This window comes from Rhyacophila brunnea, unplaced genomic scaffold, assembly GCF_057557595.1.
Source record: "Rhyacophila brunnea isolate RB1 unplaced genomic scaffold, BYU_Rbru_1.0 scaffold_20, whole genome shotgun sequence".
NCBI lineage: Eukaryota > Metazoa > Arthropoda > Insecta > Trichoptera > Rhyacophilidae > Rhyacophila > Rhyacophila brunnea.
In genome coordinates this window covers 14350859-14594651 of record NW_028232860.1, presented here as the reverse complement: position 1 = coordinate 14594651, position 243793 = coordinate 14350859, and the positions used below count along the sequence as shown (strand labels likewise).

Here is a 243793-nt window from a genome sequence, read left to right as displayed (position 1 = left end):
TATTTTTGAATTGCTAATTTCTAAAAATTTTTACTGTGAATTAGCTTATCTTTTACCACAATACATATATGGATATATTTTTGTCAACGTAACTTGGCAACGTCTGCTTATTTGTATAAATAAAAACAATACAATATGGGTGAAAGTTTGACTAATAGAAAATGTAGCGTGAATTAATAGTAAGTATTTTTATTTCTTATGCTAAGTAATTTTTTAAACAATCAATCTTTGACTTCTTTTTTACTTTTGATCATATACGCTCTCCTGTAAAAGTCACTGAACAGAATTACCATAAATAAATTTTGCGGAATCAAAACAACAGATGGCAATAACGGATATTCGCAATCCTTCTTGAAGTAAACCGAAGAGAAATGGAAGAAGAGGATACCAAACTGGATCTGTAATAAAACAAAACAAATCCTCAGAAAATTGGATATTATTGGTAAATTCCAATAGGACATTATAACTGTAGAAATAGAGTTACACAATAAATTTACCAAAACCACAAAGTTGAAATAGTCATCGCAACTTACTAATGAGTGAATAAAAATTAATATGATTGCATGTTGGATCAAATCAGCATTTTAAGTAATCAGATCAATCAGATATACAAAAGAATGTTAGAATTTTACACAATATATAATTATTCATTTAGTAATGTATTTGCACATATGAGGGGAGTTCCATAAGTTCGCGGAATGGTGGTGAAAGCAATGTTCCCTGAAAGGTGTGCACGTGTGCGCGCGCACACCTACCAAAATGTGTCCGCACACATATTTTCATCCCCGCACAGTCCTCACACAAAAATATTATAAAAGAAAGTTTCCTTTGCCAGATTTTAGTAATAACTACAGGTGTGTTCAGTGTATGCAATGACATTATTAATGGACAACGCACTCAATACAGTAGCTAGCAAGTAAATTCGCGCATAGCAACTTTCGCACATGTATAGGTAGACGTCATGCAATTTCCATTATGCGATATCACGCATCGGGAATTTATAGCAATATCACCTTTATTGTAATGGCGTTAGAACAGTGTTTCTAGTGTCAATGTTCATTTGAGCGAACCCGTTCGAACCGAACCGTTCAGCAGACCCGACAAAAAGCATCGGGAATTTATAGCAATATCACCTTTATTCTAATGGCGTTAGAACAGATTATGCCATTCGGCAGACCCGACAAAAAAGTGAGTGTGATTTTTTTTTCCAGATGCTTTGTCCATATTAATGTCATTGAGTGTATGTAACAAACAATTCAAGTGAACAATACGATTGCTTGCTCAGTTACATATATAGTACAATTACTTAATATAGAAATATTTATTATAGAAAACTTATCCCCTAAAAATGTCAAAAAGAAGTGGATGTGATATTTCAAATGTGATCATTAAGAAGAAATTCTGCGATAAATTTAAATTTGAATGGCTCTGTGTAATCGTCAAGAAATTCCATCTTTAATGCATTCGCAAAAAGTAAGAATTAGTGATATATTTGTTCATTCGGAAACAGATGATTGGATCAAATGCATCATATGCTCGGCAGCAAATATACAAGGAGAATTCACGTGTGGAAAGAAGTGGATTGAATGGAGGTTGTATCTTTTAAAAATGCATTGTTATGTTCAAAATGACCATAACCAACATTCATACTCTGGCAACCCCGACGAATATTTATGGTCACGTCATGGAGCGTACGCCATTGGACAGATGTCGCTGTTAGAATTTCCGGCCGCAACGGACGTCGCGAGGTGCGAAAGAAGCAACAGGGCTTTTTGATTCTGTCTGTCATCCAGGATAGTCGTGCTCTGCTTTGGTTTTACCCAACATTCATAATGGACGTCACTTAAAGCAGCACGATTGCAGCCGCAGTGCTACAAGCCTCTGTGTCGTTCCAAGTTTGGTATTTTAAAACTATTACTATTTGATTCACTTATATTCCAATGTTTCTTTTAAAACTTAGCTGCTTGCCTTTATTATAGTATTTCCTTAATAACCTTTTAATGCAATATTCTTGTTTTTTGCTATAATATAGTTTCGGTACATAAATTGCTCTTTCATTTATTATTTCCCCTTTCTTCCACACTGTAATATAATTATAATCTTTCACGGTATCAAGACCGTGTGGCGTCCAGGACTTTAATGACTACATCTTTTAACCATAGATTGCACGTGCCTTCAGCCGTGCAATTCCTTTTTATATTCTAATTTATTTTTTTTACAGTTGTCAGTTGCGAGGTTACGGAAGTATTTATTGTTCAGCTTTCTCTCCTTTTATTTTGTAGTTGTGACGATAAGGATCACAACTACAAAATATTAATATATCAGCATTTAAGTCAAAAAGTATGCCGGGATGCTATTACGAAATTGAAAAATTTGAAAAGGGGTGGACTTTTGAAAATAATGACGTAAACACCCGAAGAACGAAAGAATAGGAGTGAGATCTAGTCAAAGTGTTAATTGATAATGTTGATTGATAATTGGCTATAAAAATATAAATGCTTCTATGCTTTCTGTACAAGATATTTATAATCATGTATCTAAATACACAGATATTCCCGAAAGCTGGCGAAGTAAAAATTATGCGTTCGAATTTGTCGAATGCATTAATGCAGTCATTAATAAAGACTTTTTTATAGAAAAGAATTTTTTTGACGAATTACGCAGGTCTCGGTTTCATACATTAATTGTCGACGAAAGTACGGATATATCTGCAAAAAATTCTAATATTGTACGTTAATTATGAAATTAATAAATACCTTAAAAATATAAGTTTTACAATAGAAAATTATAGGGAACGTTGGGTGAAAGTAGCAAGTATTTAGGTTAAAATTATTTTTTATTGCAAGGTAATTCTTTTTAGGTATACTTGTGCTTTTTCAAATTGATTGTTCCATTAAATCACTTCCAATATCCAAAAGAACAAATGAAAGTCTATGATAATTTAAAAAATGTCAAATATTGAGTTCTGTGCAGTAATTCAATTCCTCACAAAACAGAGAAAAAGTGTGGAAACCATCCAAAATTAAATGAAATTGGTTTATGGCACTCTTTGTTGTGGTAAAACCATGATTTACAAACGGTCAGGTTTGTTTAAACAGGGTAGAGAGTCATTACAAGATGATGACCGTTGTGGAAGGCCAAGTGATGTCTATACGAAATTGTATTAAAAATCGAAGATCCACTTATCGAAAATGGTCAGCGAAAACTAATCGAAATCGCAGAAATGTTCAATCCACTCAGAACAACAATTTCCAGAATTATACACGAAAGTCAAAGGATGTCAAAGGTAAGCACAATATATGTGCCACGAATGCTTATGCCACATCGAAAAATGTTACCGTGTGAAAAACGTTCTAAGCAGTTTTTAAAGCTTTCAATCTGGCGTCAATCAAGAGAAACTTATTAACAAAATCATTACGAGAGATGAAACATGGGTTCATCATTATGACCCTGAGTCACAACAGGAGTCCATGCAGTGGGATAAAATAGGTGGTTCAGCCCCTAAGAAGTTTAAGGTTGTTCCATCGGCTGGGAAGCTGATGGCAACAATGTTTTTGGGTTCACAAGGAATCTCAGTAGATTATAAAACGCACCAACATCACAGGACAGTACTAAGCTAATATTCTAAGTCGCTAAAATTTTAAAGTAAAAAGGAGGGGCAAATTAACAAAAGGCGTGGTACTTCATGAGAATGCACCTGTTCACAAGACTCAAATTGTAATGGCTGCTATGATAAAATCTGGCTTCTAGGAATTGCCTCACCCACCTTACAGTCCTGATCTGACACATAGTGATTATTACCTGTTTCCAAATTTGAAGAAAGACTTGCATGGAAAACATTTTAATGATGATGAGTCCCTACAGGCAACCGTAAATGAGCATTTTGAAGACAAACCGGAAAATATTTTTATGAAGATTTAGAAAAATTAATCGATAGATCTAAGAAGTGTATTCATGTCCGATGAGATTATATTGAAAAATAAAAATATAAAACTTTTACGTAGTTACTGCCAAAAGTTGGTAAATGCTAGAAAAAAAATTCATGGCCTTCCGATATATAGAACATGCACATAAAGCACAAAGAAATTAGCATTATGCCTGATTTTAGAGGGCATGTCAAACTTTCAAATTGCAATTACTATATAACATGATTTCAAGAATTACCAACTTTTGGCAGTAACCCACGATATATAATTTATTCTTTTCTTTCTGTCCCACTCCGTGAACTTATGAAACTTTTCTCGTAAACACAGATAAAAATATGCTTATTGAAATAATTTTTATCAATGAGATACATATTACTGAACTATGACAGTATAATAAGTTTGTCTATATGCCAATATGTGTTAAGTGTAAACGTGCTTTGGCACTAATTGCCTAACCAAAATTAAATCTGAGAATAAATCTGACTGTAAAAATGTGTACAAAAAGTGAAATCCTCAAATGCATGGATTTAGTTTAATTATTAAGAATGTTAAATAAGTCTACAAGAAGCATACTATAATATGCAAAATATAATTTTCATTGTTGGATGCATTGTGGTAAGTAATCCTTTTTCATATGTGGAAATTTTAATATTATAAAGGTACCCCACCCACACTGACAGTCCCACGATGGCCGCGCAGTTTAAATGTCGGCCTATAGCGTCATGGGTCCCAGGTTCAAATCCTAGGTCTGACAAGTACACATTGTTTTTCAATTTGTGTATGAGTCAGAGTATGGACCTAATAGGTTGAGCAAGAGGCTGACACCCATTTCTCGTAAAAACTAAATTCTGTTAATACAAACTTCCACTCTGAGGAGGCCCATATGATCTTATTAGGAACGGATATGATTATATAAATTTAAGTTTTATACAAGGATTATATAAATTCAAGTTATAATATTAAAAATACAGTTGTACTTACAATTTGAAGTTGTGTCACATGCTTCTTCCACCAGACGGACTTTTTATAAGACTCATCGAAAGCCGTCAACAGGTAGTAGAAGTACATTATAATGTGGACAAAGGAATTAAGCACTATCAACATCGTACCGTGGCCTCCTGCAAATGAAATATATTCGTAAACTTTTTTACCACAAGAACATTAACAAATTAAATTGAAAATCTTCAAAATAAAGAATAAATAGTACCTATTTATTTTAGAAATGATTCAAGTGATATGTTATTTTGGAAATATGAGGCTATCGGTTTCAAAATCGGATATGTCCGCTTTTATATGTATATATCAGACCGTTGGATCGGAGCTCGGAGCAGGAATACAGAGCACTCGGAGCACTGGAGCAATGGGGTTTTACCCGGAACAGGAGTAGAGTCAGAACACTGAAGATTTGTAGTGCTCCACTGCTCTGGATGTTTTTTTTATTATTAAATTTTCATTATAAAATCCAATGAAAATATTCTTTCTTTGACACTTTGCAACACTGGAATTGTTTGAAATACGGCAACATTGCCAAGTGATGAATGGTTCATAATGAAAACGATTACAAACACTACACAATACAAACTAATTTCCCCTGGCGCGGAGCTGGAGGAAGTATTAGATCCCGGAGCGGAGCAACTCAAAAAAGGGTCCGCTCCAACCGTACGATATATTTTGCATTCGTTGGAGGGGTTGAATATTGATATGTAATACATTCACTGTTGTTAAATATACAACACTTACAAGTGCGCGTGTTTACGATATCGAGACTGGCACTAGAGTGAGTGTTGCCATAATATCATAATTCTAGTACTTCACCATTTTCTTTTTTTAATAATTGTTTACAAAAAAAATTTCAGTTATTCTATTTGCAGTTCGAAATGTGCTTGGGCCTTTTTGTGATTATCCCAAAATAAATATTCATAGAGGTAACCGACTTTAAAACCAATAGCCAATTGGAATGAAAATTCTAACCACCAGGTTTGAAATCATATATTGTGATAGTAGATAGTCTAAATTGGTACTATAAACTGAGTGTGTTTGATGAAAATTGATTTTAGCACAGAACAGATTAATAAATAGAATTCAGATAGGCTATAACCCCACAATACATTACACTTTGAAGCTGGGTTTTGAATTTGTGAGTGTCCTACGAAAATGAAGCACACATTTTAGACATACAATAGTATGTATAGCAACCTTCAAATACACCAATATTGAATGCGCATCAATGCATAAACTGAGAGCAGTTGTTTGAACGAAGCACAAGCTTAGAATGACATATTCTTGACACGTATTTAAGTTTATCTCATATTCTTCCACACTCGAGATCGTTTGCATGTTACTCCACACCCGTTAGGTATTAAATTTCAGTTCCCATTAATTCTGTGTTCCCTGGATTTTAGATTAAAAATGTGAGAGTTGATTCATTCATACCTGGAAGCCATTTCACGATACCCCACGACAGCGCTACCATACCAGCGTGATGGTAAACATGAAGAAATGTAACCTGTTCTTGTTTTTTCCTCATAACAAAAAATACCTGTTGAGAATAGATTGTAAAAATTCATTAAGCATTCAAGAAGAACAAAAAATAACCATAGATAAAAATGTAAAGAAGCTGTTTTCTATGCATATATTGTAAAATATCTAAATAATTCAGGGTAGATGTTTGAAAATACTACAATTCTGAAGTATTATTGTTGCTGAAGAATATACCAGCAAAGCAGGTTATGTACGCAACCCCCGAGGGCAAGAGAAGTACTTGGACGGCCGACACTGAGATGGCTGGACTGTACTACAAGAGATTTAAGAATGCTCAGTCAAAGCAAGAGTGTCGGCGATGGATAGTCCAGGATGGAGTAAGTTTTTGAAGGAGGCCAAGGTTCGCCACGGGTTGTAGTGCCATAAATGATGACTTGATTGAAACAACTGCTTTGTATGACAAGTTATAAGTATTTTATTACAAAAATTAAATTATATTCCATGGACATGGTGTATAAAACAGGTGAGTGCTGTTCAACTGAGTACCTGAGACAGCGAATAAGAATAGGAATCCAAAGAGGTAATGCAGTTGCTGATTTAGGTACTTACTCTTGAGGTATACAGGGGACATGGGAGATATTTTTTATAATTGGAGAAACCCAGTATATCAATAGTTTTATGATAGTTTATTAGTTTAAATGTAAATCGTTTTACAGTGGCACCATGGGTACGGCAAATGCGGCTTGCAGTTGTAGTGGTATTGTTTGCTAGCATTGAAACAGGCATTGCCGCAAGCAATTCAATACACGCGCGAATCGCCTATGGTGCCACTGTAGAATGATTTACCTATACTTATATCGTTTAATTTTACACCTTTCTGTTTTATTATTATAAATTCTCTATATTATAATTCTCAATGTAATATAATTATTAACTGTTTGTTTCCAATAAAAATTGGTTGTAAATTGTACGTATTACATTTTACCGCTGCACAGTTCGAACATGAGCTTTCTTATCGAAAAGAGATAACCGTATATTATAAGGTCATCTCTATAGCACCGAGGTTTACAGGAAGCCAGGCGGGAACCGTGCCAATTTTCATAGCCGATTTTGGCAAAATTCATGAATTCCTAACCTAACCATAACCTAACTTAACCTAACCCAACCTAACAAATAATCCAGTTTCTCGGCTATTTTCAAAATTTGTTTGCCGCCGGCTTCCTGTAAACTGACAAGAACCGTGTTTTATTTAGACATGAATTTTATCTCAGTCTGGACATCTTAGACGGTCTTTATTATACGACCATATATTTCCGATACAACATTTCACGGTGACGTGTGATATGACGAACTGCGTACGTACATATTTCCAAACAGGTTTAAAAATAAAATAATAATTTTCTCTAAAATTGTTTAAATTAAACTAGGTCACCGGTGTACCTTGTTTTCATTCAATAATTAACATGTCAATTCTTTCAACTTAAACTTAAGTCGAAAGAATTGAGGTGCTGAGGATTGAACGAATACAAGTACACTGGATCAAACAATTCATAACGTTCATCTTATTACTCACCGTATCTAGAAGATCGATTAGTTTTACAATAAAATAGAAATAACAGACTTTCCATGCTACCGTCTTCGCCAATGGGTCATCAGATACTATTACAGGTTGGCAAATGAATTGATAATCATTAAACCATGCCAGTGTCAGCCCCTGAAACATAAATTTAATAAAATTGTAATACCGTTTTATGTCTAATATCTATACATAACAATCAATACATACATCTATACACTGTAGAGTGGGGCAGGCTATGGAGATCCAACACAAATACCTACTGCAAACTAAACTTTGTCAGTCATAAAGAGGCACACAAGAGGGGGTTTTTGGGACTGGGCCAAGAAACGGAAAAAATACAAATTATTTAGGTAGGTCTTCGTCAGGACCTCATGACTGAGAAGAACAGCTTTCTCAACAGTTTGGCCCCACTCCTCTCGGCATTCTACAACAGGAAAGGACAGTGGCACTCGTGAATTGATGAAACCGTCTGGGGAATCCGATACTAGCTTTAATATTCTGATGTGGCATGTCTAAAAGACAAAACAGCACGAACAATACAAACGAACACTAGTGATCCTAATAATTATGACCGTTAATCCACACTCATCTAATAACGTTTTGTGAATGTGGCAGCTCGCAATAACTCGTAGGTGGGTGTTTATCACTAGACTCAAAGTGTGGAGTGTCTGGGTATGGGGATATACATGTAAAAGTACGGGTGTCCGTGGTTGAATCAACGAGAACCTAAGTAGTAGACCGGGAAAATGTGGAAGTCATTGGAAACTGCTAATTTTGTTAAAACTCTCTCACACCGCCTTAAAAATTAATCATAAATCATTATGAATATTTTTTCGAAATGGACCCCGCCAAACTATTTTTGAATTGCAGATAGTGTTGGTTAGTTTTTAAAATTCAATCAAACCCTGCCTACCGAACCATAAGAAGGAAGAATATTTTTTATATATTATTATGGTTTGGTTTAGGCTGTGTTTAATTGATTTGTAAAAACTAACCAGCACCATCTGCAATTTTTATTCTTAGTTCAATGAAAACAAATAAGTATGACTGACAAAGTTTAGTGTGCGCTATTTTTGTCAGATCCCCACAGCCTACCACCACCCTTTGCCACGCTGTGCGGTGGACACAGTTCTAAATAATACTATGATTATGATTTAATTTTTATGACTAATGTCCCTTCAAGTAGGGCATAGTGTCATTTGTTTTTACCTGATAAACTATGTAGACACATGCTACTATTTGAACAGCATTATACACGATTAGGGTATTTTTTAGTGAATACGCCTGTCTGGTTGCCATCAGTCTTGGGCCAAGTTTGAATACACCATATAAATAGATGCCGAGCAGCGTCAGCCCAGGAAATGGATTGCCCATCAAGAACCAATCCTGCGTTCTTGGATCTGAAAGTTTTTTGAAATCTTGATCAAAAGTATGCATTCATGACATGTAATAATTTTATCCCAGTTTAGTGTATTTAATGGATTCGAAACTTCAATACAATACAATACAATACAATACAATACAATACAATACAATATAATAATATGACTCTTTTCAGCTACTACTAAATTTATTACATTAATTATATCCAAAGTTTTACAACTTAAAGCCACTGATCTACTGACAAATACAAACCTGCAGTATTGCTCATGAATAAATTGGTTGCATGACATACTTGCTTGCAAAGTTATAAGTAAGTACTTGATCTTTATATTATTTATTAATGTTTTTAGTATTTTAAGGCTATACCTCAGTTGAGGCACGGTCTAAAAAGATCGTGGCTAGGCGATGCGCGGATTGCGGGTCGCGGGTGCAAATGACGCATGTCAAACGAAATATAATTTGTCATATAAATCCAACATGTGTCCATTTAATGTTCTGTTTATTGTTCTATCAGTAACAATAATAATATATTCATTGACATGTTTTCTTTTTAAAGTAAATGGGTAACGTTTTTAGTCATCTTTACACGATTTAAGAATTAATACGCCCGTCGCCATCACGAAACAAATTGACGTGTTTTCAGCTTGACGTTCTCTCTCCGAATGGCAGCGAGCCCAAAATTTCGTCGCGCCTATAGTTGAAAATTATTTGCCGTTTTACTGATGTATCACCTTAAGGAGGAAAAATCAGGCTAAAATGATGACAACATTTTATAATCGATTGTTCAGACCAAAATAATAATTATTATAACTTTTCATACAATGCTGTTACATGTTTGGATCCTCCTCATTCACACATAAATAAGTATGTGATTGTCGGACAACTGCTCCTAACTCAATTTTCAAAATAAACTATGTCATTTGCACTTGTTTATCATTATTGTAATGTATCCAACCAACGTCTTTGAAATTTAAAAGAGTCCGATTTCAACACACAACCTATAGATGTGTGAAACACAATCGTTACTTTCTGTGTGTCAGTTTGCATGAGTATAAAAACTACTCTACTTTCAATTATACATGTTGAGTACAGTTGCATTTTACGGATGCATTTATAAAACGACTTAAATATTGCTTTAAACATTAAAGCAGCGGCGGAACACAATGCTTTAGGTCCCTTTTAGTTTATACAGTACTGCAAATACTATTTTTTTTTCTAAATACCTACGTAAATTCTAGGTCCAATAGCATATTAATACAGATTGTCTAAACACACTTGAATAAACCATTCCATTTTTTGGGGTAACATTATGTTTCTGACAAAATTGTTAAATGTCAAACACATGGTAAAATCTATTTAAAATTTCATTTTATTGAACTCAAGCCTTGTCAATTTTTATAAAAAGTTTTTGTTAAAAATTATTCGTTGCATGTCAAAAAGCCATCTACGGCGCAAGTTGAAATTCTCTGGTGGTCTGCGAATTTTTGGCATCCAAATGACTATTCTAAAAATTCCAATAAAATCTTCAAAACCCATTCACCTGCAAGTGTTTGCGCATTGTGTTTTTGTTCATAAAATAGATTAATGATTTAACGTGACGAAATCAACCGCTTGTTAGCGGTCCGCAAAACGTTTCTCATATTTTCTGTGGTCCGCAGATGTAAAAAGGTTGAGATTAGATACTATCTACAAGATTAGATCTACATAATTATCAATTTCGTATGATTGATTATAAGAATATAAGAATATGTATTGTAAAAAAATCATACCTAGTGAAAAAAAAAAATGTATTTGTTTTCGATTATCCAGATTTATCATTATCTAGATTCTCTTCATCCCTTAATCAGTCTGGATAATTGAGGTTCTAGTGTATATAGTGTAAACACTGTAAACTAATGACTACAGGTCAACGTAATAAAGCGGCAGATAATCTAGCAAGATTTCTTAGAGGGGGTTTGATGTTTTCAAAAGCTTGTGTTACAACATGGGCACATTTTTATTTGTTACCTACTATATAAAACAAGTAAGTTACATTTGGTGTACAATCTTAAACACGGTTACATTTCTTATTACATCGCCGCCAGGTAGTCATATTACTTGATTACCTACATCTGTTTAAAGATAAATAAAAGGCAGATTAAATAACAATGGCATGTTCATCCCCGGCTAATTCTCCACTATCCTCTTAATAAAAGGTCCTTCCTTCAGATATCACTCTTGCGCCCAGGCGACAAGCCTCTGTTGGTATATTTTGGAATTTTGAATAAATAAAATTACGCTTGGTCTGTTTAGGTTAGTCAAACAATTATTTATTACCATAATATTGCATTGGAATATAGTGCCTGTACTTGCACCAATAGTGTGTATTTGAAACTATCGCGATAATAATAATAAGTGCTGACTGTCTCTCCAATCTCATTCTTTAAGAGTAAGCAAGACACGATGTTGTCCTATTTGACAGGTTGTGAAAATCAGTAAATGACCTGCGCGGTGAAGTTCGTTTTTATCCGGTAGGTTCGCTACTACCGTTCTACTGCGCGTGAAAATTCAGAAGCTTCTGAACTTTTTTGACTCATGCAGCGATAATATGTACTGTCAGCAGTAAGTCCATGTACGTGTAAACGGGGTATAAGCTTAAATGCATGGAAATTGAAGCAATAAAGGACCTATGATCCGTTGATTAAGTTAACTCTCCTACTTCATATTGTAAATTCCTTTGCTGAGAACTTAAAGCTACTGCTATGACATATATTTTCCGATTTGCCGGGCATTTGAAAAGACAAACTGTCACGGTGAGTAGATTAGCACCCAATAATACTATGTATACATTGTCATTACTCATTAGTAGGTATTTAATTAAAAAACCCTGTATTATTTGTATAAAACAATTTATAACTAACGTAAAAAATAGCAGCCATTGTGTGAATAAAAAAATCAGAATTCAACTGAGCCTTGTTAATATTTGTCGAGTTTACCAACTTAATGGATTTCCTTCTATTTATAGTTAAAATTCTTTAGATTTTTTACATATTATAATAAAACTTTTCGAGAGAATGCCTAAAATTTTTATGATATAAAAAGGGGGGGGGGGGGCGATTTCGAAGTTCCACTACTGCATGAAAGAGCACATTTTAAAGTTGTATATTGCATATATTGTTTAGATTTACCTACTGTCTTGGAAAAATCTACATACACTTAACATAATGAAAATGGTAATATTGAAGAGGAAACAATGTACACGTAAGTTAATAACATTTGTTTTGCCACTTGTATCGAATTGACAATGTCTACGCTGTATAATATAGGTACATGTTGTAATAATGGCATAAGTTTAAATTTAAAAAGTTACAATTAACTCTAGAATGACATGGAAACATTCACGCTAATTTGTATTGCCATTTTAGATTATACATATATATCCGTGTATGGCGTGAATATGTTGATAAGTCTATAAACATAGATTCTCAAAGCAGCTATTTGGACGTTTGGCTTTCTGCGGGTCTATTCTATACACAAGCCTGCTTTCAGTCCGGTACGGCAGCTATATAGGCTAGGAAAGTATCATATTATTTACACTTATATATTTATCACAGCTAAAAGAGGTGCTGTTAAAACATAGTACTTATTGTAATTGGTACATAAAGTGTTAATAATTCGATACTTTCCTACATAATTTAGCTGCCATAGCGGACCGAAAGCAGCCTTGTGTATAGAAATAGACCCGCAGTGTAATAAATTATAAACATACTAAATTACTGTGAAATTTGATATTTTTGACATGTTCAAGGTTAAATAAATAGTTTCACTAGAGCGCCGTGTATGAATAAAATGAATTAATTTGTCTGTAATTCTAATAAATATTTATATAAAAATAACTAACGCCACACTTTGGAGAAATTAGAAAGCTTGCAAAAATAATACTGAATATAACGCACCCACAGTAAGATACTGTTGTAAGTCTGAAATGGGCGTTTTCGAGTTATGGATGTGGTTGGATTCGTATTTTTTTTTGCTATTTTAATAAAATACTATCGTATCTCAAACTCAAATAGTGTCGGAGAGAAAGCACTTAATACAGTAAATTACTTTCCGAAAACTGTTGAATAGATAATAAAATAGTGTTGTAACTAAGTTACGACAGTATTTTACAAGAAGTTTTCTAAAAAACTAAAACAATACTTTTCAAAAAAATACTGTTGTAACTCTGTTACTACAGGGAAATCTTGAGATACAGCGTAATTTTCTCACTAATTGCATGGATATTATTGTTCCAAAGTATTCAAACAAAAAAAACTGGAAGCAGCAGAGGCAAAAATTTTTGTTATCAACAATTAAATGGAAGTAAAATACAAGAAGTATGCAAAAAATACTTTATCAACACATTTGGGGTGAGTGAAAGGTACTGCTCCACTGCATGGAAAACAAGAGATCTTCTTTCCGGAACGCCAATTACAGAACAAAGAGATCACAAAAATCACAAAAAAATTAGTGATGTTTAAAAAAATGATATAAGAGCTCACATTAAGTCTTTCCCAGTGATCGAGTAACATTATTTGCGTGCACATACGTCTAAATTGTATTTAGATGGTAAATTAACAATTGCTGAAATGTATTGGTTATACAAAAAACAACAAGCTGACAGCAATATTTGGAAAAGAACACTATTATACGCATCTATATTTAATGACGAATTTAATATTGGCTTCTTTAAGCCTAAAAAAAGATTTGTGCGTTGAATGCGACCTATACAATAATTCTTCACCACTAGATGAAAAAAAACAACTTCAAGAAAAATATGAGACACATCAACCTGGAAAAAAGAGGCAAGGGATGAAAAGATCAAAGACGTAGCAGAGTCCCGAACTAATGGCCAAAATAGCGTCATTAATGTAGCTGTATATGATTTGCAGGCTGTTTTACCGCTTCCTTGCGGAAATGTGTCAACTTTCTATTATAAACGAAAGTTTGGCAATGTACAATCGTACAGTCTATAATATCACTGAAAATATTGCAAACTGATACATGTGGGACGAGAGTCAAGCTGCATGAGGATCCAATAAAATTGGTAGCTGTGTACTCGATTACAATGCATGTGAAAAATATCACCACAATGAGCATTTTATTTTTTACAGTGACAATTGTGCCGGGCAGAATAAAAATAAATACATTGCTGCAATGTATTTATATGCCACCGGGAATTCACAAAAAAATACAACGATCTCTCATAAGTTTTTGGTCACCGGGCATAAACAAAATGAAGGCGATATCGTCCATTCTACAATTGAGCAGCAGAAGACCAGGGCTCTAAAAAGTGGACCAATATTTGTGCCCAGCCAAATGATTACCATTGTACAAACAAGTAAGAAAACAGGACAACCATACATAGTTAAACCCATGACGACAAATAATTTTCTCAACATGAAAAAACTAGCAGATGAAATCGGTAAAAATTACAACACGGATGAAAATGGAGAAAAAGTTTTGTGGCAGAAGATTAAAGTTATAAAAGTAGACAGAGACTATCCATACATTATTTTTTTTTAAACCAGTTATCATGAAGAATGTAGGAAATTGAATGTTCGACAACAGCAAATAGGTAAACCATTACCAATGGATGGTCTCAATATATCCAAAGCATATCAAGAGTGGCCAAAAATAACGACAATTAAAAAGAAGGATTTGCTTTCCTCTGCACCGCTAAACATCGTGAATTTTATTATGATTTTTTTGCTTCTCTTCCAAGTGATGTTTAAAAATTAAAAATCATATGTAAAAAATTTATTTTCCCATTAAATTAAATAATTAAGTATTTTTTTGTTGTTTTGAACTAATAATTGTATTTTTGAACTAATAATTGTAATTATTAGAGTGATGGTAGGGAAATTTACATAGAAAGTATTGAGTTGATTCAAATTTTACCATGAAATTGTCAAATATCCTAATAAAATACAGTCGTAACTCAGAAATATTCAAATATCTCCGTTTGTATATGTTTTAGAGAAAAATGATGAATACAGTTGAAAATAGATCATGTTTTTCCATAAAAATGAGTAATAATTTTTACATTCAGACTTTTCCTGTATTTACAAAGAATATTTGAAACTTCAAATGGCTCTCCTGCAAAATGCCAATTTTTGACTTACTACAGTATTTTACTGGGGGTGCGAATTAATATTATTCTATTTATTCTAAAATTTTCCAGCTAAGCCAACTATACCGGAATAATTTGCACTATGTTACTTGGCGTTACTATCTTCTGTAGGTATGTTAAATATACTTTGATGTCTATGTGTGTATTGTCATTCTTTTCCGTTGTTATAATCCTTAACGTTCACAGGCTGTTAAATACTGACAAGTGCACGTTACTACGTTGAGTGAAAAAAATAGCATTATGATTTAACCATAGGGCAGGATTCATATACGAGACCCACCACCGAACAGGAACACAGTGTATTGTTAACCTATGCTCTATGATAATGGGAATATAAATAGAAATTGAGTGCAGAGTATTTAATCAATGCGTGCGTCCAATACTCATGTACACATGTGAAACTTATCTCTTAATCACAATGTGTGGCATGGAAAGTTGTTTCCTGAGTATTTCAGGAGGACAGAAAAAAGATGGAATCGATAAAGAAGCAAATGAGAGTCTGCAATGTAATTAAGTATGCAGAAACACTTAAATGGAAACGGCACGGACACATAACTCAACTTCATAAGAATATGATAATCCAGTATTAGCCGAGGGATACGAAACGACCGAAATGCCACCCCAAGGTGCGCAGAATTGTCAAAATATTAATGTATAGTTAATATCTTCTTCTTTCACCCTGTCACGACCCAGCATTGGGGCATAGGGCAAGCACATGTTCGCGCCACTTCCCTTAATCCATTACAAACTCTTGCGCCTCCCGCCATTCCAGACCTGCAGTGCGTAGATCGCTTTTGTAGCACCACTGCAGGGTGAGGGAGGGCCGGCAACGACGATGAAACCCTTAAGGCTGTGCTACAAGGGTACGAATTGTCGCACTCTTTGGCGGCATCCGGAACACATGTCTCAGCCACGTACAACGAATCTTCGTGATTACCTCAATCACCGAAGGCTGCTGTGTCCGCTCACGAACTCGGGTGTATGTAACGCGGTTGTACCAATGTACCCCTAAACCTAAGATTTGGCGGAGAGATCGAAGCTCTCAAAGCTCAAAAGCCGAGACCTTTGAAGTTTAGTAAGATGCCATGTCTCACAGCCATACAGGAGCACAGATTGTTCGCATGCATTGAATAAACGACATTTGGTCGTCACAGAATACAGCCTTGACCTCCATGCGACTCCAAGCTGACTGAATGCAGTCCTCGCCATACCCATGCGGATAGATAGGTAATATCACAGAACCAATAAGAGTAGAGAGAGCTCGAGGAGGTCTTCATCCATCAATGAATTGAAACAGGCTAATGATGATGATGATGATAAGTGAAAAAATTTCACCTCTTCTGGTAAAGATCACTTTTGCATTTAATGATGTAATAAATTGGTAATTGCAGTATATAGGTGTTTTAAAAATTCGCTTACCACTTATGTCATCGTTTAAAAAATGATATGCATTCACAAGTTCTCTCAAAATTACTGCCATTTTGGTGATTAATCAATTCGATGAAAGGGTGTACCGCATTCAGGCGTTATCACTTACACACTAAATAAATTTATTCAACACGATATGGAAATGCTCATTCTTTTGAATATGAATGAAATGACATGGCATTTCACCTATTATGTTAATTGTGGTAAGGCTTCCTTAACTTCCTCGAATACGTCAATAATTCAGATTTCTCTTTGGTATAAATTGTCAGGGGCATTAATTTATGAAAGCCAACGACACTCATTCACTAATAATAATAACGCTAGATTGACTTTTGCACACCTCATTGTGAGATTACCAGAGTCGTACTTACATTTTTATAATATTACTAGTAGTCCGGTAACGTAGTATTGTTTGGGATTTGCTATTTGTATTGTGATATAAATATAATTAGGAACCTCGGTTGCCGTCTACGTGAAGATTGAAACTCAGGATTGAGATGACAAGAAGCACTTTTAAAGAATTAATCAATGTAATCTGCATTGCACTCGATGGAGAGCGATTAGGTGCTACAGCATACCAGTGGCGAAGGGTGGAGGTAGGATGTTAAGATTCAACATAAATAGTGCACAGTAAACTTTCTCAGCCATATTTATTTGTATTCACTAACCTAATAATACAATTTGCAGATGGTGATGTTTAGCTTTTAAAATTCAATTAAACCCTGCCTAACCAAACCATAGCAGTTTAGATATGCTATGGGCGATCTGACAAAAATATTGCACTCTATTTCAGTCATTCTTATTTGTTTTTGTTGAATTAAATAAATATTACAGATGGTGTTGGTTAGTTTTTTTTAATTCATTAAGCCCTGCCAAACTAAACCATAATCGATAAAAAATATTCTTCAAAATATCTATAATAATTATGTATGGTTCAATGGCATAATGTTAGATATTTTATTGATAAACGAATATTTTTTTCTATTATCTACTATGGCTTGGATTAGGTAGGGTTCAATTGAACTTTAAAAACTAACAAACACTATCCACACATTGTTGTAGTCTTAGTTCAATGAAAACAAAATACGTTTGACTGACAAAGTTTAGTGTACATTATTTATATTGGATCTTAACAGCTTATCTCTACCATTCGCCACTACAACATACTCATACTGGTCTATGAAATTGAAGCCTGACCATTAAAGGATTGTACTGTAACTTATAAGTAGCGCAGAAACCCTGCATACTTCAGCCAATTTTTTTTCAATAAGAAGAATGATTTATTTTAACTGATAATGCAAGGAGAGATAGAAGGTGACAGAAGCGTAGGTAGAAGGAGATTCTCTTCGCTACGCCACCTCCACCAGCGGCTCAACATCCAAGGCGTTGAGGATCGGTTACGACTGGCCCAGGATAGGTAGGTTTACTGCAATTTGGTCGACAATCTTTGATAGAAGTCAGCACTTAAAGAAAAAGAATCTCAGTCTCTTTGTAAATTGAACATTGTTCATTGAACGATATTACGTGAGATTACTGCCAAAAATTGGAAAGTCTTGAAATCATGTTATGGAGTAATTTGCAATTTGAAGTTTGACATGTCCTCTGAAATCAGGCGTAATGCTAATTCTATTATAGAATATTACATTCTCAAATCTTGTGAATTATTCGTTAAGGGTCCACACTGCGCCACGTACGTCAAAATGGAGATTTTATGGTATTTTTAGCATAAGCCTGGACATTCCTTAAATGTTGTAGATAATCTATTTATATAATTTTGAAGCCTTATTATCCTTTATATTTATTTTTAACATTTGATGACTGCATAAAGTATTTTTATTACATAAAATAGTATTCTTTTAAACCTCTCGATCTAATGTTTTAGAATATAATCATATTTCAGTACATCCATGTGCAGTGATGTTAAGGGGGGACATGCTCGTCGAAGGTCAAAATTGAGTTTTTATTGTATTTTCAAACCATGATCCTGGACACTCCTTAAACGTTGTAGATAATCTATTTATATAATTTTGAAGCCTTATCATCCTTTATAGTTATTTTAAACATTTTATGACTGCATAAAGTATTTTTGTTACATAAAATAGTTTTCTTTTAAACCTCTCGCTCTAATGTTACATAAGAATGATCTACCATCTCTATAAATTCAATGATGGAGAGTGCTAACTCTAATATATTAGTATTTTGAATTATTATTTATTCTAATTTAAATTAATTTTAACAGTTTCTACATGTGCGTATGTTAAAATTACTTGCGATATTGCATCCATAGATAATATTTGAACGGAACCCAACCTGCAGACCATAGATAATAGATAATAATTTATTAGAAAATTCATAGAAAAAACCACTAAAAATAAAGAACACGCGATTTTGACATGTGTCTTATTCTTCGGCCATATCCGCCCCTTAGTTGGAGCATATGGACACCTCGCGGCGCCTCCAAGAATCCCTGTCGCTCGCCAGTCTTCTTGCTTAGATGTGTAGGCATGTAAATGTTCATTGTTGTTCTGGTGATTTCGGCAGATTTTGCTAACTTACAATGTCCGTTTAAAGGTTCAAAATGTGTCACGGGATGGGAGCATTAGTCTGATAACATTTTAAATACCAAGAAAAACGACATTACACATTTTTTTCTTTGAGCAACAAGCTCACTGTGACAGCACATAATGTGATAGTAATGTATTTGAACCATTACGTCTCGGAATAAAAGTTTATGGGGCACACTGACTTTGCAGCAAATACTGTCAAATTCATTTGAATTTTTTTCTTTTGGTACTACTTTATTTTAGTAGGTGAGCACTTCCTAATGAGAAACTCCCGAGTACGTGTCTGACTGTTAACGGTACAAATAAATGCTAAATACAGTAAAACCTCGTTAATACGAATTCCATGGGACCGAAAATCGAAAAAAAATTCGAATTACGAATTTTGAAATGTATGGGGGGAAAATATGAAAATTAATTTTTTTTTTTTTTCATCAATATTGTTTACGATCATAGATGTGCCTACCAAATTTTTGGTGCAGTGTGTGTTAATGGGTCATAAAATGTCAGGATTAATTTTATTACCTTCTTAAATTAAGTAATTTATGATGTTTTACGAAAAGTCTGTCACAATTTTCAATGACTGGCTCATGAAATAGTGTAGTTTATTATGATTTATTGAATATTAATTACGAAATTTGAATAAAAGGTATGTTTTTATATGAAAATAATGTTCAAGGGACTTTTTTTTCGTGAAAATTTCGAATTATCCCTATTCTTATTAACGAGGTTCTACTGTACATGTGTTTACAAAGTAAGATGTCACAATGTTAATCAACTGGAAAGAAGGGAAAAAATTAAATGATTGGATCAACAATGAAAGTCATGCTATATTATTAAAATCTTTTTTTATAATCAATGTGCAAGTGCATTCATTTTCATGTATAAATTATAGGTACGTACATTATCATTTTAAATATAAACATTAAAAATACCTACTAAAAAACCATTATTTATATAATATTATAAACTTCAATGAATTAAACCTAAATTATAATTATAATCTAAAATGTACATTAGATATAAAATACTTGTTCATATTGCTTTAAATCCCACAATCAAAATGGAGAATAAGATTAATAAGTACTAATTTTATCTTCTCTAGACGTGGCAATATCCTTTCTCCTTCTGTGATATCACGTAACGTTACTTTTATTCCCAAATATACTAAATGTCAATTAATTTGCTTTATATTTTAGCTATTTCTAGAATTATTAACAAAATAAATAGCAAACAATGATAATATAGACATATTTATAAATCTGTATATAATAATTATGTTGCCCAAACTGGTATTTCCATTTTAAAATACTGTATTATTACTGGTACATATTATGTGATATTATTTATTAGCCACAGTAAGAAAAATGTTAAGAATATTGTGTCCTATTGAAAGCAACATTAGAAATACTGAATAATAATATGTTACCCATTGTGAATTAAAAACCTAAGCTTTACACAACGGTAAAAAAAATAATTATTATACTTAATAATACAGAGTAAATTCAAAAAATATACAAGGCATATTGTTTAACTATAGTAATAGTAAGAAAATATCACTCTTATTTTGTGAAATATATTTGCAATGTTCCGGTATGTAATAATATGTATGTATTACACCTCGATGAGATAATTAAAGAATTGTGGTCACACTATACTGCCCTTCCAAGGAAGAAGACAGTAACTTGCAAAATTTGTGAAATTGAGTTATGAATGCCAGCCGTTAAGTAATTTTGAAAGCTATATAATATTCTGTTCACTTCAAAATCAGTATTATTACTAAAATACTGTTAAAATCCTTAGTGAAAAAATGAACATGAGCAAAAAGGCAGTCATTCCACCTATTAATTGCAGTTACTGCTTGTTTGTTTGTATTTTAACATCCTACTTATTAAAAATATCACCGTTTTTTATTAATTCATAGTATGTACTAAAATATGAATAAAACACATTATTTCATTTATCTCGAAAGTGTCTGAGAGTCAGTTACTGCCTTCTTCCTTGGAAGGGCAGTATACTGTAATGCAAAAATGCCTGTCATGGTAGTGTAGTGATTGATTGCAGTGTTATTCAAACAAATACTATAAAGTTAAATATGAGAATAGGCCGCTACATAAAAATACGTAATTTATAATAGAAAAAAAATATAGAAAATAAATATGTGATTCCACTGTTTTTGTTAAATTTACACATTGAATTGATATTCTACATTTATAATTCCATTGTACTGTTATTTCATATTTTTGGTATTCTCTGATATCTAATTATAGCTTGCAGGGAACATGGAAGTATGTGGCGGCCTGTTTTTTGCTGAGATTTTTGCTATAAACAATGAATCGACATTCTATTATGAAATCTCATAATGCCTTAAGGCTGCCTGTTGGTATTAAAACTTATAAGAACAACTCTATATATATGACATACCGATTATGACAGTTGCTCGTTTGTTTTTGTATTACTAAAATCACAAATGTTTATTCTTCACATCTCATCAAGGTGTAATATAATATCGTTGGCTAATATAATAATTTAGAAGGGGAATTCGGGATGCTTGTCTAATCCTTTGAAGAAAGCGAAATCACAGACTCGGCCATTCTCTCCCTGGTCCAATTTATCCATCTTTGACACGTCCTCGGGAGAAATGTCAAAATCGAACACTTCAATGTTCTGCAAACAAAAAAATCAACATAAAACAGTGTTCTTATTTTAACAAGCTTTACATATGCGTGGTTCTATTGTCATCCTGTTTGGAAGTAAGAGGGTGATGGTGTGTTGAGGAGATGAACTGAAATATGATTGTTGAAAGCAGTTGTGTATTTATTTGATGGATTGACACAAGTACAGTGATACAATGATAAAAAATAACAGCAAGGTAGATATTTTAGCCTGAGGCACGATGATATGGAGTGACAGTTCTCTACCAAGATTAAAATCGGAGTGAGATATTCATTAAATCTTGATAGTCTATTTATTGAACTCCTTACAATTGAATAATCCTAACACTGCGTATACCATGCCTTCGATGACAAATGCATTTTAACATAATAAATATTAATAAATATTACTGAGGTAAAAGTTCTTATTTGCAATTGGTAATTAGATTCATGTGAAATTTTTATACTAAAAATGTATGTACTAAATAATCTTATTTTCCGTCGTCAACGTTTCACTATAACACTACAACACACGAATAAGCACTAACCAATACGCTGACGGCCTGTGAAAAAATATATATAAAAATAATCAAATAATATTTCTGCGATCGATTCGTATGTCACAGAATTTGCTGACAATGCTTATTCTCACAGGACTTGTTGATTGTCACACATGCATGCATGCTAAAATTTTATGACAGATTAAAACTAATTAGTTTAAATTAATCCTACGCATAGATGAAAGTGTAATAACCATGGAACAGAAAAGAAGTGTAAAAGATATAATTCTCGAGTACAGATTGCCCAAATATGCTAAAAATGGCAAATTTTCATTTGGGCTAAATCTTATTAATCCATTCTGTGGGAATGATAGATAAGCTCAACGGTGACATGGCAATGTTGCTTACCGCGATTAGAAGTATTAACATTTTTTCAATTATGATTTTCTGTGAATATTAAAATATTTTTTAATAATGGGAAAAGTATGGATGGTAGATAATCAGTAGATACTCAATACAATCTTGCTTTGTTTAAAACTATTTTTACTATTTCTTTTTATTATTTGACAGCGACTGTCAGTTTTGTTTTAAAGTATCATCACCAGCGGAGCCACCTATTTATAGTTATGTGTTCTATTCATAAGCCGGCTTATTTAAATAAATAAGCACCACTATGCATACGACCCTAAAATGTATGTGCTGAAGACTTCATTACCTGCTTCAATCTTTCTGCGTTTGTGCTCTTTGGTATAGCGGCAATGCCTCGCTGAATAATATGACGCAGCAGAAGCTGAGCGGGAGTCTTTCCAAGTTTCTTAGACATCTCCAATATAACCGGGTTGTTCAAGAGGTCAGGCAGTTCCTTCCTATGGTAAATAGAAAATTGTTGAATATATTGACACATAGATACATGTTAATTGATAAGCAGTGTTCCAGTTAACCGGATGTATACCACAAGCGTGTTTGCCCCCTCTACAATATCGTCCGCGCAAGGCCGGCCATAGAAAAAGAGCGTGTGTACATACTGTACTCTTAGCTCCATTATACTAGCCCCGGTCGATTGCTTTAAATAATTTAATATTTATTGTACACACCAGTAGCAAAGGGTGGAGGTAGGCTGTTAATATCTGCCATAAATAGTGCACATTAAACTTTAACTTTTAGTCATATGTATTTGTTTTTATTGAACTAAGACTACAATTTACAGATGGTGTCGGTTAGATTTTAAAAACCAATTAAACCCTACCTCCAAATCATAATAATTTTGGTTTACTTTGGGCGATACGACAAAATTGTTCACACTTTCTCATTGATACTTATTTTTTTTCGTTGGATTAAGAATACATATTAAACATATTGTTGTATCCAACACCATCTGTAAATTGTAATCTTATTTCAATGTAAACAAATACGTATGACTGAAGTTTAGTGTGCACTATTTATGGCGGATCTTAACAGCTTACTTCCACCTTTCGCCACTGGTACACACTGCCATCTTGCGGAATCATGGCGAAATACAAGTCATTATGATTTTATACCAAAAATAGATATGTCGATAAGGTTTTATTTTTTTATAGAAATTCGCGTCCCGTCAAGTACCAGTATGTTAATACCTCCCCATTTAATGGGTTAATAACTTCCTTCAATTTCCAACGTATTTACCTCAATAAACTATTTCTTTTATTCAACGAATAAGACACAGGATTTGAAAATGTATCATTCTATATATTGAATATACATAATTTGAAAACATCTCATGCATATACACACTAAAATACAGGTTCAAGTCCCGTTGGGTGTCGTATTATTTTCTACAAAAGGTTTTCTTCTGGTGTGTATATCAGTGGTTCTCACGTGAAATTTAACTGTGGCCGCACAATTGACATTGACAGTTCTATGGAAACGTCTGGTGGCCGCACCAAATTTCACTTTTTGTGTGATTGAAAAAATTAAAACTAAATTTTATTTACTAAAAAAAATGGATCAATTTATTTGTAGACAAGTCTATTTATTACAAGTCTATTATTTACAACATTTTAGTACATATCTATTTATTGAAAAATAATGAAAATGGAATTCCTCAATACTCTTTTTTTCCAATGCGAGCCGCATGGCTTCGATATTTGTTTTTTATGAAGTGCATTACACTGAATGATCTTTCACAGTATACAGTAGTAGGAAAAACCGACTATATTAATAAACTAATTGTTGCCAATTCTTTGAATTGACTTGATTCTTGGTCAACATATAACTTCGACCAAAATTTTTCAACCGTGGTATTATTAAAATGGTTTTTAGTATCTACTCGGTGATGACTCATTTCCAATAACGCATTTTTAACGTTAGCCCAGTTAATTAAATTAAATACTGAAAATTATGTTGGTGGCTGCAGCAAAATCCTCTAGTGGCCACGGCCACCAGGGCCGCACATGAGAACCACTGGTGTATATGTATGAGTGTTTTCAAATTATGTATATTCAGTATTTACTTCATTTGATTACACATTATGAAATTACGTCAGTTTCTAGATTTATTGACAAAATTATCATGAAAATTACATTGACTGTGACCGAAATACAAAACATACAATTTAATATAATAAGATAAATTTACTAATTTAAAAAAAAACTAATAAAAAAATGATAAGTTCATTGAACGCTTTCTCTGGGTATTGTTATATATTTTTTATGATTATTTTTATCATTGAAATATGCTTTGATAAGTTCGGCGGGTGGTAACGTCTTGGCTTAATAATATAATAATATCATAAGGAACCAGGTTTAAACCCTGGGTCTGACAAATTCACATGTTGTTTGCATTGATGTTTCGGGTATGCACCTAATAAGTTGAGCAAGTGGCTAACATCTCATAAAAAAATTTGTTAATAAAACATCTGCTCTGTGGAGGTCCATTTCTCTTAGGAAAAACACGGTGATAAAATGTAATGTAATTGTATAATTAAATACTTTTTAATGTAAATTATTAGTAATCTGCATGTTTTGTATTTCCATCACTAGATGTCCCCAGTCCTTCGCTTCGCCCTCTGAGATATAATCTATTTCTACATTCTGTGCTGCCCAATTCCATCTAAGTGTTTCTAGGTGCAGTATACTTCTCGTAGATCTAAGAAATTTGATATAAAAATTTGCTTTAGTTAAAATAATTTTAATGATACTGAAATATAAATAAAGCTTCTGAGTACCGTCACCACTCATAAAGATGTAGCATATTGATTGAGAGTAAATAAATCTTGTAAAATTAACGATTTCTTTACTTGAAGCAATCTATGCGTTATTACTGATACAATAAAGTGACTTTTAGGAAAAATTCAGGTTTAAAATAATCACACAGTTGACTCACGATTTACTGGAATAATGCTAAACAGGGGGTGGATTAACACAATTATTGTGAATAAAGGGGGGGGGGTACTTTCATAATACGAGTGTAATCACTATTTTCGCACTTTGAATGATTAAATTGTGGATTCTTGATTTATCATTCATAAATCTGTCGTTTTTTAAGGTTACAAAATTTCTTATGTTAACGGGGCGGGGCGCATAAGAATGTTTGGGAATCCTTTGTTTAGACGGTTAACTTATTGCAACAATAAATTTAACCGCCTCAATACAGCAATATGATAAAGTGATTTTTTTTTATTATCTGTATACCGATATATATTATTGATCACTTTAGCCGTCGATAGCCGCCTTGTGTATAGAATAGACTCATATTTGTGGTAATTATGATCGATCTCGAGTGTGGAGAAATATGGGATGAACTTAAACACGTGTTAAAGAATATGTTATTATAATAATTATGTCTATGGCACAATCGGATTAAAGTTTATCACGAAAGCAAAACGTGGAATCGATATGTGACGACAATCTGTATGGTGCGTTTTGTTCTTTTAGTTGGGTTATAATATTAATGAAAATAGTCCGGCGTCAAAATCGTGGTACACGGAAACTGAGAGAGGAAATTGGAAAGTTCATCATCTTTTTGACAGACAGAATATATAAGACATATACATACATACACGTAATATTATTATGACTAACTAAATATAAGGTAAATCAAGAGTCAACAACTGTAATTATATTTTTTCTCTATGAATTTTCCGTATTAATCATTCCATCAATTTTTCCACTGTGAATATACTTTGAACCTGTATGAAACTGGATACATTTACCCAAATGTGAGGCGTAAAAGCCATATCCTTGCCACGGGATCTCCACAATTGGCAGAATACAGCCGAAAATTGGGCTACTGATCAAATATATTAGAATAAATAAAGTACAATTAAGATTAATTGATAATATAATAAAAGTGATATAATCTACTTTGGTGCAGATTTATCAGATGACTTACTCTAACCCTAATTTTTTCATGAAGGATCCCAGTCCTTTGGATCCAAGGGGGGAGTAGGCGGTGATGGTGATGTTATTCTGTTTGCAGAACTCCACCAACGGCCGCTGCTGGAAGTAGACGTGGAGCTCCACTTGGAGGTTCGCCGGTTTGATGCGGGAGTTCTCCACCACGCGCTTTATTTGCCGCTCGTTGAAATTTGAAAGCCCTATTGATTTCGCTAGGCCATCATCAACCAGTTTCTCCATTTCCTGGAATATGTATACGTCCAGTCATTAATACTCTAGATACAATATTAGTAAACTTATAACAAGGACAGAAATTATGCAAGATTAATTTATCGGATACGATTGTTAGTAGCAAAATGGTCACCTTGCCTGTCTACCGTGTCTGTTGGACGAAGGTAAGCTGTGATAGGTAACTGAAGAAAAGTCATATTTATGGGACTTGAATTTGAATTTTGTTTCATCGTCAGTATTTTAGTGATACAATTTACAGAATATTAAATGTTATGTTATACTTTTTTTATAATATTTAGGTATTTCACTAAACAAAGATAATATGCACTAAAATAGATATTTTTATAAAACATGTAAGTAAGTACAGTCGAACTCGGTTATTACGATCTCGGACATAGCCAGATCTCGGATGTAATGAGGAAACATTCGTACACATTTGGTTTATGATTTTCTGCATACATTTTTATTCACTGTTATAACGAGCAACTTATCGGATATATCGAGCTAAAATACTGTTAATGCATCGATCGTTTAAAAACATTTCGACCCTAAGCAATAAAATCCAACCGGACAGGATGCCCCCAAGGACGGATTACGTTGATGACACTAGTTAAGAGTCTAATTGTTGTTTTCGCCGACAATAATGAAAAAGTATCCATGCACATGGTTGAAAAATCCAAGGTTTGTGAAGTCCGTAGGTACATACCAGCATTCATTACAATAAACAACTTCTTTTGTAGTTTATGAAGGCCAAGCTTGTTTCGGGGATTTTTATGATGGTTTTCAGATTTTTTATTTTCGACATTTTTTGTTATGTGACAGCTCATTTAAAAATACCTATTCTCTGATATAACGAGTACCACTTATAACGAGCAAATTCAGTCGGTCCCATCTTCCTCGCAATAACCAAGTTCGACAGTATATATAATTTGTTTATAATCGATCTGTTTTTAAGTGAATCGTGAAACAAAATAGCTAGATAATTTATGTAAATAAATAGTTTAATATTATTATTATGATAAAGTAGGTAGGTCAATGACATGAATATGGACGAATCATCTGGAAAAGAAAATGACACTCACTTTATTGTCGGGTCTGCCGAATGGCATAATCTGTTCTAACGCCATTACAATAAAGGTGATATTGCTATAAATTCCTGATGCTTTTTGTTGGGTCTGCCGAATGGTTGGGTTCGAACGGGTTCGCTCAAATGAACATTGACATTAGAAACACTGCTCTAACGCCATTACAATAAAGGTCATATTGCTATACATTCCCGATGCGTGATATCGCATAATGGAAATTGCGTGACGTCTACCTATACATGCGAATTTACTTGCTAGCTACTGTATTGAGTGCGTCGTCCATTAGTAATGTCATTGAGGTAGGTAGATATAAAAAAACTGGCAATTCACGCCTATATTTTTCTTCACTATTTCGATGCAAGTTTTTGATATTTTGTTCGACATCGTTTATAAACTAGAAAAAAAATATACTTACTTAGTTACAGAAAAATATATATCATAGAATAAAGATTAAGTGTACAGATGTAGTGTCCATATACAAATATACTACGAAATGGTTTGCCAGAGAATTTCACCCAATTCCAAAAACCAACACAAATGGTTATACACATACTCTTGTATTTTTTCATTATGGACAATAAATAACGTCAGTGGCGTAGTGGTGTCGGAGCATGCCTGAGCAGCACTCCGGCACTTCTCCAAACAGTTTTCATCAATATTATGTTATACGCAGCGCTCGAAATGGAAAAGTTTACGAACCGGAGCGCTCGACATTTTTCTGAGGATATTTACATATTTATCAAATTTTAAATGTATTTCATAAAAATAAGTGTGTTTGATTTTCTATTTATATGGATTATCTAGTTCAGACGGTCAAATTATTTTGTCCACAAGATGGAGCAATAGTCTTACCGATTTCACGAAAAGGAATGGCGCTCAGGTGCGCTCCGGTCTATTTCGAGCCCTGGTTATACGCAATAGTTTTGAATCACGCGATTTCCTAAGAAATATGTATATTACTACTATTTTTTACTTGGAAACAATAGAGAGCCAGTAAAGGCAACGAAGACGGCGTTGGATCAACTTAGGTCTTATTTAATTCCACAGAACAGATAATAAATAGAATTCCGATAGGCTATATACCAATACAGTAAATTTTGACGCAGGGTTTTAAATGTGAGTGTCCTACGAAAATGAATCACGCCAATGCATAAACCGAGAGCAGTTGTCAGTATTCGACGTATGACGTATTCTTGACCCATGCTTAAATTTATCCCATATTCTTCTTTACTCGAGATCGGTTGCCTGCTTCTCCTTACCCGTTAGGTATTTCAGTTCCCATTATTTCTGACTTTCCTGCTTAATTCCAAAGGTATCCAATTGGAATGGTCTTGCTTCATTCCAATTGGATACATTTGGAATTTGGCCCTAAAGCAAAGGATTACGAATTACGATTTTTTGGTACATATCCGTCGAATTATCAAAAACACGTGTTTTATAAAAAGTGGGTTCATGGAGAGGAAAGCGGGGGTGGGCGAATAATTAGGATGTTTAAAAACTGCGACCTGGCATCATTTAGCACTACACCACTAAATGACGTCCTCGGCAGCGCTCGAAATGGAAAAGTTTACGAACCGGAACGCTCGATAATTTTCTAAATATATTAACATAGTTATCAAATTTTATGTATATTTTATAAAAATAAGTGTGTTAGATTTTTTGTTATATGGCTTATCTAGGTCAGGCGGTCAAATTATGTTTTCCACGAGACGGAACGATAATTTTACCGATTTTACGAACCGGAACGGCGCTCCGGTGCGCTCCGATCCATTTCAAGCTCTGGTCCTCAGTATGAATGTCATAAGTTAACTAATTTGTATAGGTACCTATAGTTTCCGAAAGAAACATAATATTTCGTTTGTTATGAAAAATAATGTGCCGAAACTGAAACCCTGCGAATATTTGTTTTTCACCTGAAGTTTCCTGTTAACAATAATGAGGTTCTTACCCTCCAGATTGCTATGTGGTCAGTATTGGGGTCAATGATAAACTCTCCATCGGCATTTGTGGGATGCAGGTCGCCTTCTGTATATTTGAAAGCAAAAGGTGCATGAACCAGATACAAATCCAAATAATCCAGTTGTAAAGCCTGTATGGATTGATCGAAGAACTTTCGGACTAATGACGGATGGTTTCCTGCAATGAAAAGATTGGAGATAAATATTATTATTAAGTGTAATAGTTGCCATAATAATATGTCAATATTATCAGATTCATAAGGCCGGTCGCACAAACAAACTAGTCTCGACTGCTACACGTCGAATTTTTGTCGATGTGATTTTGTCGTCATTCACACATGATTATGTTACCGCGCATAACGTCGGTGCGACATTTTTGGTAAGAAAAACATCTGTTTGCCGTGTGTAACAAATTTCTCTCGATATGGGTCACAGGTAGAATAACAAAATGTTGCAGCAATGCATGTGAAGATGCTGCTTTTTCATTCGTTTAGTGATGTCATTGTACCGGCATGGTCCGCGCTGAAGAGAGTTGCAGCATTGCCGGTCTTTTTGATTTGTGACCATGTCGCAGTTAAAACGATATTATATGTGCGACCGGGTTAGGAGGCAAGGACTAGTAATAAATGGCAATGGATTCTACGGCTAAAATAAAATCATTTTTTAAGAAATTCTTTGTGTTCCCTTTTGATCATGTAAGAGCCAAGAAACACGGCAACGCAGATCATTACTTGATTCCAAACGTATTCCATTGAAATCAATCTATCCAGTTGGAATGATCTTGTTCGATTCCAGTTGGATACATTTGGAATAAAGTAAGATTTGTGTATGCAGTGCCCCGTTTGTGTTGCCATATGGTTTGGCCGTCAGGTAAGTAGATAGGTATAGGCAATTATTTGGTTATGGGAAAACACCCATAACAGTCATATTACAAAGTGATAAAGTAATTTTAATTATTAGGTATTGGTAGAATCTAGCACAAAATTATAATAAATTGCTGGTTCAATGTATGAGAAACATCAATAACAGAATTATAAAAAAATGCTTTATTGGATTTTAAACACTTTCCTCCTGGTCCTTTCGGGTCAGAGTGGTGATTTTAGTTTTTACCTACAAAGTTTTCTGTATTAGGTATGTATATTTTTTTATAATTATTATCTTTGTTGACAATGGTTGTCAATGCCGTGTCCACATTGGCAACAAGTTGCTGGCAACATATAATATAATACGGCGTAAGGGCGTAACCACTATGATAGGTAACTCACCTCCTGGGGGTAGTTTGGTGACGATGAATAGATCAGCCCGTTTGACTTTGCCAGCGTCCAGCCACTTCTTGAGGACTTTGCCGATGACGGCTTCGTTCTCGTAGACGAGCGCCGTGTCGATGTGGCGATACCCGGCTTCCAATGCTTTTTCGAGTGCTGCCTCTAATTCCTCGTCCGTTGCCTGCAATAGAATTATTAACAATAATTAACAATCGAGTTCACATTCAATTAATATCTACTGTTAATTGTCTACTGTACACCCCAAATGTTTTTGACACATCGACTGAAAACAGCTGCCAACTTATTAACTTCAAAACAGCCTATTTATTGGTGTGAACAACGAACGAAAAATAATAAAATAAAACCGTTTCACACCTGTATGCTCCATTTGGTCTAGGGATTGCAGTACCGGTATATCAAAACCGGTATCCCAGTATTTTTCGATACCGAAATACCGGTTTTTAAAATCGGACAATACCGATATATTCGGTATTGAAAGTGAAAACAAAAATTAACACAAAGGGTTTAATGTGACTGTATTTTTGGTCGCGCTACGCGATGTCTGGTTTACTTCCATTGCTTTTCAACGCCCTTGGAGACCAGCAATGACATGTGTTATATAAGATTAATATTATATATTTATTAGTAGATACTATAGATACTATAGATACTATAAGAAGTTATACTTCTTTAGGCGCGTTTGTAAAATCAGATCAGAGTGTATTTTTGGCATGTGACATGTAACACATAATTTATTTTTTCACAGAAAATAAACGCACTCGATTGGATTCGAACCACCGATTGTTCGGTTATCAGCCGAACGCACTACCTTTACGCTACAGTATGATACTGCAATCGTGACGATTATACAGTATAACATTATAGTTTAGAATTGTTCCGTTGCCTAGGCAGCGAATTTATTATTGTCGTCCATTTGCAATTCCTTACGTAAACAAACTATTAAACTTCAGAGTGACATTTGGTACTTTAATATAAGTTAAAATGTATAGAAATAAACCAACGGCGCGCAATAAGCGGCCCATTTTCTTACGTGTGTAATTTAACAAGATAATTAGGAGCTAGTCGAAGAATCTAGGTTATCACAAGTTTTGTTTTTGTTTTGTTACGCCAAAGAAGTATAACTTCTAACGCGCGTATATAAGTACTCACACCGAATTTTTTACATATATTTCAAGAATATAGGTATTAGTATTTTAATCCGGTATTGCAACCCCTAATCTGGACTAAATTATCGAAAAAACGAAAATAATGACTAAATATTGGAAATACATACATATTGTAATGCATCGTAACAAACAGTCATCCGTAGGTATTTAAATATTTCAACTTGGTACCTGTTGATAAATAATTTATCGAATGATTCGTTACTAACAAAAACTAAATCTAGATACTGGTACCTATGGTAAAGATAATTATGGAAATATTGGTAAAAAAACGAATCGATAGTTTTTTGACGGCCCTAATAAGCAGTGGCGTTCCTAACGCCGCCCTCAAGCACACGTTAGAATGCGGTCCCATTTAATTTTAGTCTCAAATGGTATTCGAAAATTTTTGGTATACCTGCATAATTTAGCTAAATCTGCTAAATATATTATGTCAGTGGTTAAGGGTGGATGTAGACTGTTAAGACGATACATCAGTGAAACTGCAAATAATTTTCAACTATAGGCGCAACGAAATTTTGGACTCGCTGGCATTCGGAGAGAGAACGTCGAGCTGGGAACACGTCAATTTGTTTCGTGATGGCGACGGGGGTATTAATTCTTAAATCGTGTAAAGATGACTAAAAACGTTACCCATTTACTTGAAAAAGAAAACATGTCAATGAATATATTATTATTGTTACTAGTAGAACATACGTTTAAGTGCCCACCACCACCCGTCATATATGCACAACCGTGGATATGCACGGCCGCCTTCTATGACGCTTTAAACATGTCTGAAAGAAGTGATTTTAAGTGCCCATTCCGTCCCGAGACGGAGCCGCACGGGACTGATGCTGCAACCATGCACCGTAGTGCTTAAAGAAGAAAGTTAAGAAAGATTTTTTTTGTTTTTTGGACTGGCTCTGCTGTCCGCTGACGTTAAGCGCTTTGTGTACCCGCATACTGAGTGTCACGAATTGAAATGGATGAGTCTACAGAAGAGTCGGGACTATCCCGCTCCCCATACGACGCTGCAAATTTCTCAAATGCCGCAAAGTTGGCCTCGGTTGCTACCAGATCTCCATGGGCCATACCAATTGGGCCCATGTGAAAACGGACCCTGGCAAACAGCTCCGCTCGTTCGAATTCCATAAGCGGGCAATCCCAGAGGATGTGTTCAACATCTTGGTGGTCATGCCCGCAGGTACAACCCGGCCCATCTACTATCAAGCCAAACTCGTGGAGTCTGGCGGCGAAGTTGCCATGGCCGGTGAGGAACTGGCTAATCCAGTGCGAAGTTTGGAGTCTTCTAGTTTGGTGCCTGCAGAATACGTCTGGAAAAAAACGGTAAGTGTGCCGTCCCTTGGGGGAGGCGGTCCACCTCGCCTGCCATGCCGCAAATGCGGTCTTGTACACAATGTCACTTACAGTCTTCCTGTAAGGAATGTCCTCGGATCTCTGCGGTGGTGTCAGATGGACACCGGCGAGTGTTGTGCTGATCCCCCTCGGGAGGAGGGTGATCAATCCTCTGACTTGGACGTGCACATCGAGGGGTAGCCCCCGCGAGTACGGCAAGCGCGTCAGTAGAAGTTGTGCGGTAGGCTTTGGTAAGCGAGATCAGCGCAAGTCGCTGCCCGCTTAGTAGTGCGCGTCTCACGAGAGTTAAGGAATTTACTCGGGAATGCCAAATGCTGGAGGCGTAACCGGCAATTCCCATGAAAATTGCACCGTATGCAACCTTAAGGGCTCTAGGCTTAAGTCCCCAATTGCTGCCCGCCATTCGGGCCATTCTCTGATAGGCCGAATTGGCCTTAGTGACGGCCGTCTTGGCGTGGTGAACGAAAGACAGCTTGTCATCAAGAATTACTCCCAGATACGTAACCCTTTCGGAGAAACGCACTGAGGTCTGGCCAAAACGAACCGTGGGCGGCCGTCGAGCTATGTTGACCCGAGAACTACCCCTGAGGAGGACAGCTTCCGTCTTGCTCGGGGCAAAGGATAAACAGAACATTAAATGGACGCATGTTGGATTTATATGACAAATTATATTTCGTCTGGCATGCGTCATTTGCACCCGCGAACCGCAATCCGCGCATCGCCTAGCCACGATCTTTTTAGACCGTGCCTCAACTGAGGTATAGCCTTAAGATCCGGCATAAATAGTGAACATTAAATTTGGTCGGTCATACGTAGGTATTCTGTTTTCATTGAACTAAGAATACAAATTGCAGATAGTGTTGGTCAGTTTTAAAAATTCAGTTATATGTAAACCAAGCCATAATAAATAATAGTCGTCTATCTATATTCTATAAAATAGTAGGTATTTAATATTTTACCATTAAATCATACAATTTTAGATATTTCATAGATAGAAGAATATTTTTTATCCATTATGGTTTGGTTAGGCTAGTCTATGGGCAGAGCTTCATAAATTTAAAAAAAACTAACCAACAACCATAATATGTAATATTATTATGTATTCAATGAAAACTATATCATTACTCTAAGATGAAAACAAATAAGTATAACTGAAAAAACGTGCACTATTTTTGACGGATCGCCCATAGCATATACTTAAACTAGTATGGTTGGTTTAGGTAGGGTTTAATTGATTTAAAAAAAAAACTAAGGGCACAGACACACGGCATTGCAGTCGACGCACGTCTACTCACGTCCACTGCAATGCCGTGAGTCTGCAGCCTTACCAGTACCATCTACAATTTGTATATTAGTTCAATGAAAACAAATAAGTTTAACTGACGTGTGCACTATTTAATATGTTGGATCTTAACAGCCCACCTCAACTCCTCGCCACTGATATAGTATTATGTAATAATTAAAACATGTGACATTATTACTTTTGGACATAAAATTATTTTATTGTCTTAATAAAATTGTAGGCAAGTATAAAAAATAATGTAGAATGGCAAATATGCTTAAGTACGAGGGTGGGTCAATAAGTCCTTAGAAAAGCCGACAGGTGGCGCGACTAGTACTGTAAGCGGTTTGTTTTCATGCAGCGGCACTACCGATTCAGTATGCTGCAAAGTTTCAATCAGATTGGTCGGGTTGTTGTGTGTTTCTCGTACATTTAAAAAAAAATTTGCTTGTGGAAAATGGAAAAATGGAAAATTGAGTTCAGAGCTGTTATTAAACATTTTAATATAAAAGGGTTAACAGCAAACGAAATAAAAAATGAGTTGGATTTAGTTCATGGCATATCTGCTCCTTCACTTGCAACTATTTATAACTGGTTAAATGAATTTAAACGTGGTCGTACATCAACAAAGGATGAACCACGCTCAGGACGTCCTGTAGAGGTGACTACACCAGAAATGATCAATAAAATCCACGATATGGTGTTAAGTGACCAAAGATTAAAGTTGAGTGAGATAATTGAGGTTACAGGGATCTCAAAAGGTAGCGTCATTTCTATTTTACATGACAAATTGGGCATGAAAAATATTTCTGCAAGATGGGTGCCGCGTTTGCTTACAGTCGACAATAAACGCAATAGGGTGGTGGCCTCTAAAGCCCTGTTGTCGCTCATGCAACGCAATCCGGATGAATTTTTTCGTCGCTTTGTGACTGTAGATAAAACATGGATACACCACTATACTCCCGAGACGAAAGAACAGTCAAAGCAGTGGATTGCGAAGGCAAACCATGTCCAAAGAAGGCGAAAACCGTAAAATCAGCTGGTAAGGTTATGGCTACTGTATTTTGGGATGCACGTGAAATTATTTTCGTTGACTATTTGGAAAAAGAAAAAACAATAACAGGGGATTATTATGCATCTTTATTGGACCAGCTAAAAAACAAAATTGAAGAAAAACGGCCTCATTTAAACAGGAAAAAAATCCTCTTTCATCAGGACAATGCCCGTGTTCACACATGTTTACGATCAATGGCTAAAATTGGCGAATTGAAGTTCGAATTGGTCGACCACCCACCGTATTCGCCAGATTTAGCCCCCAGTGACTTTTTCCTTTTCCCAAACTTTAAAAAATGGCTAAGTGGACAACGTTTTTTTTCAAATGAAGAAGTCATCGATCGGACAAATGCTTATTTTGAGGACCTTCCGAAAACTTATTTTTCTGACGGTTTAAAAAAAATTGAGAAACGTCTAACCAAGTGTATTGAGCTCCAAGGAGATTATGTTGAGAAATAAAAAAAAATACAAAAATAAAAACTGTTTTAATGCTTTTTTCTAAGGAATTATTGACCCACCCTCGTATTATAGATACCTACGGCTACAGATATACCTAATCTAGCATAATATATTATTATACGTACTAAACGACATTTTTAAATGATTGATTGATTGAAACGAATGCGATTATAATAATAAATTAGTTGGGTTTTGTTTCATATTAGTTAATATCCTTTTAAATTTACATCATCCGTTGTTAATATGTTGTATCCGTATTTCGATTTTGCATTGTGAATAAAAAAACGTTCTATGTTTAAAATTACGACAGCCAGTGGTGTTACAGTAAATATTTGCCAGAAAAGATATTAAATTTGTGAAAATAAACTTAAATTTGTACGTTTTTCTGCGATAAATTATTATTTATTGCATTATACTTCTCGTAATTAATCACCTACCTCAGCGCTCGAAATGGAAAAGTTTACGAACCGGAGCGCTCGACAAATTTGCTGAAGATATTTTAGTCATCAAATAGTATGTGTATTTTATAAAAATAAGTGTGTTAGATTTTCTATTCTATGGCCTATCCAGCTCAGATGGTCAACATATTTTTTCCACGAGACGGAGCGATATTTTTACAAATTTCACGAGCCGGAACGGCGCTCCGGTGCGCTCCGTTCCATTTCGAGCCCTGACCTACCTTGCAAAGCAGTTTTAATAACTGTACGTAATCGATGACTAATTAAACCGACCTTCAGTTTCACGACTTACCTACCCTACCGCAACGAAAATTTAAAAAAAAGTTAATTCTCAACCTTCAAAAAATGATCTATGCAGCGTTTAGGTAACTGCTGTTACTGCGGTTTTAATCAAGAGATACGCTTGTACTACATAATAAAATAATATTACATATTTTTCATTGACAGATACAATTAGATCGGTAGTCATTTTGTTTTTATCAAGGTTACTTTCATTTTCTGCGAATTAAATTATGACCATACGTAGTGTTATGTTATAATGTTTCTTCTTTCGCGACGATTTGAGCTGGAATCGTCGAGATGGAAGACAAAACATAGCGAAGCAGACGTACTCTCGATATATATACCATCATAAATTGTCCGGTGTTCGAATTTAGAACTAAGGTCATCACAGCATAAAAAGTGTTGAATTATAATATGTCAAATCCTAGCATGTGGCGCCCTCACTCAGCGGGCAACTTATACTGGTGGATCTATACGTCAGGTTAGTTGATTCCAAACAATCGTTTAGGTAATTAAATAAGGTAATTTTAACTGATACATATAATTAATATGTGTATGTAAGTACATATATGGAAAATAAAAATTACGGAAGTATGCACTGCAAAAGACGGTAATAATAATAGTTATAATAGCTTTCCACCAACGAACGATTAGTTGAATTATGATCATTGATCATTGCGACCACACGCATAATATAATATATTCACAAACTTAGCAAAATAACTATTTATTACTTACGCATGCGCGATATTTAATAGAATTAATAATCGCTATGACACACTGTGTTTCACCATAAATAAAAATAATTATCATCAACCGGTTCGAAGTGGGACAGTCAACATTATAGATTTGTTCGCGGAAATCCAGTCTTACCAATAACAAGGGATTTTCAGAGAATGTGATCAATAAATGCATAATTATTATTATGATTCCCTTTTTTCAGTGATATTTTATTTTTCACAAAAGCGTCCATCATATTCCCGAGAATTCGAGATTTTTCAACTAACTGTCCATCTAGCAAAAATAGGACTCACGAAAAACACAATAACCGTATTAAAAAAGTAAATTAACATCATCATTCTTGCGCGAATTTTATTGACCTCTACAGATTGGAGGTCATATATTAATACCTTCTTGTCTTTGCGCTGGATCGAGCACACATAAAAAATGACAACATGACAAAAACCCCCGGACATCATAACCCCCCTGTACAATAACCCCCATTATAAAAACTCTCAGACGATTACCTCCACCCCACATTATAAATGTCGGTAGATTCAATTTAATTAAATATGATAAAATAATAATTAATGAGTAAACAAAATGAGACAAATATATTTCGGATTACAAGTTCATGAAATTCTGCGACACGCTTCTGTAGCTTTTTTCTTATTCTTTTCGTTAATATTACTTTAAATACAAATACTTATTAAATATTTTAATACTTAATTAATTTTCTCCTTATCTCTACCGCTAATACCTTTAAAATGTAAATATTAGATGTTATTGATATACCATCATAAATCGTCAAGTGTTCGAATTTAGAACTTAAAAAATAATGACATGTCAAATGTTAGCATATGACGCCCTCACTTAGCGAACAACTTATATTGTGGTGGATCTATAATAGTATAAGTATAAATTTGCATCCATATTGTCAAATTCATCAATATGATAAATTAATGTCAATTATCTTTTTGCTTTAAAGAGTTTTTATTTTTATATGGGGGTTTTTATCCGCGGGGATACCTATGTCCTATAAAAAATAACAGTGATTTTTTCAGTGGAAATTGCATGGCTTTGTCCCGGTTTTGAAGTACATATAGAAATTTCTCTACAGATTTTTTAAATGAAAGGAATCCTTGATGGTTTACGGAAGACATATTTCTGGAGAACCCTCGAGAAATTGTAATTCTCACATCTCGAATAATCATAACCCACAAAGGGGACACCACTGGTGGTGGGTAATAAATAATTGGTAAATAAATAAGTGAACAACGCTGCAATAATTATTCATAACAAGTATGCCAAACGGGAAAACACGTATTTTAAAATAACAATAATTATTATTGAAAAATGTTCACAGAGGCCATTGTCTGTTAAGAGGAAAATGTATGAAATCCTATTATTTATAATGTTCGAATAAAAACCATATGAGCTCATTCATGGTTGGTGCGGTTGCATGCTCAACAGCGAACTCTTTCGGAATGCAACAAGTGTGGAAAAATAATATTATTAGATAGGTAGCTACCTATATTAAAACCGCATTTTTATTTCCCCGTCTTTGATTTTTTATTAAGTTTTATCGAATTTGTTATATTTATCAAACCTAATTTTGAGGTAGCGGTGAATTATTGTATTGTCCATTTGACGAGCAGACTTCATCGAACATTTTTATGTACCAAGGTGCAAATGCAGGGGCGTAGGAAGGTGTTTTAGCGCCTGTGGCAGTAACAAAAGAGTCGCCTAGAGTTCACATTTTGCAATTTTGTAATTTTTTAGTTAAATATACCAAATGATTATAAAGGCAAATGGCCGCGCGGCTTAAGCGTTGCCCTATTGTGTCGTGGGTCCCAGGTTCGAATCCTGGGTCTGACGACAAGTACACATAATATTTTTTCAATTTATGTATGAGTCAGAGTATGGACCTAATAGGTTGAGCAAGTGGTTGACATCCATTTCTCGTAAAAACAAAATCTGTCAATACAAACCTCCACTCCGTGGAGGCTCATATAATCCACGATCGAAAAAAAATCTGTATAAAGAAGTATCAAAAGTGATGTTAAACCATGTGAAAATCGTTGACAAAGTTGACTGTTGTTGTCATAACTCACATTTTTCAATGAATAATGTGAGTTCTGTCACCAAGGCCTTTCTAACCAATCAGAGAGCTCTATTTCTCATAGTATGCTGTGTCTGCAGCCTTAGTATTATATATATATGTTTTTTAAAAAAATAATGTAAATCAACTCACTCAACCTACCTTTCGTCTAATTTTATTACAATAAACAGTGCTCTGGTGGTTTTTTGCGATTATCTCAAAACACGATTTTTGGAATATGTGAGTTATGACTCTAGGTAACTCAAAAGATGTGCACCATGCCGAGTACTTACTATATATATATATATAAATATTAATTTTACATATGTGTCAGTTTACCATTAACACATTTAAATAACCGCTATTAAAAATATAACAGGCCCTTAAATTGAATAAACCCAATAATCCACTATTTATTAGTATAAAATCATATACTTCATACGCAGGGAACACACATAATTAATGGGAACTGGCCTACTTTACCGGGTGTGGTATAAAAGGCTACAGCTGATACAAGGGTACTGGCTAAGGTACTCTCCTTATATTTATTTTTCAAGAATCCGTCTGAAGCTAATTCCAACAATTTTGCTCTTCTTCCGCATGCGATAAACCTTCTAGCATGGATATTGTATGATGTCATACTAATGCTTGTTGCACCAAGCGTAGGCAAAGCCCGGTGCAGCGCATACCACACCAAACTCATCCCGTACCCCAGGGGGTACGCGTACCACACTTTGGAAAACACTGCTCTATAGCGATAGCTTTTACATGTTTATATACTCATAAGGAGGTTCGTCGTCCCTGTAATTTGGTACTTCCATAAGTTTCCCTTTCACTGTCTGTACCTATCTACTAAATAGGTACTCTTCTGAAAAAGTTTCATTTCCAGTGATTATGAATACAATCATATTTAAGGCTATACCTCAGTTGAGGCATGGTCGAAAAAGATCGTGGCTAGGCGATGCGCGGATTGCGGGTCGCGGGTGCAAATGACGCATGCCGAACGAAATATAGTTTGTCATATAAATCCAACATGCGTCCATTTAATGTTCTGTTTATTGTTCTATTCCTTTCTTAACTTTCTTCTTTAAGCACTACGGTGCATGGTTGCAGCATCAGTCCCGTGCGGCTCCGTCTCGGGACGGAATGAGCACTTAAAATCACTTCTTTCGGACACGTTTAAAGCGTCATAGAAAGCGGCCGTGCATATCCACGGCTGTGCATATATGACGGGTGGTGGTGGGAACTTTATCGTATGTTCTATTAGTAACAATAATAATATATTCATTGGCATATTTTCTTTTTAAAGAAAATGGGTAACGTTTTTAGTCATCTTTACACGATTTAAGAATTAATACCCCCGTTGCCATCATGAAACAAATTGACGTATTCACACCTCGACGTTCACTCTCCGAGTGCCAGCGAGTCCAAAATTTCGTCGCGCATATAGTTGAAAATTATTTGCCGTTTCACTGAAGTATCGTCTTTCACTTCTGCGCCCCAATCCGTGCGACTACCTGCTCGCCCACGTCTTGTTTCGCCACTGTGCAATGCAAAGATATCATTACCGTAATGACTAATGACAATACATAATTAATGGACAGTTCCGAAATAACACGTGTTGTCTGCGAACATAATATTAATGTATTATTTTTTTTTACTGTGCGGCAAATTATTACAAATCATGTACTTACCTATTCTTTTTTCAATGAAAGTGAAATTTTGAGTGAGAATTTTTTTTATTTTTTTCGGACCTCTAATCGGTTTATTGTCAGAAAAAATGCGAGAGTTTTAACAACAACAAAAAACCGGACTCTATTCTATTGTAAAGAACGTCTGGTAAAATTACATACTTATAAATAATGTACTTTTAATATATATTCCCAACAAAATGATAAAAGTTATTCTCCTGATATATTTAGTAGATTTTATTGTAATAGTTGAACAATCCCGTCTATACTCACTCTATTAATATGATTGTTTTATGTTTCTAATCATTAGTACCTAACAGTGGCGAAGGGTGGAGGTAGGCTGTTAAGATTCGCCATAAATAGTGCACCTTAAACTTAGTCAGTCAAACGTGTATGTTTTTATTGAAATAAGACCACAATTTACAGATGGTATTGGTTAGTTTTTAAAAATAAATTAAACCCTGCCTAAACCAAACCATAATAGTATTTGTATATTTTAGGCGATACGACAAAATTGTGCACACTTTTTCATTCATACTTATTTGTTTTCGTTGGATTAAGAATACATATTACACATATTGTTGGATCATTTTTTTAAATTCATTAAGCCCTGCCTATGCCAAACTATAATAGATAAGAATTATAATTCTATCTATAAAATATCCAAAGTTATGTATGATTTAATTGCATAATTTTAGATATTTTATAGATAGATGAGTATTTTTTGACTATTATCTATTATGGCTTGGTTTTCGCAGGGTTTAATTGAATTTTGAAAACTAACCAATACCATCTGTAAATTGTAGTCATATTTCAATAAAAACATATACGTTTGACTGACAAAGTTTAGTATGCACTATTTATGGCAGATTTTAACAGCCTACCTCCACTCTTCGCCACTGGTACCTAATCAAATTTGTTTTGCCCATTTCGTGTAATCTACTTTACCTTTTTATTTTTTATTATTATATACTTATCTGTGTATTATACAATCTTTTTTATGGTGTAATAGTATTTTTTCTAAATAAATAAACAATGCCTTACACTGAGGGCTCTGGAAACAAAAACGGCCTTCTCCATTTTCGCAATATGTTGGCGAGTCATTAAAAATGTCTGAAATCTTTCTTATTAATTATTCCTACCTATAAGAAAGATGCAAGACATTTTTAATGACTCATCAACATATTGCGAAAATGGAGACTGCCGGTTTTGTTTCCAGAGTACTCCATAACTCAATTAATAAATTAACACGTTAGTATTCTTAGCAGTGATGTCACTTGTTGGTAGGCGGGTCATTCGCTGCTTAAGCTTGGAAATAAAATAATGAATAGCAATAATACAACTTTGGAGGTTATATATAATGGAAAAGAAACATTTTTCGTCTGCAACACTGACAGATTATACCTTCTTTAAATATAAGTATGAATTGGGTGGCGCTTTGCCTAAATACGTTACTTATTATGAATTCTGTGGCTTCGGGGTAAAAGTGCTTAAGTCAGTTTAGACGCAGCTGAGATAATCGGTCTTCAAATAAATCACAGTTTTCAAAATACTCTTGCTTAGAAGTTAATTGGTGTATCTTTTTATTTATTTATGTATAATTAAGTTTTTGATACTTATTGTGTTTGTATTATTCGATGTTTTGAATAAGTAATTTTACTTAAGAGTTAAAAATGATTTTCTCAATTTAAGCTATTTATACAAATTAAAATATCCACTTATTTTGCTTACATGTGCCAAAATCTATGATACCTACACAATTATTTACACATATTGGCATTAAAATCTTATTTTCGTAAAAACGCAACTTAGGGCGCAGACACGCGGCATTGCAGTAGAAGTGCGTAGATGCAGGGTTTTATTTAATTCCAATCGCATCCGATTAGAATCACCAATTGAATTCGTTTTATCCAGAGCTTTATCATTAAACATTAAGAACTTTTACCCTAAACCACAGAATTATACATTCATCGGTTTGTCACAGGCGCGACAAAGCTTTCGTTTGTAATAATGCTGAAAACCCTACGAAGTTTACACCGTTCATAAGTGGGTCGTAGGCAGTCGTAGGCATAACCGCATAATGTCATCCAGATGAAATTCTAAACAGTGTGCACCTGCCCTCTTTTTCGATTGTATCAATTCGCCACTGGACATGTTAGGCGAATTTAAATCGATGTAAAAAAAAGTGTTTGATTCGTACCGTCAAACACCTGACCTCGTCATAGCAACATCGACTGATTATATTTGCCAACAATGAATAAGAATCGAGAGAGAAAAAAGGAAACAAAAAAATAGAAACTCGAATGCATACCAGGGTCGTTTTTTAAGTACACCGGACAAAATCGAACGAAAACGCTATACTTTTGTGTTACACCGTACACGTAGAGAATTATTATATTATTTACGTAGGTACTTATTTATTTATTGTTCAGTCGGTGCAACTCTATTCCATTTTTTTCTCATGCAATCTTAGCACACAATCATAAATTTACAATGTTGTCGATTAAATATATAATTCATACCTATGTACATAATTTGATATCACTTCTGAGAAATACAAACAACAGAGAAAATCTTTTTTGAAAAAAATACGACACCCGACAGGAATCAAACCTGCGTCTCTCGGGATTCGTGCCCACGCGCATTGACCACAGGGCTATAGGCATCTTATTTAATTGCGAACATTTTTTTCAATAAAAAGAATGTTACATTCTTAAATCTTGTGAATTATTCGTTGAATAAAAAAATTAAATTATTTACAAGTTCAAGTAGCACATATAAGCAAACAACAAAATATCTTGAACTGAAATATCGTGACATCGGTTAGTAATGAAGGTAATTAATATCCACTTTGATTTTTAAAATACAAAGCCGATTGCCAATAGTAACTCAATTTAGAAAACGCTTCAGAGAGTGGGTAAGAAACATTAATTAAAATTCGTCGCAATTGGATAAGATGTCTACCAGGGAACTCATTTATTTTTCTTTTCTGTGATGTCTACCTATAGCATTGTCGTCAATGCGCGTGTCACGCGATGCACTGTCTGATCAAATTAAAATACCAATATTTGGTATTAGTACCTAATTTAATAATCGTATAACGGGTTTGAACTATTTCGAGGTCCCTTTCTTAAATCTTCTTCTTCTTCTTGAATATGGGCACATTGTTTGGAGTCATGAGGTTTCCAATAAGCTTATTTTAGAGCATATCCAGAAGAAATTTCTTCGACATCTTTATTTCAACGTAATACATATATACTTGACTATTTTCCTTTTGATAATTTCTCAGACGTGTATTTTTCAACTATCTTTCTTCAAGGCATGCTCGCCTTTCACTCTCTTGAAGATCGTAGGTCACTTCTGCTCTTAAAGCATTTTCCCACGTGGTATAGTTGCCAATCCTAATATTCTGGAAAATTTTAATTTGTATGCACCCGTCAACTACACGCGTTGTCGCAGCCGTGACCTCCTTTGGATGAAAACTGTTTCCTCGACGTGTCAGGCTTATCAGCACTTATCAGGCACCAATAATTAATAGCGAGGGCTGTGCGGCTGGTCAATGCGCTTCTTAGAGACGTAGACATGTTTAGTGATGTATTTTCTTTTTATAATTCTATGTTATAGCTATTTTTTGTTTGGAAAATTTTCTTTCATTTTTTTTCTATAATATTATTTTTTGTCGTTTGTTTTTATATTAATTTGATTTACCTGTTTTTTTCATTCTAAACGGCAGGTTGTGAAAGTCTTGAATTAAAAATTATTATGTACTCAATATATGTAGGCATAAGTATATATTTTTTAAATAAATACATATATATTCTGAACCAATAGAAACAGTAGCTAGTTTTAAATAAAAGTTACTCTTTGCTATAACATGATTTGTACTGTTGTAGAGTAACCACATAATATAGTCCTAGACATGGCCCCCACATCCTGAAGCGGGCCCCCAGGTTAGGATGTTTGGCGGCTCCCCTACCTATCGCTAAGGATAAAGGAAGTGTGACGCTCTATAGTAACGTTTTCCAAATGGTGTAGGTACGCGGTAAAATTAATCTCTATAGTGTTTTTTTGTATATTTTAATACATCCATTTGAAGTATGTAGTTGTCGAGTATCGATACACAATTAAAGATTGTAAATCGTCTAACTACATAATTTTAAACAGTACCATTACTGAAGAAAAATAGCGCCGCAGTCGACGTGATGTGTGTTTTTATCACTTATCTGGTCGACTCGCCACGCCAGGCCCTTCCTGAGCTCGGGCCACAGACTAGAGCCCTGTCAGCCCCCCCTTTATGGGGGCCATGGTCCTAGAGTCCAGGAATTTTCGTCAACAGGTGAGTGCTCGGCAATCTTCAGCTTCGGCAGGTGGGTGGAGCGTGAAAAAACCACTCAAATCATGATGTCTCATCATTATATTCTGGTGGGTGAGACAAGCTGAGTTGAGAATAATTATCACAACACAATACGGTCTGAATAAAATTGTCAGTTTGTGACTGAATGGCCATGTCTCCGAAATCACCCGGAAGCCACAATTAAACGTTCAAATGTGACTACGTAGGTAAGATAGATTACTAAGTACGCGCGTACACGATATGCACAGGTCACAACAACACAGGTGGCATCCACCAGTCGTTATATTTGCAGGTGTTTAACCTTTTGTTTCGCTTTGTCATATTGAGTGAAGATGAATATCTTGGGATGTTTATTTTTCCTCCCAATCGGATTTCCATCGAAAATAAATATGCTTCCAATAGGGATTGCAATACCGGTATTTAAAACCGATATTCAATTATTTATCGATACCTAAATACCGGTTTCAAAAATAAAAAACCGGTATTTTCGATTGTGAATTAATTGTTATTTTTTCATTACTTATTACTACCTATTATTGTATAAGTTTTATGCAGCCAAAACGCAAATATATTGACAGAAACCAACAAAATTAAATAATATTAAAATAAAATCCCTCAAATATACTTGTCGCGATGAATTGAGATATTTTGAAAAAGAAAATATTCGTTGCAAATATTTCCAATTATTCTACAACTATTGATCCAAATAGTACATCCAACAAACGTTGAATTTGAGAGAGATTTTCCTATACCCAGACTTATTGTATTTGTAAACATTATTAGTTTTAATAATTATATTATGATCTATACAAGGTCAATATAGTAAATGTAGGTAGGTACCACAGAACAGATAATAAATAGAATACCGATAGGCTATATTCAATACACCTTATATTGATGCAGGGTTTTGAATGTGTGAGTGTCCTACGAAAATGAAGCACGCATAATGCACGTGCAATAGTGTGTGGAATACACCCAACATTAAATGAGCGTAAATGCATAAACCGAGAGCAGTTTTCAGTATTCGACGTAAAACGTATTCTTGACACGTGTGTAAGTTTCGCCCAGATTCTTCCTTACTCGAGTCGGTTACTTGCTATCGCCTTACCCGTCATGTATGTCAGTTACCATTATTTCTGAGTTCCCTGGTAGGTACTTTTGGTTGCTATAAAATAGTGTTTTAAATAGATTATAGTAATGGGATTTGTAAACCATTTCAAGACGACTTACAAACTAGTATGTCAACAAAAGCAAGTGGAGAACTCATTGATTTATCAGAAGATACGTCACTGAAAAAATAGTTTCAATCGTAAACAGTTAACGAAATTCTGGCTCTCAGTTGCTGATAATTATCCTTGCCTGTTCGATGAAGCTATGAAAATCTTCCTCCTCTTTACTACCTCATATCTATGTGAGGTCGGATTTTCGGCTATGATTAACATTAAAACTAAATACCGAAATAAATTGGATATATCAAACTCACTGCGATTAAAAGTAACTAAAGTTGACGTTGATGCTAAAACTGTAATGAAGAAAAATAAGAAACAAATACATCCTTCCCATTGAAATAACTTTGTAAAAAAACCTTGCAGGTGTAGGTATTTAAGTAATATATTTTTTTTATTTAAGTTGTGTTTCTTATTTCAACAGTCTTTCATTCATATTGGTAACACTTATATTTTTTTATTTCAATTAGAACAAATAAGACAGCATTAAGTAGTTCCACGACTCGCCACTAGGGAATCGGAGCATTACCAATATGTATACCCTCTTTTCTCTAACAGAGACAATAGACAGCTAAGAGGTGGGTCCCAAGATTGGAAATTTTTGTTAGATGGGTCGGGGCCCAGTCAACTTTGGGAACCACTGGATTATACTAATCGTGTAATATGTTTTGACGAATACCGGTATTAATACCGGTATTCAATAATAAATGCCGAAATACCGGTATTGATATATTCATTCGTTATTGCAGTCCCTAGCTTCCAAAGTGCGTGTGTCGAATTTTCATTTTTCCAGGTTCTACTATCGTTGGTGGCCTTCAAAATGTCGGGGCGCTTTGCATGGCGTAAAAAGGTAATAATTATCACTCAATTCCGAATACAAAATTAACATGTTGTTATTATTATGCATTCATTTGAATATTGTATCTATTGTTTCATTAATACAACTCGATAAAGAACTACATCAATTTTATTACTGGAGTATTACAACATTATATACAATCTCACGGGGTTCATGAACTGGAGTTATTATCAACTATTATCTCAGTAAAAGATACGACTGTGCTAACAATACAGAAATGCTTACAATGAATCATTCATTTAATTAATTTGCATGCACCTTCAACGATTTCCGCCTCGCAGGTAACCTACATACAATATCCAATTAAGCGGACGAAACCAGTCTTGATCGTGATGAAATTTGTATGTATCAAACACCTGATTTATTTACACAGAACAGATAATAAATAGAATTCCGGTAGGCTATATACTATATAATGCCGCCTATTCGACGCTTGCATTCTGACGGTGCTGCTTTACGGTAGCGAATCATGGCACCTTACGAAGGCTCAGAGCAACCGTATACTGAGCTTCGAAAACAGATGTTTGCGACGAATACTGGGTGTGCGGTGGTATGACTTTAGGAGCAACGAGGACATAAGAAAACGCACCAAGCAGCCTCTCATCACGCTGAAAGTGAAGAGGCGGCGTTGGACCTGGCTCGGCCACGTGCTGCGGATGCCAGAAGATAACTTCAACCTGGCTTGCCTGTTCTTCAAGCCGACCGGATTCCGGCGTCCTGGAAGGCTGCTAAATACAATCTACAGAGTGTATACGGCGGAGCTACGGGATGCTGGTTTGACCTGGAACGAAGCAAAGAAGACTGGCAAGCGACAGGGATTCTGCCGCGTGGTGTCCATATGCTCCAGCTAAGGGGATGATATGGCAAAAGAAGAAGAAGAATATACTATATTATATACCAATACAGTAAATTTTGACGCAGGGTTTTGTATGTGTGAGTATCCTACGAAAATGAACCACGCATTATAGACATGCTATAGTGTGTGTAATATACCAATATTATGAGCATCAATGCATAAGCCGAGAGCAGTTGTCAGTATTCGACGTATGACGTATTCTTGACACGTGTTTAAATTTATCCCGTATTCTTCCTTACTCGAGATCGGTTGCCTGCTTCTCCTTACATGTTAGGTATTTCAGTTTCCATTATTTCTGAGTTCCCTGTTTATTTCACTAATATGTTAGCTTTCTATAAAATGAGAATGAATATGAAAACTGCAATTTAAAACTAATAATTTACTTGTTTCAATCAATACGTAGGTATCCAAAAAGATTTTTTTTTTGCAATTTGGAAAATAAACTTAAAACTTTAATATAACTACGCGTTCGTTGACAGAATATTATAGTTATTTTTCTATTAAAAAATTAGTTTAACAATTTGCCACAAAATATGTTGAACCTAGATATATTTTTACTAATAAAGCATCTATTTTTAAGTTGAAATCCTCTTCATTTACTTATGTCGATTCTCACTTTGGTATAGTGACCGGAATAACTCGATAAAAAAACTGATTATGAAGCTTGGATGACTTGATGAAAACTTTAGGTGGGCGTCATGAACCGTATTGACTCTTGGATTTGATGGAAGATGGAACCTACCGTATTCGTGACAGTCAAAGTTGTTTACAATACTTAATATAAATGCATTAATGCCTTCGTGTTAATAAATTCGTTCAAGTTTATTAAATTATTGTACTAACAACATATGTTATGTTTCACGATGCTGTGTATCGTGCAATTAGCTTATTTGATGGCACCATAAAGGTTGATTTGTTTTCTATTAACTAGGTATATAATGTTTGTGGACGTATTAAATAGGTTAAATTTATAATTGTATATAATATTATCGTGTTTCTTTAATATTTACACATGCTGTCTTTTCTACTTTCTTGTTATATTAGTTGTTATTTGTAATTAAGATATTTTTATATATTTGTATTTATTATGTATTATGGCGCATTGGCCAATCGCTGTAATGCCGTAATACTCTTTTTTCTAAATAAATAAACAATAAAGTGGTTAAGTTTTCCATATTAATAATTTTATTATAACTATCGTCAATATATCGTATTTTAACAATACTTGTTTCAACAATTAATATTGATCAATTTTTTTTTCTTTATTGATCAATTTAATGCGGAAATTTTCTATAGATACACAATGCGGACTGGGGATAGTGATATAGATCATATCTACATAATGTTATACAATGACGTATAATATACTTTATTCTAGAATGTTTTTTGCGCTATTTTGTTAAATGCAATTTTATTTATAAGTTAACCAATTAACTTTCATTTGATCAATTTTATGATTCATAATATCTTATTTAATACTAGTGATCGCATGCTACTTCGTCCGGATGAAATACGGAAATAAGTCATAATTGTATACAGGTAATAATTGTATTATAATATAATACAGAATGAGAGAAGTATGGATATCTTTGAGAAGAGAGTTTTGAGAAGAATCTTTGGGGCTGTTCAATAAGATGGCATTTGGAGGTCAAGGTATAGTGAGGAGCATGACCCCCACATCCTGAAGTGGGCCCCCAGGCTAGGATCTTAGGCGGGCCCCCATACCTATCGCTAAGGATAAAGGCACTGTGATGCTCTATAGTAGCGTTTTTCAAATGGTGTACGCGATCAAATTAATGTGTATATTTAGTGTTTTTTTGTATCCTTTAATACATTTATTTGAATTGTGGAGGTGTCGAGTATCGATACACAATTAGAAATTGTATCGTACAAGCACATAATTTTAATTAATAACATTACTGAAGGAAGATAGTGCCGTAGGCGACTTTTTTTTACTATGAGAGCAAATTTGTGATGTGTGTTTATCTCACTTAATACCTGGTCGAGTCGCCACGCCGGGCCCCTCCTGAGTCCGGGCCCCCAGGCTAGAGCCTTGTCAGCCCCCCCTTGTGGGGGCCATGATGAGGAGCTATACACACTTCATGGGGGCGAAAAGATCACGTGGTATATGAAAATGCAGAGACTGCGCTGGATATCGGCCACGTGCATAGAATGCCGGAGGATATACCGGCGAGGCGGACTATGTACGCAACCCCCGATGGCAAGGGAAGACCTGGACGGCCGAAATTAAGATGACTGAACTGTGCCCGGGAGATTTAAAAATGTTCGGCCAAAACAGTTGGAGAGTGTCGGCGCTGGATCGTCCCGGATAGAGGAAGTTTTTGAAGGAAGTCAAAAGGCGCCAAGGGTTGTAGTGCCATAAATGATGATGAATTCTAATGTATACAATTCTCTTCAATATATCCTAGAACTATCCAAAAAGATATGTATTTATTTTATTTTAAATTTATAGCAAAGACCAAATCTACCTATATACCTAGGTACAAAAAATATAGTGATTCGATTTGACAACGATTGGATCTTCGTGCACGGCTGCTATCTGACCGGCTTACCTATTAATAAAATTAGTAATGACTTGTAGCAAGTGTTTTCAACAAGTTCTATCTTAACTTCGGATTTTTTTGTATAAATCTACTAAAATGATATCAACAATGTAAACTAAAAGCTGTGCAAGTCTAATCAATATTGGTCAAGTGGTTTTTGAGTTAGTAGTGATTTCGCTTATGAGATACCTAATCGCATAGCAGGTGCGTACATACCGGTAGTCCCAGAAGTACCCGACCTGACGTATAGATAGCAGTTGTTGTTTGAAAATAATGACCATGATAGAAAGTACCAACCTTATAAAGCCTAAGTTTGAAGTTTGACGACGCTAAATTGTTCAGTAATTATTTGTCAGCCATCAACAGTGAACGCTCTCAGTGAATTTGGAAACATGGAAAAAATTGGTCATAGTTATGTGATACAATACTTTCATTTGAAAGGCTTCAGTCCAACCAATATCAAAGCGGCGCTAGATTCTACTCTGGGGGTGTCTGCTCCTTTGTTTACAACAGTAACATATTGGGTGGCTGAGTTTAAACGAAGCTGTACGAGCTACCAAGACGAACATCGCAGTGGTCGACCAAATGAGGTGACCACGCCAGAAATGGTGACGAAGATCCACAAAATGGTATTGGATGAATGTCGATTGAAATTGCGCGAGCTATTAGACATGGTAGGCATTTCAAAAAGTGCTGTACATCACATATTGACTGAAAATTTGGACATAAGAAAGCTGTGCGCAAGGTGGGTGCCGCAATTACTCACAATGGAACAAAAACACCATCGTGAGGAGTTTCAATCGAGTGTTTGGCAAAGTTTCACGGCAATAAAGCAGAGTTTTGCGTCTATTCATAACCATGGATGAAACATGAGACTATCACTTCATATCTGAGACGAAAGAACAGACTGAAAGGGGATAATCGGCTCCAAATAAGGCGAAGAGAGTTCCATCTGCAGGCAAGGTCATGGCGTCAGTTTTTTGGGATGCGCGTGAGGTAATTTTCATTGATTATCTTCAGAAAGGAAAATCAATCAACAGCGTGTATTATGCAAACTTATTGCAGCGTTTGAGAGATGAAATCAAGAAAAACGACCGCATTTGGCGAAAAAGAAAGTTTTGTTTCATCAGGACAATTCATCAGTTCACACATTCGTTATCGCGATGGCCAAAATCAATGAGTTAAAGTTCGAATTGCTTCCTCGCGCACCCTATTCGCCAGATTTAGCCCCCTCGGATTATCTTCTGTTTCCAAACTTGAAAAAATGGCTCGGTGGTAAAAGATTTACCAACAATAAAGAGGTAGAGTTTGCGGTTGATGGCTATTTTGAGGAGCTCGACGATTCTCACTATAAACAGTATCAAAGCTATTGAACGTCGAAACGAAAAACGAAAAGTGTATCGACCTAAAAGGAGACTACGTAGAGAAATAAAAATATTTTTTCCAAATTTTTTGTGTTTTCTTTGTTAGGTCGGGTACTTCTGGGACTACCCTCGTACATGCAGGAAGATGCATTTTTGCTCAAGTGCGACGAACGCATGCGAAGTAAAATCGCTGCCATTTGAATGTACCTACACATCCAATTCGGTCAATTGCGATCATCGCATAAGTAAAATCGCACCTTTATAACAGAACAGACGACACAATTTAATATATAATGGGTATATTATAACTAGAATTGAGTTCGCAAGGAGCACCTTTCTCACAATGAGAAAATTAGCAATCTTAGCAACCTTAGCAATCGAGATCTTAACCTAGGTCTGAGACTGTGTATGGTACGCTGTTATGTTCTCACAATTCTTTTCTATAGTATGGAAGTATGGACGCTAAACCAAGAGATGTCACGGAGACTTGAAGCTTTCGAGATGTGGCTGTATAGACGCATCCTCAAAATTCCCTGGACTGACCGGGTGAATAATCGTCGCTGATTGGTTTCCCGAATAGACCAAATGTTCAGAAGACGAAAAATAAATTTCATAATCCTATATTTAAATACATGGAGATATTTAAATCGTTATTTTTACAGCATATGAATGATGTATCGGTGTTTCTTATTGAATACCGGTATAATAACGGTACTCATCAAAACATATTATAGACAAAAGAAAAACCTATCAATAAATATAGCTATTGAAATCTATTTGAAACACTATTTTATATCAACCTAAACTACATAGGTACTTACATTTATTATGTTGACATTTATAAATAATATGTAGGTATAGATCATAATATTTTAGAACTGGTAAAGAGAAATCTCTCTCTCAAATTCAACGTTTGTTGGGTCTTATATGAACGATGGATCAATAGTTATAGAATAATTGGAAGTATTTGCCACGGATGTTTTCTTTTTCGAAATATATGTTAATTCCTCGCGACAATTCTATAAGTATCTTTGAAGGATTTTGTTTTATTTTTACAACGTTTTCATTAGCTCGTATTCTTATTTGTCCGGTACAAATCTTGCAATCGATTTTTAACTATCTTCCCGAATAGCTAGACATTTCAAACTTTTAGAATATATTGGAACACGATGCCAATGCATTTTTTCAATACTTTTAGCCATCTCTAAGTAGAATTGAATTCATTTTCACGTAATTCTGTTTTGTATGAAAAGTTATTTCGGAAGAAATCCGTAATCCAATCCACTATTATTGGTTGCTAGGGGTAGGGGGTCCTAGCAACTAAATTATTAATATATACGTGCGTTTTTATGGAAATCAAAATGACATTTCAGTATTATTTCTATCAAGTACAAATCGATCGTTTGATCGTTTAAGCTAGCAAGTCAAGTTTATATGATTCAACAGAAAATTTAAAAACGTTGTAAGTATTTAGAAAGTTCTTTTTATCTTGTAATTATTTATTTAACTTTATTGGTTTTAATCGATATATTTGCATTTATTCAGCATTTATCTTATACAATAAATTTATAATACATAGTGAACATAATAACATGTAATTCATTTTCGAAAAACATAAACATGTATGCTTTCTTAATACCGAAAAAACCGGTATTTTAGATTTTTGAAACCGTTATCTCGGTATCGATAAATAATTGAATACCGGTTTTGAAATACCGATATTGCAATCCCTAGTTAAACGTGCACGTATACTAGTATCGTAATATCTGTATGTGTTTTTTTGTATTTGATGAAACACTTTTTAATATATTATAAATTTTATAAGCTAACCGATTGACTTCCATTGTATTTGTTCGATCAATTTTTGATTCATAATATTTTATTTAACATTCTGTTTATTCGAAGGACACACTATTATATCGAGACAAATTTAATCAAAACCTACAACTGGAACATGGATTAAAATATTGTATATTATATTTAATTGAAAGGAATTATGTAATAGCTTATATATTACATCATATTAATATCTGTCAATCATTACTAGGTATTAAAATGTCAAGGTTAGTGGACAATAATTTGTCAATTGAAATGTCTGTAGGCAATATAAATAAAATTAGTTCCTCAGTTTTAAGTACTATTTACAATATAAAGACATACATATATTTTTTACCAGAATGATCAGTTCTATTTTCCGTATAGATAGATATATGCATGCAATGACCACATAAAAATAATAATTTATCATGCAAAATACCACAATTTGTTCCAAATCCGGGATATTTTTTAATGGACATTGTATGTATAATATTATATAAATTAATGTTTGATCTCATTTTGATATTCGTAAAGTCTACTGTGTATCAACGGTTCTCAACTGGTGGGTTGCGAAGAAGTTACCCCAACTTCTTTTCTCATGTTAGTAGTTCGCGCCAGTAATATGCAATGACTATTATTATTCCAATATAGGTAGCTTCTAAAAACTTCTTACCATTAACATACTATAATTTTTTAAGAAAGAATTAGACAGATTTGAAAATAAATTCGCTGTGATTATTAGCAATGATTCGCGCTAAATATATCATAATAATATTAGGTAATATACCTAGATAATTTCACTAAGCATGTAGATTGTTAAGATAAATATCAAACGCTATTTTTCCGTAGCCTTTTCAGCATGCTTAGCTGCATTTGGTTTAATTAAAGTTAGGTAGATATTTATGTAAGTACTATTTTTTAATTATTAACCATTATATTTAAATATTTTTTGTTGTTTCTTTCAACTATCATGTTTTTTTCCATCGATAAATAATAATAAATATAATTATTAATAGATAGTGCCCACTATCTACTTATTCGAAATATTTTTTAAATGTCTCCAGTGGTAAACTATAGATCTTATTGCCGGAAGGTTTGATGAATACAAAAACAAGAATATCCAGTGCAAAACCAATTGTTAAAGTTTTAACATATTGATAAGTAGGTATCTATCGCGCTGAAGGGGCTCGTGAGTCGAAACCGTTTGGGAGTCGCCGATTTAAAGTAGATCATAAAACTTGTCACGGCGATTGTTTAAAATTTTATTCCGAGTTGCACATAAATTGAAATGTTTTGACAGTTACTGATTTGCAAAATATACAATCACTTTTAATTAATTGGCAGGGGTATATTATATCATTTAGCAACGATATAACAAGCAAACTTACGCCGCAGCATTGTTATAAAAGCAATCAGTTTTCGATTCGCGAAACGCAATAATTACCATATGATTGCAATTATTGCACATAAATTTTAATTCAAACGCATACATATGGCTTGCATTTTTATTAAAATGATTTTCTAATAGTTTCAAGAAGATTAAAATAATTATACGCCCGCTTATTCGTTGAAACAATAATTAATTGTTATCAAAGTAACGACATCTTGACAATAGTGCATCCTTTCATTAATTTGCATATTATTTTATCTTAAGTCACTGCAAATTTTAATCATACGGAATATTTTAAAACACCTCATAAATTTAATATGCCTCTTAGAAAATATCTTATACAACGCCAGGCGCGACTCGAACCCGCATCCATTGGATTCCAGCCAACGTGCTTTACTAATTATTGATCTATTTGCGTTCTACATAATTACGACTAAATTAACTACCTACTAGCAAATGAATCTGAAGCGCTTTATCAAATTGTGTTAATATTTAGTGGCGCGCTTAGGGTCGTGGAGGCCCGATACTCTGACTGATTTTAAGCCCCCACAATAAAAATGCAATAAAAACCATAAACTACCAACGCAGTTGCATAGAAAAACTAACGGTATAATTTACCTGCATATCTTTTTCACATAATCACATCCTGTAGAAAATTTTATTACTAACAGTGGTGACACATAGGTACTTTTAGTGTTATTTTCTTGCGTAGATCGTGTACCTATCTGTTTGAGTCGTTTGGCCCCCTTAGATGTTGGTTGCAAGAATTTGTCATGCTTTGGGTAATATTTAACTCATTTTGTGAGAAATACCCATATTTTTTTTTAATTTCAGTATAATTTAATAATTGTATGATTGATTTGAACTGTTTTGAGGCCCCCCTTTAAATCTTCTGACGAATTGATTGCGTCAAGGGAAATCGCTGCAGTTAATATTGGCAATCGTCTTTACTTGGCTTGATAAAAATGGTTTATAGAATAGTTCCTATATTATTCTTATTCCCACCAACGCAGTGAATGAAAACAAGTGAGTGAGAGTGCATTCGATTGCAGATCGCAAGATTGTGGTTCGAGTCCGCCCGGGGATTTTTTCGTTTTTCGATTTTTGACTTGACTGTGAAAGTTTTTCGTTACACATCAGCTGGGTATAAATAATATACCTGTTGGTGATTCTGTTGTACGTCCGAAAAACGTTTTATTTCAATTAAAAAAAAAAACTAATTATGTTTGTATACCCACGATGGCCGCGTGGCTTAAGCATTGGCCTTTGGCGTCGTGGGTCCCATATTCGAATCCTGGGTCTGGCATGTACACATATTGTTTTTCAATTCGTGTATGAGCCAGAGTATGGACCTAATAGGTTGAGCAAGTGGCTGACATCCATTTCTCGTAAAAAACAAAAAATCTGTTACCTAATACAAACCTTCACTCTGTGGAGGCCCATATGATCGGACATGGTCGAAAAAAAAATGTTTTGTATCGTGAAGCTGATATTTTGACGTCGGATTTTTTAAAAATAAGATTATTGCCTATAACTAACTTTTCTTTCAAGAAAAAATGTTACCTATGCATTCTTAGAGGGAAATGTATTAAAACTGCCTAGTTAAGGAGTAGGTACATTATAAGTATCTAATCAGCGCTCGAAATGGAAAAGTTTACGAACCGGAGCGCTCGACAAACTTTCTGAAGATATTTACATAGTCATCAAATCAAATGTGTATTTTATAAAAATAAGTGTGTCAGATTTTCTATTCTATGGCCTATCTAGCTCAGACGGTCAACATATTTTTTCCACGAGACGGAGCGATAATTTTACAAATTTCACGAGCCGGAACGGCGCTCCGGTGCGTTCCGTTCCATTTCGAGCCCTGTATCTAATCAAATCGTCAGTGATACCAATAGATATATTAATAATTGTCATTTGTTTTATTTTGGGGATACTTTAGTACCTACCCATTCAATATTATTACGTTGGTAGTTTTTTCTACCTATCTGAAAGGAATGTCGGGGTCAGTTCTCTCGTGATTCTGTAAGATGTATTGATAAGGAATTAGAAAGCAACCCACATAAGAGACCTACTTACATTTACATTATGTAGGTCGCACAAGTACCTATACCACGGTTTTTTTTTCTGAATTAAAAATTAAATGTCAATTTAAAAGGGGGTAATATCTTTGGCACACACAAATTAGATATTAAAATCTCGAGTACCATGTTATACCATCTGAGCTATACCTATCATATTAAAAATACTGTCACTTTTACACACTTTACAATTTAAAATTGGAACGAGTTATAAAAAAATATCGAACACACATACACACCAAATGTTATCCGAAGCAATTTATATTCAAATTTAATTTTAAGGCACGTAAGTAAACATATTATGGATCACCCCTCCATGGGATCACAGGCTCCGCGGTAAATAAAATACAGGAAGGTACCTCAATATAACGTACAAAGATAGGGGATTAAACTCTTTTTTGATGAAACAGCTTCGTCAGAAAGTCTTTCATATATGTACGCGTATTTTCACAAATTGAGGAAAACATTACTTAATAGCTGTTTATCGCATTAGCAAAAACATCATAAAAGGACCTCCAAACCCATCAATGCGAGCGCCTCGGGCCTCCGCATCCCTAAAATCGACATTGTATGATATAAATATCCATACTAATTATAAGTACGTAAATAAATACCTATTCATATTCTGTAAGTAAGAACTTTTTTTAAAATTACGTTATTGACGACAAAAAATGACTAGCAGGCATTATCTTATATTAAAGATCTCAGTTAACATATTATTATGTTAATATTATAACCGAAGGCAAAAATAATCATGGTTTCAGTTAGTTACAGAATAAAGTACCTAATCAAATCAATAATACCTACTCAAGGATATGACATAAAAAGTTTATGCCAAAACGATCGATTTCGGTCCGCAAGCACTGTTTTTTTTGTTATCGATTAATAATAATATTCAAAATTGATTGCCATAAAGTAGCAATACTTTTACCGATTATAAAAAACTAAACATTATAAAATTGATAGGTATTTATTTAAATGTGGAACACAATATGAAATGTCGTAGGAATAAAAATATATAATGGTTTTATAAAAAGAGTTTCTTGGGTTTAATGATTGAACTACATTGATTCAATTCATCAGTAGTGAAAAAACACACACTTTTTAAATATAATATTAATTAGCCAGGTCTACACTGAGATAAAAACGCATTGCAATAAGGTGAACACCGCGTTTTTTATGCAATGATTCATCATTATTTTGAATATTAACAATTGAATACCGTTGAGTAGAAAGGTGCTATGTGCCAAAAATCAAAAGTGTGGGAAATTAAGAAAAAACATTTAATCATTTCTTTCAGTACACTTACAATGCAGCTCCGATATTACGCTTCATAGGTTACAATACTTAAAAAAGCAATACTTATAATAATAGATATGAAAAATGAAATTAAAAATGGTGTACAACACGGGACACTGCCATTTGTTGATCGATCATAAAATGTTTTCTATACATCTGGAGCCATAGCCCTTTTGCAATTTAGCGCATGATTAAGTACTACTTGGCACCCATTCCACGTAAAATATGTTTTTTTGTATTTTTGGTACTTTACACCTTTCTATTCAAGGGTATTCAATTACAAATACATATGGAAAGAAAAGTGTATAAGCGTATAGTTTAGCAAAACGTCAAAACTGGCAACCCTATTTCGGAGCAGTAAGGTGTAGATTTTTTAGAGGAATCAATTTATACCACACCAAAACATTATCTCTAGGGCTCGAAAGTATTTGTGATAATCCATAGTTTATTTAATATCTGAAAGTTAAAGGGATAATAAACCATGGCAATGTTATATTGGATATTGTCCTCTTCGATTCCATCTATATAGTTTATTTTTTAAAGGAAACTACTACCATTTATAATTCCGTTAAATACTTAGGTACTGGAAATATCACTTTCTACGGAAAAAAAGCGCTCAATAATATGAATGTCAGAAGGTAAACTAATTATTAGTTGATTCACGTATATACTCATAATATAGTTTGTAGTAGAGAATGGTAGGTCAACAATAATTTACCCACCGGAAAATATATTATTAATTCTCAAATAACATACAATCCCAATTAAATAATATTAAAATGCTTTGTGTGATCATTTTTATTATGTTTTAAATATAAGCTTATTTGATTCTAATAGGATTCAAACAGAGTAGGTAGGAACAAAACATTACCTGCTAAAAATCGACCCAATCAAAGAAACGAGTCCAGTTTTACCATGTAGGACACCGTAAACAAATACTTATTTTTATAACATGTATTTTAACTGATAATAATTTATTAATAGTATTTAGTCAATTTAATTGAATTGTTCGTAAAAAATTGTGTTAAGTACTTATTTTATGTTACGTGGGTACAACATAGTAATTACACTTGTTACGTAAATTCTACATCCGTGGTAAACTCTCACTGTTTAGTTTATAATGTTGTAAAGACCAATTACCTATGTAGTAGTTTAATACTTTAGATTAGGTACTTTAAGTTAACAACAAAAAGTAATCTAGATAATAATTTATTGTATACGTCGTTCTACGTGACAATCGAAAGTGTATCTAAAAATGTTGAACTGAATCAATAAAGAATGAGCTGTTTTATTTATTTAAAATAATAATATGATATACTTACATTTTTATTACAAAGGTACCGGTTTATTGGTAAAAATAATAAAATATTCTACAATACTGTAACAGTGTAACGAGTTCCTTTCGAAAATGAAACATTCCAGTCCCTTGCCTGAATCTTAAAACTAGTTTGACGTTGTTTTTATTTTTCTTGTGTACCGAGACGATGTTAATAAATTGCCTAAGTTATCGATTATTTATTTTATTTACCTGCCATGTTCCAAATCCCAATGCCGGCATCGGGATACCATTCGGGAGAGTGACATTCATTTTCGACACCATGTTAACCGTTTTGACAGTAAAAGTTAAAAGCGCGGTTTTGTTTCGACGCTCACAAACGAACGGGAGAACGGTTCGTTACAAACTGTAGAATGGTAGACGAAGATCTTTTATCACAGTTCGGCGGTGCGGTGGCCGAGTCAATTATTGCTGCTTTGAGGTTTATAATCTATACAAAGTCTCGTGGCGGCATTCTTTCAAACTAGTCAAGTATACCCATATTGCGTTATAATTGCTTGGACATTGAACAAAAAAAAAAAATGGGAGTAAAAATGATTAATCAACAGTCACGTAGTTAGTCCGTTTATACTTGATTTTACATTGTACTCTCTGATTAGCATTTAGTATTGCTACGAAGAATTCGATCGCGCTTAAATTGCAACCCAAAGAAAATATCAAAATCAAATTAATAAGAAAATGTTTATTTTCTTTAAAATACTCTTCTTAGTTTTCTTCGTTCGCAAAATCATGCCAGTGTCGGTTTTACCATAGGGTTGAATCTATAGGGACCTCGGAGCCCTAAAAATACATAGAAAAATCCATAAAGAAGCAGCATTTTCTTTTTTAAATACGTTTTAAACAGTTGGGTTTATTGGGACTCCCAATACGTTTAGGCTTTTTACTCCTTCAAGAATAAATACGACCCTGATATCGACATCAAAGCAACCTAATCGATTTGTTTTTGGGCTTAAGCGTCGGCCTATGACGTTGTGGGTCCCAGGACGTCTTGAAATCATGGGTTTAGCAAATACACATATTCTTTTTCAATTTGTGTTTGAGTCAGAGTATGGACCTATAGGTTGGGAAAATGGCTAAAATCCATTTAAAATCCATCGTAAAAAAAAAACAATTATGTTAATACAAACCTCCACTCTGTGGAGGCTCATATGATCCTATTAGGATCGGACATGGTCGAAAAAATCTATATCAAGAAAAATAGTTGGGTATCAACAGTAATTTTAAGCCACGTTTTTTTTAATCTGATATTTTCCATCGTAATGTTTTTTTAAGACATGAGTGTAGGATTTCAAATGAGAGTGGCCATATCCCTTGGGGCGGGCCTGATTGTACGTATTGTACGAACTGAGTACAAATCTTAAATATTTTTGGAATATGTGGTTTGACTACGTGAACATATTATACTCTGCCTCAACTATGTATAAATTCCGATTCCATCAACGCGTTTTTAACCTGTCGTTATTTTTTTTTAACTTGTAATTTGATGTAAAAAGTATCTATCGTTCGTGGATTTACGTATTCGTAAAAATGGTTTATTAAAAATGCTACCTACTATAATAGCGAATTCCATTTACATATTGATATCATTTATTTTTTATAATGTATGTTGGTATAGGTACCTACTTAATACAAATATTATTAATAAAACTATTCATTCATTGTAATATGTTTACAATTATGATCTTAGAGCTCTAATATAATGTGATCTTTCACTTCCACATTCAGATAAGTTTTTTTTTTAATTATTCGCAACATTTTTTTTTCATTCCGCGTAAATTTAATAAATAATTACATACTTACTAAGTTAAATTATTAGATACTTACTATAGTATTACAGTTTGTGGATAATTATATTATTTGTACGAGAATAAGATTGCAATTCTGTTATCTTGATGTAATTAGGTTAAGATAATTGTAACTATTATCGGTGTTTAGTCTTAGATTATAAATTGAATAAATATGTAGATACTTGCTATATTGATAACTTTGACACTTGTCTTGTTCTATGTTAACAAAAATTCATACATCTAAGCGTTCCTTCCTTCATTCTTAGAGCTGGCGCCTATTAGGAGGCCGAGCCGCTGCAACACGTCATAACGGCTGGTGAATGGTCGAACTAGTAACTACTTGACGTTTTCGGCGCACAATGATCCCCTTATGTAACCTCATGAAACCTTACCTCACCTTATTACTTACCTATATCATTATTATGGTATCTCCACTATATCTCGCTTCTGTCAGCATACGCTCTACAGCTACACGGATTGCGCGTGATTTTTCCAACCTGCCCGCGGTTCCGACGCGTTGCAGCGGCAAGCCATCGTAATGAGCGTGAGGTCTTAGATGACGAAAATTTAGAGCCCTAAGCACGACCTTCAAACTCAGCACATCTATAAATACTTACTTACTTACGTCACCCTGTTACGCCCCAGTGTTCGGACATAGGGCAAACACAAGGTAGAGCCACTTTCCTCGGTCCATCTCCATGTCTCGAGCTCCCGCCATGTGAGAGAGGATCGTCCACGGCGACGGAACCCTTGAGGTTGTTCCACAAGGGTACGGAATATCGCACTCTCTGGCGGCATAATAAGAACATATTATATTTAAATTGTTTGAAACATTCAAAACCATTTAAATTATTCTCGAGATGAGAAGAGATGACGTGTCGATGATGGTTCTGCAACGAGCCCGAAACACCAAGGAAGGAAGGTACAAGAAACAATCCAAATGCAAAATACAACAACTTACGGTAGGTAACCATATTATTTTCTTGGAAATATTGCGAATGGTATTTGGGTTTTCCTCCTGCGTTTAATTATGTAAATTTGAATTAATGCCTTGCCAGACCTTGCCAATAATTGCTCTTACAGATTCCAGACCTTAAGCTTTTCATTTTTAAATGACACCACTTTTATTATTATTGGAACTTTTCCATTCATAATAGGCACAATATTATAGAAGTAAATATGTTTTATTTTTATGTCTTCCGGACTGCTAATGATTTTTTTTTTGCCATGGCCATCCCAAATAATAAATTAAATGTTGTATTTTTACGAACTGTCTGCGCCTAAACGTAGCAATCGTAGCATATTGATCCCACAGCGTGGAAATTTCTTTTTATACATTCGCTGAATCTATTGTTTTTCTTGAGTTCTCGTACTGGATAAAACATACCCTCGACGTTCGGTTTCAGAAACGGCTGTTTTACCAACTCGGCATCCATGGATGCTCAACTTTAAATACAAATTAATATTATTTACACCATTCACGAAAGATAGATCACTATCGTTAAAATGTATTTTACACCTCTATAGGCACTTTACAAAATTCGACACCTACGCGAATTAGGTTCAATAATAATGGTATAATTATAATGTAAACTTTTCGTAACAAACAAAAATCAATATGACAGTCTAATATTAGTGCCGTGTTAATCTAAAATGTATTAAGTACCACAATATAAAACCCAAGAAAATACCTACTGTGTATTATTCAACTGTGCCTCATTTCTTTACTACCCGAAGCACCATGTCACACACAACGCAACCTTCCAGAATATAATATATAGATATATTATATCAACAATATCGGGGCTACCTTAGCATCTTTAAAGTACCCCCGTCGTTTAATGGTATGACTTCATAAAAAAGGAATAAGGCATATCGACTTAACAATATTTTACGAGAATGGAAACTGCTGTTTTTGTTTCCAGATCCCTCATTTTGTTCAATGCCGATCATCGTAAAGTAAAAACGACCTTATTTGAATGACGTAGGAACACGTTCAATTCGGCTGCGCTGCGATCATCGCATTAGTAAAATTACACTGAGTATTATAATAAGGAATAAGGGCTGTGTGTGTGTGTGTGTGACTGTGGATGTATGCATCTTGAAATAATATTTGAAAATTCATTTTAAAAGTTAATGATTCGCAAATTTTCCGCTATATCGTGTCATCCGAATGCGATTATTTGAAAACAAATATAGGTACTAAATTTACACAAATACAACACAGGTGTTTTTAAATTATTCACCACACTAGGATTCCATCTTTCGAGGCATTTAGTTTTGTAAGAGAGATGAAACAAATAATAGTGTAACAAGGGATGGAAAGGTACATACCTACTTATGGTGACTATATTATTTCTTTGCAGAATTAGGGGATATTATTGAGTTTTTGGAAAGTCCATCCACAATAAAAGTTGAGAGATTCTTTCAGCTTTTCTTTGACTCTGACTAAGTCGACAACGTGTTGTAGCTATCCTTCTCTCAAAGTTTTTCGTCCAGTTTCCATAAAGTTTCCAGAAAGCTTTTTTTCGATCTCCCTTGAACACACAGTTCTTTATGCATGCAGATCATGATTTATTGTAGGACCAATCTGCAGTTTATCCAGTGAGAGCAGTGATTCCCAAACGGATTCCGGCTTTGCTAGAATTTGGAAAAGCTCACCTAAAAAGTAGGTACATTTTGAAACTATTTTGGTAATAGGCTTAAGGTTAAATGACCTGCATTTAAACAATGGAATGCCATTTTTGGAAAATTGGTTAAGATATTGCATCACTTATTATTGAATTAAAGCAAATTCATAATAATAATAATATTATGAATGAACAAAAGTTGAGAAATCAAACTGTTATATATTTTTAATATGTAGATATCAAGTAATTATTGTTTACTAACCCTATTGGCAGTGACAATCGTTACGGTATTCAGGTTGTGCGTTGCTTAGAGCAAGACATTTCAAGACAGCGGTCAGATTAAGGAAGGAATACAAATAATACAACTTTAGATGATAGATTATATGAAAATTACAAAATTTTCCTGGAATAGTGGGTTTAATTGAAAATTTTCTTATGAATCTATCTGTTTAAGATACGAGGGTGGGTCAATAATTCCTTAGAAAAAAGCATTAAAACAGTTTTTATTTTTGTATTTTTTTTTTATTTCTCAACATAATCTCCTTGGAGCTCAATACACTTGGTTAGACGTTTCTCAATTTTTTTTAAACCGTCAGAAAAATAAGTTTTCGGAAGGTCCTCAAAATAAGCATTTGTACGATCGATGACTTCTTCATTTGAAAAAAAACGTTGTCCACTTAGCCATTTTTTTAAGTTTGGGAAAAGGAAAAAGTCACTGGGGGCTAAATCTGGCGAATACGGTGGGTGGTCAACCAATTCGAACTTCAATTCTTCAATTTTAGCCATTGATCGTAAACATGTGTGAACACGGGCATTGTCCTGATGAAAGAGGATTTTTTTCCTGTTTAAATGAGGCCGTTTTTCTTTAATTTCGTTTTTTAGCTGGTCCAATAAAGATGCATAATAATCCCCTGTTATTGTTTTTCCTTTTTCCAAATAGTCAACGAAAATAATTCCACGTGCATCCCAAAATACAGTAGCCATAACCTTACCAGCTGATTTTACGGTTTTCGCCTTCTTTGGACATGGTTTGCCTTCGCAATCCACTGCTTTGACTGTTCTTTCGTCTCGGGAGTATAGTGGTGTATCCATGTTTCATCTACAGTCACAAAGCGACGAAAAAATTCATCCGGATTGCGTTGCATGAGCGACAACAGGACTTTAGAGGCCACCACCCTATTGCGTTTATTGTCGACTGTGAGCAAACGCGGCACCCATCTTGCAGAAACTTTTTTCATGCCCAATTTGTCATGTAAAATAGAAATGACGCTACCTTTTGAGATCCCTGTAACCTCAATTATCTCACTCAACTTTAATTTTCGGTCACTTAACACCATATCGTGGATTTTATTGATCATTTCTGGTGTAGTCACCTCTACAGGACGTCCTGAGCGTGGTTCATCCTTTGTTGATGTACGACCACGTTTAAATTCATTTAACCAGTTATAAATAGTTGCAAGTGAAGGAGCAGATATGCCGTGAACTAAATCCAACTCATTTTTTATTTCCTTTGCTGTTAACCCTTTTATATTAAAATGTTTAATAACAGCTCTAAACTCAATTTTCTCCATTTTTGTAAACAAGCAAATTTTTTTTTTAAATGTACGAAAATAAAAAACAACAACCCGACCAATCTGATTGAAACTTCGCAGCATACTGAATCGGTAGTGCCGCTGCATGAAAACAAACCGTTTACAGTACTAGTCGCGCCACTTGTCGGCTTTTCTAAGGACTTATTGACCCACCCTCGTAGCAACACTGAAATTGCAGTTAAGTAGGTAACGAATTGGATAACATTTTAAAATAAAATAGTTAGGAACGGCATTCTGAATCTGCTTAGGTAGGTCACTACCAGTGGTGGCTCATCCATATACACTGCGGTACTGCAGCACCCCCAAGTAAATTGAGACAAATGTAATATTATAATATACATAAATTATTAAGCGTGTAATCAGCTCGCCCGTGAATCGATACATCCAATGTCCAATAATATTATCATACGCCGTGGTAGGTGCTTGATCTTGCACAGTACCGATTTCATTGGATATTCTCGAGTGGGCGAGGTCAGCGGTGCTTGCAAATGGAAGCCTAATCGGTGCTGCGGGTCAGACAGTCCTATTTCAGTATTTCTACATTTCTACGTTGTGCGATTGTTAAAATTTATTTCTGCAAGCAATTTATGCAAAGTTCTTTATTTGAATTATTAATATAATTAATTATTTAAAAATATAACCCAAATAAACATTTATTTTTATTTTTAATCAACCACAGCACCCCCAAATATCTTATCCATGAGCCGCCACTGGTCACTACCCACTGTTTAATACAATCGTTTTGTAATTTATCACCCTGGACCTTAATGCTTGTCAGCCTAGTAGGGGTTCTGCAAGATTAAAAAAAATGTCTCAAGGGTTCCGCCAAACAAAAAAAGTCAGGAATCACTCAGTCAGGGTCTTGTGCAACTATAAAGAAACAAGTCAGTTCAAGTTTTTAAATGTTTTTATTAAACTTTCACATCACAACCTCATACAAAAAATACCAAACTACATCTAATAAAATATAAAAATTTTCTGTTTTAAGTCTTTATACAGATGATCTCGTTGCCTGCCAGAAAATTGTCTATGAGAATAATATTATTCAAATGTAAATGCAAAATATTCCTGGTAAAAATGTGACTAATCCTGTGCAAGTATTCTATAATATAATTCGATGCACAAAAAACTGACTATTATGTAAATTGGATAATCTTATACAACATTAGGCCCACTAAAATTCGATAATTACTGTATAATATAAAGAAAATAGTGTTAACTAAAAAATGAAAAACAACTTCAACATATCTAGTGACTCCTTTATTATTGAAATGCTGTTGAAACAATTAATAATTTCAATAAAGCAAAATTAACAATAATGGTATTTGTCACAAAATATCACTGTATATTCAATCATTATGAAGTGTGATTTTATTTTTGTTTTGATTGAAATCCAATGATTAGTCTGAATACTCTTAAATAGCAGTTTTTATTAAATCCAAGCAGTTATAAAATTACCCTTAAAAAACTATTTCATTCCCATTATTATTTATAGGTAATTAAAAAGTGTAATAACAACAGTGATGCTTAATCATGGAAAATAGCTGCTTTTTAAACCACAATGATTTGAATTCAAATAAAGAATAAAAGTTATAGAAGTAATTACAGTCATGTCAGACCTACAAACTTATCTGAAGAATGGGATGGGGAGCCACTGTCGAAAACTACCCAATCAAGACTCGTAACTGGACAAAATCCTATGTCCTACGTCCTATGGCAGTTCGTAGTTCCATTTTTGGCCATTCTACAGATAAGTTTGTAGGTCTGTAGTAACTATTGTGAGTATCATGAAACGTAACACTGATTAATATAATTATATATCATTGTTTCTTTATTATATAATTACCTCTCACATAATATGTATATACTTTGGGCGAATGATAACTTGGCTCTATTGGCAATATGAATTTTACTTCCATAATAGAGATACAATGAAAAAATTTTGCCAAGTGTATGAAACTGTACAAAACCGTATTCTTTATATACACTACCATTCCGCCAGCTGCCGTAAAAAGTGGAAAACAAAACGGGCTAAATGTAAAGTAAAAAAAAAAAAAAAATACAAAGATTGTATATTTTAGTAAACATAATATCCACGGTTATAACAAAAATGATTCTAGAATTCTTAGAACTCTGCTTACGACGGAATCAAACTCAACTCAAATAATATGTTTGTAACAATCTTTTTAAAACTAGGAGTATTTTAGAGTATGGAACTAAAAATATTGCTTTGCGCTTCAAAAAAAAAAACTATATAGTAAATAAATTTTATTTTAAAAATGATCACAGATGAAAATGGAATTTTTGAAATAGACCAAAATAATATTATATAAAATATTTATCTATATAAAAAATTAAACATTTTAATCTGTTTATTTAGTGATTTAGAAATTATAAAGCACATGACGATGTGTGTGAAAACAACATTAAAATTATTACAAAATTTATAATATCACTATAAAAAGGGTAAAAAAATCCAGGACCAATATCATAATTTATTTAACTCATTCAATTTTTTTTAATAGCGATCAAATAAGAAACGAATACAGCTGACATTTCAGACATTTTTTTTTTATGTAACAGACCAATTTTTAAATAATAATCAATCATTAAAACTTAATCCATACGAAAGAAGTAAATCTTATGAATATGACATGACCATGACCAATAACAATGTGATTCAACATTCATTCGTCGCACATCACATTTTCCGTTCATCTCAAATAATAATTAGGAGTATTATTTTTAATTTTTTATTTAGCTGCGATTTACACGTAATACCCAGTCTTGCGTGTTGTGATGTTCATTAATTGCATAAAAGCGAATTGCTGTAAAACATAATCTTCACGTTCTCATCAATACAACAGGGAGACCGTTTGCACACAATATGCAGTGGATAATTTCAATACAAATTTACAAAATCGCTAATTTTAACCTTGTGAAACAATCAATGAAGAAATAATAACTAATATGAAAGATTAGGTTACATTAGGTTTTGTCTACTACAGACACCATGCGTACGTATACAGATAATCCTTATACACATATAATGCACAACTAGTTCCTCTGTTATATTACGCAATACATAGCAATTGAAATAAGGAAGATTCAATATAGTTGCATTTGCGTAACTAAGTATTGAAACATTCTAATGTGTAGTACATACAGCATAGAAAACAGAAATAATTTTGATCTAAACCTCACATTGAAGGTAATTCACATCACATTAAAACGTTAAAAATACAATTTAGAAAGTTAATAAAAAAAAAACACATAAATAACAAGAATTTAAGGCAATTTAACAATTCACTATGATTAGGTGTGAGTTTTCACTTGGGGTTTGTTACAGGTTTAAACGAGCTGCCGATTGAGACGGTAATAGAAAACAATCTGACGGTAATTATTGCCAAACGAATGGAGTAGAGAATAAATTACGAAAAAGCGGCGCAGAAACTGCTACCATTAACTGAGAACCATCCTTCTCCCGCCTTCACAAAATATGCAGTTCGCACCGATCGTCACGGACTACACTCAAAGTTCATTCTTCCCCGCTGCCTGTTTTGCGGCGGGTTTTTTACTATTCGGAAGTGGCATCTCCGTGGGTCCCTCCTTTCTGATCACTTTCAGGTTGTCTTTCTTAGGCGGCGACGAGTCCGCCGGGATATCTTCAACAACCGGTATCTGTGTCGGTTTGGCTTCGTCGGGTTGAGGCGTCACCGATTCCTTACGCTTGGGAGCTTCTTTAGGTTTCACTTTCTCAGCGGGTATGGGGGGCTGCGTTGTCTTTGGTTTAGGAGCCTCAGTGGGTTTAACCTTGGGGGGTGCTTCTGTAGGTTTGGGTTTTGGGGCCTCGGTCGGTTTGGGTTTAGGGGCCTCGGTAGGTTTGGGTTTAGGGGCCTCAGTAGGTTTGGGTTTAGGGGCCTCAGTAGGTTTAGGTGCCTCAGTGGGTTTAGGTTTGGGGGCTTCTGTGGGAATGGGTTTTGGGGCTTCAACCGGTTTCTGTTTAGGAGCTTCTTGAGTTTTAGGTGCTTCCATCCTGATGCTGTGAACGGGGCTACCGGGCACTGACGTTCTGGCGATGTAAGTATTGTACGGACTGCCGAGGTAGAGCTGATTTCTGAAGATGTGAGCTTCGCTGATTCCGGAGATGGCTCCATCGAGGTGATGCCAAGATTCGAGAATGTTACCGGACCAGTCCATCTTGAGAATTGTCACTCTCTTTGGTACTAAGGCTTGAACGGATTCAAAGTGGCCAATCTGAGAAAGAAAGAGAAGAAGTTAAGACCCTGCTATGTTATAATCATCAGTAGCATGAAATGCAATGTTCGTAAATAAAAAAGAAAATGGCAGCCTACTACTAATGTCTTATTTAGGTTACATACTTATCATGGGTACTTATACCCATAAATACATAAGTACAGTAGAACCTCGATTACCGAGACTAATTGGGGAGTGAGATAATCCGGATAATGATAAATTCCAATAATCAAAAAAATAATAAAACATCTTATATTTTACTTCCAGAATAAACATTTTAAATGGCAATTCACTTTTTTACCCACTACATTTATTATTAATTGTACATTTTTCGTGAGATCTAATTCACCTAGTTCACTACAGTAGACTTGCATGCACTCTGAAAACGGATAAATGCAGTTGGCCGTAAGCCCTATCAGAGTCAAGTGTTAATCACGCTATTCGATTGAATTAGGTACATAGTCTGACTACGCCGTAATTCCAGTATAAAATCACCCTGCAAACTTATTATACTCGCGTTATTTTAATGTAAAGAGGTAAAAGATAAAATATACCATACACACTTCGTCGAACCCACGATTTATAATTTATAAATAAGAGGGAAGGAAGGAAGAAGAGTTCCAGCTCTTATAAATATAAAATACATTAAAACTATGAATCATTAAAAAATCACTTCGATACCTTCGAGAGAACTTTACCAATAAAATTTATTAAACTGCATGTTACATAATATTATGCCACTAGATACCTCTGCGGGTCTATTCTATATACAAGGCCGCTAAAGTGATAAAGTGATAGTATTTATTACATACATTATGTATTGAGGTATTATAATTGTTACAATAAGTAAGCCGTCTCATCAGTCAAAACTGTCTCTCTCTCTTGCTCTCGCTCTAAATTTTATCAAAGCCAAGAGACGCACTGTTAAAATATAGCACTTATTGCAACAATACCAACCAACTTATTGTAATTGTTACAATAAGTGCTAATAACTCCACACAAACCTACCCTAGTTAGCCATAAATACTATCACTTTATCGGCCTTGCGTATTGAATAGACCCGCTGGTAGGCTAAACATTCACCTTAAATATCACGAGTCAAAATGCTCATAAGGAAGTATTTCAAAAGACAGATACTTGAATTTTATTTCACCTTTGTAATAAATTTATACAGGACCAAAAATGATTGCTTTCAGTGTTTTATGTCCTTCATCTCATCAGGTCGCACATCTTTGTCTGTCTCCAAAATGGCATTTCAAAAAACTATTGAATACTGACAAGACATCAAGATTAATCGCCCTTACCATATGGGAAGCTCTTTCAAAGGCATAGTGTGGCAGGACTTTCTGGGCGGCGGTGAAGGGCATCTCGATGAGAGCCAAGAGCCTGGCCAAGAACTTCCTTATCAGCGGGTGAGGAGCGAGAACCTGGAACACCACGGGGTGTGTGTCGTCACGGGGGACCACCAAAGGCACCAGGATGCTGTTGGGGAGAGCCTTCAAGTTGTCTGGGAGACCTTAAATCACAAGAGAGAACCAAAATCAATATTGCAGTCCAAAATAACCAAATGGGGACGGATCTATGATAATTACCACATGTATGTACAAATACTAAAAGTGATATCTGCACAAAATAAGCAACCACACTCTGTATACATTGTGATAATTCTATCATGTCAGATGTGAAAGCGTGGCAACTCCAATTGGGCAGGTTTTCAGGATCCTTACAGGATGGATAACATCCAATCACCTAAAAACACTCCTTTTCAATATAGCTGAAAGGAAAGTACCTAAACGTATGGCACAACCCACATTGGGTTGTAGTGCCGATGATAATATGTAATGTAGAAAGGTGGGAATATCTTTCGCATTTCACTCACAACACTGCTACGATGGCAACACACCTACCTAACTTGACACCCGACGACGACGACAACATCACCATCACCATCTTTACTTGTTGACTTTGTTTACTCACTGTCTTTGCCTGTCACGGTCACGATTGATAGGCACGTGTTTAGAGTCAAAATAAATAATTCAAATTCTTTCTTACTAAAAGGTGTAGGGTAGGACACAAATATACTAGAACAGTATTTCCTAATCTTTTGATACTGGCACACCGGCGAAAATAGGAGAAATATTTCATAGAACGCTAATGCATTTTTTTTCCATGTCCGATCCCAACAGGATCATATGGGCCTCTACAGGGTGGAGGTATGTAATTACAGATTTTTGTTTTTACGAGAAATGTATGGTGGCCACTTGCTCAATCTATTAGGTCCATACTCCAGACTCCAAACGCAAACTAAAATCCATTACATATTTATTAAAACTGATAAGTCATTATATATATATATATATACCATGAGAATTCTATCGTTAATAATAGAACTTCTGGATTTTTGAAATAAGCAATATTTAATAAATTTTAAAAAAATAGTGCGAAATCTATCTTTGCTAGAATAATTGATAACCGTGGCTGCGGTGTTGTTTTTATTACTGACATGGCTGAAAAAGACTTGTCACATAAATATGTACTAGGTGTTAATTCGGACAATAATTTAATGGCTTTGTAACTTAGAAATGGATATTCTTGTTTTTAAAATGGACGATATCTATATTTAAACTAGCAGAAAAATTCTGTGGACCGGCAGTCGGGAAACACTGGACTAGATACTAACCTAACATTACCACACACTAAAATAAGTGTGATCAGTGTCTTAATAGCCAATTTAAAAGATAACAAATAATACTTTAATGTGACACACAACTTTATTTAAGTTTCTTGACATCATTTTTGCAAGTGGAAACACCCAGTACATATGAAAGGATTATGTTAGCTTACTGTCCCAGCACGAAAATAACTCATAAGAAACTGCGATTAATTTGGATATATATAAGACAAAACTCAAAGCGATAATACTAAAAAAAAAGGGTATTGTCTGGCTGTTTGAAGTTGTTTTCTTTGCGTATGATGCACAATAGAACTTCAATTATTGAATTATTATTAACTTAAGAGCGTAATGCAGAGTTGTCAACGTTACGCAGCTGTTCTAATAAGAATGATATTATGGAACACGTCACATGTTCTTTCTCTCTTCCATTTAGGCATTCTAATAAGAATAATGTATGTATTTCTCACTGAACTTAGATGGCTGAAATTTGGCCTCTTACAAGTTTTTTTTTTTTTTTTAGAATTATTAATAACCATGTACTTGCTTTTTCGTACAAGGTGGTTGTTAGTAATTTTGAACAATCACAAACACCCAGGCTTTGAGAAAAACACATAAATGTTTTTGTCATGACCGGGAATCGAACTCAGAACTCTCGGGTGGAAGGCCAGCGCCTTACCCACTGCACCACGAGAGCCTCTTACAAGTTAGGTGTGTATCTTAGGTACTTAAATGCCTAATTATGATTCTGCATCGCACTTTTACCTTGTACCATCATCTCACTTCTTCGTATGGCTACCAAATTAATAACAATTAATCATCGTTTCTTGTAAATAAACTAAAAATATCGATCAAGTAACTTTATACATATTAATTTTGCATAAAAAAAACTATATATTTTACTAACACATACTCCCGGTTCAAGTAAGGTATAAGTCAAACAAATTTTTACTGGCTACACTTCTAGCTTCACTAAGTTGATTATTCATATCTTCTATCTTACTCTAATACATATTGCGGAGATTATACGCACGCCGAATAGTAATTCACTCGCATGTACGATTAGTTTTTGTTCAGGCCATGAGACAAACAGAATGATATTGTTAATTTGTCCGTTGGTACTGTTGCGTCACCGGGGGAATATGGATCATTTCGCGACTAGTAAAGATCTTTAAATGTTACTGTGTTACTAACCTGGTAAGCCATCAGCAAACATATCGTCGGTTCCCTTCTTAGGTCCCTTCAGGTAGTATCTTCTGAGCTGGCCTCGACCTGTCTCTGACACGACCACAAAGTCCTCATTGGGCGAAAGGATGACACCGTTGGCAAACCAAAGGCCGTCCAACAATACATTGTTGATATTTTTAGCAGCATCATAGTGGAAAAGTCTGAAATCAAAACATAAGAAGTAATGAATCAATCGAATTTTAGTTGAGTTAGGTAGGTACTATAATAACCTCAAGCTTTCATGGTTTCCTACCACTATGGAGACGATACATCAGTGAAAAGGCAAATAATTTTCAACTATAGGCGCGACGAAATTTTGGACTTGCTGGCATTCGGAGAGAGAACGTCGAGCTAGCAACACGTCAATTTGTTTCGTGATGGCGACGGGGCTATTAATTCTTAAATCGTGTAAAGATGACTAAAAACGTTACCCATTTACTTGAAAAAGAAAACATGTCAATGAATATATTATTATTGTTACTAATAGAACAATAAACAGAACATTAAATGGACGCATGTTGGATTTATATGACAAATTATATTTCGTTCGGCATGCGTCATTTGCACCCGTGACCTGCAATCCGCACATCGCCTAGCCACGATCTTTTTAGACCGTGCCTCAACTGAGGTATATATAGCCTTAAGCAGATAGTCACAAGGCGAGATTTCAATTTGAGGTTGGGTGCGTTGTTTATTTATACAAGGATTTCACAATGATTATAACAACGCATGTAAGATTTGACTCATTATGAAACATAATTAAAACCTGACACAGGGAGTTAACCGAAGATAACCGAAATATCTACATGATTAGATAGTACTTAACAAATAATATGTTGTTACAGTCTTTTGGGAATAGCGCCCCGCTTGGTTGGATATCGATGAAGATGCTCTAGCTACCGAAATGGGCCTACTTAGCACCCATGGGAATTTTATGAAATTTATTTTTATTGAAGTTTGAAAAATTCAAATGTTTAGTGAGATTAGTACCGATTCATAATAATACATTAAGTCACATAATATAATAATGGTCTCTAAATTCACTGTGCTTTCCGTTTCAAAATAGAGCATAATGCTAGCCGTTTACGGATCACTTTATTTTATAGGAATTGGTAGTCAACCAATCGAATAACGTCTCGGGCCATGTCCAGGATTAAAAAAAAAAATATGTGATTGACCCAGGAAGCGGAATTCAAGCCCGTGACACAGATCAAGAGCGCAGCTAACCTCTGCTCCATGGTGGGCAGTATACTATGTTACAAATTACCCAAGTAAACTATAATAAACTTGTTTTCAATACATCACGTACCCACCTATGTACGAGGGTGGGTCAATAAGTCCTTAGAAAAGCCGACAGGTGGCGCGACTAGTACTGTAAGCGGTTTGTTTTCATGCAGCGGCACTACCGATTCAGTATGCTGCGAAGTTTCAATCAGATTGGTCGGGTTGTTGTGTGTTTCTCGTACATTTAAAAAAAATTTGCTTGTGGAAAATGGAAAATGGAGAAAATTGAGTTTAGAGCTGTTATTAAACATTTTAATATAAAAGGGTTAACAGCAAAGGAAATAAAAAATGAGTTGGATTTAGTTCACGGCATATCTGCTCCTTCACTTGCAACTATTTATAACTGGTTAAATGAATTTAAACGTGGTCGTACATCAACAAAGGATGAACCACGCTCAGGACGTCCTGTAGAGGTGACTACACCAGAAATGATCAATAAAATCCACGATATGGTGTTAAGTGACCGAAGATTAAAGTTGAGTGAGATAATTGAGGTTACAGGGATCTCAAAAGGTAGCATCATTTCTATTTTACATGACAAATTGGGCATGAAAAATATTTCTGCAAGATGGGTGCCGCGTTTGCTCACAGTCGACAATAAACGCAATAGGGTGGTGGCCTCTAAAGCCCTGTTGTCGCTCATGCAACGCAATCCGGATGAATTTTTTCGTCGCTTTGTGACTGTAGATGAAACATGGATACACCACTATACTCCCGAGACGAAAGAACAGTCAAAGCAGTGGATTGCGAAGACAAACCATGTCCAAAGAAGGCGAAAACCGTAAAATCAGCTGGTAAGGTTATGGCTACTGTATTTTGGGATGCACGTGAAATTATTTTCGTTGAATATTTGGAAAAAGGAAAAACAATAACAGGGGATTATTATGCATCTTTATTGGACCAGCTAAAAAACGAAATTGAAGAAAAACGGTCTCATTTAAACAGGAAAAAAATCCTCTTTCATCAGGACAATGCCCGTGTTCACACATGTTTACGATCAATGGCTAAAATTGAAGAATTGAAGTTCGAATTGGTCGACCACCCACCGTATTCGCCAGATTTAGCCCCCAGTGACTTTTTCCTTTTCCCAAACTTAAAAAAATGGCTAAGTGGACAACGTTTTTTTTTCAAATGAAGAAGTCAGCGATCGGACAAATGCTTATTTTGAGGACCTTCCGAAAACTTATTTTTCTGACGGTTTAAAAAAAATTGAGAAACGTCTAACCAAGTGTATTGAGCTCCAAGGAGATTATGTTGAGAAATAAAAAAAAAATACAAAAATAAAAACTGTTTTAATGCTTTTTTCTAAGGAATTATTGACCCACCCTCGTACATAGTTATTTGGACTTGTAAAGGAAAATTATGATCTGTTTATAATACCGTGGGTTCATGTTATTATCGTGTAGGCGTTTTTTTTTTATTTTTGTCTTTTATCTCAATCATAATATTTGAATAAAAAATTATCAGCGTCAGACTGTCATGTTCAGATAAAATTATTATTTTAACTTCATTAATCTCTGCATATTATGATTATGTCAATAAGATAAAGAGAACTGGTTTCATAGTTGTCAATTTATGATAAATTTTTCATTACACATCAGGCAGATTCACTCTACTGGGGGCAGAATGCTGTACTCGGCATAAAAAAGATTCACTTTAAAAAGTAAATTAAAATTGAACTGTATTGTTACCTTCCGGTTCCGTCCATCAACATGCCAAAGACGCCGTCCTGAAGCTCTGCATCGGAGGTAGAGTCGGTCCAGTAGATATCTCCGTTGGCGGCGACAGCAAGCGAGTTGAAAACAAGGGGCTTCCTTCCTTCGATCTCCACATCGGGAGACACCAGCATCTGCTTCTTTCCCGTGTTGATGTTCACTTTCCAGATGCCGTAGTATGCGTCAGAAATGTAAAGCATTCCACTCTTGTCGAATTCGAATCCAAGTGGCCGCCCGCATTTCTTTTCTTGCCAGAAGCCATCTGCAAGCGATGCATAATTAAAATCGTACATTCAATATAATAATATGCTATATTACCGTTATCTTATTGTCATTCTGAAGATGGGTTTTAACAAGCCGCCTTTGGCTCAGGGCGAATACAGGGGATTCACAGGAGAGAGGGGTGGAATGTTTTTGTAGGGAGGGTTGTTTCAGGACTAAAACTGTTGAAGGTGAATTGAGTAGCTTGATATCAAAGTAGGCCAAATGCCATTTTTAACGAAATGTATGTTTTAATTGATTATTGTAGTACAAGTGATGCTCTTTTCAAAAAATCCACCAAAAGTATTAAAAACGGTAGTTTTATTATTTAAACCACAAAGTAATGTTAAAAGACATCTGCATCTGACCAAATGTGAAAAAAAGTTGATATGGCAAAATATATATGTACTTAAAATGCAAGATAACAATAAAACTTCAATCTTATTAAAATAAATCATTTGAAATTTATATTGGGATGCTAATTCCGCTAATTTTGAAATAAAATACTTCAAAATATCTTATAAACCAACTTGTCAGACTGATTTCAAAACTGTTTTTGCTTTCCTGTAAAATTGCGTAAACAGCAGTTACAACTGTTTACCATCACAGTACCGATTTGTTCTATTACACAGGGCGTGTGCGGGAAAAATTATTTGCCGAAGAACGTGTCTTCTTAGTTTGACAGGGAAGCTGGAACTGAATTCAAAATGAGGGTGAATGGACTCTGGGAATTGTTAACTAAAATCTGTGTCTAATTTTTTTTCAATCTCGCGCAGGCGGGAGACGGATCCAGAGTGGTGCCGTCATAAAAGAGGGTATTAGTTTATAACCCAAAAAAGCTGGCAACATAAGTACCTCAAATATCATAAAATCGGTACCAGAAAATATTCACACCTCGCAAATAAAGTCAGTATTACAAATACAAAGTAAAAGAATCATTTATCATACTAAAATGAATAATAAGTAATCTCAATGATCATAGAATTTGATAAAATATATTAGATTATGTTTTAAAAAAAACGTACAATAGTAGTCATAGCAGAGTTCAAAGTCAATTCCAATCACTAATGATTATCACCCGAGTGCAGTGTTTTATAGGCACAAAGGATGGATATTATTATCTACTTGTGAACTGCATTATTAACTGTTTTGTACACAAAATGAGTTATCTGATAATTACATACATACATATCAACATAGCTTTACATAATAAATGAGAATAAAATTATGATACACATCTACTCTTTATTTCTAAAAATGACTAATGTATAAATATCAGTAGCGAAGGGTGAAGGTAGGCTGTTAAGATCTGACAATAATAGTGCACACTAAACTTTGTCAGTCAAACGTATTTGTTTTCATTGAACTAAGACTACAATGTGTAAATAGTGTTTGTTTGTTTTTAAAATTCAATTAAGCCCTGCCTAATCCAAGTCATAGTAGATAATAGTCAAAAAATCTATAAAACATCTAAAATTATGGTTAAATCATACATTATAGATAGAAGAATATTTTTCATTGATTATGATTTGGTAAGGTGGGGGTTAATGAATTAAAAAAAAAAACTAACCAACACCATCTGGAATATTATGTATTCTTAATTCAACTAAAACAAATAAATATTACTGTAAAAGTGTGCACGATTTTTGTCGGATCGCCCATAGTAGGGAATCCAATCCCGAGCCAAAATTCTGATCCCGGGATTTCGGGATTACAATTTGACAATCCCGGGATCCCGGGACTGGTCCCGGGATTGGCATTTTTTTCCTTTGTTAATATAAAAATTTTATATTTACACATAACATTGATAAAATCGGTCAAAAATAAATCTAGTATAATTAATAATATTTAAGACATTTATTGTTAATATTGTATATCTAAGTTCAATCTTGGAAATACATAAGTTTAACGCATTCGCTGCTGAATAGATAATGAGATTTTAATTGCCCCCTTTAAAATGCACGTTAATTACATCGATCGGCCGCCTGGTCATTACGCGTCGTGTGCGTTTTCCGCGTCCAAAGTATTAATGGAGTAAATAATATTAAATATATATATAAATAATAATGTGAATTTAATACGAGATTGCTGTTTCTGATAGTAAAGACTTAACGAATGGATTAGCGAAATTTAAAATAGTAAATCAAATAATCATGGCGTAGGTACCTACTTATGGCCTTTCCGCTTCATAAATCTAATTAGTCAGCCAAATATGAAATTTCCGTAAAACGTATGAGATCATGGTGGAATTACTTTGTTAAAAGTGCGAACCATTGTTTTTTTCCAATCTTTCTCATTTTTAATAATTTAAAAAATAAAATGAATCGGCAACTTACACATGGGTATAAATCAAACTTCATACAAACTGAGTTTATTTCTAATGTAGTTATTTTTTATTAAAAGTATTTTTTCTGTTATATTTTCGCTTTTATTTTATGTTCCATAAAAAGTGATAAAAAATCAATCCCGAAATCCCGGGATTATGTTTATCAATCCCGGGATTCATAGGTATCAAAAATAGCTCGGGATCCCGGGATTGGAATCCCTAGCCCATAGCACACCAAAAACTATCATTCTTATAAAAATGACGGTTGACCCGTTTGAGGTAATAACTCAATAGTAATGACATTATATGCCTAAATGAATTGTCAAAACGCACCGCAGGGCTGTCCAATCTTGGCGACTGGTATAACCTGTCCGTCGGCTGTCAGTCTGCTGATCTCTCCTCCGTGGAGCGACGTGTACAACTCTCCGTTCCACTCTGCAAAGCACTCAGGCCCTTTCACCTTGCCCGAGTACAGATGCTCCGGGTTTCCTAGGACATTATTAAGAGACAGCACCCCCTCTAATGGTCTGGCTGGTACAACACTGCAACAAATACGACAACAATGGAAAAATCAATAATCGAGTGCATTCTATTTTAATATGCTATGAAATAGGACCACAGAATTTTTTCACCACACTGAAAAAGACCCTGGCTTATTAAAATATAGATCATTCTGGTCAGACAGGTCATAGTACAAATTTAATAACACCGCTTTATCAATTCATTATTGATATTTTTTTAATAATTTGAATAAGTATGATAAAAAAGATGATTCATTCAAAATTATGTGTTACTTAGTAACTCGATAGAAAATTACTAAAATGTAACATGTATCAGCTTATCTATCGCTTTCGACAAAGTCATGTAATAAATTATCAATTATCATTTTTTCTTTTAGTATTGAACCAAAATAAGTTCTGTACTTTGACCACTTAGTGATTACCTTTAATCTTTATGTTAACCTTATATTACCTCATATTATCTATGTGGAATTATTAACACTCCCGTTACTGTAATGCTACCTTTGATTATTAAGCCCATTAAACTACAAATATTTCAGTTAATATGCACTTCATATCTTCATATGTCAGCTATGCCAACAATCATCAATGTTACATCTGATTAAAATGTTATTATTTTCAAAATCAATAGCATTATCCAGTCCATCAGATTTAATTTACCTGTCATAAATTATAAATGCAAACTGAGCGTCGTATTCCTTTGCTAACAAAAGAGATAGATCTAAAGTATATGCGAGAAAGACAGATACACTTAATTGTGAGATAGAGATAATATGAAAGCAAGGGTTGAGATCAAAATAGTACTATGACTTGTAGGTTGTAAGAATGTATAAAAATACTTGTATGATTATAATTAGGTTTTGATGCCTTTTTGATCATTTTATAGATAAGAGAAATAGAAAATAATCGTTATTCGACTTATTTATGTTACTAAAATAGGTGTTTCCTTTTTACTTACAGTAATAGTGTTAACCTAGTACGGTAAACCAAGGTGACATCACAGGAACGGATGGATTATAAAGGGAAGGTTCAAAATCATTAAATAATACAGAATTGACTATAATCATCATTATCATTTTTTTTCTTAAGCGGATGGCTGCCAATGACGTCTTAAGATGCAAACTTTTCCGTGAACGGCACGCCGCTCATACAAAAATGATGTCTTTGGAAGCACCTCTTTAAACGTGATTTTATTACATAAATCAATTATTTTAAACATACAAATATGTTGGAGCACACGACATATATTGGGAATATCATCACATACTTGAATTGAAACAGAATTCTTTTTTACCACTTGAAACGTAAATTGATTTTTATTTTTTATTTTTGTTATGTATTGCAAGGTACCGCCATACATACAACTACATATAACCGGCAGTAAAATGGTTAAGTATCTACAAAAACCAAAGTCTTATACGTAATTTATGTTATGACATTTGAAATTATATTGCAAGCACATGAACCATGGTTAAGTTGGTAAACTCGATAAATATTAAGATCGCTCAATTTCGATTCTCTTACATACGCAATGTCGGCCATTTTTTATATTCAGTGTAGCAACTAAATAATAATGCCAAAGTGTAGTATTATTGGCTGCTTAACTACTCATTGTGACGAATTGTCTTTTTATACGTCCTGTAAATTGGCAAATAAATACCATAGCACTAGTGCCAAATTCTCTGCAAACGAACCTGCATTGTCAAGTCATCTGTAGCTAACTTAATCAGTGGATCAGTAGACATTTTTTTGCTTCAATTTTTTACATTTAGGATCCATCTCTATACAAGGTTTCTTCAAAATCCTTGACATAAACAAAAGAGTAAATTAATGTTGTATTTTTTTTTTAAATACGCTCATCTGACAGTATACTCATGATCTTAAAAACATAAAAAAACTTTAACTATTAATTTGTAATTGTAAGGCATCCATCAGCTCAATGCCATCTGTATATAATATATAATTCTTAATAAACGACGCTGGTTTTCCATGCAATTCTGGAAAGTTTGATTATTCACCATTGAATTTAGGATGTTGTCAAATTTGCAATTCAATTCAACGAAATGTTCAACTGGGGTCACGTCGCCGAATAAAGAACACCTCGAATGTCCCGCGAAAATATTCAATACATTTATTATTCATTCGGCTTATTTCTGGGGCAAAGTGGTGAATTTGATTATCATTCCATTGTTTCAAATATAGATTTCTAAAAATATTTTCAGTTCGTCTGACCAATGAGTAGAAAGAAACTGTCATCTCTCGCCTGTCATCGATGCAATCCGAAGCGACTTGACACAAACGCTGTAATGATATATGTGTCATCACTGCTGCGCATGCACTGAGATGTGCAATTTTCATGCCCTGAATCTGAAGGTTCAAATGCGCTTGTATATTCCAAAGTGACAGATAGTTTTGATATATTGCTATGTATGTGGGTGAGTCTGTAACGTTTATTTTTACAGTGGTTAAAAAGTATTGGGATAATATAATAATATTCTATGTTGGTAACATTGAATAAATTGTTTGTGAATAAAATGAAAATGGTGATCTGCTGTCCTACATTCGTTTATTTGCGTTATAAAAAACTCTTTTTGGCCAAATGCAAGGCGTATATAAGTACATGTAAACCAGCAGACACGTATGCAAAAAGAATAGACTTTGTAGTCAATCTGTAGTCGTAATAATCTAAGTTTTACAGAGATTTCGAATAGGTAACTATTTCCCCATCAGGCCTTGTTTGACTTGACGTAAAACACTGATTACAAGAATTCCATCGATTTCCACTGAGTACGTTTCAAACTAGCTGGAGGACATATGTACTGTATACTAATCGTCGGTGTCTCGTGCTGTCAGGTGATTGCTGAGTACAAACGCACCACATTAGTTTGTATGCCATTATATACTAGATATTGATTGATAATACCTATTTACTTACAAGTACTTTTTTTAAATCTTGAAAAATATGGTGCCAGATGGGACTCAAACCCATATCCATCCATCCATCATAATACATAATATCGTCTCTGTTCTGGCAGAACACACTAACTGGAGAATACTAGTTTTGAGTAATTTGACTTTGAAGTTGTTAAAATGTTTGAAATGGTCTATCATGTGAGTTTATTAAGTAATCGTAAAAAGGATGACTGTAAAATAAAGACTATTTAATTATTAAGAAGGTTTCCAGACGGTAAAGTTTGAAATAAGGAACATTTTGGTATAACTAACTCAATATGTAATTTTTTCAAATTAATGTCTTCTGCCAGAACAGTGACGATATGTTTCTGAGGTGTACCCAAACTACGTATGCTTAATAAACAATGTTTCTGAAATCTTGTGAATTATTTGTTAAATGAAAAAAATAGTTTAACAATACAGATGTAAGTAGTGCGCCATCTTGGTATTTTATGGGCCTAAAATTGCATAATGTTAAGTCTAACTTCAAATTAATATTCAGCACCATAAAATACATGTCTGATTTGAAAATCAATCAAACCACGATGGCAAGTATAATAGACATTTGAAATTTTTGAATCGAAGGATTACTGGGTAAATTTTGAATATCTTTAAAATGACTCCAAAAACCGCATACCAAAGTGCACAATTCATTTATTTTCCAAACTCTGTCACCGGACCACACACAAAATTATCAATTGCACAAGTCAATGAAATGAGAAAAAAAATTATATAAATTATATTTGAAATATTTCATCCGGTATACCGCAATACCGTTATCAAGAATACCTGCCACATTGTAACCATAAATAGATAAGAATAATTATTATATGACCACAAATTCTTTTTAATATTATTGTGATAATATTTCACGCACTCTTGCGAATTTCCACTAACGTGTTCAAACATGTACGTTTCTATCAATTTCCTTTTTCATTGAATTCTCTTCTATGGAAAATTCTCATTAGTCATTGACAAGTTAAAACATGAAAATATCGTGCCATCATTGAAACTGGTTATGTAAGTATTTTTTTAGAGTTTTTTTATGAGTAGCAAAAATTCCTTACAATTTACTATGTGACTCATTTTATAGAAAACCGTTATCAGCTAGGCAAAATGAGACAAATTTTTATTGATTTATGGAAAATCAATTCAATTAAAACGGCATTTATTTGGTGATAGTAATCTGTGTGCAAAAGGAAAAAGGGGTTTACCTCACAACTCTAATTCTTAAAATGAATTACGTGTGCCAAATTTATCATAATGCATATTATATGCATAAATGACAAAAGGGATGAGGCGAATCGGTGCCACTGAATTAGTAAATTTTACACATGAAAGTTCCTGTAATGTAATAGTTGTCCAAAACTCAATCTGCTTTTGGCTCTCCTGAAAAGTAGTAATTTTGGAGCAATCTTCCTTTTCTTTTTACATATCGAATTAATTTAACCAAATAATTAAGAAAAACCAGACACATCGCCTGTGCATGGATTTACTGGCACCAAAAATGTGTAAATTAAACTATCGCGATAATAACTGTTTATACGACTGTCTTGCCAATCTCATCCTTGAACCGTAAGAGAGACGCGTTGTTGTCATTGTATGGTGCTATTTGATGGATTGTGAAAATTGGTGAATGTCAAAATACTCTGAACTACATAGTTTGTATTTTTTCAGGTGCAGATATCGCACACTTTTTTGATCCATGCATACGTACAACCTTGAAACTTGCTCGATAATACTTAATTACACGTGAATTTTCTTGTTATGGCCACGATTATACGTACTGCCAGCAGTAAATTCATGCAAGTGTAAACAGGCTATTAGGTACTGATACCGGGAAGAAGGACTCACAGGTATGTTTGTAGATATCCTTGATCCAGCACCACTTCAGGTTGGGGAAAATGTATGAGAGGGGTGCGGGGCAGGTTACTTGTTGAAGCTTCGAACTGTAAATTTGGGTGTGTATAGGCCGGAGGACCCTTCTGCGAAATTATCGGTTTATAAGCACATAGAAATGGGCGCGCCTCTCGATAATACCATCTCGCAAGGCAGGAAAGCCAAACCTTTGGTCGGGGCACTAGGAGTGAGGTCTTTGATTAGATTACTGATTTGATATGGAGTCTTGATGCGTGATTTGGGGCATCCTTTGGGGGGGGAGGATATATTTGACGACAGTACATACATGTTTCATATTTTTCAGAGGAAAACATTAGCGAAGAAATATTTGAACTTATTACCTAATATAGTTTTCAATACACTTTAAGGTAAGAGGATGGAATGATCAAAACTTAATCAGTGGTCAGTGTTATAGCAGGGGGTGTTAAATCTGATAAATAATAACTTGCGGCCGAGAAGGACAATTTTTGCATGGTAGTACATCAATAATTAGGAATGTAAATTTAGAATTGCACCCAACACACCATGTCGGAATGGAAAAGGGGCGCATTCTGATCGACACATTAACTGTGGGCGCTGTGGCTCTCTAGTAAGCAGCAAGTGGCGATAATATCTTATAGTCACCCCTTCCCGCTTCCTCTTCTACCTAAAGCTTTCAGTCACTGTAGTGATAAGGTATGTTATCATTTTACGGCTAATCAAACATGTACAGAGAAATAAAACACCTACAACTAAATCTTAATATTGAATAGTTAAAAGACCACCAAAAGTTGGTTCCGACCTAATCCCGGAAGGAGAATCAATATAGCGGATGTTAATAGATACAAAATTTCTTAGTGACCAGCTAAAATTCACACATTTTTTTTCAATTAATAAGTCTGAATCAAAGAGGAAACCTTCTTCTTTAGAGTACAGGCCAAAATATCTGAAAGTGAAACTGAAAAATGGTTACTAAGGCTAATGATTAAATTAGCTTTAATGATTTTGCATTACACATTCATTTGTAGCTAACATTATGCTTTCATGCTTGGAGATTTGTTTAAAAACACTATGCACACGCGGAAAACAATAAACAATGAACTATTATTCTTTGTCATTTTAATGGTTTGGGAATGTCCTTTTAAAGCAGACGAAACTGGTCATGATAATAATTAAAGTATTCGGAATAAGTATTAGGTACATACTGTGTAACACCATAACAGATACACAATCACAAAAAGCAATAAATTAAAACAGGCTGAAATTTTCATTTCAATACTGCCAACGTAGAGAACATTAATTATTCTATAATCATCAATTCGATTACTACTAAAACCATTCTGGAATCGTGGAAACGATTTGGCTATAACATTCTATTGATTAAATATTTACCACTAAACAAATATTTACCGAGTTTTAAAAATTTACCTAGAAGTCAATATCAAAGGGAAAAGACATATAACCATTACCACAGCAAGGTCAACTATAAAAAAATTCTATAAAAGTTAAATATTAAGTGTTTCACATAACATAACTCACAATAACAAATTATTATTAACACTCGAAACATTGCTGCAAAAGAGACCTAATTTTTAAAGAAAATATAATATTCCGTGACTTGCAAAGGCGGCTTGGCTTGTATACAGTAAAAATAGACAGATTTCTCTTATCAAGGTCAATATTTACCAGTTAATGTAAATAAACATTTTAATATTCTTTGATATAGGCATATAAATTTAATGGACATATTAATAATCCAGCAATATTATGACTTATGTGTGAACTTACTGTAAAAATTACAAGATTAAAAAGAACTTTTTATATACAACATTTTTAAATTTTCTGTTGAATCATATAAACTTGACTTGCTAGTTTAAACGATCAAAAAAAATTGTAATTGATAGAATTAATACTGAAATGTCATTTTGACACTCATATTGATTTCCATAGTAACGCACGTATATATTAATAATTTAGTTGCTAGGACCCCAGACCCTTAGCAACCGATAATAGTGGATTGGATCACGGATTTCTTCTGAAATAACTTTTCATACAAAACAGAATAAACTGAACATGAATTAAATTCTACTTAAAGATGGCTAAAAGTATTTAAAAAATGCATTGGCATCGTGTTCTGATATATTCTAAAAGTTTCAAATGTCTAACTAGTCGGGAAGTTAGTTAAAAATCGATTGCAAGATTTGTACCGGACAAACAACCACCGGACAAATAAGAATATGAGCTAATAAAAACGTTGTAAAAATATATAGTCTTTTAAGACAGATAAAAATATTTTTTCAATAGTTTAATCATTTATAGGTAAATCATTCTATAGTGGCACCATTGGCGATTAACGCGTGTATTGAATTGCTTGCGACAATGCCTATTTCAATGCTAGCAAACAATACCACTACAACTGCAAGCCGTATTTGCCTTACCCATGGTGCCACTGTAAAATGATTTGCCTATACTAGATGGTAATTCACAATTTTATATATAATATCGTCACCGTTCAGGCAAAAGTCACCAACCCTGAAAATGGCAGTTTTGAGTTGAGTATGTCACCCGAAGCGTAAAATTATGTTCTTTAAGATGCAAAAGTCACCACGGTACATTAGTTAGTAAAATGTTGCTTAAATCCGAATTATTTGTTTTCCACTAAATGTCTTTCGATAAAATCTTAACAAGCAAAAGTCTTTATAGGTCAATAGACATTATTGACTCTAAAAAAATAAATCCTTCGTTATAAATATACAAGCAAAAGTCACTATACTATGGATGGTGAGTTTTACTGATTTGTCATTTGAAAACTTTTAACACTTGTCTGAAATACGCAAAAATAACCAAACAGGAATAGTTTACCTTAGCTTGTTATAATAAGATCGCTTTGGTCAGATTATTAACAAGCAAAAGTCACCAAACCATAATTGAGCTACCTTACCTCCTTCAAAACCTTCCAGATGTTTTAATTAGCACCTAAAAGTAAAAGTACCTTACAGAAATTATTAAGAAGAAATGAGAAAATAATGTAATGTAGATAAAACCTTAAAAACATTTGAATCTGATTTTTCCTGCATTTTCAAACTTTCAAATTGCGATATCTCAAAACTATGTTTTTAGGGTTGGTGACTTTTGCCTGAACGGTGACGAATATCTATCACTTGGTATATGGCACCACCTCATTCAATTACCCCCAAGTAAACTGTAAATCTCTAGAAAAGATATATATATTTTTTTTTTAAATAAATTTAAACGATTTGATTTGATAGATAAATTAGGAAATTGTATGTATTACATTTCGCGGTAGTACATGTCTTATCGGAAAGAGATGACCGTATAGTATTGAGATCAAAACATATTACATTGTTCGCGGAGTATTGCAGACATTAATGTTACAAGTTACGATTCAATAAGAAAATTAATTTGATATTGATTGGTATCATATTATATCTGATAATAAAACGCTGTCATTATTATCAGATATTTAATATAAATCTATTCCGCAGAACAGATTAATAAATAGAATTCCAATAGGTTATACCCCAATATACTACATTTTGACGCAGGGTTTTAAATGTGTGTCCTACAAAAATGAACCACACATTATAGACGGGCAATAGCATGTGTTGCAACTCTTAAATACACCAATATTGAATGAGCGCAGGGCATAAACCGAGAGCAGTTGTCAGAACGAAGGACAAGCGTATTCTTAACACTTGTTTAAGTTTATACCATATTCTTCCACAGTCAAGATCGGTTGCCTGTAACTCCACACCCGTTAGGTAATTCAATTCCCATTATTTCTGAGTTCCCTGATATACACGATACGATATGATTATATATCTAAATTCCCTTGTATTCCAATGGTTTGTATTACATATTTTTAAGTGTTTTATGAATTTGGTATCAATACTATACGGTGATCTATTTTTGATATGGCCAACTGCACATATACAAATTTCCGGCCACGAGATAAACTTTGTAAAAATATATTTCAGTGTAAACAAATCTGTATTGAAAATTTTAGGAAATTAACAAGTATACTGCTTTGTCACTGAAACAACATTAATCTAAAGTATGTATGTAAATTTAACTTTCGTAACACCGCATAAATGATACAGTTATTCAAACAATGCTGGCAAACGTTAAAGACATGTTTACCAAGGCTTGCAACCAATTCAATATTTACACAGACTTTATTGACTGTGTTCTTTTATCAAAAGTAAATGATCATTTTCGCTTCCAAATGAACAGAGCGTATATTATGTCAATAGACGATGAGTAGTTGTTAGCCATTCGCCCAACCTATTGGTTCATTGCTCTGGACCAATCTCACACTTTGAAAGAACTACACGGCTTTAGAGACGGGTACTTTAATAATACTTCAATTGATAAAAACTGTTTGTCATGAATTGTTCATAGTTTTTTATTTTATTGAACGCTGGTGGTCATCCACCGTTGGATAACGATCTCCTCAAATACTCATAAGAGACGTAGAAAAAAAAATTGGTAGGGTCCACAGAACATTTAAGAGAAAAGAGGTTTGTGATGTTTAAATTCTGTTCCCACAAGCCCAAACACTGACCAAATCATACCAAAAGGTTGGAAATGATCAGGAATAGCTCCATGCAAAGAGGCATCTTAAAACTAAAATGATTACCAACCGTGATTTGTAATTTTGATTACAAAGTTAATTCAAAATTTTATTATCAATTAACATGGTTAGCAATATTAACAGAATTTGGAATAACTTATCAATTGCATATTGTTAGGAGATTTCGGCGAGATTAACGGATGGCGGCCTCGTAGTTCAGTGTACAAGGCGCTCGCCTTTCATACAGGGGCCCCGAGTTTGATTCTCGGTTAGGTCACAATATATTTATGTGATTTTGTCAAAGCCTGGGTGTTTGTAATTGTTTCTCTTCTATCACTAAATACACTACTGTTTTACTACACCACTGTCATTGGGCAATTACAAAAAATTAATAATTGCATCGTAAAAAAAAATTGTAAAACACAACTTAAGTCCGGTACAAATATTACTCTATTTTTTTTTCTAACAAATATGTTTCTGATGTGTGTTGATACAGTGGTTGGGTTATGTGAATAGCTAATAAACATAAATCATAAAAAAGTATGTTAATATACTCCAATTGGGAACACGCATGGAATACAACTTTCTTAAATCTTATTGTTGAAAAAAAAAAAATAGTTTAAATAGTTAATAATACCTTGTATTAAAAATAATTGAAATGGGACTTACGTGAATGAGGTGAAAGATCCTTTGGGTGGTAGGCCGGGGATATACACAATGACGAGGAACGCCACGGCGAGTTCGATCGCTCTGATTGCCAGGCATTTACACATCTTCCCTAACCTTCCCATTTTGTAGAACCTTGAAAATAAATACAAAACGCGTGTTACACGTTAACTCTCAAAGCACAAGTGATACAAACAATTTAAAGTTGTTTAATTTATACGCATCGGAAGAATAGGCAGGAAGGAAGTAACGGGAGAACATTACGCAGGACAATGGTACGCTTATCAATTATTTAACTATGGACAGACGTGCGTGTACACTAGGGAAACCCCAGTTTTCAGAAAATTGTGGTTAACAAAAATCTTGCTTATCATGCAGGTATTCTGTTGGTTATATTATAGTCCCGTTTCATGATTTGGTTACGTTATGTGTGAAATCATTTTTGCAATCATTTCCTTAAGAATTTAATAGAATCAATTTTCATATTAATATAGTTTTAGACCTAAGGTGCCTATTTCTATAAATACTGATACGTTCACGATTCAATATTCATGGTAAGCAACGCCATTGTGTTTCAAATCTTTTTTCCTTTGTATTGATTTTTCAAATTAAAACAATATGTCCCATTTTTATTAGTCGATCACTTCTTCTTCAGCATCATCCGCACTACAACCGAATATGAGTCTTAGCCACCTCCAGGAAATGTCTCCACTCCCCTCAGTCTACCACAAGCTCATTACATCGTCTTCTCTTGAGGGATGCCGTGTCCTACAGGCCAGGTCTCCCGATCTTCCTTTTCCCTTTGGAACCTCTTTGGTGGTCCATTCTTCAGTAAGGGCCTGCCCAAGGGAGTCCACCTTATTTCCACGCGTGAGACTACACCAAGGTCAACTATATTCAGGCCGTAGCACTAAATTGCGAATTACGTAATACGTAGTGTAATTATTGATTATTTTCGAATGCAATGCGGTAATCGATTGGATATTTCATTCAAATTATTACCATTTATTTCAATATCTTACCATCATCATTTTTTCTACGAACAGTTTACCAAAATATTGTATTCAAAGTAAGAGCAATGACTAGCACTGACATTGAAGTTTACAGTTTTGTGTCACGGTCTTACCATAGTGGGCCATGGACTATACATAGTTTGTGGTTGTACCGTCCTCGTCACGCACCCTCTTCGACGCATACGGCCCTGAAGAACTTTTTAATATCACCCATTCCAGGAGTCTTGATCTTAAGGGTAACAAGACAATTATCCCCTCACATTAACCCCACCGTATAAATAACCCCCCCCAACGTAATAAAGAAAATCCCAGACACAATTAAGTCCCCATTTGAAATGTCAGTAAATTAAATAAAATATGATAAAGAAGAATTAATAAGTAAATGTTATTGTTAAGTAAAATGAAATTTATCTATATACGAGGGTGGGTCAATAATTCCTTAGAAAAAAGCATTAAAACAGTTTTTATTTTTGTATTTTTTTTTTATTTCTCAACATAATCTCCTTGGAGCTCAATACACTTGGTTAGACGTTTCTCAATTTTTTTTAAACCGTCAGAAAAATAAGTTTTCGGAAGGTCCTCAAAATAAGCATTTGTCCGATCGATGACTTCTTCATTTGAAAAAAAACGTTGTCCACTTAGCCATTTTTTTAAGTTTGGGAAAAGGAAAAAGTCACTGGGGGCTAAATCTGGCGAATACGGTGGGTGGTCGACCAATTCGAACTTCAATTCTTCAATTTTAGCTATTGATCGTAAACATGTGTGAACACGGGCATTGTCCTGATGAAAGAGGATTTTTTTCCTGTTTAAATGAGGCCGTTTTTCTTCAATTTTGTTTTTTAGCTGGTCCAATAAAGATGTATAATAATCCCCTGTTATTGTTTTTCCTTTTTTCAAATAGCCAACGAAAATAATTTCACGTGCATCCCAAAATACAGTAGCCATAACCTTACCAGCTGATTTTACGGTTTTCGCCTTCTTTGGACATGGTTTGTCTTCGCAATCCACTGCTTTGACTGTTCTTTCGTCTCGGGAGTATAGTGGTGTATCTATGTTTCATCTACAGTCACAAAGCGACGAAAAAATTCATCCGGATTGCGTTGCATGAGCGACAACAGGGCTTTAGAGGCCACCACCCTATTGCGTTTATTGTCGACTGTGAGCAAACGCGGCACCCATCTTGCAGAAATATTTTTCATGCCCAATTTGTCATGTAAAATAGAAATGACGCTACCTTTTGAGATCCCTGTAACCTCAATTATCTCACTCAACTTTAATCTTCGGTCACTTAACACCATATCGTTGATTTTATTGATCATTTCTGGTGTAGTCACCTCTACAGGACGTCCTGAGCGTTGTTCATCCTTTGTTGATGTACGACCACGTTTAAATTCATTTAACCAGTTATAAATAGTTGCAAGTGAAGGAGCAGATATGCCGTGAACTAAATCCAACTCATTTTTTATTTCGTTTGCTGTTAACCCTTTTATAATAAAATGTTTAATAACAGCTCTAAACTCAATTTTCTCCATTTTCCATTTTCCACAAGCAATTTTTTTTTTAAATGTACGAGAAACACACAACAACCCGACCAATCTGATTGAAACTTCGCAGCATACTGAATCGGTAGTGCCGCTGCATGAAAACAAACCGCTTACAGTACTAGTCGCGCCACCTGTCGGCTTTTCTAAGGACTTATTGACCCACCCTCGTAATATATTATCATGAAATTCTGACACACGTTTCTGTAGCGGTGGATAATGTAAATATTAGATGTCAGTATAATTTTTCTGTGTCATATATATTTTTTATTTTGTCAAATAAATTTTTCTATCCATTATTATTGTTGAATCAATGAAATTTTATTTAGAGTTTTTTATCTCTATACAGGGTAGTTAATGTCCGCGGAGTTTTTGATATAGGGGGTAATTGTCCAGGGGGATTTTTGTAAAAGCTGTAGTAGAATTTGTTTGCCAGAGAAATTCTTCAACCAACTATCTATATATCTCTACCAATATATCTACATGACTAGCAATATATCGTCGGTAATTTTCTACAAACACGTATCTCAATAAACACAACTTTTCAGGAGAGGCAAATAGCAAGATTATTCTCCCAGTTTTTAATTTAGAACTTCTATGAAATATCAATTTAGTATAGTTACACTATTTCATGAAAAACTGTTATGTTTCGTCAATTTATCGCACTATACTTTCGACCGATCAGTCATATTGTCGAAGATACGAGAATCCATTACAACTTTACTGTGAATATTACTGCAGCAGACACGTATCTTGACTTACGAGAAAGAGCTTCAGTATAATCATCTGTCGGAGTTCAGTATTCTGTATACTTACAAACACGTCACTCAAAATACAAGTTTATAATATTTAGAAAAGTCTTTTATTGTGATATGAGTTTTTGCAATTGCTTAAATCTATTATGTTATAAAGTATGTTTTGAGATACGTGTCGGTGGAATATGTGCATATTCAATTCTGAATTCATTACATCAAACAACTCAAAACTGACAAAAATTGAGATACATGTTTGTAGAAAATTACAACGATATGTGCAGTTCATATCGACTTACTATCGAAATTGTTCAATACCTTTACCATAAGTTAGTGATGTACTGATTGGTCAGTGTATTACAATAATTCTATTAATAAATTATCACGAATCAATATTAACAGGTAAATACACAAATAGATGTGATAAATTTAACAAATTTGCACTTTAACCCATTAAATAAACTGATAGTAATTTTCCTTAAAAAATATTTGACATTTCGTCGCTATAGGATTGGTTTACCGAATATCCGTTTTTGTCAAAATCGACCTTTTAATGCAGAATATTTTTTTGCATCTAAACGGACTAGAACCATCCTTTTCTTTAAATCACTTTGTATTGGTAATGAATACATCATTCATATACTGTAAAAATAACTATTTAAATATCTCCATGTATTTAAATATAGGATTATGAAATTTGTTTTTCGTCTCCTGAACATTTGGTCTATTCGGGAAACCAATCCTACAGCGACAATTTGGTAAAGTATCTGTTTTGAATGACAGGTAAAGTGACAGAAACAGTAGTTTCTATTCACGCTATGCATTAGTCGCGAAATGATTTGAAAACGCAAACATACAGCTGTAAAAATATACAATATTATGGAATATCATAAGTCGTGACTTCTGGTTAACTACATTGACATTATTGTGGTTTTCTATTAATATTTTTACGCTTTGTAAGAAACATTCATTAGAAAACCGATTTCTATATCAATGTTTCTTAACCTTTTTACATCCGCCGACCACAAAAAAAATCAAAAAATGTTTTGCGGACCATCAACATTGGAATAAAATAATAAATATTTATATTTACACCACTTTTGAAACAATTGTCGAAATATATTACAACCCCACTTCAAATGTTGGGTTTCTAGGTAACTATTTTTGAACTGCAGAAAATTTTTGCGGCCCACCCAAAAATCTTCGCCGACCACCGGTTAAGAAACTATGTTCTATATGGATTGAACATAAACATATGAAAGTGAAGCAAAAAAAGGATTCCCAGTCTACGAATTAGATTAGCTACAAGTGACTTTGTATTGGAGGTTCATTTGAAGAGAACTTCACATTTCCACTAAGAGATTTATTTGCAAATTTAAAAAGAAAAGAAAATCTGTTACGATGAATATAGGAAATCAATAATACAATACTTATGCATTATGATTTAGTTGAAAAATGTTAAAAATTAATATCTGTGTAGTTTACTAACTTCACCACGTTTCATTTATTCAGTACTTTTTCTAGTGCCGCCACTATTGGAGGTTGGCCACCATCAAGACGATCTTCTCTCGATCATCTGTTACCCGAAACAGTTCAGTGAAGCTCCACTCGTACTAAAACATGTCGTTCTCTGCTACATTTACTTGATCTTTCCTTCGATAACGAGTTCAATAATGCTGAACTTATGTCCTCTTCTAATTAGTACTGTATACTTCTGGTTTTGATACTACGCACAACTTCTTGAACATTGCAATTTATTTAAGAATGTCAACATTCATTCAGTAAATCCGTTTAAATATCAGAATAGATTTACATTGCAGCGAATAATAGCACCTGTATACGTGTATTGATTTACTAGCACCAATAGTGTGTATTGTAAACTATCGTGATAATAACTGTTTACATGTAAAAGTTCTGACTTTCTTGCAAATCTCATTTTTCAAGCGTAAGCGAGACGCGATGTCGTCATTGTTAATTACTATGGTGATATTTGATAGGTTGTGAAAATAGGTAAACATCAAAAATGTTTTGCGCGGTGTAGTTCGTATTTTTTCCGGTAGGTTCACCACTATCGTTCTACTGCGCAGACGCAGATATTTCACAAATTCCAACTGTCGCGTGAATGCATTCTTGCAACTTGCACGATAATATGTGTTTACACATGCATATTCTTGTTATGGTCTCGATAATACAATATACTGCCAGCAGTAAATCCATGCACGTGTAAACGGGGTATAATGACGCATTCTCACGTGGCGATTTTTCTCATTCAATTATTGTCTGTTGAACGTTTCAACAGAAAGTTGAAAAGAATGTTCCCACATATCCATATAATATAAATCGAAACAATCGACTTTCAACTGTCATTCAACATACTGGCATAGTTCAATGAATATGAACATAAAGGTTTTAAATAGGTAGGTAAATGAATAAGAAATTAAATAAAACATCAGCTGTCATAATATGAATAATGTTGCCAGATAGAAGTAAGGTAGGTACTTACTCGATCTAACTTCAAAATTTTCTATTGATAAATTCTAGATATACTCCTCTAATTTATGTAATTAAAAAACATTTCATTAGCAACTTCAAAGTCCAAAAGATTTTAAATCACGCTTTGGAATTGCACAAATTTATTTATTCTATGGTAAGTATATTAATTTAATGTGTCTATGGATAATATAATATTAATTGGATACATTAATAATTTATTAATTGGATACATTAATAATTAATTAATTATAGGTATTTGGATACAATAAAAACGTGCGTGTAACGTAGAAATTCTTCAAGTGAAACGATATAACTTTACAAGTAGGTAATCATAATTGAAAAGTCACGATTGTTCGGTAGGTATAACTTACCCATGTCTATGGATAGGTATCTAGTGAACAATATTTCCCTATAATAATTATTTTATACAGAATGAATAGCAATAACTTGTAACGCAATTAAATAAGATGTTTTGGCACCTGGAATAATTGACATTCAAACGCACTGACACATGTACGAACGGTGTCGGCAAAGATGTAGGTACCTACGTCGGACGTGTCGCAGAATTTTATAATTCAAAGTCCAATCAATTAAAGAACCAAGTTATAAATACACGCACCATCAATGATTCCAGCCGCTAGAATAGCACTCTACAGAAACAGGTTGAGTTTGATATAAAAAACACTCTGGTTAAAATCGAAAACATCGAAAGAAAACTTACAGGTCACCAGCATGAAATTGTGCAAGTAAAACGACAATTTGCGGTATAAAATGCCGCTGTTTTTACCATAAACATACGATAATTTTGGATCGATTTATCAGCAATCCCGTTCATCATAATAAATAATTCTGTGCGTAAATTTACAAGTTCGACTCACCTATTATTTCACTGCCTATTGCAAAAAGAAACGCGGTGACAACAGACAACGACCGGTGACGTGACGTGACAGCCGACAGATTTTAGAATAACTGGAAGAAATGTTGCCAGACCGCCAGCGCTAGATATAATTTTTAGAATCTTATCATGTAAACAGAATTTCCCATTTTGACAACAAATATTTTTCTGGATGTTCCAAAAATCAATTAATAAAAAATGGAAAACTATGTTTTTCAATATAAAATATAACATTATGATTTTTATAGAAGCAAAAAATATATAAAATTCTTTTGTATGGATGCTTACGGTCAAGGCGCTTATGTCATGCGATCGTTGTAGGCAGAGATACCTACCTACGTAAAGATTGTGACCAAAGAGAGGCACCGTGCAATGTCTTTGATTGTGACCGAGAAAATAATAATCTCGTCTCAAAAATTCTAGAGAAAAAAATGTGAATCTCGAGAAAAACAGAATCTGAAACGGAAACGGAAAAAGAAAGCCGCCGACTTTCGTCTTATATGAAAACTTTTATAATTATTGTCCTGAGGAAGAAAAAAGCTTTCGACTTGGAATCGGAATAAAATTTTGTAAATTCGCCGGTATTTTTTTTTGGCAAGTAAAGCTAAAAAAAGTTTTCGACATTGAACGACAGTTAGGTTTATTTTTGAATTTATATTTCTTTTGGGGCGTTTGGTAGAGAGTGAAATTGAAATTTGCGCGCGCACAGCGTTACGAAAATGCCCGACAGTATGAAGTTAGCTGCGAATCAGGCAGTTGTATACTAATGCAAGTTTGAAAGTAGAATTGTTCCGTTAATTTAGTAATATAATTAAGTTAAAGTGTACTTATAGAAATAAACCAACGGCGCTCCAATAAGCGGCCCTTTTTTTGAGTGTGTAATGTAACAAGATAATTACAATATGATTACAAGATAATTACAAGATAAATGTAAGAGCTAGTCGAAGAATCTAGGTTATCACATGTTTTGTTTTTGTTTTGTTACGCCAAAGAACTATAACTTCTACCACGCATACATAAGTACACGCACCGTTTTTTTAAGTCATATTATAATGTAGGTACTTACTAATTTTTATCACGTAAATAAAAGAAACAGGTATTCTAGTCAATATTGGTAAATATATAGGAGGCTCCGCGCACTTTGTGTCTCTTGAGTTTAGGTGAAAAAAATAATATCAAAACCAGCACTCGAAATGGAAAATATTACGAACAGGAGCGCTCAATGATTTACCGAAAATATTGACGTAGGTACCTAGTTATCTTATCGTATGTATATTTTATAAAAATAGTTGTGTTAGATTTCTTGTTATGTGGCTTGTCTAGCTCAGATGGTCAAATTATTTTTTCCACGAAACGGAGCGATAATTTTGTGGATTTTATGAACCGGAACGGCGCTCCGATGCGCTCCAGTCCATTTTGAGCCCTGCTCAAAACGATTTAAAATTTTCTACATCTCCATTTTTAGATCCGCTTTGAATAAAATGATTTTCTTCGATGTAACATCATTCACAGGAAAAATGTAACTATCCGAATATCGAAATTTCATTTAATCGTTTATTCACTTTGGATTTTTCTGTAAAAATGTCTAAATAAATTACATACAATATGCTGACATACCTACCTAATAATTGTTGTTTTTTTATTATTTAATATTAAACCCTACGTTTGGTGTGAAGCATATTTTTTTTTTTACTGGGAATATCTCAGGAGCAGTTATCCAAGACTGAGATCGCCATGCACTCAAATGTGCTTTTACTGAATTTCTTCTTTTCTTTCTTTCGACCATGTCCGATCTTAATAGGATCATATGGGCCTCCACAGAGTAGAGGTTTCTATTGACTGAGTTTGTTTTTTACGAGAAATGGATGTCAGTCACTTGCTCAACCTATTAGGTCCATACCCTGACTCACACACAAATTGAAAAACAATATGTGTACTTGCCAGACCCAGGATTCGAACCTGCGACTCACGGCGTTATAGTCCAACGCTTAAGCCGCGCGGCCACCGTGGGCGTAAATTTGTACACGACATTTAATAATATTAAGAGTAGGTACCCGTGGGAGAGATAAGCACGTAGAGGCAGTATTAAGAACTGTAAGATTTTATTACCCAATCTCACTACACCACTGTGTATTTTTTCGTAATTAAAAAAAAAGCCATATTAAAAAGAACAAACTATTTACTCATTTTCATGTATTTTTTAATCAATAAAATATGTCTAGATTGGTGCCAACTATCTGTAAATACAAAGGAATGGGACAATTGGGCACCACACTGTCGAATGAAATAAATAGACGTTTTGTACAGAAAGTAGACGAGGAAATGTATACAGTTTATATCTACTGTGCGAAACATCTTCTTGGCTACGCTTCTAGGCGCTGTTGGCTACTAAATGGGAGGAGCTTGTTAGTTTATAATGTAAGTGCGGTTAAAAATGGGCGGAGCATATTACTTCAATTTTAACACGAAGCCATGAAGATGTTGCTGATGAGTACTACATAGTAGTTTTTGTATTTTTGCTCTTAACATATTGTTTTTTATTGCGGATTGAGAATTATCACGCCTGAGGCTTTGCATAAAAATAAAAGAACTCTCTTCTCGTTGAAACTTAAACATATGCACAATTAAATCATTATTTACGTGTACATATTTAAATAATTATATAATTTAAATATAAACAATAATATTAAATATATATTTTTAAAGTAGGTTTAAACTTATAGTTCACGAATGTCTATTTATTTTCGAATATCATTTGATTGCTGGCGCCCAGTTGTCCCGGCGCCGAATCGTCCTAGACTCAAATACAAACACTGATAAAGTGTTTCTCTGTATGTCTCATATTGTAACACAAAATTTGTGGCTATAAGAAGGTACAATTCTCGAGTGTTGAGAGATATGTACGGGATTAATCATTAATCTCGGACAGTGCTAGTTATCGAGGATTTGGAAATGTCTTTCAATATTTAGTTGACCACAGATCATTAAAGTAAATTGAATTTATCATTCATTCTTCATTTTCAATTCATTCTCTCTCGTGGTTGCCATCTTCGAATAACTACCGCACCTATGCAGAGCATAGTCTGCATGCACCCATGGAACATCACTGGAATGAGGAATGAAGATATCAAAAAAGTATTGATAAATAATAATTCGAAAGTTATTTTATTATTACTTGTAAAACTTTGGAAAATTAAAAAAAAAAGAGGCGTCATCATAATGTCATACCTATGTAGTGTATTAGCTTAAGTAAATAATAATTATTTATGTATTATCGAGTCCTTAGAATAATGCACTTGACATTATTATCCACAACTGTTTTACGATAGGGCACTGTATTTTAATAATTATTTTGTTTATTTTATTTTAATGGATCACAGTGGAAAGTCGTTGCCAACCTTTCAATGGATTTATTGTTGGAAAACTGGTCATAAAGAGAAAATTGCTATCAAAATGTGATCATCCAGGTTCACAATACCAAGAATGGCAGAGTTCGAATTTACACTATGTATAAGTCTTCTGACTTTTAGATTACAGTACGTCAACATACCTAAAAGAATATCAGTTTGATAAAGCCACGGGTAGTATCCATGCAGGCCTAAATAATCTGAATCATATCGTCATTACAGCGCTCGAAATGGAAAAGTTTACGAACCGGAGCGCTCGACAAATTTTCTGAAGATATTTACATAGTCATAGAATCGTATGTGTATTTTATAAAAATAAGTGTGTCAGATTTTCTATTCTATGGCCTATCTAGATCAGATGGTCAACATATTTTTTCCACGAGACGGAGCGATAATTTTACAAATTTCACGAGCCGCAACGGCGCTCCGGTGCGTTCCGTTCCATTTCGAGCCCTGCGTCATTAAGATCGTACTTCAACTGATGCGGTCCGAACAATATACCCACTCTGAAGTCTGCTTCGAACTAAGGATCTGAATAAGAAATTTTTCGAAAATACCCGATAAGTACCTACACAAGACGAAGCCCAATATTTGTAGCGCCTTTTTACAAATGGTAACCATCTTATGTACACTGAATGTCAGTTTACTGTCAAACGTAATACCAAGATTCCTTCGCGAGTGAACTCAGATATATTGAACATTGAAAAAAAAAACAATTCCCGTGATGCAAGACCGTATCTAAGGGCTGGTGAATAGGAAGACCGCCCTGGGCACCAAGGCGCTGCAGACGCATAAGGGGCGCCAAAATGGCGCCAGGTATTTTAATAAAAATCGGCCACAAAATTTTTATAAATGATACATTAAAAATATTAACAAACTTCAGTTAAGAACTTAACTTATAAAAGCGAAACTAATCTTCGCTCCTCCATTGGGCAAGAATGTTTATATAGCTGAGCAATATCTCCATAGTGAACGATATAGGTAACCGAAACAATGAGCTATGAGCGTATCATTAATGAATTTTAATTTTTAACATTAACATAATAATAATTCCATATATCTAGTTGAAATTATTCAAATGAATAAATAAATAATTAATTCAAAAAGATCAGTCTTTCAATCTCTTTGAATTAAGTACATTTTTATGAATCGCTTTCTAATTTGTTAAAAAGTTTTCAATAAAAACCATAAGCCAAACCACTCATGGTGATCTTGACTGTATGTCAGAAGTAGCAAGGTCGTGGGTCTTTTGGTTGATAATTGTTATTTTCAGGAATTACGTTTTTAGTGTGGGGTTGTGGAGGCCCAAAATCTTCCCCTTACCCTGGCCGTCAAAAGACCTTGCTACGGCTAATAAACGACAAAGATTACATTTATCAATATTGAAGTCCAGTGGGTTACATCCTGTCCCAATCTAATATACCTATTATCTATCATCTATATCAAGTTGGAGCTGACAACAATCATCCAAGGTGACAATTTCTAAGAAGAGTTTAAAGTCATCAGCCAACAAAAAAACATAAGTACCATTTTTAATAAATAACCAATGCAATGTTATTCATAAAAATCGTTATAAGTACAGCAATGGCCAGAGGTTTGAGCCCTGAAGGCCATACTTCAGCTGAGGCATGGTCTAAAAAGATCGCGACTACGCGACGTGCAGATTGTGCAGACGACGAGTGACGAACAAAACATAATTTGTCATAAAAAATCAACATGCATCCATTTAATGTTATGTTTATTGTTATATTAGTAATAATAATAAGATATTCATTGAAATGTTTTCTTTTTCGAGTAAATGAGTAACATTTTTTAGTCATCTTTACACGATTTAAGAATATATTCCTCCGACGCCATCACAAAACAAATTGACGTGCTCCCAGCTCGACTATCGCTCTCCGATCGGCAACGAGTGCGAAATTACGTTCCACCTATTGTTGAAAATTATTTGCCGTTTCACTGATGTATGCTCTTTACAGACGTATTTACCATTTTTTTTTTGTATCAATTCTAAGGGTCGGTCCATAGACATTACAAACACACGATATCCTGAGATAACTTACCCAATGACGTCTAGTGAGGGCAGGCCGGTCATGTGTTATTTAGGGGAGGCACATTATAATGATCCAACTAAGGTGACGCCGTTGACAAGAGAAGCCCTGGACGGCCGAAATTGAGAAGGCTCGACCGTGCCACGGGTGATTTAAAAATGCTCGGTCCGAGACAAAATGCCGCCCCTAGGCAGCGCTAAACTGCGGCCACATTTTTTTACAGGGTATTTTTATCATCCTTGCATGACTCTAATATCTAAGAAATGTGTTGTATGGATACATTACTAACAAGGTATATACCTACCACTAAATTTAATGAAAATGCAATCTCTGCTTCAATAGGCAATATTGGGAGTCCACGATTTCAGATACATTTAAAAATACACCTGACAACTTCCAAAACTCGTGAGTGATTGACAAACATTTTATACAAAATTAAGTAAGTATGTAGGTACTACCTACCTACCTATACCCAATTAAAATATAACTCGCAAATCTGCACGTATCATTGCTGTTCACAAGAACAACGGAAGTAAACTAGACATCACGAACTCGACAAAAATTATAGTCAAATTAAAACTTTTATAGTAATTACTTAATACATTTTGTTACCAACCAGTGAGTAGAATTTTTTAATGGAAATTTTCCGTTATTAGGTACTAAGCTTAGGTACAGTTATTTCTATATATTATACCCAATGATTCTCCTCGATTTGCCGCCCTTCGTATAACTGCCGCACCCAAGCGACGCTCAATCTGCCTACCCCCACGGGACGTCACTGCCCGCCTCGTATGTTTCATGAAAAACCGCCACTGCCGACTACAATAGCATTATATTAATGTTTATGTATCAAAAAATGAATTTAATAATATTATTAACATAGGGACTATAAATCACATAAAATATAATTACAATACAAGTTCTAACGAATGATCTGTATATTTTTTTAAGTTCGCTGAACTATGTATGATAATAGATTTATTAATAATTATTAATAATGTTTTATGTCTGTTTTGCGAGATTTAAAAATCTTACGCATTTTCAAATGTATTGTTGAAGGGAAAGTTTGTTCACTATAAACTGTTAGAAAAGCTGTCAAAAGAATACTAATTTCATTGTCATAATTTTTTGACAATACCTGCTGCACATTAAGTGAGTACCTATTTAAAGCTATCCAGACCAATAGGTATATACACCTACCCGCAAATTAATTCTACAATAAAATTGTTTGTAAACTTTTGCCGCTATATAATAATTGCGAAAATATTTCCTGCAAGCATTTATATCAAAACTAGTCTAAACAGTGCACACCGAATGTACAAAATGGCGCGTTTAAATCAAAACAATATTCCGCGAGACCACGTTACGCCACTTTTGATGAAACATTGTTATGCAATTAAACTTGCTCGTTTTTTTTTTAACTTTTTTTATTTCTTAAGAATCGAGAATTCTGCAATTCAGAAATATTTGTCAAGAATTCGAGGTTGACTCGAGAATTCTCTTGAAGTCGATGACTTTTTTTGCCAAAATATTTTTTATCGAGAAATATGAGAGAAACGATTATCTTTTTGTATCATTTTTTTAAAATTCCGATTGCGGTCGGCAGCTTTCTTCTTTCGTTTAACTTATCCCTTCGTCATTATTGCTTAGTAACGATTTCTTTAATTCTCGAGAAATGAAAATTCTTGAAATTTCGAATACTTAAGGGGGGGCATGCTCGTCGAAGGTCAAAATTGAGTTTTTATTGTATTTTCAAACCATGATCCTCGACACTCCTTAAACGTTGTAGATAATCTATTTATATAATTTTGAAGCCTTATTATCCTTTATAGTTATTTTAAACATTTGATGACTGCATAACTTATTTTTGTTACATAAAATAGTATTCTTTTAAACCTCTCGCTCTAATGTTTTAGAATATAGTCATATTTCGGTACATAACTGTGCAGTGGTTTTAAGATTTTTTAAATTTATTATTTTTTAAACGCATTTATAAAACCATTAGCATAATTTATTAAGAGATAATTTTTGTAAAATATTCACGATAAAAAAATATTTTGATAATCTCTGTGAACCCAAATTTGACAAGAATTAGGCATTTTATTATTCAAAAAATCGGCAAGATTAACACATTTGAAGATGATTCTAAAGATATTTATTATAAGCTATGTCTTATAGTTTGTCAATTTATGGCTACGGCCGTATGTTGTAGCTTAATCACTAGGGAATGACAAAAGAAATGGCGTATTTCAATAAAACACTACCTTATTCTTAGGTCAATAATTATTATAAAGCAATCATTATTCATAAGATGTTTATCACACTAGAATGGTCAAAGACATAGCTTATAATAAGTATCTTTAGAATCATCTTCAAATGTGTTAATCTTGCCGATTTTTTGTATAATAAAATGCCTAATTCTTGTCAAATTTGGGATCACAGAGATTATCAAAATATTTTTTTATCGTGAATATTTTACAAAAATTATCTCGTAATAAATTATACTAATGGTTTTATAAATGCGTTTAAAAATTAATAAAAGTAAAAAATCTTAACACCACTGCACAGTTATGTACCGAAATATGACTATATTCTAAAACATTAGAGCGAGAGGTTTAAAAGAATACTATTTTATGTAACAAAAATTCCATATGCAGTCATCAAATGTTTAAAATAACTATAAAGGATAATAAGGCTTCAAAATTATATAAATAGATTATCTACAACGTTTAAGGAGTGTCCAGGATCATGGTTTGAAAATACAATAAAAACTCAATTTTGACCTTCGACGAGCATGTCCCCCCTTAACTATTTTCTCGAGACGAGATTTCTCATTCACAACCTCTATGGTATTTACTATTTCAGTGTTGAAATTTTATTAAAATGCTTGCGGTTTTTGACTGAATATGTGGTCGAAAATAATAAAGATTCGTACAAATGAATCCGCAATACAAAATACATAAATCTCCAATGAATAAAATTTATTTGATTGCAGATAATGGACTGGGTACAGCTAATAGTGGGTGCCTGTGTGTCGTTAGTTATACTGCTATGGCGATGGGGTAGTTATTACAATAATCATTTTGAGCGCAATGGAGTGGACGCTTTGCCGTCGTGGCCATTCCTGGGAAACATGCTCAACGTGTTGCTACAGAAAGAACACACCAGAGAACTCATCAAGAGGACCTACGATGCCTTCCCAGACAAACCGTGAGGATCGTCTTTGACCACACGTATATGTTATCCCATCACGTATTGCATCATAATAATTATGTATCTTCTCTAATATTCTCGCATATTACACATGCGTAAGTAGATACTTCAAATTCACTAGAACAGCGGCCCTTCCACATTTTCACACATTACACAATATACTACTTCATGTGCCATCACTCTTGCCAGGAACTTAAAAATATCACACGAACTCACACAGATACTAACAGGCCACGGAGCGGTGCGAGCTTACCTAAAAAGATTTAAATTGAGGGATGATGACTGTTGTCCATGTGACGGCAACACATCTCAAACTGTGTGGCATGTCATCAACGACTGCCCTATACTAGAAAGGGAGCGATGGACTCTCAGGACTCGATGTAGACAGCATAATTATGAAATTGACCTCCAAAAGCCTCACGAAGTACTAAGCAATAGAACAACTCAAGAACACTACACAAAATATTTAATCCTGGCCATAAAGAAAATTAAAGACATAAATGGAGGAACCTAATTAGCTACACGTCAACGCAACTAACACACCCAACCACCTTGTACGAAAAATCAAGGGCATGGTTATTAATATAAAAAAAAATAATATATACTACTTCATTCCTATTTCTACTGCACACCAAGACTAAAATTGTTACAAAGCCATTATAATATAAATGTACCTATGGATGGCCTACTGTTAATATCCTGTAAGTGACTTTTTACAAATTATAAGGAAGCAAAATAACTAAATATTTAAAATCCCGTATCTGACTGTTACTATAGTTCACACTGTTGTAACTACATAGCATGCCAATAACCCGTAACGTAAAAAATGGTACTTAAAACAAAGCACATATTAACGCCTAATATAATGATAACATGCGATAAAATGTGACATATATATTATTATATAAAGATAAACATCCAAATTTGTTATATTACTTACTGTTTTACCTTTTAAATAATTTGAAAGTGACCTTTGAAACCTGAATTCAACACACTTCATGCAACACGCTTGACAGCTTAGAGGCAAGATACGGGCTGTTACAGATGTATTCCTGCAATGTTCAGATACGGGAAATTACTAAAATGGCTGTTGAAGCAATGAATGAAGCATTCTTTTCTGTTTCGAAATTATTCTTTTCGTCTGCTTCCGCAAAGATTTAGTAATTTTTATGTTAATAACACTCCACGCGATATCGAACACACGGTAGCGGGCAAAGTAATTGCGGGGGGCACGGTTTTAGTTCCATAAATGATCTTGGTGACGTAAAAGACTTGATAATATATAAGTCGCACTATAATATATGAAATATCATTCGGTTTTTAATAATTGTCACTATTTTCAGGTATGTGGGCATGCACCAGTTCACCCGGAGAATCGTTATGGTGAGAGATTTGGAACTGGTGAAGGCAGTCACCTTGAAAGATTTTGAATATTTCACTGATCATTTTCCAGTCGTCACTGAGCATACAGAACCGGTGTTCGCGAAAAACTTGTTCTCACTCAATGGTAAATAATAAATTATAGATTGGGGTTAATATTGAGTGCATATATCAGTGAGAAAATGTGATATTATGTTCATTCCTCCTTCCTTAAAAGTTTGTGTGTACTAGCAACAAACCAAACTCGTGGACTATCTTATCAAGAAGGTATTGTTCTATCTTTGCGACGACGTGATTGATCCACATGGATTCTGGATGTTTGGACTATCGATTATTAATCTAATATTTAGTATGTGTTTTAAACGGTTTGATGCTCAATTTTGTGAGTTCTAAAAATCACATAGAGAGAGTGTAATCGAGAGAGTGATCAATAAATATTTTTTTTTGTTTAGAGTTATCCTGTTTGGAAAATTATTACTTTCTATATTATTTATATTTTAATTCGACTGTTAAAGGGAAAAAGTACGTAATCCACACAAATCAAATGTTGCAGGAGGCACAAAAACGTTTTAGTTATGGCTTTCGGCCAAAGTTAAGATACAAAATATACACACACTTGATAATTAATAATTTGGTTTTTATATTCCCAATCTGATATTAATTATTAAGTTAATTAAAGAAGAACCAACATAAATGATGATTGAGTCTTTTTTCCCCACATCACTTACTACTATTTTTCAGCGCTCGAAATGGAAAATTTTACGAACCGGACCGTTGATAATTTTCTGAAAATACTAATATAGTTATCTAAGTTTATCTGTATTTCATAAAAAAGAAGTGTGTTAGATTTTTGTTAAGTGGCCTATCTAGCTCAGACGGTGAAATTATTTTTTTCACGAGACTGAGCGATAATTATGGCGATTTCACGAACCGGAACGGCGCTCCGGTACGTTCCGGTCCATTTCGAGCCCTGTTTTTTTTTTTTTTAAATAACTAGCTAAATTTTGATAACAATTTGGCATTTGTAGCTTACATCCTTTGAAAACAACATGTATTTTTAATCATAATGCAATGTTATTATCCAATAAAACCTATTTTGAAAAAACGGACAGTTACGTCTTTTTTCCTTTCTATAGTCAATATGACTGTGAGACTGGCTAGGATTTAAGATTTAAATCATATGAATAAAATTGTGGTAATTATTGATGAATATAATATATTCTATCATTTTATCATCTTATATTATAAATTTATGCAGGTCAGAAATGGCGAGAGATGAGGTCGGCTTTGAGTCCAGCTTTTACGGGTGCTAAAATGAGGATCATGTACCAGTATATGGCAGAATGCGGAGAAGAGTTGACCAACTATTTCGAAAACCAGATGGAATTACCTGAAAACAAAGGTAACATTGTGGCAAGAACCGGATTTAGCCAGCCAGGATCCCTACTGGCAACACTAATTATTGGAGCCCTATATTTTCCCACAAATTTAGTCACTTGCTTCCTATTTACTATCTAGTTACTTACGAAGAAAATATCCAATATTCATAATATACAACCAGTGCTTGAGTGCTTCGCTAGCCGGAATGCAACTCCGGCTAGCGAATTTATCGAGGTAATCGCTACGTCTTCCGGAAAATTTAAATATTGCGTTCCGGTTCGTGAATGATTAAAAAGTTTTTTTTTCTTGGTGAAGAAAGAAAAGAAGACATGGTGATGTCCAATCCTAAGAAAATCCCATGGGTTTCCACGAATGGAGGTTGTGTTAACAGATTTTTACGAGAAATCGATGTTAGCTACTTGCTCAACCAGTTAGGTTCATAGTCTGGTTCAAATACACATTGAAAAAACAATATGTGTATTTTCCATACCTGGGATTCGAGCCCAGGATCCACTACATTATAAGCCGATGCCATAGCGGCTCGGTCGTCATGGGCGTAATAAATTCACTTACATATTATATATTATGTATATTTTAACACTTGAATAGAAAACTTGGTAATTCATGGTAATTCGTGGTAACTTTGTTAAATTTATTAAGTACATTAATTACGACGAAATTATCTAGGAGATTCTACATGAAATATTCGTCAAATTGCGTTAATTTTGGCTATTGATTTTTGTATTTTAAATAAAGGTATCAATTAAATGCCCTAATTATCAACCGACGTCTGGATTACCTACTCCAAATTTTATAATTGGTACAGATTCACGTTTTACGGGCGTCGTATTTACCCAGTACATACCTATATATGTATGTTATGTGTTTTCAAATTACGTATGTTCAATATAAAGAATGTTGCATCCTCAAATCTATTAAAATAAAATTATTATTAGATATTAAATACTAGAGCAAATATATGGTCAGTGGTGTGTGTTAATCGCATTTAACTAGTCGACCCACCACGCCGGGCCCCCCAAACCAAGTCCCCCAGGCTAGAGCCTTATCATTGCCCCCTTATGGGAGCCATGATGACGGGTCTAGGACGATTTGGGGCCGGGACAACTGGACGCCACGCAATTCAAAATTAAATAGACGTTACGTACTTATAGGTACTTTAAAATAATTAATCAATATTATTATTTATATTTAAATTATTTTATTATGATTTAATAGTTGGTGAGAATTTAAATATGCACACGTAAATAATGATTTAATCGTGCATAATATGTTTATGTTCCAACGAAAAAAGAGTTTTTTATTTTATATAAAGCCTTAGACATGGTAATTCTCAATCCGCAATAAAAAAAACTTTTTGTTAAGAGTAAAATGAATTAAAACTACTAAGTAGTAGGATAGAAACTGATTAAAATTCGTCGTCTACATTCTGTATACGTGTCTACGACAGTGCGGCGTCCAATTGACCTGGCGTCCAGTTGTTCCATTCCCATGATGACAAATACCCAAATTTTATTATGATTGCTAATATAATATAATATAATATAATATAATATAATATAATATAATATAATATAATATAATATAATATAATATAATATAATATAATATAATATAATATAATATAATATAATATAATATAATATAATATAATATAATATAATATAATATAATATAATATAATATAATATAATATAATATAATATAATATAATATAATATAATATAATATAATATAATATAATATAATATAATATAATATAATATAATATAATATAATATAATATAATATAATATAATATAATATAATATAATATAATATAATATAATATAATATAATATAATATAATATAATATAATATAATATAATATAATATAATATAATATAATATAATATAATATAATATAATATAATATAATATAATATAATATAATATAATATAATATAATATAATATAATATAATATAATATAATATAATATAATATAATATAATATAATATAATATAATATAATATAATATAATATAATATAATATAATATAATATAATATAATATAATATAATATAATATAATATAATATAATATAATATAATATAATATAATATAATATAGTTTTCGCCACTGATTGATAATGTCAAAATGACGTCTGTTTTCAGCCCGTGGTCACGTTGAAGTAGAAATGTTGGACCTGTTCTCACGCTACTCCAACGACGTGTCTACGTCCGTCTCTTTAGGAGTGAAGGTTAACTCCTTTACCCACCCGGACAACGACATCTACAAAAACGCGCAAGCGGCCACCACCTACAAAGGCCTTGGCCTCGTGAAGCTCTTCATGATCACGTTTATTCCAAAAATCTCCAAGGTATATTTTTCAGGCATTTGAAACTCAATCGCCACATTTTTTGAACATATGGATATTATACCTACACGCATTTCAAGCAAAAAGCGGGACAACATAAAAAACGCATAGTTAAAATAATTCTAATGTTTACTTTTATAATAACTTTTTTTTAACACCCACGGTGGCCGCGCGGCTTAAGCGTTGGACTATCACGCCTTGGGTCCCAGGCTCAAATCCTGGATCTGGCAAGTACACATATTGTTTTTCAATTTGTATGTGAGTCAGGGTATGGACCTAATAGGTTCAGCAAGTGGCTGACATCCATTTCTCGTAAAAAACAAAATCTGTTAATACAAAACCTCTACTCTGTGGAGGCCCATATGATCATGAAAAAAATCATAAATGATACAACACAACTCTTTAACTATTAAAATAATAATATTTAACAATATTTTTTCCCGACACTTGCCTATTTGTACCTACTTAGCTGAAGATTTTACTTCGAAGAGTTTCTTTCTGCTGCTTGATGTATTGGTAAAATTCAGCACATGAGTATACCTAGTATGTTGAATTAATATCAACTCAATACAACATCTGTTTCTTGCGTTTGACCATTTTAAATTCATCTGAGAAAATACCCTTTCCGAATAGCAATTTGGTATGCTTCAAATTAATGCAATTAATTTGAAAATATTTTTTGTATGTATCTTTTTCTGAGAATAACTTGAATAACTGATGCCATCTCTGTCCAGCTGCGTCTTTCGATTTTTTTTGCAATCACATCAAGTCAGCGAGTTAAATTCTTCATTCATCAGCTCCATATCTATTTCTTAAGTCAAATTTAATGTAGATACCGCATTATCTGTACTTTCGAAACTTATTTCGTTCCTCATCGTTCTAAAATATAACTGTTTATTTTGTCTTGACTTAAACGTCTTATTTGTATCAATAATAAATGTTGAATAATCGTGAATTTAGCTGTCTCGCGCGGGACAATCTATGTTTGCTTAAAAAGTGGGATGTCCTGCAAAAATCGGGACGTCTGGAAACGCGCACAACCATTTTCAACCATGAGTTTTAGAAAGAATAAAATTAATATATTTTTCTCGACTGACCGCTTCAATTCGAATTTGAATCATAGTTAAAGGAAAATAGCCACAAAAATCACGAATCAGACAGATAAACTTACTGTATTTTGTTGTATATCTAAGGAAATTTCTTAATTAACTCTATCATATCAGTGCCTATCTTCTGTAGACACCTGCGGCCTCATTATTAAATCTGAAAGTTTAATGTGACCAGTAAGTCCGAAAAGGTTGCTGACCCATGACATAGATTAAACAATATCAATGTTTTATTGCTTGCTGTACTTTGTTTCAGTTGCTCGGCTTGCAGTTGATCGGCCAATCTATAATAGACTTATGTAGGAGCTTGGTGAATGAAAACATGAAAATCCGGGAAGAAAAGAACATTCGCCGGACGGACTTCATCCAGTCGCTGATGGAAGCTGACAAAGGATCGCTCAAGCGGGAAGACGAGCCGGACGGAGAATACTCCGAATTCGCCACAGCCAAGGAATCTTCTCTTGGAAAACAACATGTTGTAAAGAGTACGTATTAAAAAGTTTTACAAACTTACCTTTTAACAGAGTCAGGTATGGGTGTTAGCGTTAGGGGTACGAAACACCAGGGCGGCAAAAGTTTTTTTTTTTTTTTTTAAATAATGTTATTAAAACATTTATTATTATATGTTATCTAATACTATCTATTCAATTACATAAAATTAACTTTATGTTGGGAAAAATTGCCAACGGTGAAATTTTCTTCTATAATATGATTAAATAATATTATTTATCAAATCGTGCTTTCGTGCTCCATCGATATTATAATATCGATATAGGTATGTAGCAAATTACAGGACTGTGGATTTCGTACCACGAGTTGGATATCCCTACACACGCGTTGTGTAACTTTGTAATTTCTACTGTGTCAATAAATCAGCTGTTTTACCAAAATATTGTTCACCCTGACATGACCATCAAAAGCATTCCACCTATTCTCTCCATATTCGTCTGGATAACGACGTTATAAAAGGTTATCAAACAAGAGATATAATCATCACCATCATCAGGGGTGCGACAACCCGGTGTGGGTCCTGGCCTCCTCCAACAGCTCCCTCCACCTGTCCCTATCCAGTGTGGCCGCTTTCCAATTTGGTACCCCCAGAATACGGCAGCCACTGGCAACTCCATCTAACCAGCGAATCTTTGGCCTCTCTCTTCTTCTACGTCCTATTGGATTGCTGGACATCACTCCCTTTGCCGGTTCATTGTCATTCATACGGTGCACATGACCTAGCCATCGCAGTCTCCCAATCTTGATTGATTGAACTGCGCTGCAATCTTCGTACAGCCCGTAGAGCTCAGCATTATATCTTCTCCTCCAATTGGTGCCATCCCTGATCGGTCCATATATACGGCGGAGAATTTTTAAGATATAATATATATTATTATTAATTTGAAATATTAACAAAATGGTAAATATAAGATATCGATGTGATATTTCTTTTATTTTGATGATTAATATTCATGGTATTAACATTTTAAAATGATTTCATTTGAATGACCTTCTCGAGATTTTCTTAAAAAGTCGATTCTGGAACACCAATTTTTGGTCACTTTCCCACATAAATCAGCAATTATTTCACCAATGATATGAATAATGTTGGTTTTAAGGTCATTCAGTGTTTGTGTTTTATTGTAGTAAACCAACAATTTAACATAACCCCAGAGAAGGAAGTCCAATGGAATTATATCGCATGGCCAGTCACTGAATTTTTCTCTCAATAATTTGATTGTGTGATGAGCTATAGGTATGGCATGTCGCAAAACCTTGTTGGAACCACATCAAGATCCAGATCCAGGTCAAAATCATCTAATTCATGCCAGAAAAAATCATATCTTGGATGACCGAATCTCTATAGTATGAACTGGTGAGATTGATGCCTTCTCCATAATAAAGGGTTATCAAAATAAGAGATATTATATATACTAAACTTTTCTCTCAGCAAGTTGACTGTATCACGAGCTGTATGGCGTGGTGCACCATCTTATTGGAACCACACATCATCCAGATCAAAATCATCTAAATCATGACAAAAATGATCAAAAACAGAACATGACAAAACAGAACAGCCAGGAGAAAAATGAAACATTAATTTGTGTGGAATCTATTTATTAATTAAATTTTAAACGAATTACATATACTTATATATAAATATTTAATATTAAAAAAAAAACAATTTTAAGTGAAATCATCAAGGTATAATAATTATTAAATACTTTCATATTTTTTAAATACCGTTATTTTTAAAATAATGCATTTTTTATATATGGAGTATATAAAATTTTATAATGTAATCACTGCATGTTGCCCATTTGGCGTAAATACCTCAATTTATCTGTTTGATTTCGATAATCATGAACGACTATTGCCACTCGATTACTAAGAATTGCGCATATTTTACAAGAGAGACAAAAAAAATCATACATTTTGTAAAATTTGCGCAATTCAAGATAAGTGTTACGATTGCGCAATTTTTTGCAGGAGACAAAAAAGCATTTTTATCTCTCTTAATTATTTTTCGGGATTTCGGCCTTCGAGATTCGGATTTCGATCCAAACCCATCCTAAGTTTACCGGCAACACCGAGTTAAGTTTATTTCAGGCTTTCTAGCGATTAGTAATGCAGAAATTAGGTATATAATTTGATTTATTATGGCGTATTGAAAATCTCTGCTTTTAAAAATCTATCAACATAATAGAGATAGGACAATTTCAATATTAAACTTATATTTTTCCTGAAAGGTCATAGTTATATTTATCGTTGTTATGTTTTGTCACTGTTCTGTTTTGTCATGTTCTGTTTTGTCATGTTCTGTTTTGTCGTGTTCTATTTTGTTGTGTTCTGTTTTGTCATGGAACTCACGTTCCTAGACAAAATGCCGCCCCATCTGTTTTATAAAATATTTTTTATCATCCGTGCTCGTGTCGTTTCTGGTAACCAAATACGTCGAAAGGCAACGGAAGTAAACTAGACATCGCGAACCCGACAAAAAATACAGTCCTGTTAAACCTTTTATGTTAATTAATACATTTTGTTTCCAACCAGTGAGCTGATTTTTTTAAAGGAAAGATATCTTCGTTATTAAGTAAGTACTCAGCTTAGGGAGCTATTTCTATATATACCAAATGATTCTTCTCAATTTTCCGCCCTTCGAGTAACTGCCACCCTCAATCGACGCTCAATCTACCTACCCCCACGGGACGTCACTGGTCAATCCACTTCGTCACAAAAAAAGTCGGTTGCGTAGTGGAGGTACAATAAATCACACCAGAGTTAAGCCGTACTTCAGCTAATATTAAATAAACCGAAACAACATACTATTAAATTATATTTAATTATCTTATAGAATGGACTAATGATGAAATTGTGGCACAAGCGGTCATATTATTCCTGACTGGAGGGGAGACATCGTCTACAATTTTGAGCTGCCTGGCGCACCGCATGGCCATTGCCCCTTACCTTCAAACCAGGCTTCAAGATGAGATCGACCAGGTGCTTCTCAACAATGAAGGAAAAGTCAAATACGATGCCCTTATTAAAATGAAATATATGGACATGGTTATATCAGGTAGATAACATAATAATTTGTTTTAAAAAAATCTTTATTCGATTTTCCCGAATTAACTTGCTAAAGTACTTTTGACGTAGGTACCTACCAATACGAATTTAAACAATACATGTATACAGTATGATTTAGAGTGCTCGAAATGAGCCGGAGCGCACCGGAGCGCCATTCAGGCTCGTGAAATTGGTAAAATTATCGCTTCGTCTCGTGGAAAAAATATGTTGATCGTCTGAGCTATATAGGCCATATAATAGAAAATCTTACACACTTATTTTTATAAAATACATATAATATTTGATGACTATGTAAATAAATATCTTTAAAATTTGTCGAGCGCTCCGATTCGTAAACTTTTATATTTCGAGCGCTGTATGATTATTAGCACAAGAAAAAGTGTTGCCAACTTCTACTCACAAGAGTATGACAGATAGCAGTGGCGAAGAGTGCCTGTATGAAAAACATATTTAATATGAACGAAAAATGCATCAAAAATCTTCATTTGCTGTGAACATGTTACCGTATTGTATTACACTATACGGTCCGCGAATTTTCGCGACGTACCCACACCAATATCCGGTATTTTTAAATGAAAATCAACAAATTTCGATCGCGAAGTTAAAAATGATATAACTTTTGAACCTAATGATAATATTTCAATAAAATTTTCAGAAAATACTTAAAATATATCAATGCATCAAATTGTATCATTTATTCAACACTTGTCAACCTTTGACCACATGACTGATTTATTGGTTTTATGAGTTTTATGGCTGAGGCAGTGCAGTGGCGTGCATATTTTCGAGTAAATTCAATTAAATAAAATGCACGCATATACATTCCCACCGCTTATTACAATTTGGTATTTTTGTAAGAATCGAGACAATCCAATAACAGTGCAGAGGCGTGCGTAAAAAAATTATATAACAAAATCTATGAGCAATAAATTGTAAAACAAACATCTACTTATATTCCACAAAAATATTTGAATGAACACTCAATCTTATGGATAATACTTTTAGATAACTGGCTAGGCACGAAATAATTATTGGCACATAATAATTTAGTGTACGAGTAGATTTAAAACAAATCAAACACTAAAGCTGAAATTATTTGAAATAGTTTATAAAACTATGAATGTAAAATGAACTAACAACTAATACACTTTTTTAAATGATAAGAAAAGCAATTACCAATATGTAGATGTAGAGGTACTTTACACTCTTTGGACATGTAAATAGGTTCTTTTCGAAGTTTATGTGAGGAACACACTTCACACTTTCTTCTTAAACGTTTATTAGTTGCGGAAATATTTGATTGTGACTGAAAATTGCGGAGATATTTGTTGTAATTTTATACTGCCTATACTTTGTAATGAAGTAAGTGAACTGGTTTTATGGGTTGAATCTGTATCAGAAGATATATAGAAGGTGCATGCGTTTCCGCAACATCAATTGATTCAGATGTCTGTATATCCTCGATCCAAACTTTATGTTCAACAAAAAATCGTGAAATTTCATTTTTCAATATTAGTGAATTGTAAATATCGCAATATTTGAAAAACCGCTTACGTGGCATAGTTTTCGAAAATATGGGAGTCTCTATAAGTGGATTTGTCGACCAATAAGACGGAGTCGCTTTTCTGACAATTCCCATTATTATCACCAACCCGAACCACTTTTTTAACTCCGACATGGTTATGTCCACTCATTTTTTAGATTTAGCTTCAGGACTTAAATTATCAGTGTCAAATGTTACTCCTGATAATCCTTCAAATAGCTTGTTCTCTCTCGGCGGAGATCCTCAGAATCACTCGCGAAATATGTTGTACGTGGGCGTGTTCTCAAAGGGGCAAATGAGTCTGTTTCAATATCACTAAAATCTCCGATATCTTCACAGTCACTGGGAATATCTGACATACAATCCGCATAGTTTTCCTCTAAAAACGATTGGTCCTCCATTTTAAAAAGTGTTTTTGGAGATAAAACTAATAAAAAATATATATCCTAGCTAAAATATACTTAGATTAATTATTTTTTCAATGAAATTAGTGCAAAAAATATAAATAATAATAGCTATTATTTATGCAGTTACACAAGCAATAATCTCCCGAAAAAAGCGAACGAAAATAACAACGCGATACAAGTTCACATTTATAACTGTTCTCATTTTCAAGATAAAATTTCTATCATGGATGATGAAGCATGGTGGACGTTTCATGGGTAGTAAACCATTAAAGACAAAATATCAAATAGCACGCAATTTCATAGATAAAAATCGCGTTAATTTTTTAAAAAAAGAATGCAGATTCAGTGACGACACTGGAATATAACATTGAGTGTTTATTACCTTTTTTGTTTATGTCTCGTGATTCACCCGCCTAGAAACGGGCTTGTTAAAAAATGGTATAGGTACAAAAAAATACTGAATGGTATTACGTCCGCCATATCTGTAAAAACCGTGAAATATTTTTTTTCCATCGTGCTTTTACTTCTTGCACATGTCATTCAACCATCTGTCGATAGATCTTGCAACCAAATATTAAATTTCATATTTATTTTTCACAGTAAAGATATGCGTAAGTGAAAACGCCACGTTGGCGTCCCCGGATCGTAACGTTCGGCTCGATAAGGACGCCAATGTGGCGTTCCCGGACCGTAAAGTGTTAAGTCAGGCAATAACTACCACTACCATCGGAAATCGCCATTTAGAACCACGGCCTGACTATGTACGGCATTAGTGAGTAATGTATAGCCTTAAATTTAACATATTTCAGTCGAGGCATAAAACGAAATTCTGTGGCTGCAGGGTAAAAGTTCTTATGTCGCGTTTTTACGAAATTAACATTTTAAATGCCAGATACAGAATTGTTTTTTTTATGCAATATAGATTTTGTCACAACATGTAAATAAAATAAATACATAGTTTAATTTGTAGAAATAGCTTAAATTGGGATAATATTTCGCTGCCTGATTTACAGGTTGTTCTATATCATATTTTTAAGCAAAATGACTTTTCAATGCCATTTTGTTCGATTTCCAGAACTCTGTTTAACCTATTAGTCAGAATACAAAAATTATGAACGAATTTGTAGATAATGTCAAAAAAAAGTTATTCTTTTAGAAGCAGAACACAGTTTTTAATATATATTATATTGGTTGTGCAATTATTTCAATGTGAACTTTCAAATTGCTCTCCTGAGAATTGTACTGAAAGTGACATAGAACAGCCTGGGAATCAGGCATCGATTTTTTAACTCCAAGTAAAATTACTTATTCAAAACATTGAATATAATACAATATCAAAAACTTAATGATACATAAATAATGTTAAGAAATACACCAATTATTAACTTCTAAGCAAGAGTATTTTGAAAACTATGATTTATTTCAAAACCGATTATCTCAACTGCAACAACCACAGCATTGGGGTATCCACCGTTTCCTTATTTCGCGATTTGCTCATTATTTTAGTACGTAACTGTTGAGCTCAGGTCAATGCTAATTGCATTCGTTTTAAATTTAATTTCGTTTTGCTTCGACTGAAAAAGTTGCGGTTTAAAAATATCTAACCATAAACGATTTTTTTTTGGGTCCAAACATGAATGCGTGGTTGTTTACAGCTGACAAATAAATTATTGACTTCTGACATAATTCAGTGTTCTTATTAAAAATGCTTAATTAATTAAACTTTCAGAAACATTTAGGTATTGGCCTCCCGGTGTACTTCTCGATAGAATGTGCGTCAAGCCTTATAGATTTCCTCCAACATCCGACTCTGGAAAAGGATACGAGGTTAGCCTCTTTATAATGAGAATATATTATAAAACCAGGGCTTTTGTTGTAATGTAACGCGGTGGAACGGCGTTCCGGTACCTTTTTTCATGGTATTTTTAACGTTTCAAAAGCAATTAGACAAAACAATGTTTGCGCTTACGTAGTACCACTTAATTTTCCTGAATTATCTCATATGAAGAGACATATCTAAAAAACTATCGCGTTTGATATATGCATTGAATTCTATTACCATTTCTTCAAGTGAATGTGAACGCGAATTTTCGCAAATGAATCTAATTATTACCCCTATAAGAGCTTCGTTGAAGACCAAAACAGTTGCGGCACTTTTGTTCATCAACCCATTGGACCACCTTTGACACTTTTTGATCCTTCAAAATACGTTGATCGGTGGTTACAGAGTGGAAGACATTCAGCCATAAACTCTAACACTAAGAAGAGGAATCAAGACGATTTGCCAGACGAAAATTGGACTGAACTTTGGAAATCACCATGGCCCCCACAAAGGGGGGACTGACAGGGCTCCAGCCTGGGGAATTGACCAGATAAGTGAGATAAACGCACATCACAAATTTGCGCTAATCGTAAAAAAATGCCTGCGGCGCTAATTTTCTTCAGGCGTATTAACATTTTAAAACATGTGGTTGTGTAATTGCGTTTTTTGGTTAATGAGTTGATACACTGAATACTGAATACTGAATAGTAGGTAAAACGTTTGGCAAGAAGTTAGTTCCGGCACCTTTGTTTTTTTTTTTAAAAGCCCTCTATAAAATATATACAAAAAGTATAACAATAAATCTGCACTGACAGTTGAGAAAGAGTTGATTGACATGTTAATTTGTCAGGGCATCACCTGTGGCGAAACTATATCGTACAAAACCCTGGCCCCTTTTTATAAACAAATTTACGTCAATAATTCTAGATCATTTATCTGACTGTACTGTAACCCGACAAAAAAAAATCCTTCTAAAACTTTTATATTACCTCATTAATACATTTTGTGTCCAACCAGTGAGACCACGGGACGTCACTGTACGATGGTGTAAAATGCCTCAAACGGACAGAGGCATGCTCCGTAACACGGTAAATTAAAATTCCAGATGCAAGTGGGTGAAGGTCTTTGGATCCCCGTGTACGGCATCCACCACGACCCGCAGTATTATCCTGACCCGGAAGTGTTTGACCCTGAGAGATTTTCCGACGAGAACAAAGGCAACATCAACCCGCTTTCTTTTATACCATTTGGAGCTGGACCCAGAAACTGTATCGGTAAGATAGATCATGCACTATTATTATCACATCATAGTAACCATAATAGGAATGATAAAAAATTACTAACGTAGTTTGTCTGATTTTTATGTATACAACTTGATACTTACGAGCACCTTCCGTCATTTTATATACGGGCATCTATTTCCGGTACAAGATCTCACGCATGCATACGTACAAATTTCCGGACACCGACCCATAGGCCGCTGGATTAACGGAATAGAAGGACGTGACAAATTGTCAGACAATACGACGCACAGCATTGAGAGGAATGAAGTTAGCTTGAAGAACCACTGTCTTCATCTAGTATCGGATTATGTCAACAGCCTGCTATGCCTAACTTGTTATCAGACACATAATTTCAGAAAAATACCATTACTGTGATTGGACTACATTAAATTTAATGTCATCATAATTTCAGGTTCTCGCAGCGCGTTGATGCAAATTAAGTCGGTTATTTTCCACCTACTGGCGAAGTTTGATTTCATTGCTATCCCCAGGACAGAGTTCGAGCTGGTCATCTCTCCCAGCGCGTACAATACGCACAGCAAGAGTGGCTTTTGGATAGGAATGAAACCAAGAAGTCTGCCCTTGTCGACAACATAACATAATTTAAATTATTGACTCAAGGAAAATTGGACGTTATATTCAAATTCCAGGATTTTCCTCCATCACTTAATTTAGTTTATAGTTTGGTAGCCTACTGCATGATTATTCATTTTTTTAAATAAGACATTCTAATCATCAGTATCGTATATTATCTTGTGGTATATCTACATAGCACGTATGTGGTTTTATTAATTTTCTTCTATATCGCAGTATAGGCAGCGCTCGAAATAGACAAGATTATGTTTAATTACTCACCTATATAATTTACTGGAAAATGTTTTTGTAAATTCTATTTTTTTTTCTTCAACATAAAACATTTGCGTGCCATAATATGTTCGCTAGCACTGTTATACAACTACCTAATTACCTTAGCCTTAGACGGACAAGTGCAATAACAGTCTTTAGATGTCACTCTGATAAACACTATTACTAAAGATTTAGGCATGGAGCGCCACAGGTGAAAAAACTATTTTTTTTCGAAATGTGCTGTCAAAAATGGTATTATTAGTTTGTCTACCTTCTGATGTCAATGAGTCATAATTTATTATATCACATATTAATAATCTATTATTTTCGATCGTTTAATCAGTTAAATTATTAATATCGTAAAATATCAACAGAAATAAAGATGAATTAATAATAATTGGTATAATAATTTCCGAATGGGAGCGCCATTTTTACCATGAGACGCAGCAGTAGTTTTGAGGAATTCACGAACCGCAACTGTACTCCGGTCCGTTCCAGTCCATTTCGAGTGCTGAGTGTAGGTCATAGTTTTGCTGATTAGCTTGGAAATCCATCGGTGTCTGCAATTTTCCGGGGTCGTTCATTATTTTACTTACTAAAGACACCTACATTCGTTACGTAATTTAGTTGCATGTCATTCGTCTGAGAGAACAATATGTCAGTTAAAACTGTATTTTTCCGTTCCTGTAAGTTACATTTCAAACAGAAGGGAATTATAAAAAAACTAAATGGGTACATGACTAAGAGCCAAATCGTACTCCCTGCGAAGAGACAGCGCGCAGAACGCCAGTCGCTGCGTACGACCTCCCGCACGCCTGCCGACCCTTTTACCATAGGTATTGTGGGAGTCATCCGGCAGAATATGGCCTGTGCGGTGTATACAGAAATAGACGCAGCGACGTGTCGGCGTAGTGGGCTTTGACTCTAAGCTGGCGCTACATACCATTTTATGAGCACGGCCGACTGCACCACTGTCCTCCAGTATCTCTAACAAGATCTCTCTACAGATAATCACACTTAACCTAATTATTGTATTTTTTTCTAAATACTAATACATTCAATATTCTTCTATTACGATGCTCAATAGGATTAATTGTAGTAAAACACACCATTTTTCCCTATCGATTAAATAAGGGCGTGCTCTCAGGATTGAAAATAAAAAATATGGGTCGTCCATATATGACACCTTGCTCTGTTGTGTGGGAGGGAATGACGGTACAACACCAAGAAAATAATATAAATTGTCCTTTTTTATATTAAAATATTTCGTGATATTATTTTAAAATTAATCGTTTTCAACTTATTTACTGTTATAAAAAGGGGGTTTCAAAAGGCAATAATGAAGAAACTACTAAAATTCTGTTCAAAACTCCTTAACACTGTCTTGAAATATCCACATCCATATATGCTCCGTCTGAGGAGGAAACAATATAAAAATAAATAATAATTATTATTCTCCATTTTAAATGTGTTTATAGTACTTACTTATATTTATTTGTATGTTGTATACAATAATTTTGTTACGAAATAGGTTACTGAAAATAATAATGAAATTATATAAAAGCAGCGCTCGAAATGGAAAAATTTACGAACCGGAGCGCTCGACAGTTTTCTGACGATTTTTACATAGTAAAGTTATCAAAGTTTGTGTGTTTTTTTTTTCATACAAATAAGTGTGTTAGATTTTCTATTATATGGCCTATCCAGCTCAGATGGTCAAATTATTTATTCCACGAGACGGAGCGATAATTTTACCGATTTCACGAACAGGAACGGCGGTCCGGTGCGTTCCGGTCCATTTCGAGCCCTGTATAAAAGCATAAATCGTCCGTTGTTCGAATTTAGAACTAAGCTCATCTCAGTATAAAAAGTTTTGAATGATATGTCAAATGTTAGCATACTGTGGCGCCCTCACTCAGGTATATACATTTTAATCAATATTAAAAAATGATTTATGATTCTGTAGATAAATATAATATAAGACCAGATTTTTATATTTATGTCGTTATCACTTTAGTTACCGTTTTACGTTGTAGGATATGTTCGAAGTTTACTGGCAAATATTAATAGTAAAAATTTAATAAACGCAATCCACAACACGTATATTTAAAATGTTTTTTTTTTTAATTTTCTTCCCTCCGTTCCCAAACTTGTAAATTGGGGTGTTTTACTCATTAAGGTGCAATAGACAAGTTGAAAAGTTGTAGCGTTTGATGTATCCAGCCCATTTCACTTTTGACGTTCAAGTATATTTCACCACATTTACCCATAAACTTCCTCATCAAGATGGCTTCCAACACAAAATTGTTTGGATATTCCTGAAAGAAGACACAGCATTTTTAAATGTAACATATTTGCGTGCATACTTAAAATATGAGCCTAAATAAAGGAGTTTTCAATGTTTCCGCTGCGCTGATAAAGACTGCTTTCAAAACATTAATATAATCGTGCAGAGTCCACTTGGAACTTAGTTATATAAAATCTTATTGGCTGAATTCCGACTGATACCAATATGCTAACCACTATTTCTTCTTTCGACCATGTCCGATCCTAATAGGATCATATGGGCCCCCACAGAGTAGAGGTTTGTATTGAAAGATTTTGTTTTTTACGAGAAATGGATGTCAGCCACTTGCTCAACCTATTAGGTCCATACCCTGACACACACAAATTGAAAAACAATATGTGTACTTGCCAGACCCAGGATTCGAACCTGGGACCCACGGCGTTATAGTCCAATGCTTAAGCCGCGCGGCCACCGTGGACCACTATTTATTATTACATTAATAAGGTATGAATCGGAAATCCAGTCCTAAATATTATCAAATGTCATCAATATTGAATACACGTTGCGGTTGCCTGACAACATATAATGCAATAATTACTATGTCTTGATTTTTTTTCAGAATCTAGAAAATTCTGGAATATTAAAGATTGCTCATCTACTTAGGTATGTTAAATAAAAAAATCTCGAGAATTCTTGTGATCTTGAGAAACCAATAAAACAATCTCTTATTCTCGTGAATTCGATAATTATTCTGGAATCTTGAGAATTAAAAAAGTGGCGAAATCACTAACTCCAGTATTCTAATAATATATCACTTAGCTCCATAATGTTTTAATAAAAAAGTGATAAATATGACATGTCGTATTCAGGCAGTTAATTATCCCGGGAAGTTAACTGTTAGACTTGATATTTTTTAAATGCACCCCATTAAAATTTATAATAATTGGACTTTTGTATCCAAATGATGGCGTGCATTTGGAATCAAGTAAGACGTGTCAACTGTGCTGACAATTATTATAGATTACTGTCTTGTTTATAGACATACTCCGAGTGATATCCGTGTTATTTTAAAAATAACGGAAACGTGTTAGCGTGTTAACTATTTAGTATTTAGAGTAACCATGCAATGCTTTTCCTATATTGGAAGCGAACGTGCTTATAGAAAATTGTGTGTGAGAGAGTCAGTCACTCACGTATTTGGGACAAAAGATTGACATGCTGGCGGTCCATCTGCACTGTGCACGATCTCCATCTGCGCAGAAAAATTCTTCGGACGATCCTGGTAACTGAGCCATCGTGACCGAGTCGCATTTCTTCAACTGCGAGATGTCAAACTTTTCCTGTTGGAAATGTAAAATAAATATGTAACAAGGATTTAAAGAAACCCGAGCGACGAAGTCTTCGCGTCTTATACGATCGTAAGAACAAACACCGTAGATACAGTATAGACCTAGAAAATCTTCAGGAAGCCAAAATGAAAACTATCGTTGGCGAAATTTATTTTTGAGCGGAATGCTTACGGTACAAAATATATTTGGAGGAAATTATCGCTAAAAAGTCAACCTTATATCAACTATAAAATAACTAGACATTATTAAGAACTGGAACTTATAGTTTAAACTAACTGAGAACTACTAATTTTTTATTTAGATAATTTTTAGATTATCATTATCTTATAGTTATATAACTATCGTATTTTATAATATTATTGATGTCTTCTTTCGTCTCGCTGTAAAAGCTAATAAAACACTTAATTTGAAAATACTTCAGTAACTACTATATCAGAACGATTTAACCTTGAAATTGCGCAGATTGCGATTTATTCTACCGCGCACGAATTACATAGGGTAATTTTTTACTATTATTATTTTCGACTGCTCTTACATGAAGTCTATTGCATCGTTTTCTCTCGCTCGGCGTCGCTCTAACTACGTCATAATTATGTTCTGTCAAAACTGTCAAACTTCCGACTTATGTCGTATGTTTATAATATGTATGTTTAATTTTTTCGTAATTAGATAGGATGCCTGTGACTTAATTGCTAAAGTATATTGACGCGAAACCAGAGTCGTCGTATTTTTTTCAAAGATTTTTCATATCTAGTGTTCAGATCAAAATATGTAAGTATGTTTATTTCGCGTTCTGTATTTGCCATAATAATAATATATGCATTTCATAATACCTAAATATATTTTTCACCTGCGGCTCCGATAATCGTAGCTTGCCCTAATCTTCAATTCAAATTCAATTCAATTTATTTATTTTTTAACATATTGTGGATTTTACAAATTATAAGTTTAAGACGTTCATAACATGACATTTAGAAACAAAAAAATATAAAACAGTATTACATAAAAAAAAGAGATAGATCAGTAGATAAATTAGATAGGTACAAGGAAGTACACCGGATGAGTTAAGCAGACCCTATTTTAAGAATTTATAAAACGTCCACCTAAACTCATTCTCACGTAGGTGGAATATATCAACACCCGATGCAATTTCGTTGAACATAGTTATCGCCCTCACAATTGGCATTACCAGTGGCAGGTTGGTTCTGCACCTTGGGATAATAAACAACTGATGGTCTCTATTTCTAAGATAGTTATCAGGGACACACAGGTAAACACTGCCTAGAATGGCAGAGTTCTCATTTATACCTCGTATAAGACGAAAAAAATACGTAGCTAAATAAAGATTTCTTCTAAATTGCAGTATGTAAGCATGCCTAAGAGAAAGTCAGTTGGATAAAGCCACGCATAGTATCTATACAACCTCAAGTAAAGGAGTCTCAAGGATTTCTTCTGTACCCTCTCCACCATAAGGCCATACTTCAACTGATGCGGTGCCCAAACAATAGACTCACTCTCAAGTCTGCTTCGAACTAAAGAATTAAATAAAAGTTTTAATACCGTAACATCTGAAAAGACCCGGGAAGTACGCATGACGAAGCCCAACATTTTAAGCGCCTTGTTACAAATGGTAAGTGCCTTGTTAGATATACATGCCAGAAGTTTAAAGTCTATTATAGCATTTGTCTGTCAAAGGTATAAGTATAACAAAAAAATCTAGCATATAATTCTGAAAATCGTCGAGTATTCCAATTCGTAAAATTTTATATTCCGAGCACTAGTTATAAAAATCATTACCAGTGAATATGTGAGTTCGCTACCGTCGTGATAGTGTTTTGTGAACGCCTGACAATGTTTTTGCCTCTGTGGTATTCCTGATTGCGGCATACATGCGATTCCTATATCGTCTTCTTCAAAATCTTCGTCCAGGATAATGAGTGCAGTACCGTCTGAAAGATTTAACATCGCTACAATTAATATTCTGAAGATATTGTTTGCTGTCAATTATTAATACACTTTACCACAAAAATTAACAAACAAATAATTGATGTCAAGCTAGCCCCAAGGGTTGATGACAAGTTGATGACAGATGACATGGCCATGGCCCCCACAAAGGGGGTGCTCACAGGGGTCTAGCCTGGGGGCCCGACGTGGCGAGTCGACTAAATAAGTGAGATAAATACATATTACAAATTTGTTCTAATAGTAAAAAAGTCGCCTGCGGTGCTGTCCTTATTTTGCTGTACGATACAATTTAAAATTGTGTATCGATACTTGACAACTCCATAATTGAAATGAATGTGTCAATATACAGTGAAAAACTAAACATACACATTAATTTTACCGCGTACACCATTTGGAAAACGCTACTGTAGAATGTCACACTGCCTTTATTATTAGAGATAGGTAGGGGGGCCGCCAAATATCCTAGCCTGGGGGTCCGCCTCAGGATGTGGGGGCCATGGACACGGCCCCCACAAAGAGGGGGCTGACAGGGCTCTAACCTGGGGCCAAGGCTTAGAAATGGGCCCGGCGTGTCGTGTCAACCAGTAAGTGATATAAACACAAAACCACAAATTCTCTCTCCAATAATAAAAAATGTCGCTATTTTCCTATTTAAAATTTTGTGATTGTACGATACAATTTTTAATTGTGTATCGATACTACAACTCCATAATTCAAATGGATGTATTAAAATATACACAAAACACGAAATATACACATTAATTGTACCGCGTACACGATTTGGGAAACGCTACTGCAGAGCGTCGCACTGCCTTATCTTTAGCGATAGGTAGGGGGGCCGCCAAATATCCTAGCCTGGGGCCCGCTTCAGGATGTGGGGGCCACGACAGATGAACAAAACAAATGCAAATGGTGTAAACTAGTACATTATACGTGGATATTATCTATTGTGGTGGTTCCTTAAATTAATGTTAACAACAACAAAGTAGTAAGTAGTAGTAGTAACAAGAAAGTATCTTGATTTAGAAGAACGCTGATGAGTAGGTATTAAAAAGGCCAATAGTTAAAGATTGTCGCAATTAGTGCGTCGCCTTGTAGCATAGAGGTAAATGCGACGGACGGGGCGTAAACCCAGGAGATGCAGGGTTCGATCCCTGCGGGGTGGCTTTCTTTTTTCAAAAAGATTTTTTCTATTGGTTATAATATATTTTCTCAGAAAGTGTTTTTCAAAATTATGCATGTTCAATACTCATTATAGGTAATATAACAAAAATCACCTTGTCTATCTGAAAATTGTTGATCTTTTACAATGTGTGAAACATGTTTCTTCAGCAAAATGGAGTGTGGAAATTTGGAAATGGAGTCCTCAAAGAAATGTTGCGCTGTCACGAGAGTGTCGTCGGGGTGGAGCTGACTGCAGTTTCTGCCAAACGTCAGAACCGCTCGCGGATGGATCAACGTTCCATAACACCTGAAGCCGTAATTATTTGCTGCACTCTGGGAGGCCTGGCTGAAGTAATAGAATGCAATTTAACGACATTAGCTTAGCGTTGCCTATAATCAACACAATGATCATCATCATCAGCCTGGATCTATCCACTGCTGGATGAAGGCCTCTTCAAGCTGCTTCCACTTCTCTCGGTCCTGTGCATTGCGTTGCCACGTACTTCCGCAGAACTTTATCATTTCATCGATCCAGCGGCCTCTAGGTCTACCTTGCGGACGTTTTGTGCTTCTTGGATACCACTGGATGACTAGATTTGTCCCACGATTGTCTCTTCTTCGTGTGTCCAGCCCATCTCCATTTAAGGCTTTTAATAAACTCTATTACATCGCAAACCCTTGTCTGCTTCCTTATCCACTCATTCCTCTTTTTGTCCTTTCGCGTTATGCCCAGCATGCACCTCTCCATACCACGTTGTGCTACTCTAAGTTTCTGGATCTCTCTTTTACTTAGGGTCCATGTTTCACACGCATATGTGATCACGGGAAGCACACACTGGTTGAACATTTTGCGCTTTAGGCACAATGGAAGGTCACTTTTGAAGACATTATTCAGGCGGCCAAAAGCACTCCAGCTTAGCTATACTCTACGAACAATTTCATCAAATATACATCCATCTATATATACTTGTTGTCCCAGATAGATGTAGCTTTTCACCTGTTCGATCTGAGTGCCATTGATGAGGATCTCTTTTTGGCCCGCAAAGCAGTTGAACATAAGTTTTGTCCTTGTTACATTTATTTTCAAACGTACTTTGTTGCTTACTTCAGCGAGTTCCTGCATTCTACTTTGGAGGTCTTCTGAGTCTTGCGAGAAAATTACTGTCATCGGCAAAGCACAGATGACTCAGGTATTCTCCATTTATGGGGATCCCTTGTCATTCCAGTCAAGTTGCCTGAATAAGTCTTCAAAGGTAGCTGTAAATAGTTTAGGTGAGATTGTATCACCTATCAAAACAATATTTTTGTTATTTATCTTATCGTGCCTGAAGTATTCTAAAATATTATGTATATGCACTTATATTGCACATATATTATATTTTGAAAACACATCAGATATACCTACTAGAAAAAATACGACGCCCAACGGGACTGGAATCCGTATCCACTAAATTCGCACCAATGTGCTTTATCAATTAAGCCACAGGCGTCCTATCTAATTACGACAAAATTAACTATGTAGTAGTTTTACATAAAATGTTTGAAATACTTTTATGTTTTAAGGGCGGACGTGCTCAGCGTGGGTCAAAATGGAGTTTTTTTCTATTTTCAAAGCATGATCCTGGTCATACCTCCCTATCTATCTCGTCATAAATTATACTAATGGTTTTATGAATGCGTTTAAAAATTAATAAATGTAAAAATCTTAACACCACTGCACAGTTATGTACTGAAATATGACCATATTCTAAAACATTAGAGCGATAGGTTCAAAAGAAAACTATTTTATGTAATAAAAATACTTTATGCAGTCATCAAATGTTAATAATCAAATAGGCTTAAAAATTATATAAATAGATTATCTACAACGTTTAAGGTATGTCCAGGATCATGCTTTGAAAATAGAACAAAAGCTCCATTTTGACCTACGCTGAGCATGCCCCCCCTTAAATCAATGTTTCAATTAAGTGCCCTAATTACTAAGGCGCGAATCCAGTGGAAACGGGTTCAAGTATTCATCTTCATATTATTTTATCATTGGATCCTCATATTTTTTCGTATTTTATAGTAGATACAGGCGCGCACACAAATGGGAGATTTTCGGGTCCAGACCCCACCCCAGGATCAGAAAATATACAAATTATTTAGTTGAATGGAATATTTCTTCTTCTACCCGGATAATCTGGCTGTCGAACAGCCTCAACAGGCTGCCCCCACTCCTCTCGGCAAGGACACGCAAGGCATGTATCAGTGGAAGACCCGTGGCAATCATGAATAGATGAAATCATTTGAGGCATTCAATCTTTACTTTAATATTATGAAGTGGAATGTCTGAAAGATAAAACAAAGCGTACGACACAAACGGACACTTACGATCGTAGTCATTGTGACGGTTACGCCATGCACATTCGATAACCAGCACTCTTAGTTATGCCTGCAGGCCATGTGTTTATCGCTAGAATCGAATTTCGGAGTGTCTGAGTATGGGGAATGAACCTGAAAAAGTGAGGGTCTGCAGTTGAAGCAACTAAAAGCTATAAGTAGAATGTGGGGTAAACGTTGAAATTAGTGGCATCAGCTAGGTTTTATCAACTCCGCCTCCTTAAAAATCAAAAATAAAACCTAACCTAACCTAAACTAACCCAAACTAACAAATAATCCAGTTTATCGGCTATTTTCAAAATGCGTTTTCCGCTGTATTCCGTATAACCGAACAGTACCATAAATTAATATTGATATTTTTCGAAATGGATTTCCACCCCTCCTTTTTTTTCTGGAGTTACCATTTTTTTACAACGTTTTACTTAACTCGTATTCTTATTTGTCCGGTGGTTCTTTGTCCGGTACAAATCTTGCAATCGATTTTTAACTAACTTCCCGACTAGCTAGACATTTGAAACTTTTAGAATATATCAGAACACGATGCCAATGCATTTTTTTTATACTTTTAGCCATCTTTAAGTAGAATTGAGTTCATTTTCAGTTAATTCTGTTTTGTATGAAAAGTTATTTCGATACCATTATTGGTTGCTAGGGGTCTGGGGTCCTAGCAACTAAATTATTAATATATACGTGCGTTACTATGGAAATCAATATGGCATGTCAAAATGACATTTCAGTATTATTTCTTTTTTTTTTCCGACCATGTCCGATCCTAATAGGATCATATGGGCCTCCACAGAGTAGAGGTTTGTATTAACAGATTTTGTTTTTTATGAGAAATGGATGTCAGCCACTTGCTCAACCTATTAGGTCCATACACAAATTGGAAAACAATATGACGTGTACTTGCCAGACCCAGGATTTGAACCTGGGACCCACGGCGTGATAGTCCAACGCTTAAGCCGCGCGGCCACCGTGGGCGTAAAATTATTTCTATCAAACAAATTTTTTGATCGTTTAAGCTAGTCAAGTCAAGTTTATATGATTCAACAGAAAATTTTAAAACGTTGTATATAAAAAGTTCTTTTTATCTTGTTATTATTTATGTTGAACTTACCTTAAAAAATTTTAACTATTTTATTAGTTAGGTAAATGTATTAACTACTAGAGAAACTTATTTTTATGTGGAAATATTATATTCCCAGGCTGTGAAAAATAGTGTTGTGAAAAGTAGCCGAAGGAGCCCCCCTCTTCCCTATCTACTTAAAAATGATACAATACCAGTGGAATAAATCCGTGGAAAACATCAATTCTCAGGACAGCTGTTTGTACGTTTGATTTTCTGTGTTTAATCAGATTAAGTATACGTTTTTGGATGTTTTTAAATTTTAGTAAAATGTTTGTAAATCCTCAACAAACTAAAATTTAAAAACATTCCTGATTTACCACCAGAAAACCATCCTTACAAATTGCTGCCCTGAGACATGATGTTTTATGACCTATCAATATTATATTCACGACATGCACGCATATAACAGTGAGTTAAGAAATACATAGATGATCCTACTTGCCTTGAAACAGAAACGATCCAAGGAAATGAACTGTCATCGAATTCTTTTCCGACGTGTCCGCATGCTCTCTTATGTTTGTGGATAGAGGCTGCAGAGCAACGTTTGGTGCAATCTCCCTCATCTAACCTGCAACATACATCATCATCATCAGCCGGGGTCAATCCACTGCTGGATGAAGGCCTCCCCAAGCTTCTTCCAACTCTCTCGGTCCTGTGTCGTTCGCTGCTGATCTAGTGGCTTTTAGGGCGACCCTGTGGCCGTTTCGTGCCCCTTGGGTACCACTGGGTGACGGCATCTGTCCAGCGGCCGTCCTTTCGGCGAGCAATGTGCCCCGCCCATCTCCATTTCAGTTGTTTGGCACCGTCTATTACATCGCGTACTCCTGTTTGCTTCCTAACCCATTCGTTTCTCTTACGGTCCTTTCGCGTGATGCCCAACATACACCTCTCCATGCCTCGCTGTGTGACTCTTAGCCGTTGGACATCTCTCGTGTTGAGGGTCCACGTCTCGCGGCCATACGTGAGCAACATACATAAATATCATATTATATCCTATTATGACATAATATGCTGCCCCTCCCCCCGTCTGGGGCTATGCTAATCCTACAAAACATTTTAAAACGCTACAGACTATACAAAACAAATCTTTTCGAACAATCACAGATGCCCCATGGTTTGTACGCAATACCACTCTTCATAGAGACTTGAACGTAGAAACCATTTACGACCACGTATTGAAACTTTCTAAAAATTCTACAGCTCCATTACAACAGATTTCCCAAACCAGTCGATCAAAGATCTAAACCTAAACAATTACGATCCAGCCATCCCCAACGATTTTCCGAGACCATGAGCAATACTGCTCTTAAAGTCTTCTTAGTGTAAATTTTTCCCTACAGTAGGAGACAAAAATGAGGTCATCTGGTTCCCTTTTCATCTGCATATATATTAATATATATATATATATTATAATATATATTCGGTAGTGCTGACTCTGTCAATTCGAAGGAGAAACCACTGTATTAACCCTATTTGTCCCATTTCTTTTTCATTTTTTTCTTCAGACCTACGACGAAGAGCCATGCGCTCTTCGCTAATAGAAACGCGAGTACTACAGATGACGAGGATAAAACGCCATTTTGCCTTGGTGCCTCATATACCTACATATAATTGAAATGAATTGCATAAGTACATATATTTATGTACAACTTCTGATTTATGCCAGAAAAATCTCAACATTAAAGTTGGCACATTAGCAGAATATTTAGGATTTCACCGCATTACATAAAAAATAATCCTAATCGCTTGATCAACCGGTGATCACTCGTGGAAGCACTCCAATCAACCTTTCAAACACTGATTCGTGTCGTGATGGACTCAGTGGCCAGAGTAATGTCGAAAAATCGCGTCGGCTGTTCCGAAAGATTGAAAGGACGTTACATTAACGTGACAAACTAAAATGCATATGAGACGTCTAATTCCAAAAAGCGATAAGTCCACATTTGGTTAAAATCGAGAAAAAAATACGCACATATTCTTTGTATAATTTTACACACTATGTATTGATCTATAAATTCCAAAACGCGACATAACCCTACGAAAAAAAACATGTTTCGTCTATAATAATACGTCGTAATAAGTCTCGATTTAATACAAAAAGCGCCAAGTCCGTGTTTCATATTATTTAAAGCTTAGTTGATTTCGCGCGTGTTTTTTATTATATCTAAGAGTTTATCGGCTGAAACAAATTGCCATTTGGTTCTAATTTCGTCATAGAATGCAACGGAAAAAATTATCTCACGTTAAAACAAATAATTGAAGCTTGAAACATAAAAACGTTGTTTCCCGAAAATATTGAATTGTGGACTTGTCGCTTTTTGGAATTAGACGCCTCATATTAACTATTGAAAATAGCATATTCTTTAACACATGTTAAAGTAAATCTCATATTTCTCCACACTCTAGATATTTCGCCTGTCATACCACACCCAGTAGGGTAAGCCAGTTCCCATTAATTTTGTGTTCCCTGGTGTAGTCCAGTGACGTCCCCATTTTTTTATACAGTATTCTTTATCATCCTTTCGTGACTCCAATATATAAGAAATGTGTTACATGGTTACATTACTAACAAAACATATAAATGCATCCCCTGCATCTTTAGTTTTGACGGCCAACACGTCTGGTTAATAAGTCAGACTGTAATTTAGTATTTGCAAATCTGCACGCGTGGTCCTCCATCCCAAGGACGTCGAAGGGCAACGGAAGTAAACTAGACATCACAACCCTGACAAAAAAATTACAGTCCTCCTAAATCTTTTATGTTAATTAATACACTTTGTTACCAACCAGTAAGCTGGTTTTTTTAATATTTTAGATATTTTCTTTATTACTAAGTTTAGGTAGCTATTTCTATATATAAGTATCAAATAAGTCTCCTCGATTTGCCGTCCTTCGAGTAACTGCCGCCCCCAAGCGACGCTCAATCTGCCTACCCCCACGGGACGTCACTGGTGTAGTCATAAAGCTGTGACAGTACCTGCTACATATTTATTTTATCCTTGTTTGGAGACAAAAAAATGCAATTCGACGAAAAATAACTCACCACAAAACTGTTTTTTCATGCAGAAGACTTGAAATTTTCCTCATCGATTGTCTGACACTCTGCGTAAATTTCGCCTTCAGTCTGTTGTCATCGTCCATCTTGGGTCGAGACAGCTCAGCTAGAGGACCAAAGAATATATTTGACGATTTCAATAAGTACTCCAGTTGTCTACTAATGATCCGGTTCTCTTGTTTGATCAAACGGTTTTCATAGAGTAAGTCGTTGACGCGACTGTCAGATCTCTCAGCGCAACCGGATATGATATCTTCTGTCACGCTACGCAGGGCGTCGTTAAACGATTTTCGAAATTGAGAAGTTGACGTATCTTCCTTACTGTCTTGAAGTTCAATTAAGTTGTCATCGTCATGGCTATTAGTTTCGAAATATGGATTTATGTGGTCGACAGCCAGCAGAACCATCCTCCAGCCTCGCTCGTAATCTTTCTCAATGAGAGCGATGTCTCCAGTCGACTGATCGACGGAAATAGCTCGATAACGATTGCTGAGCTTTTCCACAGGCTCTATTAAGACGCAGTCGTTGAGCAGTTTGGGATTGAATGTACTGAATGCGTACAACTGTGTATATCTGTAGTGACTTCGAAAAAATGTGGATTGTCCGCAGCTGTGACCTGAAAGGTTTGTATCATAACATGTTGAGATGGCACATTAACAAGCTGATTTGGTTGGTTTGTTGGTTGGAAGGTGTCCAAACGTTACGATTTCATTGACCGTTGAGGCAATTTGGTTGGTGTCGGGACGTCTATAAGGTGTAAACCACAGAAAAGAAAATAAATAGAACTCTGATCTCCTATTATGCAAACGTTTCAAAATGAAGCAGGATTTTAGAAGTGTGAGTAAATGTGTGGACGCACAAAAAATGAAATTTTAAAAAATTTAATGCATGTTAAGATATTGACATATTTATTCAAAATAACAATAAAATTATGCTTTCTTGTGGAATGTAGTTGCGCTATTTGTTTTATTTTTCATATTTGTATCGCTACTACAACCTTTTACTAAATATATTGCCATTTTCAATTTTAAATGAACATAAAACCGAGAGCACTGAGAGCAGTTGTCAGGCGGACGCACAAGTTTAGAGTGACGTTTTCTGAACACGCGGTTTAAGTTTACCTTACTCGAGATCGGTTGCTTGCGTAGCCTTACCGGTTGGGTATTTCAGTTCCCATTATTTCTGAGTTCCCTGGTGTAAACTGTAGCCGGCTCTAAACTCGTCCACTGCGAATGCTCGTCGAATGCGACTTTTTAGTTTGAAAACAACATACACTGTTGCATGCTTCTCGGGCTCTTACTAATTGTAATTAAAGAAGCACCTACTAATTGGTCATTCCTATACCGGCTCGCTGATCGCAGCATCCAAATATCTATACGTTTCGAAGGTTACGTGCGACTGTCGCTAGGTAGTTGTGCGCAGTCTTCATATGCGACACCGGATTGACGTTCTTCGCAGGTTTGATTTATGGCTGTGCGGTAGACGGGCGAATTTAGATGTGAGAGCCGGCGTAGGGTGACGTTGTTTTTTCATGTCGTGATGTAGGTGGCGTTGGATGGCCGAACTTTGCAGTGTGGGTCCGTGAAACACACCGATTTGAATTTTTTTTTACGTTTAACCTCCAAAGCCGAAGTTTAGCGAATCTATTCAGACTCCAGCTAAATCTAGATACCTACTTTACTAAGCTAATAAATAATTATATGTTTTACCTGCTTGATTGGCAAATTCTTTTTATGCAAGAAGAAGAGTTGGCCATTGTTGCAAATGAGCGCGTTTTTTTCTCTATCGTTTAAAATTTTGGGCGGTTTCCCGATATGGTTCTTCAAGACTTGAGGATTGGTGTAGTCATTGCTGTTATACCGTAATACGTGATCTTTGAAGAAAACCTACAAACATGACAGTAATACATAATTATTCACAGGGGAGGATTTAAATTGTCGGGGCTACATTTGGGTGGCTCACAATAATTATGGATCAAGTCAAATTTCCATAAAATTCGTTTTTCGTTCTGTTATGTCCTAGTGATGAGTACCTTGAGGAAGTAGGAGATCTGGTCGACAGGTAACCTATATGGTTTGATGGTATTAACCTTCCTTAAGTTCTTACCAGAATTGGGACACTCTGTGAAACTCCTTGATGTAATTCTTCACAGTTTGCTTGTACATTTATAGACTGTACGTCTTTGAAGGTAATTTGTCAGGAGATTTACCTTCTAGGATGCTTGAGCGGTGGGCGTTTGTAATTGATTATGAACACGGCGGATCAATAGGGTTTTACGTGAAGTAAAACATTACTATTTATTTCAGTAATAATTTTAGTACAAAGTGTTTGACAGACAGAGGTTACGTACTGTACAATGGTTGGAGACAAAAGACAACAGGAATGAGATTCCTTGGGATTTATATACGATTCTCTTTAATGGGTTTTTGACTTGAACAGACTCCACTTTGCATCTTGCAGGTGTTCATCATGATATATGCTTTACATTAACAAGAAATAACATTTATAACATTATTTGACTATGCAGGTGTCCATAAGTGTCTAAACTAACCCAAAAAGATGCACACTTGTGCAATTAATGTAGATAACAGATTGCTTTACCCTGAGTATTAAACATAAGCTCGTAAATGATATTGGTAATTACCAGTTAAGTGCATTTTCTGGCTTATTTCTATGCTTGCAAAAGCGTGGGAGCAATTTCATAATGATGTACTTGTTTAAATCAACATAGTTAAAATAGGGTATGAAGTGCAGGTGTTTACCCCAAAAGGGTGGGAAACAGATTGCATGAGCTCGTAAATAATATTAATAATTATCAGTTAAATGTATTTCTTGACTCATGTCAGTATTTTAAAAGAGGGTAAGAGTATACATCTGTTCAAATCAGTATGGATAAGAGTTTTTCTTACTTTGATTTTAAAGTGCTATTTGTATAAAAAATACATAAATCATCTTATTTATTACTACAGGTGTGCATTTGGTTCAAGACGTTATTTTAGTTAATTTACTGCTTTTAGATGTTGAACTGAATGTTGTGAGATTCTTTTGAACATTTCTTAATTTGACACAGTCAAGTAGGTACATAAATGTTTATATTTATAATTTAACTTAGAATTTTACAAAATATAATATAATTTCTAGTTAAGTGTCTAAGTCCATAATTGGTGTTTTCGCCGGCAGCGAATCCACGACCACGCATATGGTTGAAATTTCATGTAAAAAATCCAAGCTGAAGTCAGTAGGTACCTACCAGCGTCCATTACAATAAACAACTTCTTTTGTAGTTTATGAATACCATGCTTGTTTCGGGGAAAAATTCTAACTGTGTATTTTTGTTTTAATTGTGACTGTTATGTGACCGCTCATTTAAAAATACCTATTCTCTGATATAACGAGTAATGCTTATAACGAGCAAATTCAGTCGATCCCATCTTCCTCGTAATAACCAAGTTGAGGTCCGATGCACTGGCTGATTTTGGGGACCAAATAAAATAAAATGATAACCATAAATTACATAATTTAATCAAAATTAATTATTATTGAGGATGACAGTGATGGAACACAATAATAATTACCTAATGGTTTATTTTTTTTTGTATACATGTAGATACGTATTTAGTGGTTATATTAGTTATATTGTCAGCCCGTTTTTTGAAAACAGGATTTTTTATGATTTGGGTAATATTTTATACCATGAAAAGTATGAAAAACACATAGGTATAGCATCGGTAATTTCTACAAACACGTATCTCAATTTTTGTCAGTTTTGAGTTGTTTGATGTAATCAGAATTTGAATACGCACATAATCCACTAACACGTATTTCAAAACATATTAGATTTAAAACTAGTATCACAATAAAAGACTTTTATAAATATTATAAACTCGTATCTTGAATTACGTGTTTATAAGTATACAGAATACTGAACTCCGACAGATGATTATACTGAAGCTCTTTCTCGTAAGTAAAGATACGTGTTTACTGCAGTATTATTATTCACAGTAAAGTTGCAACGCATTCTCGTATCTTCGACAATATGACTGATCAGTCGAAAGTACCTATAGTGCGATAAATTGAAGAAACATAACATTTTTTTCTTGAAAATACGCGTATCTATAATATGAAATGGATATTTCATAGAAGAAAATTTATTTCTAAATTAAAAACTGAGAGAATAAAGTTGTTATTTGCCTCTCCTGAAAAGTTGTGTTTTTTTAGATACGTGTTTGTAGAAAATTAACATGTATTTAAGATGATGGTATAATTTTATAATTGTATTAAGTACTAATTTGAACTGTTTCGAGGCCCCTTTTAAAATCATCTGACAAAATAATCTATTGCATTATCTGCGTCAAATAAAATGTTCGCTGATCTTTTCCCAAACTCCACAACTAATGTACCTACCTAATTATGTATAACATAGTACTGCGTTAATTACTTCCTTTTTTAAATCAACATTGAATGTTACCTACATAATCAGTGACGTCCCTAGACAAAATGCCACCCCTAGGCAGTGCCAAAATGCCGCCACATTTTTTTATACTTACAGTACTTTTTATCATCCTTTCATGACTCCAATATCTAAGAAATGTGTTCTATGGATACATTGCTAACAATACCAATAATCAATCTAATTTAAATGCCATTTCTATATTGCGAATCTACGATTTCAGACAGGTACATTTAAAAATACGCCTGACAACTTCCAAAACGAGTAACTAGCAAACATAATTGGATAAATTTTAAATTAATGTAAGTACCTATCTACAATTCAAATATTATTTGCAAATCTACACGTGTCATTGCTGTTCACTAAGGACGTGACGTCCAAGGAAAATGGAGGTAAACAAGACATCGTGAACCCGACAAAAAAATAAAGTCCTTTTAAAACTTTTATAGTAATAATTAATACATTTGTTTCCAACCAGTGAGCTGATTTTTTTAATGGAAATATATTTCCGTTATTACTAAGTTTAGGTAGCTATTTCTATGTATAAATAATGATTCTCCTCGATTTTCCGCCCTTCGGGTAAGTGCCGCCCCCAAGCGACGCTCAATCTGCCTACAACCACGGGACGTCACACACGTGTATCTTAGTCTGGAGAGGTGTATATAACACCGGAAATCAAAAATATTGTCAGGGAAATGTAGTTGACCCAACAAAAATGATGTTACCTTCTTCCGAAATCAATTTGTGAATGTGTTAATTAATAAAGAACACAATTACTTCGAATAACCTTACCGGGGGCCAGTGACATCCCGTGGGGGTAGGCAGATTGAGCGTCGCTTAGGGGCGGCAGTTACTCGAAGGGCGACAAATCGAGGAGAATCATTAGGTATAATATATAGAAAAAAACTACCTACCTAAACTTAGTAATGACGGAAATATCTTTCTGTATTTTTTTTTGTCGGGTTCGTGATATCTAGTTTACTTCTGTTGTCCTTGGACGTCACGTCCTTGATGAGTAGTAATAACACGTGCAAATTTTAAAATTTTGTTTGAAATAGGTAGGTACTTATATTAATTTAAAATGTATCCAAATATTTTTACACTATACCTATCACTCGCGAGTTTTGGAAGTTATCGGGTGTATTTTAAATGTATCTGAAACCGTGGACTCACAATATCGTCTATTGAAGCAGAGATGTCATTTAAATTAGATTTAGATTGTATATATTTTGTTAGTAATGTAACCATAGAACACATTTCTTAGATATTGGAGTCATGAAAGGATGATTAAAAAAATGGGGCGGCATTTTGGCGCTGCCTAGGGGCGGCAATTTGTCTAGGGACGTCACTGCCGGGGGCGAAGTGTTTTAGTGCCCGGGCAGTAAAAAAATAGTATACCGTGACAGATAAAAACTTATATGCTTACCAGAGATTCTCGACGACCGTAAGACAATCCGGTGGGCGTTGACATGTTGGTTTCCACGACCAGCGTCCTCAACCAATATTTGGCACCAAGTACCAACACTCTTCTCGATTCGGCGACCGAAACAAACATAGCAACAAGTATAATAACAACAATTGAAAAAATGAATCTCATGACGAAACTATTGTTTGTCTATTTGTAGAAACAAATTAGCACCTATTATTTAAAAATATATAACTTCACTGACAACTTGTAGGTATACATTGTAAATACTGTATTGGAATATTAATTCAATTACGGAATAAATTATTAATAGTATTAACATATAGTTGAGTATTTGTCATTTGTTAATTGTGATTTAGTATTTACGTTTAGTAATAATCTCTAAGTTCGGGGTTCAAAACAATAAAAATCACACCGTGTAGGTCGGTAGATAGGTACCTAATCAAATAGTGTTCATTTAAAAACAATATAATATTAATTCAAAGCGAAATCATAAAAGTACGTAGATATGTACATAAAGACGATAATTTTTAATAGGATATTTTGTTCAGGGGTTTTCAACCGGTGTGCCGCGGTGGTCTTCAAGTGTGCAGTGTGCCCCATTTTTTTTTTTAAGTTTTCCTTATAAAGAGCATAATAACAGTAACATAGCATCAACCCACACACATGACAACAACCGACAGATAATATACAACTTGTTAGGGGCAATTTCCGACCATGTCCGATCCTAATAGGATGATATGGGCCTCCACAGAGTAGAGGTTTGTATCAACAGATATTGTTTTTTACGAGAAATGGATGTCAGCCACTTGCTCAATCTATTAGGTCCATACCCTGACTAATTGTAAAACAATATGTGTACTTGTCAGACCCAGGATTCGAACCTGAGACCCACGGCGTGATAGTCCAACGCTTGAGCCGCGCGGCCACCGTGGGTGTAATTGGGTATTGAAAACGTGTGACTTGAAAAATATATTGGACCAAGTCGTACCTAATAATTTATTATCAATTAATTTTTAAAACAAACCCCCACTAAAATTAAGATTTTTTAAGTAGATTTGCTAAGAAATGGATGCAGATAAACGCGCACATAGGAAATGGTTTGGCGGAGTGACGATTTTGAAAAAAAAATTGAAAAAAATATCTGATATGCTGATTTCCATATTTTTACTATGTAAGTACCTACAGCTTTTCGTCGCTTCAACCACAGAATACCGCACCTTCCCAATACCCAGCCACTCCCACACTGAATCTAACTATAAGCACCTTACCTGCAGGTATAACTTAGGGTATTTACCTACGGGTTATTGCGAGCTGGCGAGTGGTGATCGAATGTGCATGGCTTAACAGTCATCATTATTAAGATCGTTAGTGTCCGTTTGTGTCGTCCGCGCTTTCTTTTGTTTTAGCGTTTGGCCGTAGTGACGCGCGGGTATGGGCGCGGCCGCAGCGTTTGCCATGTCTACTGATATTTTTTACCAATATAGGTTCCTACCTACTGAATTTTTCATTTTTTTTCGAAATTCAAGAAATCTACTGATATTTCGCGTTTTCCATATTTGTAAGTTAACTGATGACTATTTTAATAATAAACTTGAAAAGTTATTAACGCACTCCTTTTTTATGTACGAGGGTGGGTCAATAATTCCTTAGAAAAAAGCATTAAAACAGTTTTTATTTTTGTATTTTTTTTTTATTTCTCAACATAATCTCCTTGGAGCTCAATACACTTGGTTAGACGTTTCTCAATTTTTTTTAAACCGTCAGAAAAATAAGTTTTCGGAAGGTCCTCAAAATAAGCATTTGTCCGATCGATGACTTCTTCATTTGAAAAAAAACGTTGTCCACTTAGCCATTTTTTTAAGTTTGGGAAAAGGAAAAAGTCACTGGGGGCTAAATCTGGCGAATACGGTGGGTGGTCGACCAATTCGAACTTCAATTCTTCAATTTTAGCCATTGATCGTAAACATGTGTGAACACGGGCATTGTCCTGATGAAAGAGGATTTTTTTCCTGTTTAAATGAGGCCGTTTTTCTTCAATTTCGTTTTTTAGCTGGTCCAATAAAGATGCATAATAATCCCCTGTTATTGTTTTTCCTTTTTCCAAATAGTCAACGAAAATAATTCCACGTGCATCCCAAAATACAGTAGCCTTAACCTTACCAGCTGATTTTACGGTTTTCGCCTTCTTTGGACATGGTTCGCCTTTCGCAATCCACTGCTTTGACTGTTCTTTCGTCTCGGGAGTATAGTGGTGTATCCATGTTTCATCTACAGTCACAAAGCGACGAAAAAATTCATCCGGATTGCGTTGCATGAGCGACAACAGGGCTTTAGAGGCCACCACCCTATTGCGTTTATTGTCGACTGTGAGCAAACGCGGCACCCATCTTGCAGAAACTTTTTTCATGCCCAATTTGTCATGTAAAATAGAAATGACGCTACCTTGAGATCCCTGTAACCTCAATTATCTCACTCAACTTTAATCTTCGGTCACTTAACACCATATCGTGGATTTTATTGATCATTTCTGGTGTAGTCACCTCTACAGGACGTCCTGAGCGTGGTTCATCCTTTGTTGATGTACGACCACGTTTAAATTCATTTAACCAGTTATAAATAGTTGCAAGTGAAGGAGCAGATATGCCGTGAACTAAATCCAACTCATTTTTTATTTCCTTTGCTGTTAACCCTTTTATATTAAAATGTTTAATAACAGCTCTTAACTCAATTTTCTCCATTTTTGTAAACAAGCAATTTTTTTTTTAAATGTACGAAAATAAAAAACAACAACCCGACCAATCTGATTGAAACTTCGCAGCATACTGAATCGGTAGTGCCGCTGCATGAAAACAAACCGCCTACAGTACTAGTCGCGACACCTGTCGGCTTTTCTAAGGACTCGTATGACGCTTCCAATTGGACAATGAAAGCATTGTAGCTCTACTCAAGAGTGCCATTTTAGCCACTGACAATATCATCATTGTTTATAATAAAATAATTTTAATTAAGTATTGTTTTGCTTTTACATATAATATAACAATAATACTATTCTATGACATATCAACACAACCATTTTCAAAACCATTTTTTTTCGGTTTGGTACATGTTCAAGCACGCGCGTTAACATGATCTTACTCCCTATTTCAGTTATAGTTTGTCAATTTATGGCTACGGCCGTATGTTGTAGCCTAACCACTGGAAAATGCCAATAGAAATGGCGTATTTCAAAAAAATACTACCTTATTCTTAGGTCAATAATTATTATAAAACAATCATTATTCGTAGGATGTTTTATCACATTTGAATGCAGTGGCGCACCCAGGATTTTATATTGGGGGGGCCTAACGAGGAGACTAATTTACGTCCCATAGGCTATTTTTATTCTTCATATATTTGTACAGTTTCTCCTAGTTTTTATTAAATTGGAGGCATAACGGCGGTAACCGTTGAGCGTGTCATCAGTGACTGGCGGATTGGAAGTGACTATCAGCGACCATGCTGGACATGTGCGCCCTAGTATGCTAAAACATTACTCAAATATTATCGGCTGTCCTACCCGCTTGGTCTAGAGAGCTACAATATTTATGCCGAATTCCACTGAAAAAAATGTTCTTTTGACTTACACTACCACCGACTAGTGGGTGTAGTGGTTCTTTTCGCCGAATTTTTATCATCGATTTTTGGTTTTTTAATATTGAGGTTCCAAAATATTAATTGAAATTGCACAAAAAAAGTATTTACACAAACCTACTCAACACAACACAGCCCAATTTCTCGTTTATCGGTCTTTTGTTTATTGTACTCGGTGTACCTACACCATGGCCCCCACATCCTGAAACGGGCCGTCTGGCTAGGATATTTGGCGGGCCCCCTATCTACCGCTAAGATTAATGGCAGTGTGAAATACTACATTAACGTTTTTCAAATTGTGTTTTAGTTCAAATTAAGGGTACTTATACAGTGAAATATTGGCAATTTTTAATAAATCTACTTTAATAATGGAGCTGTCAAGTATCGATACATAATAATCAAAAAATATATTGAACAATTATATAAGTAATCTAAAATTTTCATGGCCATGATGTATAATAACGCCGCAGGCGACTTTTTTTACTATTAAAGCTAATTTATGATGTGTGTTTATCTCACTTATCTGGTTAACCCGACACGCCGGGCCCCCAGGCTAGGACCCTGACAGCCCTCCCAGCCATGACCTACACCACTCCGGAATTCGGGTGGACACCGAGAGTTTTTTGACAGTTTTATTAAGGATTGGGTTTCTAAAAAAACCCGACATTAGTGTTTCGAAATTTTTATGTTAAAAATTAAAATCATTTTTTGCCATGTTTTTATTTGTCTAAGCCCAAGGTATAGTTTACTGGCCTTCAATTTTAATGTTTAAAATCATTCTGATAATTTTCATGTTTGGGGGGTGTCAGGGCCCCTTGGCCCCGCCCCTGGGTGCGCCACTGTTTGAATGGTCAAAGACATAACTTATAATCAGTATCTTTAGAATTATCTTCAAATGTGGTAATCTTGCCCATTTTTTGAATAATAAAATGCCTAATTCTTGTAAAATTTGGGATCACAGAGTTTATAAATATAAAAATATCGTAAATATTTCACTATAATAATGTCAAAATAAATTTTATTAATGGTTTTATAAATGCGTTTAAAGTTAATAAACCCATAAAATCTTAACATCACTGCACATGGATGTACTGAAATATGACTATATTCTAAAACATTAGATCGAGAGGTTTAAAAGAATACTATTTTATGTAATAAAAATACTTTATGCAGTCATCAAAAAATGTTTAAAAGAAATATAAAGGATAATAAGGCTTCAAAATTATACACATAGATTATCTACAACGTTTAAGGAATGTTCAGGCTAATACTTTGAAAATACCATAAAATCTCCGTTTTGACCTATGTTGAGCATGTGGGCCGTTAAGATACGAAACTATCTAATGAAAATATGTTCGCACCGTGACACAAGTAGCAGAAAACATATTGTTTTAATCCAAAATATGACTTCTATAAATGTCGGGTCATATTCCGTTCCACAGTACAGGACGTCAATGAACGTTCTGTCATATCACATCTCACAAAATACGACGTTTATAGACGTCATGTCGGCGAATGTGTAAGTAAATATATCAATAGTTGTCATATGTAAACACATAATGCAAAATTTCTCTCATAATAGGTTAAGAATTATTCAATGTATAATATCAGTGTATGGCGTTAACATGTTGATAGCTAAGAGCATCCATTCTCAGGCAGCTATTTGTATGATTGGCTTTCTGTGATAAATCAGGAACGTTTTTAAATCTTAGTTTGTTGAAAATTTACAAACATTTTACTACAATTTAAAAACATCCAAAAAAATAATATAAACTGATTTACCACAGAAAGCCAAGCGTACAAATAGCTGTCCTGAGAATTTATGTTTTAAGACTTATTAACATATTCACGCCATACACTATAAGTTGGCTTACCATACGTCCCGGTTTGACACAATGGTCCCGGCCGGTTTGGCATTTATTTTGTCCTGGCTGTTCCGCGTATGAATGATTGTCAATAATAAATTGTCATGATTGACTGTAGTAGCGTATAATATGTGATGAGACAGCGGGAAAAAAGTTTATTCCAGCGAGAAGTACAGACTTGTACAATAAATAAATAAAATTAAAATTTCCGCTGCAGAAGGTCTGCATTCTTCTTTTGTACATACTTAAAAACAATTTTTGGTGGTTAAATTTGTTTCTTTGCCATATATCCCGTTCCTGTCCCGGTTTAGAGTTTCATACGGGAAAAAATCTTTATATTATGAGGAAAATATTAAATTTGACACAATATGTGAAAGTATTCACTATTATAGTAAGTACATTATTATTGGGTGGTACAAACTAATGGCGTGTAAGAATAGGGATCATAAGAAAAAATACCTTCGGAATTATGTAAAAATATATTTAATAGAATTATTATAAAAATACATGATAGAAACACAGCTGCCCACCGTAAATCACTTTTAGAATATTGCACATTTAATAGGTGGGCATGAGTTTGAATCCTTTTGCCTGGTCCCAAGGGATTGTGTAAATGGATTAACCTAACCTAAATGTTATCCTCGGAAATAGTTTGAAGTCTAATGGTGGAATTTTGAATCCGGCAACCACGACAAATGACAAAACTACTGCTACAGAGATGCAGACATGAGCAGTACGCGGTACGGGTAACAAATATTTCGTAACAGCAATGACTTATCAATAGACAAAAAAAACTGAAGCGCCAGGGTGGTGCTAAAGATCAATATATTTTTACCATAATCATTTAGGAATTAGACTGACTAATCACATTTTACGCCCAGTTTACTGATACTTGATTGTTTCTTAGTTAAATATAACTGCGATATAGTTTTTTTTATTCATGTGAGTCAAAAGTATTGTGTGTAACATTATATTGATGAAAACTGTGCTCTGACTCCACTACACCACTGGTTGAGCGCTATATCTGTCGGACGAGTCATGTCATCTGTTGTATGTCACCGGGTAATGTCTACCTTAATACTAAAAGTCGGAATGCTCCATGTCAAATGATAGGTGTTTAGAAATATAATATACAAAACTATTGTTGTAAATCAGCTTTTTCCAGTTGAATTTGGTCACTATATATAATTTTATATTTTGTACAATCCAATAAAAATGTATCACAAGTGGGTCGAATACATTTGAAGTGAACTGTAATTTAGTGCTCGTCCGTGGTGGTTTGACGGGCGCGGCGCGGCGGCGGCGCGGGCAACTCAAACGTATGAACATGTTTCAACGTGTCCGTAGACAATGCGCGGGGACGGGTGTTCGCGCGTGTTGTTTTGGCGCGTCTAGCTCAACGCAGGCAAGATCGTACATGCGGCGGGCTCTTCCCATACTGCGCGCATAGAGGTGTCCGCACTGAATGGACGGGCGCCGACGCGGGAAACGAGTGAGTTGCGGGTGTCTCAAACCATCATGAGCTTACCGCGCGCGTCTGGTGTATTTGTGGTATTATTTTCACAAAGCATAGATAGTGCGAAGTGATGTAAAGTAGGTAGGTATACGTTTTATAACTTTGCACTTTTTACTACACTGATACGCCTCTTTGCCTTATTACGTCGCATAAAATTATATCAAATGATATTCACTTGTATTAATATAATATGTAGTACTAAATAAATATATATTATGTAAAAATAATATCTTTAAATTTCAATAATTCTTAACGCACATATAATATTGTATACTTATCTTACTTATAGTTATAAAGGTAGGTACATAAAAAAATGTTTTTTTTATAATTATTCAATACTCTTTCTCATTTATCTCTTTATCTAATTTCTCTGTATTTAAATTTTAATATGATTAAGTATAATTATTATAATTTATATGGAAACTTTGCTGATTGCAATATCTTTTTCTAGTTTATTTTATACATATTTGTAGTCTATGTAACTGTTTGTTTTCCTTAATAAAAAAATATAAACATAATAAAAATAAAATATATTAAGCAGGTACGTCATTTCCATCCTAGAGCCGGGGTGCAAAGTTATGAAGCGTACATTCTACACCTACATTCACACTATCACCGGCCTTCTGCGCGCTCTGAAGCGGAGATGGCAGGCCGTGATAACGTCAAGGTCAAAGCGGGGGTGGGGGACAGAAACGCACGGGGTATTTGGTCAAGGCTGGTTTATTTCATCGTTTTGCAGGGTCGTCGTTACAGATACGATACAGGTTATTGTCGTCGTTGGCGGTCGGTTGGTAATTGGCGGGCTGCAACGTGGTGTCGCGGCTGGGCTGCTGATTGATTGCTTGGCATCCGAGGCGAGTCAGTGCTTGCGGCGTGGCGATCTGCCGATGTCAGATGTGGTCTTTTTGGCGGGCTGTCCGGAATGCTGGCTTGGCTTCGCGTCCGAGGCGAGCGAAGGCGAGAAGAGATTTTGCCGATGTCAGATGCTGTTGGTTCAGCGGTTGATGTCAGAGACATGCTGGCTGGTCGACGTATCAGGCAAGAGAGAGCTTTCGCGCCCATCCAGATCCAACTGCCAGATTCGCGGCGTCCTGTTTTATCCGTCGGTCGGGAAGCTCCCTGTTTTACCGACGGATTGACTAGTGGCGGCGCGAGCGGCCGTTTTTGATAGACCGCGTCTGTTTTGGCGGGAATTTGACGAATTTGAATTTCAAGGAGACGGGTTCCGCTCGGCCGAGGGTTGCGATCACCGCGAAGAGTGGACGTAGGCTGTGGTATTTTGGGAAATATGATGGTTCGGTCCGCCCTTTGAGGTAGTCTCCTGTGGGAGATTTCCATCTGGTATCAAACGACCTCTCCGGGAAACGACCGAACCGTCGTCTTTTCCATCAGCCTACCGTCGCTTGTCCTTGGGGGCCGGTTCACCTCTGTGCGGCTTTGACGCGTCCGATGGTCTTGGCGTGCTTGAGGCTCTTTCGTGTCAAAACTGCTGAGGTTTCCACTTCCACATGGTGGTTCCCTCGAATCGACCAGCTCATCGCATCCTTGGGCCGTCGAAGAGTGAGGTGGGACCTGTTGCGCCTGCTAGTCGCCGCCATTGTGTGACTAGAGACCAGGGCACCAATCTCAGCTTCCTCGTGAGGTTTTCGCGGAGGTGTCAGACATGTCAGTCAGGGACACTCCGTGATAGCGCCGGTTCCAAGAATAGACGTCTGGTGATGGGGTCTGGTGTTGGAAGTGGGACCTTGAGTTCTTGAGCGTCGTCTTCTCGCACGTCCAAGGCGTCGAAGCGGTTTGGCCATAGGTGTCGTAGTTTTAAGGCGGGCGTGACATCCTCGCTGGCGTCGGATGTTTGTCGATTAATGCTGGGGGTCTTGCTGTGTCCCTGGAATCTTGGCTTCCGCTTCAGTCTTCTTGGTCCCTCAGGTTGCAGATCCGATGTAGCCTTGGGCCGTCGGCGATTGAGGCGGTGTCTGATGTATCTGCTGGTCACCGCCGGTTGGGCAACCAGAGACCAGGCGACCAACCTCGGTCTGCCGTAAGGTATATCACGAAGGTGCCGGGCGTCGCGCCGGGGCACTCCGTGATAACGCCGGTGCCAAATGGTAAGCGGCTGGTTATGGGGTTTGGTACTGAAGCTTGACCTTGAGTCTTTGCGAGGAGCGTCGTAAGGCTCGCTAGGCTTGATAAGGCTAGTGGTTATGCTAGGCGAGACATCCGCGCTGGTGGCAGATGTTTCGCCTGGGTTTGAGGTACGAGCGCCGTTGGCTGGCACCTCGCTGTGCTGGGTGACGTCGGTCACGAAGAGCGTCGGCGTCGGTAGCCGGGGCATCTCCGTGTAGCGTCGCGACGCCGTTGGCCATGACATCTTACGTATTCCTCCGTGGGCCAGGGTCGACGGATGATACCGCTGGTCGGAGGAACATAACGATGCTGATGTCACGTCTTGCGATGGAGCCGATGTCCATGCTGATTTGTCGGGCGCCACTGGGGTGCTGATGTCCAGTGTTCGGGACCACGCGGCTTTTGCGCGGTCCCCAGCATTGTCTTGCTATGCTGGCTGTCAGGCGTCACTGGGGTGCTGATGTCCAGGGTTCGAGACCACGCGGCTTTTGCGCGGCCCCCAGCATTGTCTGGCTATGCTTTCTACATCGAATGAACTCGCGAGAGTACGTTCCGCGCGATCTCGTGCGTCATTTCTGCTGCGAGAAACGCATCGCCGCGTGTCTCGATGTCGCGATTGCACGCGCGAAACAAGGTCAATTTGACATTGTAAATACCGGCCGTGTGTTTCTCCCCCGGTAGAGTGAGTACTCGCAAATGTCACTGCTTGAGGAAGTTCACAGTTGTACTCACTCTGCTGGCGTATCTCAGGGTCGATGCTGGCTCCAGTGGACACAATCCTGCCCACAAGCCCCACGTTGACGGGCGATCAACCTATCACCGGCCTTCTGCGCGCTCTGAAGCGGAGATGGCAGGCCGTGATAACGTCAAGGTCAAAGCGGGGGTGGGGGACAGAAACGCACGGGGTATTTGGTCAAGGCTGGTTTATTTCATCGTTTTGCAGGGTCGTCGTTACAGATACGATACAGGTTATTGTCGTCGTTGGCGGTCGGTTGGTAATTGGCGGGCTGCAACGTGGTGTCGCGGCTGGGCTGCTGATTGATTGCTTGGCATCCGAGGCGAGTCAGTGCTTGCGGCGTGGCGATCTGCCGATGTCAGATGTGGTCTTTTTGGCGGGCTGTCCGGAATGCTGGCTTGGCTTCGCGTCCGAGGCGAGCGAAGGCGAGAAGAGATTTTGCCGATGTCAGATGCTGTTGGTTCAGCGGTTGATGTCAGAGACATGCTGGCTGGTCGACGTATCAGGCAAGAGAGAGCTTTCGCGCCCATCCAGATCCAACTGCCAGATTCGCGGCGTCCTGTTTTATCCGTCGGTCGGGAAGCTCCCTGTTTTACCGACGGATTGACTAGTGGCGGCGCGAGCGGCCGTTTTTGATAGACCGCGTCTGTTTTGGCGGGAATTTGACGAATTTGAATTTCAAGGAGACGGGTTCCGCTCGGCCGAGGGTTGCGATCACCGCGAAGAGTGGACGTAGGCTGTGGTATTTTGGGAAATATGATGGTTCGGTCCGCCCTTTGAGGTAGTCTCCTGTGGGAGATTTCCATCTGGTATCAACACCATATGAACCGAAAAGTCTTTTTTAAACTTTAACTTACATATTATCCAATATATAATCAAATTATAAAATCGACCAAGGGTACTTGATGGAATTTAAATTTAAATTCATAAATATAAATTTACCAAATAAACAGGAATTAACTGTATCAGATGACAGTGTATATTCACCATTGGTGGTGTTTGAAGATGCCAAAAGGTGATAGTCAGATCGAAAAAAAATGACTCAAAAAGAATAGAAAAAAACTTAGATTAATTAGAATATACCTAATCAAATATTTTCTCATGTTACTCTTTTTCGAAAAACTTGTCTGGTTGTTCCCGCAGTTTCTTGTATAAGTTATAAAATTCTTCTGCTAAATTAGTGCTTTCCATATTGATTTCATTGGCCCCATATTTTGGTGCAAAGTTTTGCCATTTCAAATAGGAGTTTTCCTGTAAAAACTTTTCTGTGTTTATGGTTTCCTATCCCTGATTTGACGCTGAACACGACTGGACGCGCGCGGGCTACTACGGACACTCTACCCGTGCCTATTCCGCGTCGAAGACGCCCCATGACTACGGCCAAGCGCTTACAGTTCGTCTCTGTTCTGGCAGAACACACGAACTGGAGAATACTAGTTTTGAGTAATTTGACTTTGAAGTTGTTAAAATGTTTGAAATAATGGTCTATCATGTGAGTTTATTAAGTAATCGTAAAAAGGATGACTTTAAAATAAAGACTGTTTATTTATTAAGAAGGTTTCCAGACGGTAAAGTTTGAAATAAGGAACATTTTGGTACTAACTCAATATGTCATTTTTTCGAATTAGTGTTTTCTGCCAGAACAGTGACGAGTTTTAATAAAGCAAAAGATGTGTTTATCTGTCAAGTGTTTTTGTTTGAAATGATTACATAATTTTATTAGTATAATTTTGCAAGTGCCAACCACCTGTTTGGCAATATTTTCGTGCATTGCGTCTCAGGAATGTTCATTCCCAACCAGTGATGCCAACCGTACTATAATTATAGTACAATACTATAATTTTAATTCTGCGAAAAATGTAAAATACTATAGTTTTACGCCAAATATACCAAAATACTATAATTTTAAAGGATTCAAGACGAAAAATGTTCCTGTACTATATATTTTTTAGAAATACTATAATTTTTATGCCTTTGTACTATAATCAGCATAGAAAAAGATGGCAACACTGTTCCCAACGCTTGTGAATTCTAACGACAAATAACTGTAGGCACATTTTTACTTTGAGAAGAAGATTGAACAGAGCTGGGTACTCTTGCTTTTTTTTCTTGAACTTCTTTAACAAAGCAGACGATAGAAATTTAAGTACAAATTGATCATAATAATAAATTAAACAGATTCAAATTTTATGTTCACAAAATTGTATATTTTTCGAATCCCAGTTTTTGAAAACCATCTAAAAAACGCTGTTGTATATATTGATAAACTATTGTAATAAGAGGAAACTGGTGGAATGTAGGTATTTTACATAAAATAAGGTGTTTAAAAACTGTCATAAAAAATCACATCATTAGTAATAATTTTTGTTTAACTTCAGAAATTATAGGTCGATTCCTTATGTTTGTTAAACACCGCAGGACAAGTTGGTAGAGGTCTTCAGAGCAATCCCATGGGCCAGCGCTCGCATCCAGCAGACTTTCAATCTTGCCATTTGTACACATTTCCTCCACGTATGTGATAATGTCAATTCCTGATCTCCCTTCTTTAATCGGTGGAAGGCCGGTGAGGAGTTCAAGAATGACAACACCAAAACTAAAAACATCCATTTGAACAGACACGTGTCCTCTGAACGCTTCCGGTGCCATGTAAGCGTTTGTTCCGGCCACATTAGTGGTGAACGATCGATTGGGCAATAATTTTATTAAACCGAAGTCACATAACTGAAACAATAGGGAAAAAAATCAGTTTTATTAGTTTTATTATATTATGGACAAAAATAAGAAAACAAAATGTATGAATGGTTTAGTGCTAGTAACACAATATACAGATTATTCAAGAAAAATTTGGGCAGAGAAATATATTCATGCTGAAGTGAAATTATTTAGTTGATTATTTAGTTGAGACTATATTCGGTAATATGCTGTGGCGGGTCAATCAGTTAAGTTAGATAAACACACTGCAAATTTGCTCTAATAATAAAAAAGTCATCTGCGGCACTATTTCACGAGTAGAATTTTATTTTATAAAATGTTTGTGTGTTTTCTGTGTGTTTTCTAACTAATAAAAATGACTATTTATCCAATATGGCGAAGGATCGCATGTTACTTGGCTATCACAAAAGGGGGCCGCGATCAGTGTTTCATATGATGCCAAGTGCCGACAATTCAAGTGGATTTATTTAAAAATACCAAAATTCGCTAAAAATACACAGAATACCCTTTATTTTACATGGAACCCTGGAGTTCTGCAGAATGCCATTTGGGGAACACTACTGTAAGACATTACACTGCCCTTAAACTTAGCGATATGTTGGGGGGTCTGCCAAACATTGTGGCCAGGGGGCCATGATCGGGAGTTAGCGTGATTATCTTCAATCGTCATTATACATTACAGACATGAGCACCATTTTATTGCAGAAATAAATTTCTTCCTCTTCCTAAATGTCAACAAATGGGTGTGGGCATGATGTATGCCTATTATGGTGTCAGACAACTTACCTTAGGTACAAAGGATTTCGTCAATATGATATTTGCAGATTTTATATCTCTGTGAATCAACGGCGTCTCCTGTGAATTGTGCAAATGCTCTATACCCGTCGCGCATCCAATAGCGATATTCATTCTGATAGTAGAGGTTAAATGTTGACTGTTCGTAGAGATATTTTCCAACAGTGATCCCCCGTCGACGTATTCATATATCAAACAATAATTGGGCCCATCGCAGGAGTACCCCAGCAGTGAAATAACGTTATCATGTAAGTAGTTTGATAATATTTCCACTTCTGTTTTGAACTGCTTCGATATGACCTCTTCAGAAATTCTCCAATCCATCGTATTGAATAACAACTTTTTAACAGCTACGGGATACTGTAAATGCTGTAGACCGTTGGCCAGATAAACTTGACCGTAACCTCCTGCTCCGAGTTTACCAACAAACGAACTATCATCCTTGTTATACATCTGTTCTGGGAACGAGTTGGTAGCTTTTTGTAAATCGGTATATTTATAATGCGGCAAAGAAGTATTCAGCGACGAACTGGTTACAGGTAGAAATGAAGTCGTGAGAGGTATCGAAGTATTCGTAGATGTCGACGGTATAAAATTATGCGAGTCGGTTTGCAAAGCGCTCAACGCTGGCAGATTTAACTGAGAGGCGGACACCTCACCAGAAATGTTATATTCTGAAGAGTTTCCCTGCAACTTGCTCAGTTTCGGTAAATCGCCTTGGTCACCGGACAGGGGAATACTGAAACTATCAGAGCTGGATTCGGTCATGCTGTCGACGATGATTGTTATCGGCATGGAAAAGTTTTCTTCGAGCTTCACCGGAGACGTGCTACGGTGTGAACCGTTTGATTTTGAAGAAATATCTTTGTTGCTTTCATTTTTTAATTCGGATTCGACAGTTTTGCCGAGCAGTAAAACACTGATTGCGGGAATCTCGTAACATTGATTGGCGCTGTCGACATAGTTTTCACTGGATTTTGAAAACTGCATCATATCGCTGACGGAAGAATTGATATAAGACTCTACTGTCGGTTTGGAGACATCACTCTGTTTAGAATTTACATCAGATCCAGACTTTGCGTCAAATAAATATTCTTTATTTCTCTCATCTTCTTTATCATATTTGATGTTATCGTTCAAGTTTTTATTCAATGTATCCAAGCCGTTCGATGACGGCTGTGCGATATCACCTTTATTATACGTTTCGCTGGAGTTTAATAAATGCGTCAGAGAAACATCGATCTTTGCCGCTGGTCCTTTATCAGGTCTTGCCGGTGGAGAGCCTAAAATGGTAAAAAAAAAAATCAACAACTATGGCACTACCAACACGTTACTAGAATCTATTCAGCCAGTCATAATATAAACAACAGTCCAAAAAGTATTTATTATAACTTGAAAATTCTAGTGACAAATTTTTAACATCAATTCAATCTGAATTTGTTTTAGGTAGATTTATTACAAGTAAAATGGTGATGAATCATTAAAATTATCCATATCGTCGCTTAAGAAACAACACCGCGGAAGTCAATTAATTAAAATTTTCAGGGGAAACAAAAAAGTCTCAAAAAATTGAAAATTGATACCTTTTAACTTATTTTTTTTTGTGTTTATCACAATGTTTTTTTGTGTTTATGACAAATTTAGTCTATGATCACTATCTATATAAATTCAATGACAGAGAGTGCCAGCTCTAATGTATTAGTATTTTGAATAAATTATTCTTTATATATGCTAATTTCAATTAATTTTAACTGTTTCTATGTGTGGGTTCCTTAAAATTACTTGCGATATAGCATCCATAGACAATATTTTTAACAGAAGCCAACCAGGCAACCATAGATAGTAGACGTAAACAGCAGACGTAGAAAATAATTTTTTTAATAATGTTTTAATAGAAAATCCACAGAGAAAACCACTAAAAATAAAGAACAACGTGATTTGAAAATGTGTAAAGTCCGTATTCTTTAAGCTGGCGTTCACGTCACGTCGCTCGCGGACGGAAAGCATTATGCCATCGTGTTCGACTGTTGCAAGTTTTCAATGGGAGGGAATGCAGTGTTAAGATGCTGAAGCGGGGGGGGGGGGGGGGAAACCGCACGCCAGTATAAAGAATACGGACTCTAGGCCTGCAGATAATAGAAAATCAGAAGAAATATCACCCAAATTAATTAGTAACTGATATGATCGATTTCCATACCTTTCAGCACATCCACAGCAATATAATCTGCGGCTCTATACAATCCGGCTTCCGTAAGAAGTTGCAGCAAGTACTGCAATGTTGGCCTACTCTTTCCAGATGTACCCCACTCCTCGAAGAATATTGCAGTGCAAGATCTCTTCTGTTGCACGCTAGCATTTTCAACCAGCCTAAAACAACATCAATATGTTAATAACGATATTTATTTTATAAAGTACAGTTTAGATGGCAATATTCAAGCAGATTTAAATTGGGCAAGTAATAACATCTGGTCGACCCCGACAATAAGTCAAATCGGAACAACCCAGGTATCGTCACAATAACTTTAGGTGATGTACGATAAGGCCTGCCTTCTCGGAATTCGGTCAGCTCGCAGTCGGTAGGTAATTTTTGTTATAATTCTTACAGATAATTTTTACATACAGAAACATATAATAAAACTTTAACGTCATGAATTAACTACTTTTTAATCAATGAATAATTTACATAGTATGTTTTATATTTAATTTGGAGACAACTTGACGTCGGCTGGGATTCAACATAAGTAGATACCTATTACTAGTACCTTGATTCAAACCACAAGAGCCAGTAGCCAGTTTTATTGAAATTTGATAAGCGCTTCAGTTGCATGACTACTAGTTAGTTTTGTCGTAATTAGGTAGATAAATTGGTATAGCACATTATGTAGGTTTAGTGATGTTTCTAAATAATGATTTTTTAAATATTATTATACTAAATTCGCAGCCAACTTCTAGTTGTGAAACTGCCAGAAGCCAGTTCTCGCCAAATCCCCAAAGGGAGGGTCAATTTAAGTAGTAGTCATACAACTGAAGTTCTTTACAAATCTCACTAATATGACGACTGACTTTTGAGGTTTGAATCAAAGTAGGTACCAATAATAGGTTCTCACCTTGATTACTAGCCAGCATCAGGAATCTTAAAGCAAGCATCGGATACCTTGGATGTTTGCACCAACTCACAAGTTCAACTGACAGGCCTTGCATGTCGTAGAATGCCGAAAGAGGGGCCAACCTATTGAGAAGGCTATTTATTCGACAGCGAAATTGTAATATTTTGAATTTTTTGTTCCTAAGGGGTAGTCTGTACCAGAAAACTAAACTTGCATGGGCCAACCTCATATATTTAGGCTCCATCTTTCTATAACAGTGTTTCCCAAACTTTCGACATCTATGTACTCTTTCTATAATTTTCGTACACTGAATACCCCTCGTCAAAAAAAAATTGCATATACTTTACTAACAATCAAAATATATTTTTTTTCTTTTTTAGTACTAAATAAACAAAATAATAAACGAAAAATAAAATTCATTCATAATAAAAAATTAACAAAAGTTATATTCTAAATAACTTCATTATAATCAACGAGAAGGATGAAATTGTTTATGTTGAGACGACAGAGCATCATAATTTGGTTCCCTGGTTGCTAATTTTAATCTGAGATGCGGTTCCACATCCAAAAGCCTGTTCCTTTTTTTTTACTAAATGTCTACAAATGCTCAAAAAGCAACTTCACATAGATATTATGAAGTAGGAAAAGGCAAGATGTATTTCATAACATACACATGTTGCATTTACAACCAGAATGATGTTAAAGTACACTCCTTATATTTATTTTTCAAGAATCCGTCTGAAGCTAATTCCAACAATTGCTCTTCTTTCGCATGCGATAAACCTTCTAGCATGGATGTTGTATTGATGTCTTATTAATGCTTGTTGCACCAGACGCAACCAAAGCCCGGTGCAGCGCGTACCCCCACAAAACTCTTCCCGTACCCCAGGGGGTACGCATACCACACTTTGGAAACACTGCTCTATAGCAACCAATTCTTCGGCATCCTTTGGATGATATTGTCTACTGCAGTTTGAGGAATACGATTACCATTGCATTATGAAGTAGATAATTCAATATTATTTAAATCCTGCTAAGGGTTAGTTCAAAATAATTTAATCAATTATACATACGTAATCTGTTCCGGCTTATATTTTTTTATAGAAGTGTTGTTGATCTCTTTAGGTATTATTTCCATGAGTTTAATCCATGATTGGTGGGTCTCTAAAATATTTACTAACGCATTTATGGTTCCTATTGGAACTTTACGAAGTTCAGTTGTTGGTCCCATTGAATTAGTCATGAATAAAAAGATAATATATAATATATTTTTTTAATAACAATGATCAATATTATCACTGTCATTTGTCAGTGTCAAATATGAATCATAGATAATAATAATATTGCCCACTGCAAATAAATTCGTTCATAATCAAAATGATTTTTCCAAGATAGAAATATACTTCTCTTGTAGGTACCTACCGAGATACACACAGTCTAGAAAATTTGATGTTTATACAATTTTTAATCTTTGTAAACTATTGTGTTGTATTTCTTTCGTATACTTTGCTGACAAGTTATTTAATACATAAATTATAAAATAGCCGAATTATTTTATTGTCTATGGAGTGCGCCAAATTCAAAATTATAGATTTATCGACTGGTCTAAAAATAAACAACCCAATTTGAGTTTCTGCCAAATTACACTAGATTCGTAACCTCAAATTGTAATTTTATAATTACATGTCATTCAATAACTATTTTTCCTTTTAATCAATACTCTTATTTTAATATTATACTCTTCTTCAATAGATTGATATCGGTGCCTACTCAAAAATGAAAGGAATTAAATTGGCCAAAACAAATGTTGAAATGCCCATGTTAGGTTTAGGTACTTGGCAGGTTGTGAAATAATTAATGATAAATAGTAACATTAATAGACAATATCAAAATATGAGGTGAGAATAGTTATGATATAATTTTATTATTGATGTCTTTCTTGCACGTTGTAGGCACAAACCAAAGATATTGAGACTGCTGTAAATACTGCATTAGAATCTGGATATCGTTTGATAGACACCGCATTCAATTATAATAATGAAGAAATAATTGGTAAAATTATTAAAAGCTGGATTGATGATAGGAAAATTGAGCGAAGTGAACTTTTTATTACAACTAAGGTAAATAAATACTATATAACAGTCGCGGAGGGTGAAGGTAGAGTATAGACTGTGGAGATCCGACAAAGACAGTGCACATTTTGTCAGTCATACTTATGTATATTTATGTTGGATTTCCACGGCCTACCTCCACTCTTTGCTCTGCTATTTAATGTTTCCCCCTTTTTATTTCAAATTAATGATTGATTATATTATAGAATACCTATTGATACACCCCTGTTACAGGCGGGCTTCTCCCGGTGTAAAATAATCATTTAGTAGTCATAAGTCGAAACGTAACCCTGACCTCTAGAAACGGCTTCATAAAACATCTAATCTGATTCCTTGCTCAACTACGTAATTTTATTTTTTTTTATTCATGAGTAAAGGCCTTCATCCGGTGCGTGAAAATCACTTACTGGGCGGAGGTGTAATTAAGATAGATTTTAAAGTATAAATGATGATGGATGAAAGAGATAATTTTAAGATTAAATATAAGTACTTATTCATACATAATAAATTTTGCCGCGCTTGCCGGCAACGTTCAAATTTCCACGCGCCTGCGCCGGGGTGGTCCTCGTGATTCGTCAAATCAAAAAACATCACGCGATAAAATTTGGCCAATCACGAGAGTCCTTTTTATTGGACGGCGTGGGTACGCGAAGTTTGAAAAAGAAAAAAAAGTTAGTGAGCGTCCCTTTTCCAACATGTACGGACCTGCGAAACTTATTGTTAAAACAAAATATGTAAACGTGTAAAGAAAATGTAAAATATAAGATAATACTAAGTTACGCACGAGACAGACGTGGTTTCATTTAATTTCTCCTCAATTTAAAATATCTTTTTTTGTGAATCCGGGGTTCGATGGACACTTGAGCTAGCCGCTGGAACCCCGGGTATCTCACTATCAACAATTAAAAAAGTATAGAATAATACCTATATTGTCAAGTTTTGGTTAAAAAAACCAGGTAAAACCCCTCATACACAGCTATTTCAGTTTCCACCTGTACTCGTACGATTGAATTCAACACAATTCAGAGGAAAATTGAACTATAAATTATTTTCAGCTTCCTCATGTTGCCAACAGAGCAAGTGACGTGGAGAAGTTCTTGAAGATCTCTTTGGAAAAATTACAATTGGCGTATGTTGACCTTTATCTTATTCACGTGCCTTTCGGTTTCATTTGCGATGAAAAAACATTGTCACCAAAAATTTTGCCTGATGGGGATTTCGAACTGGACCTGATGACTGAGCACATTTCAACATGGAGGGTATGTTATCACCGATTATCATTTTAGAATCTAAGCAATGCCATTTTAGTAGCTTGTTAAATGCAAAATCTTCAAAAAAAAGTTTGGCATGATCTCGGCTGTGAATTGTATCATTTACCACTCCACTCCTTGAAAGGAAATCACACCTCATAGCTCTCTGTTGTCCATTGGAAGATAACCCAATGTCTAAAAGTTGCATTAGGTAGGTACCTACTATGGTTATATTATGTCTAATCCCTGGATTGAAAAATTTGGATCAGGTATATAATCAGGCGACAGGCGAAGGCAACCAATTCAGGCGAAACATGATAACTGAACATTATTTTCAAAAATAATCAGATATTTTGTTAAAATTTTCATCAACATCCATTTTATACAAAGACTAAAATGGGTTTTCACATACTTTTAAATCCCAACGATTCGTAAAACTTTTCTCTAAAATATTGTGTTTCAGGTATCATCTATTGAACAAATAATATGCCACATTCGCATGCGGAAATTTTTGTCATTTATGTTGATTTTAATTGTTCAAAGTCAATAGATAAGTGGGAACCAAATTTTAAACGAAGTTGGTCAACTTAGAAAATGAATTGATCGGATTGAGGTTTTTTCAACATTGGTCGATTCAACGGTGAATCATCATTCGAGTCAACTGTTTGCCTAGCAAGTTGCCCAGAGTAACCAAGGTGATAACTCACATCGGCACATCAACCTTTTTTGTTTCATTTGACGCTATCTTGATTATGACTATCAGTTCAACTTAAATCGATACATGGGAACACTCTTTTTGATTTCTTGTCCAAAATTTTAACATACTGTTGAACGACAAAAATCGCCACGTGAGAATGTGGCAATACCCATATTGTGGTTCTGGTTTATCTGTTTTAAGGCGATGGAAATGATCAAAGAAAAGGGGCTGGCGAAAAATATCGGGTTGTCAAACTTCAACGCAGAGCAAATTGATAAAATATGTCGGAATTGTACTTTCAAACCTCAAGTGCTGCAAGTGGAATGCCATGTTTATCTGCAGCAGGCGTCTCTGCGGAGCTATTGTGCTCAAAACGATATTGCAGTGATGGCATACAGCCCGCTCGGGAGCCCAGGGTCTCAGACACACTTCACAACTAAATACAATTACAAGTAATGTATAAATATTATAATTCTTCTGAATGAGCAAGAATTTAGTTTTTCACAATCACGATGTACTCTATTATCAAATGGTTAATAAAATTCACTGTCTGCGTCTGCAGTGGAGTAGTGTACAACACATCCATCTCGCTGTAGGTCGTTGAAAATCCTCAAAAAAGTCTGTTAAGATAACTTCCACTAAGGCAGGTGCTTCGCTAGTCCTGAGCTAGATGCTATGCTTGTCTACTAAAAACACTACTGCCACATTGCACGCTAAGTGCTTAGGGACAAATTCATTTGACATTTGGGAGCGCTCTAGTCAACAACGATATGTCACTCTCAAAACTAACCAGAAAGCTACTTCTCGCAGAGAATTTAAGTTTAACATTTCTAAAGTCTCAAATTCGCACTTGTTGGGTGCATAATGTCAATCCATCCCATGCGTCATTATTCATAAACTCAAAATATACGGTGTTTGACGTTTTTCATACTGAAGAAACATCCGTCATCTTGCAAAATCCATAGGCAATGGCAAAATCACTAAGTGACACAATAAAAATAACCAACACGTTTGTTCGCCGGGAGACTCACGAGGTGACTCATAATCACATAGTGAGGCGCGAAGCGTGCAGTGTGACCATTGCGATTAGAATAGTGTGCGTTCGTTCACTAGGATATGTCACCTAGCACGTAGCCACCAAGCAAGGCACCTGCCTATGTGGCCGAAGCCTTAGTGGAAGCCGATATCACTTAGAAGCGAAAATAACCATTTACCATTGTTCCCTAACATAGAGGGCTTTCAAGTTTTCTAACCAATTGTATATCCACCCTTTCAGTCAACAAATGGTGAAGTGGTTGTCAAGCACAAGTAAAGAGAGCCATGGGTGTGGGTTCAATGCCACATTCGGAAAAATCATACAAGGGTAGAAACGATAATTAAAACAAGACCAATATGTTCAACTCTTTTATTGTTTTCAGGCTACAAAATTTTCCAGACATTATCGGCCATCCGACTGTACAACAGTTATCAACAAAACATTCAAAGAGCCCTGCTCAAATACTGCTTAGATATCTAATACAAAATAACATCGTTGCCATACCAAAAAGTTGTAGCCCGGTGAGAATCAAAGAAAACATCAGAATATTTGACTTTGAATTGGACTCTCCAGATATGCAGTCGTTGAAGGAATTGGATCAAGACGAGGGCGGAAGGATAATTAATTTTAATTTCTGGAAAGGCGTCGAGAAACATCCAGAATATCCCTTCATAGCAAAAGTATAAATAGATAAGAAATAACATCAAATTGTATTTTACCACTGGCGCACACACACATTGAAAATTTATTTCTTGGTTGCATTTATAATGAATGCCATTTATTTCCAGAAAAAAAAGGAAATTACTATTGATTTACGAACGCACAAATGTACATAAACTTCCATAAAGGGAAGCTATAATTAAACGATACATACCATAGGCATGTGCACACTGATTAATTGTCGACAAGCAAAATAAATTTACGAAAGTTTTAAAGTTGATAATGTAAAGTTTTAAATTTTATAATATGATTTTATATTATGAATATTTAATATGATTGCCTTCTGTTTGGGCAGGCCAGAAACGCACCGACATAAACACAATTTTTTAATAGGTACGCACTTTTGCATTGACTAAGTCAGGTTTGGTAGAATTACAGTGTATTTACCTTACTGCGGTAATTTTTTAATGGGAGATGAGCACTTTGTGAGATATTTGAGATGATGAGGATTGAACAAATACAAGTGCACTGGTGATCAAGTTGAGTAAATCAACATCAAAGTTCAATACACAATAAATCGTAAATATGCATAATAATAATAATAAATGACCTTTGAATGAAAAAATATTGATATTTTTGTATTTTTAATAGAGTAGGAATTTAATTGTTTATTGTTTTTTGGATTTTCACATAGTTTTCACTAGAGAACCAATGCCAAACAATTGTGTTGGCAAATTTATATATTTCGTATTTTTCTTCTAGCTACTTGGTAACTTCAATTTATGGATTAATATGAATGAATGGCATATGGTATTTGCAGATTTTAATTTGAAAGAATTGTATCGGAAGTTTGGTATGATCGGAAACGAAATTGATGAAAATCAAAAAAAAAAAAAAATTTCCCCTGTACATTTCATATTTCGTAATTTGAATTTATTTTCGATTTTGGAATTCGTATTAACGAGGTTTTACTGCAACTCATTTTTTAATTATTTGTCACTTGTACTTGTATAATCAGAACCTCAATTATATAATATATACACCATACATAACAATGAATGGTAAAGAACCTGATTGAAGAACTGAAAATTTTCACATATTCCATGAAAATGTAGAGAATTCACCTCAGTAAATAAAAATAAACAAATATGAAACGGCACAAGTTCAAGACAACGAATTAGCTATGCACAAGTTACCCGTAATGTTAGCAAATAGATCAAATGTTCGGGGTTATGATAGGCGGTAGAGCATTTTTCTCTGCATGCGATGCTGCAGTTCTCCCCGTCGGATCATGGTATGTATCACTTTCAAGATGGATCTCTCAGGGTACTTCTGTCGGAGGAAGTCTTGGATGATGTTCTGCTCCGATACCTGCGAGCCGACAGCGAACCGCCTCTTCAGCTGCTTTTCAATACGGGACAGCGTTTCATGGTCCTCTTCCGTTGTGAATCCTTCAGCACCTGATTCAAGATATGCAATATTAATCAGTGACGACAAACAAAATGATTGCTTCAAAGTATGACTTGGCAATCAAAAGAATCTGTGAATATTTATATGGGGACAGCTTTTTACTAAAATTTAATAGTTAACGATTTGTAATGAATACACATTTCTTTAATTTTTGTATTAAATCAAAATCTTTTATCATGAAAATATTTAGTATGTTGCCGGTTTTACATTGCACACATATTGTATGTATGTCAGTGGCAAAGGGTGGAGGTAGGCTGTTAAGATCCACCATAAACAGTGCACACTAAACTATGTCTAGGTAATGACCAAAATTTACAAGTACCTAGATAAAGATATTAAGTACCTACCAACAATAAATATGAAATTTATTCGTAACAATAAAAATACACCTTTATGACTGGGACTAGAATAATTACGCCCACGGTGGCCGCGCGGCATAAGCGTTGGACTATCATGCCGTGGGTCCCAGGTTCGAATCCTGGGTCTGGCAAGTACACATATTGTTTTTCAATATGTGTGTGAGTCAGGGTATGGACCTAATAGGTTGAGCAAGTGGCTGACATCCATTTCTCGTAAAAACAAAATCTGTTAATACAAACCTCTACTCTGTGGAGACCCATATGATCATATTAGGATCGGACATGGTCGAAGAAGAATAATGTGTGAGTTATCACTAAACACATAATATGAGGCGTCTAATTCCAAAAAGCGATAAGTCCATATTTGGTCAAAATCGAGAAAAAAATATGCACGTATTCTTTGTATAATTTTACACAATATGTATTGATCTATAAATTCGCAAAGCGCGGCGACAAAACCCTACGAAAAAAAACATTTTAAGTCTCGATTCATTACAAAAAGCGCCAAGTCCGTGTTTCATATTATTTAAAGCATGGTTGATTTCGCGCGTGTTTAAGTCAACCAATAAGGGAACGTTTAATATTGGAAATGGCGTCTCCGATGCTGTAGCATCCGGTAAACTCATGACAGTGCCATGGAAATATGCGCCTTATGCGAAATAAATTAAAAAGTGAGGTACAAGTAGCGCTACGTCCAATTTTATTTTGCCTATATTTATTACATTTAAGAGTTTATCGGCTGAAACAAATTGCCATTTGGTTCTAATTTTGACATAGAATACAACGGAAAAATAATCTCAGGTGAAAACAAATAATTAAAGCTTGATACATAAAAATGTTGTTTCCCGCAAATATCGAATTGTGGACCTGTTGCTTTTTGTAATTAGATGCCTCATATATTTGTTGCAACTGATATGTATTAAAAATCAAATACAAGCTGTTTATAAAAATTACAGAAATTAAATTAACACTGTGTGACAACTTTCGGCTTCATATTTGGATATTCCCAACATAGATATACATACATACAAAGTCTACACCAGTGGCGAAGACTCCATACTAGGCGATTATTTAAAGCCTATCTTTACAAGAATAATATTTTTTAATTGCATATTGACATATTTATAGAATCACTTTAGGTGTTTTATATTCTATAAAAATAATTTAATTCGCCAAGGACAGATGTCGTATACTTATGTAGGAATGTATTATACAGGTTACAAAACAATCTGCAAAGGTGTAAAAAAATATACCACAGCGCGCAGCGCCATCTGTCTTGACGTAAATAAATGTCGATTATTTGTCAAGGAATTTTGATATTTTTTCGTATGGACTTTACCTCACATAACCTCAGTCAATATCGAATTGTATGAAATATGGTAAGCTCCTTTCTTAAGAAGAAAGAGCCTAAAACCTTCGTGCATAATATTGTTGTCATGACTGCACTTTGTCCAAAATAATTAATAATTGGATAATTTAAAAAAAATATTTCTATGGCATTTAAGCATATTAATAAATATAGATTGTTTTTAAAAATAAAAAAAAGTTTATCCAATGATTTTTGATGTGTATGTTTTTAAAAATATGTAATTTAAACTCATCGCTTAATTTTATGACGTCAGTGAGTTTTTGAAGTTTCATTGTATTAGTGTGTACCTATTCATTAGTAGTAATATAGTATTATCTTCTTATTTCTCGTAAGTATACCTGATAAGTGTGCTCTTTTTCTCAGATCTCCATAGCCTACCTCTTTCCAATACTCACCTTTCGCCACTGGTGTACGCATACTATTATTTTGTATTAATTATGTTCCACTTTGATATTAGTTTTAACGCACAATTTAATGAAAATATATTTCAAATTAAAAAAAAAACATTCATGAGAGATTAGTTTACCGGCAAGACTTCCGGACATGGCAGCGTCCAACGTTGAGACTTGGAAGAGTCGAAGAGCTTCGTTGACGTGGACCTCTGTGGCGAAAGGCTGCAGCTGCATTTTGGCAAGGGATTCGGAGATGCGAATAACAGCCTCCAATTGCCTGGGTAAACAAACAAAACACAATTTGTCAACATCTACCAAATATATTTTCGAAGCAATACAGAAATTTTACATACATAGTAAACATAATAAACAGACATAGTAAAAATGACATGTAAATTTGTCAAACATGAGATTCAAACACGTGACACGTGGCTTTAGAAGTGGGCATTCTGCCACTCAACCATAGCAGGTATCTAAGATTACACACCCCTTTACCCAAACCTAACCTCACCATTCCACCATGGCTATCTGATTACTTTACCTACTCACTGTATTTACTTGATGCCTGTATAAAATACATATTTATATGACACCTGCCACTTCTGTGTTATGCGTCCGGAAATTGGCTACATAACCCATAAGCAGATGTATTTAAGTAGGTAAGTGAATAGATACCTGACAGTAATGGGTATAGAGAGTCGCTTCTCGATAAGTTTTTCCTGGGCGAGGGTGCCGCTCCGCATGAGGACGTAACGGCTGCGCAGCTTCTCTCCCGCGCTGGCTGATAGACGAGGACCGCATCGGGTGCGGCAGAAGCTGATAAAGCGCTTCAGGAAAGGCAGAGACAGTTCCCCTTCCTTGGGCTCTGCGGTCGCTTGAGCCGCATTCATATGCACCGCCATTATATGCTTCGCTAACGTCTGTAATCACATACAACTCTATCAAGAATCAATCCAAAGCCCACGTTGTATTCTAATGTCTTTAATTTGCAACGCTTAGTACCCCGTACAAGATACATATGTACGTGAACACATGAACATTGTAAGAAACTGTTTGCAAGTTGTATAATCAAATTTTTTACGTTAATATTTACAACAGTAGTGAAGAGAGAGAGCAGGAATTTGGCATAAATAATGCACACTTTATTAGTCATACTTATATTTTGTATTCATTGAACTTAGAAAACAAATTGCAGATGGTGCGCTGTCAGTTTTAAAAATTCAATTAAACCCTGCCTATGATATACAGTAATGTAGCAATCATATCACTAAGCATGGTGAGACACTTTAATATGTATGTTTTGTTGTCAAAACAAAACAACGTGGTGGAAACGATTGTCTGCGTTTCCTCTATCATAATCTAGATCAATATGGTTAAATATGATTTGTTTAATTGCGACTATGTCTCTTGTAATGTATGAACTGCATTTGCATAAATAGCAAGGACAATTCATAAATCCTCACTCCACTCGAGTCCACCATTCCGAGCACTACTCACATCCGTCCGTCACTGTCATCTTTATCATTCGAACGATAAATAATCTCTCTCCTCACAACAACCAAGCAACATGATTTTAATATCCCTGAGTTACGTGATAGTGACGTTACAAAAATAGCTGAAGTCGAATTCGCGGAAGTCGGGGTACAACTTTCTATATGAATTTTGTTTAATTGGGATCAAGAACTAACAAAAACATTAGTTTGGAAGAAATATATTTAATAAAATTGCAGTTCTTTGTACATTTAATATCGTCGGTGTTTTGTAAAAAGGGCGAATCAACCATTTTGGTGAAATTGAGATTTTAATGAAAATACAACATGTACCCCACTAGCTTTGTTGTGTAAAAACGGCGAATTTGTATCTCCACAGGAAAGTACTTAAAAACGATAAAGGGTGAATATCCATTTAAGTAGTATTACGAATAAAAAGCGAATGTGACATATTAGGCCTTTTAAAATATTATATAATAATGCCTATTATAATGACAGTATTCTTTCTAAACTTTATTATAAACTTGTTAGATATTTATAATCATCCACAGGTAATAAACAAAATGTCAAAAGTTAAAAATCCTCCTGTAAAATAGCATTTTGGTTAATTCGCTCTTTTTACAAAACACTGACGATATGTACAAAATATAAAATAAATAAATGAGTTACGTAAACAAGTTATTTCGATGTCGAGGGCTTCATAAAATCTAACAAATTCGTCTGACGACATGATGCCTTCTTTTTTTCACAAAGAATTTCTTCATGAAAGATAATATTCTAAACGCGTTCTTTGTTGGAGTCTGTTTTCTAAAATTTTAAGCCTTTTTCAATTGAGTTGAGACCTTCTGTCAACCTTGCAATTGTCGTGTGCATTTCTGGTGGAACTGGGTCTGAAGTGACAGATAAAGAATCGCGTAAGTCCGAATTTGTGTAAGTCGGAGTATTACTGTTCATAATTTGAAAACACCTTATCGATAATAATATCTTTCCATGGCAATACTGATTTTGCAATTTTTTTTTTGATACTTTGATATCGATATTTTCTTTCAATATGATGACATTATACATACCGGTCCACCAAGAAAGATACTGAAAAATACAAAGTCGCGCCTTTACTATTTTGAGAAACAAACATGACGCATCTTGAAACAGAAATGGTCATTAACTTTTTTTGAACATAGGTACTATTGTTCTTACCATGTCTCTGTTTTGGTCGTGCTCATCCTTAACAATGAATATCATATCGAAACGAGAAAGAATTGTCGGCATAAAATCAATGTTCTCTTCTCCTTTGGTATCGTCCCAGCGACCGAATATGGAATTAGCAGCCGCCAGTACCGAGCAACGGGAATTCAATGTAGTTGTTATTCCAGCCTGAAAACAAACACAAAACACACAAGTTTAAATTTATTAATGTTTTCATGAGAAAGAGCGATTCACAGTTCTATGAATTTGATATGCAGGGTAGCATTGTACACATGATGGTACAATAACCTATATTTGAGTGACATTTGAGAATGTCAAAGAACAGACTTGTGCTTGGACATCAATGAGGACAGAAGAGAACCAAATCGCTTCACGTAGGTATTGATATATCCCACATGTGTAAGGTGAGTTTACGACAGTAGCATCATACTTCTTTGTTTCCATTTAACTAAGAATACAAATGGCAGATGGTGTTGGTTAGTTTTAAAATTCAATTAAACCTCGTGTACCACGAAACCATATATATGTACGATTTAATGGCATAATTTTAGTTTAGAAGAATACTTTTTATCTATTATAGTTTGGTTTAGGCATGGTTTAATTCAATAAAAAAAAAACTAACCACCTGCGATTTGTATTCTTAGTTCAATGAAAACAAATAAGTATGTCTGACAAAGTTTCTCAAAGCTCTATTTTTGTCGGATCTCCACAGTCTACCTCCACTCTTCACAGCCGGTTTAGGAGGATGATGTATTTTTTAATTCTTAAGGGGGGACATGCTCAGCGTAAGTCAAAATGCAGCTTTTGTTCTATTTTCAAAGCATGATCCTGGACATTCCTTAAACGTTGTAGATAATCTATTTATATAATTTTGAAGCCTTATTATCCTTTATATTTATTTTAAACATTTGATGACTACATAAAGTATTTTTATTACATAAAATAGTATTCTTTTAAACCTTTCGCTCTAATGTTTTAGAATATAGTCATATTTCAGAACATAAATGTGCAGTGGTGTTAAGATTTTTTACGTTTATTAATTTTTAAACGCATTTATAAAACCATCAGTATAATTTATGTCAACATTATTATAGTGAAATATTTACAATAAAAAATTATATTGATAATCTCTGTGATCCCAAATTTGACAAGAATTAGGCATTTTATTATTCAAAAATTGGGCAAGATTAACACATTTGAAGATAATTCTAAAGCTACTAATTATAAGCTATGTGACCATTCAAGTGTGATAAACATCCTACGAATAATGATTGATTTATAATAATTATTGACCTAAGAATAAGGTAGTGTTTTTTTGAAATACACCATTTCTTTTGGCATTCCCCAGTGGTTAAGCTACAACATACGGCCGTAGCCATAAATTGACAAACTAAAATTGAAGAAGGGAGTAAAATGATGTTAACGCGCGTAACTTTTATGTAATAAAAATACTTTATGCAGTCATCAAATGTTAAAAATAAATATAAAGGATAATAAGGCTTCAAAATTATATAAATAGATTATCTACAACGTTTAAGGAATGTCCAGGATCATGCTTTGAAAATAGAAAAAAAGCTCCATTTTGACCCACGCTGAGCACGTCCGCCCGAGTTTTATTTTGCTCATCCAGCATATATTTTTCTTATTATGCTGTTTTTTATTTTATTGAAGTATAATATTTGGTTCATGTTAAAAAGGCTAATGCACTTTAGCCGCTTCGGAACATTTTAAAATATGTGGTTGTGTAATTGCATTTTTTGGTTAATGTTTGTTGATACACTGAATACCTTTAATTTTACCTCGAACACCATTTGAAAAACGCTACTATAGAGCATCACACTGCCTTTAACCTTAGTGATAGGTAAAGGGCCCGCTTCAGGATGTGGGTACCATGGAAATCACTATATACTTTTATTCAAATATATGAAGTATTTACAGTAGGTAAATTGTTTGGCAAAAAGTGAGTTCCGGCACCTTTTTTTAAAAAAAAAAAAAGCCCTGGGTACAAGTAATTATAATTTAATGCGCTTACTTTCTAAATGTATTAAGAGCGTACATAAGTGAAACGGCAAATAATTTTCAACTGCATGTGGAACGAAATTACGGCCGCGTTGCCATTCGGAGAGAGATAGTCAAGGTGTCTGCACGTCGAATCGTTTTGTCATGGTGTCGGATGAAAATATTATTAAATCGTGTAAAGATGACTAAAAAACTTTACGTACGTACTTAAAAAAGAAAACACGTCAATGAATACACTATTATTATTACGAATATAATAATAAACATAACATAAAAAGGATGCATGTTGAACTTTTATGACAATTTATATTTCGTTCGGCTTGCGTAATTGGCACCCGCGACCCGCAATCCACGCATCGCCTAGTCACGATCTTTTTAGACCATGCTTCAGCTGAGGTATAGCCTTAATAGTGAGTAGGTACCTGGATAGGTATTCAATGTATTTTACAAGTTTTTACAAACACTTATCATCGTCGTCAGTGTGCATTTATTGTGTCTGAAGCATAGATTAGGTCTAAGGCAAAACCTAGGTTGCAAGAAACGACTCAAATGGAATATCAACAAACTTATATCAATTAAAACTCATTTAATCAGTTTGAGTTGAATGTACCTAGACTGCTTCCTTTTCTGCATAACACCAGCCAGTTTTGAGGTGATCAAAGATTCATCATCAGGCACAGGCCGCACAGGTAAACCTTGTAATACTCAAAATCATACCTATAGAGTACAGAATATTCTTAACGATAAATATCCATTTGTTATTACATGAAGGGAATTAATCAAGATACTTGTTTGACTAATTCCATGATACCTACATCTTTTAAATTTGTTTGTTCCATTATAACTCAAAAAGAACTACAGTAAAACCTCGTTAATACGAATTCCAAGGGACCGAAAATCTAAAAAAAATTCGAATTACGAATAATGAAATGTATGGGGGAAAAATATTAAAATTTTGAAAGAAAAAAAAAAATTTGATTTTCATTAATTTTGTTTCCGATCATAGATCCTGCCTATAGGTGCCTACAGAATTGGGTCATAAAATGTCAGGATTATTTTTATTACCTTCTTAAAATAATAATTTTTGATTTATTAAGAAAAGTCTGTCACAATTTTCAATGACTATCTCATGAAATAGTGTACTTTATTACGATTAATTGAATATTTTTGTATGCCACGGACTCTGAAATCATTTTGAATTACGAAATTCGAATTAAAGAAATGGTTTTATATGAAAATAATGATGTTGAAGGGACTTTTTATTCAGGAAAATTTCGAATTACGGCGAATTTCGAATTATCAGTGTTCTTACTAACGAGATTTTACTGTACCTAGCTAGACGATACCGATAAAAGTGATAAAACTTGCGCGGATTATCGTTGTTTGTACCAATTTAGTAGATTTTCATCCTATCGTAATCGTTGCACACCAAACGTCAAATGCAATGCAAAATGCAACCAAGGAATTAGGTGCGAAAGCGTCACGTGGTCACTTCACAGCGCATGCGTGTGGATGATTCGGTATATAATTACAGCGGCTCGCTGTAAGTCACTTCACCCGTGCTGTACTGTTTCTAACAAGTACCTAATATTTTCTTTATATTTCCATGTAAAGTTGTGAACAACTTGAACCATTAATTTGTAATGTAGACAAAATTTTCTAGTCAGTTAAACTGGAAATTATTGTTAAAAACAAACTGATGAAATGGATAAATTACCTTTGCAATGGATATAGTCTGCTGTTCCATGGCCTCGTGAATAGCGACTCGGTCATCCTCTCTCATTTTGTCGAACTCGTCGATGCAGACTACTCCACCATCAGCCAGCACCATGGCTCCGCCCTCCATCACAAAATTACGCTGCAATTCAAGATTATCAATTAATTAATCATAAAACTCTTTCGACAAAAACTACATATTTAAGCTTACGAACCATTGCAATAAATTGCAAAAACAGAAAACAAACTTACCGTGGCAGGATCTCTTATGACAGAAGCTGTTAATCCGGCGGCACTGGAGCCTTTCCCTGAAGTGTAAACACCAATCGGGGATACCTTCTCCACGAATTTCAAGAGCTGCGACTTCGCGGTACCCGGGTCTCCCAAGAGTAACACATTGATGTCACCTCTCCTTGTCAGACCATCGGGCAAACGCTTCCGTGAACCTAAAAAGGAAAAATCCTTTTAATATTACACGATTGATGACACTTCTGATTTGTCCGTTTAGTTATAAAAGTTTGAATTAATAAAAGTCTTAAAAAGTCACAATATGTAAAGTTATTTTAGTCTATTAATTTAATACTGTGTATAGATAAACACGAATTTACATATTGTCATTGAATTATAAATTACCGCCAAATAAGAGGCACGCAATAGACTTCTTGATATCCTTGGCACCGAAGATGCTCGGGGCTATGGAGGTTGCTATTCTTTCGTAGATATCGGGGGATGCCGCCAAACGCCTGAACTGTTCCTCCTCTGTGGCAGAAATGGGCTGGTTTGTGATGTTACCGAGACCATCGCCGTCCACTTTTATGCCGACTAACCTCAGATACGCAGAGCGGACACCGACGATTGCTCTCTCTTTCCCATCACGCTGTAACAAAGACGATTAGTTTTATAACTGGTTTTGTTTATTGATTCCACGTATTTATTGTATCACAAAGATAACGCGGCATGCACAAGATGTTGTATGCTTATTAACATGTTGGGTTAGGTTAGAATATTGATGCCCAACAAAGTACCACGGGCTGCGTCAAAAGTATGATATGAACACTTGACATAATTAATAGGATTTTGAAGGGGTGGTCTTATTTAACCTTGTGGTGGAATCCATAGCTCGTGAAACCAACATAAGAGGATGGGTAGATAACAGTACAACGCAGATGTGCGCTTATACTGACGACATAGTAATTACAAGCAGATCCAAACAGAGGATGATCGACCATGGTGGCACTATGAAAATAAAAGCAGAAAATGCTGGGCTGCAAATAAACCAGTCAAAAACTAAATATATGGTCAGCACACGCGATCAGGTACCGCTGCAGAATATAGACATAGGACAGCATGCATATGAAGGGGTGGACAAGTTCACGTATCTCGGATCCAGCTTAAATACCCAAAATAAGACAGCAGAGGAGATAAAAATCCGTCTTATCTCCGGGAATAAATGCTGGCATGCCTGCAAGCGACTGGTGGGGTCGAAAATTCTAGGCCGAAGAAGTAAACTTCTAATTTATAAAACAATTATAAGGCCAGTGATCACTTATGGCTGTGAGACTTGGTGCTTAACTCAAAACGAGGAAAACAAATTAACTGTCTTCGAGCGCAAAATACTCCGCAAAATCTTTGGACCCACGTTGGAAAATGGTAACTACAGAATAAAAATGAACCACGAGTTGGAAGAGCTGATTGAACAGCAAACAATCATAAGATACTGTAAGTCCCAAAGACTACGATGGGCGGGACATGTGGAGAGAATGCCTGAAGTTAGAGCGCCAAGGATCATGACAAAGTGGCTACCCCAACGGAAGAGACCCAGAGGCCGTCCAAGAAGGAGATGGGCTGACGCCGTAGAAGTTGACAGGCTTCATATAGGAAGACCCGGTAACTGGAGAAGTGTGGCGAGAGACCGGAGTGAGTGGAGAACGGTTGTGGAGGAGGCCAAATCCCACCCCGGGATGTAGCGCCATGGAAGAAGAAGAAGGTCTTAACCCATTGGACCAAATCGCCGCCGTTACAGGATGCAGGACATGGTGAAAATCAAACAGTTTTAATCATATTTTGATTGTTTAAAGTTGAAATTCCTTAATAATAGATGTAGCTATCATTTTATGATGTTAGTTATATGCAGTGGTGGCTCGTAGATATTATATCTGGGGGTGCTGCGGTTGATGAAAAATAAAAGATTATTTGTATTATATTTTACTATTAACATCAAAATTATTAAAATTAAATATTTGTTTAAATTATTTAAAGTGTTTTTATTTCATTATAAAATTGATTATTCTGTCTTTTTTCCTTCAAAGAAGGTCTATCACCTTTTAGTTGCTCTCAACATCTGTCGCGACTCGCGTCCCGCAACGCTACTAGCTCAGAATCGCTGTCCCAACAACGTTCGAAACACGAAAATAGTATTTTCGTATTAGTATTACATACTGTCTAAGCAGCAGTACCAGACTAAGTTCTGAGCAGCGAGCCCTGCTCCCTTTGTTTATGAAAAATGATGGCTTCTGACAGCCATTTCAGGAAACATACCTAGCTTCAGAACAAACTAATCGTTACATCACCTAAGATCACCATTTTATTTTCCATTAACTCCTTCAGTATCATGTTTTAACATGGAGAAACATTGAAAAAAAAATAACCACAAATACTAATTAAAAAGATTGAATATCTTTTGCCAAAATCTACAATTTTTTTGCAAAAAATGTGTGTACATACCTTACTGGCTTTTGAAATTTTCTTAATGGAATATATTGCAAGAACTGAAGCCCTAGTTCCTGGAACTGCTCGCTCACAGAGATATCTAGAAAAAAAATTATTACAATATAGAATCATCTCAATATTTACGATTTATATTTTAATTAAAATAAATACTGCAAAAAAATATTACCTCTCGCAGTAGAGTTGGACATGACGAGGCACTTCTCCTTGGGGTATGCTTTCAGGAAGTTCTTGGAGTTTCAGAACCTAAAATTATGATAAATAATTTAAAAAAATATTAAATTAGAAATGCTAATAACATCCAGTTCATATTATAGTTCATACAATAATATACTGTTCATACAGTTCTGAAACCCGCAACATTGTTTAGACCAGTGGTTCTTAACCTTTTCGAAGTCACGGTGCACTTTTGACGTTGACTTATGGATCAGTTATTCTAATCTATAATATTAGATCTATTTGCGTAAGAAGTCTGATAACTAAATCGGACATGCATTTAATGTAATGTAACATTGTATCTACGTATCTTTAATGACCTTATGAATCCACGACACTGTCCTTTAATAACTTATTTATTCTAAATCAATGTCATTTGATAATTGAAGAGTGACATTCCAAACCGGCCTTAGTCCAAAATTACAAATTTTCATGTTGAGATAGAGTGTGCTGAGATCTATATTCTCACTAAAACTTATATTTTACGAAAAATCCTAAGTCTCTTAAATTTGATGTCGAAATGTGCCTTTTTTCTCAAAACAGCACTAAGGTAACAGTTGATTCTTTCCAAACTGGCCTAAGGATATATGCGCATGCGCAGTTGAACTCTTTTTGCTACATTTACGCTCCAAGCGGCCATAATATAATATTGTAGCACGTCAGATTAGAAATGTCAGACGAAATATTAGAGAATTTGTGTTTTATAAGTTCATGTGCACATCAGTAAACTATTTTTTTATTGAAAATGATCCTACATTGTAGTATTATTATATAATATATTATTATGCTGTAAAAGTTACAATGTTTACATTTTTATCAAAAAATGCATTAAGTGAAAGAAATTTTATATTATTTTTATTCATTAATCATCCCAACAGACCTGTCCATGACCACATTCTATTACACAATCATAATTGTATACACAAAAGACACTCAACTTTACTTTATTGTGTCCCAAACTGTACTTAGTACAGACTTAGGGCCATTTTGAAAAAAAAGTCAGTTTTTGAATGAATTTTTTTGAAGTTTTACTTTACTTTTTAATGTTATTTATATATTATGTTTTCGAGTCTCTGAATTTTCTATGAAATTGCCAAACATTATAGTACCGAAAAATTAAGAGGTAAATTGCAAATCACAAAAATATGATTATCTCAAAATCAAATTTTTAGACTTAGGCCGGTTTAGAATGTCACTCTTCAATTGAATACAGCTCAAAAATATAAACTATTAAAATTAAAATGCCACTATTGCTTGTAAAAAGTTATATCATATTGACAAATGTTGATATTAGATACCATTAAATTCATAAAAAATTTTTTAGCACTACAACAGGCCACGAGACCCAATGACAGTAATGTAGTAATAGAAGTGAAACAAACACCCAGACTTTGCGAAAATCACATTGAATTAAACCCGAAGCTGCCGGAGTAAAGGCCAGCGGTAAAGAGTTGTCAAAGTGGGACAGTATGTATATTGCAGTTATATGCCACCCTATTTCGTATAGAGTTATATTGTATAAAATTTTAACAAAGAATTTCAGAATCGGATGGATGCCTTTTGTAATATGCTGAGTAAAAATTTTAATTAAATCACCTGATAATCAACACACTGGCACTTGTCAGGAACTATAAAATATGGATCCAATGGGCACTTTGGTCTACCAGCCTGTTCACTGAAAAAACCATTAACAAATACATATTATTATGAAGTAGTGATTATTATTTTTAGATACAAATACATTACTAATGAAAACTATTATGTACACGTTTGCAAAACCCCAACGCCAACTATGTCAGGCAGTGACCTGAAACTGTAAACTTCAATGATATTGCCAGTTATTCCTCATACTTGGAATGCAATATGCTAAACTGTATGTAGAAAATGATGATTGTTACATATTGAAAGAAATGCTAATAATTTGAAAGAAATATGCAATTGAAAATCTTCATGAATGATCTTCGCGAACAGAATACCGCATTACATTTGAAGATAACCGATAACTACCACTACCATCAAAGTTGACAGTTCCGCGTCACGGTCAGACTATAGTGGGCCTTGGATGCACTTATACAAATGCTGACTTCTCAAAGTTTTTCACAGATTGTTGGAGCGGAGCTCAGAGCACTGGAGCAATGTGATTCTACCCGGAGCAACTCAAAAAAGGGTCCGCTCCAGCGCTCTGGTTTTCAAGCCCAGCATAACAAACGCCATGAAGACTCAGATGTGAGCCTTCTATAGCGTCCACAAAGGACACCGTATATTGTTTATCGACTATTACTTAGGAATAAGATTGGAACTAACGTGTTGCACTTCCTCGGCATGACATATCCTTCAAGTCCTGGCTTTACGGCTAAATTGGGTATCACATTTCTGCATGAGCGGCACTGGATTGAAATCTTAGTCGCTTTGGCTTTTATTCCTGATGCGGATACAATAATGCCAGGTATTTTGACTAGCCGTGATACAGTATCTGACTGAAATAAAAATAAATGACAATTAACTTATTTAGTGCTAACACCGCGACTGGCGCGTTTGGAGTCATTAGCCATTAGATATAATTAACGTGTTATTTAAATGTGGTAATTAAAAGGTTAGCAGTGATTGTGTTTAATGAATTGTTTAATGTTTGATAATATTTTTATATTATTTTTACTGCTTCTACAATCCGAAAGATCTGAATCTTGACCACCTCACGAAGATGTTTCATAACAGTTTTTTTTGTACGAATTTGTAACAGCAACAACAACCAGTTGTTCAGTGAGGCAGATATTCTTGAATGGCTTAGGATTCCTGGCTTTCCATATGACCAAAAGCTTCATTTTCTGTGTCTCGGTTGCATTGGAGCACGGCATAATTGTGCTGCGGTCCTTGGGCACTTTCCTCCCTGGTACATTACTTTCTTCGCGATGAACGTATGATTTACGAAGGAGAAGTTTCCAAAATAAACCCGTCTCATCTGCGTTGTATACTTGTACGCGGCGGACTACTGAATTTGACAATCGAATACCGGTGAATTATAGAGCTTGATTTTGTGCTTTCAACTAGTAAAAATAACAGCAGATTATAGTAGTTGTCGGATAATCGAGCAGCGGATTACTGTGTACTGTAGTGTATATTCACCGACAGCAATATCAGAATATTAGTATTGACTGACAACTATAACTTGAGGTTAACCATGGTGCCAGTGTCACAATGTGAGTATTGCCAATGTATTGTGAGCTATTGGTTGTCACTTCAGTTTTGTAAATATAACTTCACTGTCCGAGTGCACACTATTATTTTCAGTTAAAAATCATTTAATTCTCTCCCAACAGACAGTCTTTGCCAATGTAATATGTTGGTTATGCCAACATGAACATCAACACAAGGACAAAAAATACAATGCACCCCAAACAACAATGTAATTGACATAATCTTGAGAAATAAATATAGTAAATATACAGTACTCCATATCATCACTTGGAAAAAAAGAAAAAAACGTCAAACCAGCTGAAACCTTCTTGTTTTGACAATTAATTGTTTCAGATATATATTTCAGCGCTTCCTTCATTCGCTTCTTAGTGTATTGTCAAAAGAAAATAAAAACTGAGATTTTGGCACTAAATTCTGTATGGCTAGCATTAAAAAATATATTTGCAATGTAATATTGTAGTGAGTGGGTTAAAATGTGAAATAAAACCTACTTTCATGTCTCGAAGGGACGACGGGGTAGAATCAGAAGAGAGAAGGACTTGAATGTCTTCAACTTTTTCTTCCCCTTCAGGCCTAGGTGATGTCACTTCATCAGCTACCTGAAAGAGTTTGTGGGTTTTAAATAATCAATTAGATGTGATGGACTGGTAAAAAAAACTGCAGAGGAATGTTTTGTAATTGTGCCGCAGATGCCGCTTTGAGCTTTTATGTTTTTTTTTTACGAAAACAGTTGATTCGATGTAGACAATTATAATATATACCCTTTTCTGTCGGCGCATGGGTTTTTCGATCCAATTGTTAATTTAATATTTTCATACATTTTGATGTATCATTATCACAAACAAAGAATATATTAAGTAATAATAGGTTGGGGTCGGTTAGATTAGGTTAGGTTTGGTTCGGTCTAAAAAGAAAGTTATAAAATCTCATGACGGCAGCTGCGGCACATTTACCGAATGTTTAAAATCCAGTGCATACCTCTTTTGCTGCTTCTTCAAGAATTGGAATGTGTTCTGCGGGCTGTTTGTACAACTTTTCGGCCAGCATCTCATCAAAGTTGGCCAAATCTCCTGTGTTGATCTCCAACCAGAACTGCCCGAGGTTATACTGGCGTTTAAGGGCATCTCTGAAAGATAAGCGTCTTATTACAACAACCCAGTTACAACTTTCTCACTCGTCACTTTATGCAATACAAAGTAGCACAATCAAAAGCTCTTTTAGCAGAGGTATAAGATAACAGTCATATTATCTTATACCTCTGCTATAATATACATCTATTGCTATATTAATTTAAAATGTATGTTTTCCGAGTGGAAAAAGAAAAATCTCACCTGTATTTGTAGTTAAAGTTGTCTTCGTGGAACTGGCGAATGAACTCCTTGAACCGTTTCTTTACTCCTTGCAGATTTACTTGGGATTCACTCTGCGGCTCGTCACCAAAATTATCAGAGAAAAATACACCCGGATCATCAAAACCTTCCATGGTTTTATGTAGTTCAAATGAAAATAACGAAACTGAAAAAGTTTTGATAGGCGCTCGGTCTGTTGGTTTAGTTTGACAAAAGTATATTAGTCTATGAGTTTGACTTTTGACAGCAACGCGGAGTTTGGCGCGAAAACTGATATTGAAATGCTTACACAACTAAAAAACATTTATTGTCTATGAAAATACTAAAAAAATAGTTTTCCCCACAAACAATAATTTTTCAACAACACAAGGGCCCACATGCCAACGATGGTCAAAATAATCTATATTTATATAATTTTGAAGCCTTATTATCCTTTATATTTATTTTAAACATTTGATGACTGCATAAAGTATTTTTATTACATAACACATTCTTTTAAACCTCTCGATCAAATGTTTTAGAATTTAGTCATATTTCACCCCAATCAAACCATATCAAACTATATCAAACCCAAAAAATCTTAAGGCCATCCTCCCACGGCGCAACTTATGTCCGTCGAAACTGAAACTAAAATTCCAGCCAGTATCTAGCTAATGTATTTCAATGGCGGCTCGCTGACGGCGAGACTGGAATCTCTCAGCTTCAAAACGGTCGCGAAGAGATGCGACATGCTAGTCGCGCGGTCTCTGAAGTTTCCAGTCACCGTAAAACAGTAGTACCAACATCATTAGATTTCGGTGAAAAATCATATTTTCTTACCAAAACTGGTAGCACTTCGTAAAGCCGCTAGCGTCATATCGTAAAAACCAAAACAACCAGAGACGTCAAAAGTAAATATTAATCGGAAAATTAAAATAACATAATTGTAAACGCTGCAGCGCGCGTATTGTCAGTTTTTGTACAACACAGCTGACAGTCCAGTTTGATAGTTTGAGGTTATGTGATTATTATTTCAACTGGGTTTCAGTAGCGCCGTGTGCGAAGCATCACATTGGTCAGTTTATGAGTTCCTTCACAAACCAGTTCCATCAGATTCCATCCTCCCACGGCGCAACTGAAATCTGATGGAACTGGTTTGTGAAGGAACTCATAAACTGACCAATGTGATGCTTCGCACACGGCGCTACTGAAACCCAGTTGAAATAATAATCACATAACCTCAAACTATCAAACTGGACTGTCAACCGTGTTGTACAAAAACTGACAACACGCGCGCTGCAGCGTTTACATAAGGTTATTTTGATTTTCCAATTAATATTTAACCAATTTTGGTAGGAAAATATGATTTTTCACCGAAATCTAATGATGTTGGTACCACTGTTTTACGGTGACTGGAAACTTCAGAGACCGCGCGACTAGCATGTCGCATCTCTTCGCGACCGTTTTGAAGCTGAGAGATTCCAGTCTCGCCGTCAGCGAGCCGCCATTGAAATACATTAGCTAGATACTGGCTGGAATTTTAGTTTCAGTTCCGACGGACATAAGTTGCGCCGTGGGAGGATGGCTTTAAGATTTTTTGGGTTTATTATTTTTTAAACGCATTTATTAAACCATTAGTAAAATTTATGTTGACATTGTTATAGTGAAATATTTAAGTACGATAAAAAAAATACCTATACTTATAACTAATCTCTGTGATCCCAAATTTGACAAGAATTAGGCATTTTATTATTCAAAATTGTGCAAGATTAACACATTTGAAGATAATTATAAAGATACCGATTATAAACTATGTCTTTGACTATTCAAATCTGATAAACATCCTACGAATAATGATTGTTTTATAAAATAATTACTGACCTAAGAATACAGTAGTATTTTTTTTAATACACCATTTCTATTGACATTTCCCAGTGGTTAGGCAACAGCATACGACCGTAGCCATAAATTGACAAACTATAAGTGAAGTAGGGAGTAAGATCATGTTAACGCGCGTGTATGACCACCATAAAATATCTATTTTCACCTTCGTCGGGTATGTGGGCCGTTAATGAATCGTTTTTGGTAATTTATTCAATGAATTATTTCCTTTTTTTCAATCATTGAAAGGAGTTTTACCTACCAATAAAACTCTTATTATTCATGTTGACTTTGAAGTCCTTGAGATAGGGTTTGCTCTTCCTTCTTCGCGTGAGGTGTTATTCTACTGATTTATTTTCCTTTTTCTTGTCGTTGGTCATTCCTCCCTTTTTATTTACTGGTCATACCCGCGCGTCCCTTTTTTATGTAGGGAGTTTGGGACCCTTTGTCTTCATTATGATATGGCTCAAGGAACCAGGTAGAAGTTACCTGGACTTCAAAGTCAACATGAATAATAAGAGTTTTATTGGTAGGTAGGTAAAACTCCTTTCATTATTCGAATTTGAATTTGAAGTCCTTGAGATATCACCTGGTGTTGAGTATGCCAAATTCACTGCCTGGTGGTTCTTGTACCCCTGCTTCCAACAGTACTGACATTATCCAATTCCCTATAACTGTCCTGGTGGCTGGTTTTGGTGGTCCTCTTGAAGATATAAATAATTCCGAAATATCCCCACCTTCCTCTCTCCTTGGGTTTGACATGCAGACGAGTTTCCGTAACCAGAATACTGGGTCGATGTTCTGACACGTGGAAGCGCTTAGCTTCCATTCTGATTGACGATGCTTGGCGGTATCTGTCTTTGCGCCAAACATTGGCCATACAATTATGTGGTCACCTTTATCCACTAATCCATTGTCTACTATTACTGAGTAGTGTGAGGTCATGAACCCTTCGTCGACGTTTCGTATAGTTTGTACTCCACCGGTGTTGTTTTCCTAAGATGATCTAGGTACCACTTGTCCTGGATCCCAAATGGCTGACTTATGCACCAGGATGGTGTTGTACGACAAACCCTCCGTGTTGTGCAAGTAACCTAGGTACCAGGCTAATTCCATTGGTTGAGGGCTATTATGATCCATTAGGTTCATGTTACACCATGCCATAGTCTTCCATTTGTTCCAAGCTGGTTTGTAAGTTTTTAGAGTCGAAGACCGCCATCTGGAAGTAAGGAGTGCCCTTTCTTCCACCATTCAATTTTATGTTATTTCACCCGTGATGTTGTCTCGACTGGTAAATACTAGTCGGCTACCTAACCGATTTTTTTTTAAAACGGTACATGTTCAAACACGTGCGTTAACATCATTTTACTCCCTACTTCAATTATAGTTTGTCAATTTATGGCTACGGCCGTATGTTGTACCTTAACCACTGGGGAATGCCAAAAGAAATGGCGTATTTCAAAAAAACACTACCTTATTCTTAGGTCAATAATTATTATAAAGCAATCATTATTCATAGGATGTTAATCACACTTGAATGGTCAAAGACTTAGCTTATAATGAGTATCTTTAGAATTATCTTCAAATGTGTTAATCTTGCCCAGTTTTTGAATAATAAAATGCCTAATTATTGTCAAATTTGGGATCACAGAGATTATCAATATAATTTTTTATCGTAAATACTTCACTATAAAATGTCAGTATAAATTATACTGATGGTTTTATAAATGCGTTTAAAAATTAATAAATGTAAAAAATCTTAACACCACTGTACATTGATGTAATGAAATATGACTATATTCTAAAATATTAGAGCGAGAGGTTTAAAAGAATACTATTTTATCAAAGAGATTGGACTCCTCCCCTCCAATCTCTTTGTATTTTATGTAATAAAAATACTTTATGCAGTCATCAAAATGTTTAAAATAAATATAAAGGATGATAAGGCTTCAAAATTATATAAATAGATTATCTCCAATGTTTAGGGTATGTCCAGGATCATGCTTTGAAAATAGAACAAAAGCTCCATTCTGACCTACGCTGAGCATGCCCCCCTTAATACATTTATATTCAACATCCCAAAGAGAGTGGAGCAATATTCGCATTGATAACATTTTCAATACATAGTCGTTTCAGATCGTACCTAAGTACTCTGTCCTGAAACAAAATTCAAGAAAGCCTCTCTCGTTTTAAAAAAAAATCGGGTACCTATACAAAAGCTTTCGATAGGTACCTACTTTGATTGTGCTCTTTCAATATAAAAATAAATTGTCTATACTTCTAGTATCGTTTGTCTATGGAGCGTTATTAGGGAAACCGGAAGTACAAAGTGTGGCAAAATTTGTATGCACTTTTAGGCTATACTATACAATAATAAATAGTCCGGTGTTCAAATTGTAATCTAAGCCCCCCACCATTTAAAAAACTACTTAATTATATGCCTGATGTTGCCATGTAGCGGTCCTCATTTAGCGGACAGTTTATACTTATCAATTTAGAATAAAAAATCTTTAGATTTTTATTTACTCAATACCAAAAAATGCTTCCAGCATCATCAATACTAATAACTTGAGGTGACTACTGAATAATATGTACCATTAATAAATTACGGTATTTTACCTACATATTAATAAAATTTAATTCCCATATTATGAACTACTTATCATAATCAATCACATAGTATAATTTTATATCAGACTATTTTGGCAATATTTTTCCTAAAGCCTTTGAAGGATTTTTTTTTGTATATATGGAGACAAACATTTTGAAAGTGAAGCAGAAAAGGGTCTACTGAATAAATAAAATAAGCTTCCCTGACAGGGCTGCACTCAGACATAAAAGTGCTGTAAGTGCGTTTTTTTGATATTTTTTTACTCGTGAAATCTTCAGTTCGAAAAGTTTACTAAGTAAGTAGAGGAATAACGGATTCTTTTGACTTTGCGGCCACAACGAAATCCCTTTGAAACGGTGTTTGTGTCATTTGAAAGTAGCGAGACCAGCACCCAAATGAGTCGCCTGTACTGCCTCAAGAATCTGACTCCATTCCATATAGCTCAAAAAAGTTTTATTAGTGTATTATTAAAATCAAAATTATTCGAAAACGAATATTGGGAATACCTCCTCTAATTTGAGTATCAAAAGTTTATTTCAATAGAAAAATGCTGTTAATTAATGTACATGTTAAGCTTTTTTAAAAAATCAATAAATCGAGGGCTGCGTCGCCTAAACCAATATTTATAAAAGAGTATAAATTCGAAGAAAAACTTTTTAAATAGTAGATGCCTATGACATTATTAAGTTTTGATTTTATTTATGTTACAATGTAGATTGCAGACTTATGTGTTTATGTATTTTTTCTTCTCTCTTGTGAGAGAATAATATTCAAATCAATTCAAATCTCATGTTGTGAACGTTCTGAATTTTGATTTGTTATGTCCATAATGTTTTGTTTTCTTAAATAAATTAATCGTAAACATAAAAATGTAGGTATTTAACAAAAAAAATTGAATTCGTTTTTAAATAATTTAAGTAAGGTCCATAATATTATGATTTCTTGTTAAATAAAACAATAAATACTATGTTAAACTTCATTATAATATTTTGTATACGTACGTATTTTTAAAAATGTCATGATATTGTTTTGTGAAAACATGAGTAAAGTTCAGCTCTGTCACTAATTGACATAAAATAATTGAAACGTCAAATACCAACGCATTTTTTTGTAAGATTGCATAGTAGTTTTGATAGAAAAAAAACTACTTTAGGCCCATCCTCTATTGCGAACTTTTTTGTTCTACCATAGTCATCATGCATTGTTTCAATTTAATAATTTTTATCTCAATCAAGCCAATAATTGATTTCAATGTTGAGAATCGTACCAAAGCTATTTTACAAACGTTTTTATTTGCATACACATCATGGCCCCCACAGGGGGGGGCTGACAGGGCTCTAGCCTGAGGGCCCGGGCTTAGGAGGGGCCCGGCGTGGCGGGTCGATCACTTAAGCGAGATAAACATACACTGCAAATTCGCGCTAATAGTAAAAAAGTCGCCCGCGGTGCTATTTCACAAGTGGAATTTTATTTTATAATTATTTTTAGTGTTTCCCGGCTAATAAAAACGACTATTTTATCCAATACGGTGAAATGCCGCATGTTACTTGGCTATCTCAAAAGGGGGTCGCGATCATTGCTTCATAATATGATACCGTGCCGACAATTCGAGTTGATTTATTTAAACATGTCAAAAATCTCGGAAAACCCTTTATTTTACACATAACCCTACAGTTCTGCAGAACACCATTTGGGGATCACTATTGTATTAGTAGAAAATTACACGGCTTTTAACCTTAGCGATAGGTAGGGGGGCCGCCGAACATCTAGGCCTGGGGGCCCGCTTCAGGATATGGGGGTCATGATACACATACTTCGAAGACGGTGGATATGAGGGTAAAAGACAATGAAACTACCATAAGAGGTAAAAATATTTTATTTTGTAGAAAAAGTATAATAACTTAAGATTAATAAATAAATACATTCCATGTTTTATTTGTTCCACAGAAAATATTCCGGTACTTATATTTATTACAACTTAGGAAGAGTAGGTTACATGTCACCTATCACCCAACTAAGCATTTTTTTAAACATTGCTCTAAGTACCTGAACATATATCATGGAAATAAAAATGTGAAAAACAATGGCCCTAGATACGTATGTAGGTACTGTTTTGCTTTTACTTGACAATATTTCAGAATCTAATATTCTTAAAAAATAATATGGAAAACAAAATCATTTATTACTTTAAAGATGTTATGAGAGAGTAAAAATAGTTATTTACTAATAATTGGTGTAGGGTAGAAGACAATGGAGGAACAATCAATGTGGTTTATTTTCTTTTCAAACGATTGCATTATAAATAATTCAATGAATAGAGATGCATTTTAGTCAAGTCTAACAAAGTTCTCTGATAACAAATATATCTAATTCTAACTACGCATAAGCGATTATAACTAAATACATTTAGTGTAATATTATACGTCCTTAACATTATTCAGGCGGATATCCTGGGAGGATGCAGGGTGCCATAGCGCACTTTATATTTGAAAAGGATTCTTTTTAAATTCAATTTAAAAAACGAACATAACCTATTTTAATAGTAAGCAACTTTTTTTTCTACGTCTATCTATTGCTACTAGGTACAATTTGGTTTATAATTTTGAAGGAACAAGCAGCGGGGAGAGGGTGAAATTGGCACCCTCTTTTAATAGTCGCCTGTTGGATAATACTAGACTAAATAATATACGTAAATTTATTGTGATATAAAAAAATAACAGTACGAATTCAATAGTGTCTATAGTTCATGCATACTGCACAATCACAGATTGACAAAATATTTTATCACTTATCACACTGTTTATTCCGTTTGTAATGATAGTTATTCGATTTATTTTTTCGTCATAGTAAAGCGGTAATACGTATTGCTTAAAACTGAAATCATTGAATACTATACAATATAGGATAAACATTAAACGACAGAGATCGAGCTCCATGGCATTTAAGAAAGTATTGGAATTTGAGTTCGGCCGGGATGGATCACTAGTCGAAGCGAAATTGTCGAATACAGATCGGGCATTTGTCAGATTCTTTCAGGCACTGTCTCAGACAGTCTCCGTGGAAGAAATGGTGACACGGCGTCACCCTGGCGGACTTCATCACGTTCAAGCAAATCGCGCAAACATCTTCGAGTCCCTTAATTTCTTCCTGACACGCTCGCCTGTATTGATCGAGCACCGCGCACTCTGTCCTCAATTGTCTCCATGAATTCTGCCACGCGTCTTTCCCCCTGATGAATATATTCACGTACAGCACCATAAAGGCGATTTTGTATTGAGTGTAAAACAATATCAAAGGAATTACAAACAGTACAGATAGTGTGATCGTAAAAGTGCGCAATAATACTGGAACATAGAGCGTTTCTAAAGATTCGAAAACTTCAAAATGGAACAGGCTGAGAAAAGCGAGGATTATTTCTACGAAAACTTTTTCTGTAGCCATATAATAACTCCACGTTACTAGCTGGTAAAAAGTCGACGGGTGAAAATGCTCTAGGCCTTGTTCTAGTTGGAATACTAGAAGCATGAACGTAATTGTTACGATGAACGTGACAGCTTTTGTCCATTCCAAAACTATTTTCGTCGTCGACATGGCTAGGTGCTTTATGTCCGAGTGGTGTGTCATGTTGACGTAAGGAGACCAGTTTTCTTTTTCGATCAACTCTTTGATGTACGACACGCAGTATGCGATGACATTGTAGAACATGAGCGAGTAGAGGCAGGTCACCCGCTGCTGCGGTCCCCAACGACCCATCAGAACCAAGTCGCACATCACGAAAAACACCAACTGGAATAAAGAAAATAAATATGTCACTATACAGATAAATTAATCTGACTGACAATCAACTCCAAAAGACTTTTGTGAAAGATATATAATTATTATCTGGCTGAAAATATTCTCAATTTTGTACATTTTTGTTCTCTGTTTAAGATTTTTGACTCGACGTGTCTAAAATTACGTACTATGACTAATAAAACAGCAAGGAATGTATTTATATCATTAACAATTAATAGCCAGTGACGTCCTGTGGGGGTAGGCAGATTGAGCGTCGCTTGGGGGCGGCAGTTACTCGAAGGGCGGCAAATCGAGGTGAATCATTCGGTACACATAGAAATAGCTACCTAAGCTTAGTACTTAATAACAAAACTATCTTTCCATTAGAAGAAAAGCGACACGGATCGCCCTTAATTCCTCAAGACATAACAAATTAATGTACTTATCGCAAAAATTGTATGTATGAAAATACTGTACCTACTATTAATATATAAGACGGTCAATAACACTAACATAATATTTGTTATCCGATAGAATTTGCTTTATAGGGCTACCCATTGGCCGATATAAATAGTCATTATCATCCGTTATTTTAATTAAATTTTATTGTATATAATCTTTTAGTTTAAACTATTATTTTTGAGCACAAAAAGCTACACAAAACCGTCTTATAAATGTGTACTGAGCCTACCTAACAACGTCAAAAAAATCCCAACTTTTGGGAAGGTATAAGTATAGTTTGTTAGTAATGCACCCATTCAACAAATTTCTTAGATATTGGAAAGATGAAAGGATGACAAAAAATACTGTATAAAAAATGGAGCGGCATTTTGTCGCTGCCTAGGGGCGCCATTTTGTCTAGGGACGTCACTGATTAATACCATCACATTGTATTAATTTATAACAAATATATGTGAATATGACAGATAGAAGATAGAAGTCAAGACATTTTTTGTCATCCTAAATCGCTGATAAAAAAATTAATACGTAAGTATAATAATTATGGATAAATCAATACAGTGGTACCATGATCACGATAAAAGCGGCTTGCAGTTGTAGTGGTGTTGTTTGCTAGCATATAAACAGGTATTGTAGCAAACAATTCCAATACACTTGCGAATCGCTTATAATGCCAGTGTATACTGATATACCTATAACCATCTACATGAGTTTTTTTTCATATTTGCATAGGGAAATGCCAATAGAAATGGCGTGTGTCAAAAAAATACCACCTTATTCTTAGGTCAATAATTATTATAAAACAATCATTATTCGTAGAATGTTTATCAAATTTGAATGGTCAAAAAGATAGCTTATAACCAGTATCTTTAGAATTATCTTCAAATGTGTTAATCGTGCCCATTCTTTTGAATAATAAAATGCCTAATTCTTGTCAAATTTAAGATCACAGAGATTATAAAATATATTTTTTTATCGTAAATATTTCACTATATAATGTAGACATAAATTGTACTAATGGTTTTATAAATGCGTTTAAAAATGAATAAATCCAAAAAATCTTACACCAGTGCACATGGATGTACTGAAATATGAGTATAATCTAAAACATTAGATCGAGAGGTTTAAAAGAATACTATTTTATGTAATGAAAATACTTTATGCAGTCATAAAATCTTTAAAATAAATATAAAGGATAATAAGGCTTCAAAATTATATGAATAGATTGTCTACTACGTTTAAGGAATGTTCAGGCTAATGCTTTGAAAATACTATAAAACCTCAATTTTGACCTATGTTGGGTATGCGGGCCGTTTAGTAGTATAATTTATACTAGATTTATTTTAGACCGATTTTATCAAGGTTATTTGTATATATATATATATATATAAATTTAATATCAACTATTGAAAAAAATGCCAATCCCGGGATCGTCAAATTGTAATCCCAAAATCCCGGGATCAAGATTTTGGCTCGGGATTGGATTCCCTAGTGGATGCCTATATGAGTATGTAGTTATTGCCTCTACTGTCTTTTTCATTTCATGGAATAGGTTCCTATATCATAGACAAATAGACAAAATCTTTCATCTCGACGCTTATAAGGTTAATATTTGATACAAAATAACTAATTGTGGATCTTACTTGATTGGCCATGGTGGAGAGGTTCGTCATCTGCGTGAACACCTTCTCGCATCGCTCCAGAGGACTGTACAGCCAGGCAATTGCGTCCAGCACTGGGCGGTACATACGGCGAGCGAATTCTGGAAGAAAGTAAATGGCATCATTAAAATCAACCTGTACTGGATTTACGAAAGATAGTTTAGGACACACATTCCCAACCTTTTTTGAGTCGTGATCCCATTTTATAGACTCCAAGTGACCCGTGATCCCAATAAATCGTAAAAAGCCTTTTTAATAAATTTCAGTGGATTTCGTATAGATCGCACAACCAGAGTTGAGGCGGCCGAATACTCACACAGACGCATTCAAAAAAGGAACAGCCTGTAAATTAATACTGTATTCTTCATAAATTCACCAACACACACAATCTTTTGTATCTGTGTCGCACCAACTCTGGCTGACAGACCTATAACAGTGTAACTTTGTATTCTGCCCGCACATGGAAGTACCAACCGCTAGACCTTGTCATACTAGGGGTGCGATTTGGTTCAAAATCAATATATTTTTTACGTTTGCCGTTTCAGCCGGCGACCCTTCTTGGGGTCGCGACCCATAGGTTGGGAACCCCTGATTTAGGACAACTTGAATAATATCCTGTGTTATTTAAATGTGTTACAGTCAGCGGTTAGCTATGGCAAGGGTTCAGTCACAGGCGTGTAAGTCCCGGAAAACCTTGTACCTACAGACCTACAAACTTATCTGTAAAATGACCAAAAATGGAACTACGAACTACCATACGAGGCCATTTTAAAAATTTCATTCGAATGTCAGATTTTGTCCAGTTACGAGCCTTGATTGGGTAGTTTTCAACAGTGGCTCCCCCATCCCATTCTTCGGATAAGTTTGTAAGTCTGTACGTACCTATTTATATAATAACATTTGAATCAAATGAAACCACATGCTCTCTGCGGATTTAAAATTTTAAAAACATTATTTACACAGAAAAAACAGATTAACAAAATAAATTTAAATAGGTCCACTAAAATATACTTAGTTATTAATAAATTAATGTTTTACATCCTTCATATTACCTATTATTATTATATTGTGGTGGTTCCTTTATAATGGGAAACATCTTGAAAACCATGAAAAGGGTTAATTGGAGGATTATAATATAAGATATTCTGATTATTTTATTAATTGTGGAAATAATACTGAGGAAATAAGATTTTTTCCTTGGCGGTGGTAAAAAAATGATTAATTAAGTATTAAGAATTAAGTACCAATTTTATGTGTAGACTTTAGGCAATCATTTTTTGTATTTTACAAGAGGCGCGTTCCTAAATTATAGATTCCTGAATAAAGTACTTAATAATTATTAACAATACATAATTTAAATATTTTTCATTCATCCTCGAATAGGACTCGACTTAGGTACCGTCTAATCTTATATGAGAAAATATTGTCTTCCCTCACAGTAAGAGCTTTAACACTATAGTGGATTGAGAGCTTTATTATGGTTTTAACTATGTTCTTTAAAATTTAGTTTGCGTCGGAGGCATCGAAGAATTTTATTTTGGCTGTTTATGCCGGGTACTCGAGCCGTAAATGTGACCGTTGCAGGTACAGTATCCAGTATGGATGCCAAATAATTAGTCCACGAGCCTAATAAATAATTATTTCGCATCTAGAGTTGGTAACAGTATCTAGAACGGTTTCAGTTACAGCTCGCTAATGAGTACCCGGCTTTAGAATTCGATAATACCTATGAATCTTGACCACCTCGCTATATTATTATACACACACAATGAGAAACAACACCATGGCACAACAACGCAGCAAAACTTTGTTGTTTCCAATGTATGTTTAATCTAAAGGGACCTACCATCATTTTTGTGGAAAAAAAATCTGTTAATATAGTCAACTCAGTATAATAGGTCAGGTCAATATGCTGTTCGAAAATGGTAATTGACTACATTATTAAATTAAACAGTTTGAAAAATATATATAATATACCTAGGTACCTACCTAGTGTGCATTCAAAAAAACGTATAAATATTTTGATAATGAAATGACCGTGGATATTTTTGATATTTTTATCCCTTCTCCTTCTCACTACAATAAATATACATTTGTTTGTATAATGGCTAACTGCCAATCCTACTAAAAAAATGTTTACGTTACATGATGTGTTGACTTGAATATGGAACAATAACAACATGTAATAGTATGTAAATAATAATTAGGTACTTATCTAGTTTGTATTATAAAATCTAATACAATTTTATATTCCTTACATTATTACTTAATAATTTCCCGGAAAAGAAAGGCGTTTTGATATTCTAATAAAAATGGCGGCCAGCAATGTAATAATGAGATACAAAATGAGACTTCAATGAAGCGGTCGTGTCAAGAATCTTGATTGAACATGACAAGTCAATTTAAATTAAACCATGTCGATAATTTTCCGATATTTGAATGTCTTTTCTTAGCGCTGTTTGAAGGACAACGCTGAGAAATACATTGATTCAAAGGATTAGGGAAAATATTGCCAATAAAATAAAATTAATCTCCCAATAAAAATAATCATTAATAATTTTATGTCATTAATAAATTTATTAAATATACCTATTCTGATTGACATAGACAACAACCACATAATACTATTGTCTTTAACAAAATATTTCAAATATCGAATGCTGTTCCAATTATAATAATTATAATATACAGTATCAATAAGGTACCTACCAACATACTAACATAATATGATACTGATTGTATAATTGACTAAGCATAATATAATTATTATTACTACTTAATCAATTTTATCGTACAGTTAATAGAATGATAAATTGAATGATATACCTAATGAGTTTAATAATAAGATCAAAAACATTTCGTATCGATTTTAAGGATCAATGTTCTCATATTGTTACAGTACATAGCTAATCAGTGTCAAAAAAATGATTAACGATGCAAGTCATTGTCGAATCGAGTATATTATATATATAGGCAGGGGCAGCTCTACCTTAAGGGTTCGTAGGGATCATCCTCACATCCATATCATGTCAAAAATACACGTCAGATATTTTTATTATTGGACATACATAATATAACTATTTCATTACATGATTAATTGAACTACGTACTTATTTAATCATTTATTTTATCCATCCAAACTCGTCGCTATCTTAGATAGATATTTATTATCATTACCTATACAAATAAATAAAGCAATGATTGTAAATTATGTAATAATATAATGATGATTACGTGGTATTAAAATAATTAATTTAATTAAATACGCTCTATTTCACGGTGGCACATTATAATATGTACAAATTAAGAAAACTATGGTGTCAATTTTTCGCTGACCAGGATGACTCGGTTCCATCCCGTCGCCGCCGTGCAATTCTCGTTCCACAAAGAATGCGAACGCATTAGCATTAGTATACGCATACTAGGGAGTGATTCAAATAACCCCCTAGCTGAGTAAAAAAAGCTCGCTGTATATCGTTCTTCAAAAACGATAATGGTAAGTCTATTAATTAAGTTAATATTTTTAAACACGTTTTTTAAATGTGATTAAGTAACAACTCATATTAGTTATTCTGAAAAATAGAACATTTCCCATTAATAAAATCATATTATTCTAAGTAGCTTGCTTGGTACATAATACGTAATATGAGAAAGTAGGTAGGTGTATATATTTAATAATTAATTACTAAACCCCACCACCTAGAAAGTCGTCGAGCTGCCACTATACATAGGTACCTAATATAGTATTAATTTATAACTATTCGCTAAGTTCTAAGTGGAAATGACGTAGAAAATAAAGCTAGGTAAAAAGTAAATAATAAATTAACACGTTGATTGATACCGTAGTGTGTAATTGAATAAATTTATTGTAAATAAAATTGCAATTCAAATAACTCCCGTTAACTTCAATAAAATCAATGAATACAGATAAAGTACCTACGTAACAAATATCTAGTATCATTATTACAAATAAAGTAATACTTTGACAAACATACAATAGAATATAATATTTAGGTTACAGATGCTGGATAGAATTATTTAATGAACAGGGTTTTTACGACTTTGATTAATATACCTGAAGCAAAACAAAGCTCATTAGATAAGAATATTATATTAATCATTAATATCTAGCGATTTGTATATTTTATTATGTAAGTATTGAATTTATAAATTACTAGACTAGTACCTAGTACCTACTAATAATTACACTAATATAAATCCCCTTTAAACAAGATTGTTTGATATACAGTTCCACAAGCATACCTATCTAGACAAAAAATACTCTCGCGGACAGATTCGCAAGCTATTAAAAAAAACAATCCCTGCTTACTGCGATAGGTATCCATTGAATAAAATTAATAATCATATGACAGTAAAAAATAATAATGTTGAAGGTTGTTTTCTTCAACTTTGTTTGGTGACGGATTAGATTAGACTCTATGTATCCTGTATAATTTTGAATAATTTGAGCTTACAACCAATTATATGAGCTACACAAATATTCTCAATATTAATTTCTAAATTATCCAACAACCATAAATGCATAAAACAAAAAATCCTAAACATCCTGGAACAAGCGTAAATAATATTGTTTTTCGTTAGCTGCCAATAACTTATTGTTCCCGTTGATCAATTTTATATGAGTCCCATATTATAAAAACGTGTTTTAGGTTCACAATGTTACACAATCCACAATAATACCACATATAATATATACCTAATTAATACATAATAAAAATTAATGACTGCAATATTCCCCAATTCGTTTCTGTTATTTGAATATTAATACAACGTCTCCAGCCATGAATAACCTATCCAAGAAAATAAAGATAAAACAATTCGATAATGAAGATTATTATTGTATATTATGGATACATACACATTTCCATTTTATGTGAATAAATTAAGGGAAGAAGTATATTTAAGGCTGACCAGCCCTCCATAGATCCAGTACACGAATCACCAGTTGACTGCATTAACATCGGTAAGTCCAGCAATATTTTTTCAAATTATATTATCTTATAAAGTATAAACCCTCACTGTTAACAATTAAAACAAAATCATAAGAAAACTAATAATGCTACTGTAATAATATTCTGGTAACGTTTATCACACAAGCAATTTTTTCGCAAAGGGGCATCCAAACCTCCTATATGATTTTTTTAATATAAAAAAATCGTTCCAATAACGTAACCACATAATGACGCTATTATTAGCTGTGTAACTCAAAAATAAAATCATTAAACTACTATTCATAATAGATCAATTGAATCGTTGATTTTTAAACCATCTAACAATATAAATTAAAATGTTTTTAAACCACATAGTATTATAGTCCATAATACCCATCATAATAATAATATTTATTTAGAGATAGATACTTAAATATTATATAAGTATTGTAAGTTTAATACGTCTTCTCCGTTTCATTCATACTAAAGAAACTCAAGAATTGAAGAGAACATGCAATCATTTACTATAATGGAGCTTTTTAAAGCTCTCAATAAACTGGAGTGCCATCACGAAATCAGTTGCATATCATTTCAATTGTAATATTAATATTTAATTACTTACATAATAGTCTTATCGTATAGTTTAATGTAGAATTCAATAAATCTGGATAATTAAATATAAGTTTGTATTGTTGACAATATCAGTTGACAGACGTAATAGAATAAAAATAATTTTATTATCACTTTCGATTAATTATTTCCGCCATGGCCCTTACAAGGGGGGGCTGACAGGGCTCAAATTTAAAATGGATGTATTAAAATATAGGTACAATAAAACACTAAATATAACTACACATTAATTTTACCGCTACACCATTTCGAAAACGCTACTGTAGAGCCTTTATCCTTAGCGATAGGTAGGGGGGGCTGCCAAAGATCCTAGCCTGGGGGCCCGCTTCAAGATGTGGGGCCCATGATTTACGTATTGTATTTTCATTAGTTTACTGTTTGCAAACTTCATTAGCCTTGAACAAGACTTTCCCGAGAATCAATTTCATTTTGTTTCTTGCGGGTGAACCGAAAATGTAAATTTCCACAGTTTTTTTTTAAATGCACAACAGCTGCTTTTTTATTTCGCAACACGCGGCGTGTGAATTTATACACAACAATAAGTTTTCATTCAGAATCTAGCTGCCATCTTATGCAACGGTAATTTTCCACAAACCAACTTAATAATATTCCCATTTGTTAACCGTCATTTTTTACACGTTTGTGGGAGTATCTTTCAGACAGTTTCATCGAAATTAGTTACACTATAATCGAAACGTGGTGTAAACGTATAGAAACAGAATGTAAAGTGAAATAAAATATTATTCAATTATGTATCCCAATAATATCTCTGCAAAATTCCAAATATTACTCCGTGGAAAGAAAATAGTCCTGTCATATTGCAATTAATAATGTTTCAGTGATCTAATTTCTAAATGAATCAAGAAACGAAATAATAGGTACATACGTAATGTCATATATAGTTAAAATAACTGTGCTATATTGCAGGTATAAAAATACATGATTCCTGCTGTCATTTCTTCGACATTTCAACCGAAAATAACTTTATATAACCTTTAATTATATATAATATTATTCATTACATGTTAAGCCGTGTCCACATTGGCAACAAGTTTCTGGCAACCTCATTAAATTTCGATTAAAATAATCTTTGGTCAAACGAATTTTGATAATAATTATCGTGAAATTTAATGAGGTTGCCAGCAAGTTGTTGCCAGTGTGGACACGGTATTCGTTCCTCTTTATACTTCAGCGCATCTACTCCATACACAAGGCTGCTATCGAGGATAGTTTATCATAATACGATAAACTAACCTCGATAGCTATTAAGTATGTATTGAGGTACCTATTATAATTATTGTTACAATAAGTTAGCCGTCTAAACTGTTAAAACTGAATCTCGCTCTAAAAAGTAACACAGCCAAGTGAGGTGCTGTTAAAACATAGAACTTATTGTAAGAATTACAACTAACTTATTGTAACAATTATAATACCTAAAAAAATAATTATGATAGACTATCCTTGATAGTCGCCGACAGTGGCCTTGTGTATAGAATAGATTCGCAGAAGTGTTTTGACGTTTAGTTGGTGTATGATAATTAGGCTTAGGATTCTTAGGTATTTAAATATTTTTTTGAGCAGCCCCACAACCAAATATCAAAAATATCTATCTGTTTCAGACAATTTTGACACATTTAAGCCCTATTTGTTAGCACCTATTTTTAAATATTTTTGGATAATCACATATTTTTACATAATATGATTCAGAATATTATTCTAGGTTTAAGTACACATTTTCATATAGCACAAAATTTCAATGTTCCTGGACCAATTAAATAGTGTTTTAAATAAAAATACTGGACTTCAAACGCTGCAGAATATTAAAGCTGTTTTGGAAAATCCATCAGATTCTTCAGATGTTTCAATTTTTTCTACTTCAGAAATAGTTTCATTTACATACGCAATACTAACATCACTGTAGAAGTAGAAAGAAGTTTTTCCGTGTATAAAAAATTGCTAAGATCAAATCGTCAAAGATTCTCTTTCGAAAATTTGAAGTATTCTTTCTTTATTATTTATTGTAATAAAGTGTTTTCTGTTTGTGAATAAATAATTAATTAAACTGTTGAAATATATATGATTTATTGTAATAGGTAGGTGCTTATTAAAAATTTTAGTACTTACCTATTTTTGTTTTTTAGCACATATTTTTTCCAATTATATCTACATATTTTAGGTACCTATTACTCATTGTTAGCACCTAAAAATCCTAAGCCTAATGATAATAATTCATAAAACTATGCCTAGGCCTAGAAGATTTTCAAAAAAGATTTTTACAGCGGACAGTTTTAAATTCAGCATTTAAAATACTGACGAATTTACCCAAAAGACTAGCCCGATATGGCAAGATATATCTATTAATATTTCCATTGTATACTTTAATTATTATAAGATATTTTAAATCTATTCTGACTATTAATATTCCGAGAAGTAATAGTATTTATAGGATATAACTAAATATTATGAACGATGGGACCGATTTAAATATTTTAGTATATCGTCAACGTGTGTGGGTTTTCTAAAAAAATCTCTTTTGTGGGTTGAATGAATGAGACAGTGGCTATTTGACTTTGTACAATATACTGATAAATGTAGACTGTACTAAACGAAATCGACTAAACGGGAAAGCTTTGCGACAATTTATTTCCAATCGTCTGAAGCGACCGACTTATCGTATTTGCGCGTCTGGAAGCGTACTCCGGAAACGTCGAAAATAATAATCCGACATGCTGTGCTCTAAAATATATTAGTAAAATTCATTTATTATTCTTGTCAATAACATCACAATGTCCTTTTACATAGTCTATTATTTGAACTGGGCAAAATTAACAGACAGCAATTAGGGACAAACTAGAACTAAATTAAATTAAATTATTAACCATTGTAACGAAAGAGCATGGCCATTTTACAGTGACGTCTCTCGATAAAATGCCGCCCCTAGGCAGCACCAAAGAGCCGCCTCATTTTTATACAATATTTTTATCATCCTTTCATGAGTCCAATATCTAAGAAATGTGTTGTATTATTACTAATAAAATATCAGACTAACTATTCGCAAATCTGCACGTGTCATTTCTGGTCACTAAGTACGTCGAAGGGCAGCGGAAGTAAGCTAGATATCGCGAACCCTATAAAACCAGTGAGCTGATTTTTTTAATGCAAAGACATTTTCGTTATTACTAAGTTTAGGTAGATATTTCTATATATTCCAAATAATTCTCTCGATTTACCACCCTTCAAGTAACTGACGCCCTCAAGCGACGCTTAATCTGCCTACCCCCACGGACGTCACTGCCATTTTAATAATAATTAGGAACATTAAATATTATATATAATTCACAATTATTGACTTGTTACGTATTACTAATATTAATACAAACTTTTTATTACATTATTGTAATAGATAAGAATACATTATTAGATAAATTTTTAAAATTACAATAAAATTACTATTACTTATCCTAAGAATCTAATAATATGGGTCTCCAAAGAGTTGATGTTTTATTAACAGAATTTTGTTTTTCATCACTGAACACATGAACGATCGCGTAAAGTCGCAGTAAATAACTAAGTAACAACTAAAACAAAATGTCAACAACAGACCAGTATTTAGAATGCTGCATTCATGCCACCCACAATGTGGGGGGCTGACATAGCTCTAGCCTGGGGGAGCGGGAATAGGAGGGGCCCGGCGTGGCGGGTCGACCAGCTAATCACAAATTTATTCTAATAGTAAAAAAAGTCGCCCGCGGCTCATCTTTACTTCAAGACTATTAAATAGGTATGTTGAATATGTAGTTGTGTGTTGCAATTATTTGATGTGATGATTGATATACTTAAATGATAATCCCCGTGTAGAATTTGGTAAGCACTACTGTAGAGCATAAGACTGCGCTTAACGTTAGCGATAGGTAGGTGGGACCGTCAAAGATCCTAGCCTCGGGGCCCGCTTCAGGATGTGGGGGCCATTGCTGCAATACTACATTATATATATATATATGCAGTTATCTTGATATGTAACCAATTTGACTTAGTATACTAAAAACGTTCTAGAATCGGTATCCAGTCTTGTAATACAAAAAGTTTGGTTAAAGTAACTCTCCACTGTAGGTGTCCAATCTACTTTATAATAGCCATTTTCAAACAATCGAATTATTCAATATATAAGTTACCAGCTGAAATAGGTACCCGGCTTCGCACTGGGTTGCTTCGTTAATCGATATACGTTATCTTACGTAATAAAACAATACTAATTACAGTTTCCAATATCAAAATTATCAGCTAGACTAGACATTCAATATGTAAAAATGAAAATAATTCTGACTGCAGTAAAAGTCAAACAAAAGAACGCCAAATTGAAATCGAATCCAACCATTAAAATGTATGTCGTCTTACCTTTGGCATGGAAGATGATCTTGCTGTACACTTTGACGGGGTACTTGTAGTTGGCGGAGATAAGAAGAGGCAGGACCAGGCAGGAATAGGCCACGAGCCATCCTCCAAGGAGTAGAGGAGTAGGTCCACGACCACAATACGGCAGCAAAAGGACGACCGAGAGCAAGCACACTGAAATTCAAACATAGAATTGATTATCTGGTTTTACACAATGTCGAAACTCCCTGTTGGACGCAGGTTAACGATTATAATACACTGAAGTACATAGAAAGACAGGCAGTATACAGTAAAGCGCGGCAATTTGATTTTCATTATAATTTTCTCTCCACATTTTCAGAATAAACTGGATAATGTTCTTTTTATTTTATTACCACGTTTTTATTAGCTCGTATTCTTGTTTGTCCAAATCTTGCAATCGATTTTTAACTAACTTCCCGACTAGATATACATTTGAAACGTTTAGAATATATCAGATCACGATGACAATGTATTATTTTAATAATTTCAGCCATCTTTAAGCAGAATTGAATTCATTTTCAGTTAATTCTGTTTTGTATGGAAAGTTATTTCGAATACTATTATTGGTTGCTGAGGGGGTCCTAGCAACTAAATTATTAATATATACGTGCGTTAATATGGAAATCAATATGAAATGTAAAATGACATTTCAGTATTCTGTAATATTTATTCAGTATTTCTATCAAGTACAAAAAAAGTATTTATTTATACATAGAATTGTCAAGTTTATATGATTCAACAGAAAATTTAAAAACGTGGTATATAAAAAGTTCTTTTTATCTTGTAATTATGTAATATTATTTTTGTACTGAACCAAAGTGCGACGTTATATCTTCACACAAATATTATAAATATTACATTACATTACATCACCATAATCGTTTACGATTGTACATTTATTCTTCATGTACTGTGTTTATTAGTAAGTCATTGGAATTAAATCTTGTAATAATTGATCAAAATTTATTCTATAGGCCTACATACATTTTTTTTACCACGTTCGATCGTAAGGATTTCATAGACCTCTACAGAAGTATGGTTGTTTTTACGAGAAGTGGATGTTAGCGACTTGCTCAACCTATTACGTTGAATATGCCAGACCCAGGATAGGAAACCGGGACCCACGAATACGTTACCGCTCAGCCATCGTGTGCGTAAATGATTACAGTGTCAATAATGATAGTATTTAAAGGTGGCTTATTTATTTGTTACATCGCCATCATTACAAGTTAACTTTAGATGAATCCAAAAAGAATCATGGTCGTAACATAAAAATTAAAAATAAAGTAACTCTTTTCAAAGAAAGAAAATCAAACGTCAAAATCTATTCTAATTTATTACAGCTCGACGGAATACTGAAAGCTTTTAACAATAATTAATCAACTATACATTCAATAGAATTCATCAATTTGCTTTGAACTATGTTCGCAAATGTGTAGCGTATCTAAATTTAATATAAAATATACGCATATAATACAGGTATACATGGGTCTTTCACCTTAGATAAAAATAACTTTTCATCTCTTCACGCAAATCAAAATAATATATGCATGCGTTCACACATCCTGTCTTGTGAAAAAGCTTTTCAAAAAATCAATGACCTTCTCACGGGTCAAGTTTATTTCAAAGATTACCCAGGTACAAAATGACTTTCTTCTGAATTTGTCTGTAAAAAAAGTCTCGAATATTCTGTTTATTTCGACAAATATTGTGTACTTGTCGTAAATGTATCAAATCGGATAATATTATTACTACGTATCATCGTTTCCAAGAAAATTTACACAACGGAAAACTGGAAATATTCAATGGAATCAGATTTGTAATTTTTCATAAATAAATAATTATTGATCAAGCAGTGTTTAAAAATAACTACAAAGCACCCGAGCATAATTACTTAATAATCAATAGTTTTTTTATGACTAGCCAGCAATATCATCCACATGATATACCTACCTTCTACTTTTTCTCTCGACCATGTCCGATCCTAATAGGATCATATGGGCCTCCACATAGTGGAAGTTTGTATTAACAGATTTTGTTTTTACGAGAAATGGGTGTCAGCCACTTGCTCAAACTATTAGGTCCATTTCGAACCTGGGACCCACGACACTATAGGCCAACGCTTAAGCAGCGCGGCCATCGTGGGTGCATGATATACCTACGGAAATAAAAAGTTGATATACCTACACAATGAGGAAGCAGACTGATGATTTAATTATAAATTATCCACTTATATAGACAACGGTTGTATATAGGCGCGCGGCCATCGATCCGCACCTCACTTCAGCACTCCACCGCTACCATCTGACGACTGCATACACGTGATGAATTGTTTAAAGTGCGTTATTTCCGAGACGCTTTTTCTTGAATATTTCGGACATATCAAGATGAAACTATATTAAATTAATACCAAAAATGTAGTCTATAAGCTGTGCGAGCAAACGGAGCGTAACGATTTTGATCGCTTGAACGAAAAAAATAAACTATATTTTATACACTTGTATCATGGAAATAATCAAAACGTTGATCAAGGTATAAATATTTCGAAATCATCACAGACAGATATGTAGGTACTTCAATTTGCATAATTATTGTAGACTATTTTGTAAAATCAGAATGAACGCGGTAATCTTGTTTAATATAAACTTATTTTCAGACATCAATATTATTTGTCGGTACGAATAAATAATATCATTTCCAATCATTATAATCTTATGAATTGTATTGTTTATTCTTTTTGTAAATGCAACACAATTTTTCATCAGTTATAAAGATTAATAATAATTAAACCCCACAAAAAATTACACGCAACTAAAATTGTAGAAAAATCTGGAATATCTACCAATAGAAACAAAAATGTCGTTTTTATTTACAAAACAAAGAGCATTATTTTAAATATATATTATTTTATATGCGCAATGCATCAATCCATCGTTGGGAATAATATTATTTCGGATGGAGAGTCTAGATTTGAAGACACGCGCAGATGTTTTCGAGCAATCTTGGCGAAAGTAAAGGTTTTTGTTTACACGAAAAACGATGCGACCTACAAAATTTTCAAATGACGTTTACAAAACAAAACAACGAAAATACGTACGTAAATAAAGGAACAATGTGATCCTTGTAACCTTCCTAGCAACTTGGCATATGATAATAATATTATAAGTCAACACTCGAGCAAAAATTCGATGATTAAATATATTATGTAGGTATATGTTTTAACAGATTCTTTCACAAAAGTATATTTTCAATTTAAAATTGATAATTTTTTAAATGTCATTATGATTTTATATAATATTTATCTTGTAGATAGATGGGCACACTTTGGTTTCTCAATAAACTATTAAGCAAGTTTCAGTTTGACGTAAATACCATTTTTCTATGCAACACCAACAAGATATTACAGTTTTTACGAATATCCTATCAGCGCATCTATTCTATACACAAGACTAGGGTAGACATATCTAGGGTAGAAAAGTATCCAAGTATTAGCACTTATTGTAACAATTATCATAAGTTAGTTGTAATTGTTACAATAAGTGCTATGTTTGAACAGCACCTCTCTTGGGTGTGATAAATTTTAGAGTGAGATAGACAGTTTTGACAGTTCAGATGGCTAACTTATTGTAATTGTTACAATAAGTGTTAATATTCCGATAATTTCCTACCCTAGTTAGCTGCCGTAAAGGCCGAAAGCAGTATTGTGTATAGTGTAGATGCGCAGATGTCCTTTTTTCTCTAATTTAATAATATAATCATTATCTATATAATTTATTAACATCTTTTAATAGTATAAACATGTACATTTAATAATTATTACTAATCTACCTACCTATTAATACTATACTAACCTACGTTATTGAATATAATATGACATAATATCGAAAATTAATCAACTACAATAATTGTAGCACCTAATATGATTTCATTCAATTTATAATATCAATAATTACAAGATAAAAAGATTTTTTTATATTCCTACCACGTTTTTAAATTATCTGTTGAATCATATAAACTTGACAATTCTATGTATTAATAAAAACTTTTTATTGTACTTGATAGAAATGCTGAATAAATATTATAGAATACAGACATGTCATTTTGACATTTCATATTGATTTCCATAGTAACGCACGTATATATTAATAATTTAGTTGCTAGTACCCATTTAGCAACCAATAATAGTGAGTAGTAAATATTAGTTTTAACGAATTTTTTCCGAAACATACAAAACAGAATTAACTGAAAATGAATTCATCGTCGTCTTCTGATATATTATTCTAAAAGCTTCAAATGTAGCTAGTCGGGAAGTTAGTTAAAAATCTTGGACAAACAAGAAAAAATTTGTACTGCACAAGAAAAAAGCTGTACCGGACAAACAAGAATACGAGCTAATAAAAACGTTGTAATTAACCAATTACAACTATAGTAACATTATTTCAACCAGTTTATAATATTAAAAACACTGAATTTAATATAGAAAGAGTATTTGAATTTACTGTGTTCTTTTTTAAATTTAAACACAAGAATACGCTTAGATTTTATTCAAATCCCTAAAATTGCCTGTAATAATAATTTCATTACTAAATGAGCAAATATATTTATTTATTTTAATAAATAATTACTGTTATTGAATTATTAATCATATTTATTATATTACGTCATATATTATGGTTTTAATTTTTGGTAAAACCGATGCATCAAAATGAAGCTTGAATTTTCTAGCAGTCTAGCAAAAAAAGCTTCAGGTAAACGGAAACGTCTGCAGTTGTTGCTGTCCGTTGACACATTTTCTCGAATTAAAAATTAAATGCGTCGCAACGTTTAGTCATTCGGTGGCCATAATATTATTTTGTTATTAAAGATCAACATTATATTCGGCGACATAGTCATGTGGCACCTCGTGTCAAACGGTCACGTGGAAATGTTTACAAGGAAAATTCATGAATGGACTCCGCATCGGAAAATTGTTTTCAACACCGAACCACGTAAACATTGGCATGGTAGATACATCTAAATCTATACACCAAATATAAGATATCTAATTATTAATTTAAATAATGTTGAGTCATGAAGTGATTATTTTTTTCAATAAACGACCACTAAAAAATATTTATTTTTAATAATATCTAATAATTTAACTTTTTCAGTAGCTTATTCTATTAATTTTAAAACTGAAACGTCGTAATATAATAATGTCATTATTATTTTGTTACGATCTAAGAATTAGCCAATAGCAATGGATCAAAATAAATATTTCTTAGGTAATAAATTAATAACTTCAAAAGTGTTGAATCGATTGTAATTTATATTAATTTTAATAAAAAATACTTTTAGGTTTGCAGTACTTTATTCCACATAATGTAATGTTGATCAGGACCAGTTTCCTCCGCTTCAATAAGAGTTGAGAATGTCGCATTGTAGCAGATAAAACCGGTCCTGATTATTATTTAATTATGTGGAGAGAATTATGTGAGTATTTAATAATGTGGAGTGTGTTTTATTTTAATGATCTAAATTAATATAATTCCTTTTTCTTTTTTTGTGATCATTTCCGGCAAAGCCTTCTGAAAATTTCCTTCATTTTACGATTTGTCACGCTATTTAATATGAATCATTAAATAAAATAATATTAGGTAAGTATATAGATATTCAACTTTAATATTAGAGATAGAAACGAAAGAAAAAATTATGTTCTTAGCTATATTTATCATTCTGTTCAAGAACAGAAGCTGTCTCGAGTTTTACAGTGTCCAAACGCTGAAGCGTATAACTAAAAAATATTATAGAAATATGTATAAATATTATAATACAAACCTGTTTTAGCTATCTTCTCATCGCTAAGCTGTGGATCTACCTTTGACAACGAATCACTTCGAACCCTATTTCTAACACGTGTTATCATACCCATGATTCCTTCAAATATTCAATAACACTTTTCAGTTAACAATACAAATAATAACTGTTTAAATAAAATGAAAACAGCCAACTTTTATTTTTTTTTTAATTATGGGTTTCTCTTCACTTTTAAATGATTTGCTACAAATCGTTCTATTCCGTCGACACTTATTCAAATTTAAAATATTTGAAAACGTTCGAATTATTCGACACTTTTTTGAAAGTTATCCGAAACTAAAAAACATTTCACAACGATTTGAAAAAAATTCAATAAACTCGATAGCAGTAAATAAATGTTTTAATTAAAACGATTGATTCACTTTTCATTGTTTTTGTTTAGTTCGTATGATGCGTCTTCACAAGCCTAAGTTCGTTTTTGTTTTGAAAAGCTCCGAGCACCGGCGACCAAATTCGACGTGTTTAACCCTTTGCAAAACACTTTCCCACTCCAATTATTTAAATTCCAACATATGTACGCAGCATGGAGTCTATTTTTATACGTCATAACAAATAACTGCGAACCACCTACGTAACATTAAAAAAAACATAATAAAAATACGTGTGTGTTATTCTTTAATTGCACAAGAACTGTTTCAACAGTGTCAACATAATTTATTATTACCTACTTACTAGTCTAGCGAAATAGCTAAATAATTGTGGAATTTTATATAAACGCGTCAAATTTGTCATAATCAATAAAAAAATGTCATATTTTATGTAATTTTTAAGATATTAAGCCGCTTCAAATTTACCTATTAGCCCCTAAACTGGCGGATATGTGTCGCTATATTTCAAAATCAGCCAAGTCCATAATAGATGAATAGGAGAAAAACAGCTTTTTGTTTTCTCGAATACATAGTCACAACGGTGAAAGTTTATATTATTTCGAGTATAGAATATTTAAAATTAATAAATTGCACATTTTGATAATGCAGAAATGTTAGAAAACAGTAGTTCTTCAGCAATTCACAAAAAAGTCAAAAATACCTAAAGGTGGACTTGGCTGATTTTGAAATGTGGCGACACATATTTTTTATAATTATTAACGTCTGTTTTGATTGATTTTCAGTTAATACATTTATTTTATAATTATGAATACTATTTCCCAGTTATATTTGATATGTTGCAATTTGCAGCCCATAAAATAATATCAAAATGGTGTTAAAAATTTATATCTCAATTTATTACTGTCTGATTTGATTGATTTTCACTTTAGAAATGGCGTATTTTATGATAATGAACACTAATTCAAAGTTAAATATGACATTTTGTTATTGGAAGCCCATGAAATACCAAGATGGCGGCGACCAACAAATTATATTGCTTATTTTTTGTGAATCGATTTTTTTTGCAATTATATTAGTGTATAAAATTATCTTACACATTTAAAATTATTTCAATAGTTTAGTATGTATTTTGAGTATAGATGCACTTGTTACAGAGCTTTTCACTATGTCATAGTACTAATCACTTCTTTACAATTAAATCCAAAAATCTACCCTTCAAAAAAGCACTTTCCTTTCAAACGAATACAAAATTTAAACCGTTATTTTAAAGTATGGTACTTACTACCTTATTTTTCCATATAATATCAGCAATGAGCAATCATGATGACGTATAAAATATACAGGAATGTATTCTTTACTACATTTTAATTGTGATGAGTTATTTATATTTTGGCGGTACCCCCATTTAAGACAAGACTAGTACAAGACATTTTAAGTCCCGCATACTATCTCGCCGAACTAAAAGAACTCTTTACAAGATATTTTTAAAGCCAGTGCTCACCTACGCATTGGAAACCTGGAAATTAAGTTCTATTAATTAAGCCCTGAACATTTTTGAAAGAAAAATTCTCCGCCATATATATGGACCGACCAGGGACGGCACCAAGTGGAGGAGAAGTTATAATGCTGAGCTGTACGGGCTATATGAAGATTGCAGCGCAGTTCAATCAATCAAGATTGGGAGACTGCGATGGCTACGTCATGTGCACCGTATGAATGACAATAAACCGGCAAAGAGAGTGATTGTTGTTTAATTTAATAAAACGCATTTTTTTTAGTACTTATTCCACTTTTAATCAATAAATTAGGACCGGTTTCGTCCACCTCAAAGAGACATTTTCAACTTTTCCCTCTGAGGCGGACAAAACCGGTCCTAATTTATTGATTAAAAGTGGAATAAGTACCACACAAAAATTGCATTTTATTAAATTAAACAACAATACAATGCAGTTCCACCATGAATTGACAGTTAACAAAATAAAATAAATTAAAGAGAGTGATGTCCGCCAATCCAATGGGGGCGTAGAAGAAGAGGCAGGCCAAAGATTCGCTGGTTGGATGGAGCTGCCAGTGACTCCCGTGTTCTAGGGGTACCGAATCGGAAAGCGGCCACACTGGATAGGGACAGGTGGAGGGAGCTGTTGGAAAGACCCACACCGGGTTGTCGCGCCCCTGATGATGATGATGATGCAAAATTCGTCGCAATAGATAGATTTTTTTTTTAAATTATGAATACAATGGACGAATACAACAGATTCAGTTCCATCAACTAATGTTCATTTCGTGTTTATTGTAGTAGATTATATTGTTGTTTGGCAGATTGAAATATGTACTGGAGTGTACATTGCGTTTTGAAGGGTTATATGGACGACGCCACTATTTTCGGCGCATTTTCAATACACTAACTTACATTTTCGTCTTCCGAGAGAGTATATACTGCGTCGGTGTTTTGGTTCTTCCGAAACATTTAGATCATAAGGAAAAGGGGTAATCAATCATCGAGTATATGAAAAGCTAATAATACCTACCGATATATTTTAAATGATCTAAACCAGCATAACGATTATATTCGAGGGTTTGCAATACCGTGACCCTGCTCAATCTGTTGATCCCGGGATAGAAAATGTTATAATACCAGAATTTCGACATATTTGTGAATTACCTACTGTTAAGTACCTACATTGCCTAGAGCCGAATTTACACTTCAAGGAGCCTTGAGCTAATACGTGTTAGTGGCCCCAAGTCCCCTTCAGGCTACATTCACATTTAAATACGCGAACTAAATCGATTTTGGCCAATAGAATTGACTAAATATTTCGTAAAAATTCGGAAAACGAACATTTGTCTCATTGTAGAAATGTACAAATCAGGCTCTTCATATCTTCTAAAAGTTTGCACATTTGACATTTTTATGTGTTTTTCAATTAATTGTTCATGATTTGAGGCTCTTGTCGATTTGTGGGCCCTTGACTATAGCCTCCTTTAATCCTATCCCGGCCCTGACATTGCCAGTTTATTTTTAAATCAATCTAAAACCATAAGAAATATATTATCCAATATTTCTTCATTATATTATTCAACTTTTCGGTTACTTTAATTTTGGATAAATAACACTGTTTTTATTTCTTGAAAGTCTTATCTATATAAAATCTGACTCTGAAGAGAACAATAAATTTCAATTGACTGCTCAGATTACTTGAAAAGTACTCAATAGTCCCACACATTAAATCTTCAATATGTTCATTATGTTTTCCAAATAAATATTATCACCACACCCATTAAGCATAGTTAACATTCGTGAGTTTTTACAGGATCGCGAGATTGGAAGAATAGAATGCAACATTATTGGTGCCAAACTAATAGATTTTTTATCTCGATATCTTAAAAATCTCAAGATAAAACTTCTCGAAAATAACGCACTTGCAACAACTCATCATGAGTGCGTATATTGGTCAGATAGCAGCGGTGGAGTGGTGAGGTGTTGAGGTGCAGGAAGAGGGATTCGCATCTACATCCAACCACTGTTGAATCTCGCAGGCAAAATAAAATTGAATCATGAAAAAATTAAGTACCTAGTCAGAAAACAGCGGCGGATTGGTTAGGTGAGATGTTGATAGAGAGGTGCGCGCTCAGATCCAACCATTTTCTTTTATCGCTACTACGGGCTATCGCTAGTAATGTATTAATCTGTCTTGTATATCCAATACCATAATGAAACCGTTGTTGGATCTACATTCATAGTTTGGGGGAAAAGTAAAATTAAATGTATATATAACGATATAACTAAACATTAAAAAAAATAAACGGTGAAAATAATTAATAAATTTTTTTTTTTATTACTTGCAATAATATTTATCTTTCCTGCTGTATCACCCGACATCGCAACACTCTTTATGTTCGCTATTGACGTGTTGTCTGTGGGAATGCCGCCAAAAATATGCCTACCTACTGTAAATAGTAATATAATAACCGTTAAGAAAGTTTTTTACTCTCATTATTGAGGAGTTCAATGATTGAAAAATATACTTAACTAAAGCACCAGGTAACTTACTATTCAAATAAAAAACAGCCTCTGAATTTAACAGAAAACTAAATTATGATCTATTTTCACGGCTGGTAGCGAATTCAAAAATCGAATTAAATTTGCAAGAATTAAAATCAAGCGACTCACCCCGCGATTCTCGACGTTAGGTGAGTCTTGATTTCTGGGAATATATGACAATGTGACCAAGTTAATATTTGATATTTAAAACCCAATATTAATATGTACCTATCTGCGTTGTTACTAACTCCTTGTTATAAGACCGTTAGAAGCCAGTTTTGGTCTAATCACCGAAGGGAGGTCAATTTTGAATTTCCTATATGTTACTATTCATTGAGAAAGCATTAACTTGATATAATTTAATTTTGTAATAGTAACCTACTTAAGACTTTCACCATTGTGTGTTATCGTATTTGGTTTTTGGGTTGACACCAAAGAGATTGGACTCCTCCATCTCTTTGGTTGACACCGAGTGATCTTCTTTACTTGACGTTTCGTGATAGTTGCAGATACTATTCTCAAGATATTACATATAAATTTAATGCGAAAGCCAGTGGCCATAGACCAATACTTTGACGGCAATTTTGTTTTATGGCTTAATGAGAGACAAACCATTAAATATTATCATATTACCAATGTTTGCGTTGCGTTTACGTGACAAACTTTAATGAATATTATGGATACATACGTAAATATTGAAGTTAAAATAATATTCTTTAACACGTCTTTAAGCTTTTTCCATATTTTTATACTCACACGAGAATCGTACATTCTTACAATCAAACCCAGTAAGTAGTAACGTATTTCGTATTATTTTTGTGTTTACTGGTGTGTACTGATAGGTGTACAAATACGAACGCCGCTCTAAGTGTTTTTCAGTCGACAGCTAATCTGCCATGCTAAGTAAAAAGACAGTGTTTTTAGTTGTACCTAGAAAAAAAATTGTAGGAATGTTGTAGAGAATGATAGCTTTAATGAAGAAATTACATATCAGCTGTAAAATAGAAATAGTCAAAGAATTTGGTCTTGATAAATTTTCTTAAATATTTTTGAGAATAACACTATTGTGCGTAAATTTACATTTATTTTTATTGTTATTGCATTAGTTATTTGGGTTATTTTATTTTTTGGTGAAAAACTGGAGATACGCACTAAAGTAGATATGAATTAATATTTACCACGTTTAGGTATGTAGGTACCAAAATAAATACAATAAATATTACACAGTATCCTGCGTAGACACAAGCATTGTCAGGCATTGGGGATTAAAGCAGGTCCGATTCTATGATATCTGACAAAATAAATTTGTGTTTTTATTTATTGATTAAAAACATGTTTACAAGTTTCCGTTGCCCACGAGAAAGCGAAGAAAAACACTGTAATATGCGCCCGTGCCCTTTTCGTTGTTAAGGTCGTGATCGATGTAATAAATATCCGGTCAAGTGATACCTCTAAATAACTCGATAACAATATTATTATCTTCTGAATGAATCTCGTCTATGCCATTGAGTTACTCATCGCGATTTCGGAACATATGAAACCACGGGATGTACAGAAATAAAATTCTTGCATATCGAGAGTGGGCGTCGTCTTTAATAACTACTATATCAACACCAGAAAAGCAAAAAATATTTACATGTTTTTGTTTACGAGATGAAATAGAAATTAGTTATCAACACAAAAAAAACGTTTATTTCTTAACACTTAAATAATAGCTTCGCGACAGCGTTTATATAAAAAAATATTATATCATTATATTTTACAACGGCAAGGGCATGTAGGTAATAACTAGAAGCAAAATCTTGTGTTTAGATTCTTAATCGTATTCCAATATGTATGTGTATGCATGGTATGGCTATCTGAAAATGAGACGCCTTTTATCGGCGTCAATTTGTCGCTGCTTATCCTTGGACAAATGTACTTTTATAGACTCGACGTGAAAATCTACCTACTTATTTAAAAGTATAAATTGAAGAGTTTCAATAAGTACACAAGTTTTAAAAAATATTGAAATTAAGTGTACAATAAAGTAGTTGTTGCAGTTTTAGTAAACTCTTGTTATATTGACTACACAATTTAATCTGACTGAAAAGTCCATTATCATCATACCCAGAAGATAACACTTTCCATGGTACATACCTATCATAATATACAATCGGTTAAAAGAAAAAAAAATACTTAGATAGTTTTTTAAATCTAGATTCTGGATCTAGATCAGTGGTTCTCATGTGCGGCCACCAGCGCTTTACAGGATAATAGTTCAAAATTTTATTTATAAAATTATGAAATTAGTTAAATACACATACAAATTAAAAAACACAGTGAAAAGTCTCGTATCAGATGTTGAAAATGACAATTTTTCTATTTTATATTCTTTTAGCGATTTCATAATATATAAAATTACGAACACAACTTCTAAATTAAAATTAGAACTTAAAATAATAGACTGTCTTCAATTTCAAAATGTGGAACTTGATAAAAAGTTCAATGAATTGAATTGTGTTAAAACTCTTTCGTAACTTCGCCTTTTCATATTATGACAAATGAAAATTTCATAGGACTACAAACGAGATTAACATAATTTTCAGTATTTTATTTAATTAACTAGGCTCACGTTAAATATGCTTAATTGGAAATGAGTCATGACCAAGTTAGTACTTAAAAAACATTTTAATAATAGCACGGTTGAAAAATTTTGGTCGAAGTTATACGTTGACCGAGAATCAAATCAATTCAAAGAATAGGCAACAATTGCTTTATTAATATTGTCGAATTCCCTACTACTGTATAGGTACTGTAAAAGATCATTCAGCGTAATGCAGTTCATAAAAAAACGAATATCAAAGCCAATTGACAGATGTAATACCTAAAAAAGGAGTAGGTATTGAGGAATTTCCATTATCATTATTTTTAAATAAATAGATAATTATGTACTAAAATGTTCAAATGTCTTTTATTAAATGGACTTGTCTATAAATAAATTGATCCATTTTTTTAGTAAATAAAATTTTGGAATGGGACGACTGGACTCCGGACAATTGGACGCCGCACTGTCATAGACACGTATACAGAACGTAGACGAGGTATTTTAATCAGTTTCTATCTACTACTTAGTAGTTTTAATTCATTTTACTCTTAACATAATGTATTCTGTATTGCAGATTGAGAATTACCATGCCTAAGGCTTTATATAAAATAAAAAACTCTTTTTTCGTTGGAACTTAAACATATGCACGATTAAATCATTGTTTACGTCTGCATATTTACATTCTCACCAACTATTAAATCATAATATAATCATTTAAATATAAATAATAATATTAAATACTTATATTTTTTTTAAGTACCTATAAGTACCTAACGTCTATTTATTTTCGAATTCCGTGGCGACCAGTTGTCCCGGTGCCAAATCGTCCTAGACCCTAAAATTTAGCTTTAATTTTTTCAATCACAACAAAAGTGATATTTGGTTTGGCCACCAGACGTTTCCATAGAACTGTCAATTTCAATTGTGCGGCCACAGTTAAATTTCATGTGAGAACCACTGATCTAGATTAATAAACGAGCTTTCTAGATTGTAGAAAGCTCGTGCTTATAATTTAAACTGAAAATATGACATTATAAAACATTGCATAGTATTACTATTGATAGCTTCATAACTTAATATTTTAGAATTAAGATAAAACCGTGATTGAACAGTTAAAATAGATTCAAATTTTTAATATAAACACAAGCACGTGTGGCGATGTGGGCGAAAACTTACGTGCCATGGGGCAGGCGTTCTAACACACAATATGACACGTCAAAGTTATGAAAAAACGCGTTTCTCACACGAATGTACACTGCATATTTGGGTCACGCTGTTTTCAGAAAATCACTCAGTAAATCAAAATCACTTGGTAAATTTTTCGACGGAAATATAATAGTTTCTCGTATTTTTGATTATATCGTTGATTATTTATGGTAGGTTTGTGGTGTATTATTGTGTTATATCGGCCAAGTGGATGGAGTAAAAATAGATTTTCACGATCCAGAAGCTTAGAGAGCCTAAAAAAATCTTTTTTGAAAAAATTAAGACACCCGGCAGGAATCGAACCTACCTCTCTTGGGTATCGCGCCCTGTGCATTACCACTATGCTACAACTGCCATGCAATTGTGGCACACTTTAATTATTGGCCTTTTTAATACCTGCTCATAAGCGCTCTCCAAATTGATTTACGGTAGGCGATCGGTTTTTGTATTCTAAATTAAAGTAGGTATTTATTACTTTAATTACTAACCGACGTCATGGATCACTCCAATATTTTCTGTTGTAACTTACTTGAACTTGATAATAATTTTAATTAACTATTTCTTTTATTCAACGGATAATTTACAAGATTTTAAGAATGTACCATTCTAATTATTGAACATACATAATTCTGAAAGCACTCAAAACACAAAAAAAAATCTTGTGAATTATTCGTTGAATAAAAGAAATAGTTAATTAAAATTATTAGCAAGTTCAAGTAAGTTACAACAGAAAATAATGGAGTGATCCGTGACGTCATTCTAAAACCGATCGCCTACCGTAACTCAATTTGGAAAACGCTAATGAGCATGTATTAAAAAGGCCAATAGTTAAAATTTGTCGCAATTAAGCATGGCAGTCGTAGTATAGTGGTACGGGGTACGATACCCAAGATACGTAGGTTCTATGCTTGCCGGGTGTCTTACTTTTTTCAAAAAAGATTTTTTCCGTTGGCTACATTTTCTCATGAGTGTTTTCAGAATTATGTATGTTCAATAATTAGAATGGTACATTCTTAAAATCTTGTGAATTATTCGTTGAACAATGGTTAATTAAATTTATCTATTTGTATCATTTCCTACAAACATCATATTGCAATCACCAGCATGTAATGGTGAAAAGGCACTCGAATAAGAAGACTTAATTCAGGCGATTCTCGAGTAATAATATTAATATGTATAATGTATAGTCAATATGGATGATTCTATTTTTTTAATATATTTTTTACTTGGCAAACTCATACACACTGCACTGATCCCCCAAATAAAAATAGAAACACAAACGTCAACAGAAAACTAGCTTTCTTGTTGATTCTATATTTACGAGAATCGTTTTATATATAGACGCAGGAAAACAAGCATCATAATAATTTATTTATTAGACAAAATGATATTAGGTCATGGTAGATTTTCTTAATTTAATGTGAGAAATTTCTAAATTAAAAAATAAATTACTACGACAGCATTAAAAGTCTCTATGGACATTCAAGATAATTGTTTGTACAACTTTCAAACAATCATTACAATATTTTTATATTTGGAATTTGAGTAGGTACTATGTTAATGTATCCACAGTACAGGGGTGGCGAACATATGGCACGCGAGATGATTTTGCATGACACGCGTTTGAAGAGAAAAAAAATACATATAATAATAATAAAAGACAGATCGCATTGTATAAAAATAGCAGGCAAATACTCTTCAAGAATAAGCATTACATTTAATGTAAATATAATATAATTGCATAGGTCTGTCCTTAGACTGATTGCATCCTATATAATATTACACACTAACCTCATCAGGCGGCGGAGGATGCTGCGCCGCGAACCTCTAATTTTGATCGATTTACGATACTTGAGACCACAGGACCAATTCTCGTGTCAATTTGTGCGATAAGAACCAAACTAATTAATAAATTAACAAACAATTTCATTTCTACCGACAAAAAGAATAAAAACTTGGTGAAGTAGTAATTCTGGCAGACTTCATTCAGATTCAGATTCAAAATTGGTGGACCGAAATGTATGGCGTAATTGAAAAAAGTGATAAAGCTATACGTGTGCTATGTTCTGTGAGTGGTATCTAGAATATCATCAGTTTTTAATAGAATTTTTAAAAACTATTTTTTCCTTATGAAAAACTGTTCGGCACGTCAGACAGTTGAAAAATAATATTTGGGAAATATTGGCACGCGTACATAAAAAGGTTCGCCAACCCTGGGTTAGTAGGATGATTCGATGCTATCGACTTTATTATTATAGAGGTTTATCATTTCGAACGTCATCCAACATTTTATTAAAAAAAAAGAATTCGAATGATAATTCACAAAAAAAGTCCAATAATTAATCAAATTTGTTGTTTTCCCATGTGTATTATTAGATATTTTTATGATGCTCATCGTAATAGGCAATAGTTATGTTATAATAAATAAACAATATTAGTGATAATATCAGTCGCCATTGTAATACAAATAAATGATACATATAATATTATAAATGATCCCGTATTATGAGCATAGACAGACTGGCGGAAAACTTCTAGAAAAAGATTTTCAGACGGTGAACGAGAAACTTTCGACTCACCTCTCACTTTTCGATGAGCTTTGTAAATGTAACTCTTCCGTCTATCCGTTATATTGATAAATTTTGCACGAATTTCACTATCCCAAATCATGGTAATATTTAAAATTATTTAAAAAACAATAACTGAAAAGATCATACGGCGAATCTTCGGCCTAAGAATAATATGTAACTTGTGGCATGTGATCATTTTTTGTTTGGCAGTGAAAATAGTCGAACCAGAGTGCCACGTGGACATCAGTTCGTGCGATAGTTTCTTTTAGAATTACCCGAGCTAATACGATTGTATAAAACGATGATTGCGCATGACAATGGAAAAGAGCGGGAGATTTGTTTCTAGCTTTAAATCGACTTCTAAATTCGAAATGAAAACAACTATTCCCTGGATTTTTTTCATCGCTTCCTGCTATTATATTAAAATCCGTGATCCTGTACATTAGCCAATTAGGCAAGCAGAAGGTCACACCACATCCGACAACTTGTAAATCACTATTGCAGCACCACTGGAGGTCGAAGCATATAAGTACATAATGCCAGCGCTCCATTGGCGAGCCAAAAGTCCGAGGACAATAAATCGTCCGATTTGTTTATGCTCTGCTACTGATCAACGAACGAATAAAAAAGTCGAGCTGTCAAAAGACAAAAGTTGCGATTAACGTCTTCCGATAATCCTATAAGTATGTGTTACTTATATGTAGACTTGCATACAATAATATAGCAGTGAAAACAACACAAGTTTTGCGTTTTTTTATGAATTTCATAAATAAAAATAATAAAATAATTGATAAATCTCTCATTTTCTAATGTGTAAATTAACAAATCAATCAATAAAAATATTTAAAAAATTACAGATTTTTTTCGGTCCGAATGATCGCGTATTAATGTCAAATCGAATTTGTATGGTGATCGATGGACGAAGTCTGGCAACTCGGAGAGTAAAATATCAAACATGTTTGAAGTCCAACGAGGCTAGTCTGCGGATTAAAAAGTCCGCAGATCTGGGGTGCTCCACGCGAAAAAGAAGTCCGAAGGCTGTAAATCGTCTGACTTGCGTGCCAATGGAGCGCCGGCATAATAATATTATTAAAAACTGCTGGATTGTCTCTCTCGGTCCTGCATGTTCGTCGAATTTAATCGATTCACCGACTTTTATGACAGCCCTGTAGCCGTTGGTAATCCTATTATTAAATAATATCTATATTACTATTATTAAATACCAACTATTTTTGTTCATGTTGAAGCCAACTAAAAGTTGGATAATCCAAATTATAAAAACGGAAATATTTAATTTTGTTCCCACATCTATTAAAAAAAAAAAAAAAAAAAACTATCTACGTACCTATTAAAAGGGATTGTTGATCCAAAACACACACAGACAATATACATATCGTCACCGTTCAGGCAAAAGTCACCAACCCTGAAAATGGCAGTTTTGAGTTGAGTATGTCACCCGAAGCGTAAAATTATGTTCTTTAAGATGCAAAACTCACCACGGTACATTAGTTAGTAAAATTTTGCTTAAATCCGAATTATTTGTTTTTCACTAAATGACTTACGATAAAATCTTAACAAGCAAAAGTCATTATGGGTGAATAGACATTATTCACTATATAAAAAAAAATCCTTCGTTATAAATATACAAGCAAAAGTCACTATACTATGGATGGTGAGTTTTACTGATCCTTCTTTTGGCTAACATTGTTAAGATTATTAACAAGCAAAAGTCACCAAACCATAATTGACCTACCTTGCCTCCTTCAAAACCGTCCAGATGTTTTAATTAGCATCAAAAAGTAAAATTACCTTAAAGAAATTATTAAGAAGACATGAGAAAATAATTTAATGTAGATAAAACTTTAAAAACATTAAAATCTGATTTTTCCTGCATTTTCAAACTTTCAAATTGCGATATCTCAAAACTATGTTTTTAGGGTTGGTGACTTTTGCCTGAACGGTGACGATATATATCTATACATTAAGAGCAATGAGCCTATTTGGAATTTTACAAAAATATTTATTGTACGATGTTTCTTTAGACAACTTACTGTCACAGGCATCACAAATCATACAAGCAAACCGCTGGAAAACACATAAAACGTCCTCGTACATTGCATTCTCATTGCCCACAAATAATAATATGTCCGGTGCAATATCATTTCGAGGCTCTTTGGACACTTAAACCATCACTCACCACGAAGCAATGCACCCGCGCCTGGCATAAATCAGCAACCATGTTTAGTAAATTGTTCGAGGACCATTTCCTTTTATAACATAATAATATGTAACGAATGATTGTCTCAGAGATGAATCACGATAACATTTAGGTACATTTCTTTTGACCATATCCGATCCTGATCGGATCATATGGGCCTACACCGAGTAGGGGTTTGTATTTACAGATTTTTGTTTTTACGAGAAATGTATGTTGGCCACTTGCTCAGCCTATTAGGTCCATACTCTGACTCCAAACACAAATTTAAAAACAATATATGTATTTGCCGGACACGGGATTCGAACCTGGGACCCACGGCGTTATAGACGCCTACGCAACTCAAACGTATAACCGTATAAACGTATAATAAAAAAAAGACATTGTCTACCAACATTTTCACACATGGTTATACGTTTGAGTTGCGCACGCCTGTCTAGCTAGTCGGGGACAAATAAGAAAAAAATTGTACTGCGCAAGAAAAAATCTGTACCGGACAAACAAGAATACGAGCTAATAAAAACGTGGTTAAATTATAGGGGGCGGCAGTCTAAGTCTTTGCGGCGCTTTGCCCAGAGACGTCACTGATTATCGACACGTATATATACGTGGTAATGTATATAATATAGGTAACAATAAAACACTACGCACGCCAATTTGGATAAACGATGTTTTACATGAAGATAAATTGAAAAACAATTGCGGCGCACATTGCAAAAGATTTATAACACGTTTCGGGAATAACAAGTGAATGATCCCAAGTATTGAAAATAACAATTCTATTTCAATAATGATTCGACCTAGCCCCAGTGCGAGGTCAAGTCATAAGAGCTGTGACACGTAAAGTGGACGTAGATACACTTGTTAACGTTAAAACATAATGAAATCGTCCAGACTCCAGTGATTAGGGAATCCAATCCCGGGATCCCGGACAATTTTCGATACCTATGAATCCCGGGATTAGTAAACATAATCCCGAAACCTTCGGGATTGATTTTTTTTATCAATCACAATCAATTAGTATGTGTACAAAATTATAATATACCTGTACAAGTCATAGGGGGAATCGCCGGATGCTCACGCATAATTTTGCTGCCATACGCAATCATAACAACATCAAAAAATAATAAATCCGTTTATTTAAATGAATTAAAACGACGAAAAATATTAAATAGAAAAAGTAGACCTCGTTTAAGGTGATGAATAATGTTTTAATGGATGTCAAATGCATTAAAATCTAAACTCGATCATAAAATCTGGGGGAGTTAATACATTTGTCGTCAATAAAAACGTCATTTATTGCTATTTATTGACTCTCGTTCTAAAATAATAACAATCAGAAATTTGAAAATATGACGAATCAACAAAAAATCACTCTTTTCAGATACTGTATAATCTGGAACCTTTTTTATTACAATCAGTTCTAAGATCGCATTTCAACAGGACACCCACGGGTATTTCAGTAAAATGTTTTTGCCCATTAAAAATGGATAAAGAATTTAAATTTTACATTCACAAGAAAGATGGTGACATAAATTCAATATGGAAATACTATTTGACATCAGTGGATGGAGCTACAGCTAAGTGCAAAAAAATGTAGTGTGGTGTTAAAAAATGGCAAGAGAAGTATCAAAGGACACATTTGTTTTCAATACCTACATAAAATGAAAATTCATACAATATTATTTACTCCATTAAACCTATATAATTCCAAGATTCAACGTAAACAATATTAACAATAAATGTCTTAAATACTATAAAATTATACTATTATCTTTGATTTTGATTTTATTAATGTAGTTTGTATATGCCAATCCCGGGTTGTCAAACAAAATCGTAATCCCGAAATCCCGGGATCAAAATTTTGGCTCGGGATTGGATTCCCTACTATGGACCTACGGTACGCAGTCGCGCGGGATTCAGCTCGATTTTTTTATGTCGAAATCCCGGAATTGCGAAAACAACACGTACCTACCACCAAACAAAATTACGTGTAACGAAATTGGAAGTACATACTTATTTGTAAATTAACTTTACATTATTTATTGACAGTTTCATTTGTTTCAAGAAAGTTTTATCACCATTGTCACATTTTTAAATATTTCTAATTCTAACAAAATAACTTAATTTCTCTTTAGCTACACGTAAAACTCCATAGCCCGCCCAGTAGCAGCCTTTCCGATTATTTCCAAAAAGACTTGAAGTAGATTACTAATTTATTGAGATTTTGGAATCTACAAAACGTATAAATGTCCATAAAACTACCTGAGTACCTAAGTATGTAATAAGTACAGTGACGTAGCTACCACACCGCGTGTCCGGAAACTTTTACCAATGCAGTTCGCCGTATCACACCTCACCGTGTAATGTTGTACCGGAAATATATTATGGCCGCATAAGACCGTCCAACCTCTTTGGGTCGTATAGTACTGACATGAAATTCATGTCTAAATAAAATACGGTTCTTGTCGGTTTACACTTTACAGGAAGCCAGCAGCAAACAAATTTTGAAAACAGGCGATATACTGGATTATTTGTTAGGTTAGGTTTTCATTCTTGAATTCGTGAATTTTGACAAAATCAGCTATGAAAAATTAATTAATGTTCATATTGAATCTAATAAAATTGGAGACCGTATAGTATACATACGGTCATCTCTTACCGATAAGAAAACTCACGGCGAACTGTGCCACGGTGAAATGTTTTACGTACAATTTACATGTAACCACCACACCTCAATAGTATGCAATTAATTGGGGCCCAACCGAACAAGAGGCCCTAAACCTCAAACTGACAGTAAAGTTGTTAAGAATTGTTGCTATTATATAATTATACAAACCTACCTACCGTTCACAAAAAATATGGATGACAATATATAAATTACAAATAAATCAATGAAAAAATTGAAGTTGAAAACTAAAAAAAGCTCTCGAAGTTTATTTTGCTTGCCAGCTTTTTATGGATCTAAAAACACAGAAGGGAGCTTTATGACTTTTGCATAGGGGCCCAATATTGTTAGCACTGCAATATTGCTATGTGGATTTATGTTATGAACTAATTTGACAAGGAATAGTTGTTAGCCATTGGATTCGCTGAATTCATGCTCTATATCCGAGCACACATTTAAACATCAATACACTCTTGTATGCATCGTAACAAATACGATACAGGTAAATTTTTTTGTCACCCTAGCAGGAAGGGACCCTTAGAGAATACGAAGAAATTCCACCGTATACACACACTAGACTGGAGTAAATTAGGTATAGGTACCAGTAAGGTATAATCCACTATTTTTCTATCTAGTCTAGTAGAATGATAACAATATATCCATTTCCGTTAGGAGATAATCAAAAGAAGATTTTCCGTTTTTGAACAGTGTTGTCTGTCCCTGGAACGCAGCCCACGATGCGCTCTCTCGAACATCAAAATGATTCAGTTTGAAAGAAAACTATTTTAGAAGGCCAACATTTTTATTCTGCGATGGCCAATTGGAAGTGCTAAGTGCTTGCTACGTGACGCTTTCGAACGAGGGCGTTGTCTGGCAGTTGTTTTTGCTGCATTTTTCAATTTCAACTTACAAGTTTAAGCCATTGCACCTAAAGTCACTCTTATTATAGACATCAAAAACTCTTTCTGGAATATTTTTTCCGGTACGTTTCGAGACAATCGTATCTTGGATTTAATTTTTCATTGTATATACACCTCTCTTTAAATTTAAATACCGCCACTATGCTATTTTAGTAAAATTTCGGATTATTTTTTGGACTAGATCACAACACACAAAATGCCAGGAGCGGGTTTACATGCAGGATGCGTATTTTTCACACTCTGTGTCTAAAAATTAACGCATACACATCCTGTAAATATAACTAATGTTTTATTTTACAACGTTTTTCTTAGGTCGTATTCTTATTTGTCCGGTGGTTATTTGTCCGGTGATTGTTTGTCCGGTACAAATCTTGCAATCGATTTTTAACTAACTTCCCGACTAGCTAGACATTTGAAACTTTTAGAATATATCAGAACACGATGCCAATGCATTTTTTAAATATTTTAGCCATCTTAAAGTAGAATTGAATTCATTTTTAGTTAATTCTGTTTTCTATGAAAAGGTATTTCGATACCATTATTGGTTGCTAGGGGGTCCTAGCAACTAAATTATTAATATATACGTGCGTTACTATGGAAATCAATATGAAATGCCATTTCATTATTCAGTATTTTTATCAAGTACAATTTTTTTGATCATTTAAGCTAGTCAAGTCAAGTTTATATGATTCAACAGAAAATTTAAAAACGTTGTATATAAAAAGTTCTTTTTATCTTGTAATTATTTAATATCTTTTATTATGTTAACTGTCAATAGATGGTGGGACTGCGTTATATTATTGATTAATATTAATAAAACGCAAAAAAGGTTTGTACTTATTCCACTTTTTTATTTAATAAATTTGGGCCGATTTCGTCCGCCTCAAAGGGACATTTTCAACTGAATAATAAAACATGTATTTACCAAAACAAAATCATCAAGGCGACACATATAATCTACTAATAGGTAAATCGCATTATCCGTCCAATAGTGCTTTGTCACTAACAATTAAATTTTAATTAATTAGATTGGATATTATTTCTTACTAGGTACATCATTAAACTAAACAAATATTTTAAAATTATCAACATAACACAAAACAAAAAATGAAACAAAAAGCATTTTACATTAACATTTCAATATTATAAACACAAATATTTACGATTAGTCAATAGTAAGTCAAATAGTATAAAATTTACAATGCTTAAGTACATTTAAGTATTTACAATACATTTAATACTTAATTGCTGTTTAATGCCCGTGTGAATTTTTCTCATGGGCATCTCCAAACCTCAAGGGTCAGCATCTGCGTCTTCTGTAACTATGTCTGCTCTCGAAAATCCTTATCACTCGCTAGTCTTATAACGTATTCCCGTAGCTCCGCTCAGGTCTAAATGTACCGTAGAGTCAAATGAACTATACCCCGGGGCTCCCAAATTGGTAGGAACCCGAGGTTTGGAAAAAAATGAATAAAATCCATAGAATGCATTACTTACTTAATAGGATAAGTTTGTAAAATTTAATGACTTAATTGAAGTGGATGCCAAAAAGTCTGAAAATGCACAATTGTGTGAAATTCTCAAATATAAGAGCAAATTTCCAAGTACCTTCAGCTAATTGGCAATGAAGAGGTTAATTATCGACATTGTCACGAATTACACATGTTTTATGCAACATCATTGACCGAAATAAATTTGGTTCACATGCATTAATGACAATAAACATTGCAAGTTAGTGTTTATAGTAAAATGAGCGATTTTGTAAACAAAAAGGGAAAAAAAACAAAAAGATTTCGTATCATAAGTTGTTTTTGGCACCCCCAAATATATTAGCCCATGGTCTCTTGAAGTATAAATCCGACCGTATACAGCCTATATATCAGTGGTTTAGAACATAAAAAAATCTTGACTTGCTCTGCCGTCGTTTATCTAATGACATGAAGTGTCCTCTGTACCCGTGTACTGAAACTCTGCCGAAGCAGAGGAGTCAGGAGCAACGTTCCCTCTAATTTTTATATTGTGTGTGCGGATCATCAACGCATCTGAGCAGTCGGGCCGTCACCCGGTGCTATATAATAATACCAAACTTGCAGAATTCCGTAATTCGTCAAAAAAATCTTTTACTGCATGAATGCATTCGACAAATTCGAACGCATAATTTTTACTTCGCCAGCTTTCGGGAATATCTGTGTATTTACATACATGATTATAAATATCTTGTACAGAAAGCATAGAAGCATTTATTTTTATAGCCAATAGTACATTATCAATTAACACTTTGACTAGATCACAATCAATTTGTTTGCGCTCAACGATCTCAATCCTATTCTTTCGTTATTCGGGTGTTTCCGTCATTATTATGAAAAGTCCACCTCTTTTCAAATTTTTCAATTTCGTAACAGCATCCCGGTGTGCTTTTTGACTTAAATGCCTTTTTAAAAAATACAACCTCCAATCAATTCACTTTCCAGTCGTGAATTATTCTTCTTGCATATTTGCTGCGAAGCATATCATGCATTTGACAATCATCTGATTCCGAATAAACAAATATCACCAATTCTTACTTTTTGCGAATGCATTGAAGATGGCATTTCTGTTTTGACGATACCAGAGAGCCATTTCAAATTAAATTTATCGCAGGATTTCTTCTTAATGATCGCATTTGAAATATCACATCCGCTCCTTTTTGACATTTTTAGGGGATAAATTTTCTATGCCTGATTAATTTAGTACATGTACTATATGTAACTGTGCAAGCAATCGTATTGTTCACTTGAATTGTTTGCTTTCTTTTACAATATTTTTGTGTGAGGACTGTGCGGCGGATGAAAACATGTGTGCGGACACGTTTTGGTAGACGTGCGCGCGCAAACGCGCACATCTTAGAGGGAACAGAGGAGTCGAAAGTGATAAATCTAAGGAGGGATCGGAATTATTCCGTCCTCCATATGACGCAGGAAATTTTTCAAATGCCTCAAATTTGGCCTTGGTTGATATCAAGTCGACGTGGCCAATCGGGCTCGTGTGTGAACGGACCCTGGCAAACACCTCCGCTCGATCGGATCATATCAATGGGAAGTCCCAGAGGACATGTACAGCGTCTTGATGGTCGTGCCCGCATGTGCATTCCGGCCCATGTCATATTAAATGGATTTGTATATAAATAAATTGATCCATGTTTTAGTAAATAAAATTTGACTTGAAGAATAAGCAGGCCAAGTTGAAATTATCTTAAAGCATTCGCATAGCATGTGGGCGAGCCATGTCCATCGTCGCTTCTTCACTGTCAATGTGATGAAAGGCTGCATGATCCACTATCTTATAAGCTTCGTTACTCCTAAAGTTCTACCACCGCGCACCAAGTATCACTTGCTCCGAGTCTTTGTGAAGTGCCACGACTATACTAAGATTTTTTTATTCATATGTATTACCTAATAAAGTGTATTTAATTTCTTTAGGGATTTTATTTGGTGTGTCACGAAACAAATTCTCCATCCCTAATATGCCGTCAGGTGTTTATTGTACCTATCTGATATTCTAATCTTAATTGAAACAATAAAAAATGTATGTAGGTACAAGTAAAATCGAAGATGGTAATGAAAACCTTCTCTACAAAGACGAAGCCTAAATATATGAAATTAAACCTGAGAAGGGGGTAACCTAGAGTAATGCTTAAATTATCTGCAAGTAATTTCGCACTACAGGCTATTTTTTAGAAAACTCCATACTATTGGTGGTCGCATATTCTGTCAAAAACCGCAAGCATTTCAATACTATTTTTAATTCAATCAATCAGTCAATTCCATAAATAATTATTAAATGTAGGTACATATGTATGATTTTCTTCTTTTGATCATGTCCGATCGTAATAGGATCATAATATGGGCTTCCATAGAGTGAGGTTTGTATTAACAGATTTTTGTTTATACGAGAAATGAATGTTAGCCACTTGCTCAACCTATTAGGTCCACACTCAAAACTCCAAACATAAATTGGAAAAAAATATGTAGGTATCTATATTTGATAGACCCAAGATTCGAACCTGGGACGCACGACATTATAAACCGACGCGTAAGTCACTCAGCCATCATGGACGCATTATTAACGATAACCCCTGAAACTTGGATTTGTTGTGGGGGTGGATGATGTTTTATTGGTATTTATTAATTTAACCCTTAGATAAAGTAACATTTCTTTTCACTTTCATAATAATATAATATAAAGGCTCTATTTCTAGGTTCAAAGAGGGTATTATCTATAAATTGTGTATGCTAAAGATGTTGGATATAGAAGATATTATTGCCTTATGTGGTTTCCCTATAAAAATCGTTTTAGCACATTCCAGTTTATCATAAGAGTAATTTTCTATGGGAGCTTAACGAACTGCTTCTAAACGTCTCTTCTTTAGTTGAAAATTTGAAATTTAGTAGGCAGAGGTTCTTTTTGTTTCATCGTTATATTGCGTTCAGGCTCCATGTCTCTTTACGAATGTTTTCTTCAATCTCATGCACAAAGAACTTTCATGACATAATTATTACTTACAAATAAAAATACGATCAAAGCTGTAGTTTAGGCAGCGCACGAAATGGAAAAGTTCACGAACCGGAGCGCTTGATAATTTTATAAAGATATTAACATAGCTATCAAATTTTATGTGTATTTTATAAAAATAAGTATGTTCGATTTTTTATTATTTGGCCTCCTTATCTAGCTCAGATGGTCAAATTATTTTTTCCAAGAGACAGAGCGATATTTTTATCAATTTTACCCGATGCGCTCCGGTCCATTTCGAACCCTGAGTTTAGGTTTTTAGATGTTATATATTATATAGGACCTACCTAAAAATTATCATGTGGAGTTATATTAAGAATTAACAAATATAATTATATAAGTAATAGGTAGGTACAGACAGCATTGTTAGGCTGATGTAATAAAAATGACTCCATTCCAATACTTACTTCAATTTGTAATGATTTTGTTTTATTTTTTTAATTGTTTGATATTTTTAATGCACGATTTAACCTCGACCTATGCCAATATAAGACACATTGAATTATCTATCCGTATCAAAGTGGTGACATTTTTGTAACTAAAAATATTGCAAATGCTTTACACACGTTTTAAATTGTTTATTACTTATTATATTTATAGTGTCATTTTTAAGATATTTGTGTGTTTAAATATAAATTAAAGATAACATAACACTATCGCACTGTTTGGTAAATGAACCATTTCAAAATATTTTAAATCGCTAGCTAATTTAACATACATTGTTATGGTAATTAATTATATTTATGTTTTTCAGGTTTGTACTCACCCCATCATCAAAATGAAATTTCCCGCCATCATATCCTTGATTATTTTTACCACTGCCAGTAATATGTTTCTGGGAAGGTAAGTAATCCAAATAACAATAATTTATTTATTAGCAATCAATATTTTTTTTTAAATATTCTTTATTACACAAATTCGCCTCTGGAATACAGTGGCGTATGTCGAACCTTTCATATAATAATGTACTTATTTAGTAAAAGTGTATTTTTTAAACATTAAAAAAATAAATTCATGCACATACATATTAAATAAATGACGATAGCCATTAATTAAATTAAGAGTAAATTGTATCAGTTTGCCAATTTACTTAATGCTTTATTATCTCGTGAAATGATATTATTATTAGTGATGCCAACATTATTATATTTGTTATGAAAATAATAACGATATTAATGTATGCATCTTGTCCACTGGATATACATCAATGTTTGAGTTAAAATACTTTATAATATCTAGTAGTTACGTGGTTGATTCCTGTTTCGCGCGGCGACCCAACTCATTTTTCGATTATATGTCCATTGTAGTCGTTTATATCTGCTAGAAACAATAATTAATTTCTTCTATTGATTATTATTTATTTTTATTCTGTATTAATCATGATCATCTTTCATGATTCTCTGATCATGATTAATCTTTGACATCGTAGATTTTATAAATTCGACAATACTTATTATTTCAGTAGTGACTATAGATACTAATAAAATAATAAAAGACAGACGATTTTTTTCTTTGTAACTCGTATAATGCGGTCTCTAATAGTATGTCTATGAAACCATGATGATATTATGATGTTGAACTGTCTTATAAGTACCCCTTTTTACACGTGCATGGATTTACTGCTGACTGTGAGTACTTCAGAAGCTTCTGAACTTTTGATTCATACATGCAATCTTGCCAACTGCATAAGAATAAATGTTTACAACGACAGACAACGCATATAATACAATACAATAATATTGGTAGGTAGTTAGAATTTATGGTTTTTATAAAAAAAAAACTCGAAATCAGTCAGTGTTTCGGTTCCAAAGCTCGTCACAGACTAGAGGTTAAGCTGCATATTATTATTAGCAATGTGTTTTCTTTACAGAATCAAAGGAGACAGCAGTCAATTTTGTATACCCTGCATTGGACCGGATTGTGACATAGATAATTGCAGTTATGGCACATTTACGAACGTCTACTGTGATCGAGTGGAATGTAAAAAGGTAAAACATTATTCTTTTGAAATCGGGGGGGGGGGGGTGAATCGTCTAAATACTCTAAATCGCGAGTGGTGGGAGGGTAGATCCAAAGAAATTGAATAAAAATTTCTTTTACTAAATGCAAATCTATGCGACATACAATCATTAGGCACACCGCTCTTCAGATCTTGTATAAAAAATAGTAGACATGAGGTCCTCCATTGCTTCACTTTCATTATGTTTATAAGAAGGTTTTCTTCAACATTTTTCCGTGAATCTAATCTTTGTAAGGCTTTGTGCTACGTTGTTTATTTATTTAGAACACGATGCCAATGCATTTTTTAATACTTTTAGCCATCTTTAAGTACAATTGAATTCATTTTCAGTTGATTCTGTTTTGTATGAAAAGTTATTTCGACACCATTATTGTTTGCTAGGGGTCTGGGGTCCTAGCAACTAAATTATTAATATATACGTGCGTTACTATGGAAATCAATATCACATGTCAAGTACAATTTTTTTTGATCGTTCAACAGAATTTAAAAACGTTGTATATAAAAAGTTCTTTTTATCTTGTAATTTTTATTTTCATCTTTCCAATTATTTGATATGGTTTGAGAGGTTGGTTGACAACCAATCCACTGACTCCACTAGCTACCTGGAACAACTCCCTACGGGAGCAAATGTGGTGTGGTGTGAGACAGTGGAAATTTAAAAATAAATATTGGTTTTAATATTACATAAAAGTTAAATAATATATAGATATATGTTTAAAAATATTTTGTAAATAAGTTAATAAGGTTTAGCTTGCCCATTTCACACTCATTTTTGTCCGATGGCAATTTTTAGATCTATACTTCCCAAAAACTGAATATAAATGAATTATAAGTCGACAGAGAAAATACATTGAAAATGCGTGTTTACCTTGCCCACTCCACATGCAATTTTGTGAGATACGTGCTCGGGAAAAATCAGAATGAAAATTTATCATAAGTAGATAGAGAAAATACATTTAAAAATTCTCATCGCATCCAAGGTGGGTGCCGTGAGAGGATAGGTTTTTTTTAAATACGTTTTAACGACACTTTCTGATAAGTATCAGAAAAAAATATCATATAAATATAATTTGTATGTAAGTGATAGAAGATGGAATTGGTATTCGTTTGATTTTTTAAATGAATAAATAAATCTTATATAAAATGAGTACTAGGTAGATACAATATCAAAATAATGCGTTTTCAATCAGAAACGTATCGGAAAACTCCCTTTACAAATTTAATATATAAGACAGGACCGGATCAATGTTTTAAATGGACATAGACATAAATTATCATCATGAACAAAAAAAAATCTTAAAATATATTTTTTAGTGTTCACTTTTTTTATAAATTAGCCTTTTGATAAATCTATCCCTGTTTATATGCATAGACTCTCCGATAGCTCTTATTTGTCGTTTTATTATTCCAGGGACCGAACAATACATGCGGTGGGATATTCGATCACAAAGGAAAGTGTGGAAACGGACTGAGCTGCCACTGCCATGTCTGCGTCGGTTGTTCTTCCGTCACGTTCGAGTGCTACGACCGCAGCTGCTTGCCGAAACATTACGACGAGAGCCCCTTCAGCCACCCCCAACATTTCCCCTACGCCAAATCATAATATGTTAACAAACCATCGACAAAACGTGGTACTTACTACACTAAACCAATTTTCCTGCTGGCAAACCTAAAAACCTAAACATTCCTATTTTAAAACATATTAATTACCTATGTATGTATAATAATATCTCTGACAAAATGCTTTGAATACAAGACTAATCAGCCTTGATTAAATATTTTAACAATTAATCCGAATTTATTTAATTAATTATTTAGATTACATAAAAATGCTTGTATTTAATTTTATTATATACTAATTTAATCGTTATTATAATAATATAATATTTATTATCTAGTGTAGCCAAAATAAAAAAAACTCTTTGTTGAGCATTCCAATTACTAATATTGCATTTATTCAAAAAGTTTACATTACTTTTCTTGCTCATCTGAATTGTGATAATATTTTATAATAATAATTTACTATGTATAATAATTTTATTTATTCAAGAGAGTAGTAAAGATAATATATTCTTTATATTGTTTAGCGAACAACCATTTTTTTTTAATAAATCATATTACAAAGGTTTTTTAATGTTGCCGGATTGTATCACTTTAGATAAATAAAATTTTCTGGATCAAGTTGGTAGCTAATTTTAATTAATATCAACATGAAATACAACTTTGACTTATATGTCAACAATTCTAGTCAGTACCTAGTCTAATAACTAATATTGACGTTTCGTGAATCTTATTTTAACTTTATTTGCTTGTTAGATTAAGTACTTATTAGATATTATATAAAAATATTATTCTTTTTCGTTGGATAAAATCTCTCTTTGCAAGATTTCAAAATTATTCACAGATGTTAAATAACTTATTAACTGATTTTTCATTATATTTTCTAATTATTAGCAAAATACTTACTTATTGTTTAAGTCGTAAATTATGTTCTAAAATCTCAAAACAAATCATTGGAAGGGCTCGAATTATAATTGAAGGTAGATTTGTGATGAGTTTATGATAATATTATTACATTCCTTAGGACAGCTGTCTTATTGGTATTATGAGAATAATTTATTTATTGTCAAATTAATTACCACTGACGGCACTGACTTATTTTATACTATTGAGTGAAATTTAAAATTCCAATATTATGTAAATCATTATTTCATAAATTATAAATGTTAGGTTTATGAATAAATCAGCATCTACACAGTGCAAAATTATATTTTTAGTAGATACGCCATTTAAATTTTAATAACACATTTTACATGGTTACATATTTTATCATTGTTTTCTTATATTTGAGCTAAAGTATTTATCAAATTAAATTAATATAAGTAGGTACATATTTTTGACAGCAATGTCAACCTTATGTAATCGGCAATCACGCTTCTTCATGCGCATAATTTATTACGTTTTCGATTAAGAATTAATAAATAAATTGTTCTCACTGCGACATCAATTTTAACATTTTAAAATTACTTTTACTATAAAATTGCTATAATTGTATACCATGTGCCTCGTTTATTTTACAAACATAATCAATATCATGAAATGCCACCACGTAAATGCTGAATTATTGTTAAAAAATACTGTTGTTTATTTATCATTGAAACCCTATTACGATAGATTTGCAGTGTATAATATTACAAAGTACCATCAATTGAGGAAACTCGATGGTAAATGATTTTAAATTCTAATCGGTGATTTTTTTACTAGTCTAGTACTGGCTATCAACAATAGAGTATGACGTATAACAAAATAATCTTCATAAATTATGCTAAAATAATACATAATTACACATGGTTTTGATATCAATGTACTTACCTGGGATTATTTTAAACATCCCTCATGCTTTGTCCATACATTCATCCTATACATTTAATGATTATTTATTTATTATTAGAAACTTACTGAAAGTATATTCATAAAAATATTAGCATGACTTTACTTATGTAAACATAAATAGGTACATAATAAAATTAACATGATTTTATTATAATATTATTATAGTATACTTTTGACTAAAATTTTGTATCACTTTTTGGCTGGAAGTGTTACACAATTTACCGCCAAAGCACTAACACTATAGAAAATCAATTCTTCCACTGGACTACGTCATAATATAATAATGTTATAATATTTCCACTATTATTAATTTGATTGACACTATACCTATTATTTATGCGTGACATTATTATTGTAAAACTATATTCTGTCAATTTTATTTCAAATACATTCCCGCAAATTTTACGATATATGTTTTATTGCTGTCGTTATATTATAGGTACATGGGTTCTCTAACCCAAATCTTCCCAATCGGTGTGCCGTAAGCGATTGGGAAGTGTACCTACAGAATGATTAAGTCAGCCAAGCCTTTAAATTTCTGATAATACTGGCCAATAGTCATGGAAAGATTTTTAGAAACGTACCAACCTGCATTCTATTCGAAGCAAATATATTATGTGTCGTTTAGTACCTATCTCATGGCCCCCACAAGAGGGGGGCTGACAAGGCGTGTAGCCTGCGGGCTTGGAGTCTGGGGGCCCGGCGTGGCGGGTCCACCAAATACGCGAGATAACACACATCACAAATTTGCTCAAATAGTAAAAAAGTCTTACTTAAAACAGCTTTACTAAAAATATATTAACATTTCAAAATATGTCGTTGTGCGATGCAATTTTTGAGTATTGTGTATTATACTCGACAACTGCATACTTAATTCAAGTGGATGTAGACATTAAAAATACAAAATATCGCTAAAAATACAGTGAAGACCTACACTGAGTTTTACCTTAAACACCATTTGGAAAAAGCGTTACACTGCCTTTAACCGTAGTGATATGTAAGGGGCCCGCTTCAGAATGTGGGGGTCATGATGCAGCTACACCGGGGTTCGAAATGGACCGGAGCCCACCGGAGCGCCGTTCCGGTTCATGAAAGCCCGAAAATATAGTTTGGTTTCGTGGAAAAAAATAATTTGACCATCTAAAACGTTAGCTGAAGGTCAACACTTCGGGCTTATATCAGTAGGTATGTTAATATTTCCAGAAAGTTGCTTAGCGCTCCGGTTCGTAAAATTTTCCATTTCGAGCGCTGACTGCTCTACCCATTGCTAGATTTAGCATAGGGCAAAGGGGCTATAGCCCACGGCTCCCAAATTGGAAAAGGCCGCGTAGCCCTCTTACTAAATAATTGATAAATCCATGAACAAACTTTTCTTTGTCCTAAGAAGATCATTTTATGGGCATACACAAAGATTAATAGATTTTTGGTTTTACGAAAGATGTTAGCCACTTCCTCAACATCCATACACACATTTAAAAACAATATGTGTAAATGCGAGACCCAGGATTAGAACTGGAACCCGCGACATTATAACCCGACGCGTGAGGTAGATTAATGTTCGAATTTCTAGAACAGGCATGTCCAACCCGCGGGCCATATGCGGCTCAAGTATGTGAGCAGCGAAAAATATGGAACCTCTGGTCTTTTTTCAAAGGACAATCATTTCTCAAGCACAATTTTCAAATGCGTTTGACTATCACACATAATTGCTCCGCAGACAACTGTACGTTACGTAAAACAAATGTTTATAAACGCGTAAGGCGTAAGTATGTAAGAAAAAAATGACCTTTTGCCAGAACTTAGAAGAATTAAATAAAATTTAGTACCTAGCTATTATCAAATCAAATAGCTTCTTTTTGTGCCTACGTCCAAAAACGTCCGACATTATTAATTAATAGCAGTAACGTTCCTAGATAAAATGCCGCCCCTAGGCAGCGCCAAAAAGCCGCCTCATTTTTTATACAGTATTTTTATCATCTTTTCATGAGTCCAATATCTAAGAAATGTGTTGCATGGATACATTACTAATAAAATATCAGACTAATTATTCGAAAATCTACACGTGTCATTTCTGGTCACCAAGGACGTCGAAGGGCAACAGAAATAAACTAGATATCGCAAACCCGATAGAAACAGTGAGCTGATTTTTTTAATGGAAATATATTTTCGTTATTGCTTAGTTTAGGTAACTATTGCTATATATTCTAAATGGTTCTCCTCAATTTGCCGCCCTCCGAGTAACTGCCGACCTCAAGCGACGCTCAATCTGCCTACCCCCACGGGACGTCACTGATTAATAGTCTCAACACTCAACCATCAAAATTAAAACTTTCCTGGCCTTTTTTGTTGCAAACTCGGTCATCCAAATCGATTTTAAATGCCATCTATACTTCAATAGACAATATTACGAGTTCACGGTTTCAGATAGGTAGGTAGATACATTTGTACATAGGTAGGTACATACAAAAATATTTGGATAAATTTTAAATTAGGTAAGTATGTACTAACTTACCTATAATTCGCACACCTGCACGTGTCATTTATGGTAACCAAGGACGTGATATCCAAGGGCAACGGAAGTTAACTAGATATCACGAACCTGACAAAGAAATTACAGCCCTGTTAAACCTTTTATATTAATTAATACATATTGTTTCGAACCAGTGAGCTAAATTTTTTAATGGAAAGATATTTCCGTTATTAGGTACTAAGTTTAGGTAGCTATTTCTATGTAAGTACATATAACTAATGATTTTCCTCGATTTGCCGCCCTTCGAATAACTGCCGCTCCCAAGCGACGCTCAATCTGCCCCCACGGGACGTTACTGTCTGCCATCAAGGCAATCGATATTCGAAAAAGGTGCACCGTGTACAAGGGCATCCGCCGATGCGCCTCGTTGCCGATCCCTGTTCAAGTATACCTACTATATTTTTCCAATCGTTAAAATTTCTTTGATATGGTTTTTGCAGCATTCCTGTAACTTTTCTTTGTCGATTGCTTAGATATTATTAGGTATGTGTTATCACTGTTATATACAACGATAATTAATTTTAGTTACAGGACGCGACACTAGAAAAGAGATACATATTGATTTTTTTACGTGGCTTGGTATTTCGACTCTTTTTTTTATTGTGGGGGGCCTCAAAATCATTCTGTGCCTCGGGCTTCCGCGTTCCTAAACCCACCACTGTAGTATTTACTGTATGTACATGGTCAAATTTAGGTAACAAATAATTGTACTAATATTTTTTCGATTTTCACATTAAATTTAGAAGAAAAAATGGTACTGTTCGGTTATACCGGAGGCAGCGGAAAACGCATTTTGAAAATAGCCGATAAACTGGATTATTTGTTAGTTCGGGTTAGTTTAGGTTCGGTTAGGTTGGGTTAGGTTAGGTTAGGTTAGGTTAGGTTAGGTTTGGTTAGGTTAACCTAACAAATAATCCAGTTTATCGGCTATTTTCAAAATGCGTTTTCCGCTGCCTCCGGTATAACCGAACAGTACCGAAAAAATATTAGGAAGGTAAGTAACAGAATTTCCTGGATCACCCCAATTACCATATTATGAATTGAAAGAAAGGTAGGTACCTATATCAACAAATTTTTGAGGTAAACGTAAACGGTGCACGGTTATCTTAAGGTGACGCATCAGTGAAACGCCAAATAATTTTCAACTGTACGCGCGACGAAATTTTGGACTCGCTGCCATTCACTGAGAGAATGTTGACCCGGGAACACGTCACTTTGCTGCGTGATGGCGACGGGTCAATTAATTCTAAAATCGTGTAAAGATGACTAAAAACGTTACCCATTTACTTTAAAAAGAAAACATGTCAATGAATATATTATTATTGTTACTAATAGAACAATAAACAGAACATAAAATGGACGTATGTTGGATTTATATGACAATTAATATTTCGTTTGACAGGCGTCATTTTCACCCGCCACCCGCAATCCGCGCATCGCCTAGCGACGATCTTTTTAGACCGTGCCTCAACTAATGCATGGCCTTAACGCCAGCTATTTCCCGAGACACCGACATCATCATTATCCTATCAGATTTATAATAGTCTTGCTCTTGCAGATAATAAGGTCACGAAATGAACAATTTTATTTTGTTCCAGGAAAATGTTCCGTAAAATTCTTTTACATCAAAAATAATTTAGGAGCGACGATTAGGTATTGAAAAAAAATCCTTGAACGAAGCAAACTGCAGCAATGAAAGAAGAGAAAGACTGTCCTTTATACTAATATAGGCCTTGACCCGTTCTTGACCTCTGATTTTCCGCTACGAGGATGTCAAGGAAAATTTGTATTGAATTATTCCAATAGCCAATCACAGATGGCAGCACCAACACAAATCATATGGTATATGCATCTGTAGTGGTAAAAATGCAATGCAATTCGGTGTTGCCAACCGTACTATAATTATAGTATGTGTACTATAATTTTGGCCCGCGTACTATGTACGATATAAAACAGGTATAGTACGCCCAAAATACTATAATTTTGAATATTGGTAAAAATACGTAAAAATTACTACAATTCCGATATATCCGCACCGCAAAGGACTTTATATAATTTCGGAATATAAGAAAATTAGGAGAACCTGGTAAAAAATGCTTGAAAAACCTTGAATTGCTTGCTTGAATTTGGTTTAAAATGAAATATCTTGAATTCATCGGTTAGCGTATTTTTGTCAAAAGTCCTTTTGTCTAAAAAAAAAAAAAAAAGGGGGGTGACATAATCACGTTTCATTTGAATTTCGTCTAAAAAACGAGACGCTAATTACTTTACATCCGTATTCTGTCTAAAAAAGGTCTCGTTAATCACTTTACGTGGAATTTTTTGAAAAGTATGGTCATTCAATGCGTACTATATTTTTTTGCCGAAATACTATAATTTTGGAGGCAAAGTACTATAATTCCACTTTGAAAATATGGCAACACTGAATGCATGCGAACGAGAACTGTCAAAGTGTCAAATCAAATTGAATCACCGATCGTCTGTATGTAGGGGCGATGCATTATTTTACATGTTTATAAAAATCGCTTAAATCAGTGTTTGTAGTTTGAAAAATCATGATGCACGTGGGAATACAGGAGTACACGGTCAATGACTTGAATGCGAAATTTGCGGAGTACATGGAAAATCAAGAAAATGCCGAACGCGCCGCAAACTATATTTACGAGTCTCTAGTGGAGGATCTGACGATGGGAATCCTGTTTGAATTCCACCACGGCGTGAAGACCGGCTTGACTGACCTTGTGGAAGGGGAGCCCGAGAAGGAAGAGCCTCTGTTGATTGTGAACACACCAGAATGTGACGTCTTCGGTCTGTCGGCGGTGAAGAAGACCCCGGACTGCAACTGTTCGTGTCCTAATTGCGATAGACCCGTTTCAGCTACCAGATTCGCCCCACATCTGGAAAAGTGTATGGGTGAGTAAAAACGATCCAGATTTATACAAAAATATTAACTTTATTAACAGCACCAGCACAAAAAAAAAACCTGTAAGGAAAGGCGTTTACAAGTTTACAATTTTTACAAGAAGTCGAAACAAAAAATATGGTAAAAGTCGGTTATGTGGAATACAGCGGCAAACACTTTTTGAAAATAGCCGATATACTGGACTATTTGTTAGGTTAACCCAGGGGTAGTCAACCTGTCCCTACCGCCCACTAGTGGGCGTTCCAGCTTACATGCGCCCACCATGGGGTTTTAAAAAGATCTTCATTATGATTATTTTCTTTATAAATTACCATTACTGTGGAACCGGTGGGCGGTTAGAAAATTTTACTACTAACCGAGATACAAAAGTGGGCGGTAGGTATAAAAAGGTTGACTACCCCTGGGTTAACCTAACCTAACCTAAATTAACCCAAACTTACAAATAATCCAGTATATCGGGTATTTTCAAAATGTTTTTTCCGCTGTATTCCACATAACCGACTAGTACCAAAAATATATAAAAAATAAAATAAACTTTACAAATACAATATTTATAGTCAATCACATAAGTAAACACAGTTTTCAAATCTAGTATATATTATTGCATGTAGGTAATAAAAAAACCTCGCCTTTGAAGTGATCAATTAAATATCAGAGAAAATTTTTGATTGACTGAACCAGGGAACATAAAATTAATGGGAACTGGCTTACCCTATTGGGTGTGGTATAAGAGGCTACACTTATGTTGAGTGTGAAAAAACATTGGATTAACTTAAACACGTGTTAAACTGTTATATTTTGTATTTTGAACATATTGGCTCATACGCGGTATTGAACTTACATAGACGATAATATGTTACTTTCAATAGTTACGTCTGTATGATAATAATATGCATTAAAGTTTGTCTCGTAAATGGAATGTGCATTCAATATCGAATTTTCATCTTTTGAGAATGGCCTCTGCGACAAGCTTGAAATTTTGAGGAATAACAAAACCATGGTAACAACCTAAATACCACCAAAAATGTATCAACCTTCTATTGACTAGATGTGAAATTCGGCAGCTAAAATCTAACCTTTTGTGTCTCCTCTAGAATATGTTTCTAAACGGTGTTATAGGTATGGGTCGAAACAGTTCTCGCATAGCATCACGGCGCATCGCAAGCAACAGCAAAGAACCTGCTCTGTATGCTGGGCTTCTTAGTGACGACGATGACGATGCTGATTGGGTCGGAGACAGAAGGAAAAAGAAACTTAGAAACAACGGTGTCAGGAAACAGACCAAACTTAATAAGTAAGCTATTTTCTTTATTCAACTAAATAATTCACAATATTTGAGAATGTTACATAATTTGAAAACATTTCAGAGACAAACCTATTAGAAAAAATGCTGAAAAATTTATTGCGCCAGACAGGACTTATTAATTAATAAAAATATATAATATATCTATACATAAATATTCTTTACAACACTACAACAGTTCAATCACAAACCCCCAGGCTTTGAGAAAAATCACAAAAATATATTGTGACCTCACCCGGAGCTCCCGGGTGAAAGGCCAACGCCTTACGTACTCCACTGCGAGAGCCTGCATCCATCGGATTCCGGCCAATACACTCAAATGTTCTAGATAGAATTTGTTAGGTGTCTATTATATGGCATCTCAACATTTTATAGATATAATATGTCTATTATCATATTATGCCTATTGATATATACTTCATTGAGGATGTGGCCAACCCTTGATCACATATATGTAATATTTTCCATATTGTGTAAATATTGTACGTACTTCGGTCTTTAGAAATAGATATCTCATTAGTTTGTAATAAAATATCTTAATGATTTTAAGTGGTAGTGCCAAGGCGTCTGCATCAAATGGAGCCAATTCCGAAAACTCTAACAGCTCCCAAGAACCCGGTGGAGCCACGTACGAGACCATGTCATGGAATGAAAAGAAAAATCTTTTACTTCAAATCTGCGGAGTGGTTTCGGAGCATACTAAAAAACTCTGTACAAGGTAAATATATGGATTATTCAATTCCTTAGGACTAAAGAAACCTATCTCATTGTTGAGTTACGTATGATACCTACTAGACATAAAATAACATATCATGTTAAGTGACAAAGAGATTATACTTATTTCTTGAAGACACTTTCTTGTTAATGTCAGTGGAATGTAAATTTACTTGTATTTGGTATCTCTTGTAAAGTAGAGAAAATTGGGATACGTTTCTTTGGTCCTAAGGGGCCGTATTTACACTAATAAGTTGTATCAGTTTTTTATTATCTAATCTACACAAAATCAGGTTACTTTTTCAATTACTGATATTTTCTTATGTAGGGATCTAATCTAATCAGACGTTATTAATCTGACATCATTGATAACATTCAAAGAGACATTTTTTTTTTACCATGTCCATTCCTAATAAGATTATATGAGCCTCCATGGGATGGAGGTTTGTATTAACAAAAATTTTTTTTTTACAATGGATGCTAGCCACTTGCTCAACCTATTTAGGTTCATACTCTGGCACAAACACAAATTGAAAAACAATATCTGTACTTGCCAGACCCAGGATGCGAAGCTGGGACCCACGACGTAATAGGCTGATCCTTTAGCAGCTCGGCCATCGTGGGCTGTTATCTAATTTGTGTTAATTTAGTTTTATGTATATTATGAAAATTAATGTTCCTTATAATTCATTGTTATAATATGTGTATTGTAAAAAGTTCTCATGCAGTAATATGGGCAGACATGAAGAAAGTAGAGTTGCTAGATACATGAAAAACTGTATAGAGGCGGTCGATCACCCTTTGATCCCTATAGGCCTGTAAATCTAATGGACAATGTAAATATCTCACAGGCCGGTTAGAAAAGACTTTATAGAAAAGATGTATATGTACCATAAATAAATATATGAATAAAAACTCAAAGGTAGGTCTTCCTTACTGGACACCAGTAAACCCCACGGCGCCTTTGAAGTAACCCAGTGCCGATCACACGTGACCCCCATGGTGATCAATGTGTTAAGATATCTGCGGCAATCAATTTCTAATCTGCATTATCTTAATCCGATTTTAAAGTATTATTTTGCTTATCGACTCTTATTATGTCATTAAATCTTGTATTCTGATTATTACAATCTTCTTCTCAGATCAACAAGATGTCCGCAGCACACAGAAGAACAAAGAAAGGCCCTTCGAAGTAGTGTATTGGAGCCTGTTTTACCAGCGGATCACAGTACAGTGGAAGCAGTACCGCCTCTGACTCCTCACGATGTCGGCTCACCTCCGGATTCCAGTCCATCTTCGAGCTGTTCATCGTCAAGCCGCAAGAGGGACAAACACCGATCCAAAAGCTCCAAAGCGCGACGGGAGAAAAACAATCACTCACCTAACCGCGATTGAGCAACTAGGACAAATAAATTAATTACCCTGAACGGAACGATACAGGATTTTAATACAGCTCATGTCGGCTGTATTTTAATTTATCTTGTTTATTTCTGACTATGTATTGAGGCGTAGAGTTACTAAAGCCACTCTGGAGACTTTTTTGAGTAAATCACGAAAAACTGTTTCGGGCATATGATGATTTAAGTGTAATTTTAGGTGTTATATTTCTTCCGTTACATACGGAAAAGTATAAAAAAATGTCAAATCCAATGTATAAGCTGCATTTATTCAAATAAATGCATTTTAATTATCCCGAGAGCGGTCTTTGTCAGTCACTACTTGACAGAGCGGCGTTCGAGACGGGAATTTTTAAAACGATAGGTGTTTGATGCACAGTGGTACATTGTCCACAGGAAATGATAGTTCAGTAGCGGTCCGTATTTATTTTAATTATGTAATATATTTTCCAATTTACTTATTACAATTTGCATTGCACATACATAAT

At 34.4% G+C, this 243793-nt stretch overlaps 9 protein-coding genes and 1 long non-coding RNA gene across 12 annotated transcripts in view; 3 read left to right on the top strand and 7 right to left on the bottom strand.

Moving 5' to 3' along the window:
- Nucleotides 1-221: 221 nt before the first annotated feature.
- Nucleotides 222-17000, bottom strand: LOC147071257 (very long chain fatty acid elongase 7-like). The gene is made up of 6 exons (XM_085948559.1): nt 16940-17000; nt 9196-9386; nt 7981-8121; nt 6360-6465; nt 4908-5044; nt 222-398 (listed from the first exon to the last, which is right to left on the bottom strand). The coding sequence occupies exons 1-6, from the start codon at nt 16998-17000 to the stop codon at nt 222-224; spliced, it is 813 nt and encodes a 270-aa protein (XP_085804685.1).
- A 4754-nt stretch (nt 17001-21754) lies between these two features.
- On the bottom strand, nt 21755-61651 carry LOC147071256 (1,5-anhydro-D-fructose reductase). Its single transcript, XM_085948051.1, has 6 exons — nt 61507-61651; nt 31576-31756; nt 30301-30488; nt 27032-27279; nt 23379-23529; nt 21755-22176 (listed from the first exon to the last, which is right to left on the bottom strand). The coding sequence occupies exons 1-6, from the start codon at nt 61576-61578 to the stop codon at nt 22039-22041; spliced, it is 978 nt and encodes a 325-aa protein (XP_085804177.1). The 5' UTR covers nt 61579-61651; the 3' UTR covers nt 21755-22038.
- Nucleotides 61652-69748: 8097 nt separating this feature from the next.
- Nucleotides 69749-98432, bottom strand: Hmu (adipocyte plasma membrane-associated protein hemomucin). 2 transcript variants are annotated; one of them, XM_085948049.1, is made up of 7 exons: nt 98353-98432; nt 91679-91810; nt 81398-81606; nt 78454-78739; nt 75446-75639; nt 72885-73096; nt 69749-71580 (listed from the first exon to the last, which is right to left on the bottom strand). In XM_085948049.1, exons 2-7 carry the CDS (start codon nt 91798-91800, stop codon nt 70855-70857), a joined length of 1749 nt encoding a protein of 582 aa, XP_085804175.1. In that variant the 5' UTR covers nt 91801-91810; nt 98353-98432; the 3' UTR covers nt 69749-70854. The 2 variants fall into 2 exon arrangements, with proteins under 2 accessions (XP_085804175.1, XP_085804176.1); XM_085948050.1 differs by lacking the exon at nt 98353-98432 and adding an exon at nt 94396-94696 and having other exon boundaries at nt 91679-93099.
- Nucleotides 98433-106869: 8437 nt separating this feature from the next.
- On the top strand, nt 106870-122515 carry LOC147071254 (cytochrome P450 9e2-like). Its single transcript, XM_085948558.1, has 10 exons — nt 106870-107037; nt 108384-108547; nt 109679-109822; nt 111976-112181; nt 113541-113769; nt 116631-116852; nt 119414-119515; nt 120543-120640; nt 121741-121909; nt 122331-122515. The coding sequence occupies exons 1-10, from the start codon at nt 106961-106963 to the stop codon at nt 122513-122515; spliced, it is 1596 nt and encodes a 531-aa protein (XP_085804684.1). The 5' UTR covers nt 106870-106960.
- Nucleotides 122516-126320: 3805 nt separating this feature from the next.
- LOC147071253 (uncharacterized) lies at nt 126321-129725 on the bottom strand. Its single transcript, XR_015070830.1, has 3 exons — nt 129643-129725; nt 128198-128349; nt 126321-126391 (listed from the first exon to the last, which is right to left on the bottom strand). It is a non-coding gene; the product is annotated as an uncharacterized LOC147071253 (long non-coding RNA).
- A 24302-nt stretch (nt 129726-154027) lies between these two features.
- LOC147071252 (uncharacterized) lies at nt 154028-159778 on the bottom strand. The gene is made up of 4 exons (XM_085947880.1): nt 159533-159778; nt 157550-157719; nt 155344-156635; nt 154028-154566 (listed from the first exon to the last, which is right to left on the bottom strand). Exons 1-4 carry the CDS (start codon nt 159700-159702, stop codon nt 154189-154191), a joined length of 2010 nt encoding a protein of 669 aa, XP_085804006.1. The 5' UTR covers nt 159703-159778; the 3' UTR covers nt 154028-154188.
- A 298-nt stretch (nt 159779-160076) lies between these two features.
- On the top strand, nt 160077-164881 carry LOC147071251 (1,5-anhydro-D-fructose reductase-like). 2 transcript variants are annotated; one of them, XM_085947879.1, is made up of 6 exons: nt 160077-160126; nt 160212-160301; nt 160412-160579; nt 161626-161829; nt 162719-162969; nt 163936-164577. In XM_085947879.1, exons 2-6 carry the CDS (start codon nt 160236-160238, stop codon nt 164237-164239), a joined length of 993 nt encoding a protein of 330 aa, XP_085804005.1. In that variant the 5' UTR covers nt 160077-160126; nt 160212-160235; the 3' UTR covers nt 164240-164577. The 2 variants fall into 2 exon arrangements, with proteins under 2 accessions (XP_085804005.1, XP_085804004.1); XM_085947878.1 differs by having other exon boundaries at nt 160103-160301; nt 163936-164881.
- Mcm5 (Minichromosome maintenance 5) lies at nt 164855-181979 on the bottom strand. The gene is made up of 14 exons (XM_085947877.1): nt 181704-181979; nt 181351-181498; nt 180864-180971; nt 179482-179654; nt 178774-178852; nt 177131-177207; nt 176959-177043; nt 174868-175111; nt 174487-174680; nt 174236-174376; nt 170491-170667; nt 168479-168723; nt 167938-168080; nt 164855-165673 (listed from the first exon to the last, which is right to left on the bottom strand). Exons 1-14 carry the CDS (start codon nt 181853-181855, stop codon nt 165444-165446), a joined length of 2196 nt encoding a protein of 731 aa, XP_085804003.1. The 5' UTR covers nt 181856-181979; the 3' UTR covers nt 164855-165443.
- Nucleotides 181980-188052: 6073 nt separating this feature from the next.
- LOC147071249 (uncharacterized) lies at nt 188053-208362 on the bottom strand. Its single transcript, XM_085947863.1, has 4 exons — nt 207899-208362; nt 202064-202234; nt 192069-192187; nt 188053-189978 (listed from the first exon to the last, which is right to left on the bottom strand). Exons 1-4 carry the CDS (start codon nt 207990-207992, stop codon nt 189175-189177), a joined length of 1188 nt encoding a protein of 395 aa, XP_085803989.1. The 5' UTR covers nt 207993-208362; the 3' UTR covers nt 188053-189174.
- Nucleotides 208363-239437: 31075 nt separating this feature from the next.
- Sgf11 (SAGA associated factor 11kDa) overlaps nt 239438-243793 on the top strand; it is a 6318-nt gene continuing 1962 nt past the window's right edge. The window contains exons 1-4 of the mRNA XM_085948193.1: nt 239438-239881; nt 241011-241185; nt 241745-241912; nt 243051-243793. The exon at nt 243051-243793 is cut by the window's right edge and continues 1962 nt beyond it. Coding sequence (XP_085804319.1) covers nt 239524-239881; nt 241011-241185; nt 241745-241912; nt 243051-243303 — 954 coding nt within the window. The 5' untranslated portion in view covers nt 239438-239523 and the 3' untranslated portion in view covers nt 243304-243793. The remainder of the gene's footprint in view (nt 239882-241010; nt 241186-241744; nt 241913-243050) is intronic.

Excerpts from the sequence above, each read along its gene's own strand:
- LOC147071257 (XM_085948559.1), bottom strand. The coding sequence starts at position 17,000 with ATGGCAGTAATTTTGAGAGAACTTGTGAATGCATATCATTTTTTAAAC. Across the intron at positions 9,387-16,939 it reads TTTAAACGATGACATAAGTG|ATCCAAGAACGCAGGATTGG; the intron begins GTAAGCGAATTT and ends AAAAACTTTCAG. Across the intron at positions 8,122-9,195 it reads GTGTCTACATAGTTTATCAG|GGGCTGACACTGGCATGGTT; the intron begins GTAAAAACAAAT and ends TTTATGTTTCAG.
- LOC147071256 (XM_085948051.1), bottom strand. The coding sequence starts at position 61,578 with ATGGTGTCGAAAATGAATGTCACTCTCCCGAATGGTATCCCGATGCCG. Across the intron at positions 30,489-31,575 it reads CACCAAACTACCCCCAGGAG|GAAACCATCCGTCATTAGTC; the intron begins GTGAGTTACCTA and ends TTTTCATTGCAG. Across the intron at positions 22,177-23,378 it reads ACGCAGAAAGATTGAAGCAG|AACATTGAAGTGTTCGATTT; the intron begins GTAATGAAGTCT and ends TTTTGTTTGCAG.
- Hmu (XM_085948049.1), bottom strand. The coding sequence starts at position 91,800 with ATGGGAAGGTTAGGGAAGATGTGTAAATGCCTGGCAATCAGAGCGATC. Across the intron at positions 73,097-75,445 it reads GTTTGCTGATGGCTTACCAG|GTCTCCCAGACAACTTGAAG; the intron begins GTTAGTAACACA and ends TTGTGATTTAAG. Across the intron at positions 71,581-72,884 it reads TTGAAAGAGCTTCCCATATG|ATTGGCCACTTTGAATCCGT; the intron begins GTAAGGGCGATT and ends TTTCTTTCTCAG.
- LOC147071254 (XM_085948558.1), top strand. The coding sequence starts at position 106,961 with ATGCTCAACGTGTTGCTACAGAAAGAACACACCAGAGAACTCATCAAG. Across the intron at positions 109,823-111,975 it reads GGAATTACCTGAAAACAAAG|CCCGTGGTCACGTTGAAGTA; the intron begins GTAACATTGTGG and ends GTCTGTTTTCAG. Across the intron at positions 112,182-113,540 it reads TTATTCCAAAAATCTCCAAG|TTGCTCGGCTTGCAGTTGAT; the intron begins GTATATTTTTCA and ends ACTTTGTTTCAG.
- LOC147071252 (XM_085947880.1), bottom strand. The coding sequence starts at position 159,702 with ATGACTAATTCAATGGGACCAACAACTGAACTTCGTAAAGTTCCAATA. Across the intron at positions 157,720-159,532 it reads TATAAGCCGGAACAGATTAC|GCTGGTTGAAAATGCTAGCG; the intron begins GTATGTATAATT and ends ATGTTGTTTTAG. Across the intron at positions 154,567-155,343 it reads CGAAATCCTTTGTACCTAAG|TTATGTGACTTCGGTTTAAT; the intron begins GTAAGTTGTCTG and ends CTATTGTTTCAG.
- LOC147071251 (XM_085947878.1), top strand. The coding sequence starts at position 160,236 with ATGAAAGGAATTAAATTGGCCAAAACAAATGTTGAAATGCCCATGTTA. Across the intron at positions 160,302-160,411 it reads TAGGTTTAGGTACTTGGCAG|GCACAAACCAAAGATATTGA; the intron begins GTTGTGAAATAA and ends TGCACGTTGTAG. Across the intron at positions 162,970-163,935 it reads ACAACTAAATACAATTACAA|GCTACAAAATTTTCCAGACA; the intron begins GTAATGTATAAA and ends TATTGTTTTCAG.
- Mcm5 (XM_085947877.1), bottom strand. The coding sequence starts at position 181,855 with ATGGAAGGTTTTGATGATCCGGGTGTATTTTTCTCTGATAATTTTGGT. Across the intron at positions 168,724-170,490 it reads ACGACCAAAACAGAGACATG|ACGTTAGCGAAGCATATAAT; the intron begins GTAAGAACAATA and ends ATGTGATTACAG. Across the intron at positions 165,674-167,937 it reads CATGTCCGGAAGTCTTGCCG|GTGCTGAAGGATTCACAACG; the intron begins GTAAACTAATCT and ends ATCTTGAATCAG.
- LOC147071249 (XM_085947863.1), bottom strand. The coding sequence starts at position 207,992 with ATGGGTATGATAACACGTGTTAGAAATAGGGTTCGAAGTGATTCGTTG. Across the intron at positions 202,235-207,898 it reads TGAGAAGATAGCTAAAACAG|TGTGCTTGCTCTCGGTCGTC; the intron begins GTTTGTATTATA and ends TTTGAATTTCAG. Across the intron at positions 192,188-202,063 it reads GATCATCTTCCATGCCAAAG|AATTCGCTCGCCGTATGTAC; the intron begins GTAAGACGACAT and ends ACTTTCTTCCAG.